Source organism: Chionomys nivalis, chromosome X (assembly GCF_950005125.1).
Source record: "Chionomys nivalis chromosome X, mChiNiv1.1, whole genome shotgun sequence".
NCBI lineage: Eukaryota > Metazoa > Chordata > Mammalia > Rodentia > Cricetidae > Chionomys > Chionomys nivalis.
The window spans coordinates 107746184-108034541 of NC_080112.1; the positions used below are offsets into that span (position 1 = coordinate 107746184).

Here is a 288358-nt window from a genome sequence, read left to right on the forward strand (position 1 = left end):
CTCTTCTGACAAGAGGCCTGGATCTCCATAGATTCTAGTCTGTACGATAGCGAGTTTATCATCCTTCTCAAGCCTTTTAATTCCTTCTGAACCTCATTACTCTGTTCCTGTCTCTCAGCATTGCTGGTTGCTAGTGAGGGACATGAAGACTCCCTTTTATAGTCTAAATCATTAGTCTCTGACTGATTGTAACTACTCTGTTTTGTAAAAAGCATCTAGCAACTCCTCAGGTGGTGTGGATGGATCTATCTCCTGCTGGTCAAGATTTAAGTCCAACCTTTCCTGTATTAGCATCCAGAAATAAGGCATATCTTCAGGGATGCTTTCTGGTCCATAATTTCAATAACGTTGGTAAATCTTTATCCCTACTTCTTTCCATGCACCAACATCTAAGGTCCGACACTCAGAAAACCAAGGGCATATCTCCTACATAAATTCTAAAAATTCCTGTATCTGATGCTGCTGTATTCTCTCTCTTCTCTCCTTTACTATGTCTCCAATCAACTATATAGCCATTTGATTGCTTTTTCCTTGCCCCATATTTCTATATTTACAAATTTTACTCCTGATATTACTGTCCTGCTTTATCCTATGCTTCCTTGAATTCTATTCTTTAGTGCTCATTATTCACATATCATCCTGTGTTGCAGCTTTTCCTCGTGGATTCCTCACTTTCTCCTCCGTACTTCTGGTCACTTCTCCAGTGACCAACCCCAACCTAAACTAACCTTCTGGAATGATGTGGAGATACGGGAATAATTGAGACACAGTTCACACAGCAAAATCAGAAGGCAGTATCAGGGTTCATTCAAATCCTGAAGATCACCTGCATTTATTCTCAAAACAGTTTTTATCTCCCAAGGTAAACTGAGAGGGAAGTTCATTAGCATTCTGTTTCCAGGGTAGCAGGACTAAAGTCACAGTCACAGCTCTGTCATTAGCTTGGAATTAACACCTCCTCTCAGGAGGTCTTCATAATTACAAAGAAGGAACAGAACAACACCAGCATATCCTGACCTCAGGATACAGTCAGTCTGAAAGTGCTTTCAGCACCTCAGGTGCTATTGTGGCTTGAGATCCTGGCTGCCAATACAATGCAAAAATATGTGGCCTGTGTAATATGGTCCTACACTGGTCCAGCCTCAATGTGATAATTTTTGTTTTTTCTTATTATAGCTTGTTTTGTTATTTGGTTGTTAACTCTTGGACACCCATTCTTTTCAAATCGGAGACAGAAATGGAGTGGAACCTGAGGGGAGAGAAGTTGGAGGAAGAACTGGGATTAATGAAGGGAGGGGAAACTGTAATTAGGATGTTTTATATTAGAAAAGAATCTATAAAAAAAAGAAAAAGAAAAGAATCTATTTTAAACTTTAAAAGAAAAAAATAAGCCGGGCGGTGGTGGCGCACGCCTTTAATCCCAGCACTCGGGAGGCAGAGGCAGGCGGATCTCTGTGAGTTCGAGACCAGCCTGGTCTACAGAGCTAGTTCCAGGACAGGCTCCAAAACCACAGAGAAACCCTGTCTCGAAAAAACAAAAAAAAACAAAAAAAAAGAAAGAAAGGAAAAGAAAAAAATAAGTTGTTTTCATTGGCATAAAGGTTTCCAGGGCCCCACAGTTTATCCCTGAACTAGTTGACTTTCATGGATTCTTGGTGAGAGGAATCACATACAAATTAAGAGTTCGCATTTACTGGGTAGCTGAAATAATAGTGATGGTACAATGTGTACCTGGTAGTAAGAGTTTATATAATCCTTTAAGAAAGATTTTCAACACAGCATTGGAACTGGTTAAATAAGTAAGAGGTAAGGGCACCTATGCCAGATTAACAATGCTCCTTCCTCAAGATGTGCATGGTAAAAGAAATGCCAGATAACCAATGTTCTAATCCCAAGACATGCATGGTAGGAGGATGAGAAGACAGTACAAGCTGCAATTCTGATTTCCATACATATGTTATGCACTGTTCACGAACTAGATAGATAGATAGATAGATAGATAGATAGATAGATGATAGCACATCTTGGAATAGAGAAGACATACATAGTCAATAGAAAAAGATCTATGGGTCTAATAGAAGAGATTGTAGCCCTTAGTCCCCCTTGGGCAAAAGAGGATATAATTCAGGTCACCTAGGTCTTTAGGAGAAAGTTTTCTTTTTCCCCCATATGAAGGGGGAAACCCAAATAATTATGAATAGATGGGGAGTGTTGGACTCTATGATAGGCAGAGTGAGAGGCTCTGAATCCCCTTTGTGAAGGCAAGACTTTTTCAGACATATGGACAGAGGGCAGGAATTTGAGGGCCCTTGAACATAAGGAGCATAATGAAATGCCTCTCAGATGATGTATTGGAGGTGAAACATATTTAAATAAAAGTAGATAGTCTGAGCTCTCCTTCAACAAAAAGTGAAATATTTAATCCTTCATAACAGAGAGTTACTTTTGAAGACCTTTTTGACTGGAATTGGAAAATCATGGGGCCTTGAACAGGAAGGTATGCTGTTTAGCCCCCTCAATTATGCAGGTTAGATATCAGGCCCTCTTGGTTACAGAGTGTGCATTTGAGTTCTAATAGACAGAAACTGATGGTGTTTAAGAGTGGAAGACTTCAGTAGACTTAGAGAGAGTAGCAAAGTCACAAACCACTTAATGGAAAGAGAGTGTCCCAGTCTACCTTATGCAGTGGAGGAAGGACTATCATTGTGTCAAAGAAGATGCAAATGAGCAGAGAGATGAAGGAAAAAACTTGATTAAAGATTTGAACAAGAAATTGAACAACTTGGATGAGAAATTCAGTAAAGAGAAGAGATTCTTAAAAACAAAATCTCAGAGATAAAAAGCTCAGTTAAAAAAAAAACACAATGGACAGAGAAACCATGTCTTGAAAAATAAAACACACAGAATATCATTATTACACTAATGTTTTTGTAATTATAATCGCATGATAACCAATGTTAAGATATTTTTCAAACTGTATAAAAATATTTTTCTTATGGTTTGTTTGATCAAACTGAGACTCAAGTATGTTCCACTAGCATACAGGAATACACCCTGGGTTTCCTCTGTAGAATAATGCCAGCAATTGAATGGTGGCCCCTAGTTTATTGTACAGGCCAAGTCTCCAGGGAGATTTGCAAATACTGAATTAAAAGTGGCAGCAGATATGAAATGAAGCCTGAGGGAAGGAAAAAATCTATACGGAGCTCCTGGTAGTCATTACTCCCTCAAGATATTCTTGTAACGTAATTGCTCTGAGGGTTCCTGGACCTTTCATTGTTAGTCAAGAGGTAAACTGAAAGACTTTGCTGTTAAGCTTCATTGGAAATAGATTGCTGCATGCTCATCCACATAAGCAGATTTGAATTTAAAAACTATTCTATTGCCACTAAAAATTATAGATTGAAAGCCATTCTTTTCACGTCACACCGAATTTGCTATTTGTTTGCTTGGCAATGTTTCTATAGGCTAAACTGTAAGAATAAATTAAGGAACCCTACCTACACACAAATGGACTTGGTAAAAACATTTGTAGCACTAAAATTTGTCTTTTAAATTTCTTGACACCATGCTTCCGATTCAACATTCATGCAAACTGCCTCTTCCTAAACTCAGTGTTTGCGATCTATTTTTTAAAGGTTTTTAGAGACAAGCAGCAGCCGGTTTTTTTTTCTCCCCCCAAATTTATTTATTTTTTGTTGTTTTATGTTTGTTTTGAGACAAGGTTTCGCTATAGATTTGGAGCCTGTCTTGGAACTACCTCTATAAACCAGGCTGGCCTCGACTCACAGAAATCTACCTACCTCTGCCTCCTGAGTGTTGGGACCCAGGAAACCCAGTATATAGCGTGTGTGTGTGTGTGTGTGTGTGTGTGTGTGTGTGTGTGTTTTGTGTTCATGGCCCGGGCTGCATGTGGAGATCAGAGAACAACTTGAGGAAGTCTGTTCTCCCCTACCATGTGGGTCCCAGTGATGGCCCTTACCTATTGAACCATCTCTCAGGCCTGGAATTCTTATTAACTTGCTGAAGGTGCCAAAAGCAGAATCACTTGGGTTACAGATTTTACCTTGAAACTTTTCTGCCCACACCAAAGGAAAAGGTAGAAATTATATGAAATACTGTTTAAAATTTAAAAGACGCGGGGCAATGGTGGCGCACACCTTTAATTCCAGGCAAGGGCAGGCGGATCTCTGTGAGTTCGAGGCCAGCCTGGTCTACAAGAGCTAGTTCCAGGACAGGCTCCAAAGTTACAGAGAAACCCTGTCTCGAAAAAACAAAAAAATAAATAAATAAATAAAAATTAAAACAGTAAATAAATAAATAAAAGACATGATTTAGATAATGATTATGTAAACCGTATTTTGGCAAGTGTTTTTCTTGCAAAATTTGAAGAAGCCAGGTGTAGTGGCACTCAGGAGGCAGAGGCAGGTGGATCACTGAATTCAAAGCCAGCCTGACCTACAGAGGGGGTTCCACGACAGCCAGGGCTAAACAAAGAAACCCTAGCTCCAAAAAAAAAAAAAAAAAGAAAAAGAAAAGAAAAGAAAAATTAAAAAGAACTTTTTATAACTATAGGACTTTATAAGGCAAGAGAGTGACAAAGGAAAACAAAATTGTGTTTAAAACAAAGTGGTGGGTGCCATCAGTCAATTAAAAGGTCCATTTAATTTCTCTTTTCTCTTGAAACGCGAAAGCTATGTCAAGTCCAGTGTTTTTAAAAACGGATGCCTTTAATGTTTATTCGCAGGGAGATCTCGGAATTCCTGTTTGTGTGTGCTTAGATACAATATAGAGCCATAGTTTGGGGGGAGGGGTCCGTGTTCCCGCGGCCCGTTCCCGCGGCCCCTTTCCGCTTTCCCAAGGCGGGCATCCCGTCTAGCGGCCGAGCTTTCGAGGCTGCTCGTGGCGGCTCACATGCTAGCACCCACCATTGGCCCAGCGGCCGTCTGAAAGGTGCCCGGATGGACACGTTACCCATCAGGCAGTGCGTGCTATTCTAATTCGCTCGTCTCCTCAGCGCAGCTCATTTGGCGCTGGAACTCCTTGGGGTGGTAACCGCCACCGCCGCCGCCGCAGCAGCAGCTCTGTGAGTGGAGGTCACCCCGTGTTTTCGTGCTCCTCCCTTTCCGCTCTTCCTCCCCGCCTCCTGTCCCCCTCGGCCCCCCTCCTCCGTCTCTTCCTCCTCCTGCTCCGCCTCCTCCGCCTCTTCCTCCTGCTGCTCCCGCTCCTCCTCCTTCTCTGAGCTCCGGACGTCCTGCAGCGTCGTGGGTAAGCCTCCCCGCACCTCCCTGCCTCCGAGGCGAGGACAGCGGCCGCGGCGCGCTCCGGGGCTGGGGTTCCCGTGGCTGTGGAGAGTAGGGACCCCGTGGCGCGATGGCGCGTGGCCCACCATCTTGTTTCGGCCCCGGGGAGGGGGGGTGCTTTCGGAAAGGTCGCCTGGGTAACGCGGGGCTGGCGCTGGCCGAGGTGACCGTGAGCGGCCCCCTCCGAGGCGAGGCCTCAACTGTGCGGGGGCCCCTCGCGGCGGCCCGCGTGGGCCGCGGTCTACGGAGGCCGGGGGTGGGGGGCCTCCGTGCCTTTCCCGCTTTGCTTTCTCAAGAGCCCCTCCGTCTGTTTTTTTTTGGGGGGGGGGAGTTGTACATCGGATGTCTCTTTTGTACGTTGGAGAGCGACGAGATCCTCCCAGCCGCTGGTCCCGGCCGCCTTGGGAAAGGCTGGTGGGCCCATCCGAACTTTCCAGCCTCGGGCTCCTGAGGCCCTTCGCTTCTGCCCAACCCCTTTCCTTGGACGGCCAGGAGTTTTTCCGTGCCAGTCCCCTTATTCTTCCCAAAGGGACTGCCCTCCTCGGTCACAGAAATCTTAGTTATTGTCTAGACTCTGGGGGATAAAAGCCCCGAGGGGAGAGACGTGGAGTTAGGCGTGATTTTCCCGTCAGTGAGCTGTGCGGGGGTTTTTTAGCGATGGATGGGGCAAGCATCTCAATTCGGAGGAGGAAAACCTGCCGCCGACATGGGAGTCCCCTCAATGCACCTCAAGTTTGAATTCTTCTCAGGAAGAAGTCTCAGTGACAAGGGAACCAGTTTCTTCCAAATGCGGGAGATTTTATCCAAGGACCTCTCCTTTGTTTGGAGGATTTGCTCATTTTTATTTTAAATCTGTGAGCTGGAGTTTTTTTGCTTTTGTTGGTTGGGGTAGGATTATGAGTTTTAGTGCCTATTAGTGGCACCTGTATTCGATACCTAAAAACATTTTTATTTTTAAACTACACAGTTCTCCGAAGGGTTTGTGAGGTGCCTTGCTTTGAGAGTTACAATATAAATTCAAGCCATCTTATGTTTAAAAAAAAAGTCTATGAAGGTGCTGGTTTGTTTATAAAATTCAGTTAGATCTGTGTGATTTGCTTTAATGTCTGCAAAAGTGATTATAGCATTTGAATGTTTTATTGCTGTCGCTCCTTTACAGGGCAGTGATGTGTTAAAGAACTGTTGCAAAGATGAAGAAATAGCTTCAAATGGTTATGTGGTCCTTAAATAGAACCAGTTGTGTTTTTTCTTTTAAATTGCATTTATTTGTTTATATTTCTCTTTTTTGGTGTATGTATGTATGTAGGTGTGCGCACACTGCAGTTTGGAGATCAGATGACTACTTGGTAATACGAAGTTCTCTCCTACTGAGTAGGTACACATGATGAATCTCTGATTTTGTTTTGGTTGTAAGCTCCCTTACCTGCTAAGCCCATCTCACTGAAACCCCGTTTTATTTTGGTTTTTTTTTGTTTGTTTGGTTGGTTTTTGAGAGGGTTCCACGTAGCCCAGGCTGCCCTTGAACTTGATTTGTAACCGAGGCTATCCATAAACTCTTGATTCTGTTGACTCAACCTCCCCAATACAATGATTACAGGTAAGAGCCAACGTGCCTGTCCCCTTAGAGCCAGTTCTTGAACAAGTGTCTTCTGACTTTCACCTAAGGTTCAATTCATTGAATAATGTCTCACTTTTTATGGGCATCTCAAAGTGCCTGAGAAAGATAGGGAAAGAGGGTTTTATGTATACAGTGTTCTGCTTGTAGGCAAAAAGAAGACACCAGATCATGTTATAGATGGTTGTGAGCCACCATGAGGTTGCTGGGAATTGATCAGGATCTCTGGAAGAGCAGCTAGTGCTCTTAACCTCTGATCCATCTTGCCAGCCTGGGTCACCTAAAATTTTTAAGAAGTATTATTCAGTTTTTCCTCTCTACATTTTTTCTTTCTTTCTTTCTTTTTTTGTTTTTTGTTTTTTTGTTGTTGTTGTTGTTGTTTGTTTTGTTTTTCAAGACAGGGTTTCTCTGTGTAACAGCCCTGGCTGTCCTGGAACTTACTCTGTAGATCAGGCTGGCTCAAAGTCACAGAGATCCATTTGCCTCTGCCTCCTATGTCCTGGGATTAAAGGTGTGAGCAATCATTCCCAGCCCCTCTATACATTATTTAATGTTTTATTTTTTAGATGCATTGGTGTTTTGCCATGGGTATCAGGTCCCCTGGCACTGGAGTTACAAACAGTTTTGAACTGCCATGTGGGTACTAGGAATTGAACCCAGGTCTTCTGGAAGAGCAGTCAGTGCTCAAAGCCCCGAGCGTTTGAATAATATTACATCCAAGTATGCTGAAAATTTGAAGAATAGTATTGAAAACGTTCTGATGATGAAGAGTTCCATACCTCAACTTTTTCTGTTCAACTCCTTCCCTCCGACTGTTAAATTTTCCAATTAGACTGGCCTTTTTAGCCCAGCATTTTACTACTTAGCATTGCTTTTTTATTAAGAAAAGGGAAAGGGGTATAGCATTCTATGCCTTCCTTTTCTTACACTTATTTTTCTAGGAGAATATTTAGAACCACACAGAATTTGGGGGGAGTACTAGGGATCAATTTGTATGTACTAATTATAGCTAAATATTCTTTATGCTTCAGAGAGGACATTAAATCTTATTTCTCAAGCCAGCAAGATGGTTTACCAGCTGCCACCAATTCTGACAGCTTGAGTTCAGTCCAGGCCCCACAATGTAGAAGGAGAAAACCAGCTCCTTCAGGTTGTCTTCTGACCTCCATACATGCTGTGGCATATGCAAACACACAATTTGAAAAATAATTGATTTTTTTTAGTTAGATTGTTGTAAGTAATAATATAGGAAGAGTTGATTTACTCAGTGAGTTGAGTAAAAATATACATCTAGACTTTTCTAAAATTCATTCTCTACAAATTAGTTTTTTATTAAAGGGTCTTTGTATTATCTTTAATGAGAAAATTGTCAACACTAAGTACCGTTTGGGTCCAATGATCCACTTTAATTTTTTTTATATATTCTTTAAGTTAATTCACACATACTTTCCATAAAGGTAAAAGAGTTGCAGGAACAGCTATTTGATAAAAATTTAGGCATGGTATTCTTTTTTTGTACTTAGAAAAATGAAAAGCATCCAGATAATACATACCTGTGATCCTGGCAGTTGGGAGGCAGAAGCAGGAGGATCACTGGAAGTTCAAGGCTGGTCTGGTGTATATTACAAGTTCAATCCAACCAGGGTTACATCCAGGTCCTGTCTCAGAAAGAGAAAGAGGGGCAGTATGAAGGGAAAGAAGAGAAAGAATGAAAATATAAACAAATGAATTTAATTATTTTTACTGCATTTATTTTAAATGCTTTTAACTTATTTATTTTAGTGTGTGGGTAGGTGTATGCACATGTGCTCAGTGTGAGCATGCGTTCTCGAAGGACAACTTGTATACTTTTCTCTTTCCATTATGTGGGTTCCAGCGATTGAACTTAGGTAATCAGGCTCTGTGGCAAATGTCTTTGCTCACTGAACCATCTGGTTAGTTCAACTGATGCATTTTAGCAGCTGAAACAATCTGTTTTCTCCTCTCAGTTCTAAGAATCAAGCTCAGGCTCTAGTGCATGCTAAGCAAATGCTCTGCCACTGAACTACATACCTAGCTTTTGATTTTTCAAGCCAGGCTTTCACTGTGTAGCTCAGGATAGTATTGACTTCCTATGTATCTTATCCCAGCCACAAACTCAGGATTCTCCCTCTTTTCCCTCTCAAATTCTGGGATTACATTTGAATGTGACCACATCTAGCTGTAACTAAGATGTTTTTAAATTTTTTTATTTTTAAAGAGAATTTGTAGAGTATATGGTATGTGTATGAGAATTCAGGATATAACTTAAAATTCTTTTTAATGAAGCAGTTCAAATTTTTTATTTTAATTTAACACCTGGGGGTTTGTTTGTTTGAGACTGGGTTTCTCTGTAGCTTTGGAGCCTGTCCTGGAACTAGTTCTTGTAGACTAGGCTGGTCTCGAACTCACAGAGATCCGCCTGCCTCTGCCTCCTGAGTGTTGGGATTAAAAGTATGTGCCACCACTTCCCGGCCAACACCTGATTTTTTTTTTTAAAGGTCCAAATAAGGCTGCAAGATGTTGCTTATAGAAAAGCACTCGGTTAGCATATGTAAAATCTTAAATTTGATTGCCAACACCACAAAGATAAAAGTCTAAATACTGTAAACAAATTAGATTGTAAACTTCTGAAGAATGGGACTACATTTTATTCTTTATTTTCCCTCTAGAGTATAGAAGGTAATGGAAATTTGGTAATGAATTAATCTATGAAGTACTTTAGGTACTTTTACTTTTCAGTTAGAAATGATAAAAAAATACATAAGCAGAGTATTTATATGTACCTTATTATAGTAATAATAGCATTCATTTCTAAAGTATAAAGAATAAGTCCTAGTTAAAGACATCAATTATACTCGAAAAACCAAAAAAAAATATCACTTACATTGAAATTAAAATTTATTGAAACATGACAAGATAATTATGTTTTTATGTAGCATACCTTTTAATTTTTATTTCTAATTCTAAAATTCATCCTACTTTTCAGGTAGTAATTGCTTAAAATATTCATCAATTTATTTGCTAAATTTACATTCATTCAGGAATAAGCCAATTTGGGAAAGTATTAGATGATGTGTACATTTGATAGTCCCCATTTGGGGATTGGGTTACAGCTGTGAGAAGCTATGCCTAGTTTACATTAATTTTTTATTATTCGTTGTGTATTTGTGTGTGGTGTGTGTGTGTGTGTGTGTGTGTGTGTAAGCCACAGGACAACCTCAGGTGCCATCCTCAAGAATGCCATCCCCTTCCTTGAGACATGGTTTCCTCAATGGCCTGGAGGTTACTGACTATGACAGACCATTTGTCCTGCAAGCAATCGTCTTTCTCTGCCTCCTCACTTCTGGAATTGCAAGTGCATACTTTTATGCCCAGCATTCTTATATGGATTCTAGCAATATCAGATTCAGGTCCCATGCTTGAAGAGCAATAACTTTACTGCTTGAGCTATTGCCCCATCCTTTTAAAAAAAATTATTGTGGCTGTGTGCTTGTACACATGCCCGCTCAGACATGTGACATGAGGAAGTGAGAGAACAGTTTGTGAGAGTCATTTCTCTCCTGCTATGTGTACTGATACTCAAATTCAGGTGGTCAGACTTAGTGGTAGAGGCATCTTCATCCGCTAAGCCTTTTGGGGGGGGCAGGGTATGAGAAAGGGTTTCTCAGTGTAACAGCCCTAGCAATCCTGGAGCTAGCTCTGTAGACCAGGCTGACCTCGAACTCACAGATATCCACCTGCCTCTGCCTCCTGTGTGCTGGGATTAAAGGCATGTGCCACCGCTACCACCTGGCAGCCACTAAGCCATCTTGCATACTCTCTTTTTAATTTTTTTTTGATACAAGATCTCATGTATTCCAGGCTATCCTATAACTTCACTTACAATTAGCCAATTGTTATGGAACACTGTGTTCTCTGGGAATGATGTAGCCATTACCTTCTCAGCAGCTATGATTTCCTGAAGGAGACCTACACAAGATTGGGTCCATTAATTTTTCTTCATGGAATGGGAAAGGGGCTTATGATCCCACATCCTTCCCTGAGAATTTTAGACAGTTAACAGTTAGTAAAGGAGGGGGCTTAGAGGCCACATCCTTCCCCAAGGATTTATAGGCAATTAAATATTGATGTGATGTGAGACTGTGAGATGGCTCAGTAGGACCAAGCTTGATGACCTGAGTTCAATCCCTGGGACCTACATGGTGGAAGGAGAGAATTGACTGCATGTGGCCCTCACAATTAAGTATAAAACCAAAAATGTTGATGGGAGGTAGGGTTAACAGTTGTTAAGAGGAGGACTCATGAGGCCCTGCCCCTCCTCAAGGAATTATGGACTGTTAAGTTTCACAGTCAAGTTTGGCAAGAAGAGAGCCTGATGAGGTCTTGCCCCTCCCAAGGTTTTCTAGACAATAATTACTAGGGGAATGAGCTCCAGAGGCCATAGATCTAGCCAAAATTTGTAAATAATTAGTAGGGGACAGGTTCAGGGGCCCCAACCCTCTTCAAGACTTACAGGCAGTTGTTTCTGGGAGAATGTTTCATGCCTATCTCCAAACAGACTGAAAGCTTTTGCATGGGGGGGATGGGTCTCAAGAAACCACTTGCTAGGTGAAGAGACTTTTTCTTCAGTAGTGAAGTCACCCTCCATAAGTTGCTCATGAGCTTGTAAATAACCCGCAGTTTAAAAAAATCTAGAGGCTGGGTGCACGTGCCTTTAATTCCACTGCTCAAGAGGCAGAGGAAGGTAGATCTCTGAGTTCAAGACCAACTCAGGTCATTGGGCTGGGGCAGTAGGCACCTTTACTCACTGAACTACCTTTCTAGCCCCTGTTTGTTAAATTTTGTCAGCTGTCTCTAAAAGATGATTTTCTCGGCCTGGAGCGATGGCGGTTAAGAGCACTGACTGCTCTTCCAGAGGTCCTAAGTTCAATTCCCAACAACCACATGGTAGCTCACAACCACCTATAATGAGATCTGGTGCCCTCTTCTGGCCTACAGGCAGGATACTGAATGAATGAATCAATCAATCTTTAAAAAAAGATCATTTTCTCCTGTCCTCTGTATTATCTGTTTTTGTTTATATCTTTTAATCTGTTTAATTGCTTTGGTCTTTCACATTAGAGACTTTACTTAAAATTTTGGTGTTCATTAGTTATTCATATCCATTTTTGTTTTTCTTTTTAGATTATTTTAAAGATGTATTTTATGAGTTTTGCTTACATTTATGTATGGGCACCATATACTTGCCTTGTGCTCTCAGAGATCAAAAGAGGGGGTCAAATCCCCTTAAACTGGAGCTAGAAGTAGTTGTGAGCCCCAGTGTCACTGGTGGAATATGAACCCTGATCCTCAGCAAGTGTTCTTAACTGCTGAGTCATCTCTCCAGCTATTTCTTTGTTTTATGGTTGTTTTTGTTTTGAGACAGATTCTTGGCTACCCTGAAATTCACTGTGTAGACCAGGTTTGCCTTGAACTCACAGAGATCTGCCTGCCTCTGCCTCCTGAGTGCTGGGACTAAAGGTATACACCATCATGCCTAGCTTATATCCATATGTTAAGAATGAGGTACTGAGTTGGCATGATAGCACACACTTGAAATCCTAAGACTCAGGTTGAGGCAGGACATTTATGAGTTTGGGGCCAGCCTGAGGCTACATAATGAGTTCCAGGACAGGTCAGCCCAAATTACATGGAAAATCCCTATCACAGAAACAAAACAACAACATCCCCAAAGGAATAAGGCACTAAAATGTTTGCTATGAGCTGTGTAATATTTGTAGTACGTCCTTTGTTTAATTTCTTGAGATAGGAAATGTTTACTCTATCCTGGAATAAAATAAGCTTCTCTTTTTTCCCTGTTTTCATCCTAGTATCTCGTTTTTCTTCTTTACCCTAATATCTCTGAATCTGGTGCAGTTTTTTTCCTCCTTCCAATCTAATTGCGTCCTGTGCTTGGTTTATAAACACAAGTGGTAGGCTTTTGTCTCAGGTAATAATTATATAATATTCTTTTTGGTATGTATAATATCCTAGTCATGTAATATAAACTTAGCTTAATTGGATTTAATTTTTTGGCCACCTGGGGCTAGAGAGATAGCTTAGCAGTTAAGAGCACTGGTTGTTATTCCAGAGGACCCCAGTTTGATTACCAGAACCCACATGGCTGCCAAAGAACTCCAGTTCCAGATGATCTCATGCCCTCTTCTTGCTTCTGGGGGTATCACATGCATGTGGTACACAGACATACATGCAAACAAAACATCTATATATTTAAAGCAAAATTACAAAAAAAATTTGGCCACTGTAACTCAACTGCTGTCCCCAATCTTCTAGCTACTTAGCCATTTTTTACTAGCTTTGTTTTGAGACAGGGCTTCATTGTGTAGAGCAGACAGGCCTCAGAATAACTATTCTGTTACTTCAACCTCCTGAATGAATGGTAGGTAGGGTTGCAGGAGTATACCACTACACTGAGTGCTTAGTTTAGATATATAAATTGCTTTCTCAGTTTATTCTTGCTGTGTGTAGTTATTCAGTAATTTCCTTTAAGATTAATAAAACTTATCTTTAATTATCATACTTTCTGTTACAAAAAGTTTTTTTCATTTTGAAAATATGGGTTTCTCTCCTTTAGGAAATTAGATAATTCAAAAATGGCAGAACTTGTTATGGAATGTGAAGAAGAAGAGTTGGAACCATGGCAGCAGAAAGTAGACGAAATTCAAAATAAAGACGATGATGATGATGAGTTGATCTTTGTTGGAGAGATATCAAGTTCCAAACCAGCTATTTCAAGTAAGCATTTATTTTAGTGAAGATTCTTATGATAGTTGTTGGTTTTTTGAGTGGGAAAAACCTGTGACTTTTATTTTTAGTGCTTGATGTATTTATTCTGTACAGAGCTTAGATGAAAAGCAAGATAGGGCTAGGGAAATGCCTTAGCAGTTACTGTACTTCTCATTGTGAGCCACAAGCATGAGTACTGGGATTTGGATACCCAGAAGCCATGTAAAATGGCTGCCTTTTTGTAATCCCAAATCTTAGAAAGCTGAGACGGGGAGATCCCTGGAAGAAAGTGACTGGCTAGATTGTAGCCTTTTTGGCCAGATCTAGGTTTAATTTTTTTTGCCTCAGTGAATAGAGTGGAGAAGGATTGAGGAAGACTCCCAGCATCTTGATGCCTTGGGCTTCCCACATGCATATATACCCACATGGTATGACCATGCATGTACACAAACACACAAAGTTTTTTTTTTTAAAAAAGGAAAGCACAGTAATGGTCAGTGAGCACTTAAGATGTTCGTGGTGACAATGTGGTTTGTAGCACAAATTCTAATTGTTCTTAATAATAAAACCCTAGAGTTAGCTATCAGGGGGTAGAAGCTGAAAGATCAGAGAAACAGAGCAGCCACCCACTAGGGTTCCTACCTCTTATCAATTCATCCTCAGACTGCAATGAGCTCCTGTCTCCTCCAGCCTTATAGTCTTCTCTCTGCCCAGCCATATCACCCTTATCTCTACATTGCTAGTGCTGGGATTAAAGGCATGGAATCCCAAGTGCTAGGATAACCTTTGTGTGAGCTCTGTTTCTCTTTTAGACTGAATCAATTTCATGTAGCCCGGGGTGGCCTTGAACTAACAGATCAGTCTGTCTCTGTCTCCTGAGTCCTGGGATTAAAGGTGTGTGCCACCACTGCCTGGCCTCAACAGCTAACTAGTGGCTTAGCTCTGCACTCTAATCTTCAGGCTAGTTTTATTTGTTAAAACACAAACAAAATATCACTACAGTGATTAGATACAGTAATGAAGGGGAGAACTTAAAATAGCGTGTGTAAGAAAAGGGAATAATTAAAGTAACGAAGGATTAAGATTACCTGAATGCATTATAGGCCTTATATGATAGAGAGCCTACTTTTAAAATACTTTTGTCACATGTATTTTAGTGCATGAGTGTGTGTGTGTGTGTGTGTGTGTGAGAGAGAGAGAGAGAGACAGAGACAGAGACACTTACCCATGGGTAATGGGACAACCTGGAGAAATGGGTTTCTCTTTTCCCTACCATATGGGTTCTGGGCATCAAACTTAGGTCATCAAGCACCTTTAATACTGAGCCATCTCACCAGCTGCTCTAGTTTGTTTGCGTGGGAGGCTCCTTTTATTGAAAATGGATATTTTTCTTACATAATATTTAGCTTTATTATGTTTTCCCCTCCCTCTACTCCTCCCAGATCTTTCCCACCTCCCCTTCCATCCAGACCCACCCCTTTCTGTCTTTCATTAGAAAACAAATAAGCTTCTAAAGGATAATAATAAAATAAAGTCAGATTTTTAAAAACCCTGACACATCATAATAGGACAACATAAACAAACAGAAGAAAGATCCCCCAAAAGGCACAAGAAACAGATAAAGATGTAGAGACCCACTCATTCACATACTTCAGCATCCCACAAAAACACTAAACTGGAAGCTATAATATATATGCAAAGGACCTGTAGGATTAAAAAGAGAGAAGGAAAAATATATACATACATATAAAATAAAATGAAAAAAAAAGATAAATTTTTAAAAAGCTAGAGCCCTGACATAACATTATGAAATACGGAACCTCCAAATATGTGTTGAGTTCATTTTCAGGGATTGCAGTCTAGCCTTAAGAGTAGTTAATTGGCCAGGCGGTGGTAGTTAATTGGCCAGGCGCACACCTTTAATCCCAGCACTTGGGAGGCAGAGGCAGGCAGATCTCTGTGAGTTCGAGGCCAGCCTGGTCTACAAAGGGAGTTCCAGGACAGGCTCCAAAGCTATAGAGAAACCCTGTCTCGAAAAACCAAAAAAAAAAAAAAAAAGAGTAGTTAGTTTCCACAGTGAGACTCCTTTGGAGAAAACTAAATTTTTATTTGCATGTGGTTATCAAATGGAGAATGCTTCTGGATTAGGGGTGGGAACATGTGTCTACTTCTCCTTAAAGCTCTAGGACTCCATCTGGTGTAGACATGTGCAGGTCCTGTGCATCATTTTATTGATTGAGAGGGCCTTGTTCCTTGGTGTCCTCAATCCCATCCCCACTGGCTCTTATACTCTTTCTGCCTCCTCTTCCCAAGGGTTCCCTGAGTCCTGAGGGGAGCGATTTGATGGAGACATCCTGTTTAGGGTTGTGTGTTCCTAAGGTCTCCCATTCTCTGCATGATGTCTGGCTGTGAGTCTCTGTATTTGTTTCCACCTGTTGCAGGAGGAAGCTTCTCTAATGATGGCTGAATAAGGCACTGATCTATGAGTATAGCAGAATATCATTAAGAGTCAGTTTATTCCTGTACTTTCTTGTATGTTTGTTTTGTTTGTTTTAGAACAGTAGTGTTTGCTTTTACCATAGGTCCCTGGGCTATCTACTTTCAGGTTCTTTGTCACCCAAGCAGTATCAGACATGGGTTCCATCTTGAATCAAATCAGGAATTGTTTGGTTACTCCCACGAGCTCTGTGCCACCACTACCCTAGCATATCTTGCAGGCAGTACCCCATTGTAAATAGAGGGTTTGTGGCTGGATTGGTGTTTATGTTTCTCTTTTGAGAGCATGTAGAGTATGTTCCTGTACCAAAGACATTGGAATGTAGGGATGAAGGCTCTATGTAGGCACCAGTTCATCAACTCTAGTTGTGTAGATGTTGTCTTCAACAGTGGGTCCTTGCTGTCAGTTTGTGAAGAGCAACCTGTTGTCTTGGCAACAATCTGGGTTGTTTGGGGGTTCCCATGGGACCCCTTAGGCCGACAACTCAATTAGATTTAACCCAGCTCCAGTACTGGAAACTTCCATTTAGTGACAAGAGATACCCAGTTGGGACTCTGTCTCACCCATTATTTGATGATTTTATTTAGATCCTCTTCGTTATACGTATATATTTTAGGAAGTTTCTACCGTATTAGGCTTCCCTACACTCCTCAAATGGCCCTTGATTTTAGCTCTCTTTCCCCATATTTCCTCCCTCATCTCCCACTTCCCTGCCCATCCCTACTTGATCCTCCCATTCCAATCCTCCTATGCATCCATAATTTATTTGTCATTCCTTATTAGTCTGTGCCCCCACCCCCCAGTCACTTATGATATACCTAACCTCTGTGGGTCTATGGATTGTAGCTTCTCAGGTTTATGAGGTCCCATTTAACTATTTGTTGATCTTAGTGCCCGTGCTTAACAGTATTCCCTTCAGGAAGTTTTCTATTCTCTATTTTCTCTTCTATAAGGTTCAGTGTGTATGTATTTTGAGGTTTTTGATCCACCTGGAGTTGAGTTTTGTGCAGGGTAATGAGTATAGATAAATTTGGATTCTTTTATATACAGGCATCCAGTTTGACCAGCACTGTTTGTTGAAGTTGCTTTCTTTTTTTCCAGTGTGTATTTCTGGCTTCTTTATAAAAATTCAGATGTCCATAGTTATGTGGATTTATATTGGGTCTTTAATTCCATTGATTAACATGTCTGTTTTAGTGCCAATACCATGCTGTTTTTATGACGATACCTCTGTAGTACAACTTGAAATTAGGATGATGATACCGCCAGAAGTTCTTTTATTGTACAGGATTGTCTTAGCTATCCTGAACTTTTAGTGTTTTCATATGAAGCTAAGAATTATCCTCTTAAGATCTGTGAAGAATTGTGTTCGAATTTTGAGGGGAATTTCATTGAATCTGTACATTGCTTTTGGTAGCATGGCCATTTTTTCCTGTGTTAATCCTGCTGATCCATGAGTATGGAGATCTTGCCTTCTTCAGTTTCTTTCTTCGGTGCCTTAACATTTTTACCATATAAGTCTTTGATTTGTTTGGCTAGAGTTACTCCAAGATATTTTATATTTGAGGTTATTATGAAGGGTATTGTTTCCCTGATTTCTTTCTCAGATAATTTGTTATTTATATATTGGAGAGTTACTGGTTTTTTGAGTTAATCTTGTATCCAGCTACTTTGGTGAAGGTGTATCAACTATAGGAGTTTACCAGTGGAATTTTATGGTCACTTATGTATGCTATTATATCATTTGCAAATAAAGATGCTTTGACTTTTTTCTTTCTGATTTATATCCCCTTGATCTCTTTTAGTTATCTTATTCTAGCTAAGACTTTAAGTACCATATTGATTGAATAAGTATGAAGAGAATGGACAGCCTTGTCTTGTTCCTGATTTTAGTGGAATCGCTTTATTATGTTTCTCTCTGTTTAAGTTGATGTTGGCTATGGACTTGCTATAAATTGCCTTTATTTAGGTGTGTTTCTTCTATCCATAATCTCTACAGTACTTTTATCATGAAGGGTGTTGGAATTTGCCAAAGGCTTTTTCAGCATCTAATAAGATGATCATGTGGTTTTTGTCTTTCAGTTTGTTTATTTGGTGGATTACATTTATCGATTTGCATGTGTTGAACCATCCCTGCATCTCTGGGATGAAGCATACTTGATCATGGTGGATGATCTTTTTGATGTGTTCTTGGATTTGGTTTGCAAGTATTTTACTGAGAATTTTTGCATTTATGTTTATAAGGGAAATTGGTCTGTAATTTTCTTTGTTGGTTTTTATGTTTTTGGCGGGTATCAGGGTAACTGGCCTAAAAAGAATAGTTTCTTTTGTTTCTATTTCATGGACCAATTTGAGGAGTATTGGTGTTAACTCTTTTTTGAAAATCTTGTAGAATTCTGCACTAAAACTATCTGGGCCCTTGGCTTTTGGGGGAGATACAGGAAGTTGGGAGACTTAATTACTGCTTCTGTTTTACTAGGGGTTATAGGTCTGTTTAGATTATTTATTTGACTTTGGTTTAACTTTTGTAAGTGGTATCTATTAAGAAAATTATCCATTTTTTTTTTAGATTTTCCAATATTGTGGAATGTAGGTTTTTTAAAGTATATCCTTATGATTCTTTGGATTACTTCGATGCCTGTTGTTATAACCCCCTTTTTATTTCTAATTTGGTTAATTGAGATATTCTGTCCACATTTTAGTTAACTTTGAATAGAGGTTTGCCAATCTTACTGATTTTTCTCTAAGAACTATTTAATTGATTCTGTGCATTTTTTGTTCTGTTTTATTGATTCCAGCCCTCATTTGATTATTTCTTGCCATCTATTCCTTTTGAGTGTAATTTTTTCTTTTTGTTACAGAGCTTTCTAGTGTAGTGGTAAGTGACTAGTACAAACTCTGCATTTTTTTTTCAAGTTTCTATTTTTTTTTATTGAAAAAATTTCTGCCTCCCATTTTCCTCCCCCTCCCCCCACTTCTCTCCCTCTCCCCCCCACTCCTTTCCCCCTTCCTCTCCAGTCCAAAGAGCAGTCAGGGTTCCCTGCCCTGTGGGAAGTCCAAGGTCCTCCCCCCTCCATCCAGGTCCAGGAAGGTGAGCATCCAAACAGGGTAGGCTCCCACAAAGCCAGTACATGCAATAGGATCAAAACCCAGTGCCATTGTCCTTGGCTTCTCAGCCCCCCTGATTGTACACCATGTTCACAGACTCTGGTTTTATCCCATGCTTTTTCAGTCCCAGTCCAGCTGGCCTTGGTGAGCTCCCAATAGATCAGCCCCGTGGGTGCACCCCTCGCGGTCCTGACTTCCTTGTTTCTTTTTTTTTTTTTTAATGTAGGGACTTAGTGCTATGAAATTATTCTTAGAACTGCTTTCATTATGTCAGATTTTGGAGAAAGTTCCATGGGGTACAGAGAACAATTAATATTCTTTTGTTTGTTGGTAAAATATTTTGTAAATATCTGTTAGGTCCATTTGGCTTATAAAGTCAGTTAACTCAAGCATTTCTATGTGTAGTTTTTGTCTGAATGTTCTGTCTGTTGGTCAGGTAGGGTAGTGAAGAGGGAACCACAATTGAGAAAATACCCACACCAAATTGGCCTATGGACAAGCCTGTGTGGTGCATTTTCTTAACTGATATTTATGTGGGTGGGCCCATCTCATAGGTGATGGTGTCACCCCTGGGTGGTATAAGAAAACAGCAGGCTGAGCAAACCTTGAGGAGGAAGCTAGAAAACAGCATTTCTCCAAAGCCTCTGTGTCAGTTATTGCCTCCAGGTTCCTGCCCTGTTTGAGTTCCTACCCTGACTTTTCTCAATGATAAAGTACAAATTGTAAGATGAAATAAATCCTTCCTTCTCTAAGTTGCTTTTGGTCGTGGTGTTTTTTCAACAGCAGTAGGAACCATAACTTAGATATCATTTTCTTGTGATAAGAAATTTTAATCAAATTTTAAAATTCTGTATTTAAGCTGGGTGGTGATGGCACACACCTTTAATCCCACACTCCAGAGGCAGAGGCAGGTGCATCTCTGGTGAGTTCTAGACCAGCCTGATCTACAGAGCTAGTTCCAGGACAGCTAGGGCTGTTACACAGAGAAACCCTGTCTCACAAAACCAAAAAATAAAATAAAAAGATAAAATTTCGAATTTAAATATGATTCCTCAGTAACCATAAAATTAACTTCATATGGGGACAAGAGATAGCAGTCTGAAATGGTCTAGAGTATCCTGTCAGACCCAAATTGACTTCTAGTGTATTTAACCTCTGAAACTAATCATATACTAAAATCTAGGTTTAACTTAATGTGTTATCTGATAATTTTCCTTTCTGAGCTCAAGTAATGGGATAAGCAAGCCAGTCAGCTGGTCCATAATGAAACTTCCAGATATCTAGGGATGAGGAATGTGCATGGGCTTGATTTTTGACTAACAAGAATTTGAGTCATAAAATCTTATAAGCACTAAGGGGAATAAATATGTTTCTACTGTTGGTTGTATATGTCTATTTTAGACAGTTTTCCATAATCTTTATATAGTTTATCTCAGTAATGAGTTTTTAAATGTTCTTGTAGATATTTTGAATAGATGTAGCCCTGGTTCATCTTCAAAGGGACTAAAGAATTACTCACTCAATCCAGGTACAGTATTACTATACTCTCTTAATGCCAAAAATTTGTTTAATTTTTTATTTATGTGTATGCATTTGTGCCTGTGTGAGTGTGCACCATGTATGTGCAGGTGCCCATGAAAGGTAGAAGAGGGCATTAAATCCCCTGGAACTGGAATTAATATGTGGTTATTAAACACCTGATATAGATGCTAGGAACTGAACGTGGTCCACTGCAAGAGCAGTGGGTATGCTTAATGGCTAAGCCCTTACAATTTTAAACTCACCTATTTGACAGAATTGTATACCAATATGTTCATTACATTGTTTTTTGTTTGTTCTTTATGTTTAGCTATTTCTAATATATTCAGACCTGCAAATCGACACTACAAAAATCCATTACCTAATCCAGTGGGTGCTTTGCCTAGATTTCATCCTAAATCCAAATCTTCAGAGAATTCTGGTGTTCAGACTGTGTTTAAACCTGTAAGTAATTTTTAACTTCACAGTTAATTCAGGAACACATTGAACAGTATATATCCAGCTTTAATGGAGAATGGTCATAGCTAACTAACATAATTACTCATAGAAAATGTCATTATCTTTAGGTTTTCTTTTTTGTTTGTTTTTTTCCAGACAGGATCTCACTATGTAGCTCTGACTTTCTGGGAAATCAGTATGTAGACCAGGCTGACCTCAAAACAAAGATAGCCACTTGCCTCTACCTCCTGCATGCTGAAATTAAAAAACATGAGCCGCCACACTTAGCTTTATTTTTAAGCCAAAATCATTTCATTGTGTTAAAGAACACTATTATGCTGACAATTATGTAGCATATTTTGTGATCTTTATATGCAGGTTTTCCCAATATATTAAAGTCAACACCACAAATCCAATAGCTACCTTACCTAGAGTTTTTTTTTGCTGGTTTTTTTTACTTTTTTTTTATTATTAAAAATTTCCGCCTCCTCCTTGCCTCCCTTTTCCCTCCCCCTCCCCTCACTCCTCTCCCCCCACTCCTGTTAGATCAGTCCCACCGTCTCAGTGGGTGGGTGCACTCCTCGCGGTCCTGACTTCTTGCTCATATTCTCCCTCCTTCTGTTCCTTATTTGGACCTTGGGAGCTCAGTCCTATTCATTAGTGTTTACCTAGAGTTTTTTGTACTAAAGTCTTGACTATTCCCCTTTGCCCTTTCCAGCCCCAGTAACCTATATTCTACTCCTAGTATTTGACAAAGAGGCCAAAAACACACTGAAGAAAAGACAGCATCTTCAACCAATGGTTCTGGAAAACTGGATGTCCACATACAGATAATTGAAATTAGGCCTATATCTATCACCCTGCACAAAAAAATAACTCAAAGTGGATCAAAGACCTCTATTTGCAACCTGAAACATGGAAACTGCCAGAAGAAAGCATAGGCAGAACCCTATGTAATATAGGTATAGGAAAGGACTTTCTGAGTTGATAAGTGGGACCTCATAAAACTAAAAGCTTCTGTACAGCTAAAGAAAGAATCAAATAAAGAGGAAACACACAGGAAATCAACTTAAGAGAGTAAACTTAAGTGTTCTTAACTGAGATGATTATTCCAACAAATTGTGACTGTTCATTGTCAAAACCCTTTTCACTATTTAGTTCTTAAACATTTTAGCCAGCATGGCTGTTGATGTGCCTGTAGTCCTAGTACTTGGGAAACTGGGCAAGAGGATTTTGACTTTAAGACCAGTCTCCTTGGGCTGGAGAGATGGCTCAGCGGTTAAGAACACTCACTGCCTGCTGTTCCAGAGATCCTAAGTTCAATTCCCAGCAACCACAGGGTGGCTCACAATCATCTATAGTAAGATCTGGTGCCCTCTTCTGGCCTGCAGAACACTATATACATAATGAATAAATAAATCTTTAAAAAAAAAAAAACAGTCTCCTCATAGTAAGTTCCAGACCAGGCTAGACTACAAAGTATGACTGTCTCACAAAACAAAATCACCCCCAAGTAGAGCAATAACAAAAGACTTTTAATAGAAGTAAGAAATGGGGGCTGGAGAGATGGCTCAGAGGTTAAGAGCATTGCCTGCTCTTCCAAAGGTCCTGAGTTCAATTCCCAGCAACCACATGGTGGCTCACAACCATCTGTAGTGAGGTCTGGTGCCTTCTTCTGGCCTGCAGGCATACACAGAGACAAAATATTGTATACATAATAAATGAATAAATATTTTTTTAAAAAAAAGAAGTAAGAAATGGCAGTGATGTTTAACATTTGGAGGGAAACTGTTGATATGTGCAAATGTAATTTTTACATAATTCTTAAGACATCCCTATGAGGGAGGCTATTTCCAATTTATGGTTGAGGAGACTGAAACTCAGGGAGCCTAAATGGTTATCCGAAGGCCAGCTGGTAACCAAGACATAGGATTTCAATCCATATTAGCCCAGGGGTTTATACACATATCTAATCATACATTTAAGTATATATCACTGCCTGGCTGTTTTAGGTAATTTCAGTATCTGTCTCCATAATTCTCATATCTGTGTGTATGTATGCACACCATGTATGTGTTTTGTACCTACAAAAGCCAGAAAAGGATTCCAGATCCCCTAGAACTAGAGTTGTATTCAATTGTAAGCCTTTATGTGGTTCAGGTCTCAGGAACCACAGGTCCCCAGCAAGAGCAGCAAGTATTCTTATCCACTGAGACATTATCTCTCCGGTCCCTGTCTTTTTAACTTCCTAACAAACTGATGAGAAAATTTAGTGACAAAGCCAGTTATGGTGGCATATGGCTATACTCAGGAAACTGAGGCAGGAGGATGAAGAAGCCAGTCTGTTCTACATAATCAATCCCAGGCTATGCAAGATTATATTGGGAAACTGTTTCATTTCCTCTTTCTCGATTAAAAATGTAATATTTAGTAAGAACAGAAAATTCGTCCAACTTAATTATCTCAGCTTGAAAGCATAAGACAAGCAAACAAAATCTTTATTTGTATTATGAAAGTTAATGTATGTGAAAGTTATTAGAAACAAGGAAATATATTTTTATATTTTGATTTTTAATTTCTGTAGATAGTATAGTCTGTCATTCATGACCATATTTATACAGATTTGATGCCTATTCCTCATTTTTAACTGAATATTGTATTGAAAATATAGTTCTTTGTCATTCATTGTTTATCATTCTTAATAGTCTGTCAAACTTATGGAACTATTCCTCTTTTGTTGAACATACAGGTTTTTGTGTTTTGCTTTTATAAATGCTCTGTTAACGTTTTCACTTCCTTAACACAAATTCTTAGAAGTAGAATGATTATATCAAGGAATATGGATTTTGAAAGCCTTTAGTAGATATTGCTAAAACATTCTTGCTGAGAAGTTATACCAAAAATGAAACCTTACCAGTGTTATAACTATTTTTTATTTTAACACTTTATTTACACCTAATTTTAATTTTCCAAAGAAATTACAAAAATATTTAATAATGCCAATATGCTTTTCATGCAGTATGTGCTCATTTTAGCAGAGGGTAGTAATTACTTTTGTGCTTTTAACTGATCTTTGTAGTACTAGCATACAATTCGGTTTACTTTTTTAGTAACTAACAAACAAAATAACTTTAACGTTTTACAGAGTTTTTCAAAGACTTCATCACAAGATGATCCAGGTGCTTCTATCTTACAGTTAGACTCAACCAAGGATAAACCATCCTACAGCATACTGAAAAGGAGTACAGAAGGTTTGATTTAGTATTTCTTCTTAAAATTCTACAAAAAGAGACTTTGTTAATGTTCATATAGAATTTTTATACAAGGGCTTGAAGATGGCTCAGCAGGTTAAGGTGCTTGCTGCTAAACTTATAACCTAAGTTGGATCCCTGGAACCTACATAGTAAAAGTAGAGAATCGACTCCATGCCATCCACAGATGCACACTAAATAAACAAATTAATAAAGATTTTAAAAGCCAGAAAGATTGCTCAACAAAGGCAATTGCCAAGCTGATCTGAGTTTGATCTTTGAACCCACACAATAAGATGAGAGAACTGACTCTGGCAGGTTGTCCTCTAACCTCCACAGGTACACCCACATGCATACACATACTTCTGAAATCAGTGCCTTCTGAAATCAGTGCCTTCGTGTTATTTTTTGCATATAAGATGGAAATAGAGCTATCATTCCTGAATGCTTTAGATGTGCAATCTTATTTAATGGACTATCTCCTTTCTTTCTGTTAGTTTAGCTAGTGTGTGCTAATTGAGGTTTTTGGGTTTGGGTTTTTTTGATTTTTTGTTTGTTTGGGTTTTTTTGTTTTTTGTTTTTTTTTTTGAGACAGGGTTTCTCTGTATAGCCCTGGCTGTCCTATAACTAACTCTGTAGACCAGGCTGGCTGGTAATTCAGAGATCCATCTGCCTCTGCCTCCTGAGTGCTGGGATTAAAGATTTCACCACCATCCCTGGCTGAGTTTATTCTCATTTAGAACTGCCTGTGAGCTATGAAATCTTAATATAGTTTCTGTGAGTCAGAGAAGTCTCCTGATGACTTAAATACTATGTAAAATATATTTATTATTTGGCATGGCTTTAGTTTATTTTTTGGTAAACTTTCTATATAATAAATGACATGTGAGATAGCTAAACATAATAGAGTGGTATTATAAAATGGCAGAACTAAAGAGATATAATATGCACATGATCAGTACCTAATATATATTCATTGAAGGAATAGAAATTGGACAATTGAAAGAAAATTCATTTAAAAATTTTTTCTGTCTTGACAAAATCTTCATGAATGTAAATAATATGATTGTAGAAGAATGTTACCTAGATAAAAAAGAAATTCTTTATAATGGAATAAAGTAGCTTCTCTATTAGCTAATTTGTTTTATTTCACTAGAAAGGAACATAATTATCTTTTGAATTTTTATTTACTAATAAGTAGTATATTACATTTATCAAACCTAAGGAAAAGTTTTATAGTAATTTAAGTGTCACAATATTTTCTCACTTTGCTAAATACTTCATTTGATATTAACCTATGTCCAGTTAGCAAAATAACCAAGAACCAAAATTGATAGGGAAATAAAATAGTTGTCTTAAATTTGATTTTACTAAGCACATGGTCTCATTCCTAGAACAAATCTCAATTTGTGAAGCTACTAGAAGTTAAAGACTAACTCCTAATCACTATTTAAAGATCCTCCACTAAGTGTGGTGGCACATGTATGAAATTTATGAAATTCCACCACGTGGGAAGTAGAGCCAGGAGGATCAGAAGTTCAAGGGCCAGTCTTAGCTGCTTAGCAAGTTCAAGGGCAGCATGAGCTACATAAATCCCTGTCTCGACAAAGGTTTTTAAACTGTAGAGAAGAGAGTTTTGTCCTGTATATTAAACACTGTTAAAGTTGGATTAAAAGATAAAAGTTTAAACCTCTGTTCTACAGATTTGTATAGGCTTTATCAAGTCACCTAACTTAATCTATGTCACTTTTCTCACATTGATTCAAATATTGTTTTTATTTATTTTTTTTAGTTTTTTGAGATAGGATTTCTCTATAGCTTTGGAGCCTGTCCTTGAACTTGCTCTGTAGATCAGGCTGGCCTCGAACTCCCAGAGATTGCCTGTCTCTGACTCCCAAATGCTGGGATTAAAGGTGTGCACCACTACTACCTGACTTTAAAATATTTCTGTTTCTCACATAATACATTCATTCTCTGGACCTAATATGAGCCATTTGTAAATAATGTTATTCATCTTAGGATTTTATTGAGTTTGCAAAATTAAGAAAAGTGAAATTGTTTTATAAACTTTAAATGGTTTATTAAAGTTTATAATAATAACCACAAATATGTGATAATGTTTGAAGTTTAGGATGACCATGAAAGCTTAGAGAAAATTAGATTTGAGCTTGAATTTGAAGAAGGGAAATAGGATTTTTTATGAGAATAAGTTTTTTGGTTTTTAGCCAGGCATGGTGGTGGTGCATGCCTTTTTTCCCAGCAGAGACACACAGATTTCTGTGAGTTCAAGGCCAGTGTGGTTTACATAGCAAAGTCCGGGACAACCAGAACTACAAAGTGAGACTCCATCCCAAAAATTAATTTCAAAAATATTCTTTTTCATCAATTTATTCTTTGACAATTTCACATATGTATGTAATGCATTTTGGCCACACTCATTCCCCACCACCACCACCATACTCGTCCCATCTTCACCAACTCCCTAGTCCCCATTCCACTTTTTGTTTTTACTTTTCTTGTGTGACCCACTGGATTTAATTAGAGCCACCTGCTCATTTTTATTTGTGTAAATAGGAAGACTTGAAAGTAGGGAATAGCAAAGATCAAAGCAATAAAAATAAATAACATGAAGGATCAGTATTTAAAACTCTTTAAGAGTAATTTTCTTTAATTTAGATAAGGCTGGTGAGATGCCTCAGCAGTTAAGAGCACTTGAGCTCAGTTCCCTGCATCCATGTCACGTCATGCAGCTCACAACCACCTGGAGCTCCAGCTCGAGGAGATCTGACACCTTCTGAGCTCTGTAGACATGCATGTAGCATATAATCCCTAAAATGCACAAATACCAGTTCTGAGAGGTCTTGATACCTTCTTGGGGGCTCTGCAGACATGCATGTAGTTTATATTCCCTGAGATACACAAACACCAGCTCTGGGAGATCTGACACCTCCTTCTGGGCACTGCAGACATGTATGTAATGTACATTCACAGAGATACATAAACATACATGTGCATAAATATAATAAAAATAAATCCATCCTTAAAGGCTATATTAAAATGGTCTATTTTTATTACATGGTGTATTGTATAATATTACCTAGTGCAAAATGCCAACATTTATTGATTATCCAAGTGACACAGGCATCTTAAACAAAACCAAAGTCAGTCTCATGTGCTGGCAGTAATCATTCAGTAGCCATAGTCTCTAATAATGGGAAAAAGAATTCCATCATCTCAAAGAATGAAACATCATAAATTTGACAAGAATATGTCTACTGCTTCTGTGAATGTACACTTGAGAACATTAAACTATGTGTGATTTTACAGCCTTTGTCACAGAATACAATTTATTTTGAATTATTTTATAAAATCACTTTTTCTGTTTCTGTGCCTGTTTCTCAAACAGATGCCATGGATTACCTAATCCTTTGGATGCTAAGACAATAGTGTTAAAACAAAACTATTTCTCCCAGTCGCAAAAGTCAAATAAAACATAAAAGGAAAGGCTCTGCCAGGAATCCCCATTATGTCTGATTAACTTGGTATAGTAGTTGGAGAACTATAGTTTTTTTTTCATATGAATGACTTAAGCATTTTTGTTTCCATTTTCTACATAAGAAAGAAAACTTTGATTGGATAGCTCAAGATTTTTAAAACAACTATAAAGAATTCTCCTGGATTTTAGAATGAATAATTTTTTTTTAAGTTTAAATATCTTTAATCACCAGAACATAAGTTTATTTGTAAGGGCGTAACTCAGAAAAAGTTATTTACCTTCTCTTTTCTCTCTTCCTTTTTTGTTATATTGTTGTTATTGTTGCTTTGGGTTTTGTGTGATTTATGCTTTTCTTTTGTTTTCCTTCAGCCTGCTTCCTTTAATGGATAGCTTTATTTGAAAGTATCCTTATAGTTTTCTTGCATAAAGTTTATTTTGTGAATCTGAAATATATATGAAGCTACTTCCTTGTATAATTTCTGCTTTTTGATTTTTTTTTTCCATTTAGGTTAGCTCCAAGGTGTTTTTAAAATCTAAGGCCATTTTTATAGCAATTTAAATAAGTAATATCCTATACTAAAGCATTTACAAATCTTTCCTGCTGTTCAAATCTTTGTAGGTATCGAACAAACTTCGTTAGGATTAAAACATCCTTCCACTTCCAAATTAAACAGTGTTAATCCAAAAAAGCCAAAGACCAATGAAAGTGTTTCTGAAACAAATCCTTCCTCTTCATCATCTTTAAATAAGTCTCCTTCCGAGGCTTCCTCCCAGGTTGTACTATCAAGTAAGTATGAAATCTCATGTAGAAAAATGTATTAGTTAGAAACAAATTTTAATAATTGTGAGATGGATTTTTTAAAAGATTTTTAAGCTTTTTAAAAGATCAATTTTTACTCATAAAAGTCCTCAATTTATTTTAGATGAAAATACCTCATCAATTCAGGCTGAAACTGGAGCACCTTCATTAAGATCTTGTCCAAAGTGCAAGGTTAAGTTCAGTTTTTTGGATCCTTTGAAATGCCACATGAAGGTAAAATAGTGTCAAATTTTGAGTTTTGAAAATGTTTATAAATCCAAGAAATAGTAAGAATAGTAGAGAGTGTTTGTCTATATATTTAAATAAAAACCTTTTATTGTCATTTTCATATGAATAAAAATTAATTTTCATAATGATTATACAAAATTTAAATTCTTCCCAATCATAAAATTATAAAACTTAAGTTCATCCTACATACAGCATCGTATGTAATCATGTATACTCTATAGTATGTGTGCATTGCTTTTTAATTTTAAATGAAAATTCACAAACTGTAATATTTTATTGACTAAATTGTGCCATTCTTTTTACTTTCATAAAGCAGGCGTTTTATTAATCTAAAATATAACTTAAAATTTCCTTCTATTTTATACTTTTTCCATGTTGTCATATTCATTTCCTATTTTTCAATGGAAATTTTAGTTGTGTGTCTTCGTTTTCCACGGTTTCCTAATGAAACATTTCTTATGAAATAAGAGCTTTAGCTAAATCCAAAATAGGATATATACAGTTATTAATGAATTATAGCTTTATGTTAGTATTTCAAACTCCTGAACTTAGGTTTTAGATAAATTTGAAGCTACTAAAGTATGGGATTTAGAGGGATTACTATTTAAATATTTTACCAGATAATATGGTATTCTGTTGTATCTTTCTAAAGATAGTTCATCTTAACCGGGCGGTGGTGGCGCACGCCTTTAATCCCAGCACTCGGGAGGCAGAGGCAGGTGGATCTCTGTGAGTTTGAGGCCAGGCTGGTCTACAAGAGCTAGTTCCAGGACAGGTTCCAAAGCTACAGAGAAACCCTGTCTCGAAACAAAACAAAAACAAAACAAGATAGTTCGTCTTCTCTTTGCCTGCCCCATGTAAATGGTAGTGAATGAAGAGGCAAGAAAAACAATAAGTAAGATAGGTGACATGGAAAAGAAGGATAGGGAGAATGCAAAGAAGCATCATAGGAAAGATTCTGCTTACTGTTCCAAAGAGATTTTTATTAAATCCTGCCCTTTGGAGAAAAGTACAAGAGTGAGAATGAATTCCAACATTTCAAATGCAGTGTCTATTCTGGGAACAAAACTGATCGTGGATGTTAGTGCCTCTACGTCCCTGAGCATGTAAGAATAGTGAAGCCAGTCTCACATCATCAGTACTTTCTTTGATATTTGACAATTCTATTTTGTATGTCTCTATATCTTTTTCTCTGCATGTGTTTCATAACTTCACTGACATTTTAAATAAAGTATCCTTTTGCCTTGTTTTAATGCATTCTGGCCTAAATTCCATTTTAATTTATTTATATTGTTCATGTGTAAATGTGTAGGTATATGTCTGTGCAAATTTGTGTGTTTGTGTGTAAGTGTGCACTTCCCACCATACACATGTAGAGGTCTAAGGACAACCTCAAGTTTTAGTCCTTGCTTTCCACCTTGTTTAAGGCAGGGTCTCTTTGTTGGTGGGGGCTGTGTATGCCACATTGTCCAATCTCTGCCTCCCATCTTTATGTAGTAGTATAGTATTATAGGCGTGTGTTACCATGCCTGACCTTTCTAGGTTCTGGGGATCCAAAATCAGCTTTTCACCCATGTTCAGAAATGCTTTCCCCACTGAAGCATTTTCCTAGTCCTCATAATTCTTATTTTCCTATTTCCATTTGCTTGCTAAATTATTTATTGCTTTATTTTTGAGACAGGGTTTCTCTATGTAGCCTTGACTGTTCTGGAACTTGTTATGTAGACCATGCTAGCCTTGAACTCAGAAACTTACTTGTCTCTGTCTCCCAAGTGCTAGGATTAAAGGCATGCACTACCTCGCCCAGCTACTTGCTATGTACTTACTTTATCCTATTATTTTCAATATTTCCAAAGCCCTTTATTATTTATATGTTTCTAATTTTTACCTGTGTTGCTTTTTCTTTCTAACCCTATGTGAAAACTCCTTTTCTTTCAGGAGTTTAGTTAGATCTATTTGTAGTCATTGATGTAAAAGATTTAACTGGTAGTATAAGTATGTGGACATAAGTGAAACCATAAGCATACACCAATTTCAGAAACCTCCACCTGTCCATTTTGCATTTTCTGTGATAACAACAAAATCTATCCTCTTAGCAAATTTTTAAACATTCAATTCAGTGTTGTCAGCTATGCATATTAATGCTGTACATTAGATCTTTAGGGCCTATTTATCTTAAATAACTAAACCTATATATCCATTGCCACTTTCCCGGATTGTGGCACTCAGCATTCTACTTTCTTTCTGTATTATTTAGACTATTGTATATTTCTCATGAAAATATAATCATGAAATACTTGTCCTGTTACTGACCTATTTCACTTATATAATGCCTTCCAGGTCTATCCATGTTGTTGGAATAAGTAGAATTCTCTGCTTTCTTAAGGCTGAATAATATTCCAAACTGTCTATTCATCATATTTTCTTTGTCATTTGTGTATTATTAGATTTAGATTACTTTTGTATCTTGGCTATAAATAACTCTACAGTGAACTTGAGCCTGCAGATTTGTCTTGAAATCCCAAATTCACTTGTTTTGGATAAATACCCAGTATGATATTGATGGATCATATAGTTATATTGTTTTTAGAAACGTCTGTATTTTTTCACATTGATTTTACTATTTTGTATTTACACCAACAGTGTAAAAGAATTGACTTTCTCCACTTATCTTTTCTCTTTTAGATAGAACCATCCCAATGAGGCAAAACCTCATTGTATTATTGACAGTTACTGATTTTGAGTGTTTTTTTTTTCACATATCTATTGTTCATTTTGTATGTCTTTTTAAAAAGAAATGTCTTTGCCCTTTTTGTTTTCCAGATCTTTATTAGAAAATTTAAATAATGAGAACTAATGAAAAGTAAAAGGCATCACAATAAAACTAAAAGTGAAACTCAGTAGAAATAACTGAATGTGGAAATGGGGAAAAATAGTATATAACATTTTTAGTAGGGTTAGTGATCAGAAGAGGAAATAGATATAGAAAAAAGTTGAACAGCAATTCCTAATAGACTATATCAGTTTATTATTCAGGGTTCTCTAAAGAACAGAACTGATAGGTGAGGAAAATATATATTCAGTTCAATAATATATTAATATATACTAAAAAGTGTTTGTTAAAATGGCTTATGAGCTGTGGTTCAAGTGGTCCAACAGTGACTATCTCCTAAGGAAAAGGTCAAGGAGATCCGATAGTTGTTCAACCCACTTCACTGAGTGTATCTTATTAGGAGTTCTAAGCCTACCAAGTTGCCAGTTTGCATTCCAAATTGGAATCCCAAAAGACTGGGTTCAAACACCAGCAAAGGAACAACTCAGGAACAGGATCAATAAACTTACCAGTGAGAGTGAAAGCAAGCAGGAAAAAAGCCAAAAGTTTTTTTTATTCTTTTATGTGAGTTGCCACCAGGAGATATAACCTAGATTTAGGGTGGGTCTTCACCTCAAATGATCCAACTGAGAAAAATCCCTCACAGGTGGGCCTAGCTGCTTGGGTTTTAGCTAATTCTAGATTTAGTCACATTGGCAAGCAACGTTAGCCATCACAATAAGTAATGTAAAATTTTTTCATGAATGGCAAGATGCTAATCCAGTCAACAATGACTTTATATTTTAAATCCAGCATAGATAATATTTACTGAGATTTAATTATATGGTCATTTGTTTTTCTGAAAGTAATTTTTCTCCTTTCATACATAAGTCCCTTTTCTACCATCTGTGATTATTTTTAAGTTGGTTTAGGATATTTTTAGTATGGATGTTACTGTTGTGCTACTGAATTTTAAGAATTCTCACAGTTGTTTTCTTTTTTACTATTTATTTATTTATTGTCTTTTGTTTGTTTGTATTCCAAGACAGCGTTTTTCTTTAGCTTTGGAGCCTGACCTAGAACTAGCTCTTGTTGACCAGGCTGACCTCAAACTCACAGAGATCCACCTGCCTCTGTCTCCCAAGTGCTGGGATTAAAGGTGTTCACCACCACTGACCAGTCACAGTTGTTTTCTAACACCTTAAATAAAAAGTTAAATACTTAACAATTATAAGAATTTGAATTTGCTAACATTTTCTCCCATTTTATTTTGTTCTCCAGTTATTATTTTAATGTGGTTTTTTTTTTCATTTTATGTGTTTGGGTGCTTTGTTTGCATGTATGTTTGTGTACTACTTACTTGCTTGCCTGGTGCTCCTGGATGCTAGAAGCAGCATTGGCCCCCTCAGGACTACAGTTATAGTCGTGATGATGTGGGTGCTCAGAATTGAACCCCAGGTCCAATGTTCTTAACTGCTAAGCCACCTTTCCTCTCTGCTCCAGTTATTCTTAGAGAATCCTCCTAGAGAAATTCTACCACTGAAAATAATATATAATAAAAAATTAATATTTTTCATTGAGAAAAGACTTACTAGTATCAGTTTAAATGAGATTCTGATTTTATTCAAAGTAAATTTCCCCCATGAAATATTTAAGTATTATAGATAAGATACATTGAGATTTTGAGGATGTAACTGATAACTCTTTTCTTTGTGGGACATACTTTATGTTAGGAGAATAACATACCAACTCTCCACATAAGTCTAGTTCCAACTATGCTTTATTAAAATATTACTATGTCATTAGGTAATTAAGCTTCATACGTTAATGATATATGTGACTTTTAAGTTATATCTTGACATTAATATGAATGAAATCTATGATTTGTGTTCAAAAAGCAAATTAATAAGTCCTACTCTGAAAAGAAAAATTACAAGGTAATTTAAAGTTTTAGAAGTTTTCCATTCATTTTGGAAGCTATTTCATTAAAATGGTGTTTATTCTTGGAATTTTTGCAATTTATAAGGAAAGAAGCCAGTGGTTTTGGTGGATGTCTTCCCATATGTCATATATTGCTAAGCATAACTTTATATGATCTGAACCTACTGTAAATATAGAATGATGTCTGGTTTTTATAAGAAGTACAAATAAAACACACTATTTCTCTTCTTTTAGCGTTGCTGCCCAGACATGATAAATAACTTTCTGGAGACTGTTAAGTCAGAACATTCAACGACTGAAAACAAAGCTAGCATTGGCTCGGATAAAGAAAAATTGATCATGCTAGTTAGTGATTTTTACTATGGAAGACATGAAGGAGCTGTTGAGGAAGATCTAAAGACTTACACAACTTTTAAATGCTTCAGTTGCTCGAAAGTTCTTAAAAATAATATTAGGTATGTAAATGTTTCTTTGTTTGAAAATTAAGAAACAATAATTTGCATCTTGATCTTTTAATATAAATATATTTTTCTTTGCTATCCTTAGGTAAACCATCATAATATTTCTGCTAAGAAAGGCTATTTGTTATGCTGAAAGTTGTACCAGGCTTTTTTTTTGTCCACCAACCAGCTGCTAAATCATGATGAAGAGATGTATTAGTTTTGAATGCTCAACCCTAACTTGGGCTCTTTTCCAGCAAGCTCTTTTAACTTAAATTAACCTGTTTCTCTTTACCTTTTGCCTCAGAGCTTTTTACCTTTTCTTTCCTTCTGTAAATCTTACTTTCACTGCTTGTGCCTGGCTGGCTGGTACCAGGCATATCCCTTTTTCTCCCTTTTTCTCTTCTCCTTTTCCTCCCTCTTTCTTCCCTATTTACTCTCTGCTGGGAAGACCAGCCTATCCCTCTCCTGTCTAGCTGTTGGCCATTCAGCTTTTTATTAGACCAGTCAGGTGACTTAGGCAAGCAAAGTGAAACAGCCACACATCTTTTCATAATTAAACAGCATACCTTTATGCAGTTAAAATAATAGTCTGCAGTATAAACAAATGTAACACATCTTTGCCCGGTTAAAATAATATTCCACAAAAGAAAATTTTTATTTTTTCTTGTATTTCATAGTTTTATACCTGGGTCTACCCAGTTAGAATTTTTCAGATAGCTTAAGAAAACACAAGAGTATTTACTGTAACTTGGGGAAAATAACATTTTCTACTTGTCTGAGTTACTTTCCTATTGCTGTGATAAAACACCGTGACCAAGGTTTTAATTTGAGCTTATTGTTTCAAGGGTCAGAGACCATGAAAGTGAAGCAGAGGTATGGTATCAGGAACAGCTGGGAGCTCACATCTTTATCCACAAATAGGAGGCAGAAAGAGATCAAGACTCTGAAAGTGACCGGAGTCTTTTGAAACCTCAAAGCCTGACTCTAGTGACACATCCCTTATAACAAGGCCTTTCTGAACAGTTCCTCCCTTTGGGGAACAAATATTCAAATGTATGAGCCTGTCAGGTCCATTCTCTTCCTAAACACCACATTCCAATCTGTATTGGTCAGAGTTCTCTAAAGAAACTGATAGCATGAATATATATAAATATGTGTAGAGGGATTTGTTAGAGTAGCTTACAGGCTGTGGTTCAAGTAGTTCTACAGTGGCTGTCTTTTGATGGAAAGGCCAAGGATTTGGTAGTTGTTCGGTCTACAAGACTAGATGTCTCAGCAGTCCCCAGTCTGGTGTCAGAGTCCCAGGGAAGTCCTAGAGAGCTGCCAGTCTTCAGTCTTTGTTGGAATCTAGAAAAAGTAGACTAAAAGCATAGTCTTCCTTCCTCTATAGCCTTTTATGTAGCTACCATCAGAAGGTGAGTCTTCTCACCTCAAATGATGACAGTAAAGAAAATCCCTCACGGATGTTGCAGCTTGGGTTTTAGTTAATCCAGATATGATCAAATTGATAACCAAGATCAGTCACCACATCCCTATATTTATTTTGTTGTCGTGTTGAATCTTATATTTATTTACATAACAAGAGCTACTTTATTCTGCCTAGTATCTTCCATGCTAGTCTTATTTTTCAATATTAGCTTGAATTTTTATTCTAGCTCAGTTTTTTTTCAACTCATTTTGTAATTTTCAGCATATTTACCTCAGGAAAAAAATATTCATATTTAAATTATCTTTAGAGAAGTATACAACATGTCTGCTTTGATTTTTTTTTTCTTCACAATTTTTATAACACATATACAATGGAGTTCTAAAGGGTATTTTTTTTGAGACAGGTTCTTGCTGTATATCCAAATTCACTATGTAGACTAGGCTGGCCTTAAACTCAGCTGTACCTGCTTCTTCCTCCTGATTAATGGGGTTAAAGGTGTGTGCCACCATGCCTGGTTGAAATTCTAAAGATTTTGTAAGTTTTTATCTTAAAATTTAAGAACTTATATTTTATTATCTGAATTATATGGCATGTTGAATATTTATCATCATAAGTAAGATAGTAATAAATCAAAATAAGACAATTGACTGGTTTTTTTTTCATTGGTTTTATAGCCTTGTATTTGTGGTAAGTGACTTTGTTTTCCCAATTGGTGTGTGTATAATATTTTTATTGATATTTATTGTTAATACTTCTAAGATTTTTCTAGAGGAAAAAAAGTTTGAGACAGGGTCTCTCTATTTAGTAGCTCTGGCTGTCATGGAACTCATTATTGTATCTCAGGCTTGCCTCGAATACACAGAGATCCCCCCTGCCTCTGCCTCCCAAGTGCTAGAACTAAAGGTTCTAAACCATGCCTGGGTTAGAGAAAAAAATTTTGAGACAGGGTCTCACTGTGTACCTCTGGCTAGTCTGGAACTCACTGTGTAAACTAGACTGGCCTCAAGACCACATAGCTCTGCCTGGCTCTGCTTTAATCCTAAGTAGTGAGATTAATGGTATGCACCACCATGCCCCCACTAGAATTTTTTTGTAAATATAACCTAGTATATTTCTTAAAGCCTGATCTTTTATTCATTCTTTTATTCTACTCATATTTACTAAATTACTACTATTTGTAAGAATTGGGCTATGAGCTCTGTCAAATACAGACATGAGTCAGTAAAATCTTCACATAGCTTGTAGACTTTATAGACACATACAGTACAGCTTTAGGGAAACTAATAAACAAAGTATGGATTAGTAGCCCTTTTCTTACTGTTTTTATTGTTTGAGAATTTCCTATATGCATATAAAACATTTTGATCAATTCCACCCCATTTCTTTCCCCTACTTTTTACTCCCAAGGTCATTGGTTTTTTTCCCTTAAACCTACTGGGTCCACCTAGTACTGTTTGGTGTAGCAGTGTAGGGCCATCCACTGGAGCGTGAGCAATCTTTTAGGGACCACATTCCTGAAGAAAACTGACTCTTCTTTCCCACCAGCAGCCATTAATTGTCAGTAGTTTCTCGATTAGGAATGGGACTTCATGAACTCTTTCTCAATCCATGCTGAGATTTTGACTGGCTTGATCCTGTATAGGCCTTGTGCATACAGTCACAACTACTGAGAGTTCATGTGTGTTACAGTGCTAGTTTCCCAACATTTTATAATAAAATTGCTTAAATATTTAACAAGGGTTACTTTTCAGAGTAACTTACAGACATCTACTAAAACTAAAAGAGTAGAGAAGATATTGTACTCCATGTATTTACATTGCTAAGCAATGGAACAGATGTGTTCAACTTTAGGGAATACTTGTCAGGCACACAGTAAAGGGAACATTTTAATTTACTCTCTCTTTGGATCCAGTTACTTTTGTCAGTGCTACATTTTGTTGTTGTAGCCATGCTGGTAGGCATCTGGTGATGTGAAATTGAGATGAGGAGGGTGGGCATTGGAACTGTGGTGTTCTTTGCAATTTCCAGATGAATAATGGTGCTGAGAACCTTACGCTCATCAGTGTCTTGTGAAATGCCCATTAAATATTGCTTACTATTTCATTGGAGTATCTGTTTTTATGATATATTTTCAATTCTTTGCATACATATTTTGAGTTCTTTTTCACTTTTCCTAGAGTACAATTAATTTTTTCCCACCATGGAAACTGCTCTTTTGAAAAAAATCTTAAGTTTGCTCCCCTAAAATAATAGGCACATTCTATCAGGTTTGATTCCAAAAAAAAATTCATTGCTTTAGACTTAACACTCAAACCTACATTACACCTTGAATTGATTGTCTGCAGAGGAATAAAAAACTGACTCCTTCTAGATCCACACGATCCATCAGCATTCCCTGGGAAGTTGTATCTCCAGTGCACTGCACACATGACCTTCTGTCATTACTCATAGGACTACATGTCTGTGGGTCTGTGTCTGACTGATGTCTGTTCTGTCTCCATCTACTTGCTTACTCTCTAGTTCACATATGTCTGTGGTGTGTGTGTGTCTGTCTGTCTGTCTGGTCAGACACTGACAGGAAATCCTTCCTGAGTTGCTCTCACCTTATTCGTTGAGGCAGGGTCTTTCAGTTGAACACAGTGCCCATCATTTAATCTAATGTATCTAGTTGCCTTATTCTGGGGATCTGCAGTCTCTGCCTTTCCTGACCTGAAATGAGAATGTGAGACTACATATGACTTATCATGTGTTATGTGGTGATTTCAGAATTTATTTGATATGCTTTAGCTATCATAATCCTGAGACATGAGTATTATCAGTCTAATTTCATAGCTAAAGAGCCTGAGGCATTGGGAGGTTCAGTAACTTGAGAAGAGAGCACAGAAACTGAACTGTGCAATGCCAATAATCCCAGTACCTAGGATGCTGAGACTGTATGATTGTGAAACCATCCTGGGCTACCTAGAAACCCTGTCTCTAAAAAAGTAGATATTGTAGAATGTAATTATAACCAGGTATAAAGAACAGTGTTTTGAAGCCTGTAATTCCAGCACTCAGAAGGTAGAGAGGCAGGAGGATCAGAATTTCAACACAGGCATCAGCTATGTAATGAATTCAAGGCCAGCTTGAGCTACATGAGACTTTGTCTCAACAAGCAGAAATAAAGAGTGCTTTGGTAGTGGTATGAATAGGAGATGAATGATCAAAACCTCCGAGATGATTGGTTCTCTAAACTGATAAGATTATTACTCAGTTATAGGATGGTTTTTATAGAGACTCATAGTGATTTGTTATAGTCAACCTAATCTTAAAATTGCTTTTGATTGTTGTTTCTTACTTCCTACCTTAGCCTCCCTAGCACTACGATTACAGGTGTGAGCCGCCACACACACCAAAGTGTTTCGATTGATTGAGTTATTTTACTTTGAAATTCAGTTTGGTAAAGGCTTTAAAATAAGTTTGCCCATTTATATCATAAGCTTTGTCATGGAAAGGCAAAGTTCCTTCTCATAAGAAGCCCATTTATGAGAATGTAAAACTAAGCAAATGGAAGGTGTTACAAAGATTAACACACTGCAAGAAAAATACTTTCTGCATTATACTTTTTGACATTGTGACAGATATCTAAGAGAAACAGTTTAAGGAAGAAAGGATTGTTTTCTTCATGGTTTCAGAGGTTCCAGTCCATGATTAGCTGGTGCCTGTTGCAAGGCAGAATCAACATGGAGGAAGGATATAGTGAAGGAAAGTCGTTTACCTTCTGGTAATTAAGAGGCATAGGAAGTGCCAGGGGCAAGGTCCCTCATTTTAGGGCCTGCATCCAATGATCTACTTCCCTCAGCTAGGCCCTGCCTTCCAGTGATGCTGTTTTATTACGACTATACCAATGAATTAATACATTGATTAGATCAGAGCCTTCAGGATCCAGTCACTTCTCAAAAAGCTGACTCTAAGGACATAAATATAATATTTCAATTGCAGTCATGCAACAACATTTTAAAACTTTTAGGATCAGATAATTATTTGTAAACCTTTTGTTGTTATAAATCTGCATTTTGCACCTATTTTACTCTCATAGGTTCATGAACCACATGAAACATCACTTGGAGCATGAAAAACAGAACAGTGAGTCCTGGGAAAGCCATACCACATGCCAGCACTGCTATCGGCAGTATCCCAACCCCTTTCAGCTACAGTGCCACATTGAAAGTACACACACTCCTCATGATTTTTCTAGTAAGTAACAGTTTTAATGAATTTGATTATCTGATTATTAGGGAACCTGTTCCTTTTACTACTCATAGTAGTAGTGTTACTGTATTACTTGATGTTATGATTTATACAAAATGAATCTTGTTTTCATATGCATGTGAAAATGGTATGTTTTTTTTTCTCTTTCAGCTATTTGCAAAATCTGTGAATTGTCATTTGAAACAGAGCATATGCTTTTACAACATATGAAGGATACTCATAAGCCTGGTGAAATGCCATATATTTGCCAGGTATACACATTTATTGTATACTTCGGTGTTTGTTCAATGTTTGCCTGCCATTAAATAGTATTGTTTCCTTTTATTTCTGAAGCATTTAAATAAAATTAATTAGTATACTAAAATTGAAAAACCTCTGTGTTTAGTGAGATTTCCATTTGTTGGGACTTGTTCATACATGGGTATAATGGGCTAGATTTGGCCTTCTTGGCCATAGTTCTCTGACTACTGTAATAGAAATTGTCCAACTAGAGAATGACAAAGATGGGCTTATCATACAGGGAAGAATACAGATGTTTTGGAAAATACGAAATATTTGAGAACTAAATAAATATCTTTTGACCAGTGGTTTTTCAGAATTTGAAGTGACTCCCAGTATTAAGACAGCAACATAAAAATATACTGTCTCTGGCTTAGCCTGAAAAAAGAATAAGTGGGATCAGTGCTTGAAAATTTAAGTCAACATAAGGGATGATCGATCTGCAAAGAGGAATAAAATATATGTTTTAAAATATCCCTAGTGCAGAATGTTTTTCTAAACCAATGATATATCACTGCTAATGTGATGTAAATTATATGCAAATTATAAAATTTTATATTGAGCTTAAACTTTATTTCTATTTTTAGGTTTGCCAGTTTAGATCATCAATATTTTCTGATGTAGAAACTCACTTTCGATCATCCCATGAGAACACTAAGAACTTGCTGTGTCCATTTTGTCTCAAAGTTAGTAGAATGGCAACCCCTTATATGAATCATTACATGAAACATCAGGTGAGATTTAAACTTTCTTTCTTCATATTGTTTTATGGAAAAGATATACAGACTTAGAACATTCATTAAATTTATTCCAAGAAGACAAAATTGTTCCAAACGACATGTTTGACAGTTTATGCTGATTGATGAAACATTCACTTCTTTTTCTTTCTCATTTTCAGGTAATTCTAAGGTCCATAATCTGAACTTTCTGAAAGCTATCACTAGAAATAGGAACCACAGAATGGGGGGAAAGGAGTAAATGAATGGAATATATAAGTTGCATATTTTGGCATCCCAGATTGCTAGGCATTGTGTCTTGTGGGTAATTTTGAAGAGCATAGGAAAGGATTTTAACTGAGAAAGCGTAAAGACTTACAACCTTATGGTTTTGCTTTTCTTCAAATCTTTCCACTTACTAGTCCATTTTTTTTTTGTTGCTGTTATAAGAAGACAAGTAATTGTCATCAGTGACCCAGGGTGGTTTCTAGTGGTAGCTGCTAAAAAAGGAAACAGTTGTGACTCTTTTTTTTTTTTTTTTTTTTGGTTTTTCGAGACAGGGTTTCTCTGTGGCTTTGGAGCCTGTCCTGGAACTAGCTTTTGTAGACCAGGCTGGTCTCGAACTCACAGAGATCCGCCTGCCTCTGCCTCCCGAGTGCTGGGATTAAAGGCGTGCGCCACCACCGCCCGGCTAGTTGTGACTCTTATTACCAGATTTATAAACTGTGTCAGGGAACTATACTTAGGTTGTAACTTGCTTCCTACATGATTTTTGCTAGTTGTACTTTATAATTTCTAAGATACCAGTATCAGTGCTTGCTCCTCTCTTGAGTTCTGATTTTGTATTCACCTAGTCTTTTCTTTTTTTTTTTCTTTTCTTTCTTTGTTGTTTGTTTGTTTGTTTGTTTAGCGACAGGGTTTCTCTGTAGCTTTGGAGCCTGTCCTGGAACTAGCACTTGTAGACCAGACTGGCCTCGAACTCAGAAATCCACCTGCCTGTCTCCCAAGTGCTGGGATTAAGGACACACACCACCACCGCCCAGCCTCACCTAGTCTTTATATATCTCCTTCCCTACTACCTTCCTCTTTCTCACCTATCCCCTTATTCTTAGTTCCTTTATTCCACTAGACAGTTTCATTTCTCTTTTTAGTATTTAGTTCTGGGTGGATTAATACAACTCTGGTCTAAGAGAGTGCTTTGAGGTTGGTGCCTGGTATTCTTTATCCTTAATCTTTTTCTTTATTCGTTCACTGTAATAAACAAAACTGGCTGAATCAGCAAATCTGGGATACTTATGGAAATCATTGATATCCTATGGGTACTCTCTTCGTCTATTTAGGCATCTGTAACACACTATAATGAACTGGATCAAATAATAATAAATATTTATTTCTCACAGTTCTAAAGAAGGGAAAGTTGAAAATCAAGGCACCAAAAGAATTGGGTCTGGCAAGTGCCTGCTTCCTGATTCACAGATGCCCATGTTCTCACCGTGTCCTCACATGGCAGAAGGGGCAAAACAGCTCTTTTATAAGGACACTATCCCACTGCCTCCATGATCTAATTGCCTTCTGAACATTCTGCCTCCTAATGACGTTACATTGGAGCTCAGGAATTCCATATAAGAATTCATATAAGAAAGATGACATTCATTAAGTTTAGTGTACCTAAGAGATAGACATTCAACAGGAAAGAGAAAAAAATCTTTTCATAAGGCTTATCAAGTATTTCTCAGGTATTTTCAGTTTGAAAGCCAGAGATGAGCAGTTTTAGTCTTGTAATGGAAATTACATTATTAATACACTAACAATTATTGAATTTATAGTTTGTTATTATTTGTTAAGATTTTTGTTGTATGTAACATTTTCCTAAAAGGAATATAATTTTAGGAATATTTTGCATAATGTTTAAGAAATACTAAAGTTTTTAGATATGCTAAATATTTTCCTTAATTTCTTAGTAGTAAAATTACCAACTACTAATCATTTGCTTTATAATAACAGTGATGCTTTTATGTCCGTTTTATTTAACAGCTATCCTATGAAGTAGGTATATCATTTCCATTTTATAAAAGGGAAAACAGGTGCTGGAAAGCTGGCTCAGTGATTAAGAGCACTGGCTGCTCTTCCAGAGGTCCTTAGTTCAATTCCCAGCAATCACATGGGGTGGCTCACAACCACCTACAGTGGGATCTGATGCCCTCTTATGGCATAAAGGAATACATGCAGATAGAATATTCATACATAAAATAAATAAATAAATTTTTAAAAAAGAAGGGAAAACAAAGCTTTATAGGGAATAATTTGACCAATATCACATTCTCCAACAAATGGCAGCTAAAAGTTGATTCAGAGCCTAAACTTATCACTGACTCAAAATCCACAATAATAGGTAGGAAGGCAGAAATTACAGAAAGTTAATATTACTCTTGAAAATCCTTTAAATTCATCAAACAGTATAGTGGCTTGTCAAATTTCAGTACAGGGAACCTTTTTTTTTTGGTGTGGTTTTTTTTTTTTGGTTTTTCGAGACAGGGTTTCTCTGTGGTTTTGGAGCCTGTCCTGGAACTAGCTCTTGTAGACCAGGCTGGACACAGAGATCCGCCTGCCTCTGCCTCCCGAGTACTGGGATTAAAGGCGTGCGCCACCACCGCCCGGCCTTGTGTTTCTTTTTTTAACCTTTGTAATATATCACTGTCTCTTTGGTTGGATATCATGGTATTCCTGTATCCTCATCAACCTTAGTACCTTGCAACATACATACACATGAAAGACATGGAAAATTTAAGTTTAGTTAATTTTAATATTAGATTGATATCTCTAACACAGACCTCTAGGAAAATCTACTCTGAATGGAATAGCAGACATTTTAAGCTCAATGAATTGTGTTCCATTCTCTTGCTGCCTAACTTGCTATTTATTTAACAAATAATTTATAGCATATAAATATTAGGAATGCTAAAGTGAGAAAGGCAGCCTTTGTCCTCTGAAATTTGTACTATAATGTGGAAAGGGGTGTGTGTGTGTGTGTGTAATTTACATACATACCAGTTAGTAGTAAATACAGTGGGAAGAAAGTGCAGGTGGATTAGGACTTCTAGATCTTTCGTGAAGTGGTGGATGCTCTTTTTTACATTATTTGGTCAAAAAAGGCCTCTCCTGAGGGGATAAGGCAATTTATAATATGGCCATCAGAAAGAGAATATTCTAAACAGCGGAAATATTTTAAGTAGATTAGATAGTGAGGTGAGCATATATTTGGGATGTTGGAGGAATAGCAACAGTGTTAATATGGCTAAAGCACAGTAAAGAAGCAGTAAGGCCAGGTGTGACTCACACCTTTAATTCCAGCGCTTGAGAGGCAGAGGCTGGCAGATCTCTGAGTTTGAGGCCAGTCGGGTCTACAGAAAAAGTTCCAGGACAGCCAAGGCTACACAGAGAAACCAAGTCTCAAAAAACCAAGGGAGGGAGGGGAGGGGAAAGGACAGGAAAGAAGGAAAGGAAAGGAAGGGGAAAGACAGCAGTAGTAGCTGAGGATCTGGTGATGGAAGTCAAGCCAGATGAAGTAAGGCCTTGTGTGCCAGAGTCAGGATTCCTGAGAGTAAATGGAAAGTCATCAAAAGACTCCTTTGTTCTTTTTGAGACAGGGTTTCTCTGTGTTGCTTTGGCACCTGTCCCTCCTCGAACTGTTAGCTCTTGTAGATCAGGCTGACCTCAAACTCACAGAGATCTGCCATTCTCTGCCACCAAAGGATTTAAGCAACTGAGAAATGTATGATTTTAAGGTCACCCCAGCAGCTGTGGAAAGGAATGACCATACTAGGGGTTAAAAGATAGAAACAAGGAGAAGATAGGAACCTTTTTCAAAGTTCACACGTGGCTTTTACTAGTATGGATGGTAGCAGTGGTTGGAAGTAATGAAAAAATAGAAAGATAAGTGTTTTAAACATATTGCCAATAACTTACAGGTTGTATTAATGTGTAAGAAAGAGGAGTTAAGAGTGACCAAGTCTGGTGTTTGTTATGAGCTACTGTAAGAATTGAATTTTCATATACTGAGACATTAGAAAAATATGGAAGGAATAAATTTTTAAGTGTATAATAATTTTTTGAATTATTATTTCCACTTCCTTTTCCTCTCTCCAACCCTTCCCATAACCCCTCTCCTTCTTGTTCTCTCTCATTGATACCCTATTTTTCTTTACTTGTTGTTACACAAACACGCATGCACACCCCTAAATATATAACTTGCTCTAACCATATAATGTTACCTGTATGTATATGATCTAAGGATTGCTCATGTGGTACTGGATAACAATGGGGGACCCTTTCATGATACTTTTACATGGAAGCATATAGTGTTGTGTTTCATTCTGTACATGAAAGAGAAGTTACTATTTCCTAGAGAATATAGAAATTTGAATCAGTGATATATGAAAGTGCTTGCCTATTCTACATGAAATCCTAGAATTCATCTCCAATACTTCAAAAATGAATGAATGAATGGCTCCATATAGCCCAGTGATAGCATAAAGGCTTAAATATAATCCCTAGCACCAAAAAGGAAAAAAAAAGAATATTTTGGCATTATCTGTGATGGGAGATCGTAAAATGGTTGCTTTTAAAATTATAGAGATGGAAGTCAAAGAGAAATTTCAGGTCTCAGGGTTTGTGGTCGGTAGTTGTTAGTGACTTTAGAATGTGGTGGTACATACCTGTAATCCTAGCACTTGGGTGCTGAAACAGGAGGATCACAAGAAACCAACAAAGTATAACACAGAGCTTTCAACGGCAAATGGCGTGTATAGTGAGACTTTTCTCATAAAAGAAAAGAATTTTAATATCATTTCTAATAATTTTTATAAACAGAATAAAGGAATTTATCGTTGCCAAAAATGCAGACTACAATTTTTGACCTGCAAGGAGAAAACAGATCATAAGTTAGAACATCGCACATTTATAAAGCCTAAAGGACTAGAAGGATTGCCTCCTGGAACAAAAGTGAGTATTAAGTATGTTGTATCCTAGTCTAGTAAAATCCTTGACTGGCCAGGCGCATGCCTTTGATCCCAGCACCCAAGAGGCAGAGATGGGTGGGTCTCTGTGAGTTCAAGGTCAGCATGGTCTACAGAGTGAGTTCCCTGACAGGCTCCAAAGCTACAGAGAAACTCTGTCTCAAAAAATAAACAAGTAAATAAGCAAATAAAATCCTTGACTGGCTATAGTGGTGCATGCTTTTAATACTACTACACAGTATGCGAAAGAAGCAGGTGGATCTATGAGTTCAAAGATAACCTGATCTACATAGTGAGTTCCAGAACAGCGTGACTCTGTCTCAGAAAAGGGGTGGGGGAATAAAGAAAGAAAAAAAAACTCCTGTCTGGGTATTGAATATAATATAAAAATATTGTCTACTTTTATTAAGAACTAAAGTTAAAGTTTTGTTACACTTTTTAGTGTGTGAGTGTGTGTTATATTAGTACCTATAGAAAGGCATCAGATACCCTGGGGTTGCAAGTAGTGAGCTGCCACCCTACATGGATTATGGATTCTGGAAACCAAACTCAGGTACTCTGCAAGAGTATCAAGTGTTAAGAACTGCTGAGTTCTTTATCTCTTCAGCCAGGTTTCATTATTCTTATGCTTGAAAAGTAAAACTTTTGACTGTTGTTCGAGTTGATTGACAGGTGCCTTGTTGAAGTGACATTCCTTTGTTGTAGGCTGAGTCACTAAGTGGTTGTACTGTTCTGTAGGCTTTTTATTTATTACATGTCTCTACTGCTAGACTACAAAGCATTTGAGACTGGGAGTCACATTTAATTTATCTTTGTAGTCTAAGCATCTATCATAGCGACTTGAATATTATGAATGTGTTGAAGTTGATGTTACTGAATCTACTTACAGAGAAACAGGTTCTTTTCCTGAATGACAATTACTGTTTTTTTAAGGTTTATTTTTTGTGTATACAGTGTTCTGTCTGCATATATGCCTGCAGGCTAGAAGAGGGCGCCATATCTCATTACAGGTGGTTATGAGCCACCATGTGGTTGCTGGAATTGAACTCAGGACCTCTGGAAGTGCAGTCAATGCTCTTAACCACTGAGCCATCTCTAGCCCCAACATCACGTTTTCAGTGAATAAACATACATTTGACTATAAATTTAGTTCTCTATGTTAGTTCACCATATTTTTTCTCTGGTTTCTTTATGTAAAGTTTGCTCCCGATTATTTGGTCTGACACATGGATGGATAATCCAAAATTAAATTATTCCCAAGCTTTCATGTTTGGCTTTTAGCACATACTTTTGTGATTATATCTGCTATTAGAATTACCTAAAATAATACAGAGCAATTGCTGTGAACATCTAGAGTAAGAAAAGCATTTCAATGTAACTTCTTGCAACCCATTTATCCCATGTTGAGACTAAGCATAGAGAATACTAATATAAACATTGCAAAGCTCTCATATTTTCCATATTGTAATACAATGGTAGTAATAATAATATCCATGTCCTTTTTTATACATTCTAATTTATCCAGTCAGCAATCCAACAAGACAGGAGAATGAGTTAGTATTATCCCTGTATTAGAGATAAACAGAATTAATTAGATGGAATCAATTATTTACTTAAAATTACAGGAAGAGTTGAAAAGTGCATTCTTTAGATGCTCATATAGTTTACATTAACTTCTAATTATCTATTAATATCTCTTTACATATAAATGTTACCAATATAAAATTATAATTTTCAATAGCAAATAAACATTTAACTAAATTTCATTTAACTGATAAGAACATTTAAAATAAATGGGAAACTGGGCCAGAGAATAAAGGTACTTGCCTCACAACAATGCAAGTCTGATTATCTGATTTCATTTCATAGAACCCATATAGAGATAAAAAGAATCAATTCCAGAGTTTTTCTTTGACCTCTACATATGCACCAAGTATATACACACACACACACACACACTACAAAAAATAGAGTAAATGCAAAGTACATCTAGTTGCATCTTATGGTTTACTCCTTTAAATAATAATATTTGGCTTTTTGAGTCATACTGATTTTTTTGTAATAGCTTATTTAGAATATAATTCATGTACCAGACATTTTTCCATTGAAAGTGCTCAGTTCAGTGGTTTTATTAACATTCAGAGTTGTTAAAACACCATCTTATGCAATTTTGTACCATTTGCATTATCAGTAAAAGGAACTCTGCATCCATTAACAGTGACTGTGTTCCAGCACCACTCAAAGCAAGATAGAATCTCTTCCCTATGAATTTTCTCATTTTGAGAATTCCATGTAAAGGAAATAATACAATATACAGTCTTTGAGGATTTATTTTATTTGGCTCATCTGTCTTGTATCATGTTCTAGTGCTTCATTCCTTCCATGATTGACCATATTCCATTGTGTGTATATTTTCTTTCATCAATTGGTGGTATTTGAGTTTTTTAGATTGTGCAATGATGCTATAAATATTTTTGTAAAAGTTTTTGTGCAAGCATATGTTTTCATTTTCTTAGGAATGTACCTAGGAGTAGAATTATGGGCTCCTTTACCAAGACTTAAATAAGTCATTGCCTGGACTGGAGAGATGACTCAGCAGTTAAGAACACTTGAGTGTTCTTCTAGAGACCCAGGTTCAATTCACAGCACCCACATGGCAGCTAACAACTGTCTGTAACTCCAAAATCTGACGCCCTCATACAGATATATATGCAGGCAAAATGTCAATGCATATAAAATAAAAATAAATTTTTAAAAACTTCATTGCCTGCAGGCATGGTGGTACCTTTAATTCCATCACACATGGGAGGCAGAGGCAGGTGGATGTCTATGAGTTTCCAGCCTGGTCTATATAGTAAGTTCCAGAACTTGCTATATAGAGAGACCCTCTCTCAAAAAAAAATTAAAAAATAAAAGTAAAAAGTAGAAGTCATTGACTAACCCCAATGGTATGAGAATTTATTTCTGTATTTTCTTCTGAGAGTTTTGTAATTTTAACACTTGAGATTTGGTCCTTGATATATGTTGAGTTCATTTTTTTATGTTTAATATGAAGTAAGGGTTCTAATTCATCCTTCTACATGTGAATGTCAGTTTTTACATCACTGTTAAAATGTTGAAAGAACTGTCATTCCTGCCTTTAATTGTTTTGGCACTCTTGTAAAACAAAGCATTTGATCACAAATGTGAGGGCTTGGGCTGCCTGGAGAGATGGCTCAGTGGGTAAAATACTTGTACAAATGGGAAAACTGAAGTTTTGGAGTCCTAGCAATCTCTATAATAAATGTGGATAGATGTGGTGGCCCAACCATAGTCCCAGGATGTGGGGGATGGGGGAGTACAGGTGATTCTGGGTGCAAGCCAGCTAGCTAGACTGGCCAAACTGTGTTTAAGCAAAGAGGCCCTGCTTCAGTATATAAGGTGAAAAGCAATTGAGGAAGACACCTAGTATCAAACTTCAGGCCTCCATATACACAAATGTGTGCACCCACACAAACGAACATATTTACACATATTAGATAACTAAATGTGAACCCTTACAGGCAGTGTTTTTTGTTTTGTTTTTAAAGATTTATTCTATTTACTTACTTATGTATACAGTATTCTGCCTGCAAGCCAGAATAGGGCACCAGATCTAATTACAGATGGTTGTGAGGTACTATATGGTTTCTGGAAATTGAACCCCAGTCCTTTGGAAGAACAGAGTTGCCAGTGCTCTTAACCTCTGAGTCATCTCTCCAACCCACAGGTGGTGTTTTTAATGCCACTTTAATAATCTAAAAATACACCCTGCCTTTGTTTTCATAGGTTACTATTCGAGCTTCGTTTGGATCTGCTCAATCAAGATCATCAAGTCCACCTTCTAGTTCTGTTCCAAGCACTTCTCTTCAAGTCACAGCTCCAGAGTCTAAAAGTACAACTACTAAAATCAACACAAAAGTATTTGCAAATAAAAGTAAGACAACTAAGTGTCAGGCAATCTTAACTGCGACATGTAAACCCAATCCAAGTAAAACAGGTACAGGTGCAACTAAATCCAAAGCCAAGTCCTCCTACAAGCAAAAGAAACAGCGTACCAGGAAAAACAAATTCAGTATTGCTCTGAAGAATTTGAGGTACTGTCTTTATCCGTTATATGATACTAACTTAATCTCAGAAGTTAGATGCTTTGTTTTAGTTACTTCCCATGTCACATAACCTTCTTCTACACTTTAATTATAAAAACTAAGCAGATAAGAAAATGGTACATATTTACAACTATCAAGTAGAATTTAAACTGCTGTGTTATGATTTTAATTTTTTTCATTAGTCTTAAACTTTGTATACCTAATGACATTAAATTGCTTAACTAAGTCCTTTTTTTGTTGTTCTTGTTCTTGTTGTTTTTGTTTTTGCTTTTCAAGACAGGGTTTCTCTGTATAACCATCCTGGCTGTCCTGGAACTCAATTCATAAACCAGTCTGGCCTTGAACTGACTGAGATCTGCCTGCCTCTGCCTCCCGAGTGCTGGGATTAAAGGCCTGTGCCACCACTACCCAGTTCAACTAAGCCTTTTTACTCTAGGGAAATATTTATATTTGTTAAACTTTTTGCACTCATTTTTCTTATTACTTCAAGAAATTTTCAAATTTTAAATATATCTATTTGATAATCTTAAACAGGTTTTTTTCAATTAATTGTTAATAAGAGTTTCCTTATTTTGTGGTATGACTTTTTTTTTCTGTCTCCATAAGATGTCACCAGGGAATTCACACATGTATTGAGTGCCATTCCAAAATAAAAGATTTTTCAAGCCACTTTTCTACATATATAAACTGTGATTTTTGCAAGTACACTACTAACTGTAGCAAAGCCTTTACAAATCATATGAGGTAAGTTGAGCATGTAAGTGCCAGTCAAAATTACCTTTCAGAACTGGGGTGTAACTTCTTGGTTTACCATTGTCTAATATGTGTAAAAAGCTCTAGATTCAATTCCTAGCAACAAAAAATACTGCCATCCAAGTTTGGCGAATGCCTGTGATCCCAGCATTTGGGAGGTAGAAGCAGAAGGATCAAGAATTCAAGCTTATCCCCAGCTTTATATTAAGTTTAAAGGTAGCTTGGGCTTCATGAGACTTCATGTATCAAAAATCACTACCCTTTGAGGAGTTTTTTGTTTATTTGTTGTTTATTTGTTTTAAAGACAAAATTGTCCTATTAAAAGTATCTGTCTCGCCGGGCGGTGGTGGCGCACGCCTTTAATCCCAGCACTTGGGAGGCAGAGGCAGGTGGATCTCTGTGAGTTCGAGACCAGCCTGGTCTACAAGAGCTAGTTCCAGGACAGGCTCCAAAACCACAGAGAAACCCTGTCTCGAAAAACCAAAAAAAAAAAAAAAAAAAAAAAAAAAGTATCTGTCTCTCATCATGGAAGTACAATTCTAGAAATACAGAATGTCTAGGATGTTCCTTGTATGTTTTCAAAATAATAGTTTATAAAACCACTGGGACAGAAGTTATAAAACCAGTTAAATTCATATAATTAGACTGGCTTTTATTAAATAAATTATTTTTAAAATACTTATTATATTATGTATATTAGTATTTTGCCTGCTTTTGTATACATATACACTGAATAGTTAGTTCCCATAGAGACCAGAAGAGGGTATCAGATTCCCTAGGACTAGAGTCAGAGAAAATTATGAGCTGTTGTGTGGGTACTGGGAATGAATCCAAGTCCTGAAAAAGCAACGAGTGCTCTTAATTGCTGAGCCATCTCTAATCCCCAGGCTCCAGGGTTTTTAATGATGCTAAAGAACACTTATTTTCATTCCCCTCCTTCTCTCTGACCTTTTCCTCTCTTTGCCATCCATCTTTTCCCTCATTTAATGAAAAGATCATGATGCAACCATTGGGATCCTTTTTCATACATTGATTCAACTTCCCATTATTTTGCTCTTATTAAGGGTTCTATGTGAGGGGAAAACTTCAGGGCCCACTTTGCTTTCATTTGGACCTCATTACTAGAGGCTTACTTTGTTCCTTCAGGATGGATTTTTAAGCCAAAAAGCACTCAGACATAATTACATGTCAACTATTCCTATTAAAGTTCTGCCTCTTTTCAGCTAAATAAAGTACAATCTCTAAAAGTAATTTTCTTGAAGATTATTTTACTTGAGACAGGGTCTCTCTCACTGTATAGATAGCTCTGGATGGCCTGGCCTAAAATTCCTTATGTAGACCAGGCTAGCTCAAACTCACAAGAGAACTGCCTACCTATCTCTCCTGAGTGCTAGGATTAAATGCATTTGTTATCATACTTAGCTTTTCTTGAAGATTACTATGCAAGATCACTGTTATTTTTAATACATAGTAGGTAGGTCTCTTGGAAGGACTTCACATATTTTGATGACTTCGACTTTTTTTTTTTCATGGTACTTTAGCTTTAGTGCTAGCACTTCATATATGCTTTTGACTTACTAAATTCTGTTTCTTGCTACCATGGCATTACCTCATTATATAGACTATTTATTTCAATTATTTATTGACATAGCTCTTGGGGCCTTGATATTTCTCTTTTTCTTTTTGAGACAGGATTAACTGTGTGGACCAGGCTGACCTTAAACTCACAAAGATCTACCTGCCTCTGTCTCTTAAGTGCTGAGAGTAAAGGCATGTGTACCTTCTTTCTAATCCAACAGTTCTACAACACCAATCCATTTTCTCAGTCAGCTTTATACTCAGTGTTGTCTGTTTTGAATGCTACTTTGTTCTTTCTTAAACACTTTGCATTTCAAGTTATAGTTAGCATTGATATCTTTGAATCTCTCTTATCCTTTTTTATTTCTATCTTCTGGACTATTAAATCATGATTTATTCAATCAGCTCTTAATTCATAATCTTTAATTTCAGCCTATGTTTTGAGCTGGAGAGATGACTCAGTGACTGATTAAGAACACTTGGTGCTTGTTTTTCCAGGGGACTAGAGTTAGGGTTTCAGCACCCACATGGTGGTTCACAACTATCGATAACTCCAGTTTTAGGAGATTTGATGTTCTCTTCTGGCCTCCATGGGCACCATGCATTCTACTAGTACACAGACATGCATGCGCCAAAACATTCATAAGAAAATAAATCTTAAAAAAAGGATAAAAAGTAAAGGAAAGAAATGAGAAAAATAAGAGGTACCAACAAGAACAAGTGTTCTGGTGAAGGCCAATCCCTCATCATACCTTCTTACTATGTTGTACAATGGAGGGAACAAACTAGCTCTTAGGTCTCTTCCTATAAGGGACACAAATCCTATGTCTAAGGATTCTACTTTTGTGACCTAATTATCTCCTAAATGGTTTCTTCTAATGCCATCACATTGATTGAGATAAAGGGGAGGTTAGGATTTTGATATATTAATGGGTGAGCCCTTGCTCAGACCATACCAGGATCGATATAATCTCATTATTACTGTCATTAACTTCTATTCAAAATTAAGAAATTAAACATAGACTTAAAAATATGAAAATAAAATTAATGACTTATTTAGTAATAAAAGTAATAAAATCTTGTTTGTCTTTTATCTACCAGCTCTCATAGTGACCACCCAAGTAAACAGTTTTATATTTTTAAGAAGCATTCAAGAGCTCTCAGGTAATTAATTGATCTTTTTCTGTACTTTGCGTTAAAGAGGTGAAATTATGTTTTTTAGCCAGATGTTGGTATACCTAATTTGAAAATCTAAACAATTGTCACTGGATATGATAGAATTATGTTTGTTATATTCTTAGAACAAAGAAAGGGCTAGCCTATCATATGACTAACCTCTGTTTTATTGGTACCAGATAATGAATTGAAACTTTCATGAATTTACTCTGTAAAATGAAAATAAAAGTCTCTTTAGCAATACTTGATTGGGAATAAGTTTATTTAAATACTATAATATTTGAAATTAATATATAGTATTTATAAATCGCAGTTTTATTCTTTTTAAAATATGCTTTATTTTATTATGTATGGGTGTCTTGCCTGTATCTTTATCTGTGCACCACATGCATGCCTGGAGCCCATGGAAGCCAGAAGAGAGCATTGGATCCCCTGAAACAGGAGTTTCAGTTGGTTGTGAACCACCATATATGTTCTGAGAATCGATTTTGGTTCCTCTGCAAGAGCAGCCACTGCTCTTAACTGAGCCATCCCTCCAACCTCTCACTTTTACTCTTTTATGAAAAAAAAAAGTATATGGCTTTTTATACTATACAGAAAGAATGTTTGGTTACTGCTTATGAAGGTATTTGCTCAGAATCAACTAAGTATTATGGGACTTTTCACATTCTTCTGGTGGTTTTTTACTCAATTTTCTTTTTTTTTTAATTATCTCATTCATGTTGCCAAGACATTGAATGTGCCTGGCACATAATAGACACTTAGTTACATTACAATGTGTATTAAAAATATACGTCTGTAATATTAGGTCAGTAGCTCATAAAAGAAAGTTTGATGCCATTAAAAATATATCAGGCAGGGCATGGTGGCTCACACCTTTAATCCCAACACTCGGTAGGCAGAAGCAGGCAAATCTCTGAGTTTGAGGCCAGCCTGGTCTACAAAGTGAGTTCCAGGACAGATACACAGAGAAACCCTGTCTCAAAAACAAAAATAAGACCTGGAGAGGTGGATCATGGTTTAAGAGTACTTGCTGTTCTTGCAGATGATTAGAGTTTAATCCCCAGCACCCATATCAAGCATGTCTTATCAAAAGCCTATAACTCCAGCTCCAGGGGATCCAGAGATCTTCTGGCCTCTTCGGGCAATGCATACATACATGTATGCACATAATTAAAATACAGTCTTAAAGTATGCATATTGTTGTAGCATTTGGGAAGGAATGCCTAAGACCCCAGCACTAAGGAGACTAAGATAGAAGGATAGTGATGTCAAGGCCAGACTGATCTACATACCAAGTTCCAACCCAACTTCTTACCTGTCTCAAAGTAACAACAATTAATAATAATTAGAAAAAGAAAGAATATTAGATAGTGCCATTACTAGAAATATTTGTAAATCTAAAATGGATTTTTTTTTTAAATATTATTTTATGTTGAATTGTTCCTTAGCTATTTATTGTTCATCTGTCACATGTAACACAAAGTCATGTACAGATCAATGATGAAGAAGGCTTGGTACCAACTTTCAAGAAGGTACAATTTAAGCTGGGTATGGTGGAACATGCCTTTAGTCCCAGCACTTGGGAGGCAGAGGCAGGAGGATCTCTGTAAGTTCCAGGATAGCCAGAGCTACATAGTGAAGCCCTGTCTCAAAATAATTTATTGGGAGGATATAAGAAGTAAAAATAAGTAAGTATAGCAGAATCAGGAAATTTGTCATAAATACAATGAGTTACTTATTTCAGAGATGACAAGAGGTTTCTACTTAAAAGATGCATGAAGAAGAAAGCATGACTTGAAGTGTAGAAACAAAAAGGAGAAAGTATGTAAGTGCTTCTGAGTCATATTGAGTAACTAGTAGTACAGTTTGAATGGAAGACAAAGTTCACGTATATGGTGAAATAATAATTTTGAGTTTAGAGACAGAATTTTTAAATCCAAAAAAATAGTTCTAAGGAATTAAGAATTAATTTTACTTTGAAAGACATTGAGAAAATCAAAACCAATACTTTGAGTCTAATCAAGGGTATGAAAGGAAGATCAGTATGTGGGAGTATACATGGTGAGTTGTAGCTGCATAAACCACAGAGTAGTTACGGCTGTTTTTTAGTAATTGATTGGGCTGGAACTAAAGAGATGCTGATGTGGTCAAAAGCGCTTGTTGCTCTTGCAGAAGTTCTAGTTCCAGTTCCCAGCACTCACATGGTGGCTTAAAACCATCCATAATTCTAGTTTCAGGGGAATCTTACGTTGTAACTTCCCTGGGCACCAGGCATGGATGTGGTTGGTATACATACATTCATGTAGTCAAAACACTTATACACAGAAAATAAAATAGTGTATCTTTAAAAAAAAATCCAAAAGAAAGAACCAGAGGGGCTAGTGAGATGGCTCAGTGGTTAAGGGCACCCACATGTCAGCTCAAAATTGTCTGTAACTCTAATTCCAGGGATCTGACACTTTCCCACAGACACTCATGCAGGCAAAACACCAATGAACATAAAAATAAATTATATATTTTTTAAAAGGAAGCCTATTTGTTTAAAAAAGATAATTAAATTAAAATCTTAAAGCTTATGGGCTATTTAAAAGAAAAGGGACAGAAAGTAGGTTTCTGAATCAAAGGGCTAATTTTCAAATATGGGTCTAGCCTTAGATAAGTTATTAAATCTGATCCTGGCCTCTTTAGAAAAGTGGTCATTATAACACCTGTCTTTTAGGGGTTATTTGTTTAGAAGAGATAGGTCTAAAATCCCAAGTTTTGTATAATGTAAATGATATTTGAAATTGTTATTAGATATTTGAAATACTAAAATATTTTTATCTGAACCTCAGAAGCAAGGAAATGACATCAAAAGAGAAACTAGGAATAAAGGGTGGTTTGGGGGAGGAAAAACAAATTTTGGTTGTTAAAGGACACTTTTTTATGTGTCTAACACCTAGTCTTGACTATAAAACAGGATGTTAAGACAAGAGCTGCAGAGAAAAAAAATCAGCATAAGGTATACTACTGGGTTTTAGACCTATAAAGGTAAGGTGTTTTATATGATGAAGTGGTTGTGGTGGCTCACACCTATAATTCCAGCACTGGGGAAGGGAGGCAGGAGCATCCCAAGCTAGGATCCACTGGGCTATTAGTGAGACCCTGTCTCAAAGCAAACAAAACATAACTAAAATACCAAGTATGTATATGCTTTCTTGATAAACTAATAATTATATTAAATGACTAAATTAAAGGCTTTCACATCTCTCCTAACTTTATTCAGATTTAAATACAGTAGATTATATGCTTCATAAACTGTACTGTTTTGTTTGCTGTTGTATACAAAATGCCTACTAATTTGATGTATAGAGGATATCCTAGGGCTTATTTTTAGTTTTTAAAGAGACTCTATTCTGTTTTCCATAATATTACAAATGTATACTTCTAACAGCACTGTATAAGAGATCTTTCTCCATTATCTTCACCAGCATGTGTTACGTTTTGTCTATTGATACAAGCCCTTCAGACTTGAGTCAGATGATATCTCATTGTGATATTCATTTCTATTTCTTTGATGGCTAATGATTTTGAAATCTTTTTCAGACCTCTTGACTACTTATTTATATATCTTACTTAGAGATCTTTTGCTCAGTTTTGTGTGAAAATAGTGCTGTGTTTTGTTCAGGTGTATATGCATCTCTCATGAAGACATGCAAGAAACAAGTTGCTAGTGCATCCAAGGCTGCTTTGGGTCTCTGGATGCCAATTTTTTAGCAACAGATTGAGAGCAATTTATAAAGCACTAAATGATATCATAATTTACCTATGGCTAGGCCAGATTTTTTTCTTTTTATTATTATTATTACAAATTTTCACCTCCCATTTCCCCTCCCTCCCCCCATTCCCCCTCCTCTTACCTCTCCAGTCCAAAGAGCAGTCAGGGTTTCCTGCCCTGTTTATTTATTTATTATATATAGTAGTCTGTCTGCTTGTACGCCTGTGCACCAGAAGAGGGCACCAGATCTCATTATAGATGGTTGTGAGCTACCATGTTGTTGCTGGGAATTGAACTCAGGACCTCTGGAAGAGCAGCCAGTGCTCTTACCCTCTGAGCCATCTCTCCAGCCTTAGGCCAGATTCTTAGAATCATTTTTTTTTTCTTTTCAGGGCCAGTGATTAAATCTAGAGCTTTGCACGTGGGAGGCAAATACTGCCTACAACCCAACCCTTTGAAGAGAATATTATATATATTTATAACAAAATTGGAAAATGACAGTGCTAGCACATAAAATAAAAATCAAGAGTTATTACATGGAGCAGCAATTACTGAATTTATGTATGTATTGCCACATATGATCTGTCTTATTAGTCTTTTCTCTTTCCATAGGGGCATCACTCTAGTGTGCCTTAAATGTGACTTCCTAGCTGATACTTCTGGCTTAGACCGTATGGCTAAACACTTAAATCAACGTAAAACTCATACTTGCCAAGTAGTAATCGAAAATGGTATGTACATGTGTCTATTACTTTGAATTTATGGTATATGAGCCAGTAGTTTAAATCTATTACATTGTGAGCTCTTACAGATTAAATTGATACTCCATCTATGTGTATTACATATGTAAACATAGAGCCTTCTGTGATTTCAGTTACAGAAAGAAGCTTAACTTGTGAATCCACTTCTGAGTAAGTTTAATTTTCATTCAGCACAATTTACTTTGATAGATTGTATTACTGTTGCAATTTTTAAATGTATCATTAATAGAAATGAAAAATATTAAAGTATTTTATTTTTGTTTTTGTTTTAAAGCAGCTTGTTGAAATAGATTCCTGCTCTATGGAACTCATGCAACCTGGTGCAAGACAAGTTGGAATTTCCTAAGTTCAAAGTTCTTCAGTGTTTGCCTTTACAAATCCAGTTTCCTAAGTTCAAAGTTCTGAAATATTCCATAAAGGCAGTTAAAATCCACAACACTAGTTCGCCTTTTTTCAGCCCTTTTCAGCTTTCTCTGATGGCAGTAGATTCTTATTCCACCTTATCTTTGTGTCAGGTTAACATATCTTAACCTGTACTTGGCTTCTCTAGTTAGCTCTGAAAAAAGAACTTTAGTTGCTATAGTCTTTACTTGCTTTGCTTCAGATAATTTGTGTTTCTTTGCTTCAGATAATTTGTATTTCTCTCTGCCTTCAGAATATTACATATCAAACAGTATAGCTATTCTATTTCTTTTTTTCTGTTTTGTCTGCTTCTTAATTTCTTTTAAGTCTTGCTGCTCAGATAGCTGCTTTTTCCTTCATTCTTTGTCTGTCATTGTTCTATTTTTCAGATGCAGAAGCGACACAGAAATTTCAAAAAATGTCCAGTATACTCCTGGACAGTGTCCCCCTTCAATGGACACAACTAATGCCTGTTTTTCTTTCCACGGAATGTGAATTGTTTGACTGTGAGACCTGTTTCAATTTGTGGCCTTGGGAATCTATCAGTTCTTAGACAGAGTCCCTTCCTGCCTAACTAGCCTTACATAAGGCTGATGTTGATTTGGCCATCAACAACCTCAAGGTCCACCAAAATGAACACAGCTTCTTACTGGGGGCTTTGGTACTTAAGTTTAGGCTTATGAATGATTATAATAATGAAAGCCCACCAAGTAAGTGCTTTAACACCCAAGTTCAAATTTAATCACTTTGGCTGCAGTCCTTTAATCTTCCTCTAGCATGAATACAGTCTGAGGTATATGAAAAACCTGATTGTATAGGGAGTGAAAATTACTTTCATGTTCTTGGAAAAGCAAACTTTGTGGAGTTCTAGCTCCAAAGTAATTTTTTGTGTTGTCATTTAAAGTTTTAGCCAGTATTCCAAGAGTTCTCAGCAGTGATACTATTTAAATTCCTAATTTTTTAAAATTTTGATAGCTTGGTTTTTGTCATTCACCAAATTTATTGATGTCTACTTTGTATGTCAACTTTTGTAATTTCTGATTAAACTTTTTGTGTTTGTTAAAAATGCGAAGAAATTTCTTTAAAATTTTCTACAGATTTCATGCAGCTACCTGTTGGTAGTTTCTTTTCTTTTTTTCTTTCTTTTTTGGAGGTTTTTTTTTTTTTTTTTGAGCCACGGTTTCTACTATAGTCCAGGCTGACCTTGGACTCACAGATTTTTCTGCCTCAGCCTCCCAAGTGCTGCTTTTAAAGGCATGTGAGGTACTTGTTCAGGTCATTAGACATTAATATATGATCTGTCTATCTTAAGACTATCATGAACATCTTAGCAGTCAGGAATTCAAAGACAAAGGAACAAAAACTCCCCTTACAAATATTACAAGTTTTACATTGCTATTCAATTAACAGTTATCTTCTTAGCCATTAATGTAATTCCTTTAGATAAAGATAATATATTCAATAATATTGGGACCAAAAAATGCACTTCTTTCTTGCCCACATATATATAGAGAGAGATGTATATTTTTTTATTTTGGCGTTTGTTTATTTTGGTTTACATTGAATATAGACTTTCTGAACAGTTTTGGTGTTACTTATTTTTTTAATAAAATTTGTATTGTTAAACACTCTTAGGAATTATTTTATAATAAATAAGTTGCTATAAAAACCTATAGATTGTATCATATAACAAAAATTGTTTTCCTTTTCACATGGAAGCCTGCCTGCTTTGCCTATAGACTAAGATCTTTATCTACAGAGTACATCTTGTGCTGCTTCCTTAAGCATACTTAAAAGCTCACTAATTTAGGGTGTTTTTTTTTTCTGAGACAGAGTTTTCTCTGTAGTTTTAGAGCCTGTCCTGGAATTAGCTCTTGTAGACCAGGCTGACCTCGAATTCACAGAGATTCTCCTGCCTCTGCCTCCCGAGTGCTGGGATTAAAGGTGTGTGCCACCACCTCCCAGTTAATTTGAACTATTTTACATGTAGGCCAAATACCCATATACATAAAATAGAGTTTCTTTTAAAGTTTTGATGCAGAATCTTTCTGTTTAGCCTTGGCTGTCCTGGAACTTGCTGTGTAGACCAAGCTGACATTGAACTCACAGAGTTCCACCTGCTTCGGCCTCTTGATTGAAGTTTAAAGTCATGCAGCACCATACCTGTACTTTAAAAAATTAAAGATTTATTTATTTGTGTGTACAGTGTTCTGCCTGCATGCCAGAAGAGAGCACCAGATCTCACTATAGATGGTTGTGAGCCACCATGCAGTTGCTAAGAATTGAACTCAAGACTTTTGGAAGAGTGGCCAGTGCTCTTAACCGCAGAGTCATTCTACAGTCATTTTTAAAGCTAACAAATAACTTCTTAATTATGGTGAAAGGAATTCGGGTCTGAAGTCCTGATTCAATTATGAGGGGTTTTGTTCATTATTTGTATCTTTGTTTGTTTCTTTTGATTTAATTTGAAGTCAGATCTATATGAGCATACTTTGAAACACTTTAAAAGCCAGTTCAGGTGGTCACTTGTTATGTAGTATATCCTTTGTAGTCATAATTAAGAATTGAATACATAGCCAGACAGTTTTTGCACATGCCTTTAATCCCAGCACTCCAGAGGCACAGGCAGGCAGATCTCTGTAAATTCAAGGCCAGCCTAGTCTGCAAAAGCTAGTTCCAGAACAGCTAGGGCTGTTATACAGACAAACCCTGTCTCAGAAAAAAAAAGTTGAATCATTGGGCTAGTTTTTCATACTGATACCTGCCAACAATGTATTTCAAAATCTTTTGGGATTGACTTATTTTGAAATAGTGACCGTGGTGATACACTAGACTTTTATTTATGTACCTAACTAAAGGAATTTTTTTGTCAGTTACCATCTTTCCACTCTATAGAACATTTTGTTTTAGTAGTATTAATGGAAAACCAGTTCTTAAGTTTTAAACTCTTTCTTTTATAGATTTTATTTATTATGTCTACAGGGTTCATGCCTGCACACCAGAAGGCGACACCAGGTCTCATTGTAGATGGTTATGAGCTAACATATGGTTGCTGGAAATAGAACTCAGGACCTCTGGAATAGCAGCCAATGTTCTTAACCTCTGAGCCATCTCTCCAGCCCCAATTTTTAAACTCTTAGCAACTTTCTTTAAATAAAACATTTCAGGCGGACTGACTGCTTTTCCAGAGGTTCTGAGTTCAATTCCCAGCACCCCTATGGTAGCTCTCAGCCATCTGTAATGAGATTTGGTGTCCTCTTCTGGCGTGCAGGCATACATGTAGACAAAATACTGTATACATAATAAATAAATCTTTAAAAATAACACATTTCAGGCACTTAGTACTAAGCTTGCCTATGTAAATATTAATGATCACTAAACTGCAGAGACTTAGATCCTTGCCTCCATTTTGACAACACATAGTTGGAGCTTATGGTTTGTTCAACAAAGATTTATTGAGAATTTACTAACTGCCACTATTCTAGGTATTTCAATAACTGAAATTAATGTCCTTGAAAAATTTGTACTTCAATAGTGGGGGACAGACAATAGAAAATAAGTTCTAGGTACTTCTGAAAATAACTCTTTAACAGCTCAGTAAATGGTTGTAGGAATTGATTTTAAAAAAAAAAGAATTGCATGTGATTAAAAACCTGCGGAGCAGCAAAAGAAGCAATAAGAGTGAAGTGACAGCCTACAAAATGGGGATAGACATCTTTGCCAACTATATATTTAACATGGAGTTAGTATCTAGAATCTATCAATAAATACATCATTATGTGTAGTTAATATATGCTAGTAAAAATACCAAATAAAAGAATACAAACGTTGAATAATCCATTCAATAACTCAGCAGACATTTCTCAAAAGAAATAGAAGGATGACTCAGCAGTTAAGAAAGCAAGCTGCCCTTTCAGTGGACTGGACATCGATTTCTGGTATTCAAGGGCAGCTCTAACCATCTACAACTGATCTGATGTCCTCTACTGGCCTCTATGGGCACTACATGCACATGGTGCATGGACTTGGAAAAAAACACAAATATTTTTATTTTTTTGGTTTTTCGAGACAGGGTTTGGTTTCTCTGTAACTGGGATTAAAGGCATGTGCCTCCATCACCCGGCTCACTGAGCAATTCAAACAGCCCTCTTCTTTAAAATTAAGATAAATGGCTGGGCGGTGGTGGCCCATGCCTTTAATCCCAGCAGTCTGGAGACAGAGGCAGGCAGGAGGATCTCTGTGAGTTCGAGGCCAGCCTGGTCTATAAGAGCTAGTTCCTGGACAGGCTCCAAAGACAGAAACCCTGTCTCGAGAAGAAAAAAAAAAGTTCAGTGAGTAAAGGTCATGCCATCAAGCCCGATAACCTGAATTTCATCCTTGGTACTCACATGGTATAGAAAGAGGGATCTTGCCGGGCGGTGGTGGCGCACGCCTTTAATCCCAGCACTTGGGAGGCAGAGGCAGGCGGATCTCTGTGAGTTCGAGACCAGCCTGGTCTACAAGAGCTAGTTCCAGGACAGGCTCCAAAACCACAGAGAAACCCTGTCTCGAAAAACCAAAAAAAAAAAAAAAAAAAAAAAAGAAAGAGGGATCTTACTCCTAAAAGTTGTCCTCCAACCTCTTCATGTGCTCTGGCATGCATATATACACAATGAACAATATATCTTTTCCATCAAAGATATACAATTGGCTGATAAATACACAAAAAATCCAACAGCCTTAACCATCAGGAAACTGCACAAACTACATTGAGATTCCATATGCCAAAGTCTATGAATGGCCATCATTTTAATGTGAGGAAAGAACACTTACATATCTCTGATAGTAATATACACTCATGCAGCCACTATGGAACTCAATGAGGTTCCTCAAAAAGCTAAAGTAGAAGTGCCATATAACCCACGGTACCTCTATGACCTAGACATACAAAGGACTCTGAGTAAACATACCACAGAATTACTCATGTCTATATTTGCGGCTCTATTCACAATAGTCAAAATATGAAATACCTAGATGCTCATCAACAGCTGAATGGGGGAAGTGAATGAATTTTAAAAGACGGTATGTGTGTGTAACTGAAAAAATTCCATTTGGTGTGTGTGTATATATACACAGTGGAGTTTTTGTTAGCCATAAGGATGATGGTAATTGTGTCATTTTACAGGAAAATAGGTGGGACTAGAGTTTACTGTCTTATGTCAACCATACTCAAGTACCACATTTTCTTTCCTATCTGAAGTGACTGGTGTTGGTGGTGATGGTGTGTGTGTGTAAATGAAGGGAACCATGCAAGGGGAAACAAGGCAGGATGATGACAAGATAGAAAAGAGAAAGAAGCCATATCTTCTCATGTGGAACCTAGAGTAAATCATTACTTTTTTTTTTACGTGTATAGGTATTTTGCCTGCATGCATATCTGTGCACTGTGTGTATTCAGATCCCCTTGGAGCATCATTGCCCTTGGAATTAGAGTTGTAGGTGCTGGAAGTCACACTGGTTCCTAGGCAAGAGAATCAAGTGCTCTTAACCACTGAGCCCAGTCATAAAAAGAGCACTGGCTGTTCTTCCAGAGATCCTGAATTCAATTTCCAGCATCACTTGGTGGCTCATAACCATTTATAATGAGATCTGGTGCCCTCGTCTGGTGTGAAGGCATACATGTAGGCAGAATACTGTATACATAATAAATAAGAGTTCTAGGTGTCAACTACTATTGCTACTAATAATAATCCTCAGAAGAGACACTGGAAACTCATCAATGAAATCTAACAATCCATCAGCACTGTGGCTATTCATAAGTATTGCTTACCATGCTGCTGAATGGAGGACTTAGGTTTTGTGGGAATTTTGGGGGTGGTGAGACAAGCCCTCAGTATGTAGCCCTGGCTGTCCCAGAATTCACTGTGTAGATCGGGCTGACCTCAAACTCAGATCCACCTGCCTCTGCCTTCAAACTGCTGGGATTAAAGGCATGTGTCTGAAAACTAAGGTGATACTGCCTTTCTGAAAAGCACTATGTTATCTCATTTGGAAAAAAAACATTGCTCTTACTTTTAGGAGAATTCCTTTTTGTGGTACTCAAGACTGAACCCAAGGCCTTACATATGCTAAACATTCTCTAGCCTTTAATGGCCCAAACAACCTTAAATTCTTGATCCTTCGGCGTCAGTTTCACAAGTGTTGGATTCATAGGCATGGGAATTCATTAACAGAAGGATTTTGACTGAGCATGGTGAGCACCTATAATCTCACCATGATAGAGGCCAGGGCAGGAAGATATTTTGAGGCTAGCCTGGGCTATATTTTGAATCCCTACTCCAAAAATGGGGGAAATTTAAGTTTAGTTATTTTTATGTGAATTGGTGATTTGTCTACATGTATGTCTGTGTGAGGGTGTTGGGTCCCCTGGAACTAGAGTCACAGTTGTGGGTGCTTAGCTGCCATGTGGGTAACAGAAATTGAACCAGGGTCCTCTGGAAGAGCAGCCAGTCCTCTCGACTGCTATCTCTCCACCCCCTGAATAATTTTTTTTTCTTTTTTGAGACAGTGTTTATAGCTTTGGAGCCTGTCCTGGAACTAGCTCTTGTAGCCCAGGCTGGCCTCAGACTCACACAGAGATCCGCCTGCCTCTGCCTCCCAAGTGCTGGGATTAAAGGCGTGTGCCACCACCGCCCGCCCCCCTGAAATTTGTTTTTATTATCAGCAATTTACTTCCAGAAATCTTGGCTACTTAAATGCTTTTAATTTCTGAAAACATGTTGTATCACTGGGTAAGTGGCTTTGCTTTGAAATAATTAAAAAATATGTTCCTTGAAGATTAAAGATATTGTCACTCAGTCTTGAGGTTGTTTTTTTAACCCTTGATCTCCATTTTCTCTGTTTCATATTTTTTATCATAATCTATCTGATGAGATGCATTATAACACATTCTAGTAGGAAAGAGTTTTTAATTTTAGTACATTTTTTTTTTATTTTTAGAGACAGGGTTTCTCTGTAGCTTTGGAGCCTGTCCTGGAACTTGTTCTGTAGACCATGCTGGCCTCAGACTCACAGAGGTACACCTATCTCTGCCTCACGAGTGCTGGGATTAAAGGTGTGCATCATTACCGCCTAGTATCTAAAAGTTATCTTCTTTAACCTTCCAAAATTCCTGAATAAATGGTTTCCAAGCCTATTTTATGTATGAGAAAACTAGAGTGACATCATTCTGGAAGATAACATCGTTATCAGGAAGTACTTATATCTGTATGGTAGAAGTACCACTTTCCCTGCCTCATTTTAGGAAAATCAGCATTTTCTTTTTACTACTAAAGGTTTGGGTTTTGATTTGTTTTGTTTGGAATGGTGTGTTTTGGAGGGGTGGGAGGAGCAAGAAGATGGGTTTGGGGGGTTTGATTGATTTTTTTTTTTTATGGTGGTGCTGAAGATGGAACTTAGGGATTCATGCATGCTAGACAACACTCTACCAACTGAGCTTTACTCCAAGCTGGAGCACATTCTCACATAGCCCTCAGGTTGGCCTTGAACGTGCCACTAGCAATGTTTTTGTTTGTTTTTGGAGACAAAATCTCTCCACACACCTTTGGCTTTCCTGGGACTAGACCAGGCTGGCCTTGAACTCACACAGACTGCGTGCCTCTGCCTCCTGAATGCTGGAACCTGACCTGAGCCACCATACCTGGCCAAAGGATGGTCTTGAACAAAGATGTGTTGAATTCTTTTTATGTTGCATTTGTTTAATTCTCTAAAGCTGTGTTAATTTGCCTGTCTAAAACACCTGATTGGTCTAATAAAGAGTTGAATAGCCATTAGCTAGGAAGGAGAGAGGGATAGGTGGGGCTGCCATGCAGAGAATAAAGAGGAGAAATCTAGGGGAGAGAGCTAAGAGGAGTTAGAAAAGGAGAAGAGGACGCCAGGGGCCAGCCATGGAGTAAGAAGGAAAGAAAGATGTATAGAATAAAGAAAGGTAAAAAGCCCAGAGTCAAAATGTAGTTAAAGTGGGATAAATTATGTTAGAAAAGCTGACTAGAAACAAGCCAAGGCATTCATAAGTAAGAATATGTGTATTTAAACAAACTACAATTATCCCTTGGAGCATGTTCTTTATCAGAAAATTTGTACTATTCAAAGCTGATTTCTGATTTGTAGACAAACATATAATCCTTATCTTTTGGCCTAAATCTTCATTATCTTCATAGTGAGCTTAACATGCATATGTCCATAAAAAGTAGCGCTCAATCCTGATACTTATATTTGTCAAACGAATAGTGAACTGGAAAGAATCTTACAAATCATCCCATTTCCCAAATGGTGCAAGAAGTGTCTGTAAAGTACCTCTTCTTTAAAAGCTCTATAGTTCAAAACTAGATTTTCCATCCCTTGCCATTCCCTTCTCTCCTAGGATGTTTTGATTTTTGTGTGCCTGTGAACTCCCAGGTACTAGGCCTAAGCCTATTCTAAGGATGATTTAACCAACTCAAGCCCTGGCATCCTGTATCAATGCCCATCTACTCTGCTTATCCTAAATGACACAGATATGGGGCCAATAAGCTCAGGCCCAAGAGTGTTTACTCCTCTCAGGTTTGAGATGGAGTGGGGTAAGGGAAGTATGCACTGTGCTTCAGGCTGTGCAGTTAGGCATAACAGGGTTCTACCCTATCCAACGCTTGGCAGCCACGTAACCCTAGGCAAAATGCTTGGCTCATTATGTGCCTCAGAGGCTATTGTGAGGATTAAGCATGACAGCCAATGCTAAAACCATCATGTAGTACTTAGATGTGGTAGTACATGCCTGTTATCCCAGCACCCAAGAGACTGAGGCAGAAGAATTGAGAGTTTCAGCCTGAGCTGATACATACTGAGTTTCTAGACAGCTTAAGCTACAGAGCGAGACTCTAATTCAAAAAACCAAAAATAATAATGTAAGAGTTGTCGGGCAGTGGTGGCACATGCCTTAAATCCCAGCACTCGGGAGACAGGCAGATCTCTGTGAGTTGAAGGCCAGCCTGGTCTACAGAACGAGTTCCAGGACAAGAGCCAAAGCTACAGAGAAACCCTTTCTCAAAAAACAAGAACAACAACAATAATAATCTAAGAGCTGTCATTAATTCAGTGGGAAACAGAAACTAGAGTTAGTCCTCACGAAGTACCATGTCGGGGCTGGAGAGATGGCTCAGCGGTAAAGAGCACTGGCTGCTCTTCCAAAGGTCCTGAGTTCAATTCACAGCAGCCACATGGTGGTTCACAACCATCTGTAATGAGATCTGGTGCCCTCTTCTGGTGTGCAGGCATACATGCAGGGAGAACACTGTATAGATAATAAACCTAAAAAAAAAGAACTACCATGTCTAAATAAACCAAACTTTTCAATTGATTAATGTCAAGCCACTGAAGCATATCTAACTTTGGGAAGGGCCATTTGACTCGTGTTTTTGAGGCAGCAGCAAGTCACAGTGACAAATCATAATGGGATTCTCTCAGGAGGGACAGCCTTCACATTCCAAAGCTGGGAAATGGCCTTGGTCACAAGAGACTGGTCATTAGGGCTTCAGTGACATTGAGTAAACAAACTCCTTGATTTAACCCTTGTCTTCCAATAGTTACTACACCCCCACCATGTTTCTCTGTAAGGACATCCCTAGAATTTACTACCCTAGTCCAGATAACAAACCATGTTATTACTGTACAAATTTATTGATATTGATCTAAAAAAGTATGAATGCACCATGCTTTGATCAATTCTTCACAACTCAATGTGAAAATTACAGTGTATATGTAAAATTAATTGAAGAAAGTCTTGTCCATCAGTTCTTGTATTAATTGAGTTCATTGATCTTGCCCAAGGAATCTACACACAAACTGAGAAGAATAGAGCTAATCTTTTTGCCATCTAGTCTGATATTGTTTCCATTCAATGAGGTCCCCAGAAGAATAAGCAGGACAGTATTTGAGGTACTCCCCTTTATTTGATTTCATTTTTTATTTTTATTTTTTTGGTTTTTTTAAGACAAGGTTTCTCTGTGTAGCCCCTGAGTGTCCTGGAACTCATTCTGTAGGAAGGCTGGACTTGAACTCAAAGATCCATGTGCCTCTCCCTCTGCTTCTTGAGTGCTGGGATTAAAGACATGCCGCCATTGCCTGGCACCCTTTTATTTGAAGTATCTGAATTTCCATATGGGGTTTGTGGGTAGACTCAAGTAAAGCAGGTTTTTTAACCATGATTGTGCCTAAAGCTTCCTCTGGTCATGTAAGATTAAATGCAAAGTCACAGTGCTTACTCAATTATTGGGGAAAAGTAAATACCAACCACAGAGTCAGAGCCAGCCTTAAAGTTCCATTTCTTATTCTGGTTCAGCTGCATCCTGATTTAAGGCAATAAATATACCCCCAAAGCAACAGGACTAGCTACTTTACCGGGCTTTAGAGGCTGCCTCCCTGCACAGATCAAGTGCTTCCTATGTGTCCCTGCTTTTTCCACTCTGCTGCTATGCTATAGTTCTTAACATAGCAGGTTCACAGGCTTCCCAGGAAGAGCGAAGCCCTAGTAATTGGACAAGAGGTAATGTCAGTGCACCTTTAGGTCATTTCCTTGAGTAAGGATATCCTAGCTCCTGGTGTCTAAGTGCCCGAGTTAGTGCCAGAATTTGTTCCTGCTACTTAGACAAGCATCCAGGAAATATTCATTCAGCTGTCAGAAAGCCACTTTGCTGCCATCACTAACTTCACCAACAGGAGGCATGTGGTAGACGTGTATCTCCTCCTTATAGTGTCAGTTCTGTCGCTTGCATCTAGAGTGGCACTCAATGTGGAAGTGTTTATACTCAGGATTAGTTTTCCCAAGTCTCTTGAAGTTAAGAGGCTCTTGCCTAGTAGTTTCAGGCAAGCAGCCCAAGGACAATGGGTGTGCCCAAAATGGTTTCATTTTTTTCTTGCTTAGGGCCTGAAAGGATCCACTTCACCAGGCTGAGTTCCTTGGGAACCCAGAGTGTCCTATTCACATAGCTGGCTTTAACGACGTGGCTAAAGAAAGACAGTTTCGCTGTTAGAGCTTGTCAGGAAGCTTATGGAAAGCTATACACATATAGACATGGGGACACCACAGAATCATCTGTGACTATTTTAAAAATTCCAATTCCTGAACACCACTTTTGAGCTTCTAGATAAAGTGGTTTGGAAATCTGTTCTATAAGTAATTGAGATACTGCAGTTAACTTGAACCAGTATTTGAGATCCACTAATCTAAGAAACTCTCAGATGAAATATTTCATCAATCTTAATGTCTATGCACAGCCCTTAGAGGCACAGACAGCCAAAGGACTTAGAATCAAAACAAGAGTTTAACTCAGGTGGTTGCTCTGTGTAAATCCAGGAGGTGGTGGCACACGCCTTTAATCCCAGCACTCGGGAGGGAGGCAGAGGTAAGTGGATCTCTGTGAGTTTGAGGCCAGCCTGGTCTGTAAGAACTAGTTCCAGGACCCTAGGGCTGTTTGTTACACAGAGAAATCCTGTCTTGAAAATCAAAAAAAAAAAAGGCAAGGAAAGAAAGAAAGAAAGGAAGGAAGGAAGGAAGGAAGGAAGAAAGAAAGAAAGAAAGAAAGAAAGAAAGAAAGAAAGAAAGAAAGAAAGAAAGAAAGAAAGAAAGAAAGAAAGAAAGAAAGAAAGACCTAAAGGTAGTTTTAGAGCCTAAGCCAGCCTTTTTTTCCAAAAGGAGCAAGTGCCCTTCCAGGAAGATGATGAGGAATGACCAATGGAGGAAGGAGCAATGAAGGAAGGCAGCAACTCTGTCCCCTTTGGTGTTTCAAGATAATAAACTACCTTTAGAGGCATTTGCTAGTAAACATAGTAGAAATTAAGCCTTGCTTTCTAGAAAGCTGTCTGTACATAACTGGGCCCATGCCATTCCAAGTGGGCTTAGTTCCTTTCCTGGGCTTATCCAGCTATTCTGGACTAAAGATTTTTTCTTGCCTTAGCCTAGCCAGTTGTGCTTAGATCAGCATCTGACCCCGGACTCTCTTAGTAATTGAGGTGACTGTTCTTAACATCACTGACCTTAGCCACAATATATCCTCGTGCTAGCTACAAGCCTCTGAGCAAGCAAGTACAGTCTGAGTCACGGCTGGAAGATTTTCAGTCATAAAAAAGCATACCAACCAGGGTTTCATTAGTCATCAAGTCAACAGACAACAGAACCCAAGCTCTGTTGGTAAAATGCAGAGGGTAGGAGCAACTGACAAGAAAACCAGCTCTTACTGGAATACTAAAGACTGGGATCCAGGCCAGGAAACAAGAAGCATACTGGTGATTGTGATGAGCCTGAGGCCAGGTGGTCTTGCCAAAGGACTTTCTTTGAGAAGCCCACTGAAATGAGTTACATTTTCTGTCTGGAGGCAGAGCTGCATAGGCCTAACAGGAAAGAACTCAGGAGCTGTCATCTCAAGACTCTCTCATAGCAGGATTCCAGTAAGACCATTAAAGGAGCATCTTCAAGCATGGACACTCGCCCGGGACCTTTACTAGACATTTTTAGATTACAGTTGAACAAAGAGCTAGATGTATAAAAAACAACTATTGAAGTCTCCTGCTGGAGAATCACCAAAAACCAAATAGAGTGTTCCACCTGACAGTAAGGCCATCCACCTCAGCACCCTTTAGGACAATAATACAAAAAGAAATTAAATGTTTCAAAATAAATTTATTTAGCAAAAAGAAAAAAAAACATAATGTAGACTTGTACACAAAAACTATTAGGGCAGGTCTGGGGAGATGACTCAGTGGTTAAGAGGCTACTCTCCTAGAGGACCCGGGTTTAATTCCCAGCACCCATATGGCAGCTCACAATTATCTGTAACTTCAGTTCCAGGGAATCTGACACCCTCATACCAAATGCACATAAAATAGTTAAATATTTTTAAAAACCTATGAGGGCTGTGACATGGCTCAGTAGGCAAAGACATTTGCTGCCAAGTGTGATAACCTGAGTTCAATCCTTGGAAGCCATATGGTGGAAGGTGAGAATCAACTCCTGCAGGCCGTCCTGTGACCTCCACACCAGAATGCTTATGCACTTCCCACACACAAATAAATAAATAAAAATATTAAAATAAATTAGATTATTCTTTCAGGGAGCAGTCAGTGATGTTGAGTATATATTCTCAACATACCCTTGTACTCACTACTGCTTAATTTTATTTTTTTAAGATTTATTTTGTGGGCCGGGCAGTGGTGGCGCACGCCTTTAATCCCAGCACTCGGGAGGCAGAGGCAGGCGGATCTCTGTGAGTTCGAGGCCAGCCTGGTCTACAAGAGCTAGTTCCAGGACAGGCTCCAAAACCACAGAGAAACCCTGTCTCGAAAAAAACCAAAAAAAAAAAAAAAAAAAAAAAGATTTATTTTGTGGGCTGGAGAGATGGCTCAGAGGTTAAGAGCACTGACTGTTCTTCCAGAGGTCCTGAGTTCAGGAACAGGAGGCTGAATCGCCTAAAACTGAGGTTACAGACAGTTGTGAACCATGATGTGGGTTTGGGGATCAAACCTGCATCCTCTCTAAGAACAGCAAGGACTCTTAATCACTGAGCCATCTCTCTAGCCCTCTGTTGTTGAATTCCTGTTTCTAAGTAATTGCATTATTCTGTAACTGGGTCACGGGGTCTTTGAACATAGGAGATGTTTCTTCCTGTAATACATATTCCATGGCGTCCTTTGCACAATATGTATTTCTTAGCTTGAGCCTTGCCTCATCCAAGAAAGGAGAGGGGGTCACAGGTGAAATGTGGGAGAAGAGTAGAATTTTTTGCGAAAGAACTGGAATTGTGAGACAGCCTACTTTTTTTTTTTTTTTTTTTGGTTTTTCGAGACAGGTTGCTCTGTAGCTTTGGAGCCTGTCCTGGAACTAGCTCTTGTAGACCAGGCTGCCTCGAACTCACAGAGATCCGCCAGCCTCTTCCTCCTGACTGCTGGGATTAAAGGCATGCGCCACCACTGGCAAGACCGCCTACTTTTACACTTTAGAAAAGTTGGGGGTGGATCTAAGGAGCACACCTAGGGAATGCAGGAAATGTTAAATCCACATCTCCTTTCAGGACTTCACAGAGCTAAGTGACGTGGCACATACCTTTTAATCCCAGCACTTGGGGGACAGAAGCAAGAGGATCTTGTATGTTTGAGGCCAGCCTAATCTACATAGCAAGTTCCAGAAAAGCCAGGACTAAATAGGTTCTGTCTCAAAAAAGAAAGAAAGAAAGAAAGAAAGAAAGAAAGAAAGAAAGAAAGAAAGAAAGAAAGAAAGAAAGAAAGAAAGAAAGAGAAAGAAAGAAAGCCAGAGGTAGTGGTTCATGCCTTGCCTTTGATGCCAGCACATGGGAGGCAAAAATAGGCGGATCTCTATGAGTTTGAGGCCAGCCTGGTGTATAGAGTGAGTTCCAAGACAACCAGAGCTGAATGGTGAGACTCTATCTTTTTTATTTATTTATTTTTTCGAGACAAGGTTTCTCTGTAGCTTTGGTGCCTGTCCTGGAACTAGCTCTTGTAGACCAGGCTCCCAAGTGCTGGGATTAAAGGTATGCACCACCACCACCCAGCGAGACTCTGTCTTAAACAAAAAAAAAGGAAACAGACAAACAGAAAAAATACTTATGACTGTCAAAAAAAACTCTTCTTGTGGCTAGGGATGTAGCTCAGTGGCAGAGTTCTTTATTACCAGATGCAAGGCCCTAGCTTCTAGCCTCAGCACTCCAAACAACAACAAGAAAGTCTTCCTAGAAGAAAGCAAGACATAAAGGCATGTGATAATCTATACAAAGTTTATTTTGATATCAGTTTGTATGGAAACAAGCAGGTGTCAGCATTATGCAGGCACAGAAAAAAAGGGAAAGAAAAAAATTCCAATGTTAATTCTCTTGTATTTACACTATTTGGTTTCAACAAGGACAGGAAGCTTTACTGTTAGCTTCCTGTGAAAACTCCAGTTTCTGCACCTTGCCTTGCTGCCTCTCAGCATCACGATACAAGAGGGATTTCTGAGCCTTCAGTCGGCAAGCCAGGCACATGAAAATTGATTCCACGTTCTGACTTTCTTTGGGGTCCTTGGCTGATGTCTCAAACAAGAGCATGTTGTGGGCATCAGCAAATTTCAGGGCTAAGTTGGAGGGTACCTGGATCTGTTCCCTCAAGTCACACTTGTTACCCACAAGCACCTTTGGGACTAGTGGGGGCACAGCATGCCCATTGCATTCTTGGATCCACATTTTTAAGTTGGTGAAGGAGGTCATCTTGGTGACGTCATAGACAAAGACCACGGCATGCACATTGCGGTAGTAGTGCTCCACCATGCTTTTACGGAAGCGTTCCTGTCCTGCTGTGTCCCACACCTGAACCTGCAACAAAAACCCACATGTGAAGTTGGAAAAGGAAACATGAGGAGACGAGAAAAAGCATAGTCTTAACGCATTAGAAAATGAGGTAACAAGTCCTGTTATAGCAATAAGTCCTTGACAGATCAGCTGAATGGACCTATCAAAGCTCAGAGAGATGTTTTAGAGTTTGTTAAGTTTTTTTTTTTTCTTGAAATTGATGCATGAAGCCGGGTGGTGGTGGCAAATGCCTTTAATCCCATCACTTAGAGGTAGAGGCAACGGGGTCTAAAGAGGGAGTTCCAGAACAGCCAAGGCTACACAGACAAACCCTGTCTTGAAAAACAAGAGAGAGAGATCTGAGAGAGAGAAAAAGAAAGGAAAAAAATTAATTGATGAATGAAAATACAAAGTTGAAAAATATAAAGAATTGTAGTTTAAAAAGAGTACACAGGACTGGAGAGTTGGCCCAGTGGTTAATAACACTTGTTGCAGAGGACCCAGATTTGATTCTATGCATTCATAAGTAAACACACAACTGCCTCAAGCTACAGTCCCTGAGGACTGGATGCCCTCTTCTGACCTTGGCTAGTACCAGGCATACACATAATGCACTTTACATACATGCAAAGAAAACACTCATGCACATGAAACAATGAATCTTTTTTAAATTAATAGAAATAGTTCACAAATGGGTCAAATTTCCTGGAGGACAATGTGAAAATTTTATCAATAATCTTAAAAATGTTCACAACTCTTAAGACCTGTAATCCTACTTCCAGCAATCTATTCTATAGACATTGAAAAGATACTCACAAATTGTATGAAAATATCTTGATCACAGTGTTATTTTTACCGAAGGAAAAAATGTTCATTATGGGATGAATAGCACACAGAGAGAGAGAGAGACATACGCTAAAAGTCATTTTTGCGCCAATTCACAGCTGCAATTCCAGCACTCAAGGGTAAGGCAAAAGGCTTTCTGTGAGTTCATGTAGCCTGGGCTACATGAAAAAGAAAAAAAAAAAACCCTGTCTTAAAAGACCAGATAGAGGATATGATAGTTTACATAAGTGATTCCAAAAATTCTACCAAGGAACTTCTACAACTCATAAACACTTTCAGCAATGTAGCAGGATACAAGATTAACTCAAAAAAAAAATCAGTAGCCCTCCTGTACACAGATGATAAAAGGGCTGGGGAAGAAATCAGAGAATCAATGCCCTTCAGAATAGCCACAAACAGCATAAAATATCTTGGAGTAACTCTAACCAAACAAGTGGAAGACTTGTATGACAAGAACTTTAAATCTTTGAAGAAAGAAATTGAAGAAGACACCAGAAAGTGGAAAGATCTCCCATGCTCTTGGGTAGGCAGAATTAACATAGTAAAAATGGCAGTCTTACCAAAAGCAATCTACAGATTCAACACAATGCCCATCAAAATCCCAGCAAAATTCTTCAAAGACCTCGAAAGAACAGTATTCAACTTCATAGGGAAAAGCAAAACACCCAGGATAGCCAAAACAATCCTGTACAATAAACGAACTTCTGGAGGCATCACAATCCCTGACTTCAAACTCTGCTACAGAGATACAGTACTGAAAACAGCCAGGTATTAGCATAAGAACAGACAGGAGGACCAATGGAACCCAATAGAAGACCCAAATATCAATCCACACATATTCAAACACCTGATCTTTGACAAGGAAGGAAAAAATATCAAATGGAAAAAAAAAAGAAAGCATATTTAACAAGTGGTGCTGGCATAACTGGATAGCAACATGTAGAAGAATGAAAATAGACCCATATCTATCACCATGCACAAAACTCAAGTCCAAATGGATCAAAGACCTCAACATAAAGCCAGACACACTGAACCTTATAGAAGAGAAAGTGGGAAGTACACTTGAATGCATTGGCACAGGAATCACTTCTTAAATATAACCCCAGCAGCACAGACACTGAAAGAAACAATTAATAAATGGGACCTCCTGAAACTGAAAAACTTCTGTAAAGCAAAGGACATGGTCAACAAGACAAAATGAGAGGGGCTGGAGAGATGGCTCAGCGGTTAAGAGCATTGCCTGCTCTTCCAAAGGTCCTCAGTTCAATTCCCAGCAACCACATGGTGGCTCACAACCATCTGTAATGAGGCCTGGTGCCCTCTTCCGGCCTTCAGGCATACAAACAGAAAGAATATTGTATACATAATAAATAAATAAATAAATAAATAAATAAATATTTTTTTTAAAAAAAAAGACAAACCGACAGCCTACAGAATGGGAAAAGATCTTCACTAACCCCACATCAGACAGAGGTCTGATCTCCAAAATATACAAAGAACTCAAGAAGTTGGTCATCAAAAGATCACATAATCCAATTAAAATAATGGAGTACAGATCTAAACAGAGAACTCTCAACAGAGGAATCTAAAATGGCTGAAAGACACTTAAGGAAATGTTCAACATCCCTAGTCATCAGAGAAATGTAAATCAGAACAACTCTGAGATTCCATCTTACACCTGAAAGAACGGCCAAAATCAAAAACACTGATGACAACTTATGCTGGAGAGGTTGTGGGGTAAAGGGAACACTTCTGCATTGCTGGTGGGAATGCAAGCTGGTATAACCCCTTTGGATGTCAGTGTGGCGATTTCTCACAAAATTAGGAAACAACCTTCCTCAAGACCCAGTAATACCACTTTTGGGTATATATCCAAAGAATGCTCAATCATACCACAAGGATATGTGCTCAACTATGTTCATAGCAGCTTTATTTGTCATAACCAGAACCTGGAAACAACCTAAATGTTCCTCAATCAAAGAATGGATAAGAAAAAATGTGGTACATTTACACAATGGAGTACTACACAGCAGAAAAAAATAACGACAGCTTGAATTTTGCAAAAAAAAAATGGATGGAGCTAGGAAACATTATTTTGAGTGAGTAACCCAGACACAGAAAGACAATTATGACATGTACTCACTCAGAGGTGGTTTTTAAACATAAAGCAAAGAAAGCCAGCCTACAAACCACAATGCCAGAGAACTTAGACAACAATGAAGACACTAAGAGAGACTTACATAGATCTAATCTACATGGGAAGTAGAAAGTAGAAAAAGACAAGATCTCCTGAGTAAATTGGAAGCATGGGGACCTTGGGGGAGGATTGAAGGGGGAAGGGGAGAGTCAGGGAGAGGAGAATAGAAAAATGTAGAACTCAATAAATATCAATAAAATAGAATAAAAATAAAATAAAAGACCAGAAAGAGAAAGTGAGAAAGAGAAATAACATATATTTCAGGGCTGGTATGTTCAATTTTTAACTGGCCCCAAATGTTTTCTCTTATGATATAATCTCAATTTTAAAACATTAAACACAAATGTTTGCAGGAAAATCTAGAATTGTATATACCAGAATATTAATGGCTATTTGAATATAGGTAATATTTATTGTCTTTGTTCTTTTTCTTTGCCCTAATTTTATGGTTTAAAATACATGTTGCTTTGTAGTGTTGTTGTTGTCATTGTTGTTTGAGACAAGGTCTTAACACACACACACACACACACATATATATATATATATACATATATATATATATAAAGCTGGCCTGAAACTAGTGATCCTTCTACCTCACCTCACCTTCCTGAGCTCTGGCTTATAGGATGTACCTTCTTAACCTAACTTGTATTACACAATTAGAAAAACTAAGATGACTCCAAAGCTACAGAGAAACCCTGTCTCGAAAAAAAAAACAAAAAAAAAAAACAAAAAAAAAAACAAAAAAAAAAGAAAAAAAGAAAAACTAAGATGAGTCAGGCCATATTTGGCTCCATAGCAAGTTGGAGGCCAGCCTGGACTATACAAGAGCCTGCTTTACTGCCATCAGCAAAGCAAAACTAGTGTTAAAAGTCTCACCATTGCCGGGTGGTACTGGTATAAACCTTTAGTCCCAGCACTGAGGGTGGGGACAGAGACAGGCAGCTCTCTGTGAGTTCAAGGACAGTCTGGTCTGCAAAGTGTGTTCTGGGCAGCCAGGGAAGACAGAGAAACCCTGTCTAGAAAAACGAAACCAAACCAAGCAAACAAATACCTTGCCATCTAGTTCATTTGATTGTTTAAATGAGATCTAATTATATAGCCAAGGCTGACTTCAAATTCATGATCCACCTGTCTCATTCACCCTAGTGCTAGAATTACATGCTTGAGCCACCATGCCTGCTTTTCAATTTATTTTTAAATTTATGTCTTTGTTATGTAAAAGTTAATTTAATTCACTCTATTTTTCTTCTGCATCTTGGCTTTTGGGATAAAGGCCAAATTATGAAGAGAAAAATCTGGTATCATTAACATATGCAGAGACATAATTCCCAGGGGAAGTCAACATATATCCAAGCCCAGTTTTATTTTCTGTGATATATTCAGGGTCTGGGACAAGAGATATTTATGCTCAGAATGCTGATCTCAAGAGCCTATAAAATTCTCAGATATAAAGCCAAATTTTGTTATGGCCTCTTGCTTGACTACTTTGACTCTTCAAATGAAGTCTCTACTCTTTATTTGGAACTAGCCGTCTGTGAGTATAATCTGTGGAATATAGTTGAATCTCTTTACGGAGTGAAGATCTTCTAAGACCATAATTTCGGACATCAGTTTCCATTGTCCTGGCTCTGCTTCATTAACCTCTAGCATCTTTTAGTGGAGCTCACTTCTCGCCTGGCCTGGCCTCAGTCTTTCTATCTCAGTCTTCTAGTGTTGGGGTTGCCCAATATTTACCATCAGCCTCAGCTTCCATTTGGATTCTCATGAACCCTGGTCAGGCTCTCCTCTCTCTGTTTCCGGACTACAGCAGTCATTTGGTTCCTGAATGTCTCCACTCCATTGCTCCCTAAATGCTGCTGTCACACTAGCTACCTCCATCCCGTGCTTGTACCTGTATGTCATCTTCCTTTTTAGGAAATTATGGTGGCCTTATACTGCATGTGCTGTCAAATGGAAATATTTCAGTCTGTCTTAATTTGACCTATTCCTACCTAGGTTCAAGATGCTTGGCCACATCTTTCTCTATGACTGTACCCACTAGTCCATCCTTCCATAGTAGATCCTGATCCCAATCTCACCCATTCTTGAAGACTCAACTTGTGCTTCTACCTTCATTCTCAAATTTTCAAATCTTGCTTTAGGGGAGGAGGGATTTTTTTTTTTTGAGACAGGGTCTCTCAATTTAATCCTGGCTGTCCTGGAACTCCCTCTGTAGACCAGGCTGACCTTGAACTCACAGAGATCCACCTGCCTCTGCATCCCAAATGCTGGCATTAAGGGCATGAGTCGCCATGCTTGGTTCATATCTTCATTTGTTTTTCATTTGGAAGATATATTATTTTATTATTTCTATTTTATATGTATGGATGTTTTGCCTGCATTTGTGCCTATGTACCACATGCATGCAGTCCCTAAAGAGACCAGAAGAGAAAAACAGATCCCCCTGGAACTGGAATTACAGATGGTCCAAACACCTCCCACATTCCCACCTGTATTCCTGCAGGTATTTCCAGATGAAAATGGAACCCCAGACCTCCGAAAGAGCAGCCAGCCAATGCTCTTAAGTACGAACCATCTCTCCAGTTCCCCCATCTGCAAATCTCTTATAACTTCTCTCTAATTCTCTTTTCTTAGGAATTCCGATTGCCTTGGGGTCTACACCATTCCATTTAGAATACACGTGTGTCTTTTTTATTCCGTCAGTGCTGCCGGTCTCTCGTTGACTAAACTGTAGGCAGTCTTTTTCAGCTTTGAGGTGGTGATGATGAACAGCAGTATTGGCCTGAGCCCCTAGAACTACCAGCAGTAGGACAGCTCAGGTATCTGCCGGACCATTTCAGAGAAAGCATCCCACTTTGGTTATACACAGAAGCAAAAAGCCCCTGTAAGCAGAGACCAAAAAATAAAAAATGATTTTATTCCCTCTACCTCTCTGGTGCTCTGAGCAGGAAGGAAGAGAGGCAGATGGAGAGAGGGATGGAGGTCAGGGGGAAGAAAACAGGCCTAGTACAGGAATATCATTTCCACTTGGCTCCCGCTCTCCACTTCCCACCCCCACTCTCCAGTAGTCTTAACTCTCGCCTCTTAGTGAAGCTGAATCCCTGTCGGCCCTCAGGCATGTGGCAGATGCTTTAACACCATGAGCTCAGGATTCTAAAAATACCTGCAGGAACACGGGTGGGAATGTGTGAGGTGTTTGAACTGAGTAAGGTTGAGTGTTTGGCTTTTCCTTGGCTTCCTAATTGTGTACAACCACCCAAGTTGCCAGAACTGTAGGGAGAGCCCCTCTGCTGGAGTTCTCCTCTGCCTTTCTGAAGCTACAAAGAAAGCCTTGAAGCTTTCATGTCGACGTTTGGGAGTTCAGGGGCAGTTACTGTTCTAATTCCAGCTCTATATAAACTGCATTCGAAGTTTTTGCACCCCTGCCTCTGATGAGACATAAGCCCGGAAGCAGGCTACTCCCAGCAGAAAACAGAACTAGCAGGTATGGCCTCAAAACCTCTAAAAGGGAAGTACGTCAGTCAGGCTCACTGGATGCATGGAATGGGTTCTGTGTCTAGGGATGCAGTTTTCCTGTCCTCAGCACCCTTACTGTCCTTTCATCCTTGCTAGGGAATGAAAGAAGATACTTCCCCTTCTCTTTTTTTCTCTTTTTCCTTTCTTTCTTTCTTTCTTTCTTTCTTTCTTTCTTTCTTTCTTTCTTTCTTTCTTCCTTCCTTCCTTCCTTCCTTTCTTTCTTTCTTTTTTTCTTTTTGGTTTTTCAAGACAGGATTTCTCTGTAGCTTTGGAACCTATCCTGGAACTACCTCTTGTAGACCAGGCTGGCCTTGAACGCACCAAGATCCACCTGCCTCTGCCTCCCGAGTGCTGGGATTAAAGGCATGCGCCACCACCTCCCGGCCCACCTCCTCTTTCTTTTCTTCCCAGTGGACATGGTTGAGGACTACCCCTTAGCTACTCATGCCTGGGATGCTCATCACTCTCAGAGGGCCAGTATGGTACAGTGGAGTCAAACCAACTGGTATACAAATCTCTCCCCAAATCTCCTGCTAGTTGTATGTCCTTTCTCTACTTCAGCATCCTCATCTGCTATGTTTTGGTGGCATTTCTTGGACATGCATGACCTGCCTAATACAGATTCCAGAATTCCCCAGATGCCCACATTATGGAAGATCAAATGCCCTTTGTAAAACAGTGTACTGCTTACATATTACCCTGCATACATCTCTTTCTACATTTGTTTGTTTTTCAAGACAAGGTTTCTCTGTGTAGCAGCTCTGGCTGTCCTAGAACTCAGTTTGTAGACCAGGCTGACCTCGAACTCACTGAGATCCACCTGCCTCTACCTCCTGAGTGCTGGGATTAATGGCATTCACCACCACTCCTGGCCTTTCTACATGTTTTAAAGTATCTCTTCTTATAATATTTGATACGATGCAAGTGATCAAAAATACTTGATCTAATGTATTGTTTAGGGAAGAAGAAAAAAGTCTGTATATGTTTAGGTAGATTCATGTGTGTGCATGTGCACACACACATACACGTATACACACACACACAACACACACAGAGAGAGAGAGAGAGAGAGAGAGAGAGAGAGAGAGAGAGAGAGAGAGAGAGAGAGAGAAGATCTCATCTAGATCAGGCTGGCCTGCCTTAAACTTATTTAGCCAAATACAAGATGACCCTGTAGTTTTCATTTTTCTGTTTCTATTCCCCGGGTGCTAGGATTTCAGGTATACCTCACCGGGCCAGGATTATGTGTCACTGGGATTGAACTCAGGGCCTCATCCTTGCTAGGCCAGCACTATACTAGCAGAGCTATATCTCCAGTCCCTGCTTCTTTCTCTAAACATTTTCTTTTCAGTTAGTTGGACCCCTTGAGTACAGAAGGCCAACTGTATACAGTGAGTACAGCTGGAAAGACAGCACTCTGGCTTCTATTCAGTAGCTGAGTAAATGAAGCCATAATTTCCTCGTCTCTATAGTGGGAAGCTGGGCTTCTCTGCGGCTGCTAAGATGATCCAATGAAATAATAAATGAGAAGAAGTTTTTGTAAGATGTGAAATGCTCAATGAATATTAGTTGTTATCATTGTCTCAGAGAGCACATCAACCTTTAGTACTGTGCCTTGGGTCTACTGGTTTGCATTCTGGAAAGCTTGGCTCTAGAAGCCGAAACAGGGTAAGGGCAGTTAGTGGGAAGAGGCAGGGAGAAAGATGCATTATCTTGCCATGAGTAGCTTGGATAGGCCCAGATTAATGGGGTGATGGGCAAAGGCTGAGGGGCATGGGGTGGAGAGCTGCCACATCCGGCCTTGAATGAGCTTCAGCAAGCCCTCCATCCCCTACATATACTCTTAGCTGACCTGGGTATTTCTTTTAACTAGTAGACATATCTGGCATCATTTTATAGATGAGCTACAAATGTCTTTTTGTTGAAGGCCAATGGCAGAAGGCAAACGTACAAATAAAAAGAAAGAAAGAAAGAAAGAAAGAAAGAAAGAAAGAAAGAAAGAAAGAAAGAAAGAAAGATTTACAACTTTTGGTGGATACTCCCAAGGATGGCGGGGAAAGTTTAAAAGAAATCTTTTGTTTGTTTTTTGAGAAAGGGTTTCTGTGTATAGCCCTGGCTGTCCTGGAACTAGCTCTATAGACCAGGCTGGCCTCAAACTCACAGAGATCCACCTGCCTCTGCCTCCTGAGTGCTGGGATTAAAGCTGTGGGCCACTACCACTCAATTAAAAGAAATCTTTTTATTAATTAGCTGGACTGTTCCATATGTACCATATGTATCTAAAAAACATGCATACACAAAGATGACACACGATGCAATGAAAAGGACAGAGACAAAGACAGACAGACAGACACCCATGCACACATGCATCCACACTGGGGAAGGGAAAAATTAAAGGGAAAGAGGAGAAGAGGGAGGGAGAGGAAGAGAAAGGGGAAGGCAACAAGGGACACACACAGTGATGTATAGTTAACCAGTTAAGCTATCTGGCAGAAGATGGAAGCTTAGAAGGCCCCACAGAAAACATGACGTCATTCTGACCGTAGGCAACTTGTAAGGAACACTGAGCTCAGCCGCCTTGCACTTAGTAATATAACACAGGAAGGTGTTTTCCCCAGGGATAAGCAGATGGGGAGAACCCTGCATCTGGGTCATGCCTGTCTATAGCCATGGCTGAGCCGCTGCTATAGTGCTCAGCGTGTAGGAGGACCCAAGCTAGACAGAAGGGCTACTTTCTGTAAATGTCACCAAGAATGGTTCAGCAATGCCTAAACCCTCCTAGCCCTATTCATTGGTTTCTGATGCTGTTAGCCCGAGACAGATGCAAAATGGTTTAGCTAAACCTGTAGGTGACACATACATAATGCATAATTATTAGGTTATAAGAAAAACAGATTCAACGCAATGCCCATCAATGTTATTAAGAAAAGCTCCTCCCTTCCTTTGAGAGTTGGAATATGACTCCATCTTTCCTAGATTGATCAGGAAAAGCTGGCAGCTTTCCTTTGTTGGGTCCCTCCATGTTGTTCTCACAGATAACCTTCTGGGTTAAATGGACTTAAGACTTATGTACTCTTATAAGCCCGGCAATGGGAAACCCAGAAAGAGTGGCAGAAAAGGGATTAGGCTTGATCTTGTTTGATCTAAGGTAAGTCGCTTTCCCACTCTGAGTTCCAGTTCCCTACCTATAAAATGAGGACTTTGGATTTGAGACTTTTTCCCAAGGTCTTTTCTAGCTCTGAACACCTGTAATTCTCATGCCCAAACTGAGACAGCCCAGGTGTGAAAAGCAAACTCCAAGCGCTCTCTTGAGTGTCTTGAGTGCAAGCAAAAGAGATTTCTTGCTCGAATTTTATTTTATTTATTTAGTGGTGCTGGGGCTATGAGCCAAAGCCTCACATAGCCCAAACACACATTCTACCAGTGAACTATGCCCCCAACCTGAAGAAGACAACGTGAAGGCTCTTGGATCCTTGGGCCCTAGCCTTGGGTTCCTTGCTTATACTCAGTAAGACTGACTGCTTGGTAGTCTAGCATCACTCCCAATGAGGGGGCTTGATGTTACCTTCGAAAGTAGAGCTCAAGCCGGGCGGTGGTGGCACACGCCTTTAATCCCAGCACTTGGGAGGCAGAGGCAGGTGGATCTCTGTGAGTTCGAGACCAGCCTGGTCTACAAGAGCTAGTTCCGGGACAGGCTCCAAAACCACAGAGAAACCCTGTATCGAAAAACCAAAAAAAAAAAAAAAAAAAAAAAAAAAAAAAGAAAGTAGAGCTCAATGTACAGAACATGGGCTCTGGGTCTCAGTTGAAACACTAGCAATCGTGAATATGGGTGGAACAGGCCTTTACTTTAAACCCCAGCACTCGGGGAGGCAGAGGCAGGCCGATCATTGTGAGTTCAAGGCCACCCTGATCTATGGAGCTAGTTCCAGGACAGCTAGGGATATTACACAGAGAAACCCAGTCTTGAAAAACCAATAAAATATTTAAAAAAAGAAGTAAAAAGCCTAGCAATCACAAAAGATCCCTGTGCCTGTGGGCGAGCTACTTCATCTCTCTCAAAATTGGTCTCCTTCTCTGTCTAAAGGGAATGATAAAAATCCCAATTCTAGGCTGGCAAGATGGTTCAGCACTTGGCACCCAGCCTAATGTCCTGACTTTGATTCCTGAAACTCACAAGGTGGAAAGAGAACAGATTCTACAAGTTATCCTCTGACCTTCACATGTGCACTGTGAAATACATGTGGCTTCACATGCACACAAACACACACGTACGTGTGTATGCACAAATGTTCACACATACTGCATGTAGATCTTTTTAAATTAAAAGTATTTTAAAATCTTAATTCCTAGGGCTGCCATATCAAGTAAGACATAAAATAACTAGCTTGGACTTTGTTTAGTCAATAAACAGAAGGTTTTTTGTTTAGTTTAGATTTATTTTTATTATTTGTAGTTACGTGTAGGTATGTGCACATTAATGAATGTGTCTGCAGAGGTCAGAGGCATCAGGTATCTCTAAAGCTGGAATTACAGAGTCCTCTGAAAGAGCAATATGTGTTTTTAACCACTGAGCTACCTCTCCGGCCCCAATAAATAGAAGTTTTCAATTATTATTCCCTAATTATTGGAGGCATTTCTTTTGAATTTTATATTAGGTTTATTGTGTGTGTATGGTTTTTTTTTTGTGGTGAACATGTAGGTGCTCCATTCCCTGAAACTACAGTTATGGATGGTTATGAGTCACTTGAGGGTGCTGAGAATTGAACCCAGGTCCCCAAGCATTTGTTATTGCAGAGGGCCTGGGTTCAAGAGCTGTTAACTTCTGAGTTACCTCTCTAGCTGCCATGGGGGGTTTCTTGAGTATGTGTTAACCAGGAAACGTTGGATTGTAAAAGGTATGAGGTACAAGAAGACACATGGTGATTGGGGGAAAGAAATGGGGCTTCAAAAGCCAGGCGGTGGTGGCGCACGCCTTTAATCCCAGCACTCGGAAGGCAGAGGCAGGCGGATCTCTGTGGGTTCGAGGCCAGCCTGGTCTACAAGAACTAGTTCCAGGATAGGCTCCAAAGCCACAGAGAAACCTTGTCTCGAAAAATAAAAGAAGAAAAAAAGAAAGAAAGAAATGGGACTTCAGACTCCTAAGGATAGCCCTGATACGGAAGATGTGGTTCTGAATATGGCAAATCAGGCATCCCCAGCAGAGGTTGTCATGTGTGCCACCCCTGAGACACAATCGGGAACAAGCCTGGAAGAGGCCATGCCCTATTCCAGAACTGAGAAAAGCCATTCCCCTGCCTGGGCTTCTACTTTATAATCTGAGAGCCTACTCTTGCTGGCTAAACTCTAGGGCTGCCTCAGCTTACCCCACTGTACCTTTGTCTCTCCCCCCGAAAGGGCGACTAGCTAGGACACTCAGTCATCCAGTCATCTTCAAACCAGGTTTTGGCACTTGTTCCTGCAAGCAGTCAAAGCATGAGGCACAATCTACTTCTTTCTTGATCTCCTGCCAGGTGCCATGCTCTGCCGTCTTCCAGACACACTCATCTCTCATTGGCCTGCTTGAGCCTTCTTGTTTCAACAGCTTACAAGGGAGCAAGTTCAGCATCTCCCAGGTCCCACACTCCCCTGATGGTCCTTGGAGAATTTGTCCTCAGAGGTTCCTCTTTGAACTGTGTTATAAGGCATTGTCCTCTTGAAAATATCACCTTCTCCCAAAAGCCCATATTAAGCACTTATCTGCACGTGGTGTTGTGCTGATCTCTGTTTCTAGTGAGTCACACTGTCACAGGCTCTGTCCTCTGGGGGAAAAAGTCTGGGATATTTGGCAGAGACTCTGAGACCCAGTTGGCTAAATAGAGGGGTGACACTAGAGGAGGAATGGTTTAAAAACACTCCCCAAGGGCATTTGGGTAATGACTTCATCCACTATTCACCTCCCACCCCTCATTTCTCCTCCCCCAATTCTCCCCCCTCATCTTCCTTTTCCCCCACATACTTTCTTTTTCCCACCACTCAAATTCCAGATGACTTTAGCACCCTCCCCTGACCTGTAAGCCCAGGGAACTCTTTAGCTCCTTGTAACACTTGATTTTTAAATAAGCTATAACATTAAACATGAATGATTTTTAAGGTGTTTCAAAATGCATCCATTTGTTTATTTCTACTTTGGCAAAAAAAAAAAAAAGCAAACAAACCATGTCTTAGACTTTCCAGCATCTAGTAGGCATATATTAGAGAAACTAGACACCATAAAGAAGCCCTGACTTGTGCGAACATTCAACATGAGAGTCCTTGAAAAAGAAAGCGACAGACACCTGCATTGATTTTAAAAGGGCATGAAGCAATCCCTGTCTCCTCAGAAGTGGAAGAAGCAAAAAAGATCACAAGTTCAAAAGAATGTACTATCTCTCCGACCCAGAAGCTCACTCTTCCTTATCTCCTACCAGTCTTTCTGAAGTGCAGTGTCTTGGCTTGTTTTCTGAGATCATTTTAATCACCAAGAAAACTTGCACAATTTGGGATGTTTCATCAGCCCCTCCAGTTCCCCAGTTCCTCTTTTCCATTTCACTTAGAAGACAGGACAGGACAGGTGGCTACTTCAGTCGGTTTTCGCAGCAAGAAGTTTGCCTTCTCCTTTGGCCCTACCTGGGGTCCAACTACTGGCACAAGCAAAGGCCAGCTATGAGTCTAGAGGAATTAGTCTTTAGTATCCCTGGTGCCTTCTTAGATTTCCATGACACACCAAGCTGCCCTTGCCATATCCTGCTTCCTGCCACCCCCTCCCTGCATTTGACATATTCCTGTCTTACTGAGTTTCTTCTTTTACTGCACAAAATGAATATACAAAATATTTTGACTTGACCTACTTAATAAACTATGGAGAGAAGGTCAATGCACTTCCCCTGGCCCTCAGATAAGTTGTGCTACATTTTCCCGATGGGCCTTTTGAAGACAATGCCGACAGAATGAGCAATGGGCACTTCGTTCATTAGGTTCCCCAAAGCAAGCAAAGAAACAAGCATTTGAGAGGGACTGCCTCCAAAGAACAAGTTTTGGGAATGCTGAAGGCTCAGTGGGCAACTGACAATCTTTAAAAGGGCTCATGGTTTTGTGACACAACCATTTCTCCATCCCCATTCCAACTCAGCCCCAATCTTAAAAGTAAACTATAATTTAGAATAAAGCAGTTTTCATGCTCCATAAATTCCCAGCCTTCTTAATGTCACAGGGCTTAGTCAAGATGATTTTTTTTTTTTTTTTTTTTTGCAGCCTATTGGCACCCAAGAGGTAGAAAAGACCTCAAGATGTATAAAGTGCTTTGGGATCCATCCCACAAGACATCCCAGAAATGTTTTAGGTAGGCCTTCCTGTGCTCAGGGGTGTCTCTCCCTCTCAGGGTTGAGGACAATTTCAAACCGGCTTTTGCAGGCAGGAGCTGTAAGGCGAGGGCAAGGGGTAAAAATGCAACCACTCTGTCTTCCCAGGAAAATTGGGTTAGGTGGGGACGGAACCCCTGAAAGAAGCTAAAAGGGGTGAGGATGCCACCAGGGTCTTGAGCTCGGCAGGTGGCGACACAACCAAAGCTAGACATTTGTTATCACTAGAGCTTTACCTCAAGCGAAACCCCCTCCCAGGTCCCTCCCTTCCCGGACCTGACCAGCTGGATCACCTTGATCTTCTCGCCCTCGATTTCAACGGTCTTCTCCCTGAAGTCCACACCGATAGTGGCCTCAGTCTTCTCTGGGAAAGTACCCCCGCAGAAGCGGAAAGTCAGGCAGGTCTTGCCCACATTGGAGTCCCCAATCACGATGATTTTGAAGATACGAATCTGTACATACTGGTCCATCGATGAGTCGAGTTCCAGGGATGCCAAGCCAGCAGCTGAAGCGGGCTGTAGGCTCCCATGGCCCAAGATGGGTTGCGCCATCTCCCCGGGACAGGACCGGGGTCCCAACCCCAGTCGAGGGCTCCACACAAAGAAAGCGGCCACGTTAGTGCGCTCAAGGCGAAAGAGCTTTGTGCGTGTGTGTGCGTGTGTGTGTGTGTGTGTGTGCACGCGCGCGCGCGTGTGCGTGTCTGGTGTGTGTCCGCCTGTGTGTGCGTGCGCCGGCAACGTGTGTGTGCGCGCGCGCTTGAAGGGGGTGCTCTCACCCTAGGCACCCCTCCTCCTTCCCCAGTGCACCCTCCTAGCAGCTCTAAGGCACAGACACAAAAGCTTGCAAGAGAAGAAATGGAGAACCTGCCCGCCTTAAGCCCCCTCCTTCTGCCGGTGTGTGAGCTCCAAGACTGCAGGCTCAGGCTGTGCGGCGTCTTCGCCTAGACCCTCCCCTGTCTGGACCCCAGGGACACATGAGGGAGAAAGCCTAAGCAGAACGGGGAAGGGCTGAGGAGGGTGACACACGCCACCCCAGAATAGCCTTGCCTTCTTGCCCCTAGTTCCGTGGTGGGGTTCAGGCTTCCAACCCCCACTTAACTTAGAGCGCATGGGGTGAGTGGACAGTGAGCGCAGCTGGGGAGGACAAAGAGAGTTGTACCCTAAGGCATCACTGGAGAGCTTCGGGTGCGGTGCAGCACTAGGAGGTGGTGGATCTGAGGTTCCTCTTTCAGCTCCACAGCAGCTGACAGCTGTGCCACCGTGGTTCCCTGCCTTCCGCAAGTCTTAGGATAAAGAGGTGTTCGGTCTGATTGAGGGAGCAGGTGCACTTTGGGGCCTAAGGAATTGGGGAGGGCGCTGACAAGACACCGGTACACGCAGTGGCTTATGGAGGGCACTCATGCAGCTGAAAGGAGGCAGACACGGGGCACGGGTGTGAGTGTGTAAGGGGTGTTACAGTTTCTGTCAAAGACTTGCCAGATGTAGGGGGCGCGTACCAGGCGCCAACCTCCCCTCATCACACCACGAGCACCCACCCTCTGAATGTTCAAGAGGGCGGCTCCCATTGGCTGCTACAGTCGGTTGTGTTTGGCTGGCCAATGGGGAAGGCCCGCCGCGGGAGAGGGCCATACAGAGGGCAGGAGGGGGGGGGGAACTAGTGGGGACAGCTCCAGCAAAGGGGGACTTTGTTTCTGTAGCTAACCATTCCAGGTCGAGATGAGGGCACTTAGGACATGGCATAAACTCCACAATTCCGGACACCCTGAGCCTTCATAGAGTCATAAGTTGTTCCAGAATGGCGGAGTTTCAAAGGGAATTGAGAATCCCAAGGAGGGTTCACCCACCCCCTGAAAGTGAATGTAGAACAGAGTGGTTGGGTCTAATTTGCCAGAAGCCTAGATTATGCTTGGAAGATGATAAATGAATACAACTTTTTTTACGATGTCAGAGGGCAGCTTCCCAAGGCTTACAAACTATCACACAGCTTGATCACGACCCATGTTCCTTCTCCCAAAAGTGACTTTCATGTTCAGAATTTGTCTGAAATCAATTTAGGTACAATTTGCATATAATAAAGAGCACCCATTTTGTTTGTTTTAGAAATTTTCTCATCTCCCTCATATTTCATAGACTAAGGTAGTACTAACATATGCCATTAGCATCCATATGTGAGATATTGCTAATGTCATCAAAGTCATGGGTTCCAGCAGCACACATGAGCTGCCATTTTGTATATGAAACTGATCTACAAGGAAGAGTCAATGTGAATAAATTCATTTTCACTAAGGAAAAAAAAATTCAGTACCTCAGTGATGTGGGTGTAAGCATATTGGAATGTGATTGCTTAGCCAAGTTCAAGTTATTCAAAACACAGCATTCTACTTAATCTTATTCTTGAGTTAGGACATGTATTTATAGTCCTTTATCATACATGTGGGTCACCCATTTCTAAAGCCCTTGATTATACTAGTCAACATTAAAACCATCCAGAGAAGGAGTTACTTAATCCAAGACCATTCTTATGTATGCCAACAATCATCATGTTTTTTAATTGAATATTTTCTACATGATAGAAATTATTATTTGATTATTTCTTGTTGAAAAAAAAAAAGCCCTGCCGGGCGGTGGTGACACACACCTTTAATCCCAGCACTCGGGAGGCAGAGGCAGGTGGATCTCTGTGAGTTTGAGGCCAGCCTGGTCTACAAGAGCTAGTTCCAGGACAGGCTCCAAAACCACAGAGAAACCCTGTCTCGAAAAACCAAAAAAAAAAAAAAAAAGCCCTGATGCCTCAAGTGATCCATACCCTTAGAAGAGTAGCTGTAATGATAAGATAGGAGGGCTAGCCCAGTTGATACAGTGCTTGTCCCAGGGAGGAAGAGGCAAGAGAATCAGAGGTTTAAGGTTATCCTTGGCTACATAGTGAATTTGAAATCAGATTGGGCTATAGGAGACATTCTCCAAAAAAAGCAAGGGGAAATAACCATTGATGCCACCTCCTTTACATTCAGTGGAAAGCGGTTCTGTCAGTTTATGGGTAAAATTTATGCTAGCTTATCTCAAGATAAAAAAAAATCTGCTTAAATTATTCACATGCTTCTGTCAAAAAAAATAATTGGGGACTGGAGAGATGGCTCAGCGGTTAAGAGCACTGGCTGCTCTTCCAGAGGACCCAGGTTCAATTCCCAGCACCCACATGACAGTTCACAATTGGCTATAACTCCTGTTCCAGGGGATCTAACACCCTTACACAGACATATATGCAAGCAAAACACCAATGCACATAAGATAAAAATAAATAAATCTTTAAAAATTGTCACCGGGCCCAGCACTCGGGAGGCAGAGGCAGGCGGATCTCTGTGAGTTCGAGACCAGCCTGGTCTACAAGAACTAGTTCCAGGACAGGCTCCAAAACCACAGAGAAACCCTGTCTCGAAAAACAAAAAAAAAAAAACAAAACAAAACAAAATTGTCACCGGGTCTACCTTTGTAAGTTTAAAATTTGATTTCTAGAAATATGATTTTTCACAATAGGTTTTTAGGTTTTTAATCCTAGGGAAGTATTTGTTACTATATACTTTTGGAATGAGTTTGGTGAGTACATTGCTAGGGTAAAAAGGGTATAGTTTTTCAGCAAAAGTACAAGAGAAATGCCTCATTGTACCTATCACAAAAATGTGTATTTTACACTGATTTTTTGTTTTAATTATACATGCATTATCAAATTGTTTTTAATATATTCAGTTGTTTCATAATTGCATTTGACTATCAAAATTTTGATAGTATTTTCCAAAGCTGTCTTTATCAGCAGCCATAATTGACTTTGTATTAAATGAATGCATGTTTGTTATTAACCCCTTTATTATTAACCTGATGTTGCTAAGAGATTGGATCTCACTGTGTTATTCCAAGTTGACTCCCAAACTCTTGGGCTCAAGTGCTCCTCTTGCCCCAGTTCCTCAGTATACTATGGGTTTCTAGAAATAACAAGGAACAATAGCTAAGTATTTAAAATATAAAATGTATTTATTTTTTCTGGAATTGATATTTTCAATATTTATCCCCCAAAGCATATCTAGATTTAAATAAAAAATTGTCACTCATGAGGGCTGGGAAGACAGGTCTGTGGTTAAGAGGACTTCTTCTTGCAGATGACTGGGGTTCAGTTCTCAGCATCTACATAACTGTCCATAACTCTAGTTCCAGGGGATATGACGTCATCTTCTGACCTCTGAGGGCACCAGGTGTGCACATGGTGCACAGACTTGCATGCAAGGAAAACAGTTATACATACAAAATAGAATAAATCTCTTTTTTTTCAGACAGGTTTCTTTGTGTAGCCCTGGCTGTTCTAGAACTAGTTCTGTAGACCAGACTGGCCTTGAAGTCACTGAGATCTGCCTGTCTCTGCCTCTTGAGTGCTGGGATTAAAGGATTACACCACCTCTGACAAAATAAAGTAAATCTTAAACAGGGCGGTGGTGGTGCCTCCAACTCACAGAAATCTGCCTGCATCTGTCCCCCCCCCCCCCCAGTGCTGAGATTAAAGGCATGTGCCATCACATTCTGCTTGGGTTTTGTTTGTTTGTTTTCTTTTTCTTTTTTTAAAAAATTGAGACAGGGTCTTTTGTAGCCCAGGCTTTCACCCCAACTCCAGAATGAACTCCTGATCCTCTTGCCTCTGCCTCCCATGTGCTGTCATTACACGTATGCAACACCACTCCTGGCTTCATTACTTGCAATTTTAAACATTGATCTAATCTGCCAAATGGATAATGACATTTTTGGTGTTTTCGTGCAACGAATTCTGCTTCCTGGGTTAAACTTCCTAAAATATGCCTTTGCAATTGCATCCCCTATCCACTTTCACAAAAAAAAAGGGGGACTCTCATCACTTGCAAAGACTAGGTCCAAATTCATTTGACAGTTCAAGTTTGGTTCCATCACACTTACAGTCCTTATCGCCACTTCCTGACACAGTATGTCTTCTGTCATTGTTTCCTGAAAATGAACTCTATTTCTGGAAATTTTATTTTGTTATTGCTGTTTAAAACCTTAGAGGGTTTTTGTGTGGTGCTTCAACTGAGCAGAGGACCTTGTAGTGTTAGTCACTCTGCCTCTGAAATATACTCCCAGCCCCAGGGTGTTGTTTTGAAACAGTCTATGTTGCTCAGGTTGGTCTAGAATTCATAATGAGGTTCCATGTGCTGAGGAATTATAGGCTTGCATTCTTAAGTCCAACTGTCTCTAGACCAGTTGAGGCAATCGGGTAACTTGTCCAAGTAGCAGAGGTCCTAGGTCCCTGTGGAGTTCAGGTCAACATGCTTAAACCCTAAAAATATTACTTTTGGTCTCAATGTGTTCACTCTCAAAAAATACTATTCTTTTTTTTTTTTTTTTTTGGTTTTTCGAGACAAGGTTTCTCTGTGGTTTTGGAGCCTGTCCTGGAACTAGCTCTTGTAGACCAGGCTGGTCTCGAACTCACAGAGATCCACCTGCCTCTGCCTCCCGAGTGCTGGGATTAAAGGCGTGCGCCACCACCGCCCGGCAGAAAATACTATTCTTTCTCCTCCACTATTAGATTACTGATCATCCTTCAAGACATAGCTCAAATAACACATCCACATTAGGTTGTCCCCTTGGGATTCCATCCTAAACCCCTCTCTTATTTATTTATTTATTTATTTATTTATTTATTTATTTATTTATTTATTTTTATTTTTTCTTTTGGTTTTTCGAGACAGGGTTTCTCTGTAGCTTTGGAGCCTGTCCTGGAACTCCCTTTGTAGACCAGGCTGGCCTCGAACTCACAGAGATCCGCCTGCCTCTGTCTCCCAAGTGCTGGGATTAAAGGTGTGCGCCACCACTACCCGGCTAAACCCCTCTCTTGAATTGACTCTGTGGTATCATTTAAATGACCAATAGATCCCATTTCCCCAGCTAAACAGAGATCATTCCCCATACTTTTCATATCCATAAAAACCTCTTTCATAGAACTGGTCAATAGCGAGGGACAGGGTCTCCTCACCACGAGGCCCTGACTGGCCTAGTATAAACTACCTTAGCTTCAAACTTACTTGTTATCTGCCTCTGCCTCCCCAGTGGGAGGACCGGCGTTATACCACGACACACAGCTTCATTAGACACTTTTTTGCTTTGTTTTTCCAGCCTATCTTGGAACTAGATCTTGTAGACCAGGCTGGCCTTGACCTCACAAAGAACTGCCTACCTCTGCCTCTAAGTGCTGGAATTAAAGCACCACCACCCGGCTTCATTTCATACTTAATATGCAATTCAAATCTTTGAAAACGGTGTGCGTGTTCTCTCCACAGGGGAGCAAAAGACCTATTTTCTCTCACTTCTTGCTCTGTATCTCCCACAGCTTTCTCAGTACTGCTCAGGATTTCTTTCACAGAAAATCTGTCAGGCATAAACTTTTTGTCAGCATGCTCTTCTCAAGCACGAAAGCCATAATAGCGCGAGATTATCCGAGGCACTTGGTACAGCATTATGAAAGTGACACAGAGAAAGAACAGGGGGAGTACACGCCCCCACTCTAGCCCCCCAAAAAGGGCTGCAGGAGAAAGTGCCAGTTACTTGTAAAAGACGGAAGTTTATTCAGGATTCGGAAAGTTAGGTGCGCTGACTCGGAGTTGGGGAGACCACCATTGGATAATACGAAGAGATTCAGAAAGGCTTAAATGGCTGATAGCCAATTGCCTAAAACACACAAAAAAGAAAGTAAGGTTCTGGAGTCGGTTTTTTGTGACGTGTGTCAGTTCCCATCGCCGACAGTGCCGTAGCACCGCCCACAGCCGTCAGGCACAAGGCTCTCCTGGGACCGGTTGCCTAAGCGGCTCAACCTACCACAGGGCCACAAACTCGCGGAAACTTGCAAATCCGGAGGCGGGACCCGGCTTTTTGCAGACCGCGTGGGCAGCTGCACGCATGCGCACGACTCATTACCGTGAGACCAATTGCAAGGCGGCGCTGAGCATTACGCCTGCGCAGTAGGTCTCCAGCCTCAGTGCCTTTTCCCTCCGGCTCTAGTGGGCCGGTTTCTCTATCCAATGTCCACTCGGGACTGGGAGGAGGAGCCTGCGTGGTGTGCGTGTGACCAGAGGGGGGAGCGGGTCGGGGCCCGTGGTATTTGACCCGTTCGAAGGTGTGTGAGAAGAAAAGGAAGGAGCAGGAGCGGGAGGTTCCGAGTAGCGGTTGCCGAAATGTTCCGGTGTGGAGGCATGGCGGGTGCTTTCAAGCAGAAACTCGTGCCCTTGGTGCGGACGGTGTGCGTCCAGAGGCCAAGACAGAAGAACCGGCTTCCAGGTGAGTAACTGACCCGTCCCGGACAACCCCTTCTCCTACTTCAAAGTCCAACGGCCTTGGTGCTACAGGCTTTCCGTCCCTTGCAGAGCTCCCCCGTCCTTCCAAAAAACAAAAACAAAAAAAAACTTCCCATCATAAGAATTCCAAATTGGCGGGATACGAACCCAGAGTTTGCAAGCTGAGGAATCAGCACTTTTGTGCCGACCTGACCTTCAAGAGATTTGAACCCCAGAAGTCGGTGTGGGGCCTTCTGGGACTTATTTCTAACTTGCGGATAACAATACGCCTGGCCACAGCATTTTGACCATCGCTGCCACCTTGCCCTTTTAAAGCATTGAGGTCAAACGGTCGTTGCCATGTATTGGTTGTTACAGCCCTATGCCCAAGTTTCTCTTGTAAATCAGATTATTCTTTCTACCTTCCAAAACTCCTCATGAGAGCTGTAGATTTGAATGCCCCACGATGTGGAAACGGCGTAGCGCCAGTAAGGACTCAATTGTACACCAGACATGGAGAGAATTAGCTCAGAATTGATTTGAGATGCCCACACACTGCAATTCCTGATGGTCTTACATTCTTCAATGAAAATTATTAGAACACACTGCATTGTTCTCAGGGAAGTTGTCTCGTTAAACTCTAGAGCTGGAAGGGATTTTGTGGTAAACATCAACCCACTCAGTTTATGGATAATAAATTGAGGAACAGAGAAAAGAAATTACTTGCAAACGGTCACATAATTAATAGGTAGAGCTAAAGCTACTCTGCCAGTCTCTAGGCCCCTAATCTATTGCTCCACCCCTACCCTGCTTCCTAAAGTTTGACTTGAAACAGTTAAGCATGAATTAGGTTCTCTTTTCAGAAATTAGCCTATTGTGCATCCAATATCCATGGGTTTATCTGAGCATGGTTTGAGTCAGTTTATTTTCTTTTTTTTTCTTTCTTTTTTTCTGAAACAGGGTTTTTCTGTAGCTTTTGGAACCTGTCCTGGAACTAGCTCTTGTAGACCAGGCTGGCCTCGAACTCACAGAGATCCGCTTGCCTCTGCCTCCCGAGTGTTGGGGTTAAAGGCGTGCACCACCACCACCACCCGGCTGAGTCAGCTTATTTTCAACCTATACAGATTTGTGGGAATGAATGACTTTTTACAAAGTGCATTTTAGCCATGGAAAATACCTTTTGATTGTTAGGATCTTTGCAAATTCTTGGAATGAGTAAAGTGTTTCTTAATAGGTGTTATCTTCTGGGTGTGGTGGATGTGACTTTAATCTCAGCATTCTACAGGCTGAAACAGGCGGAACTCTAAATTCAAGGCCTTCTTGGTCCAGGAAGAAAGTTCTAGGCCAGCCAGGGCTACACAGTTGAGACCCTGTCTCAAAAAAAGGTGTGAGCTAGCTGATTTATGTCCTAGGAAGTACTTCTTAGAATTTAAGAATTTGTTTTAGCAAAAACAAACAGACAAAGAAATAAAGAACAACAACAAAAACCCTCTGGCTTACCTAAAAACCCAGTGAATATAATTTGTATGAGTTCTGTGCATGGAAATAGTGGTGTGTTGTATGTAAATTGTGAAAAAATCATACAGATGTAGATAACCTGAAGATACTAGCCTTTCTAATTCTGTGTTTTTATTTTACTCAATACATAGCTTTTTACCAGAATTCTGGCTTTAACCAGAAGTTCTCATCAATTAAGCATTCATTTGAGGGCTGGAGAGATGGCTCAGCGGTTAAGAGCAGTGATTGTTCTTCCGGAGGACCTGAGTTCAATTCCCAGCAACCACATGGTGGCTCACAACCATCTGTAATGAGATCTGGCGCCCTCTGGCCTGCAGGCATCCATGGAGGCAGAATGTTGTATACATAATAAATAAATAAAATCTACGATTCTTTAAAAAAAAAAGCATTCATTTGATTACAGTATTAGAGCTGTTGAAAAAATACAGACTTACATGTTTCTTTTCCACTGCATGACTTTGCTTGAAGGCAGTCTCTTGTAAAAATACTATGACTTCCTGACATACCCATCCATCTTTTTAAAAAAAACTTATTTATTTATTATGTATACAACATTCTCCCTCCATGTATGCCCACACAGCAGAGGAGGGCACTAGATCTCATGGTTGTGAGCCACCATGTGGTTGCTGGGAATTGAACTCAGGACCTCTGGAAGAGCAGCCAGTGCTCTTAACTACTGAACCATCTCTCCAGACTCCCCCCCCCCCCCCATCCATCTTTTTGCACACACTTTTTTGTCTTTTGGCCATGAATCAGAGTATGACATCATCTGCTTTAAAAATGAGAGGGGGTAGGTTACAATTTCAAAAAGAATTTATGATACTTTCATTGTAAGAATTAATATTTTGTGGCTCCATTGCCTTTAATCTGATTTCCTATTCACATGGCATCATCTGCCATATGCTTTCACAGAGGTGAGCAAGAGTCAAGGTTTATATACCACTCTCCCTTTCTTCATCTTCCCACGAATACTTTGCAGGTTGTTAGAAAACTTAATTCTTTTTGGCTTTCTTTGTTGGCTTAGTTAACCTTGAGCCTGCCTTGAAACTAAGCATCTTCACCTCTCACCATTTTTAGATTCATTTCCATTATACTCTGCTTTTTTGTTCTTGAAACCTCAGTAGCTGCTATTCTGCTTTATGTGGATTTTCTGCCTCTTTTCAGAAATGATTAAGATAACTAAACCATAACTCTGTGTTTGCATACATTACTGAGAAGGGGTTGATAATATTTTGTGTTCTGTAATATTTTTTCCACCAAGCATTATGCTGCCAATTTTGTCAAACTGATCACTAACTCCCTGACCTAAGGTTCAAGTATTTGACTTTTCTTCTTTATTTGGAATCATAACATCTTTTTTTGAGACAGGATCTATTATGCAGCCCAGGTTGTCGTAGAACTCATGTAGACCAGGCTGGCCTCATAGAGGTCTGCCTGCATGGATCTGCCTCCTGAGTGCTGGGATTGAAAGGTATTCAACAGGAGGGACTGAAGAGATGGCTTAGTGGTTAAGAGCACTAACTACTTTTCCAGAGGATCCAGGTTCAGTTCCCAGCACCCACATGGCAGCTCACAACTGTCTGTAACTCCAGGGGACCCAGAAACCATGGCAAAACACTAATGCACATAAAATATTTTTTTTTAAAAAAAGAAAGAAACGTGCCAGGTGGTGGTGCATGCTTTTAATTCCAGCACTCGGGAGGCGGAGGCAGGGGGATCTCTGTGAGTTTGATGCCAGCCTGGTCTACAAGAGCTAGTTCCAGAATAGGCTCCAAAGCTACAGAGAAACCCTGTCTCGAAAAAATGAAGGAAGGAAGGAAGGAAGGAAGGAAGGAAGGAAGGAAGGAAGGAAGGAAGGAAGGAAGGAAAGAAAGAAAAATAAGAAATAAGAAACGATGATACATTCCATTTAATACCTTTCTGCTGTGGCTTCTGTAGTGAGGGCTGTATCTGTGACTGCAATAGTGGTGTGATAGAAGCAGATGAAATCTGGGCCTTCAGTAAGAGCTGGGGTTGTGCTGGGGCTATGCCTTAACACCAGATGTTGTCTGTGGCACCATCGGCTGAACAACAGTACTAGGAGTCTTCAGTAAAGATTGGGGGGACTGATTCTGAAGCAAACCAAAATAGGAAAAAAATAAAAAAGCTGGGCAGTGGTGGCCTTTAATGTCAGCACTTGGGAGGCATTCCCTGAGTTCAAGGCCAGCCTGGTCTACAGAGCTAGTTACATTATAGCTAGGGCTGTTGTTACACAGAGAAACTCTGTGTCTCAAAAAAAGGGGTGTTTATCCTAGATTGAATCTTTTCATCTTTAAAGAAGGAATTGAGGGGCTGGAAAGATGGCTCAGTGGTTAAGAGCACTGGCTGCTCTTCCAGAGGTCCTGAGTTCAATTCCCAGCAACCACATGGTGGCTCACAACCACCTGTAATGAGATGAGATCTGGCGCCCTTTTCTGGCGTGCGGACGTACATAATGTTGTATACATAATAAATAAATCTCTAAAAAATAAAGAAGAAGCTGAACATTTGGCTAGAGAGATAGTTTAGAGGTTAAGAGCACTGACTGCTCTTCAAGAGGTCCTGAGTTCAATTCCCAGCAACCACAACCTGGTGGCCCCACAACCATCTACAGTGAGATCTGGTGCCCTCTTCTGGCACGCAGACATACATGCAGGTAGAACACTGTATACATAATAAATAAATCAAAAAAAAAAAGAAGGAACTCAACTCCTTATGACCTAGAATCCTAGATTGTGGACACTGCTAAATGACACGCTGGTTTTTGATGTTTTGAGACAGGATCTTGGTATGTATTTCAATTGTACACCCTCTCTCCAACTCACCATGTAGCTAAATCCTGATCTCATGATCCTTCTGTCTTAGCCTTTAGAGTGCTTGGTGGCATCTTTTTAAAGCCTAGATGATTCTTCTCTACTTATCCTACCTAATCAAGGGTTTTCAGAAGAAAATCTTTGGCGGATAAATTTTTCTATAATCAGTTAATAAGTTAGATTTTTTTTTTAATGGTTGCTGGGAATTGAACTCAGGACCTCTGGAAGAGTAGTCAGGAAGAGAAGTCAGTGTTCTTAAGCTGTGAACTATCTCCCCAGCCCCCAATAAGTTAGATTTTTTTTTTCTTTGTTTTTCGAGACAGGGTTTCTCTGTAGCTTTGGAGCCTGCCCTAGAATTAGCCCTTGTAGACCAGGCTGGCCTCAAACTCACAGAGATCCGCCTGCCTTTGCCTTCCAAGTGCTGGGATTAAAGGTGTGTGCCACCACCGCCTGGCTGTTAGATTTTTTTAAAAGATGCTTTGAGGGAATTGCTGACATGTGTTAACATTCTTCTAGGTCATATTTCCTAAAGTTGCCTGGTTATATGATTTGAATAAAGGATAAACCCAGATCTTCTCCAGGATCTGCAAAAGAAACATTGAGATTGAGAATAAAATTCTCTTGGATAGAGTCCTGGAATCTGTATTTCAGCAAACTCTTAGAGTTCATATGACCAGGTAAATTTGAGAAATACTGTTTTAGATAAATAGCGACTCTTGTTTTTCTCTTTCACTGGCTTAAGGATTAAAAAAAAAAACACTCAGCAACCTTGGTTCTCTTGTGATTTGCTTCAAGCATATTTTCTCATAACCAAAGGATTGGGAGTTTATCCTATCTGTTCCTGTGTCCTAAGCATCCTGTACAGTTTCTGAGACACCAAGTTCCCAGTGAACGGTTTCTTTTTTCTGTTATCTAAAGTGTTCTTTTTCTTCTGTGCCATTTGTAAGAATGGTTCATGCTGTACTATAGTTATCATTCTTATTCTTCTAAAATTCCAGCAAGGGTTGTTAATTTTTTTAAAGGCTGATAAAATTAAATAGTTGTTGCATTATTTATAAAAAGGCATCTAACTACAGTGGGCATATTAAATAGGCTGTGTTTTATCCATGTTGGAAAAATTAGTTTGATGTTTAGGAATCAAGTTCTTTTTGTTTGTTTGTTTGGTTTTGTTTTTGGTTTTTCGAGACAAGGTTTCTCTGTAGCTTTGGTGCTTGTCCTAAACTAGCTCTTGTAGAACAGGCTGACCTCAAACTCACAGAGATCCGCCTGCCTCTGCCTTCTAGTGCTGGGATTAAAGGCGTGTGCCACCACCACCCGGTTTAGGAATCAAGTTTTAAGAGCATATAGACTTATTAATCATTTGGGATTCCTAAGCCCCTCAGCATATGAATGTGTTTCTGGAAAGCTCTGGGAATATGGATAATAGGAAATTTTGAGGCCTCCAAAAATGAGCTTACAGGTTAAAGTATTACTCTACTGATAGTCTGTGGTACTTAAAGTTGCCATTTTTATTAAGCAACATGAAATTAATGGGTCTGGGTTAGAAACCTTCTCAAAGAAAAAAGAAACCGTTCACTGGGAACTTAGTGTTTCAGAAACTGTACAGAGATGCTTAGGACACAGGAACAGATAGGATAAACTCCCAGTCTTTTGGTTTAGGAGGGGGAAGTAACTACTGCTATTCTGCATATGAGAAAATGTGCTTGATGCAAATCACAAGAGAACCGAGGTTGCTGAGTTTCTTTAGTCAATGCCAAAGACATGCTTCATTCCTGTAATCCCAGCAGGAGAATTGCCAAGATTTTGAGTGAATTCTAACCCTGCTTAGTCTACAGTATGAGATCATGTCTCAAAGAAACAAAACAAATAGAAATAAATGTCCATTGAAAGTATTGGGGAGGTTGGGGTATGGGGTCATGAGTTCAAAGCAAGTCAGAGCTACATATTAAATTCTCATCTGAAAAAGAAAACAACATCAAAAGTTTGGTCAATATCGATCAAATTAGAAAGACAACACTCTGGAGGCAGAGACAGAAGATTTCTGTGAGTTCGGGATCAGCCTGGTCTACTTAGCAGGTTCTGAGCCAGCCACAGCTACGCAGTTATGCCCTCACTCTTAAAAAAATTATTTATACCTACTGTATATCAGGCACTGTTACACAAGCACAAATTGGGTTATTGGGAATTGCATTCTAAGTATAAGTACAAAATCTTGGCCTGTTCTGCAGAACATCTAAAACAAGTAACTGCTACAGTAATGGGAAGTCAGGAGTAAGTCACCTTCTTGTAAAACAAGTGAAGAAGGTGGTGGATGGTTCCGTTGGGGCTCTGAAATTCTGTGACTATGAAGAGAAAGGCATGAAAATAGTTTCATAGCTTAAAATGGAGGGCAATCAATCCTAGTGGTTTTAGGGACCAAGTCTGCAGAATCACCAGTTTGACGCTAGCTAGCCTAGGCAGCATAACAAGACCCTGCCTCAGAAAAAGAAGAAAAAAAGAGCTAAACTTGGGGTTTTTATTTTAATGTATATTTTCATTTTTCAAGACAGTTTCTCTGTATATCCCTGGCTTTCCTGGAACTCTATTTGTAGGTCAGGCTGGCCTTGAACTCACAGAAAACTGCCTGCCTCTGCCTCCCAGGTGGTGGGATTAAAAGCAAGCACTACCACTCTCCACCTTATTTTAATAATTTATTGTCTAAAAATTAAATCATTTTATTTCATGACAACAAAGAGTTCTAAGCTAGAGAAGATACCGTGAAGAATAAAGCAAAAATGATTTTCTTCGCTGAAGAGTATAGATTTAAAGTCTCTTAATTGTATTTCAGAAATTGAAATAGGATGATCACATTTGTGTAACCCACTTCCAGTGTGAAATTTGACCTGTGTTGGAAAGATGCTACTTAATATTTTTAGATTTATTTATCTACTTACTTATTTATTTATTTATTTTTGAGGAGGGTCGGGTTCCAAACAGGGTTTCTCTGGCTGTTCTGGAACTCCCTTTATAGACCAGGTTGTCCTCAAACTCACAGAGACCCTCTTGCCTCTGAGTGCTGGCATTAAAGGCCTGTGCCACCATCTCCTGTCAATAGATTTATTTAATTTTATGAGTGTTTTGTCTGGATGTATATATGTACACCACATGCATGCCTGTTGTTCATGGAGGTCAGAAGAGAATGTCTGAACTGGAGTTACAGATGGTTGGAAGCCACTGTGTGGGAGTTGAGAACCAAACACAGGTTCTCTGAAAAAGCAGCAAGTATTCTTTTTTTTTTCATTTTTTAATCGATATTTATTGAGCTCTACATTTTTCTCTGCTTCCCTCCCTGCCTCTCCCCTCCCCCTTTCAATCCTCCCCCAGGGTCCCCATGCTCCCAATTTACTCAGGAGATCTTGTCTTTTTCTACTTTCTACTTCCCATGTAGATTATATCTATGTAAGTCTCTCTTGTTGTCTAAGTTCTCTGGCATTGTGGTTTGTAGGCTGGCTTTCTTTGCTTTATGTTTAAAAAACACCTATGAGTGAGTACATGTCATAATTGTCTTTCTGTGTCTGGGTTACTCACTCAAAATAATGTTTCCTAGCTCCATCCATTTTCCTGCAAAATTCAAGATGTCGTTATTTTTTCTGCTGTGTAGTACTCCATTGTGTAAATGTACCACATTTTCCTTATCCATTCTTCGGATGAGGGACATTTACGTTGTTTCCAGGTTCTGCCTATGACAAACAAAGCTGCTATGAACATAGTTGAGCACGTGTCCTTGTGGCATGATTGAGCATCCTTTAGATATATACCCAAAAGTGGGTCTTGAGGAAGGTTGTTTGCTAATTTTCTGAGAAATCGCCACACTGACATCCAAAGGGGTTGTACCAGTTTACATTCCCACCAGCAATGCAGAAGTGTTCCCTTTTCCCCACAACCTCTCCAGCATAAGTTGTCATCAGTGTTTTTGATTTTGGCCATTCTTACAGGTGTAAGATGGAATCTCAGAGTTGTTCTGATTTGCATTTCTCTGATGACTAGGGATGTTGAACATTTCCTTAAGTGTCCTTCAGCCATTTTAGATTCCTCTGTTGAGAGTTCTCTGTTTAGGTCTGTACTCCATTTTTTATTGGATTATGTGATCTTTTGGTGTCCAACTTCTTGAGTTCTTTGTATATTTTGGAGATCAGACCTCTGTCTGATGTGGGGTTAGTGAAGATCTTTGCCCATTCTGTAGGCTGTCATTTTGTTTTGTTGACCATGTCCTTTGTTTTACAGAAGCTTTTCAGTTTCAGGGGGTCCCATTTATTAATTGTTTCTTTCAGTGTCTGTGCTGCTGGAGTTATATTTAAGAAGTGATTCCTGTGCCAATGCATTCAAGTGTACTTCCCACTTTCTCTTCTATAAGGTTCAGCGTGGCTGGCTTTATGTTGAGGTCTTTGATCCATTTGGACTTGAGTTTTGTGCATGGTGATAGATATGGGTCTATTTTCATTCTTCTACATGTTGCTATCCAGTTATGCCAGCACCACTTGTTAAATATGCTTTCTTTTTTTTCCATTTGATATTTTTTCCTTCCTTGTCAAAGATCAGGTGTTCGAATATGTGTGGATTGATATCCGGGTCTTCTATTGGGTTCCATTGGTCCTCCTGTCTGTTCTTATGCCAATACCAGGCTGTTTTCAGTACTGTATCTCTGTAGCAGAGTTTGAAGTCAGGGATTGTGATGCCTCCAGAAGTTCTTTTATTGTACAGGATTGTTTTGGCTATCCTGGGTTTTTTTGCTTTTCCCTATGAAGTTGAATACTGTTCTTTCGAGGTCTTTGAAGAATTTTGCTGGGATTTTGATGGGCATTGCGTTGAATCTGTAGATTGCTTTTGGTAAGATTGCCATTTTTACTATGTTAATTCTGCCTACCCAAGAGCATGGGAGATCTTTCCACTTTCTGGTGTCTTCTTCAATTTCTTTCTTCAAAGATTCAAAGTTCTTTTCATACAAGTCTTCCACTTGTTTGGTTAGAGTTACTCCAAGATATTTTATGCTGTATGTGGCTATTCTGAAGGGCATTGATTCTCTGATTTCTTCCCCAGCCCTTTTATCATCTGTGTACTGTGTACAGAAGGGCTACTGATTTGAGTTAATCTTGTATCCTGCTACATTGCTGAAAGTGTTTATGAGTTGTAGAAGTTCCTTGGTAGAATTTTTGGGATCACTTATGTAAACTATCCTATCATCAGCAAACAGTGAGAGTTTGACTTCTCCTTTTCCAGTTTGTATCCCCTTGATCTTTTGGTGTCTTGTCAGCAAGTATTCTTAACCATGGAGCCATCTCATTGGCCCCTAATTTAATTTTTTTGATGCCACAATGTAATTTCTCTTAGAAATATTAATAGGTTTGAGCCTAGATTCCTGCCCCTTCCTATGCTAGGTATGTGCACTATATACTTAAAACTGTTCTGAGTTCTAAAATACTTATTGTCTCAAGACTGCAGGTCTGTATACTTGTTTTTAGTTCCCCTGTACCCTGACACTGTGAAAGGAAAGGGCAGAGTGTTGCTTTTTTCATCTCTGGAAGTATTATATAGGATACTACTACTAAAACCTTTTTAAAATTAAACAGTATTAGAAATTGGCCCTAGGGTCCTGCACAAGCTAGGTAAGCACCTTACCATTGAGCTGTATCCCCAACCCCTTTAAAAATTTTTTTAAACTAAGGTCTCACTACATTGATCTTGCTGGTTTTGTTTTGTTTTTTGTTTTTCGAGACAAGGTTTCTCTGTGGTTTTGGAGCCTGTCCTGGAACTAGCTCTGTAGACCAGGCTGGTCTCGAACTCACCGAGATCCACCTGTCTCTGCCTCCCAAGTGCTGGGATTAAAGGTGTGTGCCACCACCACCCGGCATCTTGCTGGGTTTTTTTTGTTTGTTTGTTTGTTTTGTTTTGTTTGGTTTTGGTTTTGGTTTTTTTCGAGACAGGGTTTCTCTGTAGCTTTGGAACCTGTCCTGAAACTAGCTCTTGTAGACCAGGCTGGTCTCGAACTCACAGAGATCCGCCTGCCTCTGCCTCCCAAGTGCTGGGATTAAAGGCGTGCGCCACCACCGCCCGGCCCTATCTTGCTAGTTTTTTAACTCACTTTGTATTACAGTAAGGCCTTGAATTTATGAAATTACCTCAGTCTCAGGAGTAGCTAAGATTGCAGGTCTGATCTACCAGACCTGGCTCTGTTCTTTTTTTGTATGTTTGTTTGTATTTTGTATTGTTTTTCTTTAAGGCCCAATTCTTACTATATAGCTCTCTGACTAATGTGTAACTTCCACTGTGCTTGACCTCTGGTCTTTTTCTTTTTGTTTTTTTTTTCTTTTCTTATTTTTTTTTCTTTTTGAGACAGGGTTTCTCTGTGTAGCTTTGGAGCCTGTCCTGGCACTAGCTCTGTAGACCAGCGTGGCCTAAAAGTCACAAGAGATTCACCTGCCTTTGCCTCCCAAATGCTGGGATTAAAGGCATTCACTACCACCACCCGGCGCCTCTTTCTTTCTTTCTTTCTTTCTTTCTTTCTTTCTTTCTTTCTTTCTTTCTTTCTTTTTTTTTTTTTTCGAGACAGGGTTTCTCTGTAGCTTTGGAACCTGTCCTAGAACTAGCTCTTGTAGACCAGGCTGGTCTCGAACTCACAGAGATCAACGTGCCTCTGCCTCCCAAGTGCTGGGATTAAAGGCGTGCGCCACCACCACCTGGCAGCCTCTGTCTTTTAAAACCTAGTTAGGATAAAAACTCAAAGATCAGCCTTTAGACCCCTGGTTTTTCCAAGTAGTCTCCTATTTGCAAGGTTAGTGTCAGGACCTTATTAGAAATGGAGATTAGTTCTCTGTGTGGTGAACCAAGCCTGTGATTCTAGTACTCATCAGGTTAAGGCCAGAGGAGTACCCTGGTCTGCCTAAGGAGACTTTGTCTCACAAAGCAAAAAAGACCCCGTGAGATAACTTAGCAGTCAAAGGTACTCGCTGACAAGGGAAAGACTTGCCTTCAATCCCTGGAACCCACGGTGGTGGTGGGAAAAGAACCACTGCTCTAGATCAAAGTGTACATACTCAGCCAAACATGGTCAAATAGCTGCTACTTTTGTGCACTACACAAGTGGAGTGGATTTTACTTCTTCTTGTTGAAATATTTTTTGAGAGAGTCTCGCTTTGTGACCTGAGTTGTCCTAGGACCACTACTTAGAGTTCTGTCTTTCAATTTAGGATTGTCCAACCTCACCTTCTCAAGTGCTAGAATTAGAATTATAGGCATGACCCACCATGTCAAGGCTTTATTTATTCACATTTTTTATAGTTTTTAGGTATTTTTGAGACATTCTCATACTGCAACGCAGCCTGGTCTCAAATTTGCAGCAATCATCCTGCTTCAACCTCCCTAGTACTAAGATTATAAGTGTGAGCTACCATATCTAGCAGTGTTTGTATATTTTAAATGGCCAAGAAAACTTTAGTAACAAATAATATTTTAATACTTAAGCAGTATATAAAACTTAGGTTTTAGTGGCTATAAATAAAATCTTATTGGAACATAGACTTTTGTCTTTTGGGGACTGTTTTTATACCCAGCAGGATTAATTGTTACAGAGACCAGACCATCCACAAAGCTGGAAACAATCACTTTTCCAGCAGTGGTGAACACCTATGAGGTCTAATCACTGAGAAGACACTAAGGCCATGCCTCATATGAAAATCTCTGCATCCGTTGGGAAAAAGGAAATCTGTAATGTCTCAACATTTTCATGAACATATTATTACAAATGCTAATATAAAAATGACTATTATGTTAAATGAGAAACTGCAAGACATTGCTAGACACTTTACATTTTGTATTTCTGGAATATACTTAAGAGCAGAAATTCAGTTATTTTGAGAGATTAAGTTCTCTATGAAATTTTTGTTCTGACTTCCTTTTGATCTTTAATGTTTCTTCTAGGACATATTACTTTTCATACAAGACAGAACTGTGTGTTCCAGGGCTGTAATTAAGCAAGGCTTGAGCCAAGTAGATTGTTCTTGAAATGGGCATTGTAATGTCCCAGGTAGTCTGTGGTCAGTTTTGTATATTTTTAGCCTTATGTTTCTGTTGGTTCCACACCCATGGATTCACTCAACTACTAATCAAAAATACTTTTTAATTAAACGTGATGACATATGCCTTGGGAGGCTGAGGCAGACTACTTAGTGAACTCCAGATCAGCCAGGTTACATGGTAAAGCCCTGTTTAAAAACAAAAAACAAAATAAACTAGGCACACCCCTTCAACCCCAGCATTTAAGAGGCAGAGGCAGGTGGATCTCTGTGAATTCAAGGCTAGCCTAGTCTGCGGAACAAGTTCTTGGACAGTCAGGGCTACACAGAGAAACCCTGTCTTGAAAAACAACAACAACAAAAATTACTAAGTTAGGCCAAGCCATGGTGGCATATGCCTTTAACCCAATCCCTCCATAGACAGAAGCAGGGGGGTCATTGTGAGTTTGAGATCAGCCTGGTCTACAGAGCTAGTTTTAGGACAGCCATGACTACACAGAGAAACCCTGTCTTGAAAACCAAACTAACTAACTAAATAAATGAAGCTTCTATCATTATCTGTAGTGAACATAGACAAACTTTCTATTTTTGATTATTTTCCCTAAATAATATAGCAACTATTTGCATTATATTAACCATTATAAGTAATTTAGACATGATTTGACGTATATGTGATTATAAACATAGGTTGTATGAAAATTCTGTACCATATTCTATAAGATACTTGAGCATATATGAGTTTAAGTTAAATCTAGGAATCTGGACTCAAACCACCACAGATACTGAGGGATGACCTACCTATTAAATAGGTTATCTTGGTGTGTTTACTTCATTTATGGTGAAGGTGTAAAGATATTTGATGAACTGCTCTTTTTTTTACCAATTTTCTGGAAGCTTTGAATGTTCTCATTGGATAACGTTTAAATTGTACTCTTGAGAACTCCAACAGCTAAGCTGGGTATGATAGTGTCGGTTTAGAAGGATCACAAATTTGATACCAGCTTGGGCTACAAAGTCCACCCCTGCCTCAAAAAAAAGTTCTGTTACCGTAGGTTGTACATAAATATCTGTATTATTTATGTGTACATTTTTTATTTTGTTTTTCTTGGTCATAGAACAGTGAACATTGTAAAACCCAAGGTATAATTCTTTATTTCTATAGTACATTGATATTTAATCATAAACATGTGTTAATTATTCTATTTGTGTGTGTGTGTGTGTTAACAAATTGTGTTCCTTTAGGCAACTTGTTCCAGCGATGGTGTGTTCCTCTAGAACTCCAGATGGCAAGACAAATGGCTAGCTCTGGTTCATCGGGGGGCAAAATCGATAATTCTGTGTTAGTCCTTATTGTGGGCTTATCAACAATAGGAGCTGGTGCATATGTAAGTAAAAAAGCAGCTTGTGTAGAGAAGCTGCCAGACAGCTCCCATTGATAGTCTCAGTACTACTCTGCTTCAAAACTTTTGCAACTAATTCTGCTTTCTCCTATAGGAAAACTTCCAAAAAGCCTTCTTTAAAATGTCTATGGGAGCTGATTTGGGAATGACTGATATTTACTGATTTATGTTGATTGTTCTTTGCACTTTTCACTTCTTATTCTTTGCTTGAAAACTGTATTTCCTGAGGCTTGACTAACCCACAACATTACCCTTGTTCTTCTCTTGATTGTGATAAAGTAACCTGTAAGCAAAGTCAATGTTCATTGCAGCTCCTAAGCACAATATCTCATTTTAATGTATTTATCAATTTTTTAAAGTCTTTTTTTCTTAGCTTGAGATTGACCATTTACAAAACAGCTTTCAATAAAAATTATTAAGCATTTTCTTATTTCTTATTTCATTATTAAGATAATGATAGGAAAACTAAATCCCTGGCTCTCACTCAAAGACTAAATTATAGAAATGTGTCTAGTATCTCCAGTTGTACAATGGAGTTTAGGGGAGTTGAGAAACAGTACTTAATTGGTACATACTGTTAGCATGGTTATATCTCCTTAAAAGAACTGATCATCTTAGCAGGTCGCAGGTGATTTATTCTGTGGGTGTTTTTGTTTTTGTTTTTAACTTGGCAGAGTGTACTGTAACTAAGCAGATCCATCTAAAACTCAATCCTGTAGGGTTGAATAAATCGCCTTTGATGACACCTGCTAACATCCTTGATCAAAGAAAGCTGTTTGCTTTACATACTAAGAACAAATGGTTCGATACCATCACAATCTTAGTTCTTTCTCTGCTGATAATAGTAAAATTATTTTTGTTCCTCTGTCACTAGGTTAAGGGGAGGGGGCATGAAAATTATTTGAAGTTACCCATAGTCTCATACCTTAAGCTGACTCCAAAATGTACAAGAAGAGTAGCCAGCTCTTGCCAGTTGTAACTCAAATCAGAGCAATAAATAGATAAAAATTTGCCTGATCCTGTACTTTGAGGAAGAGGCCTTCTCCTCCAATACTGGAGCAGCTTTTAACTTTTTTTCTTTTTCAATTTTTAGCACAGTAACAAAAATGCTTCTCTGCATTTGCATTAAATGTTTATTCATTAATACTTAGTGCCTTTTCTATTTCCTTTTGTCTCCTTCCTGGCCTTATGTTTACCTACAGTTGTGCAGTGTCATCTCCTAGGATCCCCTTCTAGATCGCTAGCGTCTACAGGTGCTTCTGAAAAAGATGGCAGCAGCCTAGTATACTTCTTAATTGTAGGAGCAACAGTGACTGGGGCAGGAGTTTATTATGTAAGATGCTTATACTAAAATATGTTTGGGGACAGGGTGGGTGAAACCATGGCACTAATAATAACTTGGTTAATAGAACACAGTAAAATATTCACAGCATGTGCTTCCTATAGACATTTGTTAAAGGGACATTGTCAGTCACTAGAGACTCCTCAAATCTTATTTTTCTAACCTTTGAAGATATACTAGACCAGTCTAAACTCATAAATTTAGAGCCAAATCCTTATATCAACCTTTTCTTTGAAATGTTTATCAAATTTGTGCTTATTTTTATACTGCTAAATTATATTGTGCTTTAGTGCTGCATGTCTAACAAGACAGTCTCAGTAAATATTGAATAAGTAAAGGAACTTGAGCACCATCAACTTTGAATCATTTTAGGTGAAATGCAATTTTTCTGTTTTGTGAGAAGCAATCAACTTAGCTTTTACTGTGAAAGGGCATTAATTGAATGCTTTTGACAAGGTCCTGAAAGCCATACAGATTGGAGTATTTTTCCAAACCACCCACGGTCTCTACTTCAAATTAAATTCACTTGGCAGTGTCCCTTTTGTTACCTCTAATTTGGTGAAATTAGTGGCTGAAGCATTCATGTAGGGTGATTTCTTGAACACCTCTCACTGATGATTCAGACGCTACCTTCTGAGCCTTAATTTTTCCATTTCATGTTTTTCAGTTTTTCTCATCACTTCCATTCACTTATTCAAAATTAATTTTAAAGTCATTTCATTAGATATGTTTATAATAATTGAAATCTATTGAACCTCTGATTTGTGTTGCTGGCCATAATTGAATGGCCTGCCCCCACAGAGTTGACCATGCTGATACTCTTGATGCCAAGCCACAAGATGAGTTAGTCACGGTAGCTTTCTCCTGTTCTAGAAATATCTAAGAATTACAAGTTTCTCTCAAGTTACTCAGTTAGATGCTTCATTTCCCTTTGTGTTTGTCCAACCCTGGTTGTAATAAACGTATTTTAATGACTGAAGGTTAAATGATAAGTTTTTGTCTACTTTTATCAAACTAGTCTGTATACTTTTGTTTCAGGTTTTAAATAGTTGAAAATTTGCTATCAAGCAGCTTGAAAGTTTTCTCTGAAATTGGTATTAATCATGAGAAACAACTTAAAATCAGTGTCCAGATTTGGTGAGATTCCAATGACTGCAATCTATATATGGTTCAGGGCTGATGAGATGGCTCTGTAGGTAAAGGTGCTGGTCGTCAATCCTGACAACCTACCTGGGTTTGATCCCTGGGATGTATATGAGGGAGAACAAGAAACACAATTCTCTAAAATTGTCCTCTGACCTCCACATGCACGGTGGCACTCACATGTGAGCATACACATACAGGCACACAAGCAAATGTAATAAAAAAAATAATGTAGTGCTTATATTTGTTTCTCAGACTGTCAAAACCAAGTACCACAAAATGACTTTAACTATAGACATTTACTTTCTCAGTTGTGAAGGCTAGAAAGTTAGAATGAATGTCAGACAAGGTTAGGTTTCTGGTGAAGGTTTTCTTCATGACATGCGTGCAGCCAACCATCCACCTTACTGGGTCCTTGCATTGGGGCAGGACAGTGTTGAAAGTAAATGAGGTAGTGCTGGTGACTCTTCCTCTTTTTGTAAAAGCCCTATTCAACTTGTCACCACTCCTATCTCTGGATACTGTCACCCTGGCAGTTAGGGCTTCAACATATGAATTGAGGAATTTAGTCCTTAGCAATATCCCTTCCAGCAACTTTTGTCATTTGAAGAAATATTGTAGAAGGAGGAGCTGCGGGCCTGCTTTTCACCCTGCCCGGCTCCCAGATGCCTGGCTAGCTTATGCCCTGAAATAACAACACACAAATTGTATTCATTTAAACACTGCTTGGTCCATTAGCTCTAGTCTTTTCTTGGGTAGTTCTCATATCTTGATGATTAACCCATTTCTAATAATCTGTGTAGCACCACGAGGTGGTGGCTTACCGAGAAAGATTCAGCATGTCTGACCTGGCGGCTGGCTCCATTGCGTTTGTCCCTCACTTCCCTTCCCTTCTGTCTACTCCACCCACCTATGTTCTGACCTATCAGGCCAAGCAGTTTCTTTATTAACCAATGAAAGTAACAGATAGACAAATGACCTTCCCACATCAAAATATTTCTGATTTGACTACAATTACTCCTTCAGTAACTCCTGTATTAAGGGTTCTTTACCTTCCTGGCCCTCTGTGCCCCACCGGCTTTAAAGAAACACTTTCCCATGGTCTACAGTAAGAAATGCAGTTTATCTTGCAACCCATAAAACTACAACTACATAAAGTGCAGTAAATTTTAACTCATGTTATTCTTACTGGCTTGTCCATAAGCTATTAATCTCATCTTACCCTCTGTTCCCCCTACTAATGCTGATCCTAATCTACAACTGACTCTCAGCCCACTAGTGGGTTATGACCAGTTTGAAAAACATTGACCTTAATGGTAGCATCTGCTGCTTGATATAAGCACAAATTCCTTATTAGCATCCATGTGAGGTTTTTTTTTTTTTTTTTTTTTTTTGCCAGTGATTTCCTCTAGTACCTCAGATAGGTACTTTATTCTCAGTCTTTTACTAGTTTCAGTGAACCAGGCCAAAATGGCCTTTAAAATAATTAATGAAGTTTAACCACTATTCAAGTGTTAGAATGTTGCCTTAGAAGGTTGACCTTTCATTTCAAATTTCTTCCTGTTTAGAAAGGTAGCCTCCTAATATTTTCATAAATTTGTAGTATTTCTTAGCCTAACATGTGTTTGTCCACTCTAATTGGAAATCTTTGTGAACAAGGAATACAGAAACCCCTTGGGGAATGTAATTTGTTATTTAATGTGTACATAAACTTTCACTTTAGAACATTGAGCTTAAAAGCTGTATATCCACATTTAACCTTAGTTTAGCCTTTTCCTTGCCAAACCTCCTTTCCTGCTCTACTCCTTTCGCATGTAAAAATATCAGGCAGCATAGAATGGCTCAGACCATTTCTGGATGACCCTCTCAGTATGAGCATAACCCAATCTCTTTTCCCGTTCACTTTGGTTTTACTCACCTCTCGGTTTGCCCATTTGCAGCATGTCACCTAATGAGCTGCTCTGTAAAGTGATCCTAGAAAGTCTTTTTTTTTTTTAGTTTATTTTTGAGTGATAGAGATCAAAATGGGGCCCTTGTGCTTGCTAGCCAAACATTCCACTACTGAGTCACATCCCTAACCTCATAGGAATATTTTTAGAATATATTTTTTACTTACTCTACTTGTCCTTATTTCTACAGTTAATTCATTTGAGAAATGCCACTTAATTTTTTTTTAAATATTTATTTATTTATTACATATACAATATTCTGTCTGTGTGTATGCCTGCAGGCCAGAAGAGGGCACCAGATCCCATTACAGATGGTTGTGAGCCACCATGTGGTTGCTGGGAATTGAACTCAGGACCTTTGGAAGAGCAGGCAATGCTCTTAACCTCTGAGCCATCTCTCCAGCCCCCGCCACTTAAATTTTTATCTTGTTGTCCACATAGGATATAAAAGAACAAAAATATTGTGATCAGAAGACATCCTTGGGCTGGGACGGTAGCTCAGTTGGTAGAGTGTTGGCCTAGCACATACAGAGTCCTGGGTTTAGTCTCCAGAAGTACATCAGTCAGACAGACATAGATACATAGCGTGCCTGGTGCCTGTATCCCAGAATGAGAGAGGTGGAGACAGGAGGGCCAGAAGTTCATGGTGATCCTAAGCTATATGAGACCCTATCTCAAAAAAAGTCATTGTCTATCAGTTTTTTGTTCTTGTTTTTTATTTATTTATTTATTATGTATACAATATTCTGTCTGTGTGTATGCCTGCAGGCCAGAAGAGGGCGCCAGACCTCTTTATAGATGGTTGTGAGCCACCATGTGGTTGCTGGGAATTGAACTCAGGACCTTTGGAAGAGCAGGCAATGCTCTTAACCACTGAGCCATCTCTCCAGCCCCCTTTGTTCTTGTTTTTGAGACAGGGTTTCTCTGTGTAATAGCTCTGGCTGTCCTATAGACCAGGCTGCCTGGCCTTGAATTTGTAGAGATCTGCCTGCTTCTGCCTCCTGAGTGCTAGGATTAAGGACTTGTGCTACCACCACCTGCTTTGCTTTTTTTTTTTTAAATTAATTTATCTTTGAGATGAAGTCTTACTATATATGGTTGTGGCTGGCCTCACACTCACAGAAATCAGCCCATCTCATCTTGCCAAATGCTGGAGTTAAAGGCATGTACTACCTACCATGCACAGCCCATGTTTAAAACTTATGTATGTATTTCTAAGGTCAAGATCTCACCCTGTCTTCTCACTGGCTCAGAACTCATTGTGTAGACCAGGTTGGCCTCAAACTCACATAAATCTGTATGCCTCTTCCACCCAAATCCTGGGATTAAAAGTGTTGTTTCTACAACTGGTAATTTTTTTTTGACAGTTACTAATTAGGGCTTGGGAATACAGTTCAGTGGCCTGATATGCATAAGGCCATGGCTGGTCTCCAGCATCTAAATATTTTAAAAAATAAGTTAAAAGTAACTAATAAACCCTGGTGTTGAGTATTAATAAAGAGGAATAACAGAAATTAGTCACAGTACAAAGCTACTGTTCCTCAATTTGAAAGTGTAGCAGAAAGAATGTATTTGAAATAGAATAGGTGTTTAATGACAATGATATTTGAACCTTAATAATTATTTATATGTTGTATTTCTAAGTGAGACTCCTACCTCCTTTGTTTAGGAAAAGAAAAAACTATTGCTGGAAAAATGAGTTACATTTTAAGAATATGATACACCTAGCCACATATCTCAATCCCTGGCAAACTCTGAAACATCTATCAGGAAGATACAGTCCCCATATGCATTGATTTTACAACTAGCACCAGCATAGTCCAAAACCCCTTCCTGTACTTTAGCCATTTCTGTACTTACTAACATTACATTCCCTTTTCTTTACTTTCTGAATTCAATATCAAGAGAGTTCCTTACCAAGAGTTACAGAAAATCTAAAACATATATTTCGATCTGTTTTTGAGTATTCTTTTTCTCACCAAATATGTGTACACTGAATAGTTTTATTTCTTGAGAAAAGAACTTTGGGCTGGGGATATAGCTCAGTGGTAGAATGCTTGCTTAGCATGCATGAAGCTCTGGATTCTATCCCCAGTATTGGAAAAGAAAGCTTTGCCTTAGTGATTTTGGCATATCAGACTAACCTTAGTGTAGACAAAAGCTTTTCATTTAATTGAAATATTAGATTATGGTCTGAGTTAGCTGTATCATGTAATAAACTTTCTCTGTGTTTGGGTCTACAGGCCTACAAGACTATAAAAGAAGACCAAAAAAGATATAATGAAAGAATGGCAGGGCTAGGACTGACACCAGAAGAGAAACAGAGAAGGGCCGACGCCTCTGGTAAGTATTCCCCTATGTCTCTTCTGTATGATTTGAGACTACATAAGGGAAAATGATTAAGGATTATGATTTGCTAATATCTTGTTGTAGTGTAACAGTGTGAGATTATAAGCTTCCAGAAATTATGGTTTTACCCCACAACAGGGAGCAATTTCCTGAAATATTTGGTTGGCATTTTAGGCTTGAAGTAAAATTATTGTGAGTACCTATCTTTATATAGGCTTTTTAAAAGGCAAGCTTGGTAAGAAAATCAGGAAAAGATAGGAAAGCCATTTTTCCAATGACTGAGCCTTTTTGGTCATATTAATTCCTTTGAATCTTTGGAGTTTGCATTGTAGATGTGTTTGTTTTCCTGTAGCACAAAGCTCTAGCCTTCACTTCATTTGAGTCACTTAGATTTTCAAGGAGGAATGTTTTAATCCTTTAATAACCCCTATAGCTCTGGGTAGGCGGTTTGTATTGCTTTCTTCAATAATGCCATCTTCTTCATGAACATTGTCTAATAATCTCCAATTGACCTCCTAGGTGGTTCCCCTTTATTGCTAACAAAAGGTGCAACTGAACTTGATATTTTCCTGGTGGTTGATAGAAAAATAATAAGAATGCAGAGGCCTTTTAATATATGCTTTCTAATATATTTGAGAAATAACTAGCCAGGTGTGATGGTGTACAGCTGTAATCCCAGCATATGAGAAGCTGAGGCCAGTCAGGGATACAAAGTGAGACCTATCTTAAAAAGGGGCAAAGGAAAAGACTAATATTTAAGGTCAGCCCTGGATCCAGTATAGAACTAATGAATGAAAGACACCAATCAATTCATTCACTCCATTTAAAAATTTTCCCCACAGGTAAAATGAAAGGAATATTCCTCCAACAGAATGTTCGGAGGATTGTTTGGTGCTTTGGTCACCACCACCCCCCCCCTTTTTTTTTAGTTCTGGCTCTCAGACCCAGTATCTTGGACATGATAGGCAAGCTTCATGCCACTGAGCCACATCCTAAACCCAGTAAGTTTAAGATTTGTATAGGTGTGCTGGTTTTATTTTATGTAAAGTATTAAGACAAGTACAAAGTGACTTTTTGAAATAGTGGCCCGGAGTCATCAGAGCCTTTAAGAAGACTGATCCAGGTGGTGGTATCACACTCCTTTAATCCCAGCACTGGGAAGGCAGAGGCACTGTAAGTTCAAGGCCAACATGGTCTATAGAGCTAGTGCCAGGAAAGGTTCCAAAGCTACACAGAAACCTTGTCTCGAAAAACAAACAAAAAGACTGACCCTGTATCTTCTGTTACAGCTGCAGAGGGAGGGTCATCTCCTCAAGTCAAAGTACCGAGTCATGTTCCTTTCCTGCTGATTGGTGGAGGTACTGCTGCTTTTGCTGCAGCCCGATCCATCCGGGCTCGGGATCCTGGGGCCAGGGTAAGGTGCATGTTATTTTGTTTGGTGTAGAAGGTATAGTGTGCAAATTTAGCCAGTGTGAATGCTTTGACATTTACCTCTTAAATTAGCACTGACAAGTATTATTTTGTGTCTAAAGGTCCTGATTGTATCTGAAGACCCTGAGCTACCATACATGCGACCTCCTCTTTCAAAAGAATTGTGGTTTTCAGATGATCCAAATGTCACAAAGACACTGCAATTCAGACAGTGGAATGGAAAAGAGAGAAGGTATGTTTGCTTATGTAAAATGGGCCTGACTGAGCATGAGGAACAGGTTAAGATTTTGTCACTGATCACGTGTAATACATGGGAAGGCTGTACATGGAAGTTTGCTGTTGTATATACTTGGTCAGGCTCAGAGGCAACAAAGAACATTCTAGCTTCTGTTCCCCAAACTACTAACAATCAGCAGTTTAATGCTAGACTGTGAAATATTAGGGCTCCTATTTCTAGGGCCTTTAGGTTAGATTTCTCTGCCAGAGATTAGCTTAGCCAGTGTTGTCATTTCTTTATAAATACCTAGGCAAATCATACAAAAGCAAGTGAAACTGATTATGACACTCTTCCATTTTTGGGTGTGTATGTGTTCACAAGCATACATATCTGCATATATGTGGAGGCCAGAGGTCAACCTTGGGTGTCATTCATCAGCCTCTGTAACATGAGGGCCTGCTTGTCAGGGTTTCTGTCTGCCCACCAGGTCCCACAGCTGCCAGGCCCCAAAGAAAATCACACAGAGATCTCCATAAGTTATAAAACTGATTGGCCCATTAGCTCAGGCTACTTATTAGCTCTTGTAGCTCATATTAACCCATTATTCTTATCTATGTTAGCCATGTGGCTTGGTACCTTTCTCAGCTGGGTAGATTACATGTTGCTTCTCGGTAGTCTGGGCAGAAATGGGAGGAATGGGCTTCCTCCTTCCTAGCATTCTCCTGTTCTCATGGTCCCGCCTCTACTTCCTGTCTGGTTGACCCACCTATACTTCCTGCCTGACCAATCAGCGTTTTATTAAAACACAATGATTGACAGAATACAGACAATTCTCCCGCACCAAGCCGCCATCTACTTTGTTTTTGTTTTGTTTTGTTTTTTGTTTTTGAGACAGGATCTCTCACTGGTCTGGGACACAACTAAATTGGCGAAATAGGCTGGATAGCCAGTGAACCACAAGAATTTTCCTGTCTTTGCTTCCTCAGTGTTGGGATTACAAGTGCATGCCAACTTGCCTGGCTTTTTTATGTGGGTTCTGGGGCTTAAACTTGGATCCTTATGCTGCAAGCACTTAACTGAACTGTCTCCCCAGGCCATTGATGATGGTACTTTGTTTGACACTAACCCACATTCACAATTGCAGGGCTAGAGTAGGAAGGCTATAACGAAGAGCCTCATTATCAGAATGCTTGCACAAAAAACACTTGGAGCTAGCTGGGCATGATAGTACATGAAACCCTAGCATTTGAGAAGATGAGGCAAAACAGTCAGGAGTTCAAGACTAGCCTAAGTAACAGCCTAGTTACTCAAAATGTCTCAAAAATGTAAAACAAACATAAACAAACTCCAAGTATTAGAGCTATAGTTCCAGCTTTTTTCTTCTATAAGACTCCTTAGGTCTCTCAATTCTAGTACTGTTCTTGGTGCTCTAGTGTATTTCTTATTAGTGATTCTTTGACGTTGAACTAAAATTTACAGACCTGGGCTGGAGAGATGGCTTAGCATTTTAGAGCACTTTTTGCTTTTGCAGAGGACCCACGTTCAGTTTCCAGCAATCACACAGTGATTTTACAGCCATCTGTAACTCCAGTTGTAGGAAATCTGACACCCTCTTCTGACCTTTGCGAGCACAGACATGCCTGTAGGCAAAACATCCACATGTAAAATAAATAAATCTTAACAAATGTAAATGCCAAAATGTGTTTGCCTCTCATCTTTACTATCATGTTTCATTTGCAAGCAGACTGCATACTTTCAATTAAATTTTCTCTACTTATAATGTTTTTTACATAATTATTTACTTTTTTTTTAAATTTGGGTTCTCACTTTGTTGCCCTGACTGAACCCAAACTACTAGGTTCAAGTAATATTCTTGGTCTATCTTCCTGAGTAGTTGAGATTCTAGCTTGATCGTTTAAGGCAGAATCATGTAGGAGCAAGACCTTGCTCCACTGGTCAACAGCACCATTCTGAAAAATTAATGTAGGTCGATATGTGAATACCCGTTCCTTGAGTGCCTTTGTTCTTAATTTGAAATGATTCTATACCTAGAACTAAGTTTCTCAGCCTCTACACCATAGGTTGATATTTGAGACAATGTAATTTTTTTATTGATATTTATTGAGCTCTACATTTTTCTCTGCTCCCCTCCCTGCCTCTCCCTTCCCCCCTTCAATTCTCCCCCAAGGTCCCCATGCTCCCAATTTACTCAGAAGATCTTGTCTTTTTCTACTTTCTACTTCCCATGTAGATTATATCTATTTAAGTCTCTCTTAGTGTCCGCATTGGAGACAACATAATTCTTATTGAAGGTAAGGGCTGTGCCGTATAGCATAGGCTGTTCAGCGGTATCTCGATTCTAGCTATCAGATACAATAACATCCCCTTGTAAGATGTTGTAACCCACAATGTCTCCAGATATGGCCAAATGTCCCGTGGGGCTAAAGTTGCACCCAATTGAGAACCACTGATCTGTAATACTTTTCAGTAAGTCACCATCAAGATCTAGTGACAAGAGAAACTCTGGAAAATGTACCAAAATTTATTTTTCATGTAATATTTACATCATTTTAGTAAAGCTATAGGGGGGAGCCTATAGTAGTTCCAGATGCTTATAGTTTTTTTTCTTCTTTCCCATACAGCATATATTTCCAGCCACCTTCTTTCTATGTTTCTGCTCAGGACCTGCCTCATATTGAGAATGGTGGTGTGGCTGTCCTCACTGGGAAGAAGGTGAGATAGTAGGCTGCTTTCTTTGTCAGGTTCTAGCCTATGTAGTTACCAAACAGAAATTACAGTGATGTGCTTTTCCATTACAATCCAGGTTTCCTCTCCCACCATAGTTCATCGAAGGAAAACCAAACATTATAGGACTAATATTATTTAGTTTGTCTGTCTAAGGAAAATCTATAGCAAAGTGTAGACCATGAAGTTGAATAAACTTTGCCAGAGAAATCACATTGTCAGATACTATAATGCTAAAAACTATTGCTGCTTTTTTTTTTAAAAAAAAAAAAAAACTATTTTTATTTAATGTTGGTTGGTTTTGCCGGCATGCATGTCTGAAGCCCTGGAACTGGAGTTATAGACAGGTGTGAGCTGCCATATGGATACTAGATATTGAACCCAGGTACTCTAGAAAAGTAGCCAGTGCTCTTAACCACTGAACCATCTTTCCAGCCCTAAAGATTGATCGATCAATTGATTGATTTACTATTTATTTATTTATTATGTATACAATATTCTGCCTGCATGTATGCCTTCAGGCCAGAAGAGGGCACCAGATCTCATTACAGATGGTTGTGAGCCACCATGTGGTTGCTGGGAATTGAACTCAGGACTTCTGGAAGAGCAGCCAGTGTTCTTAACCTTCTGAGCCAACTCTCTAGCCCCTATTGTTGCTTTTGTTTATGCTTCTGTATTTGTTCCTCCTTCCTATTGCTTTTTGTTTTGTTTGACCTTTCTTTGGGGTTATTTATGATAAGAAATTAGACTAATTTTCAGCATAATTCAACATGGAAGATACTGTTGGATGTTACCAAAATGGTTGCATAAATAAGGAGAGCAGTTATTGCACAATGCTTGTTAGGTCCTAGGAAAGCTTTGTTGTGTTGTGTTTTATTTGCTGTGTTGTGCTTTATTTTTATTCATGGAAACAGTAGGCTATGTTTGTAAATTAATGGCAGTGTTCCAATAGAGGGGATGGTGTTCTCTTAAGAAGCAAAGCTGAAAGTGGAGCACAAATGGGCAGATTGACCTTTGACCACTTTTCCCATAACAGAGCTGTAGAATGTGGTTAAGCTGGTAGTGGCACCTTATGTTAAATGTCCCCAGTGTGGAATACTGGAGCCCTATCCCCTAAGGGAAAACAAAAATAAGCAGCAACATAGATAATCTTAACACAGAAATGTTATGAGTCCTGGGAATTAGGAGGAGGGGGAATGTACAGTACAGTAATGAATACAAGGAAAGCTTCCTGGAGAAGAAATCTGTAGTCCTAAAATGTCTGAAATGTTCTTTTTAGATTTATTTATTTATTTTATATGTATGTAAATGTACCATGTGTGTGCATGATGCCCTCAAAAGTTAGAAAAGGAATGTTGGATCCCTTGGAACTAGAATTTAAAATGGCTATGAGCCATCATGTGGGTTCTGGGAAGTGAACCCAGATCCTCTGCAAGAGCAAGCTTATTATTTTTTGATGTGTATATATATGCGAGTATGATATATGTGGATATAGGTAGTATAAAGAGGAGAGTGTCAGGTGTTCTGCCCTATTACTCTGCTTAATATATTCCTTTTGAGTGGGGTCTCTTACTGAACTTGAATCTAAGCTGGTGACCAGCAGGCTACATTTATCCTTCTCCTGTCTCTGACTTTTTATATGAGTGCTGAGGATTATAGTTTAGAGATTCTCTGCTCAAGTGCTCTTACCTACTAAGTCAGCTCCCTAGCCCTAGAGCAGAAGATATTAAAGAATGGAGAGGTGTAGATTACATAAGTGCAAAGAACATTCAGGAGAGCAACATGAGGAAGAACTAACAGCATAAGCAAGTATCCAGCAGTACAGAGAAACATATTTAGTACAAGGAAAACAAGCAGCTAGCTACTGATAGAACAGAAACTTCGAGTTAAAGAACTAAGGATGTAGTTTAGGGGTAGAATACCTGTATAACATGGATAAGGTACTGGAATTGATCTCTAACTTGGCAAAAGAAATGATAGATTGGAAATACTTTTTGTTTTGTTTTGGTTTAAGACAGGGTCTCATTATATAGTCCTTGCTGTCCTTGAACTTGCTGTAGATCACACTGACCTCAAATTTGGAGATCTGCCTCTAGAGTGAAACCCTGTCTCAAACAACAACCAAAACAATAGAAAAGAACTTAGAGAGCAGTAGATAACATTGTAAAGTTAAACTATTCTTTTTTTGCATGTGTATATGCATGTTTACATGTGCATGCACATGCATGTAGAGGACAGAGGTTGACATAAAGAACCTCCCTCTATTCTATTTACTAAGTCAGATTCTCTTGCTGAATCTGGGACTTACTGGTTCTGCTAGTCTGGTAGCTGGCTCACTATGGAGATCCCCTGTTCCACCTTGTCAGCACTGGGATTGCATGTGGGTGCCAACACATACTCAGCTTTTATGTGGATGTTGGGGTTCCATACTCTGTTCCTCATGCTTGCGTAGCAAGTGCTATATGCATTGAGCCATCTCCCAAGCCCTACTCTATTCTTTCAGTAAGTTTAGATGAGCTGGAGAGTGCTTGAGGACTGGAGTTCAATACCCAGAACCCATATAAAACACTCAGGTGTGGTGGAGCATGCTTGTAATATCAGTGCTGAGAAGGCAGAGACAGGTGGATCCCTAGGGCTTGCTGGCCAGCCACCATATTTAACCAATTTAGTGAGTATGACACCGTGTCTCAAAAAAAATTAGACAGGGATGACTTGAGGAACAATGCCCAAGATTGTTCTTTGCCTTCTGCCTTCTATTCGCATAAGCACTTGCATGCACGTGGACATGAAAATACACATGCACACACTCCCAAAGTTTAACTGAAATTTGAGCATAATAGGTCATACCTGTAATCTCAGTATTTTGGAAACTGAGTCAGTAGGACAGCTACAAGTTTGAAGCTAGTGTGGGTTACAGTATAGTCAGTTGCAGACCAGTCTGGGCGAAAGAATGTGACCCCATCTCTAAAAAAAATTTAAGGACTAGCTGGGCAGTGGTGGAGCACGCCTTTAATCCCAGCACTCCAGAGGCAGAGGCAGGCCTATATCTCTGAGTTTGAGGCCAGTCTGGTCTACAAGAGCTAGTTCCAGGACAGACTCCAAAGCTACAGAGAAACCCTGTCTCGAAAAAAAAAAAAAAACTTACTGGTAGAGTAAGTAATCCATGTGCTTGCATGGAATGCACAAGGATCTCGGTTCAGTCCTCAGTATAGTAAAAGTCAATAAAATGAATGGTTGGTATATGAGTGTTTCTTTTTTGAAAAATTCTAAATTAAAAATTTAAACAGGGGGAGACAGCATTGGATAGAAGTTTGAAGAGGACATAGAATCAAAGATGTGTCTTACTATATTGAACTGAAGTCTAAGGACTCAGGAGAGGGTAAAGGAATAATGGACAGTTATCAGGTGAAGATCCTGAAAGAGAAAAGAATGGCTAGATATACAAGAATAGAAAGATCACCTTATTTCTCAGCTGGAAAAAAGGAAGTGAATGAACAAAAAAGAAAGTAAACAGTTTGTATACATATGTATGCATGTGGTATATGCATGTGTATATGAAGGTACCATTGCCTGTGTATACACACACGTGGAATCCAGGTGTTGACATCCAGTGTTCATCTGTTTCTCCACCTTATATTTTGAAACAGGGTCTCTCACTGAACCTGGAGCTCAGCTGTTTCACTGAGATTAGCCAGCAAACATCTGGGGTCTGGCTGTCTCTGTTGCCCTAGCACTGGGGTTACAGATGCATTACCTCTTCACTCATGTTTGTGTTACAGACTTTCACTTGTTTTCACAATAAGACTGGGTGTAAGATGGTTATTGGTGGAGAAAAAGAGTTATCTGAATGAGCCATCTGAGTGTTGAATGGTCAAGCTGTACCAAAGAGAGAGCTTACCAAGGACAAAGCATAGGAGGTTAAAGAAAATATTCATGAATACTGTTCTCTCTAGAAAGCTTTACCCAACTAAACCTGTCTCAAACACCCCACCCTGTGTTTCTAGTGCCACTGCACTGCCCTATGTCTATCATGTTTATCATTCCTTATTGTTAGTGTTTGTTAAGTTATTTTTGTCTAATATACTCTGAAGACAGAGAAGATAATCTGTCGTTCTTATCACTGTGTCCCCTGTACTTAGAACTGCCTTTAAACCATCATAGATGTTTAACAGGTGTTGCTTCCCCCCCCCTCTTTCTTTCTCTCTCTTTCTTTCTCTCTCTCTCTCTCTCTCTCTCTCTCTCTCTCTCTCTCTCTCTCTCTCTCTCTCTCTCTCTTTCTTTCTTTCGTTTTTTGAGGCAGGGTTTCTCTGTAGCTTTGGAGCCTGAACTCACTCTGTAGACCAGTCTGACCTCGAACTCACAGAGATCTGCCTGCCTCTCCCTCCTGAGTGCTGGAATTAAAGGTGCACGGGTATTTCTTGATTTGATGGTCTCACAGCTAGTAAAGAATGGGGCAGATACTGGAAACTAATCTCTCAGACTCCAAAACTAAAGCTTTTAACCCTAAGTAGACACAAAGGAATTAAGAGTATTGACAGTATTGAATGATTTACCACTGGTCTAAATTATTGGAATGGAACTGCCAACTAGATAAGTAGAAAATTGGAAGACGTGCAGAAGACTGAGGCTGGGCTGAAGATACAGTTTCATGATATAGTGCTTGTCCAGCATATCCACAGTCCTAGGTACATTTTCCACATTGTAACAAACAAAACAAACAAAAAAAAGAGGAGTAAGTAACAATGGGAATTAAGAAGGCAGTGAAGCTAAGCTTACATATGTGTGTAATAGTGTATTCTTTAATCCCAGTGCTCAAGAGGCAGAGGCAGGTGGATCTCTGTGAGTTTGAGGCCAGCCTTCCTGGTCTTCATAGAAAGTTTCAGGCCAGCCAGGCTACATAGTGAGACCCTATCACAAACAAAACAACAGTGAGCCTGAGAGAAAACTGAGGTAGAAGTAGCAGTTTAGGAAATAATAAGAGTCTGGATGTGGCAGAGAAAAATAGGAACCAAGTTCCAAGGTCCTTAGAGATAAGGACCAGTGGGGAAGAAGTGGTTTACTAATAGTGATTTAAAGGAATGTAGGTAGGTGTCACTCAGGAGGATGAAGGTATAAGACTCTAGAAGCAGCAGCAGCAATCACCTCAGGAACTGTGGAACATGCCAACACTTCTTCCTGGCCCTGCAGTAGGGGTTACAACACTGTCTCTAAGTGTAACATCCCTGAGGGATAGCTGAGTTTCCGTGAAGACTAGAAGTTGGAGAAAGATTCTGCAGAGATGTTGTGAGTATAGTAGAGTTGTTAGCAAAGAAATAGGATTCCAAATGCCAAAATAGAAAAGACTTTCTCCAGTGTCTGTTTCTATAAATCAGAATGAAAGTTTGGGAATCCAGTTGATGGCTAGTCGTTGCTTGAAGAAACAGGATTTCAAGAACTATGGTCCCAATAACTAATTAGAAACAATTTCTTGATGATCACTTTCAGTCAAAAACTAAATCTTCTGAATGAGTTGCCAACATAGGTTTAGAGCTCCCCCACCCCAACCCTTGGGCATGAAATGTTCTAGAATTAGATAGTGGTGAATAGACTAAAAATCCAGTGAATTGTACACTTTAAAATGGTGAATATTATATCACAGTAGTTTTTTCATAACTTATTCATTTCTACTTCTTATATGTATGCATATGACTATACCAGGTAGTACAGCTGGATGTAAGAGGCAACATGGTGAAACTTAATGATGGCTCTAAGATAACCTTTGAAAAATGCTTGATTGCAACGGGTGAGTATTTCTGGAGGTGGCTGTCTTCCCTACTATGGTAGTTTGTTCAAGCTTTAGAGTCTGGCCTTCTTGAAAAGATATTGCAGCTTATCCTTAAGACAACTCATATCCAGAATCTCTGGTGTCGAAGTCTGGTTAATTTGGACATAAAATGTTTTTACCTATTTACAATTTTTTATAATAAGTGTATTTAGCTCAGTGGTAGAGAGTGCTTGCCTAGCAAGTGCAAGGCCCTGGGTTCTGTCCTCAGCTTCGAAAAAGGAAAAAAAAAAAAGAAAGAAAATCCTTTGGTAACAACATGAGGAAGCTGCTCCTTTTTCTTCTGTGCATAGTACTCAGTCTCTGGCCTGAAGGATATGTAGCTCTATGGGTTTATTGCCAATTCTCATCCAAAATCAGGAGACAAGACGATCAGCTAATGAAAGTGCTGTAACCATGCTAGCATATGAGGCCTCCTGAGAAACTGGACCTATCGTGGCAGGTGGGCATAATAACTCTAATCCCAGCACTCAGGAGTCTAAGGCAGAAGGATCAAAGCAGACTTGATGCTACCTAGGATCCATACTGAGTTCCGGGCCAACCTGATCTACATAGTACAACCCTCTCAGAAAACTGACAGAAAGAGACAAAGGCACATCATGGAAAAAGGAACTAAGTTTTCTGGTTTGGCCAACTATGGAGGCAAGGTCCTCTAAAAGGAGACTCAGATATATTTCTTAAAGGAAGTTGATAAGAAGCCTACTGTGAGGCAAGCCATCTTATCTGCTAGTCACTCCTTGGTAGTAATAGCAGCAGCTGCAGCCACCACCACCAACACTGCTGTTGTGACACTAACATACTTAACCACAGTCAAAGCAGAGAGAGCTCTACCTGTAGGGGTTGTTTGGGCTAGCTCCTGCTTGTCAGCCTAAAGGGCTTTCCTATTTCCAGGAGGCACTCCAAGAAGTCTGTCTGCCATCGATAGGGCTGGAGCAGAGGTGAAGAGCAGAACAACGCTTTTCAGAAAGGTAATTGCTTTAGTGTTTTCTTTGTGTGGTTTTGCAGAGGTAGCATACTTTTCTGTCCCCCAAGTGATCCCTCTAATTGGGAGATCCATGTTCTATATAGCTCTTCTGACTTGTTGTCTAGCTTTGAGCAAGTCACTTCTCCCTGCACCTCCAATACTTCATCCACTCAGGGGTTATATGCTTATAAGAGAAAACTACATTTGGTTTTGATTGCTTGCTGTGCCTCTGACTGCCCTTTTGCAGTTGTTTTCTCTTGATGTATTTGATCCACCAGAATGCCTTGTGGTCTCTTGGCATTTTTCATTACAAGTACTTTGTGAAGATTTTGATGCAAAAGATCGAGAGTATATAAGTATAATATATATGAGTGTATAAGTGTAAAGGAGATTGTTTGCTTCTTAACAGTATGCGTTGCTGGAATTTTCTAGCCACACTTAGAGATATTGGATAAAGTTCATCCTGCCTTTTAAATTCTTAATTGTTGCACTGAATAATTCTTTGTGTGGGAAGCTGTCTTTTACTTTGTAAGATGTTGGCAGCATCACTGGCTTCTCTCCACTAGAGGCCGGAGCATCTTGTCCTGACAACCAAAATGTCTCTTCATACTGCCACATGTCTACCTTGGACTGGGAAGAAAAGTTCTACCAGTGTTGACAACCACTGTTGCCGGAAGGAATGTTACAAGGGAGAAAAAATTCACATTAATAACATAGATGCTATAATTGAGCCACTTTTGTACAAGACATTATATGCAAATGTCTGTTGTAGAAGAGTTAGAGGAAAATATTTTCTTGGATTATTATCTTGTGCCCCTTTGGGAAATCAGTGGACTAAACTGGTGTGATCCTGCAGATTGGAGATTTTAGAGCCTTGGAGAAGATCTCACGGGAAGTCAAGTCAATTACAGTTATTGGTGGGGGCTTCCTTGGGAGTGAACTGGCCTGTGCTCTTGGCAGAAAGTGTGAGTATTGAGAATTGTCCTCAGTTTTCTTTGTCTTGTTGTATATCACACATCTTGGTGCACTGTCACAAATTCCAGAAATCTATTTGCCAGGAGGAGTTGAAGGACTTTGAACAGTGTTTATAGAATGAGTCCAGGCTTGTTGGTACATGTTTGTAATTTCAGCACTCTGAAGGCAGAAGCAGGACGATGTTGAGTTAGAGTTTAGACTGGGTTGCATAGTGAATTCAAGCCTAGCCTGGGGCTATGAAGCAAATCCTCTCCCATCTCACTCTTCCCCCCCAAAAAGAAGTTTATAGAATGAAAATCTGAGTATTGAGATTAGGACAAGGATTTCTATCTAGTTGGGTTCTATTGCTGTCATAAATACCATGATCAAAAGCAAGTTGGGGAGGAAAGGGTTTATTTGGCTTGTATTTCCACATCACTGTTCATCACTGAGGGAAGTTAGGCAGGAACTCAGACATGGCAGGAACATGAGACAGGAGTTGATGCAGAGGCCATGGAAAAGTGCTACTTCCTGGCTTATTCCCTATGGCTTGCTCAGTCTGTTTTCTTTCTTTTTTTTCTTTCTTTCTTTCTTTCTTTCTTTCTTTCTTTTTTTTTTTTTGTTCTTTTGTTTTGTTGTTTTTTCAAGACAGGGTTTCTCTGTCGCTTTGGAGCCTGTCCTGGAACTAGCTCTTGTAGAACAAGTTGGCCTTGAACTCACAGAGATCTGCCTGCCTCTGCCTCCTGAGTGCTGGGATTAAAGGCCTGCGCCACCACCGCCTGGCTCAGTCTGCTTTCTTATAGTACTCAAGACTACCTGCCCAGGGTGTTGGGACCACTCAGTTCAATCATTAATCAAAAAGATGTGCTATACACTTGCCTACACATAATTTGTTGAAGGCATTTTCTCAATTGAGGTTTCTCTTCCCAGGTAACTCTAGCTTTTGTCAAGTTGACCAAAAAAAAGCAAACCAATAAGGACAATCCCCCAGTCCCCAGTGACCAAAAAGTTGTTGTCTGAATAACTTAACAGCAGCACTTCCTTTCCTTTCCTGTACCTTCTCTGCCTAGACTGTTTAGAAATCATATACTTACAGAAGTGAATTACTAAGGTGAAAATGGCCATGCAAACTAGAGAACTTTATGGATCTATGAATTGCTGAAGTTGTGACAAAAACTTCAATCAGAAGTATGATGGTTCCTAGCTAACCAAGTCTGTAGGTTCTGGTTTGAATATTTCATAACTACTGTGTTTCTGTTTTAAATTACATTCATTTATTTGTTTGTTGGTGATGGTGTGATTATACAGCTGCACATGCTAAACTCAGGGCAGCTTCTCAGGAAGGTGATTCCTATTCAGAGCTTGAAAAGCTTATGTGACCTCAGGTGACCACATGAGTGGGTGTACACTAAATTCTGAATTGGTAGCTCAATCCCTGGACAGCAGTTCTGACACTTGCTATCTTTGCCTTTGAATAAACTCAACCACAATGAAGGCGCTCTTGCCCCAGTGCCCCACAGGCAAGAGCTATGACCTGCTTGGCCGCTTCGCTCTGCATTTAGCCAGGATTGACTAGCTCTCCTTTACTTCCCCTTCTGTCTTTCTGGGATTGGCTCAGGCCTTCTGTAACTAGTTACCTTTCTTCTTCCTAGCTCAAACCTCAGGCATAGAAGTGATTCAGCTCTTCCCTGAGAAAGGAAATATGGGGAAGATCCTTCCTGAATACCTCAGCAACTGGACCATGGAAAAAGTCAAGCGAGGTAGAGGACTGTGTCCATAATACTCTGTTTCTCTGGAGAGTAACTAAAGGGAAAGTTACCTTTTGGGGGAATGTCAATTCCTGACATTGGCAGAGGAAATGTTTTGCTATTCCTCAGTCAGACAGGGTCACAAGCATTTAGAATCTGAGACAACATATTCCCATATAAAGATGGGCGGTGTGTAGGTAGGGTTCTTGTGGTTCCTGAAGGCTGCCCTCATCTGAGGATAACTGATTTTACTCTAGGGGAGGCCTCCAGCTTGCTTCCTTACTCTTCGCAGAGGTCCCAAGCTAGTGAGTTCAGTCTTTGCTCTCATTTTTCTTTACAGAGGGAGTGAAAGTGATGCCCAATGCAATTGTGCAATCAGTTGGGGTCAGCGGTGGCAAGTTACTCATTAAGCTGAAAGATGGAAGGAAGGTAAGGAGGAAGAAACAATGTTAGAAGGTCTTCCAGCCTTTCCTTCCCATTTCCTTACTCTCATTCCTTTGCTCGATATCATTGATTTGTTTTCTTAGCAGCCACCATTAACATCTCCTAATTCTCTGAATTAACCATCCCTCCTTCAAAATAGAATGGTGAGAACCAGAGTAGTTCACACCTGTGAACTGTTTTCCCATAGCCTCTTCCTGTCTGTACTAGACTTTAGTCCTTGCTAGGGCAGTAGATTTCTGTTCAGGTGATATAGAATATGTATGGAGCTGGGGAGTTCTTATAAAAGCAGAACTTAAATCTTTTTACTGGAGGTAAGTTAATCCATGATTATTTTTAAAGTTCTAATATTGTTTTCTTTATATTTTTTATCTTTGTTTTGGACAGTGTCAGTTCTTGTGCATGCTACATAAGCATTTTACCCCAGATGCTTGATAGAAAATGCCTGAGTTATTGGATTCCTGAGGGCGTTAACTTTTTGAAAGTCTGATTTTTTTGTTGTTTTTGTTTTGGTTTTTGGTTTTTTTTTTTTTTTTTCGAGATAGGGTTTTTCTGTTGCTTTGGAGTCTGTCCTAGAACTCACTCTATAGAAACAGGCTGGCCTTGAACTCACCCTGTCTGCCTCCCGAGTGCTGGGATTAAAGGCATGCACTACCACTGCCCGACTGAAAGTCTGATTCTTCGTGATATAAAGTTGTGATGTGAATGAGTGTCAGTGAAAACTGGTAATCGACTAAATTACTTCTTTCCTCTCAGGTAGAAACTGACCACATAGTGACAGCTGTAGGCCTAGAGCCCAATGTTGAGTTAGCCAAGACCGGTGGACTGGAAATAGACTCAGATTTTGGTGGCTTCCGGGTAAATGCAGAGCTACAAGCACGTTCTAACATCTGGGTGGTAAGTGTGCTACAACATAACCTAATCATTGCTCCCAGCCTGTGGGTGAGTTTGGCCATGTGCCAAAGCCCAGTAGTCATAGTAATTCACTCCTGTAAACTCAACACTTTGGAGGCATGGGCAGGGGGATCACCACAAGTTCAAGGCCAGCCTGGCCTTCAGAATAAGACCCAATCTGAAAAGGAAGGAAGAAAGGTAAGCAAGCAAGGAACTAGGCTCATTAATAGCTTAACTAAATAGAGTCAAAGTGTTTGATAGCCAAGGAGAAACCTGTGAAGTGCTTGAATTAGAACAGTACTATGGCTCCATCTGCCAGCTATGAGAAAGTGAAAAGAGCAATGTGTATGGCTGTAGGAACAGAACTCGTACAATTCTTTTAGCAGTAGTTGGTGGGCATGAACACAGCTAGCTCACAAACATATTTCCTCTTCCTGTGGCTCAAACACAAGACCTGAGATTGTAGGATGAAGTAGTTTTCTAATGTGTTCCCTGGAAAGGAAAGTAACTCTGTTTTCATTTTCCTTGAGTCCTCCCTATTTTCAGCTATTTTTAAAACCCATTATGACAAAACCAAGACTTTAATATTATGTAGGAACTGTGAGGTAATTTCCCAATTGCTAGAACATTGCAATGTATTGTGTTTGGTTATGGATTCTGTAACTAAGGCCATGGGTACTTTGAAGGGATATTTTCGTCCTCCAAAGTCTCAAAGTCTGGGTTTTTTTTTTCTTGTCCCTATTATATTATGTATTCAATGCAGAAAACACAGACAAGAAGGAGAAAAGGGGGCCAGTCACCTGTAGCAACGAGAAATGTTTTAGTTTATTTCCTTCCCTTTGTTTTCCCCCCTTCGTTTTATGTGGTTGTGGTAAGCCTACTATATATAAACTTTGTATTCTGCTGCATCTCACTTAACATTATAAAAGTAAGCATTCTCCTTGTTGCTTCAGACTCTGGAAACAGTTTATTGATTACATATCCCATTAAATAGACTTAATAGTTTACTTTGCTGTTGTTCACTTACTGGATTTTTAGGTTGCTTTGGGGGAGTCTGAATAGGTATTAAAATGAACAAGACTTAGACAGCTCAAATACCACATCCTGCATGAAGCTGGCCCTGTTCACCCCAGCTGAGGGTTCTCTGAAACACTTAGCTTGTTGAATCTATACACAGTACTTGTTTACATTGCCCTGTAGTTAAGAATAATGCTCTATCTTTCCTGTTCTCCATTAGGTTCTACACTCCCCATAGTAAAGGCTTATGTCAGTTTTATTTCATTAACCCATATACAAAGAAAAGCTTCTGTACATAGTAAATAGTCCATAAACACATGTTGACTGACTACTGAATGATGAAAAAACAAAACAAAACAAGCCACTTATCTTAGAAAAGATAAGAGGCAGTCACATCTGAAAACTGGTTTCCACACGGAGAAGAGAATATTCTGAGTTGATTATGGTGGTAAAGGTTTATGATCCCAGCACTAGGGAGGCTGAGACAGGAGAATCATTAGTTTGAGGCCAGCCTGGGCAGTATAGAGAGATCCTATCTCCAAAATTATGACAAGAATATTCTTGAATGCTCTATTATTAAGTATAAGCAGCCTGTCTGCTAGAACAAAATGGGCAGGAACAGGTATACATAAAGAAGATTTAGGATACTTTCTGGAAGTATAGTGTCTTAGGGTTTCTATTGCTTTGAAGAGAAGGCACTGTAATCATGGCACTCTTATAAAAGAAAACATTTAAATGCAGTGGCTGAAATTCTGCATCTTGATCCAAAGGCAGTAGGAAGTGAATTGTCTGGGCATGGGTTGAGCATAAATGAGACCTCAAAGCCTACTGCCACAATGACATACTTCCTCCAGTAAGGCCAAACCCATCTCAACAAGACCACACCTCCTAATAGTGCCACTCCTTTGGGGGGACATTTTCTTTTAAACCAACATGTATAGAAAGAACAGTTTCTTTTAAAATGGAATCTCATGGGGCTGGAGAAATGACTTTGTGGTTAAAAATACTCACTTTTCTTCCAAAGGTCCTGAGTTCAACTCCCAGAATCCACCTGGCAGCTCACAACTGTCTAATACCCTCTCCTGGTGTACAGATATACATGCATGCAGACAAAGTATCCATATACACGAAATGCATAAATAAATAAATCTTAAATAAATACATAAAAATGGAATGTCGCTTGATTAGGAATGATTCTAGCCTGTAAATAGGAAACATTAGTTAACATTGCTAGGGTCAGCTGGGCGGTGGTGGCGTTTAATCCTAACATGCCAGAAACAAAGGCAGGTGAGTTTCTGTGAGTTCAAGGTCATCCTAGTCTACAGAGCTAGTTCCAGGACAGCCAAAACTGTTACACAGAGAAACCCTGTCTTGAAAAGCAAACAAAATACTTTGAGGCCCAAAGTTTATATTGTGCTTTTAATTTGTTTTTTTAAAAATATGTTGTTTCCATATTGTATTTGTTTCCAAAGGCAGGAGATGCTGCATGCTTCTATGATATAAAGTTGGGTCGAAGACGAGTAGAACATCACGATCATGCTGTTGTGAGCGGAAGACTGGCTGGAGAAAATATGACTGGAGCTGCTAAGCCATACTGGCATCAGTCAATGTTCTGGTAATAGTTCTGTGCCTTGGGGACACAACTGGTTAGAACTCTGTATTAATGAGTCCAAAATACAGCGTTTTATAGTTTGGTTTATGATCAGTCTTTTTTTGTAGACAATATATCATTCTATAGAAGGGGGAAAGTTCCACCCCATGTCCATACCCTCTACCTCTAAGTGGCCACTGAATAAAAGTGCCCTGTTCATGTATAAAATGGGTAGAAATTGTTTGTATTGGTGCTTCTGGAAAAGAAAGAGTTTGAGCTGTAGTGGTTGGTACAAAAGTACAGCATTTAGAATGGGCAGCTCTGTATTTTTTCTTTACTAGTATCCCTAATGGTCCCAACATACTGGGGAAAACACAGACCACTCATATGTAGCTTTTAAGACCAGGAATTTGTTTGGAATGGTGATACACCTTTGATCCCAACACTTGTTAAACAGAAGTAGGCAAATTTCTATGAGTTTAAGGCCAGCCTGATCTACATAGCAAGTTCTAGACTAACTGGACCTACATAGTCAGACCCTATTTCAATGATTTAACAAGCAAACAAAAAAAGATCAGCAATTCACAGGCCTATAAGACAGTTTGAATTTAAAAAGATTAGAATGGAGCTAGGCATTGGTGGTGCATGCCTTTAATCCCAGCACTTGGGAGGCAGAAGCAGGCGGATCTCTGTGAGTTTGAGCCCAGTGTGAGTGCCAGGGCCAGCTCCAAAGCTACACAGAGAAACCCTATCTCAAAAGAAAGTTTAGAATGGGCTAGGATCCCACACAGTCTTCTGACCTCCATGGGCAATAGGCATGCATGTGACCTACAGACAACATATAGACAAAACACCCATACATGTAAAAACACAGAGCACAAAACAAAACCACCCTGTCTCTCAAAGGAAAAAAGAGAAAGAGGGAGGGTGATTTATTGATTGATTAATAGTAATTAGTACTGAACATTCTCAAGTCCTCAGGGTTGGCCCTGTTTAGTACACTTTCATCTTGATTGATTTGAATTGAAAGATAAGGTTAGCTGGAACTGTGCCTGACTAATTCCACCTACTAAAGAGCTGAGGCAGGAAGACCTCAAGTTTAAGGTTATTCTGGAACAATGTAGCAGGATCCTGACTCTGATTTTAAAGCGAGAGGAGTATATCTTAGTGGGAGAGCACTTAACATGGAAAGGGGCCTGAGTCCAATGTCCAGTATCTAAAGAAATGGAAATGTGGAGTACAGAAATGAAAACGTCAAGCTTTCAAAAGACTAAGTTGATGCTGGAAATAATTTACAGCTAATAGAAGTACCTTTTAGGACAGTCACACAGTTTTATGAGTGAGTGGCCAAAAGGTAACATAAATTTCTAGGTCAGCACATCAAAACAGTTAGGAAAGGTGAGTCCATAGGGTTATCAGTTAGGGCCTTAGATACAGATTCTAAGGATTTGCTGTTTATTCTTCTTTGAAGATATAATCCCCCGAACATATGATTTAATGATCTATTGTGGCAAAGAAGATAAAATGTGTACTAGGAGAAGCAGTATCTTAGATTATTACTCCAAACCATAATAATGGCAGCGAGATGTATGTAGTAATGGGGTGCAGTGAGATGGCTCAGTAAGTAAAAAGTTTTTGTTACCAAGCTTGATGACCTTGATTTACCCACTAGTTGTCTTCTGACCTCCACATGTGCCATAACACATGCATTCATGTATACACAAGAAGGAAAGCATGCCAGGTGAAGGCCAAGGAGTAACTGCTATTTAGTGAATGAAACTCTAGTCATTAAATCCCAACTTTCATCCAGTAAGGACACATTTTAAAGCTTCAAAAAAGCAGTTTTATTGTGAACTTAAGAAAATTAGCTTTTGGGGCTGGAGAGATGGCTCAGAGGTTAAGAGCATTGCCTGCTCTTCCAAAGGTCCTGAGTTCAATTCCCAGCAACCACATGGTGGCTCACAACCATCTGTAATGAAGCCTGGTGCCCTCTTCTGGCCTGCAGGCATACACACAGAATATTGTATACATAATAAATAAATAAATATTTTTAAAAAAATGAAAAAAGAAAATTAGCTTTTAATCCCATTTACTCAGGACGCAGACAAAGGTGTATCTCTGAGGTCAAGGCCAGCCTTGTCTACAGAGGGAGTTCCAAGTCTACAGAACAAGTTCTGTATAGAGCCAGTTTCAGGACAGCTGAGGCGACACAGTCTTGACAAAACAAAAAAAGAAAAAGAAAAGAAAATTAGAGTGTATCAAAAGTAGGGAACCTGGACCTGGTATGGTGGCTTGTGCCTATAATCCCAGCACTCAGGAGTTAGAGGCAGACAGATCTTTATGAGTTTGAGGCCAGCCTGGTCTACAGAGGGAGTTCTAGGACAGCCAGGGCTACACAGAAACCATGTCTCAAAAACAAACAAAATGATGGGAACCTATCCTACCCTAAATGTTGGATGGGATAAAAACAAAATAAAATTCAAGAAGTTTAAATCATTTTATATGGGTGTATGTTGTGTATTGTAGCTTCTGGAGGGGAAAAATGCTGTTTGAGACAATCCTGCTCCCTAACACTTGTCCTCAGATGTCCCAGTGACAGTAAATCTGTTTGGCATTCCTCTTATAAATCCTGAATTATTTGACTGGCATAAAAGTACAGTGTCACGAAGAGAATGCACTACTGTGCTGTCACTTATGGTCCTTTGACAAAATGTCCTCTTCTCTTTCCTTCCACAGGAGTGATTTGGGTCCTGATGTTGGCTATGAAGCTATTGGTCTTGTGGACAGTAGTTTGCCCACAGTTGGTGTTTTTGCAAAAGCAACTGCACAAGACAACCCAAAATCTGCCACAGAGAAGTCAGGTATGGAAGCCCAACTACTTCTCTAGAAAAAATGTTAAGAAGCGGTGCATCCGAATTCTCCTGAACGAGTTGACTCTATATGGGCCAGAGGGATCTGGTGTTTAAACCCTCTATATTGTGATTTAAATTAACCAAACCCACTGGGCAGTGGTGGCACATACCTCAGGAGCCATAGGCAGGTGGATCTCTGAGTTTGAGGTTAGCCTGGTCTACAGAGTGATTTCCAGGACAGCCAGGAGTACACAGAGGCCCCTTTCTCGAAAAAAGAAAAAGATAACCAAACCCAAACTTCCCACTCTGGTGCTCTGAGACCCTGGTCAAAGCACAGACTCTTACATTGTAGCTATCCGTCCTAGACAGTGGACCACAGCTTATCTTCTGGGGCTGAGAAAAATCTAAGTGATGAAACAAACCTGGATTTTTTTTCTTTATATTGCCCACTTCATAATAATCTCAAGAACCATAAGCGAGAACCCCTTAGGGCCTGGTGTCTTCCCTGAACCCTGGGAAGTAAAGAATTGTGCTAAGGAGTTCTTAAATTGAATCTAATTTGGTTGTCAGATCTGGATGCCAGGTTTGCTTCAGACGGGAGGCACCATTCTTGGAATGGGCTTTCCTCCTACATGTATCTCTTTCATTAGCTCCTTGGCCTTATTCCATGACCTTGGCTTAAGTTATTTAACTGTCCTTTTTTGCCGGATGTGTTTCCTGGGCAAGTTACTTTTTAAGAAGGAGAAAGCAAGACATTATCTGTAAGTTCCAGGTCAGACTGATCCACCTAAAACCCTGTCTCAGAAAAGAAAAACAACCCTGAATTCTATGGTTTGTTTTATTACTAACAGTTTTCATTGAAATAGCTGTATGTGGCAAGTAGCTACTGTCCTGAATCATTGTCCTAGTTTGCTTTCTATTTCTGTGATAAAAACCATGACCAAATGCCACTTGTGAAGGGACAGGTGATTTGGCTTAAATGTCCTGATCACAATTCACCACTTAGTGACGCCAACACAGAGATTTAAACGGGGCAGGAACCAAAGCAGAGAGTGTAGAGGAATGATGTTTGTGGACTTACCCCATGGCTTGGTTAGCCTGCTTATACAAGGAAAAACTGCCAGCCAGGGAGTGGTAACCCCCAACACTTGCTGTCTGAGGCCTGGGCCCACCCACATCAATCAGTAATCAGGAAAATGCTCCCACAGCCAGCCAGCCAACATAGCCTGTTGAGTTCTTGGCCATTGAGAAAGACCCTGTCTCAAAAAAGCAATCCTGAGGAATGACACCCATGTTGTCACATGCACATACACATATTTACCTACACACACATACAGATATTTGCCTTCTAGAATTTTCCAAAGTCAAAATAACTGAACTTGGGTTTTGTATTTGTTTGTGGGATTGGCTACAGGGACCGGTATCCGCTCAGAAAGTGAGACAGAGTCAGAAGCCTCTGAAATCTCAATTCCTACCAGTACCCCTGCAGTCCCACAGGCCCCTGTTGAAGGGGAGGACTACGGCAAAGGTGTCATCTTCTACCTCAGGGACAAAGTAGTCGTGGGGATTGTGCTATGGAACGTCTTTAACCGAATGCCAATTGCAAGGAAGGTAGGTGCCTGTCAAGACCCTTAAAAGAAGATGGGAAGTGGGGGTTGGAAGATATTCCTGTGACTTCACCAGGTGCCCTGAGTTGCATTGTCTACCAAGGTCAGATTGTACTTAAACAAAACAATGGCAAAACCTTGGCTCAGAAACATTTTTTGATTTGAGACTTGGCTGGGTAGCCTGAGAGTTGTCAAGCTGCTCATTGGGGTTAGTAGAAAGCTGTTCCCACAATCCCTTCCCAGTGTGTAACTGGAGACTAGCCCAGGCAGCCCCATTGTGTGGGCCAGGGCTGGGTGCACATGGAATGAGTTAAGAACCTATTGTTACTCTACCCCTCAGATCATTAAGGACGGTGAGCAGCATGAAGATCTCAATGAAGTAGCCAAACTCTTCAACATTCATGAAGATTGAAGCCCCATCATGGAATACACATGCACTTTTCCATCCCTGACAGGGAGGTTGGGTGGGTAAAGGAACATTTTTTTATTCAGCATACTTTCTCTTTGTGTAGGAGCAGGAATCGAACAAGCCTCTGTGAATATTTTCATCTATATAGATGCACATGACAAATTAAAATCTGATTCTTTTAAATCCAGTTGGTTTATTTTAAAGGGGATAGGTAGATAAAGGAGTATGTGTATGTGTATCAGCAAGCTGACTACAGCTGCTACCAAGTATATGGTTTTTCTCAGCCATGTATTCAACAGTCCACATTAAACACCTGTCACCACTCTGTAATCTTGGCCTACTATACCTCTCAGCTCACAGCAGTGATCTTATTTTATATGTATGGATGTTTTGCCTGCACATGGATCTGTGTGCCACTTGTGTGTCTGGTACCCATTGAGACCAGAAATGGGCAGTAGATCCCCTTGGACCAGAGTTACTTCCTGTTGTGAGCCACCATATGGGTGCTGGGAACTGAATACTGGTCCCCTATAAAAAACAACCAGTGCCCTAACCACTGAACTATTTCTCCAGTTCCATAAGGGAAGATTGGTTTTTTGAGATAGGATCTCACCGTAGTTTTTCTGGCCTGGAATTTGCTATGTAGATGATGTTGGCTCCATGATCTGCCTACCTCTGTTTCCCAAGTGCTGGCATTAAAGGTGTTTACTACCATGCCTGGCCTAATTCTTCTGTAGGCAAGTCACAATTTTTTTTTCTTTCTTTTTTTTTGTTTTTTGTTTGTTTGTTGAGACAGGGTTTCTCTGTAGCTTTGGAGCCTAGAACCAGCTCTTACAGATCTGGCTGGCTTCAAACTAACAGAGATCTGCCTGTCTCTGCCTCCTGAGTGCTGGCATTAAAGGTGTGTACCACCACCACCCAGCTAAGTTTATTATTTCTATGAGGGCTTTCTTCACCCTTCCAAACCCAACCCTCTTTCTGTCTCAGTGACTGACCTATGGCTCCCTGTAAGCAGGCACCGTGACATTAATGTCTTGCTCGTGGTTATATATGCAGAAGCAAAAGAGCTCTGGTTCATAATGGGTGCTTAATTATCTTTGAATGAGTGAGCAAATAAACAGAATAAACTCAGGTTTATATTGAACAACTAGCTGTTCCAGAATTGAACTGGTCCTACAGGGGACAGAAAGGTTACACACACACACACGCAAATTGGTTTAGAAGCAAATTGTGATGATGGCATGTGCCTATAATCTTAGTACTCAGGAGGCTGAGGCAAGAGGATTGCTATAAGTTTGGGGCCAAACCTGGGCCATATAGTGAGATCTTGTTAAAGAAAAAAGAAGAGGATTGGAGAGATGGGTCAAGTAGTTAAGGGCAATGACTGCTCTCCAGAGGACCTGGGTTTGATTTCCAGAACTACATGGAGGCTTGCAACAAGATCCTAGGAAATCTAACATCTCTTCTGACATCCATGGGCATCAGGCACTCAGGAGGTCATACATGGGGGCAGAACACCCATACACATAAAAAAGTTTAAGATGAATTTTTTTTTTTTTCGAGACAGGGTTTCTCCGTAGGTTTTTTGGTTCCTGTCCTGGAACTAGATCTTGTAGACCAAGCTGGTCTCGAACTCCCAGAGATCCACCTGCCTCTGCCTCCCGAGTGCTGGGATTAAAGGCATGCGCCACCACCGCCCAGCAAGATGAATTTTTGAAAACTTCATAGTCAACTAAGTTTTTTTGGCATTTTAAAGTACTTAACCTTGTGTTGTGTTACATTCTAAGCAAATAGTCTACAACTGAGCTACACCTTGACCCCCTTTTTGCTTTTATTTCAAAGCAGTCTCATGAAGTTCCCAGGGTCTGTCTCTGTCTCTCTCTCTCTCTCTCTGTGTGTGTGTGGTGTGTGTGTGTTTGGTTGGTTGGTTTTTTTTTTTTTCTTTTTGGTTTTTCAAGATAGTGTTTCTCTGTAGCTTTGGAGCCTGTCCTGGAACTCGCTCTGTAGACCAGGCTGACCTTGAATTCATGGAGATCTACCTGTCTCTACATCCCTAGTGCTGCGATTAAAGACAGGTACCACCACTGCCCAGCTTCACTTTGTATTCCAAGCAGGCCTTGAATTGGTAATTCCCCTGCTTAGCCTCCTCAGTAGCTGTGATAACTAAGCTATGTAACTGTTAAAATTGAATCTCATTTTCCTAATGGTAGCCCAGTGGTAGAATGTGTGCTTAGCATATAGGCAGAATTGGGTTCAATCCTCAGCACCAAAAGTAAATAAGTAAAAACTTAAAGTAGAATCTATTTCCACCGAGAGAAATTTTTTCACTACTTCCAAGTATCCATCACCTCAATGGTAGAGCACTTATGTAGCATGTGTAAGGCCCCAAGTTATGTCCTTGGAACCACAGAATTGAGAATGCAGTTATGAATACTTCTGTAAGCAGAAAAATGCTGCTTACCTGACTTTTTAAAAACTAAAAGAAGCTTACAAATGGTTTCTCTACTGAATACCAGAATAGGCCACGTTTTCACTGCAAGAATCATCTGCACTAGGACAGATTCTTATTATGTGGAAACAGGTTTAGTGAACTATGATCCTGTGCATGACATACCCAACTTGTATGTAGAAACTTCTTCGGTATCCTATGAAATAGGATCATTATGCAGTAATAACTGCTGCTTACATAGATGGGATAGGCCATTTCAAGTCATTTTAAAACATCACATTGTTTCAGGAGCCTGAGACAAGCAGACCTCAGTGAGTTGGAGGCCAGCTTGGTATATAGAAAGGTGCATGACAGCCAATAGACCTCCCTCAAAAAATGAGATTTTGATTTGTTTTTATGATATTTACAGTTCATTTTAGTTCTCTGGCAGCTGTTGTCTCTATGTCACTGTAATGCGGAGAACTAAAAAAGTGACCTATTCCATCTAATCAGTGTTCATTACCTTCTGTGAGCTAAGTAGATGCATAATTGGAAAATGCACTAATAGGACTATGGCTGGGCATGGTGGTACATGGTCTTAAACTCAGAGGCAGAGATTGGTTTGAGGTCAGTTTGATCTACGTAGCAAGTTCTACATCAATCAGTCAAAAAAATGTCCAGTGGGGCTGGGGTGATATTCAGTTGTTAAAGTGCTTCCCACATAAGCAGCAAGCCAGAGAACCTAGATCCCCAGAACCCACGTAAATGCCAGCTAGTTCTAGTGACAATGCCAGTGCTCCTGAGGTGGTGGCAGAATTTCTGGAGCAAATTAATTAGTTGAATCAACGAGCTCTGGGTTCAACTGCCCCACTGACTTAAGATATAGACAGAGGAAAATTCCTAACTTTAACCCTTGACCTCCATATGCATGCCCACATACCCACATGTGTATACTCACACATATGCAAATACGAATACATACAAATATACACTTGAAAAAAAAACAGCTGTGCATAATGGGGCACACCTTTAATGCTGGCACGCGAGAGGCAGAAGCAGGCAGTATGAAGCTAGCCTGGTCCAGACAGTGAGATCCAGGCCAGGGAAGGTGAAATGCTACACGGTAAGATTCTGTCTCAGAAAGAAAGAAAAGAAACACCTGTTTGTCACCATCTTATCAATTCCAAAGTATCATAGCAGTCCAGGATCTCAGCTCACTGTCTCATGACTGTTTTTGAGACAGACCCTGGCTGGCCTGGGACTCTGTAGACCAGGCTGAACTCAAACTCAGAAATTTGCCTACTGCTGCCTCCCAAGTGCTGGGTTAAGTTATGTGCCACCACCCCTGGCCTTTCTCATAATTTAATATACACACATGTCCGTACACATATATATCTGGTCTTTATTGTACTTTCTAAATTTTGCTTCTCTTTTCACATATGAAATCCATTATCCTTTCCCTTTCACTATCTAATGCCTGTTCTTCTTTCAACCCAAATTAAGTCCTGCTTTGGACTCGGTGTCCGTGTATGATTCCGCTTATCTCTGAGTTCCAATTTTAATTACTACCGTAATCTTTATTGTTCTTTTACCTTTTCAAAATTCTTTTAAAAAGGAAAAAAAAAGCAGGACTTCTCCAGGGATATGTAATGAGACCCTGTCTCAAAAAAACAAAAGAGGGGCCTAGAGAGATGGTTCAGCTGTTAAGATCTCTGTTTGCTCTTAACAGGTTCAATTCCCAGCATCCTCACGACAGCTCACAACTGTCTGTAATTCCAGTTCCAGGGGATTTGACACCCTCACGCAAACATACACAGGCAAAACACTACTGAACATAAAATTTTAAAAATGACTTTAAAATAACAAAAGGGAAAAGAAATAGAATAAATGGTTCTAAATTTTCTTTAATTTTTACAACTGATAATATCACAAAACTTATGACTTGTGATGCTTTAATTTTGGCTTTGATATATGCATTGCATAATTTTCCAATCAGGGTATATATAGTCATTTCCCTAGCCCCCATGCTAGATATGGAGCCTAGAGTCTCTGCTGCCGTTGAACTATCCCTTCAAGCCATAGCTACTGGTCTTCATGCCATTCTGAATGAATTGTGAGCTATCCCAAAGCACAAAGTGACCCCCTCCACCACATGATGTTGCCCACAGGCCATAACCCTGAAAATCCAGGTGGAGTGCTGAAAGAGTCTGTCCTTGGTTGATACTAGGTAACAGGTTGGCTGCAAAATAAGCCTCTTATAGGCTCTGATCTCTGTAATTCAGATTGTTTACAAAAAGATGTTCAAACACCCATCACATCACTCACTGCCATAAGTTGCCACTTACCCAGGATACATTTAATCACCCTAGGCCATGGAAGATCACACAGTCTGGTTTCTGACTTCACAGAAAAGCAGTGCCAGTTGAGGTTTAGCCTCAAGTAGCAGCTCTGTCATTAGCAGGGCCATACCACAATGCAGGACAGGGCAAGACACACCCTGGGATGAACAGTCAGAGCTTTTGCCAGAACATCAAGTATTTGGAGCCCACCCTCCTGACTTGAACCCTGTTCCTTTTGTCATTTTTCAAATGCTATCAGATGCTACCTTAGCACCTCTTTATGCTGATACTAGCCTTTGCTTGGGTACCCCTAAGGCATGGCACAAGATGTCCCAATATTTTTAAGACTGGCAAGATGGAATGAAGAGGAGGTTCACTTGATTGGAAAGGGGTCAGATTGAGCCTCTGAAGGATGAGATCAACACATGTGGTTTATTTTTTTTATTCTAATCAACAAGGCCTGTTTTGGAGACAGGAGACTTATAACAGAAAGGGATGGGGGTGGGAACACACAGTGACCTACTGCAGGCTGCTTCCTTGAAGGAAAACCAGCAGCTTCTCTAGAGACCCATTTATACAAAGGAACTCTCCCCTCCCTTCCACAGCCACCTCTTCCCTTTCCCGCTACTCTCAAGTTTGGCTGCTGCAGTAACCCTTCTGTCCCTCTTTCACCGACTCCACCTAAAACGGACTACCCTTGCTATCCTGGAGATTGTTGGCATACTCTGGGCAGAAGGAAAGTCCTACTGGAACCAGAGTAGAAGTAGGTTCAGCTCTGGCTTCATTTCTATCAGGGAATTTCTGGTGGGCACAGAGACATATACACAATACCACACACACATACACACAGCTCAAGCCAGAAATGACGTCTCCCTGCCTGGCTGGTTCTACATATGGGTGTGACTGGGTCATAGTACAGGGAGGGTCTAAATACTTAGATACTAGACTGCCAAACTCTGGTTGTAAACCAGAGATCATCTCAAAACAGGCGGTTTGAGAAGGAAAAGTACCCCTGGCACCCGGAAGCTGGCTTGGTACTATCAGGAAGGCCTTGTTATGACTAGCAGCTGACCTGGCTTTCATAGATCCAAGTATTCTTTTGAATATAAAGTCACAGGACACTGGCATCACGCAAGGTTCTCTGTGACCATGATGAATCTGGGGGAAAAAAATCAAATAATCCCAGCGATGGTGATGTACACCTTTAATCTCAGCACTTGGAAAGCAGAGGCAGGCAGATCTCTGTGATTTCTAGGCCAGCCTAGTCTACACAGTGTATTCCCAGACAGCCAAAACTACATAGAGAAACCCTGTCTGGAAAACAAAACAAAAAACAAAAATGACGAGCCGGGCGGTGGTGGCGCACGCCTTTAATCCCAGCACTTGGGAGGCAGAGGCAGGCGGATCTCTGTGAGTTCGAGACCAGTCTGGCCTACAAGAGCTAGTTCCAGGACAGGCTCTAAAACCACAGAGAAACCCTGTCTCGAAAAACCAAACAAACAAACAAACAAACAAAATGACCAAATACCTCCTCTCCAAGTCTGGGTAATCTGAGTGACTGTTACTTTGTTACCAATCTTAACTTTAGTGCTACTCTGCCTTCCTATTGTGTAATATTTGTTAAACTAGCCAACCCAGGCTGGGTGTGGTGGTAATGTACACCCTTAACCTTAGCACTTGGGAAGCAGAGGCAGGTGGATCTGAGTTTGAGGCCGTCCTGGTCTACTAGTGAGTTCCGTGACAACCTGGGCTACTAATGAGACTGTCTCAAATATAAAAATCAATCAGTCTCTAGTTTCAGGACAGGCTGCAAAGCTACAGAGAAACCCTGTTTTGAAAAACAACAACAACAACAAAAATCAGTCAATAAAGACAAACCTAATCATGGGATGACTCCTGATTCCTGACAGCAAACTAGGTCCAGCACAAAGCCCAGCTTCTGTAACCAACGTCCTTTCAATCCCATGCCACACCCTCTTAGGCGCTTCTCCATGGCTCCCATAGTGTGCCACCTTCCTTGCTGCAATGAGCGATAAACAACCCATCCCACCACGAGGGCATTCTCTTGGGCTTTAGATGGAAAACACTGACAATTTGGAGGCAAAAAGCAAGCTCCTCAGCAGGCCCATTACCAGACAGAGACCCAGGACAATTTTGCCTAGTCTTGCCCCTTCTTAATTGCCTGACATAGTCCCCGAGGAGCCTTTAAGGTCTGCATCTCAGTTAAGGAAAGGTTCTCATCTAGATCGCCTTGACATTGGCAGCACTCCCCACAGATACTGCATGGGAGCAGTTAATATGGGTGTTGAATTTGGAACTATCTGCAGAAATGTATTCACTTGGGTAACATTTGTTCAACCTTTTTTGACAACTACTGCATATCATGGTACTATATTAAGTCCTAGAGATAAGGAGATGAGTCATATATAGGCCCTGCCTTCAGTGGCTTTATAACCTGGTGGCAGACATAGACAAGCCAAAAGGGACTATCGGTGCAACCCAAGTGCTGGGAGTATGCTATGTGAATGTCAAATGGAATGTCATTACCTCTCACATTGCTTTATTGTCCTGCTTCTGCTTCAGTGACTAAACCACTTTTGTTTGCATCTACTCTATCATTCCCTATGAACAAAACATGGAGTAAACTATGCTTTTAAAAGAGTCATCTAAAGTCCTGCTCAGTGTGCTTACACATTTCTCTTCCCTTTCCTTCAGGCCTTTCATTCTCTTACTTTCCTCCTGAAACCTGGCTGTTTTTCGTGCCACCATACATGGGGTCACCGTCTCACTGTGTTTCTTCCTCTTGTTGCAGCAGGTACTCTAGGCCTGTATGTTTTCTGCTGAGGCTGTGGAGCACAGTGAAAAAGAACATGCATGGATATGAGTGTCTGTTCTGCTACCCACTGCTTTCGTGGCCTTGGGTGAGCCCCCTCCTAGGCATTGGCCTTCCCATAAATAAAGTGAATGTAACAGGCCAGATCATCTCTCTACCTTTGCCTTAACATCCTACGTATAAAAGAAGTCTCTTTGTGTCTCATCTGTCCATGGTCTCTACCACTTGTCATTCCTGAGGCCTAGAGCAGATGCTAAGAGAACCTGACCACCCCACCATGACTCTGCTCTCTGTTTGGCTGGACTAGATTTACACGTTTGTTGTTTTCTTTCAGAGATAGGGTCTCACTGTAGCCTAGAACTTACTACTTTAATGAGGCTGGCCTTGAACTTATGGTGATCCTCCTGCCTCAGCATCCTGAGTGTTAGCATTATTGGCATAGGTGTACATCCCTACATCTGGCTAGTTTTTAATCTTATTTTTAGGTTATGAATTTTTTTTTTTTTTTTTTTTTTGGTTTTTCGAGACAAGGTTTCTCTGTGGTTTTGGAGCCTGTCCTGGAACTAGCTCTTGTAGACCAGGCTGGTCTCGAACTTACAGAGATCCACCTGCCTCTGCCTCCCAAGTGCTGGGATTAAAGGCGTGCACCACCACCGCCCGGCTTATTCTTTTTTTTTTTTTTCTTTTCTTTTCTTTTTTTTTAGGTTATGACTTTTGAGTCTTTTTTTTTTTTTAACCAAGCAAGTTACATCTGGATCTGGAAGACCTAGAAATTGCATCCTGCTTGATTTCCCTTCCATGGAGATCTGACAACTTCAAACCTGGTATCTGTGAAATATGACATCCTTTTAGCCCCTAAAGTAATATTTGGCTCCAAACCCAGAATCCCTCACACACACACACACACACACACACACACACACACACACACACACACGAAAGCCGAGTAATTCTCAGGCATGGCATTGTGCATATATTCCTACCCAGCCGATTAAGAGCTCCAGTCCCCTTGCACAGATGGTCGGTAGAAAGCTACCATAACCCAAGCTGGTTCTCAATTCAAAGTGAATATAGCATTTCAGAAAACCTCCCCCATGCCATAGAAGCCCAAAGCCTTGCCCTTACACCACCCTCTTGCTGTTTGTCCATGGCCATTTCCACGCCGACTATGGCCTTGGCGGCACCATTCCCTGAAATAGTGTGATACGTGAGCCACGAAGCTTGTAAACTTCTATACTGAGCTGTTAACCATACACATGCGCAAAGGGAAACTCTGTACGGGGGAGGGGTGCACAATCTAGTCCTATGATTTGCTGGTAAGAAATTACGTTTGAAGGATCATGCACCAAAGACTCAGTGTGAATAGCACTTGTCACTCTTTTAGACCAGGGTTTTTTTTTTTTTGGGGGGTTTTTGGTTTTTCGAGACTGGGTTTCTCTGTGGTTTTGGAGCCTGTCCTGGAACTAGCTCTTGTAGACCAAGCTGGTCTCGAACTCACAGAGATCTGCCTGCCTCTGCCTCCCGAGTGCTGGGATTAAAGGCGTGAGCCACCACCGCCCGGCCCTAGACCAGGGTTCTATTCCCAGCACCCACATGACTGTTCTCAACCATCATATGTGTAAAATAAATGAAATCTTCAAGTAAAAAAGACCATGCCAGCCGGGCGGTGGTGGCGCACGCCTTTACGCCTTTAATCCCAGCACTCGGGAGGCAGAGGCAGGCGGATCTCTGTGAGTTCGAGACCAGCCTGGTCTACAAGAGCTAGTTACAGGACAGGCTCTAAAACCACAGAGAAACCCTGTCTCAAAAAACCAAAAAAAAAAAAAAAAAAAAAAAAGACCATGCCACTCAAGAAGGACAGTCGAGAGGTGGTGGTGCACTCCTTTAATCCCAGCATTCAGGAGCCAGAGGCAGGTGGGTGGATTTCTGTCAATTCGAGGCCAGCCTGGTCTATAAAGTGAGTTCCAGGACAGCCAGATTTGTTACACAGAGAAACTTTGTCTCCAAAAACAAAACAAAGCAAAACAAGAGAAAGGTCAAGTTTACAGGTTTTGTGTTTCACCTATTAGAGGTCAAACTTGATACTGTTACCCCCTCCGCATACACACTTACCTGTGCTTGAGGCCTTCAGCTACCTTGTTACCCTTACCACCCAGTAAGACAAGCTAATTTCCTAACCTTTCACTATCCTCATCTATTGGTATAAAAGGATACGCTGAAAACCGCCCCAAAGTTGCCTCCACCCCAACCTAAGCCTGTCCAGTACCAGGTTTCAGAAGGAACAGCCACAGTGACACATCAGGCAATCATCTTGATTTGATTAATGGGCGCAGGACAGTTCAAATCGGTCCCCTTGGTGACACAAGTCTTTTTGGGCTACCCGTACCCTAGCAAGCTACATTCAGTGGTGCAGGGGTAGACCAAAGAGAAGACCTCAGCTTTCAGGAGAATTTCCCAGGCAATCCGGAGACTCCTGGAGAGGGAACAAGGCTCTCCAGCAATCTTCTCTGCAGGCCCTTCCGGTAGGCGGTGATTAACTGGAAAAGGATACCTAATGGGAGTGTTGCCCAAAGTTGCAAACATGCCGCTGCTGGGGCACCCTGTAAGCCTCAGAACAGTGCATCTTGGTGGTGATGGAATCGAGTGCGGGAGGTCTCCACGTGGACTGACACTTTCCTCCCAGCTGCCACAGTGAATCCTTTCCCAGAAGCCCAGCCGCTCCTTCTAGCCTGGGGGACGAAAGGAAGGAGATGGAGGGCGGGAGCAAGAAAGAGAGAATTGAGGCGAAGTTTCAAGGGGTGTGCCCGGCAGGGCGGAGGATTCTCATTCTCTTGAGTCAGCGGTTCGGGGGCCCGGCGTGACTTCACTGCTTCCCAGGAAGAGGCGCCCCAGGGCAGGAGGCCGCTTAGAGTGCCGCAGCAAGAGTGGAAAGGTTAGAGCACCGGCTGCCTGAGCCGGGCAGGGTCCGAGCTTGGGGCCAGGCTGGCCAGGACACTTGGGGTCAGGGGAGGCTAGGGAAGGTAAGGCGCCATCCAGGAAAGCTGGAGAGTTTAGGTAGCTGAGGAGCAGACCTCTGCTGTTCTTCCGAGACTGGCTAGCTAGATCCAGCAGCTGCGGCTGCGGCCAGAGTAGGCGCCGGCTAGAGTCACGGCGCCATGCGCGTTCTGCCTGTAGGTGGCGCTGCAGAGGCGTCCTGCGCGTCGAGAATGGGTGGGAGCGCTCAGCCCCCCACAGGGTGATCTCGGGGTGGGTAGGTCCCGGCGCCTAGAAAAAGGATGGCGAGGAAAGGCGTGACGGGTGACCAGAGCCCCCACCGCTTCTCATGACGTTCATTCCAACTCAAAAGAAGGCCTCTTTCCCAAGTAACAGGAGAGCTGCTCCGACTGTAGACGAAAAAGGCGAGTTTTTCCGTAATCCCTCCGGCCACCTCTCAGGCCCCGGCAGAGCTAGGGGCAGACTGCTCACTTTAGCCAAGGGACTGCAGTTTCAGAGCCTCTTTGCAATCTGGAGATGGTGCTCTTGACCTGTGGGCAGTAGAATGGAAACTTTGAGTCGCGTCTCGGACACTGGAGGTGGGTTTCCCTGAAAATCCCGGCTCCCCGTGAGACCACAGAGCTCCAGTACAGAGCTCCAGACCGTGGTCAGGCATGGAGTGCAGGCTGTGACTAAGGCTCAACCTAGATGAGGGTTCGGCCTGAGACTGGATTTGGAATCAGTAGGGGTTCCATGCCCTTCAATTCAGTTTTCTGAAGCTAAATGGAAGAAAAGGCTGAGGCTCATCCTGGGGCAAAATTCGGCAGCTTTGCTCCCTATAGATTGTTTAATTTCTCAAAGATTTATTATTTTTTAAATTATGTCTACATGCGTGTCTGCTTGTGGCCATGTGAGTGGAGCTGCTCGTAGAGTCCAGAGGAAAGCGTCAGATTCACTGGAGCTGGAATTACAGTTGGTTGTGGGTGCCCACCCCTCATGTGGGTGCTGACAATTGAACTCTGGTCCTCTGAAAGAACAGTAAGTGCACTTAACTGCTAAACTATTTCTCCAGCCCCATAGCCACAGCTCTGTTCTAACTTCTTGGGCTCTGAACTAGGAGCCATAATGCTGGTTAGACCTCCAATTGTAGTTTATGGCTATGTGCTAACTCTTGAGGTAACTAAGACTACCAAGGCATCAAAATAACCTGTGGCCACACACCTCTGAGCTGGGGGACTCCAGCCTCATCCTTTCCAAAGGTTAGACGGCCAGTTTCCATGATAAAACTTTACAGATAAAATATATAGGCAGAGTAAGTCCCCCTTTGCCGAACCATAAATAAATAGACAGACAGACAGAGAGATAAAAGCAAACGCCACCCCAGCATTCTGGGTGCATCTTCTCCCCTGTCAGTCTTTCCAAGTCTGTGCTTTCAGGGTGTTCAGCCATCTGAGAAAGTTATCTAAAGATTTTCCATAAAGAAGAGGGAAGAGGAAAAAACTGAAAAGGATCCTAAACGTTCCCAGGTTTCACTGTGTGCCAGGAGAAATACAGTCTGTCTCTTGCCCAGACCTCAGAACCCCGGCCTCTTTCCTAGGGTTGGTGCCCAGCTAAGCTATTCCTGGAAGTCCCTCCCTTCTCCTAGCCCCCTCCCCAAGGTTTCTCTCCCAGAGCATGACTAAAAGGATCAAATGACCAGAACTTGATGCTCTCTGCCTCCCTTTTCTACCTCTAGAGTCCTCCCCAACCTGAACGCCTAGTTCTCACCCTAGGCCCCCTGCTATCACCATGCTGTCTCCTCTCCAACCTGGCCCTATGCCCTACTAGGTGACTGGGAGACGATCTGATATACTAATTTGTGTTAATGTGATAATGGATGCTTAATGGGGGTTATGTGCTAACTAACCACGGACCAAACTCTAGCTCAGTTTCTTTGCCTCAATGTCAAGTCCAGGCTTCAGGGACAAGAATCTGATAATCTCAGGCTGTCTAATCTCCACTACCGGCTGGGGGAGTAGGGGAGTGGAGGAACCCAAGGCCAGGGAAGATCCCTGGGTGCTAGTGCATTAGAACTGCCTTGGTTTCAGTTTCATCCTTGGCTGACACTTCCCTCTGTCCACTGGAATTGCTTTGGTTTGCCTCCAGCCCCTCTCCCCTCCCCTGCTACCCTCCTTTTGGACTACTTCCTTCCCTCAGTCAACCCTTCACTTTGCAAAGAGAGAGATGGGAAGACAATTTGCCAGCAACAAGGGAAAAAATGTACACGTAGTCACCCTCAGATGCACAGGCTCACATACCACATTGCCTTGCGGAGACACACATGCACACACCCTGCACACACACACACACACACACACACACACACTTATAGCCTTGAGACCCACACAGAGGCACACATAAGCAAGCCAGGCTCTAGCTAGACCCATGCCACACACAGATCCACAGGCACACTCATTCTCTAACACACAAACCAGCAGCAGCGGAGTTGGATGGCTTCCTCAAAAGAGGGCTGGAAAGTTTGTTTTCTGCCAGCAAAGGGGCCTAGACATTCCATAAAATGACTCATAGTGCACCTTTATAGACATTAAATATTGCATTAAACAACAACAACACTCAAACCTTAATGTGGTGTCAGGGTGGGGAAACTGAGGAGTGTCTGTCTTCTCAATGGGCTACCACTTTGCCTCTCTCTAGCAAATGTCTCAGGCTTGTCCTTGATTTCCCGTGTGATGGGGTAATCCAAAGAGAACAGAATCATTCACCTCCAGGTATTACCCCCAAACTGAACCTGCCCTTCAGCTGGATATGCTAGGGACACTAATGCCTCCCCCCCCAGCCTCTTTCCCATCCCCATCCCTTGTCCTGGATCTCTGGGAACTGGGCACATCCCTCACAATACATCCAGTTGGTACTCTTCATAATCACCGTTCCTTCCTATCCAGGTTCTCTCCCCAACTTCACTAGGTCTGTCTTTACTGTTGCACAGCTCTGGGGGGAGGGACAAGACACATTCAGCTTATAAAATATGTACAGTCTCATGTATGACTGGAGCCCTTTCCTCTTCCTTGATACTCTTCTCTGTCATGGGAGAGAATGCCAACTTCTTGGCCACTGTGTCTCTAAGTCTCAAAGCACTCCTCTGGCAAAAATCAACAAAATAAAAATAACCTTCCCATGTTTTGATATTCCGGTCCACTCACACTGTGTTGGGACAGGTTAGTTAGGCCCAAGTCTCTCCAGTTTAATTCTAAAAACACAGAAGTCAAAGCGATAGATAACACAGTATGCATGAATGCAAGTGCATGTGTACACACATTCCCATATATGCACACACAAAAATGAATTATAAATTAAAAAGATGATACATGCTGGGAAGTGGTGGCACATGCCTTTAATCTTTAATCTCAGCACTTGAGAGGCAGAGGCAGGTGGATCTCTGTGAATTTGAGGCCAGCTTGGTCTACAGAACGAGTTCCAGGACAAGCAACAGGCTCCAAACACTAGAGAGAAACACTGTCTTGATAGAGAGAGAGAGAGAGAGAAAGAGAGAGAGAGATGGCAGGGTGGCAGACTAGTGTTGTTAGGCCAGAAGCTGTTGAGGAGTGAAAGGTAAACTCTGGTTCTACTGATCAGTGGCCCTGAACCCTTAGATGCTGTACTATCTCTGGGAGATTCCCAGAGCAAGGACTGAAGACCCACAGTATTTGAGGTTTGAGGGGGGTTTGTCCTAATTTGCCAAGCTCTGCCTGGGGCCACTTCTTTTTCTTTCAGGTGAATTATAGGGATGTCTCTTCTCCCCCTTCCCATTTCCCAAACCTCCCACCATTCCTGAGGTGCCATGGAAAATGAGTATGTTTCCCAAACATCATCCAGGCTCCTGGATATGACAGGGACAGCACTTGCTATTAGCATTGCCTCTAGAGTTGGCAAGCTGGGTGCCAGCCTGCTCAAGGTCTATAGCATCAGCTATCAGGTTTTAACTCCCTTCGGTAGCCTCTGGAGTTGCTTTCCAGCCTACCAAGAAGTGAGACACAGTGTCCCCTAAAGTTTTGTAGGGGCTTTCAGAGTCCCAGGGACTGTGAGGAGAACAAGCTTGTAAACCCTTTTTTAATCTTTTAAAATACGTGTGTGTGTCCGTCCATGACACATATGTGAAAATTAGAGGACAACTTTTGGGAGTCAGTTTTTGCCTTCTTCCTGTTTTGAAGCAGGGTCTGTCTAGTTGTTCTGCCACTGCAAATCCAGGTAACCCTGGAGCTTTCCCTGAGTCACTGAGTTACCTGTCTCCTCCTCTAGCTCGACATGGAAGTACAGATGTGCACCACCCATTTCTGACTTTTTGTGTGGGTTCTAGAGATTGAAGCCAGTTGGTCAGGCTTGTATGGCAAGAGCCTTTTGTTTTAAAGGCATCACTCTGTAGCCAAGGCTGTCCCCGAACCTATAGCAATTCCCCTACCTGAGCCTCTTGAATGCTAGGATTACAGCAGTAAGCCACTGCAACTTCCTAGGAATCTCCATTTTAAGAATGGAAAACTGATTTTTTTTTTGTATCATCTATTCCAAGGGCCTTGATTTTGGTGCTAATCAGCAAGATTTTCTTTTAAAATTTTTCATTACATAAAAACATAATAACGTGTGCGTGTGTGTATGTGTGAGAGAGTGTATGGGTGTGAACATACTATATGGTATGTGAGTGGAATCAGGAAATCTTTAGGGAATCAGTTCTCTCTCCCCTTCCACCATGTGGATCCTGGGGATCAAGCTCAGGTCTTCAGGCTAAACAGCAGGTGCCTTCACCCATTGGGCCATCTTGCCAAGTTCTCAACAAGCTGTACCTCTGCTGATTAGCCATAATCTGAGGCATCAAGATTTCTTCCTGTCATTCGGATACCTAGGCCTTTCTGGAAACCCTATGACTACGGATGTGTGGTTACTAAACGCAACTGAAAAATGATGGCTTGCTTTATGGAGGGCTAATGGGTCTTCTCAGCTTTAGAGGGAGACGAACTCCTCTTCCTGATTCTGAATATGCCTTTCCTTCCAAAAGTCTGATTGAGCCACGACTTATCTAGCATATTTCTGTGGTAGAAAGCAAGGGCCACAGAAATGGGCATTGTAGGATTTTGTTCTGGCCACAGGTTCATACAGAATTTGCTGAGGTCAGTGATTTGAGTGATGGAGGGAAACAAGAAATCATTGTGCCTTTAAACAACCTGGTGGGATTTCCAGTAGAAAACAGGGTATGTAGGCACTGCCTGAGAGAGGAGGCAATGGAGGCTGTTGAGGTGAGAAGGGCCAAATGAGAGTACATGATTAGAAGGGGTCCTGAAAAGACTGGGGACAGTGGCAGGGATGGGAGGGGATGGGGAACAGGGAGGAGAGAGAGACTGAGAGGGCGCTGCTGGATGGTTCTTTCTGGGCATCTACAGGCAATAAGAGAAGGGGAATTCCTGCCAAGTCAGGGAATGAGCCATTGCCAGAGACAGTGGCTGTCCCCTGGAGAATGGTGAAATCAGTCTGGCTGGCCCCACCTGATGGGGGCTTACCCAGTGGGTACATGGGACATGGGGAGGCAAGCAAGGAAGGGCTAGCAGGCTGAAGAGCAACAGGAGAAAGGCAGCCAGAAATGTCACTCAGGTGGCTCATGGCTTCCCAAGGTGAGATCAGTCCAAGATTTTCATCAAGTTGGGGGTGGGGTGGGGTTTGCTTTGACTTCAACTAGAAGGGTGTGGGACTGTGGTTAGTTCTGAGTGGCTGGGGAAGGTGGTAACTTACGGGATTCCCACAAGCTGTGGGCTGCAGGGCACCATTGGCAATACGACCACTTTGAGTGGTCCACAGTGTTGACCTCTTTCCCTGCCCAAGAGGAAGAGCTTGCCTCATACTCTGGTTTGAATCTCCAGCCTTCATTGAAACAACACAGATTTTCAGGAGGAATCCACTTTAAGTCCTAAGCAGCTTCTGCCTTGCTCCTTCTACTTCTTTCAAGAACTGGTTTGAGTAAGCAAACAGAGACTGAAGATAGCTACCATTTATGGAGGGCTTTCTAGGCACCAGGCACTGCCATAGACTGTCACCTTACTCAGTCCTCCCATAGCATTGTTGGGGTGGTTCTTATCATTCTCAATTAAATTTTTAAGATTTATTTATTTTATTTTTATGTGTATGAATGTTTTGTCTGTGTGTATTCTGTGCATCACGTGAGTGTCTGATGCCCTCAGAGGTCAGAAGAGGGCATAGGAACCCTTGAAACTGGAGTGACAGATGGCTGTGGGCCGCCATGTGGGTGCTGGGAATCTCACCTACATACTCTGAAAGAGCAACAGTTGCTCTTACTCTCCAGCTGTCTCCCTTGCTTCCCTTTAAAGACAGGGTCTCACTGTGTAGTTCTAGATGGCCAGCAGCTTGCTATATAGATCAGGCTGTCTTGGAACTCAGAGATCCTTTTGTTTCTGTCTCCCAGATGTTAGAATTGAAGGTCTGCACCACACCCGACTCATCCTCCTTTTGGTTTTTCTTTTATTATTTTATGTATTGAAGTGCTCTGCCTGAGTGTACATCTGTATACCAAATGTCAGCCTGGTGCCCTCAGAGGTCCTAGGAGAGAATCAGATCCACTGGGACTGTTGTGAACCACCATTGTGGGTGCTAGGAACCAAACCTGGGTCCTCTTCTAGAGTAGCAAGTGCTCTTAACTACTGAACAACCTCCAGCCAGTTTGGTTCTGTTTTTGAGACAGATCTTACTCTGTATTCCTGGTTGGCCTGAAATTTACTATGTAATCTAGGCAGATCTTAGTCACAGACATCCACCTGCCTCTGCCTTCCCGGTTCTGGGATTAAAGGCTTGCAGCATCACATGGGGCTTGCTGTTTTAATTTTTGTACGCACTTTAGCCTTAGTGCATTTTGTTTATTTATTTTTTATTTTTTTTGGTTTTTTTCGAGACAGGGTTTCTCTGTGGTTTTGGAGCCTGTCCTGGAACTAGCTCTTGTAGACCAGGCTGGTCTCGAACTCACAGAGATTCGCCTGCCTCTGCCTCCCGAGTGCTGGGATTAAAGGCGTGAGCCACTACCGCCCGGCTAGCCTTAGTGCATTTTGAAGCTCTCCAGAACCTACCCCAAACTAGAAAGGAGAGCCTCACCGGCAGGAGTCCAGCAGAAAGCTGTGTTTTGCCAGGATCTAGAATCCCCTAAAGAGAATGTGCTCATTTGTAAAAGAAAAAGAAGTGAAAATTTGCTCTTGCTTCTTACTCTGAGGACTTGTCTGTCTATGAGTAACCAGGAGGTTTCAGGAGCCAGTACCTCAGTGTAGCCGCTAGATTTTTATTATTTTTTTATTTTTACTGTCTGCCATAATCCACAACTGTCTCTGATGATGTCACCAGCCACCACTCCTGTCCCCTAGACCTGTGCCAGGGATCATCTTTCCCAAAGTTGATGAAGCAGGCTTTTGGAGGCGGGTGAGTGGGTCCTGAACTGAAGACCCTTTTGGCCACCTCTCAAAGGGCCCTCCTCCCCTGGAGTCCAGTCCCTTCAGTAGCTTTTCTGCCAAGGTCAAGTCTAGCTGCTCCCCCCCCACCATCCCCCTCCTCTCCACTTGCGCACTCTCCTGCGCCTCTCCCGCACCCTCACCCCACCCTGGCTTCACTCTGCACGGGACATTCGAGTTGTAGTACCAGGTGGGGACAGAGGTGAATATAGGGGCAGAAAAGGGGCAAAAGGGGAAGAAAACAAAAAAATGGGTTGAAGTAGGCAGCTCAAGTACAGCCATTACTTGGCTTTATATTGAAGATATGTTTGGTGTGGGCTCTCTCCGTGAACCCCAGTCCGGCTGGCTGTACACCTGCTGTGTTGGCCTCCAAAGTGGCCTAGGTCGGGCTTCCCTAGAAGTCCCTGTAACTCTCCAGTCACACCAATCCAGGAAATATCTGGCCCGAGACTCCACGGGGTGGGAGCGGGGGTTTGACACTTTGCAAAATTGTACCCTCTGTCCATTTCTGAGTAGCACCCACTGCTAGGCCGCCTGATTGGCACTCAGCAGATGCTTGATAGTGTAGAGGGCTGGGGGGTGGGCGGCGAGCGGCAGAGGTATCAAGTGATTCCAGTGCCCAGGCCGAGTGGCTGGATAGGGCCTTCCAGAATCCCCAGGATATCTCCACGGGATATCGTGTGGGACTTCCCGCCGAGAAGCGCCCAGTCAGAGCTGAGGGCCCTGGGGCCCGCCAATTATGAGCCGAGTGGGGGGTGCTGGCTCGAGAAGCCGTTCGCGCGACGTGAGCTGGGGGGGGGGGGCTGTGTCTTCTCTGTGGGGTGGGCAGCGAGCCTCGCTGGGGGAAGGAGAGCCCGCGCGGGCCCCTGGCAAGGCTTCCCCCTGCCGTGCTGGCGACCGTGGCGGGGTTAGGGCGGAGGGGCTCTGTTTCCACCGCGGTGCCTAGTCCCTCCCCACACCCCCCCACACTCCACCCCGCCCGCCCGCCCGCCCGCCCGCCCGTGGTCCCTCCCGTCGGTCCCTCCCTCCGGCTCTTCAGTCCCTCCTCGCCCTGCCTCCTTCGCGCCCGGCCCAGCCTCCGCCCGCGGGGACGTGTGTCTCCAGTGCGATTTCCCCTTTCTCTCGCTCGCCTCGGCTCAGGTCTCCCCCGCCGGCTCGCGGCCCCTCCGCGGGCGCCCCCCGCCGCCGTTCCCTCGGCGCGGCCCGGCCTCCCTGGAACCCTTCGGATTCCGTTCGCCCAGCTGCCACCCCAGCTCTCTTTTCAGCCCAGGCGCCACCGCCTCCCGCTCGCCTGCCCGCCGTCTCACCTGGTGTTTGCATCTCGCCCTCCAACTTTGCCATTGGCGGCGGAGCGACGTGTGGGAGAGCCCTGCGCCTCGCCTCGCCCGCCTGCCCGCCCGCCCGCCCGGACCAGCCTGCCCCGGCGCCGAGGTGAGTCACGGGCGGGCGCGGGGCGGTGGGGGCAGGCGGGCCCCGAGGAGAGAAGGAGGGAGGGGAAGAAGGGCGGGCGACGGCGGCCCCCGGCGGGCGGGCGGGCGGGCGGCCGCGAGGACGGACCGGGCGCCTAGCTCAACTTCCACTTCTCCTTTCGGCGGCGCCGAGCTCCAGGCGCCACTTGCCTGGAGCCCCCCGCTTTCAAGGCGGGAGAAGGCGGCCTGGCAGGGGGTGGGAACTCGGGTCCCCCGAGCCCTGGGACGGGGAGGGGAGCGCTCGGCCACCAAGCCGAGGAGCGGTCGTGTGACTGAACCCGAGCGGCAAACCAGCGGACCTCAGGTACGTCGATGGCGCCGCTTCTTGGGACGCGGGGAGACCTCGAAAAGTTTGCCTGAGTGGGGGAATTAAGGGCGCTGAGGCCGGGGAGTAGGGTCGGTTGGTGGCTGGCGGGCGGGCGGGGTGCGAGAAGGGCGCGTCAGCCTAGGCTTGAGGAGAGTCGCCTTCGTCTCGCTCCACCGGGTACCCTGTGGAGCCCGGGCTCCTGAGGTGACAAGTAGAAGGGTTTGGCAGAAGCCTTCTTCAGCTCGGGGCGACTAAGGCTCCGTGGAAGGGCCCGTGGTTACTGCGGCGCCCCCCCCTCAAATCTCAGCGCCTGAGGGCAGGAGGGTGAGCAAACTGGAGCGACAAGGTTGAACCGGTGGCCCCTAGGGCTTTCACAGGCGCTTTAGACACACACACACACACACACACACACACACACACTCGTGCGCGAACACGCACGAGCGCGCGCGCGCGCGCACACACACACACACACACACACATGCTCGCACGCTCGCACGTAAACCTATGACTTGGAGACCTGAACTGCCAAAATAGAGACCTCTTGGCAGGGGCTGGAGTTTCCGTGTGAGCCAGCCGCCAGGCTTCCCGCTCCCGCGTTCCCGCTCTCCAAGGTTCTCCCGCCTCTGGGCCTCCTCCCCTGATACTTCTGAGGGGACTCAGCCACCGCACAGCGCAAAGGTCCCCCAATGCCAGAGTCTGGCTCTGGCGGTTCAGAGACTGCTGAGCTGGCAATCACTTTATGAATTTTTGTCCCCTCCACGGTACCCCTAAACTTTGCTGCCCTTTCGTCGGGGTCGGGCCTGGGATTTAGACTTCCTGAGGAGTTACCTCCTGATCCCTTGGCACCTTGGCTCAACGGGTTTCTCTTGGGTGCCCCCAACTTCCACCGCACCCCAGCTGAGGAGCCCAGCGATTTGATGGCCTTTTGATTCCTTCCCCTCATCCCTCTGCCTGAGATAGAGGCCTGTCTGGTCCTGCAGCTTCTTCTAGTTAATGTTTGACAGTTCATTGTAGCTAATCATTTTAATTAGCTCTTAAAGTGGGGAGTAACAGTTAACCTTGGACTTCTCGATTTTGGCCTGGTGGGGCCTCAAATGGGAGGAGTTCTAAGGAGGTAAGAGCGGAAGTGAGGTCACCACCCCTGGCCTGAGCCACCACAGCTGGCTCCAGCAGCTGGTGGGCACACCCATTAGGGACTCAACTCCTGTGAGCTGACCTTTGCTTGGCCTGAATGCCAGGATGGAGGGAGGTGAAGGGAACCTATCTAGCTCTCTCCTCTTTGGGGAGACAGTGCTTTGGTATCAAAACTACCCAGGAAATTTGTAGGTCAATCAAGGAAGAATGTCAGTCAGTTGCAAGATTTCCCCAGTTTGAAAGTACTTCCTTGACCCAGTGCAGGAAAAAAAAAAAAACTCGCAGGAGCTGTTTCTAGGTGTGCAGAGGTTATCAGCAACAACCTGGAGCTGCCATAAGGAGTTGCCTTGCAGATGAGTGTCTCCGGTGCTGGGTTCAAAGCCAGTCATCTCTTGTATTTTTTTTATTTGTTTGTTGTTTGTGTGTTTTGTGTGTGTGTGTGTGTGTCTGTGTGTAGGGGGTTGTATATGAAGCAGGCTCCACCATTGCCACCCTCATCCAGCCTCTCTTTGTGAGCCGAAGGAGTGGCTTGTTTGCAGCTATGCCTGGCATTCCTCCCTCCGCTGTACTGTTTTGCTGGCTCCTCAGGAACTAGTGCCCACCCCTGTCCACTCTGGGGACCCTGAACCCAGCCTTCTTCACATAGTGCTAAGTGATGGCACAACAGCTTGAGCCTCGTCTGCTATATTCTGGGTCTTAAAAATGAGGCTGATTTATAACATACTCAAAATAACCTCTAATGTTGCAAAATTTTAGGGCTTTGGACCCAGAAAAGCCCAGTCAGCCACTGGCTGAGAGTATGGCTTTCCCAGGAAACCCTTTAGTCCTGGGTTTTCCCAACTTTCTCATTCTGCCCCCAGTCACTAGAGCTAGCCTGTCTGGGTTGAAACCCCAGCTTTGTCCTTTTTCTGGTTATGTGCCCCAAGTCAGTTGAATGCCTTAATTTCCTTACGTGGCAAGAGAAACTTACCTTATAAAGTTGGAGAGGAACAAATACATTCATACATATAGGCTGCTTATTAGAACACTGTGTGGTACACAGCACACAGGAACTGGCGTTATGATATGGCTAATACAGTGCCTAAGATTCAACTCAGCAAACATTTGCTGGGACCTGGTCCTAGTACTGAGCTGGCCCCAGTTGAAGTGTCAGCAGAGAAAATGTGGCTATGAGGAGGAAACCACTTGCCTTCCAGGGTAGTCTGTAGGCTGAAACAGTGGTAGGATGTAGGAGTCTAGAGAGAGTGGATACATTGTGTAAATAATGTAGTTTAAAGCCAAACTAAAGGAGTTGTCTCAACAGTTAAGAGCACTGCTGTTTTTGATTCCTCCCACTTACATGGTGTCTCATAACCATCTGTAATTTCGGTTCCAGGGATTCTGACATCTTCTTCTGACCTCCTTGAGCATCAGGTACACGTGTGATGCACAGATGTGCATACAGCCCAAACACCCATACACAAAATAAATTTACAAAATAGAAATAAAGCCAAACTCAAATTCCTGGGCCAGGATGGGGTGCCAGGCACCCCAGACTAAAGGCTTCTCCTTTCATGGGGACCAGGGCTCTGTCCTGGTCTGGATGCTATCTGTCCCTCAAGACTGCCCTTCTCTCCAGAGAAGGAGAAGTAAGGGAAAGTGGGCTCATGCAGGGGCTGCAAGTAGCAGGCATCTGGACCGTGATTTACTGGGTGTCAGGGCAGGATGGCATTACTTAGGACCCCTCCCAAACACCCCCAAATCTCTGTGGAATAGAAGGGCTCACAAGCTGGCATACCTCCTTCACATCCCAGGGTCCCCTGCTGAATTAAGAAGAGCCTTGGGCAACCCTCGCTCCTCTGTTCTGGGCCTGACCCCAACCTGGCCTTGGTTATCACTCCTGGTCCTCTAAGCTGCAAAAAGGTCCCTGGCTTCACTGCCAATTTATTCCTTCTGTGGTTCGCAGACTGAAAACTAGTTCTGCAGGGGAGAAAAGAAACTCATGAAAGGCACCCAGAATCCCACAGGCTCTTTCCTAGGGGTCAGGGGCTTTTCTCATCAACACCAACCTGCCTGCAAATCTCTGGCTGCTGAGCCTCGTGTGTCCTGTAATAGCGGCTGTGCTGCTAATGCCCTGTAGCTTGGGCCCCAGCGCTGGTTGCCAAGAAACTGCTGGTCGGGGTGCTTATGAGGGTTCTGACCTCATAGGGGCTGCTGAGTTTCAATTCAGCAGCCATTTATTAACACCTACTGTGTGCCCAACCTGTACTAGGAGCTGTGGGGGAGCTGAGGGAAGGAGGTGGTGGAGCAAAACTGACTAAGATGACGCTGGAGCTGAAACAATCAGAGGCGAGGACAAGCAGCCAGGCCAGGGGCTGGTCAGGTGCTAATTGTACTTGTTGGAGCAGAGGCCAGCATGGCCAGGACTCTGAGGTCAGCAGCAGCTAGAGGAGGGAGGGAAGGCTTTGTGAGGGATTCGAGTGAGAGCTAGACCTTGAAAGGGGGCGGGGGCAGCGAGGGGGAGATGTGGCTGAGCAGAAAAGGGAGAAAAGACGCCTTTTCTCTCTATTCCCTAGCCACAGACTGACCTTCGAAGCCTGGATGATTGTTTGGTAAATGCATGTCACATAAAAGAGCAGGTCAGTGAGTGTGGGTGGCTTCGTGCAGACCTCGATCTCCACTTCAGGACATACAAAATGGTTGGCCTAGACAGTGAGCCAGCCTGTATTGATAATACACAAAGGGTGGTCAGGCTTCCCTGCCACCCAAGCTGAGAGGATCTCATTATGAACTGCACCCTCCAACACAGGCAGGCTAGGCGAGAAGGGAGGGAGGGAAGCAGGGGAAGTGAGAGGTAGAAACCATCAAACCTGACATGCTACAGTAGTTCACAGGAGAATTGGGCTGCCTAGCTCCAACCTTTCCCCGGGTTTTGAGACTTCTCTGGAACCCTGGAGGTAGAGAGCAGAGATTTTCATCACTACCTCCTCCCCCAGCCAGCTTGGAATTGAAGTCAAGAGAGTCCCACATTTGTGCCTGACCACCAAAATTCACCTTGTATTTGTTTTACTTTTGTGTCTTCCGTGGCTGGATGGGAAAGAGGGCTTTGGCTCTTGTTAGGTTTAGTTGGATGAAAACACCTGGACTACCTCCACTCCACATCAGTTTGTTCTCTCCTTGCTTCTTCTGGCTTCGCCTCTCCTCCATGAATTTAAACACCTAAAGGAACCTACTAGAATGCCCTGATTTGAACTGGGAAATTGTGTCATATGGTGATTTCTTGACAAAGAGACCCAGCCTGTTCCCAGACGAAGGGGGAGGCTCAGGCAGCAGAGAAAGGTATTTTGTGTAGCAGGGTCTTCAAGGAAAGTTCTGGAACATTTCTCAAAGAGGCTAACAAGAAACAAGAGTGTGGTGGCACACACGTTTAATATCAGCACTTGAGAGGCAGAGGCAGCAGTCTCTGTATTTGAGGCCAGCTTGGTCTACATATAGCGTTCCAGGATAGCCAGGGCTACGTAGTAAAAACACCCTGCCACAACAAAACAAAACATCAAGAGGTTAAGTAGGTGATTCAAGTTGAACAAGCTTTGCCTTAAGTTCCTACTTGACGGTAGGCCATTCCTTGTCCACTGTGAATACTTCTTGCCTCTTAGAATACCTTCCCTTTTGAAAGCTTCCTGCCTTCTTCTAGTCTGACACAATATCTTCCTCAAGAAACATTTCTGTCTCCAGGAGGGGTGCACAATCTACGTTCATTCATATCCCAGACCTGCCAGGTTCTGGCTGTGTGACAATGGACTCATTGACTTAATCTCTCTGGGTCTCACTGTCCATGTCACAGGAAGAATGAGTTAATGTAGTAAAACACTGAGCATGTTACCTTGCACATTGTACCCACCCAATAAATATTCCCTGGTATTATCACTTCTGGGCTGAGATTGTTGTTGCCAGTCATACAGTCTTTTCCCTGTTCACATACCTCAGACTTTTCCAAGATCTCTGGATTACCACTTTCCCAGAAGTGCTGGCAGGATATGCCACCCCATTCCTGAAAACACCAGGATTTTGCAGATTTTTCTGCTACCATTTTTGTTAAGTGTGCCATGATGAAGGATAAAGAGGGAATATGGAAGAATCAGCATGTGTGGACGTGCATGTGTGTGCATGTTTGTGTGTGCATTATCTACAAAGCCATTCTGAGTACTGCAGTTAATAGCGGAGCTTGAGGGGCTGGAGAGATGGCTCCGTGGATAAGAGCTTGCTTGCTCTTCGTGGTGGCCAGAAGCTCCAGACCCCAGACCCCAGAACTCATGTCAGGCAGCTTACACCTGCCTGTAACTCCAGCTTGAGGGAGTCTGCCACTTTCTTCTGGCTCTGCAGATACCCCTCCCACCACACACATTCACATAAGCATGCACACAGCACACATTAATGACTAATCAATCTTTTTCAAAGAGTGGAGCTTGGGCCTTCAAGGTGGCTCAGTGGGTGAACCTAAGCTCAGTCCCTGGAACCACATGGTGGAAAGAGAGAACCATCCCTGCAAATTACCCGCTAACCTCCACATATGATTCCTGGCACCCTCCCCCACACATGTGTAAAGAGTGGGGCTTAAGTTTTTAATATTTGTATTAATATCGCCATTTTCCCTGTCTTCATTATTTTCATTTTGAATATTCACTGAAGAAATCAGAAATGAGCTAGGTGTAATGCTGTACAGCTGCCATCTTGGCACTTTTGGAACTGAAGCTGGAAAATGGAGAGTTTAAGGCTTGCTTGGCCTATATAGCAAGTTCCAGGCCAGCCTCAGCTACGAAGTGAAACCTTGTCTTTTAAAAAAAGAAGAAGAAGAAGAAGAAGAAGAAGAAGAAGAAGAAGAAGAAGAAGAAGAAGAAGAAGAAGAAGAAGAAGAAGAAGAAATCAGAGGAAGTTTGTTCCTTGGAGAGAAGGCATAGCATTCTACCCCTGGGAACTGTTTAGCAATCATCGGTTTGTTGTTTGCCTCCTGAGGGTAGAACTCTGGAAGCCAGTTGGCCAACTCTGTGCTTACCACTGCTTGATTTGTTTTTCCCTCCTTTCAGTTTACAGAGATGTTGGGTGCCTGCTGGACAAATGCCCAAAGGCCTTTGTTTGAGTCTGGGGCATTGCCTTTGGCCAGGAGATTTTAGGGTTTAGGATCCTTTCCCAGAGGCCCTCCAGGAGATTACTTGGAGGTCCCATCTGCTGTAACTGGATATAAGGGACTAACTAGCATGCCCTGAGTGGAGCATGCTACTGACTTCCTTGGTCCCCACCCTTTAGGCTAAGAAGCTAGGCCTTGAGCAATGTGGACAATTAGTTTTCACCTCCCTAAAACCTGATAACCTGATAACAGAGGTACTCAGGTGTAAATTGAGGTGGTAATCTGTGTTTTTCCAGTGTTTTCTGGGATAAAAGTGGTTCGTCTAACTCTTCTGGGTCTGAAAATCCTTGTGCAGAAAGCCAGCCGATACCTTTTTACAAGCTCACAAAGTGACCAGGTTTTTAACACCACAGTGATCTAAAAAAGAAAAAGAGGAGGACAGAAAGACCCAGACCCCTTCTTAGAGACTCCAACCCCCATTCTAGAGTGTCAGGGACATGTGTGCTCTTACTGTGAGCAGCTGCATGATGTGGGGCTAATGACTTGCCTGGAGAAAGATCACTTTTCTTCCCTAGCTTTACTGGGGAAGGATTCCTGGAGGTGAAAGGACAGGTGGCCTTTCAAAAGAGGAAAGATAGACCATTGGCTATGTTCTAGGGGCATTCCAGGCTGCATGATAAAACATATTGGCATGAGAAAGCCAGAGGTACAACATCATAAGCCCACCACAATCAGCATGTGTGATAAGTTCCAGGTTCAGAATCAGACTCCCACTGGTAGCATCAAAGAATATGTTATTCTAGGGAAACATGAGATATACTGCCTTTTTTGTCTTCGCTACTACGGCAAAGCAGTGTGATGCTGTAAACAAAGAAATGCCGCATAATGACAAAACCATAGTCAGTGTTTTCTTTCACAGTTACTTCTATTTTGTTTTTCTAGACACAGTTTCTCTGTGTGGCCCTGGCCGTCCTGGACTAAACTGGCCTTAAACTCAGAGATTAGCCTGCCTCTGCCTCTTGAGTGCTGGGATTAAAGATGCGCACCACTACCAGCCAGCAGGGTTAGTTCTGTAGTTCTCCCACTGGTTGTTATTTTGTACAATCCAAGACACCTTTTCTTTTTATTTTACTTAATAGCTTTACTAAAGTTATATCAATGTACAATAAATGGCAGATATTTCCAAGTACACAATTTGATCCTATTTGACATATGTACAGGCCCATGAAACCATTGCCACATTCAAGAGAGAGCTAGCATATGTGGAGCTTCTGGGAAGTTTCCTTGTGCCCTTTAGCAATCCTGCTTCCCATCCTAAGGCAACTACTGCTCTGGTTTCTGTCACTATAGATTAGTTTGCATTTTCTAAAGTTTCATATAATTGGAATCATGCAGTCTTTTCTGGTCTGGCTTCTCTCTGCATATTTTTGTTAAAACTCTTCCTTGTTTTTGTATATATCAGTGTTTGTTCTTTCTCACTTTCTCGCCCTCTTTCCCTCCCTTCCTCTTTTGAGTCCGGGTCCCACTTTGTAGCCTTGGTTGACCCTGCAACTCAACTGTGCAGACCAGCCGTCTCTCACTCAGTGAGATCTGCCTACCTCTGCCTCCGGAGTTCTGAGATTAAAGGCTTGTGCCATCATGCCTGTCGGATGTTTCATTCTTTTTTATTGCAAAGTAGCATTCCATTGTATGGATAAAACACACAGTGTTTATCTGTTCATCTGCCTGTGGACATTTGATGCTTTTTTCCCAGTTTTTAAAAACCATTGCAAACAAAGCTGCTCTGACATCTGTGTGCAAATCTTTTTGTGGCTATAAGTTTCCTTTTCTTTTGGTTAAATACCTGGAAGAGAAGTAACTAGATCATAACAGTAATGAAGTTTCTACTTTTAAAGAAATCATTACACTGTTTTCAGAATGACTTTACCATTTTACCCTCCCCCAAAGGATGAGAAGCCCAAGTTGTTCATCTTCAATAACACTGGAATATAAGGGTGGGTGGGTGGCCTTTCTACCTTCAGCCATTTTCATAGATGTGCCATTGTGTTACATTGTAATTTCAATTTACATTCCCTAATGATTTACTATTTTAATCATTTTCCATGTGCTTATTTATTATTTATATGTCTTCTTTGGTGAAATGTCTGCTCAAGTCTATTTGCCAATAAAGTCCTTTATAAACTCTAGTTGCAAGACTTCTATGACATTCCTGCTTTATAAACATTCTCTGTTTTCTGATCCTTCTTCCTCCACCTCCCAAGTGTTGGGAATTACAGTTGTATGCCACAATCTAGTTCTAGAAGTCTTTAGTTTTGCACTCAGTCTTAGCCAAAATGCAACTAATCACTATTTTTCTTTCCCTATTGAGCTGGGAATTGAACCTCAAGTCTTTTCGTACTTAGGCAAGTGCCTTACCATTGAACTATGTCCTAAGCCTTCATTTTTCCTTTTATAGATCATGTTTTCAGTACTGCATCTAAGGGCTCTGCCCGGGCTTAAATCACAACTATTTCATCATATGTTTTCTTTTATAATTTTAGGCTTCAAATTTTGGTCTGTGATACATTTTGAGTTAATTTTTCAGTATGGAGATCCAGAGCTTTGTGTGGGCTAGGAAAGAACTTTCCCAGCCTTATTTTGATCATTTTTAAAATAATTAAAAATTTTTAGTGTGTGTGCGTGGATGTAGATGTGTGTTGATACATATGTGAGTGTGAGCACACACTCACACCACCAAGTACATGTGGAGGTCAGAGGACAACTTTTGGGAGTCAGTTCTTTCCTCATGGTAGGTTCCAGGGAATGAACTCAGGTCATCACCTGCTGTGCTGTCTTGCCACGCCAGATTTTGTCTGCTTTAAGTCCTTTGCAATACCATATGAAGTTTAAAACTGTATAATTTTTTAATACTTGAATATACCCTATTTGCACTAATTATTGAAAATTACTCCAGTTCTTTGCTTTTGAATCTTATAGTCAGGTGTGTGCTCGATATTACTGTTGTTTTAGATGATGCTGTTTAGTGATGTTCTGTGGCTAACGGGTACTTTAACTTTACATTTGTAGAATAAGGTTTTGGTTTTGCCCATTTTGGGTGATAAATCCAAGATTTCTTTCATACATTGTTGTATGAATGCCTATATTATCCCCTTTCAACCATGTCTGCCAAGATAGCAGATCTCATTAATCAAAGTTTAGCTGGCCGTGGTGGCACATGCCTGTAGCCCTAACTATTTGTGTGCTGAGGCATGGAACGATGAGTTTGAGATCAGCTTGAGGTATAGAGCAAGACGTTGTTACCCCCTTCTCTCTCACACACACACACCAAAAACAACAAATTTTTGGCCTCATACAGTTTTTCTCATATCCCATTATCTCACATCATTTTGGATCTTAGACCTGGTACAGAATCATGACACTGTTCCCAAAGGTACAGTGATGTGACTAGAACCCAATATTCCCAGGGTGGGACTGTGATTTTGTACCAAAAAAAGTAATGCTTTTGATGATAGCTTGATTATCCACTGCCTCCTCAATGGTGCTTGGGCAAATAACGTGATCTGTCATTTGCTCCTCTAACAGAAGCTTGCAGCCAGAGAGGAAAAGTAATATCTGAGTTCCTTGAATCCTTTGTCTCCCAACTGCAGGACAACTGTACTTCTAGATGTACTTCTAGACTGTAATCCTAAAATCATTTAGGATCTGTATCTTGACAGTTTTTGTGGGTTTAATTCATGGATGGTCAGTTGTAGGTTGGAAACAAAAGAAAATCAAATACAGCATGATTTCATGGGTTTTACCGCCTGCTGGAGAAAGAAAAGATACACATGAAATAATCAGCAATTCAAGACCACGTGGGCTAAAATAGATCTTGTGACAGAACTTAAAGGCTCTGGGGAGTTTAATGGGGGGCTCTGTGGGTGTGGATTGTAATTACTAGAACATAAACAGCTCTGTGAGGTTAGGGGACATGTTTGGAACCTTGCTAGATGGGTACTGTTTGATTAGACAAAAAGGATCACTAAGGGATGGCAAGCCTGAGAAATTCCATGAATGAGGCTGGAATGTTCCCTCAGGGGACCATGAGGAGACCACTGGGCTAGAAGCCCAGCTTGAGTTGGGAAATCATGGGAACGAGGCTGAGTAGGTAGGGTGGGGTCAGACTGCTAAGGACCTTTGGAAACCAAGTTAGATGAGTTTGGACTCTGGGACTCTGCTGAGTCGGAGTCCAGCTGGTTGTGGCCATAGCCACAGATCTCAATGTGTGTCCTGAAGAAGTTGGCATCATCTCAGAGGCTGAGGGAGGAGTTAGGTAGAGGCAGGACCAAGAGTGGAACTTGATCTTTCTTACTCCCAATAAAGAGGAGCACAGCTTTTATCTTTTTTCAGGCTTTCACACTTACTCCCCTATAGCTTCATAACAGAGATCACTGGCATGGGAAGTTGATGATGGGACAAGAGACAACACTACCAACAAGCTCACCTACTGACTGCCCCACCCTTCTACTTACCCTGACACCTTAGGTAAAAGTCTCTCGATGGTGTCTGAGAATGAAAATGCAAGCCAAGTGCAGCTATGTGGGAGGCTGAGAAGGGAGGATTGTTTGAGCCTCAGTTCAGGAGATTGAGGCCAACACAACTAGATCTGGGCAACACAACTAGAGGCTGTCTCAACATAGAAACAATAAAGAAAGCAACAAAGGGAAAACCGAGTATGACAGTACAGACCTGTAATCTCTTCCCTTGGGAAATTCAGACAGGAATATTGTGAGTTCAAAGCCAGCCTCGGCTCCATAGTGAGACCTGGTGTCAAGGAAAAAGGAATGTGTTCAGGAGAGAAATGACCTGTTCACCCAGTATCAGCTACCAATATATCAACACTAATTGGTTTGAGTTTTATCTTTTTAATTTATTTTTTATGTGAAACTTAATTTTTTTATTATTCTTTCATATAACATATATCGACCAAAAAGCTTCTCCTCGCTCCACTTCTAACTGGTAGGAAAGACTGTTTCTGTAGAGATGGGATTTCAGCCAAAATTTTTTGATAGAGGAAAGAAATGGGGACCAGATAGTAAGAGCACTGAGAGTCATGAAATCTCCTCCTGAGATTTCAAGAACCATGTGACACTAATGGCAAAACTATTTTAGCAGAATTTTCCATGTATTATATATGTATAGAAAGAGAGAGGGAAGGAGGGAAGGAGGGAGGGAGGGAGAGAGAGAGAGAGAGAGAGAGAGAGAGAGAGAGAGAGAGAGAGTCTTACCATGTAGTTCTATCTGATCTTGTACTCAACTGGGATCCATCTGCCTCTGTCTCCCAAATACTGGGACCAAACAGTTCAAGTGTGCCACTACAAACGTCTTAAATTGGATTCTTGAGCTAGAAGACTTGTTCTCATAACATTTCTTTGTGATGTAACATTTGCTCCCCAGCTTTTTGTTTTATTTTATTTTGGTTTTGGTTTTGTTTCTCAAGACAGGATTTCTCTATGTACCCCTGGCTGTCCTGGATGGAACTCACACTGTAGACCAGGCTGGCCTCGAACTCAGAGATTCGCCTACCTCTGCCTCCTGAGTTCTGGGATTATAGGTGTGCGCCACCACTGCTCGACACTCGGCTTATTTATTTTGGGATAGGGCCTCATGTAGTCCAAATCGCTTTCAAATTCATTATGTAACAGAATGGGCATAGCCTTCTGATCCCCTAGTTTCTAGCTCCTCAGTGCTTGGGATTGCAGGTGTGCATCACAGCAGTTTATGATGCTTGGAATGGAACTAAGGATCCATGCATGCTAGGCAAGTGGTCTACCAATTGAACAGCAGTTCCAGCCCTGAAATATGAGTCCCTCTTTTTGAGACAGGATCTCTCTATGTATCTTGGCTGGCCTGGAACTCAAAGAGATCCCCCTGCCTCTGCCTTCCAGGTGCTATATTTCTCACTATACATGTCTGGTATTCACTTGAATATTTCAATCTCCTGCCCTATATATCAATCAATTGATAGATAGCTTAATCATTTGTCAATGAATAAAACACCCCCAGGAGCCTGTGAAGATGAGTGGAATTTGAACCATAGCTTTGACTCCTAGAGTGAGACTTGGCCAGATTCAGTGAAAAGTCCTTATCCTTGTGGGCCCTGCCTACGGGTAGGTCTGAACCTAGAGATTTTTGAGAAAGGGGCTGGAAGGGAAATCTTATCACCTGCAGAATCATTTGCCTGCCACTTCTGTGTCCTTGGTTTAGAATACTTTTGAGAACAAATTGCTAGGCCCTTGTGTTCTGAGGAGAGAACTTGCTCCGAGGTTAGCTCTGTCTCATCTTGTCATTTTGTGTGTGACCAGATCTTGGAGTGGTATGGAGAGACTTTGGGCTCTGAAGCCTGAGTGGAGACCAAAGGCTGTTTGAAAGGATTCCTGAACTTCACCCGTGCTACCATCCTCAGCCTACAGCCTTCTATTCAGCTCCATCTTTAGTTTCTGTTATTCATAGTGGAGTGCCAGTATCATTTTAGTTTGGAAGCAGCCTGCCTGGACTTCTCAGAGCCTCCCCATATAGTGCTTCCCTGGCTTATTTCTTGGTGGCTAAGGCACTGAAGGCTAAGGTAAATTCTCCCCAGCCCTTCAGCATTTTATTATTGTCTCCATAGCCTGCAGATAGAGATGTCAACTGGAAAAAGAAAGCCTGCCCTCCCCAGCCTGGGCAAGCTGGATAAAGCACTATGAATAGTCAGTCAGGTTTTAACCCACCAGGCAGGGCCCCAGGCACTAAGGGCCGGTGCCAGGCAGCAAGCCTTCCTCCACACCCCTTGCCTGCCAGGGGGTTTGGGGCAGACGAAAGAGCAGGTAGGGCTCTGGGCAGGCTGTCTGGGCTGGGCGGGGCCCTGGTTGGGTGAGGCCCAGATTCCCCAGGCTGATAAGGCAGCCTGTAAACACCCAGCAAGTGGTGGGGGGGTGCAGAGGGCAGGCTACCAGATGGCAGGAGAAGAGGGGAAACTGGAGGCCAGGCCTAGCTACAGGAAGTGGGGCTTGATGTGGAAACATCCTGTCCAGTAGGGGCTAGAGAGGTGGCCACCAGTGATTGCTACCTCCACTATGATAGGGAGGCAAACTCCTCGGTACAAGATGGGGCTGCTTGCCTGGGCATTAAGCCAGGATCTTGGTTTCTGACATCTCAAAGGACATGATCAATCAGTCTCTGTTATGGGTTGCTCATGGGTCTCTGTTATGGGTTGCTGTACCATCTACCACTGCTGAGAAGGTGTTTATGTGTGATGGTGGGACGATTAGAGCCAAAATACCCCCATGGAGAAACTGTCCAGAACAATTGTCTGAGAGAATTTGTTTCTTACGGGAAAAATCATCACCTTTACTGTCTGCAAGGAACATTGATTGGAACATAGGATTGTGTCAATTGTGTCAAAAGCCTCCTGCGGCCCTCGGCAAAGAAGAGTCATGTGGCTGATGCTCGCTCAGCTCTGTCTTGCAGTGCCTTTTAATTAGAACCTCAGAGGGTCAGATCCCATGCAGCCTTTAGCAGAGATCAGCAGACCTGTATATTTCACTTTACAGATGGGGAAACTGCGATTCAGAGGCGGGGGGGGGGGGGGGGGTCACCTGACAAATTCAAGCCCTTGCCTTGAAAAGCTTCCCACCATCTTCCTTAGTGTGGGAGGTCCAGGCCCCAGGCCTCCCACAGAGGCCTGGACGTACCCTGCATACTCACTGGATCTGTACTTAACCTTGCTGAAGGCTACAGGATGCCTGGAAGGAGGAAAGAGCCTCAAAGTCATAAATCAAAAGTCATCTGCTTGTACGTGGCCTTGAGCAGACCCTTCTCTGGGCCACAGAGATTTCTAAAAGTTTTAGAAAGATAATAGTTTTCACCAGGCTTGGTGATGTGTGCCTGTAATCTCAGCACTTGGGAGGTGGAAGCAGGAGGATAGTTCAAGGCTAGCCTTAGCTACACAGTGAGTTTGAGGTCAACCTGGACTATATGAGACCCTCTTTCAAAACAAACAGACATGCAGAAACAAAATCTCTAAATGTGTAACTAATCCTTGGTAGTGGTTCACACATCCAAGAATATTTGGGCAGCACAAATTTGTCTTGATGGGTTAAAAAAATGACAAAGCTGGGTGGATAGGAAAGAAGAGGTGAATTTTAGAAGAGTTAGGGGTCCATATGATCAAAACATACCATATGGAATTCTCAAAGAACTAATAAAGACTTAGAAAAACAATTACAAATATATCTTGGCTCTGTGAGGTAACGTAGCATGAAAACCATTTGCTGTGGGAGCCTGGAAACCGAGGTTAAATCCCTGGAATCCAGGTAAATATGGAAGGAGAGAACAAACTTCCCAGAGTGCTCCTCTGCCCTCCACACCCACATCACAAAAATAAGTAAAATTAGTTAAAATAGTAAAACTCACCCACTAGAAATGTACACTTCAGTGGTTTTTTTAGCATTCATAGAATTTCACATCCATCAGTAGGATCCACACTATTTTCGTCATCCCTCAAAGAAATACCACATCCACTAGAGTCATTCCCAATTTCCCTCCAGCCCTGGATTCTTACTATAGATGCTATGCGTGTGTTTTGAGGTGAAAGTCTAGCCATGTTGATCAAGATGTGCTAACTCAGCTTACTGGAACCTTATATCCAGAGACCCTACCAGAAGAAAAAAAAAGCCAGAGCAGGTGATCAAGCCCCTGGCTGTGGGTCTGGCATATGTGAGATCTGGTTTTCCATAAATATTTGAATAAACACACGAACCAACACCCTAAGATAAGAACCTAGACTTAACATTATGTGTAAGCTGAGTGTAACTGTATGTTTATAGGGCAGGGACCATGCCAGGACTACTTTAGGTCTAGAGCCCAAATTTTGTAGTCACTGAGATACAGAAGTTGAGCAGAGCTTGAAGCAAGCTTGAAGTTCATATTGCCACCGTTTAGACAGAGACCTGGTCTGGGAAGTTAAGGATTGGTTTGTTAGAATGACCTCCAGTTTAAATTGAGGTCTTAAGAGGTATGGATCCTGGGCCTGAGCAGCTTTTGTAGAAGGGGCTCCTTGGGCTCTGAGCCTTCAGTCCCAACAGATGGCCAGCAATATGTGTAGAGAAAACAGTATAAACTTTGAGATCAAGGTCATATAAGTCTGGATTTGAGTTCTGCCTCCATTTTTGACAAGTAATGTGACCTTGGTCATGTTACCTAATCGCTTGTGAGCTTTTCTGCAGTTTGTAAAGTAGATTTCTTAGCCAGGTTGGTGGTATAGTCCTATAATCCCAACACTCAAGAAGCAGAGAATCACCCCAAGTTTGAGACCAGCCTGGATAATGAAGTGAGTTTGAGACCAGCCAGGCAGAGTCAGACCCTGTATACATAAAGAATTGTTAAAGTAGGATTATTACCAAAATAGATTTCACTAAAACAAAGTTTAAACAAAATAGCAGCTGTAAATAAACCTAAATTCCAGTTCTAGCCCTTCTACTAGTGAGCTATTTTGTAAGAATAAAGGAGAAAAAAATAAAAGGAAACCTGGGCATGGTGACACATACCTCTAATTCAGTCACTGGAGAGGCCAAGGCTGGAGGATCCTGAGCTCCAGGGCAGCCCAAGCTACATATTGAGACTTTCTCTCATGAAACTAAACATGCCCGGTGTGGTGGAGCATACCTTTAGTCCGAACACTTAGGAGGTATAGGCAGGCAGATCTTTGTAAGGTCGAGGCTGACCTGGTTTCCATAGTGAGCTCCAGACCAGCCAGAACTAACTACACAGACACCCTGTGATGGGAAGAGACCAAGTGCTCCAGTGCTGGGGTCATGTGAGTGGTAGGGCACTTACTTGCCTAGCATGTGAAAGACCCTGGTTCAGTCTGAAGCACTGCAGAGAGAGGAAGAATGAAAAGAGGTAATGTTCATAGACTGCTCCTTAGAACAGCAGCCCCGCAGTCCCTAGCCCAGAACTGTAAATCCCTGCCACCTTCCTTGTGCTCCACCCTGTCATTCTATAATTTTTACTGTCTGGCCCCTCTCCCCAGAAGCAGGGGAAATAACTTGAAGTGCTATCAGAGAGTGCAGAAGAAAATCTTGCCCACATTTAAACAAGCACCCACACCCCTCTGCTCCTCCTCCAGCAGGCCGTGACTGAGGCCACAGTGGCCACACCCGCCACCCAGGCCCCAGTACTTGCTCTGGTGCCAACTCCACAAGTGCTTTCCTTGAGCTGGCATCGACCTCAAGTGCTTCCACCACCCTCCACCCAGGCTTGATGTGCTTTCCAAACACGTGCCTCCAGCTTTGAGTCGGCTTGTAACCAAACCCTGGCCCTGGGTTTGCACTGCAGATGTAGGGAGGGACTGGCAGGAGCCCAGGTGCACATCCAGATGCTGCCTTTGAGGCTCTCTTGGCATCCCTGGACCAGCTGTGAAGTAGCATTCACTGCAAAACATAGGAATGAAGAAGCAGTTAGCCCCCCTCAAGGACAGTGGGGTAGTGTCTTGGGGGAAATGGCTGTGCTTGGTCCTGGGGAGTATGTTGAGAAGAAAACCAGGGCCCTGCTCTCTCTTTATATTTATTTTTTAAAAATCACATTTATTTGTCTATTTTATATTTTAATTTTATTTTATTATTATTTTTTTTAAAGATTTTTATTTATTATGTATATAGGTTTCTTCCTTCATGTATCCTGCAGTACAGAAGAGGGCACCAGATCTCATTACAGATGGTTGTGAGCCACCATGTGGTTGCTGGGAATTGAACTCAGGACCTCTGGAAGAGCAGCCAGTGCTCTATTCCTCTGAGCCATCTCTTCAGCCACCTATATTTTAATTTTAAAAAGGTTTATTTCTTATTTAATGTGTTTAAGTGTTCACTACTTGCGGCGGACCTGGTGTCTGAAGAAGGCATTAGCTGTCCTGGAACTGCAGTTATAGATGGTATGAACTGCCACGTAGGTGTTAGGAACCAATCCAGTGTCCTCTACAGCCAGTACTGACTGCTGAGTCATCTTTTCCATCCTTAGATTTTAATTTTTAATTCTGTATGTGTGTATAGGCTTGTGTTAGTGGTGAGCTGCCCAACATGGGTGCTGTGACTCAAACTCTGGTTCTCTGCAAGCACAGTACCTGCTCTTAAGCACAGAGCTATCTGTTCCGTCCGTTTACTTTGTGTGTCATAGGTGTGTGAATGTGTGTGGGCATGTGTACACCACAGTGCGCATGTGAAGATCAGAAGGCAATTTACAAGAGGTTCTCTCCTTCCACCATGTGGATTCCAGGGACCGAATTCAAGTCATCAGTGTTGACAACAGGTGTCTTTACTTGTTGAGCCACCATGGATCTGAAGCGCCTTGCTCTTTTGACAAGAGGCCTGGTCTGGGTAAGGTTCTTGGCCAACAATGCAGGAAGATAACCTGTCAGCAAGCTGAGTAGGGTTTCGGGATCATCCCTACATGTGGTCTGCTGGTCACTGATGAGCATCACTTCTAGGAGTCCCCAAAGCCTCCTTTTGTCACAACTTCACTGAGCAGTACTATCCTGGGGAGACTCATGTAGTGGTGTCCATCTACAGCTAGGTTCTCACAGAAGACACCAGTGCTTCTGGAACCATCATCCTGCCTGCAGTACTAGCCTGGGGCCTGAAGGTCTGGCAGCTGTGCAGACTGCAGGACCTTGGGCTGCTAATATTTTTCTGACACACAGCCTTGGGGCTATCTCATGGAGTGGGTCATATGTCTAAAAGATTGACTACAGGTACCCATGGACTCCTGGGAGGTACTTAGGTGTAAGTTATCCGTAAAACAGCAGCCCTCATGGAATTCTAGAGTTTACTGTTCTTTTCCTTTCCCCAAGAAAGGCTGCTGCCTTTTGACCCGAAGACAGTATAATAGTTCTTCATTGTTACCTCTGTTCACTGGCATTAAGGATAACCCCCTGACACATTATGATGTCATATTGATTTCAGTGTCACCTGCTCTTCTAAATTAACCCAACCCCCAGCCCTTGGTCTGATTTCCCCAGATCCTGTTGTTTCCACCTGTCCCTCCATCTGTAGCCACCCTTGCTAGTGTCTACCAGGCACTGGCCTCAGGCCTCACAGTCCAGGTTTTTTAACCCAGGCCCTCAAAGACCAGGCAGACATACTCTGCTGATCTCTAAAGAGTACAGCTAGGTAAAGGGGTGAGAGAGGCTGTGGGAACAGCTGTCCCTTCACCAGGTAATACTTCCCCATCTGGCCCTCTCCCACCAGGAGTCAGGCCGATGGAATTGCTGCTGGGCGTCCCCTGTGTAGACAGCTGTCTCCTCTGCCTTCCTGTGAGGGATCCTCCCCTCTGTGCACTTTCTGACCTGTGCAGAGCAGGGGCGGGGCTGCAAGGGCCACTAGGCCCTGAAGGGGAAACTGCTGAAACCCCTGGGACAGGAAGTGGTAGAAAGGGGCTGCTTCCTCTCACAGAGCAGGGGTGCGGTGAGAGCTGCCTGTGTCCTGGCCCTTGCCTGACTACTGCGAGCCCTGGGAGACTAGGAAGAAGCAACAGTCCTTTCCCCTCCCTCCCTCCCTCCCTTCTCCAATAGAGGAGGCTTTCCATGCAGTCCACTAAAGGTGGGGAGGGGGGTGAGTAAAGGAGAAAACTTCTGAGGGGGCCATCTTCACTTAGCAGGGAAGGGAATTAGAGATCAGGAGCAACAGATGAGCAGAAAGAAAAGGCCAACTGGGAAGGTGAGTATGGGGTGAGGTACCCCACTCCACCTGCCAGGATAGCAGAAAAACCACAGCCAGGCTGAGGAGCCCTTTATGAGTCCTTGTTCTGAGAGCAAATGAGTAGGGCCATGCCTGCTTAACAGCAGCAACAACTCAGAAACAGTGGATCCTCACACCATGCGTGGGGCTAGTAATGGCCTCTGATCAGTCAGTACTTATCCCTCAGTGTGCTGCCGAGGAAACTAAGGCACACAAAGCTGACACTTCTTGTTTGAGGCCACATGATGGGCAGAGCCGAGGCCAGCACTCTGGGCTCTAACCCAGCGACTCTCATTCTGATGAAAATCTGCTGACTTTGTACTTACCAATCCTACACCTCCCCCAGGCACCTCCCCCCCACCGACCCAGGGTTCTGTGGCATTCTTCTCAGAAATGAGCTTGACGAATTTATTCACACCAAAGTGGGGTGGAGTGTTTATTTTAGTTCAGGGATCAGCAAAGGTTTCTGTAAAGGTCCAGATAGCAAACATTTGAGGCTTTGGGGCTCATATAATGACCAAACTAATAAGCATCGCCATGTTCCAATAAACCTCTGTTGATGGGCACTGAAATTTGAATTTTATAATATTTTCATATGTCATAAAATCCCATCCTTGTGGGCCTTCTTTGGTAAGTTTTTCAACTGCTGTTCGGATCTAGGAAGTGAAGCTAGGTTGTCAAGAGTGGAGTCTACCAGGTGGGGAGGAAGCAGGGAAGACTTCAGAAAGAATGTGACATTTGACTTAAATCTTGAAGGACCTGAGGGAATTAAACTCACAGAAGTTGAGGAGAGTCAGGGCTGGCCTAAGGGACAATGTGGACAAAAGTATGGAGGTAGGGAGTCACTGTGAATGTTGAACGTGTTCTGCACATGTGTAGTTTCATTGTTATTTGCCAGCCACTGTGCCTTTCCTACTCTGAGACAGGGTCTCCCTATCTAAATCAGGCTGGCCTTGAACTCGCAGAGATCTGTCTGCCTCTGCCTCTGAGTGCTGGAGTTAAACACTCCACTCTGCCAATGATGCCACCACTGTTCTTACCAGACAAAAGGGTTAGCTTTGAGGATACAGAGAGGATGAGGAGAGGAGGAAGGTTAAGTCAGGAAAGAGAGACAGGAGTGATCTTTTAACTTCCTGGTTTCAAGAGATGCTTCAGTAGTGTGTACAGGGTGTGTAGGGAAGGTGAAAGGCAAAACCCAGGGTAAGAGTTCTCCATGACTTTTGGAGCCAAAGCTGCCAATCTCTCTCTGGTTAGGTACCACTACTGGGCTGCTTCTTATCTCAATTTTTGAGGCACCATCCCTTCTGTGTAGGGAATCTAATGTACGGGACTTTGTGCTTGGATCCCTGCACTCTGTCCTTTGTTTTGGATGGCCAGTAGAGGAAGGGCCCATGTAGAAAGGATAGTCACCATAGCCCCTCCTAGTCAGGGGCCCAGAGCTAAGCAAGGAGCTTCCATATCAGTTTCTAGGACACACTCTGCCAGAGGCCTTGAGAAAGAACACTGCCCCTTCAATAAAAAGTTATCTGACTTAATATCCTGTCGGTGCAGAGACACAGATTACCCCAGCTTCTAAAAAATCCACTAATGAATTTAATTAGTCTTTACTCCATGCTTCTGTTCCTACCTCCTTCCCCCTCCCCAACAATGGAAGCAAACAGAACTTGCTAGGGACTGGGCATGGTGTACTAAACTTCTATCTATTCAGTATTTGCAACACTCTGCCACCTTGTGTTGCATGCTCTGCAGCAGGTCAGGTGATTCCTGTAGCCAATGAACACCTGCCTAGGTTCCTTCCTCCCTGTGGCCTAGACTAGACAAGGTAGCCGCTGAGAGGTGGTGTGAAACTCTAGCATAAGTGGAAACAAGGGCAGGAGGATGGTGAGTTTGCAGCCTTGACTCCACAGCCAAGCCCTGAGTCAAGAAAACAAACAAAAAGACAGTAGCTTTGAAAGTGTTCATCTGCATCTTTTCTCCCATTAACTGGTGTTTTTCAGAATAATCCTTGCTTCAAAGTATCCAGGCTGAATTCCTTGTCCAACCTTATTTCTTGCCCTGATCACTCGGTAGCTTTTAACACTGTTGTTATTATTACTGTGTATACATGTATGTATAGGCATGCATGTGCTACGACACATGTATAGAGGTCAGAGGACAATTTTGGAAATCAGTTCTCTCCTTCCACCATGAGTTCTGAATGGGACATGGATCAACAGACTTCCTACTGTGCCATCTCCCTGACCCATATCTTTTAACACTGTTCCATGGACAACAGACTACACATCTTGGGGTCTCCATAGCTATGTATTGCACCTCAATCTGTTACTCTTTTCCTTTGAGGTAGCTGTGGTATCCATTTCAGCTACCCCGCCTGGCCAGCTCCATCTCCCCCACTCAGGGACTCTTTTATAAAAAGACAAAATTACTTTTCCTAAGGAATTGCTTTCCCATGCTCTGCCTTTCTTCAGGGTTCAGCAGGCCCTCCCAGTGGCTCTCTATATTAAGTTCATATTCCACTGTCTGGATCTAGAGCTTGTCGACTCACTCAACTCCAAACCAGTCCTCCCAACCAATCCCTCCTCTTCTCCCAGGACAAACTACACACTTTTCTCAACCATATTTTTTCTTTCTTTTTCTTTATTTGTTTTTTTAGATAGGGTTTCTCTGTGTAGCCCTGACTGTCCTAGAACTCAGAGATCTGCCTGCCTCTGTTTCCTGAGTGCAGGGATTAAAAGGTATGTACCACCACCACCCAGCTCAACCATAAAGTTCATTTATTATTTTTTATTTGGGGGTAGCAAGGTCTTGCTAATGTTTTCTGAACTCCGCAACTCAGATAGATCTTCCTGCCTCAGCTTCCCAAGTATCAGGGACCACAGGTAGGTGTGTCACTGTGCCTGGCTCTTCCATGAATTTAGTAAGTGTTGGTTGTGGCCCCTAGGCCTTCATTTCATCCCACTATGTTCATTTCCCTTTCTTCCTCTCCATCTACGTAAAACATCCTGAATACTTAAGAAGCAGAATTACCAAGCCCCACAAATAATAAATCAGACCAGGGAATTGAAAAATGCGTTCAGAGCCAGGTATGGTAGCCCATGCCTGTAATCCTAGTACTCAGAAAGCTGAAGCAGGGGCATTTGTTTGAGTAAGATGCCAGTCTGGGCTAAACATAGATACCTCAAAAATTCAAAAGAACTGGGTGGTGGTGATGCACTAGTTTAATCCCAGCACTTGGGAGGCAGAGACAGGTAGATCTCTGTGAGTTCAAGGCCAGTTGGTTTACAGAGCGAGTTCTAGGACAGCCAGGGCTGTTACACAGAGAAGTCCTGTCTCAAGAAAAAAAAGGGGGAAAAAAATAAAATGACATCTGCTGTTTGGGACAAACCAGGGAGCTTTTGCTCATTTAGCCCTTGGCAACAGCCCTTACTTAGGAGTAGTTAGGTAGGCCCATTTTCCACAGGGTAGTGACGTCCCTAAATTCCAAGGCAGAACTAGGTTTTCTACCTGAAAGGCCATGTTCTTAGAATCTGAAGGGACCTCTATTGCCACTTCTAGGCTGTAACTGGCAACACATTGATAGCTCTGGAGTTCAGTAGCTACCCCCACTTAGCTTTGCTCCCTTTCTGCAGCCTGGTTTCCCACCATTGCCTCTTTCCCTGAGGATGTGGTGACCCCAGGCCCCTCCAGAGGGTGCTCAGTGAGCTTTCTCCCAGTGACTGAGGAAATTGGTTCCTTTTGTCAGCCCCCCTCCTCCCCCTGCCTCTCCCCTTTCTCTCCTATATTAGGGTTTCTGTAGTGCTTTTCTTGCTACATAACCACAACCCAAAGTGCTGGGCAGGGTGACGCTGGTGGGGGATAGAGCATTCCACCCCTAAGGGCCCTGAATCCAGGAGAGGAGTTTCTTCTCAGCTATCAACTGGAACTCTCCAGTTCCCATAACCCTGGGATGGGGGTGGTGGTGGGGCATAATAGTGGGCCTGACACCCGTGCCCTCTGGAGGTCACCTGAAACTTATGCTCTATGTGACTGTTTTCTGGTTTTCAGACTTATTTCCTCCTTGGGTTTTCTTGTTTTGTTTTTAATATGTCTCTCCTTTATTTTTTTTTGATTGTTTTTTGTTTGGGGAAGGTTTTTGGTTTGATTTTTTGAGACAGGGTCTAGCACAGGGTGGCCTCAATGTGCTGTGTAACCTAGACCTTGAACTTCTGATCTTCCTATCTCAGCCTCCCCTGTGCAGGCATAACAAGTGTCAACGTGCCTGTTTTTATGCAATGCTGGGAATTATAACCCCAGCTTTTTTTTTCCCTGGGCTGGAAATCACTGTATAGACCTGGCTGGTCTGGAGATCCATCTACCTCTGCTTCCCAAGTGCTGGGATTAAAGGTGTGTCTCACCGTGCCCACTTTTACCCAGTTTGCATGCTAGGCAAACAGTCCACCAACTGAACTGTATCCCCAGTCCTTGTTTTTTGCTTTTTGTTTGTTTTTTTTTTTTTTTTTAAGGCAGAGGTCTTGCTGTATAACCCAGGCTGGCTTTGTACTCAGGGTCCTCAAGTCTCAACCTCCTAAGTATGGGGATTAATTGCATGCCCAACCATACCCAGTTTAGGAACCTGGATTTTTTTGCAAATAAGCATAGCGAAACCCCAACCTTGCAAAACCTTTCTTTTCCCTCCCCCCCCTCCTGATTTCATCCCTAGTGAAGGGGGCAGTAGACAGAAAGGGACAAAGGAGAAGGAGCTGACAACATAGCTGTGGCTGGAGCCACTTTTCTGGGCACTTGCTCAAGAAAAAGGATTCAATTGGCTGATTGTAGTGCAGCCCTAATTGGGACAAGGTTGTGGGTTTGAGTTCTGTAGATGGCTTAGTTCTGCTCTGTTCAGGACTGCACACTTGATTCCTGACTCTGGCCCTCTGGCGCTTAAATACAAGCTACTGGTCACATGGTACGGCAGGCACAATCTCCTCCGCGCTTAACCAGAGGAAAGGCTGTTTTTTATGTAGAGGGGACAGCTGTTCTGTTCCTGGGGCAGCTTCCATTTTGTTTGTGGCTGTTGGGGGAGGGGCGGTGAAGGAGTGGGAAATGACATGAAGGAAATTGTCATTTCCTTTCCAAAGAATTCCAGAAAGGTTTCATGGAGAATGAGGTATTTCAGGAGTGACAGTTGGCTCTGAGAGGATGAGGAACTGGAGGAGAATTGTGCTGTGTGGCCCAGCTGACTATCTGGCCCCCATGTTTCTTAGCTTGTGTGAAAATGTTATGGGTGTTACCAGCAATTCTGAGAGCCATTGACTCAGCTGATCAAACCTAGATTTAAACTCCCTTGGTAGCGATCGTGGACGTGGCTTTCACCTCAAAGCTGCCCCTTGTGGGGGAGGCCTAGACAGGTGGGCGCTGGAGGCCGCTTAATGTGTTTCAGTGACAGTCCCAGAAAGGAAGTATCTGTACCTCTAAAGGGGGACTAGTTATGGTGATGCACCATCATCCTAAACCACTTCTATGCTCCTTGGTTTTGAAGTACAGTCGGAACGCCAGAGCCAAAGGTGTGTGTGTTTACAGGCGCCCTGACCTTTTTGCTCCCTCTTGTGGTACACACTCTTGGTATTGCACATCAGACTTCAGTGTATTAACCAGGCATCATTTCCCACTCCAGTAAGATAGATTTGGGAATGGACTTTGCCTGGAGCCATTTGTGTCTTCTGACCTCCACTCACTAGTAAAGCGGTGTCCAGGAGGATTACAGGCCACTAAAGCTGTGGCCTAGCCAAAGGGCTGTGAGAGGACCCTGGACAGAAGAACCTTCATGTCTTTCTGGCCTACCTCTAATAGGGTGTGCCTTCTGGGGTGGTGGCTTCTTTGGTTTCAAGTTCCTGGGAGAGGGAGGTTATTTTGAGGGACTGGGGGAGAGTGAGTGAATATGCAAATGAGCCTTTCTCCACCTCTCACTTTCAAATCCTCAAACTTTTGAAGGGGGAGGGGGAAATTTCTGGACTGAAAAGTTCCATGGTTGGTTTCTTAGCCTTGCCCCCGCCACCATCACCACCACAGCCACACACACTCCTTAGCTTCAGGCAGAACCAGATCACCCGAGATGGTTTTCTAAGATCTTCCAGCACTAGATAGGAGTTTAGATACTTGAACATGAAGGTACATAAAAGAATGCTACTGGAATTACCATTCTCTTTTCAAACTTGTTTCAGCTTTCTACGTTGATGGTTAAAGGTTCCTTGCAATCCAACACAGTGCTCTGGGAGCCCTTTCCTCCTTTACACTTCCTTAGTAGAGTGGACCTACGATTGGGAATCACTCACTCGAGGGCCTGTAGGCCCTATACCTATGCTAGGGTTGGCTCTTTTTCCCTGGGAAGCACACAGTCAAACATCCTTGTTGACCAGTAGAAGCCTGGCCTGCCCAATCCTCCCCCATCTTCTCCACAGTATTCGCTTGGGCTTGTCATTCTCACCCAGGCAGCTCAGGGTACCTGCCCTGAAGGAGCAGGAGGAGGAACCTACGATTGAGTTTGTGGCTTTGCAAGCTGGCCAGACCAGAGCAGCCCTTTGACACACAGAGGCTCTCACGCATATGCCCTCATACTTGGCACACATGCACACACCCCAAATATGCATATATACCTGTATTCTGTTTGCACACTCACAGCAGACAGACACCTCTGTAATTAGAAATGCAAAAACTAATATCAGTTTAACCTCTGACTTTGTACATTTCTCCTTAACTGCAGTCAGTGTACATTTACTAATATACAGCTTCAAAAATATACTGTGGATGCTTGCAGGCCAGTACCATTCATTCACTCATTGGTTCTTTCTTTTGTTCCTTTCTTTTTTACATTTATTTATTTATTTATTTTTCTTGTTTTGGTTTTGTGTGTGTGGGTATGGGGGCAGTGTGTTCATGTGGGTGCAGGTATGTACTATGCTAACCCACATGTGTGTATATCATACCTGTGGAGGCCCAGAGGTCAGCCTCTCAGGAATTGTCTATCCTCCTTGGTGTTTGTTTGAGAGGAAGGTCTCTCATTACCCTAAAGTTCACAGAATAGGCTACCTGCAGGTCCCAGAAATCCGCCTGCCATACTGCCTGAGCCCTAGGATTATAAGCATGCTCTATCGTGCCTGGCTTTTTTTCATTGAATTCAGGTGTTCATGCTTTCATGGAAAGTACTTTAAAGACTGGGCTATCTCCCAAACCTGGTTTTTATAACCCAGGCTGGTCTTGAAACCACAGTGATCTATCCACCGCAGCCTCTCAAATACTGGGGTTATGAGCATGAGCTACCACGCCTACCACTGCTCCTTTTTTCTTGCATTTATTCCATAAACCAAGCACAAGTCAGTATCTAATAGGGAAGGTAGGGAAATGGAAATAGCACCAGCAAAACTTTTGAAAATGAAATGCTGGTTTAGGAAGAGAAAACAAGAAGACAAACAAACCTGAAAGGAAGGGCCCCAGTGAGTAACCTGGGGTGGGAGCAGATGCACAAGTTTCATGCTGAGACAAAGTGGGCTTAGATGAAAGTGATAGCCTCCATTTGATTATTATGAGAATGTTTCCTAAGGGCAGAGAGACTGGCCTGTGGGAGGGCAGGAGCATTGGAATGCAGCCCTTGAGGGAACTTAGACTAGGGGAGCTAGACACAAATGGTACTGCAAGGTCTTGCAGGCCACTGAGGGATAGGGTCATATACAGGTTTGAGTGGGGCAAGGTGGAACTATGGAACCAGAATAAGGCTATTGTCACCACCAGCCCCACTCTCCCATCCCTACAGTTCCACTGGGGATGGACCTAACAGAGAGTTCTCTCTTCCATCCAAGGGAAACTCTACTCTGATGGGTAAAACTGAACTGAGCAACTTCTCCAGGCTGTTTGATGGAGTAGGTGGAAAGGTGTGGGGGCGGAGACTGGGTGGGGCTAGCCCTGTGGGCTAACGGAAAGGAAGTGGGAGAGGCTTGGGTGTCTCCTGTGGAGGAGAGCAAGCGGTCATCAGAGAGGTCACTTGTGGCACCCCCTTTGCTCCCCCCATCTGTTCCTCATTTATTTCCCAGCCAGGATAAGGTTTTGCCGCCCTGGCACTACTAACATAGAAGTAAGGAGTTGGGTTGTGTGCTCTTGTGGATAACCTGTGTTCTGGTTCCAGTGGTTGAATCAGCCTGCATGTAGTTATCCACACATTGCAAACACATCACACACTGAAAAGAACCCAAAGGGCAAAAGACCTGGTACCTGGATAAGTGCAAAGGCCAATGTGTTCCTGGTGGAAGAGTAGAGCAGGCTGTCGGAGGAAGTCTGTGGAGATCAGGTCTTTGGGAGTTGACCATGGGTGTGATCATGCTAGAAGCACCCTGAGGCTCTAACAAAGGAGGAGTAGATGCAGGGGAAGCAACAGGCAGCTGCAATGCCTTGCTAGCTTAAGAGGCACTGGGGAGAGACTTCAGCAGACTGAGATTTCCTGGAATATGGGGGCTGGGCCAGCCTTAGAGGATGAGGAAGGTTCTGCTGGCCCCTCCCCCAGTCAGGGCTCTCCTCACAAGTTCCCAGGGTGACAGTTCAGTCTTGAAACTGAAAGCAAAGCTAAGGCAAGAGTGCAAACCCACAAGCAGCACAGCACGGAGGCCACCCTGTGGTGGGCAGTGGGGGTAGGGTTGCTAATGAGCATACAAGGCATATGACCTACCAGCCATGACACTCCTCCTCTCCCTACCCAAGTGAGACATTTCCTCCTCTGCAGACATCTTTGAGCCAGCTGGTCCTCACTTCTAAGGTAAACTGAGCCCTTGAGCTCCCTGGGTTCTCTCACACCCACACCTACGTGAGTCTTTCTCAAGCCAGGATAGTTAATGGAGTTTTTTCCTGCTACTGCCTTGTGCCAGGCCAGGTCATTTCTACTGTCGCTCTGCTGGAAGTCTGTCCAGGCACAGCAGATCCTCTTCAGTCACCAGCTAATCTGGCCACAGAGCTCAAGGAAGTTGTCTTACTCACTGTCTCCATGTCTCCCTTCTCCTTAGGTTGCTCTTGAGGTTGGCTTAGCCCAGCATGCAGTTTTGAGCCTGACTTAGGCCACACCCACTTCAACTCTGGATATCCTCCACGGAGGCTCAGAGAAGGCACTAGATTTATCCTAAAGTACCTGAATAACATCTCTTCATAAAGAAACCACCGCAGCTCCAGGGAGCCGGGGGAGTGTCACTGTCAGCTCTGGCAGAAGCCAGTATGGCTATTGCCCTGCAGCCCAGTGATTTGGTGTTTGAGTTTGCAAGCAACGGGATGGATGACATCCACCAGGTATGGCCTCTGGGAATAAAACACAGTCAGCCAATATGGGCAACCAGGGGGACACAGGCACACAAACAGCCAGCCTGTGAGTCCAGGGGGATTGATAGCTAACTAGTCAGCAAATACCAATCAGGCACCTGCTATGTTAGAGCACTGGGTCCGTCTGCCAGCCAGCCTGTGCACTCCTAGGTATCACTGAATGGTCACTCAGGAAGCTCATTGACTACATGCCATTATAACATGGGCAGTCACTGTGCTGGCCGAGTAATTATTAGGCCAACTGGCTGAGCTGTGAGTCAACTGGTAAATGGGACTAAGTGGATACTTACATACTACTGAACATCATGTAGGGTGTCTGCTACTTTCCTTCAGCCTCAATGTCACAGTAAAAAAACTGCTGGGACAAATACATGGCAAAGAGGACACTGCCAGCTGGACTTACACCATAACATCTTCAGATGCATGGTTCTAGACAAGTTGGTGGGCTCATCCATAAATGTCTTCTCAGGCTGAGGATTTAGGATATGACAGAGATGGGCTCTTTGGGCAGGAGGAAGATGGAAAAATAGGATAGGATCCTGGTATTCTGGTTCCCATTGCTTTATCCCTTGTGCACTGGAGCCAGGAGGATGCACTTTCTGTGTTGCTAGATATTACACAGAAAGATGAGGCAGCCAGGTGTGGAAAAAAGAAAGGGAGAATCAAAAGAAAAAATGCTGGGTTTTAATCTCAGTTGGGACACAATGTCACCTGTCAAAGTCTTTCCCCTGCCCTATCTAGCTGCTGAATCCCAAATCTTGTCCAAGAGAAGATCTAGCTGAATATTTCCAAAGCTCTGAGGAAGTCCCATGCTCTCTGTCTATGGGAGGGTAGAAAACTCTTACTGGGCTAACCAAAGACTGCCCTCTAGTGAGCTTTGAGCACATTGTACTTTCTGACCTGCGGGGTCTTGAACAAAATAATTCAGCTTTGTTGTCTGTTCTGGGGTATGCAGTCTCATGGAAGGCATCAAATAAGAAGGGAAGAAAAGTTAAACTTTACCTGGATTCTCAGTGCAACTTTTCATCATTCCTTTCTTTCCAGCTCTGCCAACAGCTATTCCTATTCTATATACTCCAAGCATCCCTCTACCCTCAGTGCTGGACAGCCTTTCCTCAGCATTGGACAGCCTCTGGTCCAATTGAGAGAAACTCAAAGCCAAGGCTTCCCTCAGTTGCCCTATTTTCTCCCATTTATCTTTACATTTGCTATTTTTATTCCCTTTCCCAGGTAACTTCTATCCTCTCACATAACTGTTCTTACCTACCTCCGAGATCTCAAAAAATTAATCACTTTCTCTCTCCCTTTCTCCATTTCTTCCTCATTCTCTGCTTCCTTCTATTCCTCCTGCCTCCCTCATTCCCTCTATCATCTCTTCCCCCCCAATCTCTCATCTTTCACAGCTCTCAGATATAACTCTTAAGCTGTCCCCAGCTCTGAAAGCAAATCTTCCTTTCAGAATATCATCTTCTTAGCTTCCCCACGGGGCAGTCTCCACCCCATGCTTTTGCATTCTCTCTCATCTGCCTTTCACTCAACAGAAAACAATCTTTACAGTTAAATGTCAGAAATAGAAAGAATCTAATAACTCATAGATAGATAGACAGATGTCAGAAATAGAAAGGATCTCATAACTCATAGATAGATAGATAGATAGATAGATAGATAGATAGATAGATAGATAATGAATATACTTAGGTTAAGCAACAATACATGGGACTGAAGAGGTGGTTCAGCAGTTAAGAGCACTTGTTGCTCTTGCAGAAGACCCAGGTTAGGTTCTCAGCACCCACATCTGGCAGGTCACAACTGCTGTAACTTCAGTTCCAAGCAACTCTCTTCTGACTTCTGTGAGTACCAAACACTCACATGGTACACCTGGATACATGTAGGTAAAACACTGAAAATTTTTAAAGAAACAAAACATTTGTTTCCTAGAAGCTCCTAATGTATAAGATACCTAATGTAACTTATTCAATGTCAGGGCCTGTTGTGACTGCATTATGTTTACTGATCTGTCTAAACTATCTATGGGATCAATAATATGGGTAACCTGGTTTTATAAATAAGGCTGTTGACACACAGAAAGATTAGGAAACTTTCCTAGAGTCATGGTGCTAGGAAATAACAGACAGTTTAAAATCCAGATAATCTGGCTCTGGATCAGTGTAATCCAATCCAAATTTATGGATTGCTAGAAATGTTCTATATTTGTATAGTGCAATATAGGACCACTAGTCACATGTTGCTTTAGAGTACTTGCCAAGTAGCTGTGCATTGAGCCCCTCACCCTTGCTATCAATCAATCCCTCCCCACTAGTGACTCTTCTCATAGACTCAGTTCTAACCTCAGACCATGGACTAACTAACCCAACAAATCAAAAAAAAAATGTTTTCCTAGGTTGGGGCTACAGATCAATGGTAAAGTGCATGCATGTTTTGCATGTACAAGGCCTGTACTGAACATACACAAAATACTTGGCTGAGTGCAGGTCCTACAGAGCTGTCATCTGTATTAATCAACATCCCACTTAAAGCATAACCTATGAGGCTGGCAAGATGGCTTAGCAATTAAAGGTGCCTGCTGCAAAGCCTAATGACCCACATGATGGAAGAAAAGAACCAACTCCAGAAAGTTGATCTCTGACCACCACCACACAAATGCTGTGATAATACCCCACCTCTAAAAAAAAAAACAAAATAAAAAGTGTAATTAAAAGAAACATCACCTAGTGAGGTGAGTCTTGGTGTCTGGTAGGGTGGGCTTCTCGGAAGAAATGGATGAGCCTTGACCCACATCTTTTTCTTCTCCATAGCTGGAAGACCCTTCAGTGTTCCCAGCTGTGATTGTGGAGCAGGTCCCCTATCCTGAATTACTGCATCTATACTCGGGACTGGATCTGGATGATGTCCACAATGGCATCATAAGGGACAGGACCTTGTGCATGACACAGGATCAGATCCTAGAAGGCGGTATTTTGCTGGCAGGTCTGTTCTTTTTGTGGTCAGGGAAGGTGTATGGTGGAGAGAGGACTTCTGTGTTTAGGGAACAGCAGGTCACTGTGGCTGCTAGTAACCCCACATAATAGGCAAGGCTTCCCACAAAAGACGGGGAAGACATCTCAATCCATTTATAAACTCCTCAGGTGGGGTGGCACAAAGAATGGAAACCAGATTGGGGAGGGGGATTGGGTGGGAGAGACTCTGGTGTCTGCCCAGCTGTACCACAGAGTCCCTTCTTGGGTTGGCCCTCATTATAACTGTTCTGAAGCCTGACAGAACTATCCTTTCTACCCCCACCCCATGGAACTTGGAACCAGATGACAATGAGTCCACCTCACAAAATGTGTCATCTACTGAAGTCCTATTCAATGTGGAATCTCCCAATGAAGTCCTGGATGAGAAGCAGATCTGTAAGTTTGAACTCGAGTACCTAAATTCAAGGGGACAAAATATTCCACTTCGCATACATACATTGGATTTTCAGACACATGTCCATTAGGTCTAGGTACTTGCATCTATCAATATATATGGGAAGAGATTCCAGCCTGGACTGACAGGAGAGGGTCAGGAAGGCACTAGAGACAAGGGAAAGATGGCCAGGAAAATGTTGGTGTTATTTCACCAATTTTTTGGCAAATATACATACAACAAAACTTAGTCAACTTGAAGGGTACAACTCAGCAGTGATAAGTGATTTCACATTGTTGAACAGCTATCATGGCCATCTTTAGAGTTCTTTACATCTGATAAAACTGAATGAATAATCCAGTTATTTTTATTAAAATTTAAATTATACTTTGTGTGTGTGTGTGTGCATGTGTGTGTGTGTGCATATGCCATATTGTATGTGGAGGTCAGAAGACAACTTTTAGGAGCTGGGTCTCTCTTCCCATCGTGTTGGTCCTGGGGATCAAACTCAGGTCATAAGACTTGGCAGCAAGTGCCTTACCTATCAAACCCTCTCACAACCCTTGTTGCCTGTTCTTGAAGGCCAAATTCTAAGAGGCCACAGATGCCTATTGGTCTTCCATGGCCCATAGATCCTTAGAAAACCTCCCAGGTGGCACCTCTCAGCTCCTTCTCCAGAAGGTACTCTAATGCTTCAAAAGAGTGCCCCCACTCGATTGCCCTTGCCCAAGGTGGGTACTATGACATAATTGAAGACAAAAAAATCTCTGAGGCTAAAAGAAATTTCTTCCCTTGCCTCTCACTAATATTGAGCCAGGATTCAACAAATAATGACTGAGTGCCAGCATGTGCCATTGTTGCTGTGTGACCGTGGCACACGACTTGCCATTTCTTAGTTTCCTTATCAGGAAAGCAGAGAAATTAGGCTTAATGATTTCTGAAGTCCTTTTGAGTTGTCGTTGAGTAGACATTCAAATCCTTTATCTGAATACAACCTAGACCTTCCCCACTACTGGCAGTCAGTAGTAATTGTAGCCATTGTGATTGGGGTCGATCAATGTCTACAGCTCTACAAATGTTTCCCCATTTCATGGGGTGAGACCCCCAAGATAGCTTTAGGTGTATCCTATGTCTGGGGCTACAGAGAATGGCATCCCCACCATCCCCCATGCTGACCACTTTGCTCTGGAGCCACAGCACTAGAGATGGCGGGGGGGGGGGCTATCTTTGCCCTTGGCTTTGCTCACCACGACCCTTTCTTCTTGCAGTCAGCACACCTGAAATACTTCCAGACTCAGACTCTGTACAGGCCATCAGTCTGCCTAACTTCCTGTTTTCTGCCACTGAACCTGAAGACCCGAAGAAGACAAGCGATACTGGTGACCAGAAGGAACAGTCTCTGGAGGAGAGGGTCTCCAGAGAGGAAAGTCCTAAGAAGATTGGAAAGTCAAGGAAGAGAAGTAAGGCTTTGGGAGTCTTCTTTGCTGGAGGAAGTGTTGGGGGACTGGGAGGCCCAAGGACTCAGTGGCTTGAGGCTCACAGGTGCCTTAAGAGGCTATCACTTTGGTCCAGCAGGGATGAAGTAAAGGTCACTGTTTTGTAAGTCTTGGATTCACTAGGTTCTCATCCCAAAGTCTGGCCTTTCTCCTGCAGCTCCTATCTGTTTAGCACGTTCATAAACTCCTCTAAGCAATGCCAGTAGTTTCAGTTGATTGGATCCTAGGTTGGGTGTTGGGACACCAGGCCTAGCCTCTGGGCTAGTTCCTGGACTTCGGGGACCTTCACTTATAAAAATGAGTCATGCTGTATGCTTATCTAGCTTCTATTGCACTTATGAAACAGACCGTCTATGCAAGGACTTTGGGCTTTCCCAAGCCCCTGTGTTATTGATTTACTTGGGGGATGGCTGCTTGATATTGCATCAGTACGCCTATTCATCTCTCTGTACTACACTGGCCTGCACCACAAAAACACCTGTAGGCTGTCTTCCATTCCAAAAGTTAGGTCAGTTATGTCTGCCCTGGTTTTTTTCTAAAGGTACTTTTGCAAACCTTGTATCTCCCTATGTGGTAGCCTTGATGTGGGGTTCCCTTTAGAGACTGAAATGGATGGTGCAGATGCCTGTTCCCTGTGGCTGTGGGGAAGGGTTGGACCTCCTGCCTTAGTGACCTGGCTTGCCAGTGGTGGTTGGTCCTGTCATAGCCAGCTTGCCCAGCTAACTTTGAACTCAGCTTTCTGCTTACCCACTTTCTTCTCACAGGCCGAAAGACAAAGAACAACCGAAGTACCTCACCCGTCACTGACCCCAGCATTCCCATACGGAAGAAATCCAAGGATGGCAAAGGTATGGCTGGGGCTCAGGTGCGGTGAGCAGGCTGCCCTTTAATTTCAGAGTCCTGAGCTGCCCCTAACTGCCTACCCCTCTGCAGGCAGTACCATTTATCTGTGGGAGTTCCTTCTGGCCCTTCTACAAGACAGAAACACCTGCCCCAAGTACATCAAGTGGACCCAGCGAGAGAAAGGCATCTTCAAGTTGGTGGATTCCAAGGCTGTGTCCAAGCTGTGGGGCAAGCAGAAAAACAAGCCTGACATGAACTATGAGACTATGGGGCGGGCTCTAAGGTAGGAGTTGTGGAAACATAGAATTCATGCCCTGAGGGATTACCAAGATCTTCCTATGCCCAAGGAGGCTCTTCCATTTGAAGGAAGACCTGCCCAGTCCCCTCTAGGATGTGGATCTAACGTTCCCTTTTTCTTCTTCAGGAATCCTTGTATCTCTGCATTGAAAAGGGTATTTAGCTCCACACACACCCAATCTCCTCACATTGTGGAAGCCAGAGATAGCCTTGAGTTGTCCCAGATCGGTTGTCAGGCCAGGGAGCTGTCGAACTTCTATCATCCATCCCTTCGCTCCTTCCCCCTCTTCACTCACTGTCCTCAGCCCCAAAACAGTATTGGGGTTGGCACTCAAGACCCCTTTTTGTACATGTGTTAGACTGGAAAAACTTGTAAAATGTCATGCAAAGGTCTTTGTGTACAAGATTCCTCCCCACCCCACCCCACTCTTGGACTGCTCCTCCCAGCCTGCCTGAATCCCATGCTTGTCCTGCTCTAGAGACTAGCATGGACAGATGTAGAGACAGGGCCTCCTTATTCAACTCTGGTAAGCTCACCAATCCACTTTTTGGCCTTCCAGATATTACTACCAAAGAGGAATCCTGGCCAAAGTAGAAGGGCAGAGGCTGGTATACCAGTTTAAGGAGATGCCTAAAGACTTGGTGGTGATTGAAGATGAGGAGGAGAGCACTGAGACACCTGAAGCCCCTCCCCAGGCTTCTACTTCTTCCACACCCTCTACCAGCACCATCCGGAGAGCCAGCTCCAGGGTCTTAACCAGATCTTCTCCCCAGGACAAGGATAGCACTTCCTGGGAGAAGCCAAAGGTTCAACATACTGGTCTCCAGCCATCTGCAAGTCTGGAGTTAGGACTGTCTGTGGATGAGGAGGTCCCCACTACCTCCACCATGCTTGTCTCTCCACTACAGAGCCAGGCCAAGCTTACCAAAACTGTGAGGTAAAGGCACCAAAGTAATTGGAGTCTCTTTAGTCCCTTTATGTTGGGTGTAGGGGGTCAGTTGTCACCTTCCTGGGAAGCTCTGCTGTGTTTCCAGTTTTTGCCGGATCTTCACAGAACTCCCTGAGAAGCAAGCAGGGCACTTACTGGTCAGGAGAGGAATGATGGGGCTGAGAGAGGTTCAATGGTTAAGAGTGTGAACTACTCTTGCAGAGCACCCAGATTTGGTTCCCGCACATAAATTGGGTAGCTCATAACCGCCTGTAACCAGTTCAGAGGAGCTAGCACCCTCTTCTGGTCTCACTGGGTATGGCACACACACACACAAAAATTAGCAAAGTAATTTTTAATCTTAAAAAAATGCGGTTAAGGGGCTGGAGAGATGGCTCAGTGGTTAAGAGCATTGCTTGCTCTTCCAAAGGTCCTGAGTTCAATTCCCAGCAACCACATGGTGGCTCACAACCATCTGTAATGAGGTCTGGTGCCCTTTTCTGGCCTGCAGACATACACACAGACAGAATATTGTATACATAATAAATAAATAAATAAATAAATAAATATTTTTAAAAAATGCAGTTAAAAATAAATCTTGAAAGAGAGGGAGGAAGTGAGGGAGGAAGGGAGAGAGGTGACTTGTCTGGAGTCACATAGCAGAGTAATCCAAAGCAAGCACTTCACTTGGGGGAGGGGCTTTTGCTACAAGATATGACTGGTCTTGTGACTTTAGAGTGTGTCCTCAGGAGCCATCTGGGGCTTCTACATCTGGACCCATGCCATTAAGTCTCTTCCACTTCACAATGGAGTATGCACGTTGCAGACATAAAATTGCCTTCCATGCCTCTTGGGAAGCACTCACTTTCTTTGATGCTAAAGGGCCTACAGTTCTCTCTGAAAAGATTGGATTTTTGGTTATGTCTATACCCCATGGTTTGGGCCATGGGGACACTTTTCAGAGGAGGAGAAGCAGTTGAATAGAATGTAGAGGAACATGCACTTTAAGTTTCATAAGGCTTGCATGCAAAGTCCCTGCTCCAGTTTTTACTAGCTCTGTGGACTGTGTGCCTCAGTTTCTTCAAACTAATGCATATTATATTATATTATATTATATTATATTATGCTTATTCAGTTCATGGGTGGTTTTGAAGTTTGAATGGTATCAGTCTTCTAGAATAATCTCTGACCTATACAAATTAATGAATATTAGCTAGAGTAATAGAGGCACAACTGATGTATAACTCCATTCCTCTTGTGTCCTCATTCTTAGCCAGCTAGGGTGCTTCCTGCCTTAACCAGCTCTGTTTTCTGTTTCTTCTCAGTACTTCTTCAGTGCCCAGTAACATCCACCTAGGAGTAACCCCTGTGGGACCGGGCTCCACTGTCACTCTGCAGACCATCCCGCTGACTACGGTGCTGACCAATGGGCCTCCTGCCAGTACTACTGCTCCCACTCAACTCGTTCTCCAGAGTGTTCCACAGGTGTCAACATTCAAGGACACCTTCACTCTGCAGGCCTCCTTCCCCCTGAACACCAGTTTCCAAGAGAACCAGGTGGCAACCCAAGGGGCTCCATTGATCCTCAGTGGCCTCCCTCAACTTTTGGCTGGGGCTAACCATCCAAGCAACCCAGTACCATCCCAGGTCATAGGTGCTGGCTCAGCAGGGCCTAGCTCTCAGCCCCCTGGGACTGTCATTGCTGCCTTTATCAGGACTTCCGGTGGCACATCAGTACCTGGGGTAAAAGAGGGGCCCTTGAGGTCCCCCTCATATGTGCAGGGTGTGGTGACTGGGCCTCCTGTGGAGGGGCTATTGGTTCCTGAAGAGACCCTGAGAGAGCTCCTGAGAGATCAGGCTCATCTTCAGCCACTTCAGAGTCCGGTGCTTTCAAGGGGTTCCCATAACCTGAGCCTTGTGGGGAACCAGACTTTATCTCCCCCCAGCCGCCCCACTGTTGGGCTAACCCCAGTGGCTGAACTTGAGCTCTCATCAGGCTCAGGGTCCATGCTTGTAGCTGAGCCTAGTGTGACCACATCTGGGAGCCTGCTGACCACATCTCCAACCCCTGCCCCTTTCTCCCCATTCAATCCCACTTCCCTTATTAAGATGGAGTCTCCTCATGACATATAAAGAAAGGGATCAAAAGTATGACCTACCAGGCAAATTTGTGAAGCATTTTCATGTGGACTTAAGTAGGTAGAATACCTGCCCTTACATCTAGTGGGGTGTGATACATTTGATACCAGGTCCTCCAGGCCTGTCTTGACATCACCATGATCCAACTATGCCCAGCTCAAGCATCCCTTGACATCAGGCCATGGCCTTCAAGAGCACTGGGGAGTTGTTATGCTCTTGGAAGGATAATGGGATAACTTGCTGAGGGGGGGAGGGCCCCAAGCCAGGAAACACCTTGTGGCCAGAGCTGGTCAGAGGCCACATGAGAAGAGTCAAGCCTGGTCATACTTTGTTATCTATAGTCCCTACACAGGGAACTCACCATCCCATATGTGAATATCTTCATGTGTATTTGTGTGCGCTTGTAGGTCTGTGCCTTCATTTCTTTGAGGAGGATGGGATGTAGATGTCAGGTCTTTTCTTCAAGTGTGTGTGTGTGTGTGTGTGTGCGTGCGTGTGTGTGTGTGTCCGTCCATTCCTAGGTCAGCCACAGACATGAGGCAGTTTTAAGAGAAAGTGCTATCATCTATATATCATCTATCTATCTATCTATCTATCTATCTATCTATCTATCTATCTATCTATCTCTTCTGTCTGTCTGTCTGTCTGTCTGTCTGTCTCTCTCTCTCTCTCTCTCTTATAGCCACAATGCCCTTCTGAGACTAGAAAGTACCAGTTGAATGTCCCCAGTCTGGATAGATGTCATGGAGATGGAACAGGTCTAGGTAGGAGAGCTTCAATGGGCGCATATGCCGAGAGGACATTGCTAAGGGACAAGAGGCCACATATGCTAACAGCATAGCAGGATGGAAAAGAAGCACTCCTAGCCTTGGGAGCAATTGTTTGCCATAGTCACCTTGCCATCAGGCTGGAACCTGAAGTACTTTGCCCAAGGTTGTGGGGCAAAGCACTTACCTATAGTCAGCCCCAATTATAAAGTCCCTAGGCAGGCCTGAATGAACTGAACGTTTGTGGCCAGACCTTTGGCTGTGTGTGCAATCATCCCTATGCTTGACAGTAGCCTTTTTTTGGCACAGCGGTCCTCATTCCCCGTCTCAGGTTCCCTCTTCATTCTGTTTGAGATGTTCCACCTGTCACGAGTTGCTGAGGCTAGTGGCGTGGCAACCCAGCTCCAGCTACACAGTGCTCTCTATCCTGCCCTCTCCCTCTCAGGTGGACCATTGCTTTTCATTTCTAGCTATCAAACCTAACCCAATTCTCTGTTCACCAAGAAGACAAGAGCTAGTACACATGAGTTCCCATAGCTCCTGTCGGCACAATTCGACTCTGCTTCTTGTCTGTTCCTGCTGCACAGGGTTCTGATCTCTCTTAAAGTCAGCCTCTGCCGAGGGCCTCCTTCTCCCTTCCTTGAACCTGCTTGCCTCTCTCCTACCAGGTGTAGGGGCAATGCTTAGAGATGTCAGGCCCAGAAGCAACTCTAGCTTCTGGTAAATTTGGTTAATGTGAACCAGTGCTCCAAGATCTTTACTATGTCCTTTGTGCCAAAGCACCCACTTGACCTAACTACCTCCCTGGCTGGTCATCATTCTCTCCTACTGTTCTAGCTCCTTCCCTGTGGGGGTGGGGGGCATCTGTGGTTATACAGGTGCATTTGCCACATTCCCAGCAATTGGCACTGAAATATCTGTGCTAATAAAATCAGCTTATGATGACACGCTCTCGATGGTTGGAAATAAGCATCTTGAGAAAAGGTCACCCTTGTTGTTGCTGTTATTGTTGCTGTCGTATTTGGGTTTTAGTTTTTTGAGACAATATCTCATATAGCTTGTTGGCTTCGAACTTGCTATGTAGGTGAAGATGACCTTGAAATTCTGGTTCTCTTCCTCCTCCACTTTGTGAGTGCTAGAATTGCAGGCGTGTACCACCATGCCCAGTTCGTGTTGTTCTGTGGATCAAACCCAGGACTTTGTGCAGGCTAGACAAGCATGCTCATCAATTGTGCTATACCCCCAGCTCAACCAGTTTTAGTGAGCACAAAGGCATGCTGTGAGCTGAGATCGTCCTACAGCAACCTGGAATCTAATTATCTGTATACACTTCCTAGCTCCAAGGAAATTAATTATCTTAAGGCCATCGACACTTTTCATAGCACTTCTATACCTATTGTGCTTTCTGTTTCTGTGTGGGCTTCTCATCATTTCTTTATATGTGGGTGTTCTCCTGGGGTCCCACCATTGTCATGGGCCAGTTCTTTGAAATGAGTTATTGAATCCAGAGCCTACTTTTCTAAATCCCTGGCCCGCGCTCTAGTTAGCTGCTTCCTGACCTTCCAGACTGGAATTCTCCGAGCTGTCCCATGGCTACCTGCACTTGACCCTGTCCCTCTCCGTCATCTCCTGACATCTGGCCTGTCTTCATTCCAGAGCCTCCAGCCCAGCTCATGCTGCTCACCTCCCCCCCTTACTGTCCAAGGTGACTTCTCAGCACTTCCCATCTTGCAGGTCACTTATTCTGTCCTTCTTCTGCCAAAAGGCCTTCAATGAGTCCTGGCCCGCAGGTAGGGCCAGTGTTTTAAAATACGCATCCTCCAGGCTTTTCTAGAGGTTTAGCATTAACCCTTTAGTTCCTTAAATATGACATGGTCCAGGGTGTCCTGCAGGAATTGGGGAGCACTTGGAGAGCTGTGGGCAGTAATTCTAGACAGATCCAAAGTTTGGTATCAGCTCCTCCAGGAAACAAAGCTCAAGTGTGGCCCTTCACTATTGGGTCCTGTCTAATACTCCCCACCGCACACCAAGGTACTACTCCAAAAGGATTCCATGGTCTTTGAACTTGTTACTGTCGTAAATTCCCACCTATGCTTTTTCTTTCCTGGGTTCTGTTCAACCAAAATGTTCTCTCTCCTCACTAACAACTAAAAATTGTCTCAAGAGTGAATTCGGTGGAAGCAGCTTAAGTTTAATTCTTTTTTTTTTTTTTTTTGGTTTTTCGAGACAGGGTTTCTCTGTGGTTTTGGAGCCTGTCCTGGAACTAGCTCTTGTAGGCCAGGCTGGTCTCGAACTCACAGAGATCCGCCTGCCTCTGCCTCCCGAGTGCTGGGATTAAAGGCGTGCGCCACCACCGCCCGGCTTAAGTTTAATTCTTAAACTTGTAACTGCCACTTGATGTGCAGGCAATGATAAACAGTCTGTGACATCTCTATCGTAATCACAAACTGTTACGTAGGCCTGAAGTTTAGATCCGGACCTATTTAGTCTCCTGTGTGTGTTAGCTCCTAAGGAATAGGCATCACTGTGGCACCCACAAAACTGGGCACACTATAAAGCAGATGAGTATCAGTGACTAGTCATAGTCACTGATTGATCTGATGAAAGATGGGTACCAAATTTAGGGGTAGGTGACCCCTGTCCTCTCCTCAGATAGTTACCCCAGGTGCTTCACTGCCCTGGGCCTGCCATTTCTGTCTTAGTGCCTCTACAGTACACCCCATCCCCTATCTTTTTTTTTTTTTTTGGTTTTTCGAGACAGGGTTTCTCTGTGGCTTTGGAGCCTGTCCTGGAACTAGCTCTTGTAGACCAGGCTGGTCTCGAACTCACAGAGATTCACCTGCCTCTGCCTCCCAAGTGCTGGGATTAAAGGCGTGCGCCACCACCGCCCGGCAGTACACCCCATCCCCTATCTTAACACTCAAGATTTGTATTGCTTTGAACATCCTCTGATCCTAAAGACACCTCCCTGTCTGGTTTCTTTCCTACTCAAAGTGTTAAACTAGCTTACCTGTTAACTAACCCTTGCTGACAAGAGTTATGGAAGAGGCTGGAGGAGAACCTCAGGAGACAGTTTTACTTTAACCAGAGTCAGGTGGCAGCAATACCCCTGCTTTTGTGATGGCCTAATGGAGTCAGGAGTCAAGTGATGATCTGCACCTCGCAGCGACTGATAAGTGTTTCCCTCCTCCTGACTCCCACAGCACTTTGTATATACCTCTTATTGTAGCACAATGTATGTAGTTCTTTAATTGTGTTTATGTACGTTTCCCCTCCAATAGACTGTGAGCTCCTCCAGGACAGGAGCTGTGTGCTAGTCAGTGATGTATCCCCAGCACCTAGCCACAGTGCCTGACACACAGTAGGTGCTCAATAAATGTTTATTGAAAGGATGAATGAGTCCAGATTCCAATTGTGCAACCTCCTGCCCTACATGGCAGCAGGAAGAGGACAGGCAGGGTAATCCATACTTGGGAACTATCACAGTGTATATGTTGTTTTGAGAGCATTGAGGAGGCCATCTCATGTAGCCCAAGCTATGTGACCAAACATGACCTCCTCCTGTTCTGAGATTATAGACATTGTTTGCCAAAACCCATTTATTTAGTGCTGAAGATGGAGCCCAGGGCTTTCTGTATACTGATCTACATCCCTAGTCCCTGCCACAGCGTTTTGACCCATCATATAACATTTCAGGAAGCTACTCCCTTTACCCACGTGTTTATCTACCGTTGTATTCACAAGGAGCACAGAGTTGCTTTCAACTACGCTTTCTGACAGGCGACTCCCAAACGACTGCCACTGCCTCCTTTCCAGCAACTCCTCATTCCTGGGTGGAACTGAGGTAGATCACCCCCCTCGGGCAGGGACAAACAAGTTTTTTTTCTGGCGGTCACAAGCTTGATGACTGTACTCAGAAAGGCAGTTGCCTAGAGCTTTGGAGTCTCTGGGCCCAGGGTGAGCAAACTTTGGGCTCCCGGGCGCAGCAGCCTTCTAGCTCGTCTGTCGCGTGCGCCAGATAGAAGCTAACATCCAGCAGGTGGCGCTGTGGCGCCAGGGTCGGTGGGCCAGTAAGGCGGAGCCCGGAAGGGAGGGACGGCCAGGGCGTGGCCCACCGCTTCCAGAAGAGCGGGCTAGGCGGGTGTCTTCCTGTCCCTAGAACACGCTCCCTGATTCCCAACTTCTGGGGAGGCTTTGATTCCAGCAGACAACCTCCTTAGCTCTGGAGCTTCGAACTTTCTCCTTGGTCCCCTTTTCTCCCCTTGCAGAATTCAGCAGTCCGTGGGGTGTCTCCTTCTCATTGGCCAACCGTTCCCTGGCCCCGCCCCCAACCTCGCATACCTGCAGGTGAGAGAGAGTGCTGGCCTCAGCGGGCTGCAGCCTCCCTAGAGCAACAAAAGCGAGCCGGGGACATCACCAAACCCACGACAGGCCCCGGATCTGATGCTCCTCTCCTTGGCACGTTCATGAACTTTATTTCTCCCTTGAAACGGGAGAACGATCTGTTCTCCATATGCTTGCAGCTTGAACCCAAGCTCCTGGAAGAGGAGCCCTGAGCCTGGGAGGAGCACGCACCCAGTAGCCAGTAGCTCATCCTTGCAGTGGCCACACCCCCCCCCCCCCCCAGTAATGGAAACTATCCCTCTGAAGAGGGGTAATAGAACTAGGCCTGCCCTCTTGAAAATAGCGTGCCTGAACATTTGGTAACTTCCTTATAGTGGTCCAGGATGCCTTGGGCAGACCTGACTCTTTGAAAACTCGACACAGTAAAATGACAACAGACTTCCTGACTAGATCAGATTATGAAAGGGGCAACTTATTGACCAGTTCACCACTCCTCGACTTTATATCATCTAGGGATCAGGCATGAGAATGCAGGAGCTGATAGGCTGCTTTCAACACCAGAAGACTATCCTGGCAAGATCAACATTAACTGACCTTGGCACAGAAGATGAACTAACTCAGCTAAACTCTTGTTTTGTTCTCTATAAAGTCTCATCTATCCAGAGTTTGGTAACTGGCAAGATTAGGCTCTCAGGCAAGGTGTACAGTAGTGAACCGTATTAGCTCTTCCCTGCCCCGCACAGGAAAGGACTCCAAGAACTTTTAATTAAGAGGCCACTAGCTGGGGCTGGAGAGATGGCTAAATGGTTAAGAGCACTCACTAGTTGTTCTTCCATAGGCATGGGGTTCAGTTCCCACCCACACAAACATGGCAGCCCACTCCATTTCCCTGGGGATCTGACACCTTCACACCAATGTACATAAAATGAAGTTAAAATGAATTATTTAAGAGGTTACCAGCTTTAGAATCAGCCTATGCTTCCAGTCTTGATCCTTATAACCTGACAATGGTCTCCAGTTAATGTGTGGATAAAAGAACCCATAATAAGCATGAAAATATGTGAAACTGTTGACTCTTCTTCTTCTTCTTCTTTTTTTTTTTTTTTTTTTTTTTTGGTTTTTCGAGACAGGGTTTCTCTGTGGCTTTGGAGCCTGTCCTGGAACTCCCTTTGTAGACCAGGCTGACCTTGAACTCCCAGAGATCCGCCTGCCTCTGCCTCCCAAGTGCTGGGATTAAAGGCCTGTGCCACCATCGCCCGGCCCTGTTGACTCATCCTAAAATTCTCTCTGAAAGCCGGGCGGTGGTGGCGCATGCCTTTAATCCCAGCACTTGGGAGGCAGAGGCAGGCGGATCTCTGGGAGTTCAAGATCAGCCTGGTCTACAAAGGGAGTTCCAGGACAGGCTCCAAAGCCACAGAGAAACCCTGTCTCGAAAAACCAAAAAAAAAAAAAAAAAAAAAAATCTCTCCGAGCCTTTGCTTGGATTGTGCCCTCAATCCAAACATCAAACATCATTCCATACTAACTATTTATTCTAAGTGTGCACCATTCATCACCTCTCCTAGGTCATCTGTTCCAATCATCCAGGTCCCTTGTCCAGCCCTTTGAGCTCCCATAGCATTCTGGGCCTATCTGAATACTGTTAAGCCACAATGTAGCTTCTGTAACCTACTGACATGCCTGACTTCTGAACTCCAAGGGGTTTTTGTTGTTATTTTGAGACAATGTCTCGTCTGCATAGCCCAAACTGACCTCAAACCTGCCTGCCCCTGTCCTTTAGAGAAGGTGGATTACAGGCATGCATCATCACACCTTGCTTGTTGTTTTGCTACAGGGTCTTGCCATATAGCCCTGGCTGACTTAGAGTTCACAGCAATCCTTCAGCCTCAATGCCCCACTCCCCCAAGGCTGGGATTATGAGCATGTGCCACTATGTATGCTTGCCTTTTTTATTGCAAGTTTCAAATAGAGGACAGACCCGTATTAGAAACACTATGGGCTATGTGGGATGGCCTGCAATCAGAAAGCAGGGAAAGAAGCAAGCAGTGAGGCAGATTAGTGAGCCTCCTGTATCTGGGAAGACTCAAGCCAAAGCAAGTTTCTGAGGTGTGGGCAAAGAGAGGGACTTAAGTTTACCTCTGATGAATGGGCAGACTCCAAAAACCCAGCCACCCCATTGCTCTGGCTGGCCCACTCAAGCCACAGTAAGAGGCCCCACAGAGCTTCAAAGTTTGTAGGATCCAGACCTTCAAAAACATCTTCATTTGTTTTTCACATAATATCAGACACATTCTGGGGCCTGCAGACAGAATTTTAGCTTCTGGTTATTGAAAAGTGGGAATAATCATAAAACTAGGGACTGGTGCCTTGCCTTTACTTGCCTGTCGTTGGCAACTAGAACCATGGGCAGGCAGCACTACTCAGGTGGGAAGGTAAGGCACTGGGACAACAGTGAGGATGCTGGCAAGGGTAAGGACAGGGTAGGGAATTACACAGCGCAGTCAGGTGGGCAGTCCCAGCATGAAGAGGAATCAGCAGGCAGATGATTTCTGACTGTATTAGGGAGGATCACACCACCACCCAGCAGTCAAAGGGGGCTGCTCCCCTACTACTGTTAACTCTAGTTGCTAACAAGAAATGCTCCTTCCACATCCCCAAATCAAGGCAACCCCAAGTTGGACTATTTTACCCTCGTGGGCAGGGGCCCTGGGACGTGCCCCCCCACCCCGTCCTTCCCTTCCAGATTCCCATCTGATCTAATGACCGAAAGCTCTATTCTGCCTTGCCTTCGCCCACCATGTCCCTAGGGACCATTCAACACCCCAAAAGCCACAAAGGGAGGAGAGTGAGGACAGGAGACAAAGGCCCTGACACAGGTTTTTCAGTATGCAAGTGTTTTTGACTCCACAGCCAGTTGCTTAAAACGAAACATAAAGGGCAGCCAGAGTACACACCAAAATGCAAAACAAAGTAAAGGCAAACAGAAAACAAAATAAACCACACAGTATCATAAATCTCAACAAAACAAAGAAAATTGAAATCCAAGCCCCCTCAACATATATATATATATATATATATATATATATATATATATATATATTTGTTAAAAAGGGAAAACAATTGTTCAAAACCAATTGGGCAGCATATGGTGGGGTTGTCCTACAGAAAGGGGCCCAGAAAATCCCCATGGGAACAAAAATCACACACAGTTAAAAGAAACAATGCTCCTAAATGGGTCAGGAGCCTCCCGAGAACAGATTGTCCCATCCCCAAACTGGCTTTTTTTTCCTTTTTTGTGTCTTTTTTTTTCCATTTTCTTTTGTTGTTGTTTAGCACCTGTACAATAAACTGCACCATCTCCATCCAGAGCCAACCACAACAAGGCCCTCCTGCCTTTCAATGGTACATACTCAAAATAACAATCTATAGAAAAATAAGAAGAGTGGAAAAGATAATGCCATGGAGGGTGGGGCCATGGAAACAACCCAAGCTCCTCCTCCCTCCCTCCCTCCCTCCCTCTGCCCTGTATCAGGTCTAACACTAGGCTTCTCAAGGCCCACAAGCCACTCGCACAGCTACAAGTCCCTAAGTGGGCGTAGAGCCAGACTAGAGACTTGTCCCTGCCCTTGCCTAGTCAGCCTCAGGGTCCTTTACAGATTCCAGAGGAGAATCAGAGACTGGTGGAGGAGACAGGGGGAAGGGTGCTGGAAGTCTGTGGTAGGGGTGGCAAGGCAAAGGCTGGGAAGTGAAAGGCTCAGTATCTCAAGATGGGGAGCCCAGGGAGGAAGGGTGAGGCAAGGAGGGGTACAGGGCAAAAGATGCCAGAATAACTTCATACTGTGCTCTCTGAGCAGAGCAGTATGAGGGAGGCCCCCTCATCCCTCAGGCCCATTCTCAATCTGCCTTTATTAGAGGAACTCAGGAAACCCTCTCCCTAGTAAACACTAAGATGGCAGAGCTGCTACAAAGGGCAGGGGTGGGGCAAAACTGGCAGGGGGTGGGGGAGCACCAAAGGCCAGGGATTTGACCCCAGTTCCCCAGCTCTGGGCCAGCAGCAGCCAGGATGTTTAGTTGTGTGATGATGTCCCCTATCCTTCCTCATCCTGCTCCCTCCCCAGCTGGGGGAAGGACAACCTGGGAATCAGTTTCATAGAGGGAACAAGCATCCCCAAAGCTTATCCAGGAAGAAAAAGGAAAGGAGGTAAAGAAAGTCCCTCAAAACAAGTTGTCTCAAATTGTCACAGTGATACAGACTTAGCAGAAATCAATGAAACAATACAAATTAAATACTAATAAAATAAATACTATGGAAGACAGAAGAGTACAGGGAAATGGGGAGGGGCACTCAGAGATTTGGGCTTTTCTCATTTCTCCTTAGGACAGGCCACAGTCACCCAGGCCCACGTTTGGTCTTGGTCATAAGCATAGAAGCCAGTCCCAGGGACCCTGGTGCCACTTCCCAACATCTCCACACCTCTTGTCTTCAGAAGTGGAGTTCAACTTTCCACCAGATCACCAACCACAACAACATGGAGATGAGAACTAACTGTAACCCAAAGAAAAAAGCTCCAGTCACTAATGCTGGCATTGATAAGGTGGCTTCTTGTTGGTCCGTATTATTGCCTCATTCTGCAGTCTGGTGCTCGGTGGGGGAGACATGGGCGGTGGGGAAAGGGTGAACTCGGAGGAGAAAGAAGAACACGGAGGGCTGTTTCGGTCAACTGCTCCAAGACTGGTATTCCACCTCAGACCCTAGGAGCCGCAGCAGCTCTGGCTCGTACTGCACCAACTCCACAGTCTCAGAAGAGCCTGGGGGAGATCTGTCCTCCAAGCTCCCAGGCCTCTCAGCTGGGGTCAGCAGCTGACTTGAGGCCACCTGCCGGTAGAACTCAGCCTTGGGCAGGGTGGTGACTTCAAGGTGCGGAAACCGGGCCTGAAAGATTCTTGAGGAAAGCTTCAGCCTCTTCAGGACATCGGAGAAGAGGAACCAGTTGCAGGGTCTGGAAAGATAAAGATGGAGTTAGGGAAGCAGGTTCAGGAGGGAGGGTGGGGGCCCCAGAAGCATTATAGATGGCTAGGAGACCAAGTGACCCCCCAACAGTGAGCCCCCACTCCCATACTTCTGAGACTCTCGCTGCTACCTCCCAGGAAACCACAAGTTTCTGAGATGAGGCTGTGACAACACAATACCTGCTCCAGCTTCTAACTGAGCTCACTGAGCACACCTATGGGCTAGTTCTCCCACATAGGGCAAGCCAGGGAAAATAGGCCTCTTAGGGCTTTCCCTGGTTCTTTGCCTGCTAGCCCATGGCCTGACATCTACTGTCTGCTGGGACCACTTGTTCCTGACCCCCACTCCAGCAACCCTGCCTGGCTTCTCTCCCCTGATCTCTCTCCTGCTCACTTGTCCTTCTAGATCTTCTCTAGTGGAGGTGGAGCTGTGGAGAAAGGCCTAAACTGTGGGTAATCCAAAAGGCATTTCTCTTTGGCTCCGAAATGCATTAGACAACTTTTTTTTTCCTCCAGCAGCAGCAGCACCAATGTTTCTGCAGGCCCATGGCTCACATTACAGCCAGTCTGCCCTTGTGGAGCACATCCGACTGGGCAGCAGCCTAAGGACAGCTGGGAGGGGTGCTGCAGAGGCCGGTCACCCGCCAAGGGCTTCCATCGGCTCTCTCCAGAAAGAAATACTGCATTCTCCCCTCGTTAGTGATCCCATTTCTAGCCTTTGCAGGGTAGTGGAGACCAGGAGTGGCAAAGGCCTTACACTTGCCATCTGTCTTTGTTGAATCCTTTCTCTTGATGGGGGAGGGGACTAAGAAAGCTATTTTAGCACAGGCTTAAGCACATAGGTTAAAAAAAAAGAGGTGCCGAGCAGAAAGTAAGACATACCCAAGAACATAGGTATGGGTTTCTCAAAGAGTCCCTTGGATCCCCTTTTCTAAAATGAGAATATGATCCTCCATTCCCTCACTGAATAGCCTCCAATGGCTTCTAGCAAAAATATACCAGCTTGGGTCTCAGTGGCTAAGAGTACATGCTCATCTTCTAGAGGACTCAAATTCCATTTCCAGCACCCACACTGGGTGCCTCATAACTGCAACTCCAACTCCAGGAGACCTGACCCCTCTGGCCTCCTTTGTGCTCATGTGCACATATCCACACGGAAATGCACACATATACACACAATTAAAAATAACATAATAGCCAGATATGGTGGCACAGGCCTTTAATCTCCGCCCTTGCGAAGCAGGGACAGGAAAATCTGTGTGAACCTGAGTCCAGCCTGGTCTACATAGTAAGTTCTGGGTCATCAGCAAGTTCTAATTCTTTTTTTGTTTGTTTGTTTGTTTTTTCGAGACAGGGTTTCTCTATGGTTTTGGAGCCTGTCCTGGAACTAGCTCTTATAGACCAGGCTGGTCTCGAACTCACAGAGATCCGCCTGCCTCTGCCTCCCAAGTGCTGGGATTAAAGGCGTGCGCCACCACCGCCCGGCTCAAGTTCTAATTCTTTATCATGATAATAAGACAGATCACCCAAAGATGACCCCAATTCAACCTCTTCAATTCAGTCTCCAGCTCCCCCACATGCACTTACCACAGTGCAGCCCTATCCTACCAGAACAGATAATTTTTTTTTTTTTGTTTTTCGAGACAGGGTTTCTCTGTGGTTTTGGATCCTGTCCTGGAACTAGCTCTGTAGACCAGGCTGGTCTCGAACTCACAGAGATCCGCCTGCCTCTGCCTCCCAAGTGCTGGGATTAAAGGCGTGCGCCACCACCGCCAGGCCCAGAACAGATAATTTTTAAAGACTTTATGTGTATGGATGTTTCGCCTGATGGATGTGTGTGCTTTATGTACACCTGGTGCCTGCAGAAGAGACTTTTGGATCTCCTGTAACTAGAGTTACAGGCAGTTGTAAACTACCATGTAGGTGATAGTGCCAGGAATTGAACACAGGTCCTAGAGGCCAGTGTGCTTAACCTCTGAGCCATCTCTCCAGCTCCCCTTTTGAGAGAGAGAGACAGAGACAGAGACAAAGAGAGACAGAGACTCGTTATACAACCTCAGCTAGCCCGTGACTCATTCTGTAGATCAGGCTGGCCTCAAACTCAGAGATCCGCCTGCCTCTGTCTCCTGAGTGCTGGGATTAAAGGTGTGCACCATCATGTCTGGCTTTTGTTTTCTGTTGCAATGCTTTTGCTCATGCCATCCCTATGCCTCTTCTTCTTTTAGCCCAGCAAAGAAACTAAGTGTTAAGTCCATCTTCTATGGGCTTATGACACTTGGTTCTCAGCCCTATTATGATACTTCCAACAGCTCATTTCCAAAAGGTTACAAAATCAAAATAAACTGTGCTCTTCTTTAGGGACTAGGAATAGAGCTCAAGACAGACTGAACTTTTTATTTTTCACTTGACATTCTTTTTACAATAATAAACCTGCTTAGAACATTTAGTCTTTTATTAAAGATAATTGCACACTTATCTGTCTACTACACTTGGCTGAGTTTTTTGAAGGCTAGAATTGTCTGTGCTGTGGATCTTAAAATTTGATCCAGTGCATAAAACACGGTTATGAAATCAATCACTCTACACAGTAACTAAAACACCTAGCTAGCTGGGCACGGTGGCTCAAGTCTTTAATTCCAGCACTTGGAAGACAGAGGCAGATAGACTGAGGTCAGCCTGGTCTACCTAGTAAATTCTAGGCCAGCAGGGCTACATAGAGACCCAGTATCAACAAAACACCCTCACATATTTAGACTCAATCCTTTTTCCTAAAATTCAACATTTCTTCCACATGATGGCAAAGTCTGTCACATTATAAAATTAGGGAATGGAATGTTCTAGGCTAAGAAAAAGTGACAATCAATGCCATATACTTGAACAATCTCTTTCAAAGAATGAGGATTAAAGGGCTGGAGAGATGGTTCGTTCAGTGATTAAGAACACTATTTGCCCTTACAGAGGACATGGGTACAATTCCCAGCACGCATGTACTCAGCTCACAACTGTAACTCCAGTTCTGGGAAACCCAATGCCCTCTTTCTAGCCTCTGCAGGCAACAGGCTCACACATATCTGCAGGCAAATAACCCATATCCCTCGGCTTATAGGTGGCATGTGGCCTTTGGTTGTCCATATTCTGTTTGTACCTAAAGCAAACTATTCTGGTCCTTTTACTGCCTATGGCCCAAGATCCTGTTTCAGAGAAGGAGATGCTGAATACTTCGGAGGAATTTGTGCAACACTATGTCTTAGAGGCCTGGCCCATCCTCTGGGATCAGCTTCAGCCCAGAACAAGGAGTCTAGGAACAAAAGGGGAACTGATCCTGCATTAAACAACATATTTATTTTATAGTATGAGGGTTTTCCTGTATGCATATATATACACCGCATATGTGATTGGTGTCCGCAGAGCCCAGAAGAGGGCATCGGGTCCCTTGGAAGTGGAGTCATTGATGGTTGTGAGCTGTCATGTTGGGTGCGGTATTCAAACCTGGGCCCTCCCTAAGTGCTCCAAGCTGCTGAGCCATCTCTCTAGTGTCCTGACCCAGCATTTTTATCCACCCACCCAGCACCTCCATATTCTGATGCACTGGAAAACCCATCAAAATCCATTGTCCTGAAGGCTGACAAACTAACTCCCTTCGAGTTAGAATTCTGTCAGTTCTGAATTAACCAAGAGTCAGTTGGGCTCAGTCTAATATAGGTGTACTCTGGTCTCCAAAGAGTGGGGCTCCCCTGTAGTAGGACAGTCACCTGAACCAACAGTGCTGATCACCTTGCTGGTTTTAAGGCTACGAGAGGCTGTGCTGTGGATTGCTTAAGGATCCTAGTAGATCCAAAGCAACGGCAACCATATGCCTTGGCTTTTTCAAGAATCCCAATTGCAAATATTCTGTCTAGCTGTCCCCAGAAAAGAATTTCCAGAGATTCTAATAGCTCATCATCCCAAATACTTCCTTACAGATTACCACCTACACACAGTAAGAGTGCAAAATTTCTTCAGATTTGGGGGCCTGGAAATATACCAAGTTGATAGCCAAGGTATAGTCCTTGTGATCTATGAACCTTGAGTTTGGATGTAAACTACATTCCTTCCGGGGAGCAGAGCATCTTTCCTCTGCCCCAGCACTCATTCCCCAGGCTGCATCTGCCTCCTTCTGGAGAGCTCCTCCTTCTCTGGGAGGCAGGTCAGTGGTTGCCAGGACACTCTCACACAGTCCCTGTAGACTTTCCAAACACTTACCCACGGGACACTGACACTTGGAGGTTGTAACAAGGGAGAAGAGGCTTGTCTGAGAGTTCGAACATGAAGTCATCCTGTTCTGAATCGTCTCCTTGCTCGGCACTCCCAGGAGGATTATGGAGGAGGTCGCAGGCAAACCCGTCTTTTTTCTCTGTAAATTGAGTACCCAGGAGATCAGCTACTAGCATAAAACTGAAGGAAGGAAAAACTTTCAGCCAGATAAAGGGATACAAAGGGGCGGGTCAGGAGATAAACACAAGGCTACAAGTCGCTGGCTGGATTTACTATGGGCCCACATCCTTGAAAGGGCACATGAAAACTCTAGTCTTGGAAGGAAGTATGTTGTGGTTAGAAGTCCATTATCCTTCTCCACCCTCTGACTGGAAAAGGCAAAGCACTCTGAGAGGATGGCAGCTCAGCTCTTCCAGAGCGGAAGGCAGAAGACAACTAGCAGCCAGCAAGGGTCCAGTGGTGAAACACCTGTCCTCTGCCTAGAGTGTGCCCAATCTACCTCACTACCTGACCCTGACTGAAGTCCAGGGACTTAAAAGGTTTCCTTCCCCAACCAATCATGTGGCTGTGTCCCACTGCCTTTAAGACCAATCTGCTCTTCATCCTCAGCCCCTGGTTCACACGCGACAAATGCTGAATGAGCACAGACAAAGGTGTGCTCATCTTCCTGCTGCCTGCTGTTTAGGCCAGAGGGTTAAGGGCTCAGGACAGTAGCAATCTCAAAAATAAGGGCTGAGCCCCGGGGTGGTGGACCACGCCTTTAATCCCTGCTCTGGCCTTCCATTCCTGCTCTTGGGAGGCAGAGGCAAAATGATCTCTGCGTCCCAGGCCAGCCAGAGTTACTTAGTAAAACCTCATCTCGAAAACAAAATCAAACCCAGAGAAGAAAATAAAACAAAAACCAAGGACTGCCATCATAGGGGAAGAGTGACAGAGAATGAGAGTCGTCAGATGAGGGGTTGACACTCCCTACAGTGTGAGCAATACCAGAAAGAGGTTAACACTAGGATTTACAAAGCTCCCAAGGTGGTAGAGAGGCAGAAGGCAGGGGGAGGAAGATTTTATGCAAATCCCTGTGGCATCTCAGACTTCATACTACTAACTGGATCCTGAGGGGGAAGGGCTCCACAGAGGGGGCTCCTACCTCCAAGAAGTACTGGTGATATAGATACATACATATAGCCAGTCTCCCCATTCAGAACTTACCCAACACAGAACTGCTGTAAAAATCCCAGGATGCACGAGGATCGCCCTCTGCTCTGCCCTGAAGATCCGAGAGGTGATCTGATGAGAGAGGGGAAGATGTCAGATAAGGAAGAAATCGTGAGGATTATCCCTGTGGGATTGGGGGGAGGGGAAGAGGGGCCAGGGTGACAGGAAAGAGGTTCACTTCCTGCTCACAACAGACTGCAAGCAACCAGGCAGAAGTCCCATGCAGCTCACCAATATATGGCCTAGTTTTTAAATAAAAAGATTAAAAAAAACAGCCTCCAGTATTTTAAAACAGGGAAACTTCACTTAAAAATTAGATTTCCAACTTTTTATTAAAAAAAAAAAACAGATAAAAATCCAAAGATCTGGCAGCATCGCCTCTGCATTCCTGTATGTCAACAGTTGTCTGGAGGAAGCTGTGACATGTACAGTCTCCAGTCCTCACTGGGCCTCTTCTTTTTTACACTTGAGCTTGGGGACCTCAGCTTCAAAGAGCACAGGCCATTCCTCTATAAGCAGAATCCTTTGTCTATCACAGTATTAATGTATCCAGTTCATGAACTGTTTCTTTAAAGGGAAATAACTATGGGTGTAGCTCCGTGACAGAATGCATGCTTAGCATGTGAAAGATTCTAGTTTAATTTACAGTGCTCTCTCTCTCTCTCTCTCTCTCTCTCTCTCTCTCTCTCTCTCTCTCTCACACACACACACACACACACACACACACACACACAAAATAAAGCTAGAAATGGCAGCACACATATAATCCCTACTACTCAGAAGGCTCAGGCAAGAGAATCAAGTTCGAGTTCAGCCTAGAACACAAAACAAAACAAAAACCCTTTGCTTCTACCCAAAAGAACTCAATACAAGGTGACTGTACGGCAGGTAACACTGCCTGCTGTACAAGCTTGACGACTGAGGTTGATCACTGGAAGGCATGGAAAAATGGGTGTGGTAGTAAGCATTTAGCGTCTCAGAATTCCAGTGACAAGGCTCCCAGTGGAGACAGGAGAATCAACTGAAAGCTCACAGACCAGCTAGGCTGGGGTACACAGCAATAAAACCAGATTCTGCTTTACAAGGTACAATGAGAGAACCAACAGCCCATAATTTGTCCACTGGCTTCTATACATATGATGTGGCCTGCATAGGGTGACACATATATGCACACAGACACTAAATTATTTATTTATTTATTTGTTTGTTTGTTTGTTTGTTTGTTTGTTTTGTTTTTTCAAGACAGGGTTTCTCTGTGGTTTTGGAACCTGTCCTGGAACTAGCTCTCTTGTAGACCAGGCTGACCTCAAACTCACAGAGATCCGCCTGCCTCTGCCTCCCAAGTGCTGGGATTAAAGGCGTGCGCCACCACCTCCCGGCTCTAAATTAATTTTTGAATAGAACTGAGGACAAGTGTTCAAACAAAGTTTTGTCCTCATGAATGAACTCTCTTCATGAGGGTCAAAAGCTGGCAACAGCCCAAATGTCCAACGAGTGAATACATAAAACCAGGTAAAGTTCACACACAGAAGAATATTACTAAACCATAAAAAGGAACATGGAAGGTAACTAAAAGAAGCCAGACACAAAAGACCATATAAAAGAACAGAGTACCACTATATCACATAGATGAACCTTGAAAACATGATGCTAAGTGTAAGAATTAGATACGAGAACCACATATTATATAATTCCGTCTCAAGGAAATGTCTAAGACTAGGCAAGGCCAGTAAGATAGAAAGCAGAAAAAAAAATTAAAAAAAAAATGAAAACGAACAAAAAACCATGGTAAACCTTCCCCTTTTTTGGTTTTTCGAAACAGGGTTTCCCTGTAGCTTTGGAGCTTGTCCTGAAACTAGGTCTTTTTTTTTGCTTTTTTTTTTTTTTTTTTTTTTTTTGGTTTTTCGAGACAGGGTTTCTCTGTGGCTTTGGAGCCTGTCCTGGAACTAGCTCTGTAGACCAGGCTGGCCTCGAACTCACAGAGATCCGCCTGTCTCTGCCTCCTGAGTGCTGGGATTATAGGTGCGCACCACCACCGCCCAGTTTAAACCTTCCCATTTTAAGGCCAGGCAGTGGTGGCTCAGGCTTCTCTGAGTTCAAGGCTAGTCTGGTCAGCAGAGCGAGTTCCAGGACAGCCAAGGCTACGCTGAAAAACCCCGTTTCGAAAAACAAAAAGCAAAAGGACAGAAAGCAAATTGAGTATGTCAGTGTTGGAGGAGTGGGAGGGGTAGGGCAGTGACTGAGAGTGGAGCTGGGTTTTCCCTAAGTTCTGGAAGCACACGGTGACAGCAGTACACACTGTGAGAGCCAACAACACTCCATGACTCAACTGTCTAAAGTCAAAGATCTTCCATGTGTGCGCCACCACAATCCAAACACCTGCCTTTTGTTTCCTCACTCTCAAGATGGAGGCCAGGTTACCCTCAGCCTCCTTGTTTCCTAGCTAGGCATCCGTTAGTGAACGGGTTCACCTCTTATTCCCACACAGATACAAAGTAGTCTTACTGGCTTTCCTGAAAGATTAAGTGTGCGGTCTGTGAGTGCAGTTTGGAAGTTGCCAGTGTGCCAAACAGTACAATTTGCAGGCTGACTGAGCTGTGGGTGATTGCCACCAGCTCTCAGGTAGCACCTAGGCAACAGGAAAGAAGAAAGTCCAAAGAACACAAGGAGGTGAGGGTGACTACCTGCAAAGCCAATCCCAGGAGGAAGTTGGCAATTGTTCCCCAAGGAGCGCAGCTTGCTTCCTTCACGGCAAAGTATCAGTGCTGCAGAAGGCCTCCCTTCTGGGCCAATCCCACAGCAAGGACTGCCTGTTAATGCAAGTTACCAAAGCCACTCCTTTCTTAGCCATCTTCTGGGACACAAAGAGCTGTTCCCATTGGAAAGGCACCAGGGAACAGCTTTCAACGTAATAGCAGAAGCGGGTGGGGGGGGGACCTTAAGTTGTGTGGATCAGACCTCTGCACACCACACAGATGGCCCGAGGCCCTCTTCTATACACTGTACCACCTGAGACAAGAGACAAGACTTCCTTCTAGAAGCACCTGCTGGGCAAGAGTCGATCTACTCCTAGTCCTGTGCTGGGTCATAGGAAATAGAGGAAAGGGGGCCTTTATTTAGAAAAATGGAGGAACCAGGTCTATTTTGTTTACCATTGTCTCTCCTGTGCTGGAAGTCCAGGACCTGGGACCTAAGAGAGCTTAACAGACAGACTAGAGAAGGAGGGAGAGTAGGAAAAGGGGGAAAGGAGAGAATGACACCATGCCAAAACACAGGCACTCTGCTGCTCCTGTCATGTCTCCTCACCACCCCCATCCCCCGTCACACAAGGATTCCACGAGTCACATTCCTGGGCTCCTCAGATCCCACAGCACATTCCTCTAATTCTCTCTGCCGCCTGCAAAGTTTTGTCTCGGACAGGTGAACTTGCCTTTTTGAGACAGCCCAAAGTTAACTGGCATGAGCAAAGACGCTAAAGTTGGAACAGGCCTGTCAGTGACAGACACATGGGAGGGAGGAGTCACTTGATCGTGTAGCTTTAATGCACACTCCTCAGATGTGACTACCATCAAAATGAGTGACCTTCCTTTTTTTTTTAAAATTCTCCTTCCACCCACACCAAACTTTTAAGATTTTATCCTTTGTGTGAGAAAGTGCCCTGGGCCTACCTATTCCCCTTCTAGGTATACACGCAACTGAGATGACAACGAGTAATCAAAACAGGTTATGTGGGCAATGTATGACCAAAGCTGCGCTACTGACAAGCTAAAAGATGGACACGGTGCAAATGACTACGCACGAATGAGCAGATAATATAAATGGCATATATACACACAATGACATGTTATTAGTCAGGCAAAAAAGAATGTAGGGCCAGTTAGATGGCTTAGTGGGTAAAGGTGCCTCAAGTCTGATGATCTATATTCAATCCCAGGGCCCCGCATAGTGGAAGGACAGATTCAATTACCACAACTTCTTCTCTGACCCCCCCCACACACACAGAGGGGGAATTAATTTTAGATACTAGTATATGAATACTGAAATATGCCAGTGTATGGATGGAGCACGAAACCATTATACTACATGATTATGCCTACACAGAAGCCCCAGGTTGTAGGGCTCCATTTATATGAAGTCTGGAAGAGGTAGATCCACAAAGACAAGATTACAGAGTGGCAACTGTTCGGAACAGCGTAGAGGAGGTAATGGGAAGCAAATACTTCACTGGTTCAAAGCTCTATGCAGGATGATGATGATATTGTTTCAGACCTAGACAGAGGTTGTGGCTGGCTGGAGAATGCTATAAATGAACTAGAAGGCATGAACGGATCACTTTGTGATCATGAATTTTACGTTACACCACCTTTTGATTGAAAGCACCCTCAGAATCTCATGGTTAAGCACAGAATTCTTTGTTGCCATGGAGTGGGAGCCAGTAGTTTCTCAAGATCCTAGCATCCCATCACACCCTTCCCAACCGCTAAGTCATCAGCTGAGGGACATTAAAGGAGAAAACCTAAGAAATGAGATGTCTTTGACACGGAGTCATACCATAGAGGTCTCTGGCAGGAGAAACAAAAATCTGTGCTTCAGTGACCTTGAATGGTCAAAGGTTCACCCCTTTATCAGTAAAAGGAAAAGAAGTCCACACAGCTGTTCCAATGCCTCAACCCAAACTGCACAGTTCCCTTCAACCTGTGTTCTTCCCCACAGAGGAGGGGAAACAGGGTCTCTTTTCCTTCTCAGCTAGATTGGCTGTTGCTCTTTTTTTCTAAAGGGTCAAAGGTAAATGAGTAACAAACAGGCCTGTAATCTGGCCTTTCAAAGATCTCCTGGGGTTTGGACAGCTCCATGCTCCAATCTCCACAAGAAGGTAGAAAGGGTTTACTATCTGGCCTTTAGCATCCAGAACCTAACAGAAGCTCAGTAATTGGATAGGCAGAAGAACAAACGAGCTCAGGAGAAATGGGCCTTGGCTGGAGTCAACCCATTTTAAGGAAGTCCACATTTATAACAAGTCAGTCATCCTCTGCTTTACATTAACTCACTATAGGAACACTATAAAATAGTGATGTTCCTTTGGGGACTTAGAAGAGTTCAGTCCCAGGCAACCATTGCAGAGCAGGAGTCTTGCATAGTGAGAAAAGCTATGACGAGCACAAGTCGAACAACCACAGAAAATGGAGCCCTTAGCAACCTGCATGGGTTTGCTTCATTTTCTGCTGTGACACTCTGCTAGGGGAGGATGAAGACAATTCATCGCTGGAGCCCCCGCCGAGCACGTGCTTCAAGATGAAAGGCAGAACACTTTCAAATGGCACAGCCAGAATGGCGAGCTGAAACTGAAAACAAAAAAACCCAAAACAACCACCATCTCAAAAGGCCCAAATAAGCCGGGCGATGGTGGCGCACGCCTTTAATCCCAGCACTTGGGAGGCAGAGGCAGGCGGATCTCTGTGAGTTCGAGACCAGCGTGGTCTACAGAGTTAGTTCCAGGACAGGCTCCAAAGCCACAGAGAAACCCTGTCTCTAAAAAGAAAAATAAAAAAATAAAAAAATAAATAAATAAAATAAAAAAAAAATAAAAGAGGCCCAAATAAATAAATCAATCCATCCGAATTTCATGTGTATGTATACTTAGATATATATGGTCTGGCGTTGGAGGAGTACTTCCCTACCCTCCACCCTTAAGAACATCCCTCTACCTTCCGGTTCCTGGGGACCAGGGAGGTGTCATCCAGGGATGAAAGAGAAGAGAGGGAATGCTCAGTGTGACGCATTGAGAGCGGCCAATGGTGACTACTTATTGTGAATGCTCTCGATGTCACTGAATTAGTCAGTTGAACTCTGTTACATTGCATAGATCCCATTTCCTTTTCAAAACAGGGTCTTTCTGTTCACCTTAGTGCAGGCTGGCCTGGAACTCACTATGTAACCCAGGACAGCTTCACGATACCAGCCATCTTCCTACCTTAGTTTCCTGCCTCCGGCCAGGGCTAAACTTCAGGTGTGTGCCACCACGTACAGCCAGCTCACCTTCATTTTTAAAGAAGTTCTATTTATCACCTTCTCAGTCACCCCTCATCCAAAGACTTTTCGAGTCTAAGTCTTCCCTGCATGGGGGACCTGTTGACGCCTACAAATGCCTGCCTCCACCGGAGGATCATGCCAAGGTCTGGGCAAAGATTGCTAGAACTTTCCCTAGTACCAAGAGCCCTGCCCTTACATGGAGAAGTGTTGCCCTAGTCTATGAACATTCCCTTGGAGCACGACCTCTCTACCCATAAATTGAGAAACACGTGCCAAGACCTAAATGAAGATGCTCTGCCCAGATCAGCAAGAGCACTAGAGTTTAGAAAAGTCTCCTTTGGGATCTGCAACACCAAGAAGCACTTTAGTTAGGAAAGGAGGTGTCCAAAGGCTAGCTATATGTCAGTGAGATGTCTCAGTGGAGATGCATGCTTGCTGCACAAGCATGATGACCTAAGTTTGAACTCCTGAAAGTTGTCTGTCCACTGACCTCCACATGTAGGCTATGGTATTCATTCACACACACACACGCATGCATACACGTCTTAAAAATCTTTTTAGCTGAGTGTGGTGGCACCTTTAATCCCAGCATTCAGGAGGCAAAGGCAGGTGGATGTTATTTAAGAGAAAGCTTCAGACCTCAGTTTGAGGCCTGCCTGTTGTACATAGCAAGTTCCAGGTCAGTCGGAGCCAAATAGCGAGACCCTGTCTCAGAAAGCCTTTTAAAAAACCTAGGAGATTGAGATGAGTTTATAAAAATAAAATGGAAGAAGTGCTTATCTCTCATTTTTTAGCCAATAAAAATATTGTCAATCAGGTGTAGAGGTGCACGCCTTTAAATCCTAGCACTCAGGAGGCGGAGGCAGGCAGATCTCTACCAGTCTAGTCTACATAGCCACAACTAAGACACAGCCACAACTGCATAGACACTGTCTCAAAACAAAAAGTCAACGTTTAAACTCCTTTGGAGTTTTAGAGAAGGGAGCTCATTGCCCCACTAAAGTAACCAGAGGGATTACTTTACTTGCCCTTGACTTTGGAGAGGGCAGTTTCTAGCCAGAGTTTCCCTCCCATTAGACAAGTTATGAAACACAAGTTTCATGAAATGTCTTCGTTATACAGGCATATTCTAGATGTTAGTCCATACATGGTCCTGGGAACGCAGAGTGCAAAAGGGCCATGCCAATATCTAAGACAGAGTGTACATGTGAGAGGATGCCACAGATACTGTACCCTTGGGGTGGCTCTGCTAAAGTGAGCACCAGTCAGCACTGGTCCAAGTCAAGTGATTAAAGAAAAGAAATTCCTAAGTGGCTGTGTCTCATGATGATCAGATGCCCAAGGACCGAGAGCCAAGGGGAAAGAAATGGAAAAGGAAGCCTCTAGTCCCCCAGCCTGAGGTAAGTCAGGCTGGAGGGCCGGAGGCCTACACATCAAGGGTTAGTTAAATTCACTGGGACCTGTCTGGAGGTTGGCTGAGCTCAAGTAAAAACCTCCGTAGGTGACCTGTCATCTGCTTGCTTCCTGCAGCCTCTACAATATAAAGGTAGTACTCCCCACCTCGTTCCCCTTCCATGGGAACCTTTAGTACAGGTTTTTCCACTTCCTCCATTAACAGCTACTCAGTGAACCTTTCTTTAGTAACCGCAACTTTCTACCTGGGAACCGAATAGTGCATCCTTCGCAGGGATGGTTGGTGACTAATGGGGCCAAGGCTTAGGTGAGAGCAGGAAACAGACTACTACAGTTAAAGCCTGTGAGAAGGGTCATGGCTCCAACTCAGAACTGCAATATCCATCACTCAGGCAACCCGAAGAACTAAGCCATGCTGTCACAAGAAGCTGAAGGTTCCGATGCCCTGAAAGGACTGACACTGAGTTTATTCAAACTAGATTCCCCTCTTTCATTCCTCCATCCCACCTGCCCAGCTCAGTCAGGGCAACCTGCCCACCTGCAGACATACAGTGCTACCTACTAGAAAGGAAAATCAATGCAGTGGCTTCCGGCCCTGGCCATGGGCCTGACCATGACACTTCACTAGGAGATGGGGGGTGGGGAAGAGAGGAATGGAGAGAAATGGAATATTGGAATGCACAGGGAATAGCAAAGCTACCACGGGAGAAGGGCCATGAAGAATAAAGCTTCAGAAAGGGTCTCAGCGGCACCACTTTAATTACAATCAAGGGGAGATTGCAGAAACAGCAAAATGGGGGATTATCTGTTCTCTAACACTGACATTTCATTCATAGCACAGGTTGACATATCTTGCTCCCAGCTAAGAGTATAGCCAATCTCCCGCCAGGAGGCCTGCTCCGGACACCTAGTGATGAAATGAGTCCCTCTAGGAGGTTAGGTTAGGGCCTAACAGAGGTAGTGGTGTGGACACTCACAGCAAGGGGCTTTATAAAGTAGCTAGAGAGTCCCAAGACACTGAAGGAATATGTGAAGAGGGTGGACCCTCTTTGTGGGGGCTGTCTAGGACAGTTACTGAAGAGCCCCACCATCACCAGCAGCAACACAGGACAGCCCTGAGGATTCTGGCTGCAATTCTGGTCCATGCTTACCACTGAGGAAGCGCTTCATGTTATCACTGCTGGCCAGCTTCATGGCTGTCTGACCCGAGTAGGTAGCCAGTGTGGGATCAGCTCCATAGGATAGCAGAAGCCAGATGGTCTCTAGGTTGTCATTGACCACAGCATCATGAACTGGCCTGTGGAGGTCATACAGGGTCAGTGAGACAGGACTTAAGGGGCAAGTTTTTAGGCTTCAGGTTACCATATTAGGGGGAGGGGGTGAGATGCTACGGTGATGACCTCAGGGTATCCCCAATGCAACATGGGTAAGATTTAGAGCAGAGAAGCCACTTCTGGCCTGAAACTGTTATCCTATGTGGCCATGTCTTTATCTTCTCTGCACTCTTTTTCTTCTCTCTCATATCCATCTCTCCTTTACATTCCCCTCCATCTGTGGACAGTATCTGGAGCACAATGTAGATCTACTACTAGCTGAGCAGAGAACAGGTCCTTTGGTGGAAGTCAAAGGAGCTACAGGTGGTTGTTGAAGAGGAAGGACCCAGGTGACTGCTCAAGGGCAAGGATGTGTAGGGAGGCTCCATACCAGGCGGCAGCCAAGCATAAACTGCATATCTTGATCTGGGTCCTTCTACTTGGTATGCGGCATCCCCTGGAACTTCCAGAAGTAGGTCCTCTGAGAAGAGCGGGCGTGACTTCTCCAAAACACAGCGAGTGTTTATGTTTGTGTATGCGTGTACATTGATATGCTATTGCATTTACTTATTCATTCATTGTGTGTGTGTGTGTATGCATGAATATTTGTGTGTGGAAGTCAGAAGACAACTTGCAGGAATCAGCTGTCTCCTTACATCATAGGGAACCCAAGGTTTTTAGGTTTGGTGGCAAGTACCTTTATACAGCAAGCTAATCTTACAGACTCAGGCAGCTCATTTTTTAAATGCACAGAGACTGAATTACAAAAAACAAATCTGGAATGTTAGCCCAAGATTAGCTTCCAGCTTTGATCCGAAGGCATCAATTCCACACGAGACAAGTTGCCCATCAGGAAGAGTGAGTGGACCTGACAAGGGACAGAATGAACCCTGGACAAGTTCAGCCTTTCCTTAATTCAGTATGTACTGAACACTGAGGAACTCATCAGCTCCTGCCCTAAGCTTAAGCTGGCTCCCTTCAGCCCACAGAAATCCTTTCAAAGGCTTCCTGGGAAGGCTTTTTAAATGCCAGCAGCTGGATGTGCTGCAAGTATCTAGGCTGGACTGAGACCTCCACAGCCAAAGACTGAACCACGGTTTGAGACTTGGCAGAGGAGCAGCTTTCTTGCCTTGTGCCATCCTGCGAACTGCAGTTCACATTAGCCCCATGTTGCAACAGGATGTTCAGGATATCAGTCCAGCCCCGGGAACAGGCCTCGTGCAGGGCTGTGTAGCCCGCATTGTCGCGGTGATTCACGTCCTCACTGTGCTTCTGGAGGCAGTAGAGAACAACGTCCTGTGGGGATGGGACAGCTCTGTGAGCAGAGAAAAGTCTAATTTTTGGAATCATTCCTGTTAGACTCACCACTCCACAAGTGTCTGACAAATCTCAAAGCCTGTCCTTTATATGTGGGAACAAAAGACACATTTCAAAATCTTCTGTGGACAAAGTCAGTCCTCAGCCTCCACTGCCAGAGCCCCAGCTCTGAGCTGTTCCCCTGGCAGGAGAAAGACATTTCTTATGACTAAGAGTACTCATCTAGGTGGTGATCACTGGGATGAAGACTCGGAGCTGGCCCCCTGCTGCCCAGAGCTCACCTCTTTGAGCTTTACAGGACACAGATGGGGAGGTCTGTTCTTGACAGGGTCATGGCACCAAGCACAACTCTGTTTTGTTTCCTTGTTTTGAGACAGGGTCTCACTGTATCCCAGGCCAGCCTTAAACTCCCTATGTCGCCAAAGATGATCTTGAATTTCAGATCTTCCTGTCTCTGCCTCGTGAATACTTGGGTTACAGGCATGGATCACTACACCCAATGTGTGCAGTGCTGTGAATTGAGCCCAGGATTTGTGCTTGCTAGGCAAAGCATCTGAGCTACACCTCTAGCCCTACAATACACTTCTGTCACTCAGCCTCAGGTCATGCCGACCTTCCTTGGGGCTGAGTTGACAAGGTGACAGGACCCAGAGGTGGAACTCAAATGACTTGAAGCACTTCTGCTTGCCTAGGACAAGGCTATGAATAAGCTGGGATGGGGGTTGGCAGTGCCATAGGGTGACTAGCTTCCAGAACATGGTACCTACTATTGTTCGAGGTCAACGCTTTCAGGCAGAGAAAGCTACTGTGAACCTGCACTATGGCTGTTGTTTCCTGCACATGGAAAGCACCATGCTACCTTTACGTGTGCCTCCTACACTGTCACTGATACAGATGCCCACTGTTTCCCAGACCAAGTTCCAGCGCTGGTCTCTGCTTCCCCAATGTTTGCCTGTTTGTTGGTTCTGCAGAGATTGGCTTTCAGGACATATTCAGGTCTCCCTGATAGCCATACACTCATACTAAATCTTCCAGAAAGGTAAACTGGCTGCTTGATGTGGACACAAATGAAGCTTCCCAGAACAGTCTGTACGCTTATATGTACAGAAAATCTAATAAAGAAGGCACACTCTGAACTGCAGTTAAGCCCACATCCACAAGTAAATCCTGAGGAAATCATTATGGAGAGTGAAGATACATAGTCAGGGGCGTTTGTGTCAACAGAAAGTGGAAAAAGATGAAAATGTACGCCAACGTTCAGCCTCAGGTAAATGTCATCAAGATAAATGAGGGAGTTCTGCCATTCCTCAGCACTTGGGAATCAAAAGACCTGTTTGAACTTGGACAAAAATACTGTCATAAATGATATTGGACGCAACTTATCTTGTTTTATTTTTGAGATAGTCAGAGGTAGCCCAGGCTAGATCTGAATTCACTAAGTAGCTGAGATTTGCCTTCAACTGCTGATTTGCCTACTTCTACCTCCTAGGGGTTGGGATTTCCATCTGGGTAATCCACCACACACATCTTGCCATATCATTTAATACTGCTAACTCCCTAGAGTTGTTTGCAATATCTACCTCAATAGGCTTACATCAGAGTCCTTAATATGACAAAATAAGCGCTCCAGGAATACTGCTTTGCTTGCCTTCCTTCCCAGTATAGGGAAGTGAGGTTAGCTCTGGCTTGGTTTATTGAACATGCTCTTGCCCCTTCTACATGGAGTTAAAAGTGTAAACAACAATCAGCCTGTGTTCCTCTTGGTTGGAAGAGCCACTACTCAGGTAAATTAAGACAACATAAAAATGCCAAATCTCCTTTTTAGCCTAGGGATGTAGCAGATGATATTGCACTACTATTTCAATTACATTTATCCTGAGTTGACTTTTCATTGAGCTTACCTTCCCATATACTGAGATAAGACAAGGGGCAAAGCAGCCTCAGAGGCATGTGGACAGTAGAGGGAGATCAGGCAGACTTAGGCCCCAGAGGAGCCAATGGCATAGCTGTTCCCTGAGGTTCAGGCTAACGGCATCCTGTCACTGCCTGCCTGCTCAGGGAGACCGTACTCACCTTATAGCCCAGGCGAGCTGCTCGCTGTAGGAGGGTCTCACCAGCATTTTTGTTTACTATGAGTCTCCGAGCCTCTGGGGGAATCTGTCGGCCAGTGGGTGACTCTGAGGCCTCTTCTGGGCCAGTACTTCGGTACTTGGAGGGTGTACATGGTTCTGTGGGCTTCACTGGAGTGGGAGATTTAGAAGATCGTGTCTTCTGCTGGCTCCAACGACCTTTGCTCTGGAAAGAAGAAATGAAGCTCTAGGTCAGGCCAGGCAGCATACCCAGTTCATCATGGCCATGCCATTTGGCTGCCAAAGCCACCTCATGACATCTGTTTTCATGCTGTGCTTTACTGACAGCAAGCCAAGCAGCCCAGTGTCGAGATGGAGACTGGAGGCTAGGCTAGTCACTAGCTATGCGAGGTTATTTTCAAAGTGAGGAAAGCGTCTATATTTCCATGGGTGGATATTAAAGATCCTCGGCCCCATAAACCATGGCATGGCAGGAGGACTGAAAATTGGGCAGAGACGGTCCATCTTCTCTAAAGCACTTGACAAGCTCTTCTACCTGCTGTTGAGGTTTTGGATAAGCAATGTCCGTAAGTAATGAGAAGAACAAAGAAACACAAGAGACTGAAGTCTGACTAGTCACAATTTTCAATACCTTCACTCTTTTATCATATAAACCTGCCCCATATCCAATCTCGCAGGCTTCTCCCATCTTTCATTATACCACAGCCTAAGATTATATTCAGGCCCGCCCAGGGCAGTGGACTGTGGGCTCTGGAACCAGACAGGGCTGGGTTTGAAGTCTGCTTCTGCCATCCACTAGTTATAACACCTGAAGCACAGCCTAACTCCTCTGAGCGTTACTTTCTCCCTTGGAAGGCCTTTGAGATAACCATTACAAAGGCTATGGGCTACAAATGTTCTAAGAGTTCTGTCCTCACAAGTGACCCATGGGTGCTTCCCTTTGCTCCCACCATGAATTGAAGGTACACAGAAGGTTCCTATTGCTTGTTATCCTGTGCTTTCCTTGGTCACTTGTACCTCAAACTCAGGTTCTAGATGAGGAATAACTGTGTTGAAGTAACTGTATTCGAAGAACCATTATATTCAAAAATGGGAGCAGCCTCAGCTCCACGCGGCTGCAAGCTTAAGATATGAACAACCCCTGAGGGCTGTTAGCAGGGCTTAAGTATACCCCACATACAAGAGAGACATAATCCATTAGAAGCCAGAAAGAAGACTAAGGGGTGGCCACCATGATGGACTGAGGATCCTACCCCAACAGTCAAGCTCCTTTCCCACATGGGCTAAGGCTCACCTAAGTAACAGGAGACTGCAAAGAGTGGGGCGTGACTTTCATCTTCTGTGGGGAAAGCGAGCAGCCCTTTGGGGAGATCCATGAGGAAAGGAAAAGAGGCCTCCTGCCAATAGCCAGCATCATCACCCCTGCCGCATGTATGCACTACACTGGGAGCACATCTACCCAGTCTAGAGGTAGCTCTAACACCTGACCTCAACCTTATGCAAAACTCCACACTGGTGTCAGCTAAGCTGCGCCTCAATTTCTGGGCTCCAGAAACTATGAGACAATACATGCTTATTGTAGTGCAGAATCACTAGATTTTTGAGTGATCTATTACACCACAATGGCGCCAACACGTGTGTTTACTCAAAACCCTCAGAGCATCGAGATTTCACGTAACCTATGTCTGCTACATTATTCTACAATGCTCTAGCCCCCTGCCCTCTTTCTGCATATCCAGAGCCTACTGAGAATCACATAGTCCGACACCTTACTTCCTTATTTTCTTGCTGTTTTCTATGGGTAAGTCGTGTATCCCCTAATAAGGTTATTTTTTTTCCTTTTTAAATGTCCTTTAGGACTGTGTCTCACTACATTGCCTAAGCTGACCTCCAACTCAGGGATCAAACAACTTTTCTTTACCCTCTACACCTGGCTCTCTATCTAGTTCTTAAGCTCCTTAGGGGGACAGTTCACACTGTCACCTTCTCTTTTGTTGTTTCCAGCACTGACATCTGAGCTGGGTACATTATCAGTCACAATTATGTGTTACTTGATTCAAGCTTTCCATGTAGAAAGCCCTGAGCAGTCAGAAGAATTACCTAGGAAGTTACATAAAGTCAAGAAAGGAACACTAACAGACAAAACATGCAGGTCCAGGGAATCTGTGCCATCTGGTGAATCTGAAGATCATGAGAAGTCATAACCAGTTTCCATAGCAAAAGGGTACCATCCCTAGCAAGAAAGCACCAACCATGAGGATATGATACTGTTTTACCACCAGGAAGATGGAGAATACAATGGCAGGATTGGACGACACAGGGCAATGTACGCAGGTTTTTGCTAAGCTAAGCCAGGCTCTAAAGGGTAAGTTTCTTTCTGGAGGCCAGGCTGCTAGAGCAGGCAAGAAGGCTGCCTGGGAGGGGGAGGAGTGAGAACAAGTAGGGGGACCTGTTCCCCCTCCTCTTTCCCCTGGCTCTGAGCCTCTGTGGGAAGAAGCCCTTGGCCAATGCCCTGCTTTAATGATGCAGGAGCGTCCCCCAACCCTCCCCCTGCCTTGCTTCCTACTACAAAGCCCCATGCCATGGGGGCAACTGGAGCAGGTGGTGATGACTGGGAGAGAAAGAAAGGCGGGAGGGAGGAAGGGAGGCCCTGGGGAGAGACAAAACCCTCTCCAGGAGAACGTTTTAGCAGACATATCGCCAGACAGAACAACCAGACAGAGGCATAAGAGTGTGCTGCTGAGCGTCAAGCGGCTGGCTACCTTTGTGTGGGATGGGGCCATCTGAGGGTCCAGAAAAGAAGGGGAGGAGAGGGCAGGATCCTGGGACCTCTACCTCTCTCAGAACTGCTTAAAGGTGGAAGTGTTTTCTGCCTACTTACTTACCCACTTGCCAGGGATGCCCCAGAAATAGGCAGAAAGCACCTATTGAAGATGGCAAGGCACACTGACAACCAGAGCTCCTCCTGAGGCAAATTTGTTTCACATTCTGATTCTGGCAAGCAAGACCATTGAGTCACCTCACACAAGTCCTTTAAATGACTACAATCCACGTGCCTACCTCTAAGAAACACTCAGGGATTGAGAATGACAACAGGAAGCCTGGGGAGATGGCTCAGTGGGTAAAAGCAATTGCCATACAAGCATGAGGACCCGAGTTTGAATCCCCAGAACCCATACAAAGCTGGAGTTGTAGTACAAGTGCCTATAAACCCAGAACTCTGGGGTAAGGTGTGAGGTGGATACAGAGGAATCGACAGAAAATTTCATGCTACTTCATCCCGTGTATATATAGCAGGAAAACAACAAAGAGAATTTCTCAAACAAGGTAGAAGGTAAAGACCTACAATCAAGGTTGCCCTCTGACCTCCACACTTGTGCTGCGGCATGAACCTGCATTTATACACCTGAATGTCCATACACACATGATACAAGAACATACATGAAATAAAGACTGACAACAGGAAAGATGCTCTTCATGCAGAGCAGGTTTCTGTACTCTTCAGTGGGCTCCTATCTTTCTCATAATCTATGGGTTACAGGGAATGGATATCCTGCCACGCCAGGCCAGTTAATCATGCTGTACTTCTTGTTCTCTCATTTCTGTCTCTGCCTGAAGTGCAAGGAGGCATACCAACCCTGAGAGAACACTTTACCGCTATGAAAGCCTGTCACAGACATTGCCTCCTTTGTTCCCCACAAGCACCCTTGTGAGACAGAAAGGACTAGGAGCATCAGCTCCATTTTTAAAGATGAACAAATAGACTTGAGTGCCTTGTGTAAGCTGCAACAAGGATTCATGAGGGAGGAAGGAGGAAGGGGTGGGGGGAGACAAGCATCCATCCTTTCTTTGCTAGTACCATTCAGGAATTCCTACTTGAAAGCTAGACAAAAGGGTAGGAATTGTAACTAACCAACACAGCTTTTTGATTTTGGGTTTGTCAATGACAGATGCCTACCTATCATAGGTACACACTGGACCTCCACCTCCTTCAAATGTAAAACTCACCCAACATGAGGACTGTCTTATTTTTTCTTTACTGGTACCCTGAAGAATCTGATACCAACACCAGTTGTCATGAACATCAGAACCAAATGAACTGGTGATTTTGAAAAAAGATTCAAAGAATGCTTGCCTGCGTAACTGGTGAGTACCCAATCTAGGCTTCCTCATGAGGCAAAGGAACAGGGGTCAGGACAGGGAAAACAGCTAACCTGGACCCTCAAGAAACCTTGGTCTAGGGGCTGGAGAGATGGCTCAGTGGTTAAGAGCACTGGCTGCTCTTCCAGAGGTCCTGAGTTGAATTTCCAGTAACCACATGGTGGCTCACAACCATCTGTATTGAGATCTGTTGCCCTCTTCTGGCGTGCAGTCATACATGGAGGCAGAGTGTTGCATACATAATAAATGAATAAATCTTAAAAAAAAAAAAAGGAAAAAAGAAAAAAAAGAAACCTTGGTCTGTTCAACAAAATCCTGGTTTCTACAAGGTGTAGTCTACCTTGATTGTCTCAGAAAGCTCCATGACTGGTGTCTGGTGAGTTAAGCTCAGACAAAAGCTTCTCGATTAGATGCTAACAATCTATGCAGGCTAGCACCCTGCCATATCATTTAACCACACCTTAACTCAAACAAGACACAAAGGTGGCTGGGGCAAAGACATCAGGGGTGAAATCATATAGTTACCTATAACTTTAGTCTCCACTTCTCGAATCTGTCTCAAGCCTTCTAAAACTAGTTTAGAATACTTTCATACACAGTAGCTGATCTTCCTTATCTACGTGTTCCCTTCACCCTCACTGAGGAAATTACTGCCAGAGGGACCTGGTAGAAAGTCTGCCTTTCTAGCCCATATCCCCCCATGTTGATCTATTTGGTGGCCACGCACCCTTGCCTCTTCTGAGACGTTTGCCATGTGCTTGGTCTTGCACTTTCGTTTTCCTGATGGCTTTTCTGAATTTTCAAGGCAGGCTGGTTCCTCCAGGTTATTTGGGAGGAAACCGTTTGGTGAGTCCGAGATCCCCTGGGCTTTGCTGGACAAGAGAAGGTTCCTGTTCCTGAGGCAGTGCTCTGAACTTTGGGAGGAAGTCTTCTGCTTACGGGCCTTTGAATCTGAACAAGAAACAGGAAAGAATGACTGTAAGAGAAATGGAACACCATCCTTTAGTGCTTCGCCATACAAATCCCTCCTCTACCCGTAGGAGAGTTTCCAGCCCTGCCAGCAGGGGGCAGCCCATCTGGCTAGCCCCCAAAATGTGGGTCATTTAAAAAGGCTCTCCCCATAGCCCAGAGCAAACCAGAATCTCCTTTCAGCCTTTTCTCCATCCTCTTTCTTTCTCCAAAATGAAAATCAATTTAGCAGCTTTGCTGAATAGTCAAGTACAGTGGGGATGTAAGATCAAAGTAGAAGCTGACTTTATGGTCTCAGTTCTTCTCATCCAACTGTCCTGTTTGTCACTCTCTGAAGACACCAAGATCAATGCAACAGAAACTCCCCAGTCCAGAAGGTGCTATGGGACTACTTATGTCTAATGGCAGAAAGCTACTTCCTTCCTTAATTGGAAATCAAGTCATTGGTATCACTGGTACAAGGCAACATGTGTCTAGAATTGCAATTTCCAAAAGGCCTGCTACAAACTCCACTAGCAAGAGCCTCACACCATAGGGCCTGCCCTAAATCTCTTGTGTAGGTGACATAAAACATTCGCTTGTACTCACAATAGAGTTGTGTGGCTTGTATGTGTGAATGTATATTATGCAGTTGTGGGAGTATGGACACTTGTGTGCTACAGTGAGCACATGGAGGTCAGAGGCCAACATCAGGTTTCAGTTCTCTGCTTCCACCTTATATTTTGGCAAGGAGGTCTCTCTTGTTTGTTGCTGCACTATGTAACGGGTCAACCTTGAACTCAACATGTAGCCAATGGCTCTGCCTTTCTCATTCTCCTGCCTCCACCTCCCTCCTGGAATTATAGGCATATTCCACCCCAGCTAGTTTATGTAGTACTGGCAATTAAATCCAATCCTTTGTGCTTTATAGCATCCTAACCAATTAAAAACTAGTACATTCTTATCCCTGGCTTACCATTAACTATGCAATGGAATAGAAGCAATCCATAATCTCTTTGAACCTCATTTTTCATATCTATAAATGGGGAGAATATATTTCAAGTCCCAGAAATGGTAGCAGAATTGAGGTGATACAGGCAAAATTTTCCATAAAGTGTTATAAAGATTAAGGCATTAATATTATATGACTTTGGTGCAAGATTGAACACTGAGCCTAGCACACAAAAGATCAACAAGGCTATGAACTAACTGTAACCTCAGTTTCTACCACCTGTGAAATGAAGGGATTGAAATCCCAGAGTTCTCAGCTTACCCCCACCCCAAACTTGACATGGACTCTCATATGTGAAATTGTCAAGGGCAGATGCAGATGTAGGAGTCCTTATTCGAAACTGGAAAACTGGGTGGTATGGTGGCACACGCCTTTAATCCCAGCACATGGGAGGCAGAGGCAGATGGAGCTCCGTGAGTTTGAGGACAGCCTGGTCTACAAAGCGAGTTTCAGAACAGCAAGGGCTATATACGTAGAGAGACCCTGTCTCAAAAACAACAATAACAATGACAAAAAGGAATGAAGAATTGGCTATAGCTTATGCATATAAGAAAGAAGCCCTAGCTGTTCGATCCCCTTTTCCACCTAGTATATTAGTGGGTCCTCACAGTATATCCAAAAAACACTGTGCTACATGGTCTCTAATGACACTTCCAGCAAGAGCACTCAAACTCAGGACTTTTTTTCTTGATTTTTTTTTTACTTAAAAATTTTCCAGACAATATATTTTGAAAATGTTTCCCCTTCCCCAGATCTTCCCAGATCCTCCTCCACCTACCCAACTTCATCATGTTATTTTTCTATCTCTCTCTCTTTCAAAAAAAATAAATAAAATTTAAAAAAAAATTCCAGCAAGAAAAGCAAAAACAAAAACCATGAAATTCACTTTGTGTTGCCCAACTATTCATGGGTGCCCTGGAGTTTAGATGATATACCCAGTGTTTCTCCATTGAAGAAACTGATTTTCACTTTCCCAGCAGGTATCTTTTAGGTTGTGTCTTTGTTTTGCTTTCTGAGACAGTGTTTCTCTGTGTAGCTCTGGATGACCTAGAACTCACTCTGTAGACCAGGATGGCCTTAAACTCAGAGATCCACCTGCCCCTGCCTCCTGAGTACTGGAATTAAAGGCATGAACCACCACCATCAGGCTTCTTCTTATTTTTAAGACAGGGTCTCAGTATATAGTCCTGGATGGTCTGAAACTCACTATGTAGACCAGGTTAGTTTAGAACTCATGAAGAGTCACCTACCTCTGCTTCTTGACTGCTGAAAATAAAGGCATATACCACCATACCCAGCCTTAATCCAGGGCTTCTGACCCAACAAGTTTGGGTTAAAGCAAGAGGAAGGAACAGAACTATGCCTTGTGAAAACTGCAGGAAACATGGGGAAACCACATTACAGAGTTCAATAAAGAAGAAAATAGCCATCTATTCCATGTACCAAGGCCAGGGCAAACTGTAGTATATTCAGTTGCAGAAGAAACAGAGCTTTATGCTAGCCTACAAAAGCACAGAGTGAAGGTAATGGGTAGGTGCATGGAAATGGGTCTTTCTACCTCTTTTGCAGAATAAAAAGGCAGAGAGCCATGCACAGGATGAAAAGAGAGGTTACAAGAGTTAGATAGGAGTAGGGTGGTCTGTCTAGTTTGTCCATTTCTTACTTCTCTGATACTGACCTCAAAGCCAGATAGTAAATAGGTAAGGGAAACTGGAGCTTTCTGAGGAGAAATGTTGTTAAGAAATTCTCACATGGGCTGAAGAGATGGCTCAGTGGTTAAGAGCATTAGATGATCTTCCCCCCCCCCAGAGGACACAGGTTTGATTACCAGCACCCACATGGGTTCACAACTATCTGTAACTCCAGTTAAAGAGGATCCAGAGGATCTAATGCCTTGTTCTCATAAACAAAAAGAAATCTCAAAAAATTAATAAAAATACAGTTTAAAAAGAAATTTCTGAGCTGGGCGGCGCATGCCTTTAATCCCAGCACTTGGGAGGCAGAGGCAGGCAGATCTCTGTTGAGTTCGAGGCCAGCCTGGACTACAAGGGCTAGTTCCAGGACAGGTTCCAAAGCTACAGAGAAACTCTGTCTCGAAAACCAAAGAACAAAGAAAAAAAGAAAGAAAAAAAAAATTCTGCATGAAGAGATGAGCCAACACAAAGCTCCCAGGCATACCCAAGAAGAAGAATGATATATTTTTCAACAATCTGGGCTGCCTCCAAAGATACCTTGATCACTGGTGTCCTCTATGTTTACTGGTAGATGTGCTAGCAAAGGCTAGTAAGTCCCTATCATGATGGTATGGAAACTTATCTCTCTATGTATGTATTGAGTAGCAAATAGGACCAGGCAACTCCAAAGAGGTTCTTCTGATTGAAACAGCTGAGCACTCAAGCTGGGAGTGGTGGCACATGCTGTTAATCCCAGCAGAGGCAGAGGCAGATGGATCTCTGTGAGTTCAAGGCTAGCCTGGTCTAGAGATTTTCAGGATTGCCAGGGCTACATAACAGAGACACCGCCTAAAAAAATGAAAAAGAAGAAAAAATAAAAAAGAGCTGATAACTCTATGAGAAGCTCCCAAGCTAGGGAAGCAGCCTTCATTAGAGAGGACTAATTGATACAAAAGCTTCTCGTCATCCCAACAAGAGGTGGAGGCCAATGGTTTGACAGCTCGTTCATGACTAATCCATTTCGGTTCTGGCAAAAGAAGGGGAAAATTGCCCTTGTTCAGATAGTTGATGAAAATGAGCTCAATTACCCTCGAGTCTTAGGGATAGATATCCTATACATATCTCCACTTAAACAGAGTCAGAAATGAGGTTAAGCCTTCTTTGCATTATAGTATTCCCAGGATCTACTGACTACTCAATGTGAGCTGCTTTTACTTTAGATAATAAGAGAACTATACATATTTATCAGCAGCTCAGAGTAAATACACTATAAGAAACAATTGATTGCTGCTTCAAGGGAAAAGGTCAGCGAATAAGGAAAGATGAACATGTTCCTATGGAATTCAGAGATGGGCTTTTTGTTCAGTTAGAAACTTACTATGGGAACGAACCTGAACTGTAGCTAATGAAGGATACTGGTATAAGCGTCTTGTCTATCCCTCCATGATCCTATTTAAAGCATTTGACATGGTCACAGAAAGTTTTCTTTCTGAACTGCCTACTTTCACAGCTCAGGACCAGCAAATACTCTGTCACCTATGTCACCTCAGAACTTTACTCTGACTCTAAAAAACTACTTGTGGCTTTAACTGAGAAAACAGATTTTACATATTTCAAGTTTTTCTGTTGCCTTTAGAAAACTACTACTTTTCATTTTAGTTTATGAGCAAAGGCATTCCAGGTATGGCACCCAATGTCCTCCTTATTTGTTTTAAGACAGGCTCTCACTATGTAACCATAATGGTTGTTCTTTCTTTTTTTTAAAATCTATTTATTATGTATACAGTGCATGGATATATAATATACATATATGTACTATATGTATACCTGCAGGTCAGTAGAGGGCACCAGATCTCATTACAGATGGTTGTGAGCCACCATGTGATTGCTGGGAATTGAACTCAGGACCCCTGGAAGAGCAGCCAGTGTGCTTAACCTCTGAGCCATCTCTCCAGCCCCACCCCCTTTTAAAACCCAAGATTACAAAAGAGAGAACCTATATTCTCCAAAGACTTGACTCTTTCAAGCCAACCAAAACTCCCTAGTACAACAGTGGCCCATGCCAAGAAAGTCACCATGGCATAAACCACAGTTTCAGATGTCTTTAAGAAGGTGGAAGGCAGGAATTTCCAAGTCCTAGTTTACCGGTAGGCTAGTCTGAATTCATTCCTTCTAGATTTGAAACCACATACTGGTGAAGAGGTGGTATGAACGTCACTGTGCCTGCAGCTTCCCAGCTGACTTCACAACAGGGATAGCAGCCCCATGGCCAACCTTACCTGCTCTCCCTTTCCGACGTTGCTCTTCTTCTTGTTCTGTCAAGTACTCTCCAGTCTGGTATTTTCGGCTCTTCTGTCGTCTCCGTTTCCTTCTCTTTACCAGGCCCTCTTCCTCATCTTCTTCCTCCTCTTCATTGGTGTCCCACATTTGCCGGGCAGCCTCTGTCCTCCAGGGCATCTCTCGGGCTCGCCACAGATGTCTGCGGCCTTGGCTCAGCAGGGTCTTGTCCTGGGCATGATGGCTGCGGTACTGGGTATCCCTTTGGGTCTTTCTCACCTTTCTTCTCTTAGCTGGGGTAGGAGCCACCTCCTCCTCTTCCTCTGTAGGGAAGACCTCCTGGTTTCCCATGTCACCGTCTGCCATACCAGCAAAGGAGCTACAGATGCTTCCTATGAATGAAATATACAGAAGACTTTCAGGTGTTTCTTCAAGGGATTAAGTACGGTATTGATACAACTGTCCTGGAGTGGGATTTCACAGAGTTCAAGTTCAGGCTTTGTCAGTTATTAGTGGTCTATTTACAGGACACTCTTTTATGCTTAAGTACTTACTTTATAGAGTACAAAATAGCATACAATTCTGAAGTAGTAAAAACCATCCTTACTCATCCATGGCACAGTGTTTCCTGAATTCATTTCACAAACTCTTGCCTAGTGTTTACCAGGAGCTAAATATAGCATAAAGGGCAGGAGAGAACTACAGTTCTCTGTTGTTTGGTAAAGACCATCTGAGCTGAAGGCAAGGGTTAGGTAAGGAAGCCTGGTGTTACAACTTAGGAACCAACAACTCTGATTCACCATTATGGCCAACAGAGCTACCCTGGCCAAGCAGAATCATCACAAAAGAAGAGTATCTCTAACAGGGAAGCAAGGCGTCCCGTTCCTAGGGACATAGCCTGACTCAGGCATGTCCCAGTAGAACACAGCAGGCCTGCTTCCATTAAACTGATCCCACCCCCTACAGAGTAGCCAGAAGTTCAAGGGTGGAGTTTTCTTTCTCATCCATCTGCCCATCCACTGCAGCTGTTCCCTGCAGCTGGGAGAGCACACCCCCTCCACTCCTGATCACCCGGGGACAAACAGCATCTTTCCTACTCTGCTGGGCCACCTTGCCAAGAGGCTATTTTCTCTCTTCTCACTTACCCTTAACTCTGCTAACAATAAAAGCACAATTCTAAAAATTGGTCTAGTTTTACACTACAGGAGATCTAGCAGCTTCCTTAGAAACAACACCACCATGTTTCTCCCAAAGCCCAGCTGTTAACGCAACAATCCCTAGAGCCCAGTGAGGTCAGCAGAAGACAGCAATGGTTGGAGGGAAAAAGGCATCCTTGACCAAAGCTTCAAGTTGGTCAGAGTGTTTAAAGATAGCAAGTATCCCACTAAACTTTGCATTATATGGACCAGGCAGGGAACACTGTGTTCTAGTTAATCTAATATTATGGTTAATACAGAATCACCATAGAGATCACACAGAAATCACCAATTTCCAAAGAATCAAATACAGCTCAATGTGTTTAACACAAAAATGGGGCTGGCCATAATGTAATCACTCTTTGATGATTCAGAGGACACTTCAGGACTTTGAGAGGCCTCCAGGTCATCATTTAAGCCCCAATTACTACAGAGCTCGTCATGTGCTGGGGTGCCAGTTAAGGAGATGTCAGATCATTGACTATATTGGGTCATGTTTCCCCATTCCTTCCAATTTGCATGGAAATCTGGGTGAATGCAGGCAACCATCTCTGTCCTGTGTGCCAACAGAGAGCCAGCAGAAAAGAGCACAAACTGGAAATGACTATCTTCTTTAGACCCTAGACGAGTTCAGTGGATCAAAAGTGATAGTGCCTGCCCAGAACACTCAATGCCTTTCCACCTTTCTCCTCTTAGTTGCAGTGGGAAGCACCTCCTCCTCTTCCTCTGAAGGGAAGACCTCCTGGCTTCCCATATCACAGTCTGCCATACCAGCAAAGGAGCTATACAGATCCATCTCATGATCACTGAGAATCTCATCACCCTATATGATAGGTATTATCAAAACTTCCTGAGTGGCAGGGGCCTTTCTTCTTTCCATCACTGGCTCTTTTTTTTTTTGTTTTGTTTTTTGAGACAGGGTTTCCCTGTAGCTTTTGGAGCCTGTCCTGGACTAGCTCTTGTAGACCAGGCTGGCCTCAAACCCATAGAGATCTGCCTGCCTCTGCCTCCCAAGTGCTGGGATTAAATGCGTGCGCAACCACTGCCCGGCTCCCATCACTGGCTCTTAACAAGAGTAATCTAACAAAGCTAAGAAAACCACCTAAAATTGTAGGTGATCCCTCTGCCCACACCCAGGACTCTCTTGTCCCTGCAAGGAGCCTGTCATTTTAGCAGAGGGAAGCAAAATTCCAACTGTCTACTTGCCCTAATGGCAAAACCATCCAACGCACCTTTCCAAGGACGCCAAGGCTTTACTCTTACTTTACTCTTACTTTAGTCTTACTCACCAGACTGACTACGTGTCCGAGTGCTCAGAACCACAGGGATGAAGTCACGGAAACTGCTCTTTGCTTTCTTTTCCAAGGAACCTAGAGTGATGTGTAGTTTAGGGGCAGAAGGCAGAAATATCACAATTAGAAATCTATAAACCAGAAAGCCCACATGGGATGTTCAAATGAGAAAACCAAAAGGTTAGTGTTGACCCTGCTGTTACCCTGGCTTAACCCAACTAACTCTCCTTATGCCACCATCACTACCCATTTCTTTGGGAATGGTAGTTTTAAAAATTGGGGGCTAGGTCATTTTTACTGGCACCAATAAAGGCAATGTATCCAATCAACTCAACAGCATACCCCAAAGTAGAATATCTGTTTACATAACTCAAAGGTTAACTTAACTTTGTTCGTTACATTCTAACTGAACTGTAGCAAGTTAAGGCAGGAAGAAGTAGACAAATGGAAACAAGTATACAAGAACAAAGTAGAAGAGGTAGGTCATGTCCAATGAGCAAGATCATGAACGTGGACTATTGTAGCCAGGATTGCCTGGATCATCTCCCATGAAAGCACTGAGGGACCATTCACAACAAAGTATACAGGTCAAGCATACTCCACAACCAACCCAAACATTCTGGGTATCCTTAAATGATTAAAAAAGGGCTTGAGACAGCTGTAAACCTTTCTAGCAAGCTAGCTAGTCAGCTATTGGTTTTTAACCTTTTTAGAATGGGAGTTTTCCAACATACCAAAAGGTAGAGAAAACAGTATTATGAATCCCAATTCTGCTGTTTTTGTCTAAGTATTCTTACAGCTGCTTCTTCTTTGAGTCTTAATCCCACCTCATGGAAATGGGTTAGTGACTCTATTGTAGAACTTCTATCTGTTTACAAATCACCTTATTCAATGTTAACACTTCAGAATGTGTGGTACTCTAATGCATTAGACCAGAATACATCCATCCTCCTTGGCTGTTGACTTCAGAGGTTCCAATTCTATTTCTATTCCACAGCAGAGAAGGATTAATTTTCTACTCAATCTCTCAACTACTCTCTCTCCAACAAAATTCCACTGGCTCCCTGGGGAGCTTAGGCTACAAAGTCATGCATAGCCTTTGGGGTACCTTCCTCATGACCGTCAGCTCGTTTTCCTGGAGGCTGGGACTCTGGCTTTGTTGGCTTCCGGTGCTTGTGCTTTCCCCTGACTCCATTGTGCTCTTTTCCTGAATCTGAAGCCCCTCTGGGGCTTTTCTTGGTGGGTTCCTGGGGGTCTCCAGGCAGCTTCCGGCACTATGAAGAGGCAGAAAGAGTCAGATCTGAGGTCAGGTTTGCTTTTTAAGAATGCTCTCCCACAGTCAAGTTATGTGCCTGCTGTTCATGCATGGATATGAACTTCCTAGAGTTAAGACTGGGGGTGTTTGTGACACAGTGGGCTATAAGGGTTCCCTTGGACTGAGTCAAATGCCCTTGCTGGTCCCTTCAGGCATCCATATAATTTTAAAGATGTCTACAAAATCTGTATTCATGGCCCCTGAACACACACCCAAAGTTGTTTTAAAAGGTTCAAAGTCAGGACCCATACTGTGTATACCTGTAGACAAGAGATGGGGATTAAAGAAAAATGCCTCTTCCGCAAGTTGGATAGCTACATAGTTTAGGCAACATCACTGTGAATAGTATTACTATCAATTGAAAATAATTCTGAGAACTGTCAAGAAAAATTTTTCTCATGTACCAGTTAAGGCCAGAAAATGAATTTAACTACAGCAAGGAGAGGAACATTACATAGGAGATGTGATTCCCATCTCCCTGTGAAGATAATGGACAAGGCCTGGTCTGGTATACCATTCATAGTGAAGCTGAGTATACATTAAAGGCTGCTTTACACTCTGTATCACCTTGAACGCTAGCATTTGCTTTATCATAACAACTATCTCAATGAACAGATGAAGAAACTGAGCCTCTAAGACAATAGGTCAACTGACTTTTCCTGGGCCACACACAGTCTAGCATCCATACTAACTCAAGGGATGCCACTACCAGGCCACCCTGCAAAATAGTTCATTTATACCTGCAGTAAGAAAGATAGAGCTGGGACTGCTGGCCCTCAGATCTGGGCCTTTTCTTATCAGCCTTCAAAAATCTCCTCCCCTATTGGCTGTCTCTTCAACTGTTGCTGCTCAGTCCCATTCCCATCCACTGCTGGTTTATCAGATTACACACCACAGGAACTTTACCCCAAAGCCACAGATTTTTCACAAGCTTTCAGGTCCCTCTATGATACTAAACAAAAATGGGATAAATCGGGTGGTGGTGGCACACACCTTTAATCCCAGCATTTGGGAGGCAGAGGAAGGTAGATCTCTGTGAGTTCAAAGCCAGCCTGGCCTACAGAGTGAGTTCCAGTATAGCCAAGCTTACAGAAAAAAAAATCACCTCAAAAAACAGAAACAAACAAAAAAAGAATGGGATAAGATCGTTGTTTCTAGTACTGTGGATGTAGGGAATGTGAAATTATTAAGTTTTAAAACAGGAAGCATTAAACATACTCAGTCAGCTGGGTATGGTGGCGCACGCCTTTAATCCCAGCACTCAAGAGGCAGAGGCAAGTGGATCTCTGAGTTCGAGGCCACCCTGGTCTACAGAGCGTGTTCCAGGACAGCCAGGGCTATGCAGAGAAATCCTATCTCAAAAACTAAAATACAAACAAAGAGCAACAACAAAACCAAAAATAACCAAAACAAAACAACAAAAACTTTGAAGTTATGTGGTGGTCAATCTTGATTTGTCAACTTGGCTAAATTGACAAACTGCTATGTAACTATGGGTGTATCTGTGGTTTTTTTTGCCCCAGAGAGAATTAACTAAGAAAGGAAGAGACCTGCCATAAAGGTAGGGAACATCATACCAACCACAAGCCGAGGACTCAGATGGAAAAGTGATGGGCTGAGAAGGTAGTTCAGTAGGTCAAGTACTTGCCACAAGAGCATGAGGACCTGAGTTTCATCACCAGAAAAATACTAAGTGGGGTAGCTTTCAACCCCAGCACTAGGGAAGCAGAGCTAGGTGCATCCCTCAACAACTGTATTATAATTGGTGAGCTCCTGGTTCCAGAGAAAGACCCTGTCTCAGAGCACAAAATAGACAGCTAACGAAAAATCACATCCAAGACTGACCTTGGGCCTACACAGATACCTGGGGACATGTACACCCACACACAAGAGCACACCTAACCACAAAATAGGAAAATGGGAGCCCAGTACTGCCGACATCCAATTGTATTTGCAGTCTCTCTTTCTCTCCCTCTCTTCTTCCTTCCATTTTGGCTGCCACAGGCTTGCTGTTCTACTCCACTACACTCTTCCCACTATGAGGGACTGAAATCTCTAAATCCGTGAACCAAAACAAACTATTCTTCTCTCATTGTTTTCTCAGCTACTTAGTCACTAGGATGAAGACTGACACTTTTTCCCCTAATCACATCTGTATCACCTTCCAGTACAGTTATCAAACCTCAGTTCCAGCAAAGAAGATGACAGCTCTCTCACTAATATTTGAGGGGAAAGAACCCTCAATTCTCCAGGTACAGGCATTACCCATTACTCAGCGGAGGACTAAGCTGAATGAAACTCAAGTCACTGCTAGTTCCTATGAACCAAAGTGTCAAGAAACAAAGACCTAGAGAGAAAGGAGGAAAATGAAGATGACTGCTTAAAATCTGGCCTTCAGGTCCATTCCAAAGAACAACTATTTTAAGTCAGGAGAAATAAAGTTCAATACACTACAACTTGAACATGTCCTATTTATTTCTAAATATTGTTTTTAGTTGCCTCTTTTGAGTATAGATCATTAACTTTTACATCCTAAAGTAGACATAACAGAACATCTAGAAGAGATTTCTATTTGTACCTTCTGCCAGGGAAGCAGTGAAAGTAAAAATATATGATGCACTCCAACTACACAAGAAGTTGGGAGGATGTAGAATCAAGATCAGTGTTCAGGTTAACAGAGTTAACAAGAATAAAGGATAAGCAGCATCAAATGAAACATAATTCTTTGGCAGGCAAGATGCATTAGCAGGTAAAGCTGCTTGCTGCTACACAAAATGATCTGAGTTCAATCCTTGGTGCCTACTCGGTACAAAGAGAACTGCTGAAATTGTTCACTGACCTCCATAGAGATGCTGCAGCACGCATGTGCCATACATATATGCACACAAATAAATATAAATGCAATAATAATTTTGAAAAAACACAATTTAAGCAAGCAACAGAAACCTAGTCTGCCTCTCGGCCACTCCTAGCAATGGGCTGTTTTGAATTAATGCCTCATTTTATCTTAGTTATCAGTCACGTGTTTCTCAACAAAATGTGACCTAACAAAACACCTGGATTATTTGGTTTCCAAAGTGTGGGGGGGACTGGAAGTGCTGGTTGCCTTCGCCTTATCCTGTAACTTTATTCTCTGCTCCACTCATTTTTCAATTGGCCTATTGAACTAATCATCTCCTACAGGAAGAGCTATCTATGCCTACCTATCATTAAGTCAACATGGCAAGACATAAGCTCCACGAGGGCAGGAGTCCTTCTATTTGTGATACTAAAAACAAAAGGAGCCACTGACACCAACTGAGTGCTTAATTATGTGCCAAGTACTATTTTAAGCAGTTGTACACCATCTCATCAATTTTAACAGCTTTACTGAGCTAAGCTGTACAATTTGCTTACTTACATGTACAATGTAATTGTTTTTAGTGTAAACACAGAATTGTGTAACTATCACCATTGGTCTCCTATAGGAACTATCTCATCACCCTGAACAGAAACCCATTAATTGGTTACTCAACAAATCTCCTAGCCCTAGACAACTATCAGGCTACTTTTTCTCTTATCAATTTGCCCATTCTGGATATTTCATATCAACATCTCACTTAACCTTTCCACCAACCCTCAGAATAAATACTATTATTTGTCTCATTGCAGAGATGAAGGAACTGAGGGTAAGAGGGATTAACTAGCAAGCTTTATCTTAATCAATGTCACAGAGCTAGAAAGAAGTAGGGCCAAAAAGACCCTATCAAAAAGTTCCTTCCTTCCCTGGGCCCCAAACTGCCAAGGCCAGTGGTCCATCATCTTTAAAGGACCAGGAAGAACTGGTCCTTGGGGAAAAGTCTGTGATTAAGTGATTTCCTTCGCCAGTATGTTCTTCTGCTTTCCAGCTTTATCTAGGACAATGGCTTCCCTGGCCAAGGATGAAATCATTTCCTATATCCTATGGAACGAGCTTTGCCCTTTCCAGGTAAAAAATATAGAGAGACCACAAATTAAAAGCTCTGTCTATTCATCAGCTCTGTTCACACAGTTAAGCAGTTCAAGAACACTGTCTAGGAGTCGGGAGGGAGGGAGTCAAATTCAGCAGAGACCCACAAGCGAAGCAGACCATCAGGAGTTCTCAGCCATACACTGGTACCGACCTTGGATCCCAGGGAACTCTGGACCACGGGCTTATCATGTGGCTGTGGTGGTGGTGGTGGTGGCTGCTGCTGCTGTTGCTGCTGTGGCTCTTCCTCAGTTTCCTTTTCTTTGTTACACTTCACCTTTTTGGGTGGCAGAGATTCTGTCTCTTCATCTGGTTGCCAACTGTTCTTGCAAGTAAAGACCCCAACGCTTTCCCGCTTGACTCGAGTTTGCCCAGCTTTAGCCCGAGCCTCAGCCAGGCCCCTCTGGGGAACTGCTGGGAGACCATCAGCCCGGAAGCAGTTGGCTAAATTGAAGACCACATCACCATCCACTTTCTCCATTTTCACCCGCCCCAGATCCACCTGACTTCCAAGCTGTGAAAGGTCTGTGCTGGGGCCCCTCTTGCTGCTTGGAACCACATCTAAAACAAGTTCCTTAGAGTGGCTGTCATGAGGTAGCAAAGGCAGCTCAGGCATCTTGCACAAGTTCTGGGGTGTGGCCAGGACCAGCTCATGGGACATATAGGTAGCAAGCACTTGGTTTTTAGGCTTTGTGTCTCCCGCCAGCTTCAGGCCACAGGCTGCCTGGGGGCCTTCCATCTTAGGAGTACTATCAGAGCAGAGGTGGTTCTCAGATTCTTCAGGTCCCTGATTCACTCCAATGTCCCCACTGCTAGGCTGAACAGACAGCGCCAGGGTCCCTGTCTGAGGGCTGAGAGTCAAGAGGACAGGATTGACTTGTTCTTCATAAGGCTTGGCAGCAATTCGGCAAGTTTTGTTCTTTGTGACAGCATCCTGTTCTGAAGCAAAGGGGCCCCCAGGCCGTGGCTGCCCCTCAGGAAGTCCATGAACAGCTTCATTGGAGCCAAGAGATGACACACCAGAAAACTCAGAAACAATGCTGGTGGGCCTGATAGGCACCCCCTGATTGGGGGTTAGTTGCCCGGCACTGGAAATGCCAATAGAAAGCAGGGATGCTTGGTGGTATGGTGACCAGCCAACAGGCAGGACCTGGGTGCTAGTGGGTTTCCCATTGACAGAACATCGTGGGTACATATTTGCCAGCCCTGTAGGTTTCCATAAAGATAGCTCCTTGGTTTGGCACCCTGGCAGTCCAGGGGCAATGCGGGCTGGGGTATAACGGGATTTGACTGTGCTTTGCTGTCCCTCAGCACCAGCCTGGCTGCCTTTCTTGCCACAAGTGGCACCAGTGCTCTTAGGCTCTCCTTGATCAATGATGGAGATAGGCTCCTGCTTGGGGAAATGGCGAGGATCTCGATTAAGGCCCAGGTTAGGGTCCTTGTTCAACAGCAGGGATGCAGGCACTGGGTTGGCCACTCCCACATATGTGCCAGGAATGGTGCTGATCAGAGCAGTTGAGTTTTTTACCCAGGTGCTTGGGTCTCCATTCCTCACCATCTCAGGAAAGATAACAAAAGGTGAAGAAGTGGAGCCCAGGCAGGAAGTGACATTGCTGCCAGCAGCCTGAGTTGTGCGCTGAGACCTAGACAGGACTGTGGAAAGGAGGGCCTTGCTGCTGGTGTGCACAGGGGTCAAAACAGGCATGGGAGGTGTTTTACGCTGGTTCGGCAATGGAAGCTTCTGACGGTTGGACTTGGAAGAGAGGTCAAGAGGCATCTCACTGCACTCGGGTGGAGAGGCCATCTCTCTCTCCAGTTGTGGAGGTGACTTGAGAGGAGAGAAGGTAACAGAAGTTCCTTCTGTTTGTTGCTCGGTGCCCCCTGGCATCTTGGAGGGGTGTGGTGGGACTGAGTTCCCGCTGGGGGCTGGCAGCAAAGGTTGAGAAGTTGGAAGCACCTTGGCAGAAGCAGTGGTGAGAGAGGTATCTGCCAAAGGTCCAGGGACCCCATCAGGAGCAGGCTGGGTGTTAGTGCTGCTGGATGGGGACGTACAGGAGAGCCTGTTCACCTCTAAAGAGACCAACTTCGAATCTGAAGCCAAAGGCCGGGCCACAGAAAATGCATATGGATAAGAGCGGAGCTCTGGGGAGGCCAACACACCCGGAAGACACCTATCCTGTAGGTAAGATGGCAGAACTGGGAGCGTGAGTGTGGAAGAGACTCCCAGAGTAGTTGGCAGTGTAGCCACACTGAGTGGCTGCCCACAACTCGGAGGTGGGATGTATACCAGCGGCTGGTTAGGGGTCAACACTGTCCCTGGCTGAAAAGACAGGGGGACTTTTTGCATAGCTGGTGCCTGAGCTGCAGGAAAACACACTCGACTCAAACTGAAGGAGGCTGGAATGGGTGCTGAGGTGGGGATGGCAGCTGGTGTGGCAGCCGGCATGGGCGTGGGGGCTGGAGTAAAGATTGGGGCCGGGGTGGGTGCAGGCACCGGTGTAGGAGCAAAAGCAGGGATAAGGGTGGGGGTAGAAGGTGGGCCAGAAGATGGGGTTGGAGTGGGCATTGGCACAGATGGAGGGGCAGGAGCTGCTGGAGGCGTGGATGCTGGCATGGGAGCTAGAACCGGAGTTGGGACAGAAGCAAGGACCAAAGTGGGAGCTGAAGGAGGCACAGGAGCCTGGATCAGGGCCAAGGGAGGTGCAGAAACAGAGACAGTGAGAGGAGTAGGAGCAGGAGCCGACAGTGGCACTGGGACTGAGTGGGGAGCAGAGGCTGACACAGGCACCAAGACAGAGGCTGACACAGAGAGAGGGTTTGAATCAGAGATGAGAGTAGGCACCGAGGGCGGTGCTGGAGCTAGAGCGGGCACTGGTGCTAGGGGAGGAGAAGGAGCTGAAGCCGATGTGGCAACCTGGACTGGAACTAGTCCTGAGTGGGGCACCGGGGCTGGGACAGAAAGGGGAACTTGGAATGGATCGGGAACTGATGGGGTCACAGAGGCCGACCCAGGGGCAGGAGGGCAGATAGGTGCCGGAAGCTGACTGAAGTTAGTGGTAACTAGAGGCAGGGTTCCCTCCACAGGGACTCCAGTTCCGAGAGTTGCCAAAATAAAAGTGTTCTTCTCCCCAACACTGTGCCGAGAGTCCAAAGCCTTTACCCCGGCTGGCGAGCAGTCAACCTGTTTGCTCATTTGGGTGCTTAGGGGAGTCCAGGAGCAATTGGCCCTGCTATGGCTGGCCTCAGTGCTATCAGGAGTGGGCAGCTTAAGCCCGTCTCCTGGGCTGCTCAGTGGCATCAGGAGGCCCTCCGCCTCTCCTGCATTCCCAACATAGTCCATTTTTGGCTGGGGATCATCAGGCTGATCTTGTGACCTGTGCCCAAGTTTTTCTGTTGTACTGCCATCTGGGTTTGCCCCCCGGGCATTGCTGCCACTTCCAACTGCTGTGAGCTCCACCTGCAATGAAAGAACAGCATGCCCATCTTAGCAAGCTCCCAGCAGCTGATCCAAGTATCCAGAGGCCTAAGAGGTAACTGCTGGTCCTTTCTGCAACTCAACCAACTGCAAAGTACCAATGTACCAATTTCTATCTCATCTAGAGCAACATCTGTCTTCTTGCTGCCATTCTCAGCCATATACCCCCGGAAAGTTCACTCTTTGATGGGCAACATATAACAAAACATAGATCCTTACCTTGGAAAAACTGCTGCTGACACAAAACTCCTGAGATCCAAAGTGCTGGCAGTCACCTGTCGTGGATTCCTCATCAGAAAGAGGTGCTCTTCTGGCAGGGAAGACACAACCAGAAAAGGGACATAAGGCTCAGACTTAGGCCACTAACACTTTCTCTAGATGGCCCTGCTTCTCTGCCTTCCCACAAAACCCTCCTATCTCACTTTCCATGGTGGCTTCAGGGGATAGCAGAATACTAAGGGGATCAAAGACGCAAAGCAGTCACTGCATGTGGCTTTGCAAGTTCTTCAATAGGAGCCTTGTCTGACCAGAATTTGGGGCTACTTATCCTGCTTTCTAGTGTTCTCACAAAAAGTGTGGGAGAACCCCATCTTAGTACCTTCTCCTTTGCCCTGGAGCTTACCCATCAAGGTGACCATTTCAATCTAGGAATACAGGGCATCATCAAAACAGAGATAGATGTGACCCATAAGCCTCAACGGCATGCAAATTCATTTCATTTTAAATCTCAGCTTGTTTCAAGTCTATATGGGAAGTGCCATATTAGGGTAAATCTCTTCCAAAACAAATCACCATTCCCACTGTGTTTAAGTCTAGTCCAAATCTGAATCCCCTGTTCATCCAGCGGTCCCGGGCATGCCTGGAGACTGTACACATTCACATTTACCAGCACATACAATGACACTGATTTGAGGCTATCTGGTCACTGACACTAAGAGGCTCTTTAAAAATACTACATTTAGGGGCTGGAGAGATGGCTCAGAGGTTAAGAGCATTGCCTGCTCTACCAAAGGTCCTGAGTTCAATTCCCAGCAACCACATGGTGGCTCACAACCATCTATAATGGGGTCTGGTGCCCTCTTCTGGCCTGCCGGCATACACACAGACAGAATATTGTATACATAATAATAAAAAAAAAAATACTACATTTAGCCAAGCATGTGTCATGTGTTTGTAATTTGAACACTTAGGAAGTGGAGACCGGAAGGTAAGGAACTCAAAATTAGTTGGGCTACAGGAGACCCAGTCTCAAACAACAGCTAAATGGAGTAAATGTGGCGGTGATCCGCATCTTTTTAAATCCTGGCACTCAGGAGGCAGAGGCAGGTGGATTTGAGTTCAAGGCCAGCCTAGGCTCTGGTCTACGTAAGGAATTTCAAGTCCTTAGCAAGGCTACATCATAAGACCCTATCTTAATTTAAACATGGCAAAACGATACAACAAAAAAATGAACAAATACTTCTTTCTCTCCAAAGGAATGGTTCTAGAACTCTACCTGGCTCCAGCCAGCATCTTCCCATCTCATACATAATACACAGGGAGCACCTTCCCTTCAACCTCTCTGTACCACCACATTTCCTCCCTTCCCAAAGGGAGCCCCTCAAAGCCACGGACTTCATGTTCACATTGGTATGGGCCATAAGTAAAGGCTTAAGGCCAGAAAGCTGCGGCTCAAAGGAGAAAAACCCCCACCTGTTCATAAAGAACTCTCTAAATTCAGGTAAGAATCTTCAAAAATGTTACAGTTGACAAAGCAAATAAAAGGATAAAACTGCTAAAGTTGAAGGACAAACACCCAGTCAAAGTTTGGTACTCTAAGTGCAGCAGGAACACACTGCCCCTGCACTAGGGAGCATATCAATAGGGCAGCCGCCAGGGTGGGAGTGGCTGCAGAGGAGGTGGGGGTCAAAAAACAAAGCTGCAGCAAGTTTTCTTGGTGGGCAAAGCATAAGACTGCTCTGCCTGCTCTTTGTTTGATTTTGCCTGCCATCTTTGGAGCCCTGCCAGAGATCCAATACAGCCTGTGAAGAAAAGTCAGCCCCTGCCTTACCAACCACTCTAGTCTAAAGGTATTTGGGGTGCCTGCAGCCAACTCCAACAAGGAGGAGTACCCTGCAAATAACTCTCTCCCTCTGACTGAAACAGGGACTCCCAAATTGTACCTGGGGCAAAAGAACCAAAAATGGCAATGGGGATCAGAACAGTCCTCTCCCCATCTTTTCAGTGCTCCAGAAGGGGCTAACCAAGGGGGAAAGGCTTGTTCCCTTTAAAAATCAGCTAGGGTGGCAGAAGTGGGAGGGTTCCACAGCTGGAACAAACAGAATGACTGTGAGGCAAGGGCTTTGGAGGCAGTTGGGGGTCTTGAGGAAGGGGAGGGCCCCAAGGAAAGGGAAAACACACTTTTCACATCAACTCCCGAGAGACCAGAAAAGCAGGACCTATATGCACCAAGCCTTGGGCTGAAGAAGCATGTTCCAACTAGAATCACCAGGGATGGTTTAGGGGGAGGGCTGCGGGGGTGAGGGGGAAACAGCAGTCCCTGCCTCCAAAACTCCACATGGGAAGGCACTATTTGTTTACATTCTTTCCCCTTCTGACCATGCACCCTCCCCACTTGGTGGGCTGCTCCTTGGGCAGAAATCCTGCTTCGAAGCAGAAGCTATGTTCTTGCAAGCCAGCAATTACCAGGAAAGCCTAGAGTCAGGCAGAGAAGCGGGTGGTGGCAGCAGAAGCAGCACTTCTGGCTACTTCAGCCATGCCTAAGCCTCACCACCAGTCCCCAAGCTCTGGGAAAATGTGTGTGATGATGTTTCAAATCCTCTGAGGGGGATGCAAAGCTGAGCAAATATTTAAAAAACGCTCTGCTGAGAGGAGCCTGGGATCAGAAAGGCAGAGGCGGGGAGGGGGGCTGGGTCAACTGAGCAAGGTTATGGGGATATAGGTGAGGGGAAAATATAAGGAGATTCCCATCAGGACTAGAAATAAATTCTGTTTCTTCCCATTAGAAGCCAGCTGGTATGCTCAAGGCTTTGTTGAACTTAACCAAAATGAGCTGTTTTCCTAATTATTGAAGGCTAACACACCTGGACCTGTCATGCAGGCCCTTTTCAGTTCCTGTTGGTCTAGAATGCATGAGACCAGTATCTTACCAGCCCCGAGACTTTTCCTATTTGAAGTCTTACTGCTCCTCCAGGACCCCCTTTACTCCAGCCAAGGCCTTCCCCAAACACTCAAGGAAATATGGATATTGGCCTTCACCCCAAACTCCTAATTCATCTCTCCAGCCTGGGCTCAGGATGGTACTGTCCTCTGTCCTCTGATAGTGCCATGAAAATGCATCATTCTTGCATCGAGACTCCATAGGACTTGTTCACACCACACCTCAGCACTTACCTGCAATGTACTAAGATGTACTACTGGTTTGCTTTTGTATTGAATAAATACTTAATTAAATGCCAGAAGCAAGTAAGCTAATTTAGCTGGAGGTTTGACTATAAAGCTGACCAACCACCTGGAACAGTCAAAAAGGCAATGCCTCTAGGGAGGCAGAGGCAGGCAGATCTCTGGGAGTTCGAGACCAGCCTGGTCTACAAGAGCTAGTTCCGGGACGGGCACCAAAGCTACAGAGAAACCCTGTCTCAAAAAACCAAAAAAAAAAAAAAAAAAAAAGGCAATGCCTTCTGTTCTCAACCATATTTGATGAAGCTGGGCAGACTTCTACAATGTCATTTTAAGTTTATCCCCAAATACAGCTTTATACCTCAAAACTGTAAGGTCTACAGTAAGTTGGAAAGGATGAGGGAAGATGGTTTTTCCAGAGTAAAGCTGGGCTTGGTGGCACATGCTTGTAATCACAGTACTATGGAGGCTAAGACAGGAAGACTTTCTTCCCATGCTACATAGCAAGACTCTTGTTTGCAAAATGGGGGAGAGGGTGGGGACTGGAGAGATGGCTCAGCAGTTAAAAGAACTTGCTACTCTTTAAGGGACCTGAGTTTGATTCCCAACACTCACATGACGCTAACAACCATTTGCAAGTCCATTTCCAGGGCATCTGATGCCCTTTATTTGATCTTTATGGGTACCAGGCATACACATGGTGCACAGACATACATGCAGGCAAAACACCCATACACATAGAAAAAAATATATATATAAAGAGAGAAAAGACATATAGTATATGTGTAATATTAATTACCAGGCATGGTTACTCACACATGACATCCTAGCAGTTGGGCTGAAGCAGTAGGATTACTACAAGTCAGAGGTCTACCTAGGTTATAATAGTAAAATCCAGGCCAGCCTGGGCAGCAGGAAAGAGACACTGACTCAAAAAAAGAGCACATAGGGTGAGATTACATTTTGGAAATCAGCTGTAACATAGCTTAGACTGTGGTAAGAAGGCGACAAAGGGAAGATGGGATCAGAAATGACAATGTTTAAAAGGTCACCTTAACCACTGGGCATATTTGCTAATTTAGCATCTAAAGAAAGGTCTGTAAAAATAGAATTTCACATCTACTTCCAACTCCCTTCTTGGAAGGAATATAGCACAGACAGTGAACTAAGGTAATTTGTCCACTGTTTTTTAATTTCTCAGGTTAGCATACAACTGCCTGCTTTACTGAGACAGTCTCACTTATATAGCCAAGGCTAGCCTAAAACTTAATATGTAGCCCAGGCGCGGTCTCAAATCCACAGTATTCCTGCCTTAGCCTCCTGAGAACTGGGATTACAGCCATGAGTAACCACGCCTAGCTTGTGCACTAGCGTCTTGAAGGCTCAGGCTCACAGCTCTAAGTCAGCCTCAACTACTTATAACTAGAACAACATGGCTGACCAATGCGTACTCACAAATCACAACCACCACCTTGCCTTGCCAAAGATCATCTCTCAGAATGATCTGAGAACAGACCTCATGCACAAAGGAAAATCTTTTTCTTTCTGCTGTCTCCCAGAAGAATTTCACTTTATTTTCATTGGTTTTGATTTTTGTATTCTAAAATTAAATTTCTTTTTTAAATCCATCTCTAAATGCATTCCTCAGTACAAAAACCAAAAAGCTATCAGGTGCTAACGGAGTAAGAAAATAAAAGGGTTTATCCTTCTAAACTTAGTCTCAGACAAGTACATACTTCTCTAATTAGGAACTAAAGAAAAAAAATCAATATTTTTTTAAAAAAAATAAGTATACCTTTAATCCCAGCATTAAGGAGGCAGAGGCAGGTGGATCTCTGTGAGTTCCAAACCAACCTGGTCTACAGAGCTAGCTCCAGGACAGGCAGGGCTACACAAAGAAACCTTGTCTCGAAAAACCAAAACCAACCAACCACACAAACAAAAAACAAAAAACCCACAAACATGAAGCTGAGTATTCCTGAGTCCCAGTATTTTATCCCTAGAGCCACAAAATCCTAGTATATAAAAGCAAAAGTTATCATTCTTTCTTCCCTTCAAAATTATCAACATTACCTCTCCCAACACACGGACGGCTTTTAGGTTTACCAAAGAAACTCCAGTTGTATTTTTTTTTTACATTCATTGAGTTATTTGAGGTGTAGGGTAGCACTGGTGTGTCCATGTGGAGATCAGAGGACAACCTGTGGGACTTATTTTCTCCTTACAATTAATTGGTTCTGAGGATCAAACTCAGGTTGTCAGGCTTAGCAGCAAGCATCTTTACCCAGTGAACCATCTCAACTGACCTAAACCAGGCTCTTTATTTCTTTTTGAAGACACCAGATCTTAAACTGGAGGGAAAGTCCTATTGTAATTCCTATGGCGTATTTGAATTTAAATAGTCAATAGATTAAAATACCAGAACAATGCCTTGAAGTTGGAAAAGGTCTCATAACCACCACACAGAGCAATTTGGCCAGGAGTTATAAAAGGAAAATATAAACTCTGAAGGACAATTGGGTACCCTCGATATGAGGTATAATTTTTAAGAGGCCTCTCATGATCAACCAAAAATCAGAAAACTGAAACACACATACAAACCAGGCAGGCCTTAGCAACTCAATTTTATATTAAAACCTCATCTTCCTTGGATACTTCATAAGGTCTTCCTGACAAATTTTTGCTAGCTTCTTGATGCAGGAAGTACTGGCCCCCAAAACTCTGACGACCGGTTCCCACCTTAAAGCTGTATGATGAGGGGCTGGAGAGATGGGTCAGCAATTAAGAGTACACTGGCTTTTCCTCCAGAGGACCCAGGTTCAACTTCCAGCACCCCCTTGACAGCTCATAACTGCTTGTAACCCCAGTTTCAGAGAATCTGATATCTTCACACAGACGTACATGCAGGCAAAACATAACTACACATGAAATAAAAATAAATAAATTATATTTATTTAAAAAGCTACATGATCAACTTTCTTCTAAGCCCGGAACAAGAGACGAAAATATCTTACATGGAGTTTTAAGCAGCCAACTTTGACATAAAAAACAGAAACAGCGAGCACCTGAGCTTTTCTTTACTCCACAATCTGACAATTCTTTTTTTTTTTTTTCCCAGTGAGCCATCTCTCTGGCTTGTTTTAATATTTTATTTGAGATCCTATGCATTTAAAATTTTAGTGTTATATGCTATTTTGATATTAGTGGCAGTAATTTAGAAATAATGGGCTATATATACTTAGAATGGATGATTCTATTTCATCTGTATTTATTTATTTATTTGTTTGTTTATTTATTTATTTATTTATTTATTTATTTATTTAAGATTTCTGCCTCCTCCCCGCCACGGCCTCCCATTTCCCTCCCACTCCCCCAACCAACTCCCCCTCCCTCAGCAGCCCAAAGAGCAGTCCAATCTGACAATTCTTAATAACGACACAGATAATACTAGGTGGCAAAGGTCATCTGATGGCTTCCTCATTTTCATTGGAACAAGGACAGTGTGGCAAAGCAGGTGATCCCCATGATTGAGGAAAATTAGAAACAAACAGGAATCTTGTCCCCAAGTCCTACCCCCAAAAGTGACTAGGTACAGCTTTACCTCTCCTCGTTGAGGCCGCACATGCGAATCCGGTCAGAACTGGTCCAGTTGTGCACGCCGCTGTAGAGCGGTGCTGTAGAGATCATGACAGCCACTCACTGCCAGATAGGATCCACTGCGGCCACTCCCCCTGGGGAAAAGAATGCCAAAAAAATTAAAAATGAGAATAAGCATAGCCACTTTTGCCACCTTTTACACTGAAACACTTCATTTAAGGTAATCATGGCATCAAAACGCTGAAGTGATCACTCTTACAAGCCAGCCTGCTATGGAAATGAAGGTCCAAAGAAGGAAAAGATCACACCAGTTTTCCAGTAATCTACATTTCAAGATACAGACAAGGACACCGCAATCACCCTGAGTGATTTTTAAATTATCTTCAAAGGCACATATGCTTGAATGTTTTGAGGAAATTCAATCTACCGTATCCAGTTGAGGGACAGTATATTCTCGAATACATTTAGCCCAAGCAACCCAGTCAGAGTGCTGCGTCCATACCTGAGCAACAAGTGCAGTGAAAGACAACTGGGGGTATTTTTCACAGCTGCTCTCTAATCTATGGATAGGGAAGGATCTGAGTGACACAGTCAATTTAAGCTCTCCAGAGGAAGCACACACTTTCTTTATAAACCTTTCAAAAGTATCCTGCTCTGCGTCCAAGTTGGTCACAATGTAACTATGGAAGGTGTGGAGAGCTCCCTCCAAATTAGATGCGATACTCCTTGTACTCTGGCCACAAACAAATGAATAAAAAACAAGCCTCCATCAAGCATGCATTTCTGTCCTCATCCTTTCCTATTAGTCTTTCTGCCCTGCCATGGCTTACTAACCCTTTCACGAGCCAGAGTCTATTTGTTATTGACAACCACTGCACAGCCATTTCATCTCTGACAGAAAAGGGGGTATCAAGGAAAATAGCCTCATTCAGTACGCCTGCTTTGTTAACCTATTAGCTAAAATTATCATTCACCAAAGTTCACCTGAACGGAGCCCTATGGTGATTAGAATTTTCTGCTGTTGTCTGTGTTCCAAAGAAGTCACAGTAATGTACAATCACATCAGAGATTTGCTCCATTTATCCTCTTTTCAATTTTCACAAATTGTTCATATTCAACATAATTTACTTACTCATTCAACAAACATTTGTCCTGTGTACTAGGGATTCAACAACTAAAAAAACTGGCAAAATTCATACCTGTAGAGTGCTTACATTCTAGAGAGGTGGTGACAGGAAGGACACTAAGCATATTACATTTTTCTGTCATAGTACATCCCAAACTACACATCATAGACTAAGGAGCATGCGTACAATGTCAGGGGGAGTAAGTGGAGGGGCTGATTCACAATAGGGTGATCAACATAGGCCTCACCAAGAGGAAAACATTTCAACAACCTAAGGGATATGAAGGAGTGAGTAATGTAGATACCTACAGGGAAGAACATTCCAGACAGAGGGAAGCAAAGTTCTCAAAGCAGGAGGAGGCTGCCTGCTCAGAGCAACAAAGAGCCAGGAAATCATCACAGTTGGATACAAGGAAGGTGGTAAGGAAAGAAGAGCGAGATATATCTCCCCACTGTTATCTTTGACTTCATCTTATCCTATCTCTGCGCCAGTCAAGGGGCTCTGTTGTCTTCGTCCCTTTCCTTTATACTTCTCCTGTCCTGTCTTTCCTGGCTCAGTGCTAGCTGGCTTCTGAGCATGCGCTCCTTCTGTTATCTACCCCAGAAACCTGGGTGTTCACTGAAGATGGGCTTTCCCCTTACTCCTTCCTTTTCTTCCTATCTCTTCCTCCTTTCTTTTTTCTCCTTCTTGTTCTCTCTCTTGCTCTCCTTGCTCTCGCCTCACTCTCATTCGTCTCTCCTATTGGTCTCTCAGATGTCTTGTGGCCCCTCCTCTTTTCTGCCAACTCTGAACACAGCCTCTTCCTTACTTTATCTCATCCTCAGTATTCCCGTTTCCTCTTCACTGTAATTCTTCCCTTCCCCCCTCCCTTGTTTCCCCTTCCATTCTTTCCCATCCCCACTTCTCCACCAACCCTATGCTTCTTTCCCCCTCTCATCTTTCAGCCTATCTCCCCTTCATTCTGGGTCTCTTTCTGTGTTTCTCCTTGCTGGGTACGCCAGCCTTGCCCTCCATCTCTCTCAGCAGTCACAATTCCAATTCACCTCTAGATGTACATGTATTTCTCTAATCCTGTCCTCTCTCCATAGGTCTAGACCAGAATTCCAGATGCCAGCAACTTGCTGTTGTTAACTGGATGCTCACTAAGCCTTTCAAATCCACCATATCTCAAACTGGACTCGTTATCTGTCCCTATAAATGTACTCCCCAGCCCATTCACCATGTCGTCACAGCAAGCTTCCTTAGTTATTAGCACCACCGTCCTCTCACTTGAAATATCTTCAACTCATCTCCCCATCACCCCGATGACCTCAGGTGTCAAGTCTAGATAAAGCCATCTCCCTTCCTCTTTCTGCACCTCTTGCCTCTGCCCTGGTACAGGCCTTCATCATCTCACCCCAGGAATATTATTCTGGCCTCTTAACTGCTCTCTCAGCAACCCATCGCTTGATTCCACAATCAATTCATCTTCTGAAATGCTGCTTCGATCAGACCTCCCTACTCTAGTCAAAAGCCATCAGAATCAAGCTAGCACTCAAGCCAGAATTCTTAGGACAGCCTTCAGGGCCCTTAGGAGCTGGCTTCAAACCTCCTCTGAACACTCTTCTGCTTTGTCCTACCGTTTGCCTGCCATCCTTGCCACCCCCAGCTCATCATCCAGTTTCAGGACTCTGCTGCTTCTTCACTTAAATGTCATTGTGTCATTCCCCCAGCCTCAGCTCAAGAACCGTTGACCCCTCCCATTCTGGTTCTCCTCAAACATTTCCTTCTTTCCTCTATTCTACCATGGGTTCTACTCTGCTATGAGTTAGCAGGGGAAATGGCATATCCGTCTCTCCACCACACGACCACTTATTAGACTTAAGGAGTAACATCCTTTTTCTGTCTTTAGTTTCTCTGCAATGTTTTACCCACAGTAAGGACTCCTCAGTAAATGCATGCTACATGGGACTGAATTCTAGATTATAACTGAGGTAATGACCCTGAGAAATCACAAGAAGCAAAATAAACCAAACTGAAAAAGTGACTACTATATTACTGCTTGCTCCAAAAAAAATTCCATATATTATCTATAATACATCTTTCAAGACTACATCAGTTCGGCCGGGCGGTGGTGGCGCACGCCTTTAATCCCAGCACTTGGGAGGCAGAGGCAGGCGGATCTCTGTGAGTTCGAGACCAGCCTGGTCTACAGAGCTAGTTCCAGGACAGGCTCCCAAACCACAGAGAAACCCTGTCTCGAAAAAAAAACGAAAAAAAAAAAAAAAAAAGACTACATCAGTTCACTATCTTTGCCCTGTTTTGTACCTCGAAATTGCAAGCAGCTGATGGGTATATAAACTCTATCACGATCCCATAAAGTTGGGATTGACCTCCTGCCCCCACCTCCCCGACTGTGGAAAAATCAGTCTTACCTCCATTTGCACTCCTATTCCCTTACTCCATATAAACTTGTGGTTTTTGACTTTTTCTTTACACTAGCTATAGCATATATAGCTTTCTCATTAAAAAAGAAAAATACAATCTTTAATATGTGTTCATTTTTCAATCTGTTTAGAGAGTCACAATGCTTTATGCTTCTCTGATAGCTATCTATTTGGGGGAAGCTTGGGACAGGGTTTCTCTACAATCCTGGCTGTCCTGAAGTTTGTTCTGTAGACTAGACTGGCCTCAAACTCACAGAGATCCACCTGCCTTTGTCTCCCAAGTGCTGGTATTAAAGGCGTGCACCACCACCCAGTTTGAAGGTTATCTTTTAGCATTACTAACGTTAAGGTAATTTTAGAAACACTTTTAACAAAGACCCCATCTGCTAAACTTAGCGGTGCATGTAATCCAAAAAAGACTGAGAGTTAAAGGCCAGGTTGGGCTACCTAAGAAGAACTTGTCTCAAAAAATGAGTCCATGCCCTGAGTATCCTTGCTAATGAAGTTTTAGTCATTTGTTAGAATATCTTGGAATATCCCTAGATTAAAAATCAATGGTTTAGGGCTGGAGAGATGGCTCAGAGGTTAAGAGCACTGGTTGCTCTTCCAGAGGTCCTGAGTTCAATTCCCAGCAACCACATGGTGGCTCACAACAATCCATAAGGAGATCTGGTGCCCTCTTCTGACCTGCAGGGATACATGCTGGCAGAACACTGTATACATAATAAATAAATAAATAAATAAAATCAATGGTTTAGCCAGGTAGTGGTGGAGCACACCTTTAATCCCAGCACCAAGGAAGCAGAAGCAGGTGGATCTCTGAGTTCAAGGCCAGCCTAGTCTATAGAGTGAGTTCCAGGAGAGCCAGAGACACACAGAGAAACTGTCTCTAAAGAAAAGAAAGAAAAAAAGAAATAATGATTCTGCCTGCTGGCTAATTTACCAGGTATTTCATCTTCTTTTCAAGGAACTATTAGAGAAATCAGACAATGGAAGGACTTTTGCTAGAAGATGAATTCACCACCATGTATAACCTTTAATAGCTACCTAAGTATCTGAAGGCAGCAGGTATGTCAGTGACCACATGATTTTCACTCAGAAGTATTTGTTTTTTCAAAAATTATTTGCAGGTCTAGGACAGAAGTCAAAGTGGGATTCTCAGTGCTTGGAAACAGAGCAACATACCAAATATCACCGAGATAAAGAGTTTTTAGACTCATCAAAAACATAAAAAGAAAGGTAGAAGCAAAAACAAAACAAAAGCTAAAACCAAACATGTTCATGATGTAGTGTATGAAAACCTAGAGGGCAAAACTGACACCCGAAGCCTCCACTTGGAGGATATCTTTCTTAAAATTTAAAGGTGTTGGATCATTGGAGCTGGAGTCAGAGAGGTGGTTGTAGACCACCTGATTTGGGTGCTGGCAATCAAATTTGGTTTTCTGTAAGAGTAGTACACATTCATGATCACTGAATCACCCAGCCCTCTCGCCGTCATGAAATCCTGAAGACTGAACACCCTCTTAAATCTTGGCCCCGTAACTTTCCTCATGATCTTATCAGAGCAGCACTCCTGACCATCTGAAGTCCACTGCTGCTAATTAACAGTAGTCGTTCTGCTCAAGGGGTAGAAAACAGCAGATACACAGGCAGGATACTGAACTAAGTGGCCTACATAAGAAGGCAAGATTCATGTGGCAAGAGAGAAAGCCAATGGTAGCATCAAATGCTGCACTAAAAGAACAGGCTTCTGCCAGAAAGGATCAGGACCAGAACAGTCAATGCAAACCAGTGTTTCCCAAGCCAAGATCACTGAGAAGCTGGTTCCAAACAGTATCTTAGGTCTGAGCTCCAAACATTCTGATTCAGTAAGCCTAGGATTTTGTCTTGTTACAGCCCTGTCTAATCAAGTTAGAAGTTAGTGATCATTCACTATAAAGCACACAGGAAGTGAAAAGGGAAAAAAAACTTACCCACATTGCTATTCTCATTCTCTCCTCCTACTTTTCTCTCTTTCTTTGCTCCCCCCAAATAAGAACCATTATATAGAAGGTGAGGTTCCAAAAAGGAACTTGGAATAAACCTGGTAGTCCCAAATAAATGACCCAGGAATCACAGACACAAGGATATAAAATATCTCAAAGGATTTTCCCAGGTGTTACAACCATATAATTGGTAAGAACAGCTGCATGACCCACAACTCAAATGCTGGTCACTGCCCAGAAAGCAATGAGTTGGGACCACTGTAAACTAGCCTCACTTTGGGTAAAGCAACTCAAAAGTCTTATCTAACTCGTGATAAGGACAAAGAACACGTTCCATGTGCCTACATAAGAAGGCAAGTGCCGGGCGGTGGTGGCGCACGCCTTTAATCCCAGCACTTGGGAGGCAGAGGCAGGCGGATCTCTGTGAGTTCGAGACCAGCCTGAGCTAGTTCCAGGACAGGCTCCAAAACCACAGAGAAACCCTGTCTCAAAAAACCAAAAAAAAAAAAAAAAAAAAAAAAGAAGGCAAGTGTGTCTGAAAAAAAAAAATAGAACTTTGCCACCTAGAAGGCCTATGTAGATAGAAGCAAATAGACTGACTGAAATCCTAGGAAATGTATCTAACAAACAGGGTGCATAAAGTGTGTAGTCAGCCATAAGGACCATACTAGAATAGGGAAACCAAGATGAGAATGGAGTAATGGGAGAGAAATAACTTTAAAATGGTGAAAATAGCAGCTAAGCTGAAAATGAATAGGTAGTAGAAGGGATGCCATGATGTAAAGTTCTGAAGGGGAAAAATAAGCAGCCCCAAAAGAAAATGCGCTAGAAGGTAAGAGCAGGTGTAGAAGGCATAAAAGAGAAGCCCGTGACATATAGCAATCAAACGGGAAAAGTGAAATAGCGGAACCTGAATTATTTCGCCATCATGGGCCAAACTGAAATACTGTGGGGAAGCACTGTAGCTTTTCAGAAGAGGTTAGAGAGAATGCATTATCAAAACAGGGAAGAAAAGGTATATATAGCAAGTTCTAGACCAAGCCATGGTTGGAGCACCATGGGCATCTCTAATATGCAAAAAGTTTACAAAAGGGCACAATTTTGTTTCAAAATGAAACAAGTAAATTTCACAACAATTAAAAGCAAAAGCATGGTCGTCACTGCATTTGAGGAAGAGAAGGACATGGAGGGAGGTAACAGAGCAAGAATATGACAAATATTTTACACAAGAGTAGATGATTTTGTGTTGGGTTTGTGTTTGTTTATCGATTTGGAGCAGTTTTTGTTTTGTTGTGAGATGGGGGGGGTCATGTTTCTCAGGTTGGCCTCAAATTCACTAGCTGACTCTGGCCTTAAATCTGTTCTTGGACTATAGGTGTGGCCAGTAGACAATTTAAGGAGGAGGGTTGGGTCAGTGGTGACTAATGAAGAAAGAGAACTACTATTCGAATAGAAACACATAGCTGCTGGGCGGTGGTGGCGCACGCCTTTAATCCCAGCAGAGGCAGGCGGATCTCTGTGAGTTCAAGGCCAGCCTGGGCTAGTTCCAGGAAAAACTCGAAAACTACAGAGAGAAACCCTGTCTGGAAGAAAACACAGAGCTTTGGGCAGGGTACCACTCCCATAAGGAAGAAAAAACTTGCAAAGGCTACCCCTACTATCCCTCCCACTTTTGGAAAGGCAGAATCACTGCTCTGCCTCCTTCCATGTGTATTGAACAGGATAGTAACATTTATGTTTCCCACTCATTACATACCCCAAACTTTAACACCACTGAGAATGTGTTCCCCATTTAAACTGTTCTGTTTTAGTGATTTCCCATGGAAGAGCATTCTTATATTCTGCTCCCTGCCCCCCATATCTTTATCTCCTTACCTTTTCTAGCTACTTATCAGCTATCAGTACCTGAAACTCAAATAGCGTAAACATGTCCCAATTGCTTTACTGTGCTTCCCTTCATACAAAGCAGGTCCTTCTACCACAATATATGACAGCACACACACACACACAAAGACCAACTAGAAAGTATCTACTAAGTAATTTAAACAAGGGAGGGGATCTTTTCTGCTGTTCATTTTGTCGACTTAATGTACTGTAACATGTCCTAGCTCCCTTGGTTTTTTGTCCTATCTGAATATTTCCACTGGTGTCTACTACCAGAGATCTGACTTACAAGGCATATTGCATCCTCTTCCAAAATATCTTAATTTTTGTATTTAACAAGAAGGCTAAGGAATTGCCTGCCTGTGATTCTAGCATGGATACCTTCAGACTGCTTGGGTACCACCATGTTTGAAAATTGTGCCTATAAACATTTATGAGACTGGATACAAAGGAATGTTAACTGTCTATTAAACATGTGGAAGCACCGGGCGATGGTGGCGCACTCCTTTAATCCCAGCACTTGGGAGGCAGAGGCAGGCGGATCTCTGTGAGTTCGAGACCAGCCTGGTCTACAGAGCTAGTTCCAGGACAGGCTCCAAAGCCACAGAGAAACCCTGTCTCGAAAAACCAAAAAAAAGGCCTGGCGGTGGAATCCCAGCACTCGGGAGGCAGAGGCAGGCAGATCTCTGTGAGTTCAAGACCAGCCTGGTCTACAAGAGCTAGTTCTAGGACAGGCTCCAAAACCACAGAGAAACCCTGTCTCAAAAAACCAAAAAAATAAAAAATAAAATAAACACGTGGAAGCTTACTCATTCCAATGCACTTAGTTCCCTCCAATGCAGCCACCTTGGGAGGCTGGATAGTCATCTCAGTAACTAGACGACCAAGGGCTTACAATTTTCTACAGCGCTCTTAAGAGTACTAACGTGGAATTCTAAGAGCATTCTATACACACTTTCGATACCTTCACTAGTGTAGGTACTAAATCCCATGCTTTTAGGGGTGACTGGATATTTAGGAACATCCAAATCCATTCAGGACCATAAGTATGGAGGTATAAACCTAGAAGTTAGGAAGGTTAGGCAGGAAAATCTCTAGTTTTAAGCTAGCCTGGGTTACATAGCTACTTCAGAGACAGCCTGTTACACATAATAAGATTCAGTCTCAAAAAATGGAAAAAGAAAAAGAATGCAATCATATAGCAACATTATTAAATGGATGCAGTACAGGACTCACAGCCTAAACAGTGGCAGAAACCTTAGAGAACAGTTCCCTCCCCCATTTCTCGGCCATCGCATGACCATCCTACTGTGTCCACTTCTAACTACATCTGCCAAATAACGAAGAACTGAGCATAACACAGAAGCACTTACAAGGACAAGAGGTAATATATTTTGAGGATGAGTGAGCCGAAACAAAAGTTTTCATGGTTTCCTTACATTTTCATACCATGAGATTGTTTTAGCTTGTCTACACTCGGCCTTGATTTTCTCCCCTATTATTCACAGCATTCATTTTCATTTCCTGCTATAAAGAAACTGGTTTACTCTACCTAAGGAAAATATATCAATGTATTCAAAGCTATATACTACACTCAGGCTCTAGCTATAAGGTTTTGTACAACTGGGGCTAGAAGATGGCTTAGCAGTCAAGAATACTTTCTGCTCTTCCAGCGGACTGGAGTCCCTTTCTGAGTACCCATGTCAAGTGGTTCACAACTGCCTGATACCTGCATCTCAAGGGAGTCCAGTGCCCTCTTCTGTCCTCTGTAGGCACTGCATTCATGTACAAGCATGCATGTGTGCGAGCGCGCGCGCGCGCGCGCGCACACACACACACACACACACAAAGAGACACACACAGAAAAAATAAATCTTAAAAAGATTTTGTACAACTTTTACATGTCACAGATAGCTAGAAACCTTAAGTCAACATTGTGAAATTAGTCATTTTAAAATGCAAAGCCACTTCACCAAGACATCTACGCAAATAGGGACATTTTGAGAGACTTCTAATTTTTGTTAATCCAAAAATAAGAGCTGGTTTTCTTCCATCTTGATCTTCAGCAGGACCCTGAGAACATTTACTGTACCTTTCACACTCCCAATATGAAGAGCTGAATCTTTTTTTTTTTTTTTTTTTTGGTTTTTCGAGACAGGGTTTCTCTGTAGCTTTGGTTCCTGTCCTGGAACTAGCCCTGTAGACCAGGCTGGCCTCGAACTCACAGAGATCCGCCTGCCTCTGCCTCCCAAGTACTGGGATTAAAGGCCTGCGCCACCACCGCCCGGCTCTGAATCACTTTTTTTTTCTTTTGGTTTTTCGAGACAGGGTTTCTCTGTGGTTTTGGAGCCTGTCCTGGAACTAGCTCTTGTAGACCAGGCTAGTCTCGAACTCACAGAGATCCTCCTGCCTCTGCCTCCCAAATGCTGGGATTAAAGGCGTGCGCCACCATCGCCCGGCTCTGAATCACTTTTGCGATGCTTCTATGTCCTTCCTTTCACAGACTGTGACAGTGGCCCTCTGATGTCGCCATTTTAGTATATTGTATTTATGATACAGACTTTTTCATGGAAAATGGTTTGCTTTTGTAAAACTCTCCTAGACCATGCACATACACACATATTTGGAGAGACCATTATCAAGTTATTTTTTTTTTCAGTTCTCTTAACAGAGATGAGACTCTGCTATGACTACATATAGATCATGTATATAACTCATCTGAATCTATGTTTCATTTTTACCCCTTTTATCATACAGTATTTACTCAAAGAATTTCAAATTCCATAATGACTCACTCTACTACCCATCCATAGGTTTACTGGCCCTATCCCAGTAGGGTCTAGCATGATATAAGGCACATGACATGGGCTCAATAAATAGCTTGCTAAACTACTGAAGAAAACCAAACCTTTTCTGTATTTTTTATTATTATTATGTATATGACATTCTGCCTCCATGTATGCCCACACACCAGAAGAGGGCGCCAGATATCATTACAGATAGTTGTGAGCCACCATGTGGTTGCTGGAAATTGAACTCAGGACCTCTGGAAGAACAGCCAGTGCTCTTAACCACTGAGCCATATCTCCAGCTCCACCTTTTCTGTGTCTTTCAGAGATCAGGCACCCCAGAGAGAAAATATTAGTTAAGTTTGGCACAATGGTGCATGCCTATAGTCAACGATAGTCAGAAGGCTGAGGCAGGAAGATCACTTGAACCCACAAGTGCAAGACTAGCCTAGACAATGCAATGAAACCTCATTTCAAAAATAAGACAAATCAGGGCCAGTGAGATGGCTCAGTGGATTAAAGCACTTGCCACCAAGCCTTATGACCTGAATTTAATCCCTGGGACCCACATGGTAGGAGAGAGCCATCTACTACAAGCTGTCATGCACATGCACACACATGTGCACACCCATATACACACACAATAAATGAAACAAAACAGCACTAGATGGAAGTATTCCTTTTACTGCCTTGCTCTCACATCAACTTTCTTCCTGCTATATCTCTATAATAAAGATAATCACAGAACTAAAATAAAATTGTGCCAAGCAAAATAATAAAATCAACTTCCAACTATCCCAGTGTGATAGATCCACAGCTAGTTTTTAAACCCAGGTGACTTATAGAATACCACTAGCTGTGTGTGCAGGGAACAACCATAATATTTGCCTAAACAGAATGAAAATAGGCAGGTAAATTTCAGGGGGTAGGAGAATAGGTAGAGAATAACAATGTGTTTTCTAAGTCAAACAGAAATTGCTAATTTGTCAGCCAATCTGCTGTTTTCAATTGGCCTGTCATCGGCCTCTCCCTATATTGGCATAGCTAACAGAGACCCAATTGTTGACACCAAAGTCCATTCCAGCTGCAGAGAGGAGATCTACTTTGAAGGCAACTGTTTTTCCTTTGCCCAGAAGTTTGTTTTGGGGAACTCAGTGCTTTGTTCAGCATTATTCTCTCCGATTCAATCACTGATGAGCATCTTTATCATAGAAGCACATCAGCTCCAGGTTCTATCAGCTTTCATAGAATTGCCAGAGACAGCTAGAAAGTCTAACCAGCCATAATTTAACACACTAACCATTTGCCAAAAGCAGTATTTTGGGCTAGAGACATGGCTAAGTAGTTAAGAGTATGCATTGTTCTCGCAGAGGATCGTAGCTAAGTTCCCAGTACCATCATCTCGTAGCTTCATGGAATTTGATACCTCTGGCCTCCATGGGCTGCTGAATTCATATACACATACCCAAACACAACACACACACAAAACACTTGCACACACAATTAAAAATAAAATAAAGGGGACTAGAGAGATGATTCAGTTCCTAAGAGCACTGGATGCTCCTCTAAAGGACCCAGGTTTGATACCCAGCACCTACATGGCATCTCACAACAGTCTTTACCTCCAATTCCAGGACATCAGACATGCAGGCAATGCACAGACATATATGCAGGCAAAACACACATATACACAAAATAAAATTTCAAAATAAATAAAAGGTGAGAAGAGATGATTCAGCTGCTAAAAAGATTTTCTGCTCTTGCAGAGGACCTGGGTTCAGTTTCCAGCACCCACATGATCCCTCACAACCATCTATACGTCCAATTCCAAAAATTCTGATGTTCTCTTCTGATACCATAAGCACCTGGCATGCATATGGTGCATACACATACATTTAGGCAAGCACTCATACACATAAAATAAAAACAACTAAATCTCTAAAAAATAAATACTTTAAAGTGGTTATTTGATAATACATATATGTAAGAATAAAAAGTGATATCATATACACATACATTCACCACACATGCATGTGTTTAAGGTCCAAAAGTCAATGCCAAGTGTCATCTTCAATTGCTCTCTACCCTATTTTTTTTTTTTTTGAGAAATTCTTTCACTGAACCTAGAAGTCAGTGGTAGACCCAGAGATCTGATTGTTTCTCCGTCTCCAGCCTCAGGGTTACAGGCACATCACAATTCCCAGATTTTTCATGGGCACTAAAAATTGAATTCAGGGTCTCATACTTGAGCAGCAAGCACTTTACCAATTGGACCATCTCCCATGGCCTTTTTTTTTTTTTTAAAAAAGTTACTTGCAACCTGAAAGTTTCAACTGGATATATAGTCTTCAGTTCCTCTCCTGAAATAGTAAGTAGTGTCATGGCACAGCTGTTAAAGAAACTACCACATCCACCTCAGAGGTAGATGCAGCAATGAGTTAAGGTATTACTTCCTACCATGTAGTAAATGCTGAATGAATACTAATTAAAAGGGATTGCAGAGAAAAGGACAAAGGGCTAAGATAAGAGGAGGGGAGGTAGTAGAATGAATTTTTGTTCTCAATCTGCCACTGTATATGGTAAGTAATCATAAGACACAGTAAGAAATTTAGGTCCAAAATAGATCCCATGTGTTAAGTACATTAACAGTTACTACATACATTTTATCTTACATAATTCTAACCATCCTATGATATTAGTATCATCTCCATTGTCTAGATGAGAACACCGAGGCTCAAAAAAGTTAGTGACTTGCTTCCTGCCATAAAGCAGTAGATTAATTAGGATGCAAGCTCACCTGGGCATGGTAGACCCAAGTTCCACTGAGCAAAGACTATTCATGAGAAAATATATTCAACCATCCCATAGATCCAAGTATTCAGTACATCTTCTCCCTGGGATCATATTTATGTATTACACATTTCACAGAACTCAAAAAAAAAAAAATAAAAATCTTATTATCCTCATACCCCTTCACTGAGAAAATTCTACTGTACCCTTAAATGAAACCAACATTATGAAGTAGGCAGATTTTGTTTCTTAGCAGTACAGAAGCCTCAAACACAAAGCTACCGCTCCATAGAATTCAGTCCTTCCCAAGTCAAATTCTTTATCTCCAAATGAAGTTACACTTTGCCTTACTTAACTCTTAAAATTACTGCATTTTACAAATAACAAGCTGCACCTTTAAATTCATCACAATTGGGGCTGGAGAGATGGCTCAGAGGTTAAGAGCAGACTGCTCTTCCGAAGGTCCTGAGTTCAATTCCCAGCAACCACATGATGGCTCACAACCATCTGTAATGAGATCTGGTGCCCTCTTCTGGCCTGCAGGCATACATGGAGGCTGAACACTGTGTACATAATAAATAAATCTTTTAAAAAAAATCATCACAATTTATCTATCCAGGAAAAATACAACCTTACATCTGGCCTGGAGTTTACTTTAAAAAAAAAAAAAAAGAATAAGACTGGGCACAATAGTGTTCACCTTTAATCCTAGCACTTGGGAGGTAGGGGCACAGGCAGGCAGATCTCTGTGAGTTCAAGGACAGTCTGGCCTACATAGACCCTGTCTCTCTCTCACACACAAAACAACAAACAAAAAGCCCAAAAAACAAGAAAAGTCTAAAGTATTCTTCCCTTGAAGTCCTTTCCTCCCCTCCACCCCATGCACGCGCGCGCGCGCACACACACACACACACACACACAGTTTTTTCTTCACTGTTCCTTAAATGATCCGTTTTTACATGTTTTATGAGGAAAGAGTTGCTACCACTTTACAAAAAAAAAAAAAAAAAGAAAGAAAAAAGAAAGAAAGAAAAACTACAAGAGCTTATTGGGATTAAGTTTTCCTCTTGACCAGAACACAACTTTCGTTCACTAAAAAACATTTTCAACATAAAAGACCGTTTTGAAGTTATGAATAGCAGAAAAGGATATGATTTAGAAAGAGGATGATTTCCTACATTTTACAGACTGGCATGAATAATGCCTAGCTCATGTAAGAGATCATATAAAATACTGCCCTGGAATCCCCTAGTGACAGAAAGGTAGATTACTTATTTCCTCCCTCCTTATCTGTTATGACACTAAACACTGAAGCAGACACAGACTCCAACTGATTTCCAATGCTAACATTAAGAAATTTCCTTTCTTTAAAAACAAAACCCTCAGGTCTAAGTGCTCCCCTTTCCTCCACATACTCTATCAGTGTTTTCTCCCCCTTTTCAGTTTACTTAAGTAACAATGTTCACTTTGCATAGTCTCTCAGTTCCCCTCTAGTGCTCATTTTCCCACCCAAACTCAACGTGGAATTCCTGCCATGGTTTCTCAGAGGCTAGCTGGCCTGGGAAAAAGCTCTGTGCACCTAATAGCCAAACCAATCAGTCCCAGACAGCTCCACCTACAATTCACAAACCAGTGTAAGTGTGGTCCAGTCAAACCCTGATTAGAGTCTCTTCTTGGTGCCCTTAACTCCACCCTCCAATTCTGACCCAAGACTCACAGGTCCCTTATCCTGTTTCACTCTGGAATTTCTATCACTCACCTCCTTCTATCTAGGTTTCCCCCCATTCTACTTGACACCAAGACTCCCTTTCCCCATACAGAATCCTTATATGCATCAGGATCTCCGAAGAAATGTTTCAGTGTAATCTCAACCCCGTTTCCTGGATTCTTCCACATCAGTGGCTTTGACAAGTAAGTTTTTACACTCCTCAACACCAGTTCCATACAGCATCTAAATGCTTCTCTCCTATAGCTCTATATTACTCTCCTTTTCTTTCACAGTGTGGATTTTTTTGTTTTCTATTTCAACACTGAGGCTTGCACGCAGGCCATCACACATGCTAGGCAAGCACTCTATATGCCCAACCCATATTGTGCATTTTACATTTTTAGCATGTATACTACCTTTACTTCTTTATGGGAAAATCTATTTCTCTCTAAATGCCAGTTTCTCCCTAGCCCTATTTTTATCTTCTTTCTTGCTCCAGCAATTCTAGCACTAAAGTGTAAAGAGCCTTAAGGGTTCTTCAAACTTTCTTTGGAAAATATTACCCTAGAGATTTCAAGGTACTGCTTTCTCCTTAGTTAGACCTGACATGGGAACAGTAACTGGCACCTTCCTTTCCCCTTTCACTGCCCTACCGACCCTCTTTCTGACTTCTTTGGTCTTCCTTCTTTCTAGTGGGAAAACTTTTTTTCCTATGATTCTGTCTCTCTCAGCAAAACTCTTCCCTAAAGCTTACAGTGCAGATTAATCATGTCATAAGATCCCCTGCCACCTTTACCAAGCATTTACTTGCCTGTGTAGACTGCATCATGAATAAGGCACACATACACACCCCCTGAGACATCTCCTTTGCTTACCAAGAGCCTCTAAGCCAGTGAGAAAGAAAAGGATCTCCTCTCCCTGGGCCTCCTCCACCTTCCCTGGCAAATCAAAGAAATAGCCAGATCCTTAAGAGTGCCCTTGGTGCGACCCCCATTTCTTCTAGAACTTCCCTCTACTTTGAACAGTACAGACTTCAACAGCAAAGCTGGCTAGGACTCAACTTTCCTCTGCCCTATCCCAACAATTAACCATACCTTCCTTATTGCTCTCTTTCAGAGAACTAGTTTATTTAATCCAGACTTCTGCATCCTTTCCCTTTCCTCTATCAAGTAGGTATCTAGTTCTCTTCATCTCAGAGTCAGAACAAAAAGAAACTTACATACACTTCCTGCAAATTTGGTAAGAGAATCAGACCTTCCCCCCGCTCCCAGACAGGGTTTCTCTGTAGCCTTGGCCATCCTGGAACTTGTTCTATAGACCAGGCTGGCCTTGAACTCAGATATTTGCCTGCCTCTGTCTCCTGAGTGCTGGGGGTAAAGGTGTTCACCGCCACCACCACCCAGCAAGAGGCAGACTTTTAAAAGTCAGTTTTAAAGTGGCTTTCCCCTGATTAGCCCAACCCACATGTGGTTATATCATAACTCCTCCCCTTTCCCCCCCACCCCCCCTTCTCTCTTTTCATCAATGCCCATGCTTAAGTGTATGTGAAAATCCCTTTTAAACAAAGTCAGTGTCAGCAAGCCTCTGTGCTAAGACCTGTGGCTCTCATCTCCCAGATAAACCTCAAGACAGTTTCCTCAGGTGCAAAAATTACCTGCTATCAATATCCTCATAAACTATTCAACATGGCCATGTCAGTCCTCAAGTATATCATGGAACTTCAGACTCTTTTAACTTGACTCACTAAGTCCTTATTGCTCCCTCAGTCTTTCTTGCTACCTTCGCTACCCTGTCAAAATTTTACAGGTTCCTCTTCAACCATTCACTTCCTTTTGGAGCCTCTGGGTAACTCTTGGAATGGGATTATCTTATTTAATCCCCAGTGGAATCTTGTAAGTTTCTTTCCTGCAGACTGTCATTTTCAATACCACATGGTGACATCAAGTTCAATATGAATACCCTAAAACTCTGCCCAAACATCCTTGGCTACGCCACCTACAGTGACCCAGTAAGAGAATAGCACAAGATGGCCACTAAAAAAGATAACTCCCTTCCATCCTTGGAATTTTATTATGAACCTAATCAACTCCCAACTCCAAATTCATGCCCCACTCCTTTTCCCAAGAAGTGTTTCTGCAGTGTGATTCTGAGAAATAGCCTTCTAAGTTGAAAGAAGCATGGGACTAACCCTTGAAGCCTTCAAGTGTACCCTCAGAAGTCTGATCATATTTGCAACTGTACTTTACCCCTGTATCATGGGGACGACCTCCAAATCGCCTTGAAAGTATTCATCTGTGGCTTGCTTTACAGGCCCCCTTCCCTCACTCATGCAAAAAGCCCCAAAACGCTGGGCTAGAAGAATGCTCGCCAAGTGAAGGCTGTCCTTACTGCCTACTCTAGAAAACGGCAAGAATGAGAAAGTATCACCACGTCGACAGTTTGATCAGGCAACCTTGAAAATTTCAAAACAATGCAACAAAAACAGTGCTTCTAATACAGCGAGGAGAGGGGAGGCTCAGTGGAACAGAAGGGCACCCCCACCGGCCTGTGGCGTTGGGCCTCCTGGGTTTGCAGCGTGCTTGCCTCCCGCCTTTCCCCTCGACCACATCTTTCGGTACAACAATCTCCTGCACCTCCATAACACGAAAACCCCAGCCTTGGTGCGGCCGGCTCCTCCCAGCCTTGCCCGGACGTCCCTCTGGCCCAGCCTTCCTCTCCGCGGGACCCGGGCGAGAAGGGCCCCCTCCACCGTCCAGTTCACCTCTCTATCCCTTTCCTGGCCTCCGGGCGCCCCTGCAGGGCTCTGTCCCGAAACCGAACCTCTGGGAGCCAAGCCCACGAGGCCCGTCGCGGGACCCACCCCCCCCTTCCTTCTCCCAGCACCTCGTCCTCCACGCACCGGGCCCCCTGGGCTCCTCGTCGTCGTCGTCCTGGCTCGTACCGCCCCCCGTCGGGGACTCCACCCCCAGCCTGCCCCCGCCCGCGGAAAGGCCCCCTCCCCACCGCGCGCCGCCTGCGCCCTCTGCCCCGGCACGGGACTCTCTTTGGCCTCGGTTCCCCGCCCAGAAGCGGCGGCGGCGGCGGCGGCAACGGCGGTGGCGGCCCCAGCAGGAGCAGCAGCAGCGGCAGCAGCGCCGCCCCGGCCCCGCCCCGCCGCCCGCCGGAGCCCCACGCCCCGCCCGCCCGCCCCGCCGCCGGACTACTCCCCCTTGAAGACCACCACTAAGCCCCCCCATTCCCTGGCCACGGTCTGCACGAATCCAGCTCTGCTGGGCCTGCTGTCCGTTCCTCACGCCCCTTAGGAACCAGGGTGGGGGAACCTTGGGGTTCGTGGCCATCCCTCTCCCTCCTTCTCCAAGGGCCAGGGGATTGCCCCTGATCCCGAAATCCGGCCCCGTAACCGGAGCCTCCCTCCTTTCCAGCCCTGGGCTTTCCTCTCAGACCCCTTGCCTCCAGGCCTGGCGCGAAGCGGGTTGAGGGCTTGCAAGCCGGGTCTCCCACCAGGCTTGCCGGGGCCAGTATGAATTGCCCCCATCTCATCCTCCTTCAATTTGAGCACCCTCTCTGCCTCCTCTGGCCCGGTAGCCCCCGCCCCTAGAGCGAGGGCAGCGGAGCCTGGGCGCTCCGAAGTCATCCCCCGCCTTTTTTCCAGGGACTCGGATAATTGCCCCTGCCCCCATCACAGCACTCCCACTCCCGAACCCAGGCCCCGCCGCCACCTAGGGGTACCCCCCTACCCTATGGCTCCTGCACCCCAGAACAGGGGAGAAAGCAACCCTGAGAGAGTACCCGTCGCACCTCCACCTCTAAGGTTGGAGGGCATTTTCTGCCGGTCTCTTCAAGACTTCATCACGGACACCCCCCCAAAAAAATAACAAGCCCTTTCTCGCCCTGCCCTGTTGGCCAGGTTCCCTTCGGATCGTCGGATTCTTGGATCAGGGTTTGGGGCCAGGTAGTACCAAGACCGTAGCCTCCACCTATCTTTCTGTGGAGTGGGGTAATTCCTATGGTTCCCCCCTCCAGTATCTACCGACCCCCGTTTCCATGGAGACCCCCGCCCAGCCGAGAGGAAGACTCTCTTGGATCGTGGTGAACAAGTCTCACCTGGCTAAAAGAGAAGGAGATCGAGAAGGGGATAGGGCAGGGCAGGGATGGGGTACGAAGGTGGTAAGTGGAGGGGAGCTGTCCCGAAGGGAGGGGCGAGGGCAGAGAGAGCTCTAGGGAGCTCTACGTCCGGGGACACGGAGAGGACGGCGCCCCCGGGGGGCAAGCGGAGAGGTTGAGGAGAGAGGAACGGACAGGGTTGGGGAACGGCTTAGGATAGAAAGAAGCGGGTGGGGGAATACGAAAAAGCCGGGGAGTCAAAAGGGGTGGAGGGGTTGGGGGAGAGAGAAAAAAGACGCACCTGTTCCCGGGTCGGCTCCGCAGGGAGGCTCAGGCCGCCACCCGAGCTCCCTCTTACCCTCTTTGAACCACCACCCGCCTAACACTACTGGGATCCGATGCCCCCCTCCACCCCTTATCGCCACCGACCTCCTTCTCCTCTCACGGCGGCGGTGGTCGGACTCTAGGAACTGAGAGGAAGAAGGGAGGGCTCAGCAAAGCCGAGGAGAGACAGAGCCACACACTGGCAGCGCCGCGGCGAGCGAAAGAGTGAGGGGGAGAGCGGTGTGTGTGTGTCTGTGTGTGTGTGAGCGAAGCCTGGTGGAGTGGGTGCCGGTCGCAGGGCTCGACGGGAAGTGGAGTCCGGCCTTGTTCGCGGGCGGCGCCAGCCAGCTCTGCAAGATACTACAACTCCCAAAATGCTGCCTACACGGGGGGAGGGAATGGGGGAGGAGGAGGAGAAGGGAGGGAGCAAGCATGAGAGGGAGGGACTAAAGCTGGGAGCGAGCGGCAGCGAAGGGGGCAGAGCCAAGCAGCCCCGGTGACACTGGGAGGGGAGGGGAGAGGAGGAGGAGGAGGAGGGGATCGCTGAGAGAACCGAGCGGATTCCGGAGAGGGAGGCAGTGGTAGCTGTAGCAAGCTGGGCAAAAAGATAGACTCCCAAGAAAGGCGGAGGCACGCAATCCGCGGGGCTCCAAGAGCTCCACGCCCCCCACCCCGACGACCCTCAAGAGGGAGGTTGAGGAAGAGAGATGATCAGGGCGCTGAGGCCAGAGGGGTTGGCTGTCTGCCTTCCTTCCAACGTTCTCCACCTTATGCCCCGACCTGACTTTCTCAGGCCACTAGTGGCAGAACCAGTGTGCAAATCACTCTTTGGACCATCCCCAGACCTCCCCTGCCCCAATACCACAGAGCACACGTATTCAGTCCCCTTTTCCCAGGAGCCTGAGGGAGGCTCCCCTTGCAAGCAGGGTGTGACTCTCCCATTCTTCCCGCACCCCCCCCCCCGTCGTCGCCACCCTCCATCTCCTTCCCCGGAACCCTCCCCGAAGCTGGGGCTCGCCTTTCTCTCCCCCACCAGGAAAGAATCCCTCTGAGTACGACAACTCACCCCTACTCTTATACTGGGCCCCAACCCACCAGCATCCCCCTTAGCGTTGCCCCCCTCACCGAAGTAATAGTGGGGGCGGCCAGAGTTGAACTGGTGTCTACTTTTCCTCTGACACTAGCTGTCCTTCGCCACGCCGACCCTGCAGGAAGACAGAGAAGCACGTTAATGCTCCTGTATCCCACCCTCCACGTTCCAGTCCCCACAGAAATGGTTCACAGCAAAGAGGTTGGCAGTGGAAGTGAGCTGAGAGTAAATCCCAGTCCTCAAACCCCTTTCTAGCCATGAAAACCCAGGGATCCGTCCTTTCCCTTAAAAGCCATCAAAGAGCTTGGAAGGGAGGGTTAAATTATCTAAACCCCAATGTCCACACGACGCCAAGCGACGTTACCTCACACGAATATGATACAAACTACACTGTCCCTGAGGGAGGGAAAGTGCAACCCCCGACGCCTTCCACCCCTCAAACGCATACCCCTAGGAGCTTCAGATGGCCAAGGATGAGGAGGAGACGGAAGGGGTGCTCAAAGAGTGAAAGGATTGTGGTGGGGAGGGTCCGCGGCCCCCGAAGAGCAGAATCCAGATGCTAAGAGGTGGGTGGGGGGTGCGGCATATTGCAGACGGCGTCTTGCCTCAGTTTTCCGGGAATCGCCAAGGACCACCGTCTAACACTGGGAGTTGCTTACCAGTCAGACCCCTAACCCCATTTGTGCGCATAAGGCGGCCGGAGCCCAGCCGGGAAGCCCGGGCACAAACTCCGCGGAAGCTGGCCTTCGCCGCCGCCGCCGCCGCGCTGCCTCGGGCCTCCCTCCCTCCGCTCTCGGCCCCGCAGATCTACCTTCGCCCCCGGCCGAGGCCAGACCCCGCTCGCAACTCCACGCCCCTACTCCACCCCCTGCTCTCCCTCCCCTCGCCCTCTCCTCGCCGGTCGGGCCCAACCCCTAGCGCCGCCCCGCCCTAGCGCTGGGTCCAGAGCCCAGCAAGTGCCCCGAACTCGCCCCCCGCCCCCACGGCCAGGCCAGTCAGGCCAGGCCTGCTTTCCCCCCTCCCGCTGCGCCCCGCCCCCCGAATCCACGTCCTACTTCGCCACCCAATTCGGCCCGGTCCGGGTTCGGCCCGCGCCCACGCCACCGGAGTCCGTGGTTCGGTCCGGTGTCCGGTCACCCACCCCGCCCTTGCCTGGGTGCCGGCCTGCCTGCCCTCGCTAGCCCGCCCAAGCGCGCGGTCCCGATCTCGGTCCGGGTCGGGGTGCCGGCCTCGGTCCTGGCGGCGTTGCAGCGTCTCCACGAGGGCTCGGTTCACGCAAGATCCGAACCCGCTCAGGGTGGGGGCTGCGGAAAGCAAGTTTCTTTATCCTCCCCCCCCAACCCCCGCCGCAGGGCCACGCCGTTCCCGCCCCCGTCACAGCGCCCCCTTCACCTGGGCAGAGCCCCTTGGCTGCTGTCGCAACTTTGCTCTTCTGCACACCGCCCGGGAAGCGGGCAAAGCGGGAGTAGGAGGGAGGTGGCGGGGAGGGGGGTGCTGGGATCAGGCCGCTGGGCTCCGGGAGGACACGTGGGGGAGGAGGGGGAAGGAGGAGGAAGAAGGGGGCGGGCCTGCAGTTCTCGGGGCTCCCCCCTACCAGCCTCGGGGAAGCCGGAACCTCGCCGGGCAGCCGCAGACCCCGCACTGGCCACAGGGGAAGAACTGAGCCACCTTCCCTAGCCAGCCCTCCGCTCTAGGAAGGTGGTGGTGGTGGGGGTGCCGCAACGCCTTTCAGGGTCGGAGAGCGATCGTTTTTCGCTCAGGTTTTATATGTAACACGCTCTCCCCATTTATTGACTCGGTCTATGTAGGAGGGCGGGGGTCTTGCCTGAGGGGAACGCCCCCGCCAGACACCCTGCCCTTCCTCCGGCCCCCCACCCTTGGCTACCTCCGTGCGGGGTTCCGTCGCTCCAGAACTCAGGCCGCGCTCAGGCGAAACCCCAGCCAGGGCGCCAAAGTGGGACAGGACAGGTGCTAGGCAAAGGAAAATGCCTGGTCTCATCGCCTCGTCTCGCGACTCCCGCTCGGCCCACTCTTCGTGGCAACCTTCCAGGCTGCAAAAACCTTGGGTCACCCTCAGTGGACATCCCTGGCTTGGGTGTGGAAGCATCTGGGTTGGCGGGGAGACCCGAGGGAGGAAGGAGGGGGACGAAAGGTCTATAAAGAGGAAAGCTTTGCGAGACTTGCAGAGAAAAGCCTGGCTAGAAGAGTACCAAGGACTTGGTGTGTGCTTTGCTTTTCCCCTGGGCTCTCGAGTCACCGATCTGAGCCCCCTGACCCTTCCCCTTTACCCTCAGGACTGCCTGCCTAGCCGAGGGAATAAATCCTTCCTGTGTTTATATCGCAGGGCATCCCTGGGACTTGAAGGGCTTGGAAGCTTGTGGTCCACGTTCGAACTCTGATGACTACATTAACTCCAGGGAGAGAAGCTTAGCAACGGAGATGAAGCTGCTGCTGGCCGGCTTGCTTTCAGTCTTAAGTTGTTTCTTAGTAGCTCCAACCCTGAGCTGGCGGTGAGGACTTTGAAAGTTTGTCTCAACACAGAGGAAATCAGGAGAGATGCCCAGCAGTTCCTAGAGGATTCTAAACAGAATGTGAAACAAAATAACAAGAATCTGGAAAAATAATCTTTATGTCCAGATACATTGATATTATTTACTATATATTTAGTCATACAAAGGAAACTGGGGGATCATTTGAACTAAAGGGAAACCCTGCGCTGGGTGGTGGTGGCGCACGCCTTTAATCCCAGCACTCGGGAGGCAGAGGCAGGTGGATCTCTGTGAGTTCGAGACCAGCCTGGTCTACAAGAGCTAGTTCCAGGACAGGAACCAAAAAAAGCCCTGTCTCGAAAATCAAAAAAAAAAAAAAAAAAAAAAAGGAAACCCTACAAGATTGATATTTTTCTCTTCTCCCTACCCCTCCCACATCCACCCCCCACACACACTTCCACCCCTCTAGGCCTAGGTAGAGGTTCCAACTCTAAACTAAGGGGTGGGTGTTTTTTCTTTGCCTTGTAAAGATTTCACAGATGGCAGTTGAGACTTGCCTGCTATGTTTCCCTCACCTGGTCTAAGGGAGGTGCATGAGTATAAAAGCACCTAACTAAGGCTGTGGTGGCTTTGCTCTTGGCTAAGATCTGGTGTTCTGTTACCCCTATCGCCTGACTCACCAACCTAACACTAACTGCCAGCAACGTGCACATAGTAGGGCGGATCATATTTTGCTCTTCGGTAGCTGTTTTACTTGGCCACACCTGTCCTCCAATATTCATGCACAAACCTATTTAAGAAGTGTTTGGCACCAAGGGAAAAAAGAAGATTCAGAAGTATGTTTAAGTTAATCAACATATGAACTCAATATGCATTACTTAACAGGGAAATCACCTCCATGTGGCTTGCTATTGCAGACCCTGCTTTAAGTCGACTGTTTTCATTTATTTTAATTATTCTGGTAATTACTAAATCGCCACTAATCTTAAGGACCTAGGACCTTAGGGTTACTCTGCTCCCCATTTTGAGGCTGAAATGGATTTTGGACACGTCCATGTGCACTGGGCTGCTTACCATTTGGCTGCATCATTTATCTGGCAAAACGAAGGTTGGAGCAAGATGGTTGTTTCCTGGGTGAAACTGTAGCTTTTTCTGAGCCCTTTCCTGTTGGGGGCCAGACTTCCTGCCCTAGAAGCGATGATGGGAAACCAAGGATCAGTGTGGGGAGAGCTGTGGGAAACCTTTAAAGCATGTAGATAGCAATGATTATTTTATTTGAGGCCAGAGCTGTAGCATAGCCACAATAAGAATACCTTACCTTTGTACAGCATCAAAATGTTTATAATGTCCTTCCATTTCTGTCATTCTATTTGTTTCTCCCTACAACTCTTGGCTTTGTTATTGAGGAAACTGAGACTCTTAAGCATCTCTGAGTGGCTTGTTCAAGGTCACACAGCTAGTGAGTTTCTGAGCCAGGAATCCCAGTAGCCCTGCCTCCACATCCATAGTTCTTTTCAATATAACACTTTTGTTAAATGCCAGAACAACCTGTTTCAGGAAGATTGGCTTTCTCAATTCTCCTGTTCCTAACATCTACTGACCCAGAACAGGACACTCAGAAAGGTACCTTGGTGTGCTAGAAAGGAGATTGTTTAGGAGAAATGTAACAGCCAGAGCCTAGTCCTGTCTTGTTGATAACTAGCAGCAGGGACTCAAGCAAACCCTGATATTTGACCAAGAAGTAGTGCCTGCCTGATGCCATGTATTTCATTGTATGTCCCTTCCCCCAACTCTAAAATACAGAATCAATGTGCATGCTGTATTACCCTCACAGGGGCACCCTATGGGCACCACAAACCACTGCACTCATGCAAGAGTTATCATCCACAATGGCCCACCACAGGCTATCTAGGTGTAGCATAGAGACCTAGGAACAACACTGGACTGGGTCCTGCCCTCCTGAGGCTTAGCAGACAAAGCAGGGCATTTGAGGGTCCCAGGGTAATTTGGGCTCCAAACCAACCTTGGACTAAATCCACAAGGATAATTATGTTAATTCTCTGCTTTGTTCTGCAATCAAAAGCCTTGTCTCTCTAGTAAAACAGCATAGCCCTATGACAAAAAAAGAATCCTACTGATTGAGATCTTTAGAATTACCAGAATGAAGCAAATTGGGAGCTTCTGGTTGTCCCTTCCTTTTCAGCACCTCAGTCAGTTGAAGGTTAAGTCAGGTGTGGAACGCAGCATCTCAGGATAGCAGAGCAGTTGAGTTTAAGTCACCCTGGGTGAAAGGGGACTGAGAAAGGGGGAGAGAGGTACACACGAAGCCTTGGCAGGTATTGATGAATCACTATTTGTGTTCTCCAGTGTTTCATTTTGCATTCTGCCCATCCTCCTTTCTCTCCAAACTCTATGTTCCATACCATGTTTCACTTTCTCATCTACATTGCATCCTGTTACTCTTTATGTTCCCGGGGCAGGTAGGGTTGGGGAGGATTTCTTGCCCCATTTGTCATTTGCAAATCTTAACAAATAACAAATAACAAACCCAGGTGCAAGCAAGCAGGAGGCTGAATGCTGCGGGCTAAGTAAGTGCTCGCTCCCTGAGAGCAAACAGGCTTGAGGAAGGCCAGGTCTCTGCCCTCTAGACACCCCTAGTCTAAACAGAGACATCACGTCTGGTTAAACTTAACTCTGTAAACAGCCAACAAACTTTCTAGATTTTGTTGCCAAAGTGGGGAAAATGAGGAAGAAGGCTAAAATCACCTCAGAGGCCTCACCAGGGCAAGCCACTCAACCCACTAACCACTCCCTGTTTCCCCTAAAACTAGATCAAGACATTGTTTTGTTGTTGTCTTGCTTGTTTTAGACACAGGCTCTAGCTGTATAGTGCTAGTTGACCTGGAGGTCACTGTGTAGACCAGGCTGGCCTCAAATTCACAGAGACCTGTCTGCCTCTGCCCCCCCAAGTGCTCAGATTAAAGGCGTGTGCCACCCAACTGGTTTAACACGGTTCTTAATCAAGCTAAACCTTGTAGCACAGGTTTGTAATCCCAACATTTGGAAGCTGAAGCGAGAATGCATTCAAGGCTACAGTCTGGGCTCCTTGAGACCTTGTCAGGAAAAAGAAAACACTGCTGGGCAGTGGTGGTGCATGCTTTTAATCCCAGCACTCAGGAGGAAGCAGGCAGATCTCTGAGTTCAAGGCCAACCTGTTCAACAGAGTGAGTTCCAGGACAGCACGGGCTACTCAGAGAAACCCTGTCTCCAGAACAACAGATAAACCACACAAAAACAAAAAAAAAAATCCCCAAAACAGAACACCTAAAACCAGATAGTGCTAAAGGTAAAAAGGATTAAAAAAAATGGGGCCTGCCTATATAAACAGCTGACCTGAGCTAGTGGGAGCTCACTGACTCTGGACTGACAGTGGGGGGACCTGCATAGGACCAAACTAGGCCCTCTGAATATGGGTGACAGCTGGGTGGTTGTAGCAATCTTTGCAGCCCCTGGCAGTGGAACGAGGATTTATCCCTACTGCTTGAACTGGTATTTTGGAGCCCATTCTTTTTGGAGGGATACCTTGCCCAGCCTAGATATAGTGGGGAAGGACTTGATCTTGCCTTGAAGAGAAAGAAGTATCAGACTTTGTTGACTCCCTAAGGGAAGCCTTACCCTCTCTGAGGAATAGATAAGGGGTGGGGCAGGGGGGAAGGGCAGCAGTAGAAGGGGTGGAGTGGGATAGGTATGTAAAATAAGAAATGATCATTTTGAGAGACATACATGGATCTAATCTACATGGGAAGTAGAAAAAGACAAGATCTCTTGAGTAAATTGGGAGCATGGGAACCTTGGGAGAGGGTTGAAGGGGAGGGGAGAGGCAGGGAGGGGAGCAGAGAAAAATGTAGAGCTCAAAAAAATCAATAAAAAAAGAAAAGATCGTTTTTATTTTATTTTATTTTATTTGCTTTTTCGAGACAGGGTTTCTCTGTGGTTTTGGAGCCTGTCCTGGAACTAGCTCTTGTAGACCAGGCTGGTCTCGAACTCACAGAGATCCGCCTGCCTCTGCCTCCCAAGTGCTGGGATTAAAGGCGTGCACCACCACCGCCCGGCGAAAAGATCGTTTTTAAAAAATAATTAATTAATAATAAGAAAAGATGGGGACTGGAGAGATGGCTCAGCAGTTAAGAGTGCATGCCTACTTTTGCAGAGGACCCAAGTCCGGCTTCCAACAACCACATCAGGCATTCACAACCATCTATAAGTCCAGTTCCAGGGGATCAGCAGCTCCTTCTGGCCTCCTCTGGCACCAGCATTCACATGCATTCAGAGACACGTGCATATACACAGGATTAAAAATTAAATAAATTTTGAGAAAAAAAAGAAATGATGAACATTCCTCAAAAAACTACTCGTGGCTACTTACTAAAGACAAAATAAAGTCTATGAGCCTTCACTTGACCTTCAAGGGTCTCTTGATTAGGTTCTGGTCTCCCTTTCTTCTACAGTCCTCCCAAGCCCTCTATTGGGATCAAATCTAGCCTTCTTGTCATTTCTTAGGCGGCACATACACTTTTTTAGCTTGTCGCAATTTCTCTCAAGGTCTTTTTCATACTATTCTTTCGTGAACTGCGACAGGCCACTGCTACCATACTTAACTTGTCCTCTTAGATAACACTTCTCTCTGCTTGTTGTTCCAAATACATCTTAAAAGCCTTTGGATGAAGAAGCACCAGTATTTCTCATCTGGGTATCAGTTCTGTTCCTCTCCCTTAACCATCTCTCATTTTGGCATTCAAGGAATGCTTGTTAAGTCAATGAGTGGGTAAGACCCGATCCATTCCCTTACATCATCGGGAGAGAGGTGGCTTCTATATCTGACCTTCCCTTTTAGGCAAAAAGCCATTTTTAAGTTTTGGTCTCGGTTTGTTTTGTTTTAATTTGTTTTGAGACAGGGTTTCACAATACCCAGGATGACTTAAAAACCACTATGGAGCTGAGGATGACCCCTGAACTCTTGATCTTACTTCCACATCTCAAGTGTTTGAATCATAGGAATGCACCACCTTGCCCCGCAAGCTTAATATCTTGCTTAAAAGGGTTTTTAAAAATTATGTGTATATGTGTGATGTGTGTATGTTTGGATGTGCGCACATAAGTACAGGAACCCTTCAAGTTCAGAAAATGGCATTGGATCCCCTAGAGCTGGAGTTTCGGGTGATTGTAAACACCCTCTGTGGCTGCTGGGAACCAAACTCAGGTCCTCTGAAAAGAACAGGAAGTGCACTTACTCACAGAGTCTCTTTGCACCTTTCTCTTTCCGTTTAGTGGTTATATACACAATCTCTGAAGTCCAGCAAGTATCCAGATATTTGAATTTTAACTCTGTCATTTACTGATAATAACATCTTGAATATTGAATTTTGTCTTCTTGACAATGTGAACAAACAAGTGCCTCTTGAATGCTGTAAGAATCAAACGGGTTATTTAATCTTTAAGTGTTTAAAGCATAGCATGGCAGCTACTGGATGCCCCATGATCGTTTCGGAACAGCATTCTTACTGTGTAGCCCTGGCTAACCTGGAACTCTTCTTTTTTTTTTTTTTTTTTTTTTTTTGAGACAGGGTTTCTCTGTGGTTTTGGAGCCTGTCCTGGAACTAGCTCTTGTAGACCAGGCTGGTCTCGAACTCACAGAGATCCGCCTGCCTCTGCCTCCCGAGTGCTGGGATTAAAGGCGTGCTCCACCACCGCCCAGCTGGAACTCTTCTTGTAGATCAGACTGGTCTCCAACACACAGACCTATGCCTGCCTGCCTGTGCCTCGTGACTGGTGGGACTGAAGTCATGTGCCACCAGCATACCTGGTCCATGATGTTGTTGTAAAAAAAAATGAGCCTGGTGATGGTGGTACAAGCTTTTAATCCTAGCATTGGGAGGCAAGGTCAGCCTGGTCTACAGAGCAAGTTCCAAGTCAGCCAGGGCTACACAGAGAGACCCGTCTCAAAAAGAATAGATTTTTAAAATTTTATTTTCAATGCGTGTGTGAGTCATTTGCTTGCATGCATGTCTGGGAACCACTTGCTTTCCTGATGCCCAGGAGGTCTGAAGAGGGTGTCAGAGCACCTGGAACTGGAGGTAAGGATGGTTGTGATCTGCTATGTTTGTTTAGGACTCAAAGCCAGGGGGGACTCTGCAAGAAGAAGTTCTCTTAACCACTGAGCCATCTCTCCAGGCTCCCATGATATATATAGAGATATATATATATACAGGGTTTCTCTATAGCTTTGGAGCCTCCCGAGTTCCTGAGTGCTGGGATTAAAGGTGTGTACCACCACCACCCGGCGGTAATTTTTTTTTAACAAGAGCAGTTATGGAGGCCTGGAAAATTGGCTCAGTTGTAAAGAGCATTTTGTAGAGGACCAAGGTTCAATTCTCAGCACCCATATGGTGATTCATAACTGTTTGCAACTCCAGCTCCAGTCTCAGGGATTCCAACATCCTCTTCTGACCTCTTGGGGCAGTGAACATGCACATAGCTCACACTTACACATTCAGGCAAACACTCATGCACCTAAAATAACAAAATAAGGCACTCAAAATGTGAAAATATCTGTTTCATTTGGGCACAGGTATAAACACACAGCCTGAATGTAAAGAAAAAGATGTGCTGACTGTGGTGGTGCACAACTTTTATCCCATCACTCAGGAGGCAGAAGTTGTCTGCTCTCTGTGGATTCTAAGCCAGCCTGGTTTACATAGTGAGTTCTAAGCCAGCTAGGGCTACACAGTGAAACCCTATCCCCCCCGCAAAAAAAAAAAAGAAAAAGAAAAGGAAGGAAGAAAGGAAGAAAGAAAGAACGAACGAAAGAAAGAAAGAAAGGAAGGAAGAAAGGAAGAAAGGAAGAAAAGAAAAAGGCAAAAAGAGCTGGGCGGTGGTGGCACACGCCTTTAATCCCAGCACTTGGGAGGCAGAGGCAGGCGGATCTCTGTGAGTTCGAGACCAGCCTGGTCTACAAGAGCTAGTTCCAGGACAGGCTCCAAAGCCACAGAGAAACCCTGTCTCGAAAAAAAAAAAAGAAAGGAAGAAAAAGGCAAAAAGAAAGGATCTGGAGAAAAGCCTCAGTGATTAACAGTGTTGTTCTGTCCTGCAAAGGATTCAAGTTTGGTTCCCAGCACCGGCACCCATACTGAGTTGCTCACAGCTACCTCCAATTCCAGCTCCAGGAGATCCAACACTGTCTTCTGGAATGTACTGGCACCCACACTCACGTGTACACATAATTAAAAATAAAAGTAACTTTTTCTTAGAAAGAAAGAACAGCTAGCCGGGCGGTGGTGGCGCATGCCTTTAATCCCAGCACTCGGGAGGCAGAGGCAGGCGGATCTCTGTGAGTTCGAGACCAGCCTGGTCTACAAGAGCTAGTTCCAGGACAGGCTCCAAAACCACCGAGAAACCCTGTCTCAAAAAACCAAAAAAAAAAAAAAGAAAGAAAGAAAGAACAGTGAGGTTATCAAGAGACACTTGTCAAGAGAGAGAGAAAGAAAGAGAGAAAGAGAAGGGATACACACACACACACACACACACACACATATATATATCTTTAGTGAGTTATCCAACACAGCAAAACTGTGTGTTTATCCAATGCTATTAATTTTGGAAGTTGTAGGCTGGGGTATGTGGAAGACATAGAAAAACATGGTCTTTACTGTCCAGATACTTAGAAATCCTGTGCTGAGCATGGTGATTGATGCCTGTAACTCCAACAATCAGGAGAATTATTGCAAATTTGAGACCAGTCTGGGCTACAGACTGAGACCCTGTCTCACAAAACTAACAACAAAGAACAACAAAAGCAATAAATGTCTAAGAGATAAGATGGCCACTGAAAAGCCTTAGCATCATCGTGTAGGTAGTTAGTTGGTTTGACAAGTGAAGAGAGAGGAGGGTTAGAAGGAGGCATGGTGGGCAAGATTTGAGGGTACCCATGCCCACATTGCCCCTCACAGAAAAGGGCGTATCAGTCAATCCCCAAACATTCATAGAGTGCTCACGTTTCAAACACTGCCAGAAGACTGTCTTCTACAAGGTTCCTGATTCTAGGTTTTGGGGTGACACATAAGAGACAAGGCACAGGAAAGCCTGTATAGTATTTAGTTGTGGGCCAAGAGATCAAGAATGGGTGAGCTACTTGGCGACAATGGCAGTAGGAGAGAACTTCATGGGAGTATGTTTTAAATTTGTACATATCGACAAGAGGTTGAATGTAAGCTCATGATGATCAAGAATGTTATATATGGGGATATCAGAAGCTATAAGCTTTTAAAAGTGGCATATGCTTGTTCACCAGGGTACCTGAGTTCTAAGGTTATAAAGGAGATTCCTTAGGCACTGTGGTCCATGCTTGTAATCCGAATACTCAGGAAGGAGAGGCAGAGGATCAAGAGTTTAAAGCCAGCCTGTGCTACAATAGCAAGCTCCAGCAGGTGAGCCTGGGATACTCGGAGGGGCTAAGACTGCCTTAAACAACAACAACAACAATCACAAACCACAATATCACCCACCTAAACTTAAATAGAACCATTGCCGCAAAAAGGAAAATGGAACCACTTAAATTTTGTGAAATTTTGTGAGCACTTCTCAGCCTCCTCAGCACTGGGATTAAAGGTGTGTGCTACCAAATTTGACTTGGGAGTATCTTTGTTTGTTTGTTATGTTTTTGTTTTTTTGAGACAGGGTTTCTCTGTAGCTTTGGAGCCTGTCCTGGAACTAGCTCTTGTAGACCAGGCTGGTCTCGAACTCATAGAGATCCGCCTGCATCTGCCTCCCAAGTGCTAGGATTAAAGGCGTGTGCCACTATCACCCAGCTGACTTGGTAGTATCTTTATGGTGAGTCTTGGTCGGTTTTTATCATATTTCTATTGCCAAAAATATACCTTTCTTCTTAAAAAAAATATGGACCAGCGAGATGGCTCAGTGGTTAAGACTGTTTCCTGACCTTCTAGAGTACCAGAGTTCAAGTCCCAGCATCTGAGTCAGGTGGCTCATAATTGCCTGTAACTCCAGCTTCAGGGGATCAAATGACCTCTTCTGGGTGCCTGCATATACATGGTGCACACATACACTTTCTCTCTTTCTCTCTCTCTCTCTCTCTCTCTCTCTCTCTCTCTCTCTCTCTCACACACACACACACACAGACACACACACAAGTAAATATAAAGATAAATCTAAATAAGACATCATCATCATCATCATTATTATTATAATTATTGTGTGTGTGTGTGTGTGTGAATGCAGGGCCATGTGGATGTCAGAGCATAACGTTTGGTGAGTCTGCCCTCCTGGGAATTGAACTCAGGTCATCAAACTTCATGCAAGTGCCATCTTGACACTTCTGTGTGTGTGTGTGTGTGTGTATTCTTTTGCATGTTCTCTCCCACTGAATTGCAAGAGATACCAAAAAATTGCCCATTTTGTGAAGAAAGCGGGTAGATAATTCAAAAACAAAAACCTGGAATTTGCATTATTTTCAAAATCCAGACAATGAATATTCTGACTTCAGTACATATCTGGTCTATATCTTTACACCAAACTTTCTCAAAACTTAATATACAAGCCGGGCGGTGGTGGCGCACGCCTTTAATCCCAGCACTCGGGAGGCAGAGGCAGGCGGATCTCTGTGAGTTTGAGGCCAGCCTGGTCTACAAGAGCAAGTTCCAGGACAGGAAGCAAAAGCTGCGGAGAAACCCTGTCTCGAAAAATCCAAAAAAAAAAACCAAACAAAAAAAAAACAACTTAATATACATCATAGTCCACCAAGGGTGAGGACAGGGAACCTGATAAAATTTCAAATTATTGTATGAAGTATACCTCAGTGGTAGAACATGTGCTTAGCATGTGCCAGTCTCTGGTTCAGAAAACTCAGCACCAAAGCAATTCAGACTCCAAGGGCCTCTTCCCATTCAGTTTTGCATTGAAGCCGTCTGAGGTGATGCCTCCTCCTCTACATTTTTAAAAATCTCTATGATCAATTGTGATTTTAGTTTGTTGTTTTGTTTGATTTGAAACCAGGCTTCATGTACTCCAGGCTATCCTCAGATTCCAGATAGCTGAGGAGTACCTGGAATTTCTGATGCTCCTGCTTCTACTACACAAGAGCTGGGACTGCAAGCATGAGCCACCATACAAGGTTTATGGAGTACTGAGGATTGAACCTAAGACTTCCCGCATGCCAGGCAAACAATCAATTCAGTTACATCTCCAGCTGTGTGTGTGTCTCTCTCTCTCTCCTCTCTCTCTCTCTCTCTCTCTCTCTCTCTCTCTCTCTCTCTCTGTGTGTGTGTGTGTGTGTGTATGTGTGTAAGAAGAGCCTTGGGCATTCTTTTGTAGAGGCTGTCTACTTTGTTTATTGAGACAGGATCTTGATCTATAAGTTGATTACAGGTATAATGCCATCATGCTTGGCTTTCATGGTAGTGTACTAATTTTTACTTTGAGTTTTATTTGTGTGTTCATGCTTGTGCATGCATGTTTGTGTATTTGGGTACACATGGAAATGTGTCCAATTATTTAGTCTTTTTGAGACAGAGCTTCTTAAAGCCCAGGCTGGTCTTGAACTCACTAAGTAGGGAAAGCTGGCCCTGAACTTCTTCTGATCCTATTGCCTCTACCTCAGGAACGAGACATCACATCCAGTTTCTTGTTTTGAGGCAATGTCTCACCATCTCGTCATCCTAGACAGCCTGGAACGCATTGAACTTGAATTTGCAATGATTCTTCTGCTCTTGCCTTTTGCATACTAGGATTATAGATGTGTGCCGTCACATGCAGCTTACTTTTGAGACAGGAGCTCTCCTGAGTGTTTCACCTAGTTTTTCTTTCTTTTTTTGTTTTGGGTTCTCCTCCTCCTCCTTTCCCTCCTCCATCTCTTCTTATTTCTTTTGCCAAGGCAGGGTCTCTCTGTGTAGCTCTGACTGTCCTGGGACTCAATTGTAGACCAGGCTGACCTTAAATTTACAATGATTCACCTGCTTCTGCCTTGAGAGTGCTGGAATCAAAGGAGTGTACCACCACTGCCCTGCTTATTTTTTTTTTTCATTTTAAAGTTACTTTTATTTATTTCTCCGTGTGCATGTGTATACATGTGTATAGGTGCATGTGTCACTGAGCACATGTTGTGGTCAGAAGTCAACCTGCAATAGCCAGCTTTCTCCTTCCAGACTGTGGGTGCTGGAGACCAACTCCGACTCATGTTGTCATTCAGGCTTGGTGACTAACACCTCTATTCCTTGAGCCATCCTTATTGCCTGCTCCTCTTTTTTTGTTTGTTTGTTCTTAAGAAGGGGAGAGTTCTCACGTATCCCAGCCTGGCTTCAACATCACTATAAAATCAAGGATGACCTTGAACTTCTGATCCTTCTGTTTCCACTTCTCATACTCTGGAAATACAAACAGGCACCACCTTGTGAGGTTTTCTGCAGTGCTGGGAATAGATCCCAGGGCTTCATTTATGCTAGGCAAGAACCCTCCCAATAGAATTAGGCAAGAACCCTCCCAACAGAATTGCATTCCCAGTCAGACAGTGGCACACGCCTTTAATCCCAGCACTTGGGAGGCAGAGGCAGGCAGATCTCAGCGAGTTTGAGGCCAGCCTGGTCTACAAAGTCAGTTGCAGGACAGCCAATGCTACAAAGAAGCCCTGTCTTGAAAAAAAAAAAACTCACAGAAAGCAAATAGCTATAAATAAAATACAAACAAAACTTCTTCAGACTAAGCTTGTACATTCAAGTCACTTAATTCCAGCAAGTCTGTGTATAAGTTCCCTAGATTTTATTTAACTTGAGACATAATTATCAAATATTCATACATACAAGCATTTATGGATTGGGCACACTCAGTTTGAGACCCATAGGCGTCAAATCCCTGAAAGACACCCAATCATCAAAGAAACACTCTAAAATTGCTCCATAGGCTGCGCCAGCAATCTGAATATGGGTTCATGCATGTTTAGAAGATGTTCAAGCAGCTAAACAAAATGAATAATTGAAGGCTATTGCCGGGTGATGGTGACACACGCCTTTAATCCTAGCACTCAGAAGGCAGAGGCAGGTGTATCTCTGAGTTTGAAATCAGTCTTGCCTACAGAGGGAGTTTTAGAACAGTCAGGACTACACACAGAAACCCTGTCTCAAAACAAAAACAAAAACAAACAAAAAGCAGGAAAAAAATAAGAAAAAGAATTGGAAGCTACTTTTCAGTAAATAAGAAAATTCTGCTGGGCTAGAGAGATGGCTCATCAGTTAAGAGCACTGGCTACTCTTCCAGAGGACCCGGGTTCGGTTCCCAACACCCACGTGACACCTCAACTGTCTGTAGCTCCAGTTCCAGGGGATCTGACACTCTCACACAGACATACATGCAGGTAAAACAACAATTCACATGAAATAGATAAATAAACATTTTTCAAATTCCAAAATCACTAATATAGAATTTTTAAAAAAAATCTGATACTGGAGAGATGGCTCAGCAGTTAAAAGCACTTGCTATTTTTACAGAGGACCCAAGTTTGTTTTCCAGCAAAAATATGGCTGTAACCCAAGTTGCAGAGAATCTGAAGCCCACTTCTGATCTCAGAGGATTCCTGTAGGCACACTGAACACTTGCATACATTCAGACACATATACAAGTCAAATAAACATAAACACATTTAGAAAAAAGAAACAATTTAAATCAGGGCTGTGGAATGGCACAGTAGGTAAAGATGATTTGCCGGAGGAGCTGGAGAGATGGCTCAGGGGTTAAGAGCTATCTGCTCTTCCAGAGGACCTGAGTTCAGTTCCCAATACCCACATGATTCCTAACAGTCTCCTGTACCTCCAGTTCCAGGAGATCCAATGTCTCTGCCTTCACAGACACCTGCACTCTCATGCATATACCCACATGTAGAAACACGTCTATGCATAGTTTAAAATCATAAAAAATGATTTGCCACCAAGCCTGGTGACATGAGTTCAACCCCCAGGACTCATATAGTAGAAGGAATGAACCCACTCCCTCAAGTTTCCTTTGCCCTACACACGTGTGCACACACGTGCTTGCTCACAAGCGCTCTCTCTCTCTCTCTCTCTCTCTCATTCATCCACTCATTAAATTCAATAAAAAGTATATAAAAGAAAATTCTAAATTCTAAAATCTGTTAAGTGCCCAAATGTTCTAGTTAACTAGAACTTTACTAATAACCTGACGCCAATAATAGCTCCCAACTGCCCCTTGGAAGGTCACGTTCTAATCTTGATGACTTGCAGAGACCTCTTAGACCTGAAGTGTTCTCTCTGACAGAGCCCTAGGTGAGAATGCTATTCCAACACAGCACCAATCACATGTTTTTTCTCCTAACTTCTCAAGGGTGTGGACCCAAGGGGGAAAAATCAAGGCTTACATATTATCTGGAGGTTAATAATACACAGGAATGGTCTTCTGAGCATCCATCCTCTCCAGAAACATCTCTTGTTAACCAGGTAGAAACAAGACAAATTACACTGGATTCAAACCAGTAACCCTGACTTAGTTCAGTAAGATAAAACGAACATTAAAGGAGACCTTAAAGGGAGAAAGATTCTACAAAAAAAAAAAATGCTTAAGAGGTGAAAGGTAACGGTGAGCAGTGAAGACTTCTTCACCAAGGCCAGCTGGACTGGGACTGAACGAGCATGTGATCAAACCGGACTCTCTGAATGTGGCTGACAATAGGGGCTGACTCAGAAGCCAATGATAATAGCACTGGGATTTGATTCTAGTGCATGTACTGGCTTTTTTGGGAGCCTAGTCTGTTTGGATGCTCACCTTCCTAGACCTGGATGGAAGGGG

At 43.0% G+C, this 288358-nt stretch overlaps 5 protein-coding genes across 12 annotated transcripts; 3 read left to right on the forward strand and 2 right to left on the reverse strand.

The window, feature by feature from the left end:
• Positions 1-5211: 5211 nt before the first annotated feature.
• On the forward strand, positions 5212-60165 carry Znf280c (zinc finger protein 280C). Of its 3 annotated transcripts, XM_057760190.1 has the most exons (19): positions 5212-5268; positions 6610-6674; positions 13574-13734; positions 20793-20858; positions 21180-21313; positions 24453-24558; positions 28674-28841; positions 28978-29087; positions 34090-34310; positions 39806-39963; positions 40129-40229; positions 40845-40991; positions 45843-45974; positions 49796-50103; positions 50722-50859; positions 53548-53610; positions 57995-58113; positions 58257-58293; positions 58418-60165. In XM_057760190.1, the coding sequence occupies exons 3-19, from the start codon at positions 13593-13595 to the stop codon at positions 58431-58433; spliced, it is 2166 nt and encodes a 721-aa protein (XP_057616173.1). In that variant the 5' UTR covers positions 5212-5268; positions 6610-6674; positions 13574-13592; the 3' UTR covers positions 58434-60165. The 3 variants fall into 3 exon arrangements, with proteins under 3 accessions (XP_057616173.1, XP_057616171.1, XP_057616172.1); XM_057760188.1 differs by lacking the exon at positions 5212-5268 and having other exon boundaries at positions 6581-6678; XM_057760189.1 differs by lacking the exon at positions 5212-5268 and having other exon boundaries at positions 6581-6678; positions 58421-60165.
• Positions 60166-73352: 13187 nt separating this feature from the next.
• Positions 73353-88696, reverse strand: Rab33a (RAB33A, member RAS oncogene family). Its single transcript, XM_057760148.1, has 2 exons — positions 88127-88696; positions 73353-73916 (listed from the first exon to the last, which is right to left on the reverse strand). The coding sequence occupies exons 1-2, from the start codon at positions 88382-88384 to the stop codon at positions 73461-73463; spliced, it is 714 nt and encodes a 237-aa protein (XP_057616131.1). The 5' UTR covers positions 88385-88696; the 3' UTR covers positions 73353-73460.
• A 6170-nt stretch (positions 88697-94866) lies between these two features.
• On the forward strand, positions 94867-139095 carry Aifm1 (apoptosis inducing factor mitochondria associated 1). Of its 3 annotated transcripts, none has more exons than XM_057760003.1 (16): positions 94867-95158; positions 110154-110284; positions 115629-115728; positions 117024-117148; positions 117267-117397; positions 120025-120115; positions 125825-125909; positions 126840-126916; positions 127769-127877; positions 129519-129626; positions 129955-130043; positions 130812-130952; positions 133439-133581; positions 136294-136418; positions 137824-138020; positions 138357-139095. In XM_057760003.1, the coding sequence occupies exons 1-16, from the start codon at positions 95056-95058 to the stop codon at positions 138426-138428; spliced, it is 1827 nt and encodes a 608-aa protein (XP_057615986.1). In that variant the 5' UTR covers positions 94867-95055; the 3' UTR covers positions 138429-139095. The 3 variants fall into 3 exon arrangements, with proteins under 3 accessions (XP_057615986.1, XP_057615985.1, XP_057615987.1); XM_057760002.1 differs by lacking the exon at positions 110154-110284 and adding an exon at positions 108794-108936 and having other exon boundaries at positions 94869-95158; positions 138357-139092; XM_057760004.1 differs by lacking the exon at positions 110154-110284 and having other exon boundaries at positions 95053-95158; positions 138357-139094.
• An 18800-nt stretch (positions 139096-157895) lies between these two features.
• On the forward strand, positions 157896-196196 carry Elf4 (E74 like ETS transcription factor 4). 2 transcript variants are annotated; one of them, XM_057759623.1, is made up of 9 exons: positions 157896-157919; positions 186275-186551; positions 189398-189569; positions 189902-189994; positions 191261-191452; positions 192253-192336; positions 192422-192614; positions 193189-193566; positions 194883-196196. In XM_057759623.1, the coding sequence occupies exons 2-9, from the start codon at positions 186480-186482 to the stop codon at positions 195688-195690; spliced, it is 1992 nt and encodes a 663-aa protein (XP_057615606.1). In that variant the 5' UTR covers positions 157896-157919; positions 186275-186479; the 3' UTR covers positions 195691-196196. The 2 variants fall into 2 exon arrangements, with proteins under 2 accessions (XP_057615606.1, XP_057615605.1); XM_057759622.1 differs by lacking the exon at positions 157896-157919 and adding an exon at positions 158212-158261.
• A 7529-nt stretch (positions 196197-203725) lies between these two features.
• Bcorl1 (BCL6 corepressor like 1) lies at positions 203726-272106 on the reverse strand. 3 transcript variants are annotated; one of them, XM_057760098.1, is made up of 14 exons: positions 272042-272106; positions 251784-251913; positions 245003-245093; positions 241463-244765; positions 237114-237279; positions 236003-236083; positions 233520-233909; positions 228335-228558; positions 223430-223651; positions 221169-221335; positions 219878-220023; positions 211278-211355; positions 210060-210210; positions 203726-205807 (listed from the first exon to the last, which is right to left on the reverse strand). In XM_057760098.1, exons 2-14 carry the CDS (start codon positions 251867-251869, stop codon positions 205525-205527), a joined length of 5388 nt encoding a protein of 1795 aa, XP_057616081.1. In that variant the 5' UTR covers positions 251870-251913; positions 272042-272106; the 3' UTR covers positions 203726-205524. The 3 variants fall into 3 exon arrangements, with proteins under 3 accessions (XP_057616081.1, XP_057616080.1, XP_057616082.1); XM_057760097.1 differs by lacking the exon at positions 272042-272106 and adding an exon at positions 271022-271159; XM_057760099.1 differs by lacking the exon at positions 272042-272106 and adding an exon at positions 269388-269438.
• Between the last annotated feature and the right edge of the window lie 16252 nt (positions 272107-288358).

What these genes read in the sequence shown, in the direction of transcription:
- Znf280c (XM_057760188.1), top strand. Translation starts at nt 6,596, where the DNA reads ATGTATGTATGTAGGTGTGCGCACACTGCAGTTTGGAGATCAGATGAC. An exon ending in TTCAGACTGTGTTTAAACCT is followed by an intron (nt 21,314 to 24,452) that starts GTAAGTAATTTT and finishes AACGTTTTACAG; the next exon opens with AGTTTTTCAAAGACTTCATC. An exon ending in AAATGCCATATATTTGCCAG is followed by an intron (nt 40,230 to 40,844) that starts GTATACACATTT and finishes TTCTATTTTTAG; the next exon opens with GTTTGCCAGTTTAGATCATC.
- Rab33a (XM_057760148.1), bottom strand. Translation starts at nt 88,384, where the DNA reads ATGGCGCAACCCATCTTGGGCCATGGGAGCCTACAGCCCGCTTCAGCT. An exon ending in TCGAGGGCGAGAAGATCAAG is followed by an intron (nt 73,917 to 88,126) that starts GTGATCCAGCTG and finishes TTTTTGTTGCAG; the next exon opens with GTTCAGGTGTGGGACACAGC.
- Aifm1 (XM_057760002.1), top strand. Translation starts at nt 95,056, where the DNA reads ATGTTCCGGTGTGGAGGCATGGCGGGTGCTTTCAAGCAGAAACTCGTG. An exon ending in CAATAGGAGCTGGTGCATAT is followed by an intron (nt 108,937 to 115,628) that starts GTAAGTAAAAAA and finishes TTGGGTCTACAG; the next exon opens with GCCTACAAGACTATAAAAGA. An exon ending in GAACAACGCTTTTCAGAAAG is followed by an intron (nt 126,917 to 127,768) that starts GTAATTGCTTTA and finishes GTGATCCTGCAG; the next exon opens with ATTGGAGATTTTAGAGCCTT.
- Elf4 (XM_057759623.1), top strand. Translation starts at nt 186,480, where the DNA reads ATGGCTATTGCCCTGCAGCCCAGTGATTTGGTGTTTGAGTTTGCAAGC. An exon ending in AGGCGGTATTTTGCTGGCAG is followed by an intron (nt 189,570 to 189,901) that starts GTCTGTTCTTTT and finishes ACTTGGAACCAG; the next exon opens with ATGACAATGAGTCCACCTCA. An exon ending in GAAATCCAAGGATGGCAAAG is followed by an intron (nt 192,337 to 192,421) that starts GTATGGCTGGGG and finishes ACCCCTCTGCAG; the next exon opens with GCAGTACCATTTATCTGTGG.
- Bcorl1 (XM_057760098.1), bottom strand. Translation starts at nt 251,869, where the DNA reads ATGATCTCTACAGCACCGCTCTACAGCGGCGTGCACAACTGGACCAGT. An exon ending in AGCTGACGGTCATGAGGAAG is followed by an intron (nt 236,084 to 237,113) that starts GTACCCCAAAGG and finishes ACATCACTCTAG; the next exon opens with GTTCCTTGGAAAAGAAAGCA. An exon ending in AGTTCGCAGGATGGCACAAG is followed by an intron (nt 220,024 to 221,168) that starts GCAAGAAAGCTG and finishes TGACCTCCACAG; the next exon opens with GCCAGTTCATGATGCTGTGG.